The sequence below is a fragment of the Phlebotomus papatasi genome, chromosome 2, assembly GCF_024763615.1.
Source record: "Phlebotomus papatasi isolate M1 chromosome 2, Ppap_2.1, whole genome shotgun sequence".
NCBI lineage: Eukaryota > Metazoa > Arthropoda > Insecta > Diptera > Psychodidae > Phlebotomus > Phlebotomus papatasi.
This window is the reverse complement of record NC_077223.1, coordinates 103,912,359-104,162,821: the sequence shown is the minus strand read 5'-3', so window position 1 is coordinate 104,162,821 and position 250,463 is coordinate 103,912,359. Positions and strand designations below refer to the sequence as shown.

At 34.8% G+C, this 250,463-nt stretch overlaps 15 protein-coding genes and 2 long non-coding RNA genes across 26 annotated transcripts; 8 read left to right on the top strand and 9 right to left on the bottom strand.

The window, feature by feature from the left end:
* Nucleotides 1-2,938: 2,938 nt before the first annotated feature.
* LOC129800553 (mitochondrial import receptor subunit TOM70) lies at nt 2,939-10,729 on the bottom strand. 2 transcript variants are annotated; one of them, XM_055845025.1, is made up of 3 exons: nt 10,173-10,729; nt 9,797-10,093; nt 2,939-4,703 (listed from the first exon to the last, which is right to left on the bottom strand). In XM_055845025.1, the coding sequence occupies exons 2-3, from the start codon at nt 10,078-10,080 to the stop codon at nt 3,266-3,268; spliced, it is 1,722 nt and encodes a 573-aa protein (XP_055701000.1). In that variant the 5' UTR covers nt 10,081-10,093; nt 10,173-10,729; the 3' UTR covers nt 2,939-3,265. The 2 variants fall into 2 exon arrangements, with proteins under 2 accessions (XP_055701000.1, XP_055700999.1); XM_055845024.1 differs by having other exon boundaries at nt 10,169-10,528.
* A 1-nt stretch (nt 10,730) lies between these two features.
* LOC129800554 (CCN family member 4) lies at nt 10,731-28,920 on the top strand. The gene is made up of 8 exons (XM_055845026.1): nt 10,731-10,973; nt 16,491-16,585; nt 21,795-21,819; nt 22,208-22,284; nt 24,236-24,380; nt 24,449-24,813; nt 28,141-28,323; nt 28,417-28,920. The coding sequence occupies exons 1-8, from the start codon at nt 10,943-10,945 to the stop codon at nt 28,462-28,464; spliced, it is 969 nt and encodes a 322-aa protein (XP_055701001.1). The 5' UTR covers nt 10,731-10,942; the 3' UTR covers nt 28,465-28,920.
* LOC129800555 (zinc transporter ZIP6-like) lies at nt 10,968-16,293 on the bottom strand. Its single transcript, XM_055845028.1, has 2 exons — nt 15,096-16,293; nt 10,968-11,309 (listed from the first exon to the last, which is right to left on the bottom strand). The coding sequence occupies exon 1, from the start codon at nt 15,905-15,907 to the stop codon at nt 15,122-15,124; it is 786 nt and encodes a 261-aa protein (XP_055701003.1). The 5' UTR covers nt 15,908-16,293; the 3' UTR covers nt 10,968-11,309; nt 15,096-15,121.
* A 9,935-nt stretch (nt 28,921-38,855) lies between the features above and the next one.
* Nucleotides 38,856-47,607, bottom strand: LOC129800552 (adenosine deaminase AGSA). The gene is made up of 3 exons (XM_055845022.1): nt 46,166-47,607; nt 41,757-42,104; nt 38,856-39,366 (listed from the first exon to the last, which is right to left on the bottom strand). Exons 1-3 carry the CDS (start codon nt 46,922-46,924, stop codon nt 38,944-38,946), a joined length of 1,530 nt encoding a protein of 509 aa, XP_055700997.1. The 5' UTR covers nt 46,925-47,607; the 3' UTR covers nt 38,856-38,943.
* A 4,445-nt stretch (nt 47,608-52,052) lies between these two features.
* Nucleotides 52,053-53,487, bottom strand: LOC129800551 (uncharacterized). Its single transcript, XM_055845021.1, has 3 exons — nt 52,889-53,487; nt 52,650-52,810; nt 52,053-52,319 (listed from the first exon to the last, which is right to left on the bottom strand). The coding sequence occupies exons 1-3, from the start codon at nt 53,007-53,009 to the stop codon at nt 52,146-52,148; spliced, it is 456 nt and encodes a 151-aa protein (XP_055700996.1). The 5' UTR covers nt 53,010-53,487; the 3' UTR covers nt 52,053-52,145.
* Nucleotides 53,488-53,574: 87 nt separating this feature from the next.
* On the bottom strand, nt 53,575-59,089 carry LOC129801108 (selenoprotein F). Its single transcript, XM_055845871.1, has 3 exons — nt 59,086-59,089; nt 54,029-54,173; nt 53,575-53,961 (listed from the first exon to the last, which is right to left on the bottom strand). Exons 1-3 carry the CDS (start codon nt 59,087-59,089, stop codon nt 53,619-53,621), a joined length of 492 nt encoding a protein of 163 aa, XP_055701846.1. The 3' UTR covers nt 53,575-53,618.
* A 54-nt stretch (nt 59,090-59,143) lies between these two features.
* LOC129800550 (uncharacterized) lies at nt 59,144-60,014 on the top strand. Its single transcript, XM_055845020.1, has 2 exons — nt 59,144-59,304; nt 59,381-60,014. Exons 1-2 carry the CDS (start codon nt 59,281-59,283, stop codon nt 59,942-59,944), a joined length of 588 nt encoding a protein of 195 aa, XP_055700995.1. The 5' UTR covers nt 59,144-59,280; the 3' UTR covers nt 59,945-60,014.
* A 5,944-nt stretch (nt 60,015-65,958) lies between these two features.
* Nucleotides 65,959-94,887, bottom strand: LOC129800548 (tyrosine-protein kinase Abl). Of its 2 annotated transcripts, none has more exons than XM_055845018.1 (7): nt 94,294-94,887; nt 80,876-82,437; nt 80,231-80,384; nt 76,706-76,826; nt 73,737-73,810; nt 71,594-73,658; nt 65,959-68,428 (listed from the first exon to the last, which is right to left on the bottom strand). In XM_055845018.1, exons 1-7 carry the CDS (start codon nt 94,523-94,525, stop codon nt 68,407-68,409), a joined length of 4,230 nt encoding a protein of 1,409 aa, XP_055700993.1. In that variant the 5' UTR covers nt 94,526-94,887; the 3' UTR covers nt 65,959-68,406. The 2 variants fall into 2 exon arrangements, with proteins under 2 accessions (XP_055700993.1, XP_055700994.1); XM_055845019.1 differs by having other exon boundaries at nt 80,876-82,401.
* A 3,632-nt stretch (nt 94,888-98,519) lies between these two features.
* On the top strand, nt 98,520-99,939 carry LOC129800547 (endothelial differentiation-related factor 1 homolog). Its single transcript, XM_055845017.1, has 3 exons — nt 98,520-98,824; nt 98,933-99,093; nt 99,170-99,939. The coding sequence occupies exons 1-3, from the start codon at nt 98,701-98,703 to the stop codon at nt 99,320-99,322; spliced, it is 438 nt and encodes a 145-aa protein (XP_055700992.1). The 5' UTR covers nt 98,520-98,700; the 3' UTR covers nt 99,323-99,939.
* Nucleotides 99,940-108,252: 8,313 nt separating this feature from the next.
* Nucleotides 108,253-218,775, top strand: LOC129800544 (locomotion-related protein Hikaru genki). 3 transcript variants are annotated; one of them, XM_055845015.1, is made up of 11 exons: nt 108,253-108,537; nt 108,901-109,157; nt 130,865-131,470; nt 150,558-150,794; nt 151,201-151,298; nt 175,912-176,074; nt 184,495-184,803; nt 188,917-189,060; nt 189,140-189,349; nt 203,494-203,682; nt 211,948-218,775. In XM_055845015.1, exons 2-11 carry the CDS (start codon nt 109,001-109,003, stop codon nt 212,157-212,159), a joined length of 2,325 nt encoding a protein of 774 aa, XP_055700990.1. In that variant the 5' UTR covers nt 108,253-108,537; nt 108,901-109,000; the 3' UTR covers nt 212,160-218,775. The 3 variants fall into 3 exon arrangements, with proteins under 3 accessions (XP_055700990.1, XP_055700989.1, XP_055700988.1); XM_055845014.1 differs by having other exon boundaries at nt 108,617-109,157; XM_055845013.1 differs by having other exon boundaries at nt 108,253-109,157.
* LOC129800545 (uncharacterized) lies at nt 170,032-175,357 on the bottom strand. The gene is made up of 3 exons (XM_055845016.1): nt 175,074-175,357; nt 170,622-170,949; nt 170,032-170,443 (listed from the first exon to the last, which is right to left on the bottom strand). Exons 1-3 carry the CDS (start codon nt 175,183-175,185, stop codon nt 170,317-170,319), a joined length of 567 nt encoding a protein of 188 aa, XP_055700991.1. The 5' UTR covers nt 175,186-175,357; the 3' UTR covers nt 170,032-170,316.
* LOC129800546 (uncharacterized) lies at nt 178,427-182,881 on the top strand. The gene is made up of 3 exons (XR_008751633.1): nt 178,427-178,443; nt 178,886-179,065; nt 180,641-182,881. It is a non-coding gene; the product is annotated as an uncharacterized LOC129800546 (long non-coding RNA).
* Nucleotides 218,776-224,939: 6,164 nt separating the features above from the next.
* On the top strand, nt 224,940-226,099 carry LOC129800539 (protein CNPPD1). Its single transcript, XM_055845010.1, has 2 exons — nt 224,940-225,095; nt 225,197-226,099. The coding sequence occupies exons 1-2, from the start codon at nt 224,997-224,999 to the stop codon at nt 226,013-226,015; spliced, it is 918 nt and encodes a 305-aa protein (XP_055700985.1). The 5' UTR covers nt 224,940-224,996; the 3' UTR covers nt 226,016-226,099.
* A 1-nt stretch (nt 226,100) lies between these two features.
* LOC129800540 (proteasome subunit beta type-5) lies at nt 226,101-238,403 on the bottom strand. The gene is made up of 3 exons (XM_055845011.1): nt 238,179-238,403; nt 237,916-238,114; nt 226,101-226,652 (listed from the first exon to the last, which is right to left on the bottom strand). Exons 1-3 carry the CDS (start codon nt 238,311-238,313, stop codon nt 226,150-226,152), a joined length of 837 nt encoding a protein of 278 aa, XP_055700986.1. The 5' UTR covers nt 238,314-238,403; the 3' UTR covers nt 226,101-226,149.
* Nucleotides 230,072-230,633, top strand: LOC129800543 (uncharacterized). The gene is made up of 2 exons (XR_008751631.1): nt 230,072-230,200; nt 230,262-230,633. It is a non-coding gene; the product is annotated as an uncharacterized LOC129800543 (long non-coding RNA).
* Nucleotides 238,404-238,412: 9 nt separating the features above from the next.
* Nucleotides 238,413-239,355, top strand: LOC129800541 (mitochondrial import receptor subunit TOM22 homolog). Its single transcript, XM_055845012.1, has 3 exons — nt 238,413-238,637; nt 238,736-238,795; nt 238,861-239,355. Exons 1-3 carry the CDS (start codon nt 238,542-238,544, stop codon nt 239,173-239,175), a joined length of 471 nt encoding a protein of 156 aa, XP_055700987.1. The 5' UTR covers nt 238,413-238,541; the 3' UTR covers nt 239,176-239,355.
* LOC129800538 (uncharacterized) lies at nt 239,342-245,582 on the bottom strand. Of its 6 annotated transcripts, XM_055845009.1 has the most exons (6): nt 245,370-245,519; nt 245,191-245,313; nt 244,878-245,126; nt 243,477-244,754; nt 243,344-243,398; nt 239,342-239,591 (listed from the first exon to the last, which is right to left on the bottom strand). In XM_055845009.1, exons 1-6 carry the CDS (start codon nt 245,370-245,372, stop codon nt 239,533-239,535), a joined length of 1,767 nt encoding a protein of 588 aa, XP_055700984.1. In that variant the 5' UTR covers nt 245,373-245,519; the 3' UTR covers nt 239,342-239,532. The 6 variants fall into 6 exon arrangements, with proteins under 6 accessions (XP_055700984.1, XP_055700980.1, XP_055700982.1 ...); XM_055845005.1 differs by having other exon boundaries at nt 243,230-243,398; nt 243,477-245,126; XM_055845007.1 differs by having other exon boundaries at nt 243,477-245,126.
* Between the last annotated feature and the right edge of the window lie 4,881 nt (nt 245,583-250,463).

Here is a 250,463-nt window from a genome sequence, read left to right as displayed (position 1 = left end):
GGGTCTTTGCTAATGAATAGGCCTTTACGTTATTTTTTCATCACTGAGAGAAATCCGAAAAAGGTAAAATAGCATTCCGGAAATGTTTATTTTACCCTGCAGTATTGATCCGAAATGTCCGAAATCGGTGTAAATATTATGCTTTTTAGGTGTATTAGGGGTTAAAGTTACCCTTTTTCATGGTAATTTTACCCTTAAAAAAGTGTAAAATTAACATTAAAAATTGTTGATATATTTTTACACCTAAAAAGTGTTAGTTACGTGGAAAAAACAGTTAATCGTATTCTCGTTTTTTTCTTAGTGATACAAAATGTGCAAAAGAAACCCAATCCTAAAGAAACAAAATTTAACGATAAGTGTATTTTTTCTTATTTCTCAATTTTATTCATTTATTTACTTTATTTGTTCAGATCACTTTATCTGTAATCACAGCAACACCCAAAAAAATTTCGGTTGTTGATCTCAGGGACTTACCCGAAAAAAAAAAACAATTTCAACTGAAAGAATACTCTAATACGTTTTTATATACAAAATTATATTAGAATTAATTCTTTTGATTAATAACATAATTTCTCTATTTAATTTAAGCGCGTTTTCATGTTTATATTTGCTGAAATTATTGCTTTATCGCTGATCCCAATGACACCCGAAAAATTCTGTGGCTGATCACAGCGACTAAGTCGAAAAAAGATTGCTGTCTTGGCTATCTGTCACTAATCATAACGACGCGCCTTTCTTATTTCAAAAAACTTATTTCAACTGAAAAAAATATTCTAATGCGATCTTCTATACAAAATAACATTAAAATTAATTCCTTTGATTAAAAATATCACTCTAATTAATTTCTTTCTAATTGAGGTGCGTTTGCGTTTTTATTTCATGAAAATTCCACTTTTCCGTTGATCTCAGCGACTCACCCGAAAATATTAATTTCCAATTAAAAAAAAATATTCCAATGCATTTCTCTACATGGAATTACATTTGAATTAATTGTTTTGATTAAAAATATCACTTTTCCATTAATTTCTGTCTAATTTAAGTGCGTTTGCGTTTTAATTTCCATGAAAAATAATTTTTCCGTTAATCTCAGCGACATCCGAAAAATTCTGTCGCTGATCAGAGCGACTGAGCCAAAAAAGGTTGCTGTCTTGGCTATTGTCGCTAATCACAGCGACTCACCCGAAAAAAATAATTCCCAATGAAAAAAATATTCCAATGCATTTTTCCCCCCGGAATTACATTTAAATTAATTCTTTTGATTAAAAAATCCACTTTTCAAATTATTTCTTTACAGTACAAGTGCATTTGCGTTTTTATTTCATGAAAAATCATTTTTCCATTAATCTCACCGGCACCCGAAAGCGCAACTACCTGTTGCAGCAAATTGAAAAAGTATTATAATGTCCAAAATGACATTGATAACAACCTTGAAATTGCAATATTTCGAAATGCATCTCACTGTGCTAAAACAGTGAGCCTTAGGTAATTTCCTCTGTCGGTTGGTTCCTGAGATAAATTTTGTGCACCATGTTGTAATCACTCCAAGTGCGTCCTGGCTAAAATATGAAGTCTAACAGTTATTTTCTATTTCAAAACGTTTCGAAATTCAGTTACATAATGTTAGTTACATTCTTTGCAATCTCGCCCGGCGACGATGATATCAAAAATATCGTATTTTTCTTTGATTTTTTAATTTGTTTATTTTTCTCAGAGTATACATCAACTTCATGTTTTTCTCTTCTCACATAAAACATGCACCTCCTAATGTATTATAAAAAAATTTTTCATTTTTCCCAAGAACAAATTGCAAGTCCTAGAAACATTATCTTCAAAATGATCCTATTATACAGCTTCAATGTCGAAATATCAAGAGGAGATTCTTCTAACTTCACCACCATATTAAAATATTTCTATTATTTTTAATATAAAATTTCTGGTGAAAGAAATCCTTCCTATAATTTTAAAACATTTCAAAATAAAATACAAAATCTTCTGGACTTTTTATTTTAGTCAAGACACACCTAGGGAATTTGAAAAGACAGCAGGAGATATTTTAGCTCAGGAACGAACCAAGAGGATATTTTTAAAGGCTTGTAAGTGCAGTAAAGAATGGGGTACGTTTCGAAAGGATGCTTCTAATTTTGATAGGGTGGATATCCCGAATAATGCCACCTTGAATAAAAGGGTATTTTTTCAATATTACGATATTTTCGAATTACGAAATATATAGTAATTGTTCCATATATTTCATAATTCGAAAATATCGTATTGAAAAAATACCCATTTAGGGTAAAATTAGGTAATTTGGAACCATTTACAATTTGGGACACTTGAGATTTTCTCACTGTTGCAGACGAGCAAAACGAAAACAGAGGCCGCAAAATAGAAGAAAAAGACGATTAAGAAGAAAAGGAACAGATTTCTTCTTTTTGAATCTCCAAAACAGTGCAGTGAGAAAATCTCAAATGTCCCAAATTGTAAAATGGTTCTAAATTAACCCATTTTACCCTATTCAAGATGACATCAAATGGGGTCATCATTCGGGGTATCCACCCTATTCCTCTCCCATTACTAAAATACCTTCATAATTACTAAGAAACCTCTTTGTTTTTTTTTTGTACTGTGGTATTTAATGAATTTTATAGGTTTGTGCGAATTTTCAGTAAGAAAATTTGAAATTCTGTTACAATTTTTCGAGGAACAACGATATTTTCTACAAATAGAACCTTTTAGCCGAGACACTTTCGGAGAATCAAACTCCGACTGTGAACGCTCCCTATCTAAATTTAAAGTTGTGTTTTTTTTTTTTTTAATTGTGATGTTCTGTCTGAATTCTAGAATTCCATGATACTTACGATCATTGAAAAAAATCCTCTGTCCAGTGGAAAATCCTCCTGAAAACTCAATTTTTTCCAGCCAATTAAAATGAAAGACAAAATTTGGTTTAAAAAAAAAGAAAAAAAGACTTTATTTCCATGCGCATTCATTTTTTCGAACAACATTTTCCTTTATCCAAAAGACTATAATTTTCTGCAATTTCTACTAAATTTTTCTGTACAATTAAATGCATGGGTATCGCGTAGGGTAAAAGTTGAGCCTACAAACTAAACAACAAAATTAAGTCACAGAAGGTAAAAGAATGTTTGTGAGGAGGCGCCAAAAACAACCAAGAGACAGGGAGATTTGTGTGCAAGGCTTATTATTTATGTTTCAAGTCTACAGAGATAACAATTTCCGCGCGAGGGGGCTCCGGGAGTGGAATTTATTAGACAAGAGCACTGGCTGCCAGTGCTGACAAACTACTTGCCTCAATGCCCATCCTCGAGGCCACATTCATCTGAGCCATTGCGGCATCTTTGAGGGAGAATAGATGCCGAAGTTCTGTCTCAGATTTGGCCAGATTGATGGCAGCATCGAAGAGTTCAATGGCCTTTTGCATATTTCCCCGTTGAACCTCAATGGAGGCGAGTGTTTCAAAGGCAAATTCACATCGATCATCGACCGTGATGGCAGTTTGAAGGAGTTGCAGGGCAGTATCTACATCTCCTCGCCATTGCAACTGGAGAATTCCACGGTGGACGTAGAGTGTTGCATTTCCAGGATCGAGTTTGATGGCTTTCTCAAAAAGCTGATCAGCTTCTTTGTATTGCTGCTGTTCCGTGAGAATCTGAGCCATAATACTGTAGCACTCCACGCACTTCGGGAAGCGCTCCATGGCATCGCGGAATTTCTCCAGGAGATGGAAGGATTTCATTGGATTATCCTCCATCAGAGCCGTACGATACTCAACATAGAGCTTCTGTACATAAGCCATTCCAAAGTCCGGAACCATGTCTATTGTCTTCTGGAAATCCTCCACGGCTTCCTGCAGCCTCTGCAGCAGGACATACATCTGCCCACGATGGTAAAAAATGTCCGGATTGTTCGGATCAATTTTTTCCGCTGCTGCAAAATCCTCAAAACACTCCTCCATTTTGTCCATTTGCACATTAATCGAGGCACGCTTTATCAATGCATTCACGCGAATCTTGCCACTCAGCTCTTCATCCGGAATCAACTGAGCAAAGTCCTCCAGAGCTTCTGTAAACAACCCCATCAATTGATACATTGTCCCCCTCAACAAAAGCGCCATTGCCCGATACTCCGAAATCTCCTGACTAAGCTCCTCCGTGCACGCCGGAATAACTTTATCCAGATTCAACCGATCAAATTCCACTTTAGCCAACATAAATCCTTTGGGATTGCTCACAGCCACGGCAATATCCTTCAGTGGATCACTGGAAAATGCCGCACAGAAACTTGTGACAAAGTGCGATGATGGCGCTACAGGCTTCCTCTCCTTTATGGCCTCCGTGGCATGCTGAGCCCCCAGTGTCCGGAGTACTCGATCCGCAAAGGCTATTGATGACTGATTCTGGAATTGTTCGAGGATACACGTTGCCGTGATATCCTCCAAACTACTTGGGAGATCTTTCAAATATTCATGTGCCTTTGCACGCCTATTGTATGCCTTAATGTATTTCGGATTGAGCCCTAGGGCCCTTGTGCAATCCTCCCTCACTGCATTCCATTGCTTCAGCTGTTCATGGGCTGCAGCACGATTCTGATAGAATGTGGCCAGCTCAATGGTATTAGTTCCCGGACAACTTTCAATAGCTTGCCGGTAGAAGTCGATGGATTCATCGAACTTTCCCAGTCTATACCTGTTGAAAATTATATATTTTTTTGCTATGACTTTGTCATATGACAAATTCACGTGATTCAGAATCGGGATAACATTTTTGGGACAGGGAATCACCAGTTCAAAAATTAAAAATTGCCATATAACATTGTCGTATGACATTATCATAATATTACAGAATTCAAAAATAAGCCAAATAAGAATTTTAGTATTATACACAAACAAAATTCTAAATTAATTTTTTTTAAAAACATTTAAGGCATTTTCATTGTACATATTTTGAATATTTTGCATTTTGCGTTACAAAAGCTCAGTATCAAATCTTGGGCTCGACCTGGTTTTTTTTTTGCATGTAACCTCGCAATTACTTGCCTATATGTTTACTTTTATCTGAAATCTAATTAAAAATTATATTCAATTTATAGTAGAATAGGGTACTTTGGAATCGGGCCTAAATTGGAATTTTGAGTATTTATGTAGAAAAAAAAATCAGAATTTGTCATATGATATTGTCGTATATTATTACTACTAGAGAATTGAAAAATAAAACTATAAGCTTTCATAAGCAAATTAACCCTCAATTAATTTTTGTTGAACATTTTAAGTTTTTCAGTTATGCAAATTGTAGATATTTTGCATGACAAAATCTCGGTATCAATTCTTAAGACTGACATATCGTCAGTTAAATCAGCATTTGTCGTAACTTCATTTTTGCGATTTTGAGATGGAATCAGCGTAATTTTGTTTATTAAACTCACTTGAAAAAAAGAAACTTTTATAAGCCCAATAAAAATTATTTTAAACAAAAATTATCGTAAGTGCCCTTAATTAAGAAAAATTTATCAGAATTTGTCGTAACTTCCATTTTTGGGGAAGATACGACAAATTTCCATACAAAATTTTCAGTAATCAGCATTTGCCGTAACTTCTTTTACTTACTTGCGTGGCTTGTAATTTGCAGCAAAATTGCAATATTTCTCAATAAAACGTTTATAAACTTTTCCAAATATTGAAAGAGAGTGCGAATAATGCAACATTAAATTATTTTAATTCGATATTTGTGAGAAAAAAAGTGAGGAAAAATCCCTGCCCATCTGTCATTAATTCAAAACAAAACAAGCGACGTGGCGCACAAAATTTATTTAATAAAACTTATGAAATAAAAGCTTTTAGGGACAGGGATAACAGTATTTTTGACTAATTTAGTCAAATAAAGGCGCTTATTGTCACTAGAATAATTCAAATTGATATAATGCAGTTTAGAAAATTGTCGTAACTTCCAGAATCTCCATACATTGGAAGTTACGGCTTTATAAATGATGGAAGTTACGACAAAATATTATTGTGTTTCTTCTAACATATTTCTCAATATTGCAGCTTTTAAATAATTTTATAAAGATTTTCTCGAATTAACTTACAGTTTATTAGTGCCACTTTTATTATTTTGGCTCAAAAGTATCGCATTCGGGGCTCATTTTTAAGAAAAATAAAGCTGAATTGAAAATTTCGTCTTCTGAAAAGTTGTCAAAAGGAAGTTACGACAAATGCTGATTTAACTGACGAAATTTAGTTCATTGGAGTGCGAAAGACTGAGATAGATATATCCAAAACATTCAAGGCTTTTCAATTGTTGAAGTTGTATAATAATTTGGTGTGTTTTGCATTTTGCGTTACAAAAGTTCAGTATCAAATCTTGGGCTTGACATTTTTTTTTAACATTTAGGGCAGAATTACATTGACAGTAAAATGCTCACCGTCACTGTCAAAGCCCTCACCGTATTTCGTTGATTTACGCATTTTCATTGTAATTTTTACGCAAATTCTCAATTACCGTGTTACATTATCTCATACTCGGTGGCATTGAGTGAAAATAATATAAGAAAATTGAAGAAATAAAACGAAAATGCGATAAACGGTGAGCAAAAAAACTGTACGAAAAACTGTAGCAAAAGAATCCTACAGTTTTTCTTATTGCTTACCGTTTATCGCATTTTCGCTTTATTTATTCAATTTTCTTATACTATTTTCACCTAGTGCCACCGAGTATGAGACAAGGTAATATCGTAATGGAAAATTTGCGTAAGAATTGCAATAAAAATGCGTAAATCAACGAAATACGGTGAGGGTTTTGACAGTGACGGTGAGCATTTTACTGTCAATGTGATTCTGCCCTTAAACTTACAGGCATTTTGTGTGTTTATTGCGTAAAATACGTAGTTACAGGTAATTAATGAGCTAAATTTTGGGTTTTTGATTTCGTCTCAAACTTAAAGTTTAAACTCATTTTTCTCAAAAACGCCATTGCACATTTTGATCAAATTCTAAAGTGTTGTAGCCTAGCCTATGAAGTTTACAAAGAGTGGAGTGGGTTTGCTGTGGTTAAAATAGAACCGAAGATATGAGGGGGCAAATATCATGAAATTCAAAACGCCATAGTTTTGGTTCTATTTGACCGATTTTGAAGTGTGAGAGCGCAAATTAAAGGCCTCGCAAAGCACTGCAACTTTTTAGAACATTTTAACTTCGTAGGACCATCACCAGAGGCGCCACAGTCGAAAAACTAATTTTCGTATCACATAACCTCAATTATCACAACACATGCTTAACCGATCTTGATGGTTACTTCGGCATAATTGTAAAGGACATTTATATATCTATTTTGTCGTTTAAGTGTAAAAAAAACTTGATTTTTCCCATAATAACGCTTTGAAACCACTCAGATGCCAATTTGACTGCTTCTACTCGACCAAGACACTTAAATAGATTTTTAAATGGAAAGTCTCACGAAATACAATAATTCTTTGATATAGTTGCAGTTCAAGAAATGAACACTTGGGGCGCTCTGGTCGAAAAAACGAGTTCAGAAACAAACAACCTCGATTATCTCGGCTTCTGATTAATCGATTAGATCAAGTTCTTCGGCAAAATTATAGAGAACATTCTGGTCTACATTTCACCCATATAACACTTTTCTGTCAGTTCATCCAAATCCTTGATATTTTGGTTCAAATACAAAACTTGTATAATTTCACGAATTTGATTCAAGATAACTGAATGGCGTCCCCCAACTTCAGCCCTAAATCGAATTTGCATACATTCCGAGTTAGCTCACGTTAAGAATCTCACCTACAATAAGTTGATCTAGGCTTATCACTAGCTTTTCCACTTTCGACGATTTCCGGTTCCCCACTGATAAAACTTGAAAATTTACGTCGAGAAAACGTACGAGCCATGCCCAAGTTCCTCTATATATATATATTTTTTTTTAACCCGTTCCTCACCATGGTATTATACATCATACGCAAATTGAGGGATTTTAGATCAGAGGCGTGTAAGAACCGTTGAAACCGAATAAACGTCAAATGAAACATGTACGTCAATGGTAAAAACGCTACTAATAACAAACTTATTTTGACGTTTATTCGGTTTCAACGGTTCTTGCACACCTCTGTTTTAGATGATGGTTCCTGGGTAACTGATACTCGAATTGCTGTCGGGAATAGATTTTTAGTAACTTTAGTTCTTCAATTACTTGGGAAAAATAGTCCGACAGTGATGAAAATACATTTTATTATTGTTTTCTTGCTTCGCGGAATTTCATGCAAAATTTTTGCTCAAAATGGCGGACGGAAAATTCGACATCCCGTCGAATTTGTTGAAATTAGCCTTCATCCTCTTTTCTGATTTGAATTCTGATTGTCAATTTATGTTCTTGGATAATTACTCTATCTAAATCAAAAGAGTTTGTAATGAATTACTGTAAAGAATTTAAATTCAGTGACCGTTAAGGCGTGTGTTTGACAGCGGCTCCCCGCACTCCCATAAGAGATAAAAATTTTTTCCTTTCAAAAAATTCATCTATTAATCTGTAGGAAACTAATCCTAAAATATGAACATTATCTCAAGTATTTCTGGTACATTGACTGAGTGAGTTAAATAGTAATGTTAATCAGTTCTAAAAAGTTAGTAATTTCTTTATAGTTTTTGATGAAAAAAAGTTACAATGTTTTAAAATTTATATTTGCAAATAGATTAAAAAAATGTGCAAAAACACTGTCAAAATTGAGTAAAAAAAATTAATTAAAAATAAAAAAAAATCAGATCATACAAAAGTTCAGATTTGATACCGAGTTTTTTGAATGCGAATGCACTGATTTATTATTCCACTACCCTCTGTATCTCAATAAACTAGTTCTTTTTTCATAAAATATTAAAAATATTAGGAAATTTGGTTCTAAATTATCCTAAAATCTTATTTTCTTATAGGCGACATCGCCCTTATGCGTTTTGAAATTTAATTTTTAAATTTTTTCTTAAATGTCTTGACTTGAAAAAAGGATAGTAATAATTCTTTTGTATATAAGATATATTTTATTAATTTTAGAAAAAAAAAACATTAAAAAAAAGAAATAGATTCGTGAGCACAACAAATTGTTCTATAGAGAAGTGTAATAGCATCGAACATTCCGCAAAGTCTATGATGATTTTTTAATTTATATTCTCTTTGTAATTTTTGATACTTTTCATATCGCGCTTCCGTTATTTTATTGGCACTTTTATCACCTGAGTTTCATTATTGTTTTTCATCTAATAATTAATATTTTAAGTGGAACTTTTTACAAAAGACTAATGATGTTAGAGCATGTTAGAGCAAGCTTGAAAAACTCACATTTAACACAATTTTTGCTTTTAAATTAGGGGAATGTAGGCATGGTTCGTACAGACTGAACCTTCAAACGATGCGAATTTTCTCTTTGTTTGTAAAGAGCTGACTTACCATTTATTATCTCGTCTCATGAGCTTAATAATTGTCTATCTTGTAGCTGAAAAAGACGGACTAGCTCTTTGTAAACAAAGAAAAAATTTGCGATGTTTAAAGATTCACTCTGTGCGAACCATGCCAACATTCCTCTATTTATTTTTTAATATTTATTTCTAAATTTACACTACTACATAAAACCGAATTCTGAAAGTGAACAAAATTCCCTTATTTTTTAATAATCAAAAAAATCCTTAAAGTGCCACTAAAATATTGGAAGTGCGATATATAAAACGAGCACTGTGAGATATGTCCCCCTTTAGCCAAGTTTCAATTTATTTCAAATTTTGACTTACCTCTCATTTCCTCGATTTTTGAACTCCATCGCCGCCTCCAGGGGGCTCAATTTGACCGGAGCTTCTGCCTTCGTGGGCCCATTTGTCAGCTCCTTGGTCTCATCCCCATCTATCGACACGGACTTATCCGCTTTGTTGAACTTCTTCTTGCGCTCATCCGCTTCGCTGTGAGAGGTCTGTCTGCGGTAGTACAGATAGCCCAGAGTCAGTGCCACCGGGGCACCCAAGATGATAGCCAATTGCCACTTTGGAAAGGTCGATCCTGTGCTTCCAGTCGTCATCATTCAGAAAAAAAGCCTGCAGCAGAGATAATCATGTGTCGCGTTGAGGTTATCTTTATCCCCACTCCCTGGGCCATCCAGCTTCACTCACTCACCCAAAATCCTATCCCGTGATTTCTGCACACGATGCAATTTACTCCAATGCCCACCAATTTTCCGCACAAGCTCAGTTTTATCGTGAAAATTGTCTCAATTGGAAAATAATCCCGGCTTGCCGACGCACCGATGAGGTTTTTTATGTAATTTGGGGATTATGTCTTATGTAACTCACGCACATTTATGTGTCAATGTACTGCCTTGATAGCCCCTATCACTGTCCAGTGTTCTGACTATTGCCCAATGCACGCAATATTCCTCAAAAATACAATTTTCCACGTACAAACAAAATTTTCACAGAATTTGCCTGACATGCGGGAACGGAATTCGCCATTGGGCCAGACAGCGACAACTGGCGGAAAGAAAATGAAACTACCTTTTTTGCTCTATTCGCATTTCCTCGCAATCTTAAGCAATGACTGCTCTAAAACACCCAGGAAAATAACTCTAGAAAACACAGTGATCATATCTTTTCTATTCATTTATTTGAAAAATTTTTCCTTATCAATTTTTTTGGGCGTTTATTTTTTCCTACATCAATTCTTTTCCGCTGATGGCGCTGGTGTTGCAGAGAAGAAAAGTGGGGAAATTTAGTTTCTCCTCCGCAACTGAAAATTCACCTCATCCCGGCTCAATTCACCTTTCACTGCAAATCTCGCTGAAAATGATTTAAATTTCGTATCTTGTGAAGTTCTTGCTGCAAAGTGGCCCCGAAAGTGTGTGATTTTTAGTTAATCCCAAACCATCAGTGACCAGGACATCCGCTTCGATGCTATTTGCCATGCAATTGCGACTTTTTGGTGAGTGGAGCAAAAGCTTTTATTTTCCAACATTTTTTTTCCTTTTTTTTTGGGGGGGAGGTATACAAACACAACAAATAACAATAACTCGCCTTCGCTGGGCAGGAAGTTGTGGAGGCCTCTGGGGGGAGATTGGGGATGGTGGCCTTGGGGTGACTTTTCCTGCAGTGTGTGAGATCTTGGGGATGGGGGAGAAATTTGTGTGGCGCGAGGTCTTCCGGATGCGAAGGGGTTGGAGTTGGAGGGTGGTAAAATGCTCTTTTGACGTCCGGAATGGGGGATGATTTGGAGGGGGATGGGAATGCTATCCAACACTCAGGAGGGAGCGTCTCTAGCCTGAAAATAAAGCAAGATTTTTAATTATTTTATGAATTGCATGATTCACAAATCAAAGGGTGAGGGGGAGGGTATTTCAGTCTGGATTATCCTTTTTAGATTCCTTCCTAAAGTCTTCGGTTGAATTAATAGATCCTAGTCAAAAATTTAGCCAATTATCTGGTACAACATACCAATTAGTTCTTAATCCGAGACACACTTCAAAGCGAAGGGAAAATATCCTTAACCCATTCCTTACCATTGTATTATACATCATACGCAAATTGAGTGATTTTTGATGATTTATTTCTGGGCAATTTTTATCCGAATTGCTGTCGGGAATGAATTTTTAATAACGTTAGTTATTCAATTACTTGAGAAAAATAGTCCGACAGAAATGAAAATACATTTTGTTATTATTTTCTTGCTTTGCGGAAGGTCATGCAAAATTTTTGCTCAAAATGGCGGACGGAAAATACGACATCCTATCAAATTTGTTAAAATTGGCCACTTTCCTCTTTCCTGATTTGAATTCTAGTTGCCAATTGGTGTTCTTGGATAGTTACTCTATCTAAATCTAAAGCAATAGAGTTTGTAATGAATTAATGCACAGAATTTAAATTCAGTGACCGTTAAGACGTGTGTTTGACAGAAGCTCCCCGCGCCCTCATGAGATAAAATTTTTTTCTTTTCAAGAAGACAAATGCTAGTTCTACAAGTCCAATACAAGTCCACAAATGCTATGTCTACATTTTTATTTATTTGAAAATATATTAAGAATGATTTTAGAGAAAATAAAGATGAGACAGTGTCTGCAAGGTTCAAAGCAACACTTCTTATAAAAGAGTAACAAAAATATTCAATTTTTATTAAAAATATTATATTTCAAACTTGAGACTTTGTCACTTGCATGCAACTATGCCGAAATTTGGCACACTTACCCTACCATAATTTGGTACGTTTCACAGGATTATTAATTTTAGAAAAAAAAAGAAGATTTTTTGGGTAATAATTTTTTTTTGTGATTTAAACTTATTTAAATACTACACATTGGGAGCAATTTTTGTCAAAAATTGCTTTTTTGAAGGATATTCCCTGCAGCGTTGTAGAGGGAAACGTCAAATTTCTGTCAAACACGCAATTTTTGACGAAAATTGCTCCCAATGTGTAGATGCCTTTAGTTTGAAAATTACACCTTTATGGTAGGGGAGACTGGGGCAAAAAGTCACAAAACGGATATTTTATTTTTTACAAGCTACTCGGGCGCTTCAAAAATTTCTAATTACCGCAGTTTTATAGGAAATTTACCGCTCTACAACTTTGTGAAAGTAATATTCCTCTATTTTGTAAGGAAATACGTTTATCGAGCCGATTTCTAAAAGGTAATTTTGTGACCATTCTTAAAAATGCTGGGGCAAATAGTACCAGACTGTATTATCATATTTTGATTCGCTTTATTACGGGCTTCGTAAATTTGAAAAAAATAATACTGAGAGGACATAATTTCATAGAAAATTTATTCATCTAAACCTTTGTAAAACACTGTCTTCTCTGCGAGAAAAGTGAGAAAACGAGAAAAGCGCTTTTCAAGCTATTTTAGAAAAAAAAAATCACAAAAGACTGCAAATCGTTTGACCAATACAAACAACAAGCGGCGAGATATGGCAATGACGTTTATTTTCGCCGTGAGACATCAGAAATTGCTTCGCTTTCTGTTACTTTTTGCTCTATACCTTTTGTTACTTTTTACCCCAAGTGGCCATTTTTAATAACAATTGGATTTCTGGAGAAAAGAACTTTTGTGAAATTCTAAAAAAAAATAGTGAATTCGTATTCAAAAAGTCCAAATAATTTAGAAAATATTCACCAGTGCAACAATTTTGGAAAATAAATAGGTAATAATTGTTATCTTCTGCAAGGAAAATATTTCAAAAATTTCGATATTTTTTATTTTCTAAATTCCCTGTTCGAATTTTAAGAAACTTACGACATTGAAGAAGGTCTGTGGAGACTATCTATAGAAAAAAATTTGAGCCGCTATCCTTTTTACCTTGGAAGATATTGAATTTTGAATTTTTCGATTTGTGACTTTTTGCCCCAGTCTCCCATACTATTCCAATGAAAAATGGACATGTCTCTTATGTGCCCGAAGTATAGCTTTATGAAAAGGCATCTTTTATTCTTTTTATAGTACGCTGAAAGTACTTTGTGAAAGGTACTTGGAAGGCAGCTTCCATTTTTGTTTTTATGCAACTGAAGACCTTAATCGGGAAGGCTCTTCTATATATTCAATTCCCCAGAGGTATTAACGTCCTTCTTGATCCCGTTTCCACGATGAAGTATCAGACCACCTTTTTTTAGCACATTACTGTTCTCAATAGGGCTTTTAGAGAGGCTTAATCCTTACGTTCAGCAATAGCCTTCTGATATCCCGATTTTAGAGCTTTCTCCAGTTGATGTTTATACTGTACCGATTCGAAGGTATATCAGAGAAAATTTGCCGAAAAACCCGTTGGAAGTTCGAAAATTTAAACCGACGATTTGCAAAGGAACTTAATGAAAAAGACATTTATTTTAATAAAATTGAAATACAAACGTTCTGCCGCCCTGATATTTTACAAAACTGTACTAAAAACTCACATTATGCAGCAAACGCTTACGTAATGTTTTTGACGATTGAAGTGCCAAGAATTTCGAAAATTCGAAACAGGAGTACAGCCAGAACCAAAACGGCGAATATGTGAAATTGTATTTTAGACTTCCGCATTATTTTCGAATAGGTTTAGGTTGGCTTTAGTGTGGCTTTGTCTCTTCGAAATGTTATTAATTAACAGGGCCAATCAGATATTAAATTATATTAAGGAAAAATTTATATTTTCGGACAAAATAATTCAGATATTCGGACTTTGATAATGACGGTTTCATTCTATTTTATTCTATCGCAGCTGACAATTTTTCAAGGGAGCCATTTGAAGTTGGCAATTTCCTATGCTTCTCGTGTAATTTTTTTTTCGAAAAAATTGAACACAGTCCAAGGAAGAACATATTTCTCGGAGTAAATTCTATGTCGAGTTAGGATAGTATGGAAATGAGCTGTCGAAAAATAATTTAGTAATTACTTAAATTTTCGGCCACTTCGAAATTTAATTTGAATTTTTCGAACATCAACGACTTTTTGTACAAATAGAGTACCATTTACCTTTTATCCAAGACACTATTGTAGAATCAAAATCAACTTGTGTTTGCACCCAATCTTTCCGTACAGAAGTAGATCTTGAAAAATTCGAAAATCTATTTGAAGATGCAAAAAAAAATTTTTTTACTTCTTAATTTCGAATTTCAAAGTGCTCAAGTGTCAAAATGTGACGGTCTTCACATTGTTGTGAGGAAAAAAACTGAACAACGACGTTTACTTTTTTCGCCCAAGTATTTAATCACTCCATAATCACTGAGTAACTCTTTTGCGAGCTTTTTAGTGTGATATTTGATAAATTTTCTCCATCTTGTTCGAAAATTTAGTATGAAAATTCGAAATTCAATTTGAATTCTTCGAACATCAACGACTTTTTGTGCAAAAAGAGTTCCATTTACCTTTTATCCAAGACACTATTGGAGAATCAAAATATACTTCTGTTTGGGCTCAATAGGGTTATTTTTATCTCAGAAACAAACCACTATGGAAGATTTTTCAAGACACTTTGGTAAAGAGAACAGTGAGGTGTTATTTCGAAATATCTTCATTTGAATGACCCCAATGGGGATTAGTTTGTGGAAGGTGTAATGGAAAGGGGTAAAAATGGGTCTCACCTCAGTCTTTGCCCCTCTGTTGGGGATCATTCGTAAATCTGGGAGCCGGTGTCTGCCCGATGACTGACGTAATGACTGTGAGCACCATAGTGAGCAGTACCGACTTTCTTGACGTGAGCCACGAAGCCTCCTTTGGGGTCGGAATGGTAGGAAACGATACGTTTTGTGCCATCGGGCTCCTTCACGGTATATTCCCCCTTGACGTAATCTCCCAGACGGCTTTCCCAGGCACTTTTTTGATCTCCTGAATGGTGATCACTAACTCCGTATTTGTAGCTGTAGTGAGGGAGATGTCCGCCATAGCTGTGTTCTTCCTGGTAGCCACCACCGTGGGAGTACTTTTTAGGGATATCATGGTAGTAGCGAACTTCGTGCTTGTGCTCATTATGGTCATGGTAGTCATGATAGTCATGATGTTCAGTTTTGTGTTCCTGGTAGTGATGCTTAGGGATATCGTGATAGTAGTGAACTTCGTGCTTGTCGTCGTGGTCATGGTCATCATATTCATCATGATGACCACCGAGATGACGGAGGTGACTAAGACCAAGACCACCAAGAAGTTTCTGACCAAGTTCTTCGTATTTCCCTTTGTTCTTTGCAACGTGTTCCTTAACGGCTGGGATGACGATGTGCTTGAGAGCTAATCCTTTGAGGGCGGCTGCCTTGAGGGCAGCCACTTTGATTGCGGCTGATTTGAGGGCAGCCGCTTTCAAGATTCCACCAACAATCACAGCATTTGGCACAGACACAGTGGCCAGGGCGCAAGAACATAATAGCAAAAGGAGTGAAATCCTCACAAAAATCATTTTCATTTTATTGTTTTTTTCTTTTCACAAAAGTCCACAATTGGTTTATTGCACTGAAAGGAATCGATATTCACTAAATCACACCACAAATGCAACTGTTCAAACTTTTAACTGCACTCCCCCATTTATATGCTAGTGGGTTAATCCAACAATTAAGTGGTGTATTGATTAGCTGATAGATTTTTGAGGCGTTATGCGATTGGAAGGAATATCGGCACGAAGACATTACAATAGCCAACAAGTGGTGGATACCAAGCGCGCAAATGTGTGCTTCCTGAAGCATGAGCATGCATTTGTAAAAAAAAAAATTGAATAATAATAGGGTCGATCGAGGGGAAGAAAATTGGTCAGAGGATAAAATACACACAAAAAAAAATAAGACTAAGCCACTCCTTTACGTAATTGCTATCTCTTTATTGCGTGGAGAGGAATATTATATCAGTCGTTATGATTAGCTTTGTTTTATTCAAACATTGTTTTAGATAAAAGGTGCACGCTTCTTGCGTTGTTGTTTTTTTCTTGTTGTTGGTGTTGTTGTTAAAGAAAATGCAAAATCTTGAGTAGTTTTGTGGTTATTTGTTGTTTGCAGATCGACACGAAATGTTGGGGCAGTTTTTCGTGGGATGCATTTTGTTTACCCTCCTGTCCTCTTCTTGGGCTCTCTCAATTAACACGGACAATGAGGTAAGGGCACTTTGGTAAACCAATTACAAAACTCTTGTACAAAATGTTTATTATCGTGACAGAGTGCAATCCTAAAAAAGATGTTTGTACAGAAAAGGATTTATTGGTTTTTTTTGTGAAAGACATGTTGTAGACTTTATTGCAAAAGTTTAGTTACATTTTGTAATAATTTCTTATGAAAAGCTTTAGGATTATTTTTTCAATAAATCATAGAATTTCTCTTCAGTAGAAATTTTTTTTCAAAATCTCCTGTGATTTATTTATTACGCTAACAAAAAATACAATAAACCATCATGTCATCAGTCTTCTCGGAGATCAAAGGAAAATGCCATGAATTCCGAGAATTGATATAAAACACATTCTATCCTGACACAAAAATCCCCTATAGAAACATTTGATGCTTTCAAGATTTTTAATTTATTTCTCATGGATCAAACCTGTTTGATTAACACTAAACCTACTAAGACCCGGCCAAATTGACCGGTTTAAAATTAATACATATTTAAACGGTAGAATGTCACTATGAAACTTTATGAATTTCTTAAAAAATGCATGTAATATATTCTTCAGTGTTGAAATTTTAATTTTTTGCTCTTTTCCAATATAAATTTATTCAGTATCCTACCCTACCGCGGTTTGCCATTTCACCGAAAAACGACCAAATACGATTAGTAGGTTTAGTGTTAATAAAGGACATGAAAGAAATCTAAATAATAAAGCTGTTTTTGAAATAAACCATAAAAATATGGTTTTGGAGGGGTAGGAAGGGCTGAAAGAGAAGGGAAATGCCCCTAGATAATGGGGGAGGGGTCCTGAAAACCGAAAGTTGATATCTCATACCGTTTAGTCCCTAGCCTGAAAAATTAAAAAAAAAATAAACAAAATACACTAGGTGAAGGTGGGGTACTTTGAGTTTTGTCGCTAAATTGTTATACGATTTTTTCGCATATTTCTACACTAAGAAAAAAACCTAAAAAGTTGAAACAACTCTATGTCAGAGTTGAAGTAACTCTACGAATATCGATGTAATTTTTACTCTTTTTCGTTCTAAATTTTAGTAAATAGAGTTGAAACAACTCTTTATGCGAATTGAATTAATTCGTCGGATATCGATGTAATTATTACTCTTTTTCGATGTAAAATTTCATCTCGACTGAAGTATATGCTTAAGTGTTTTCGTTTTCAGAATATACTTCAGTCAAGAAGATTTTCATTTGACAAAGTTAATAAGGAACATCAACTAGAAATATGCTTAACAGTGATTCATGAAGACATGTGCATGCATCATACGTGATATTTCGCTCGGAATATAGGGAACTTGAGGTCAAGAAAATATTAAAAAAGGAAATGATAAAATAAAAAAAACATAAAATTGCAAAATATATTCATTTTGGGGGTTGAACTAGTTATTTTAACTCTGAAATAAGGTTTTTTTTAACTCTTGAAACGAGTTATTTTAACTCTTAAAACGAGTTATTTTCAGTCTTAAAAAGAGTTATTTACACTCTTTTGTCATGTAAATTTTAGGAAAAAAAATGTTAAAACAACTTTTCCGAATATTACACCTAAATAGAAGTAAAATCAACTCTAAAATATAGTTAATCGAAAATCACAACGAAAAAGAGTTAATTCAACATAGGTGCGAGAAAGTTTTACTCGATTATTTTTCTGAGTGTAATGGAAACTGGATTTTAACATGATGTAATTTGGATAGACAAAATAATTGTGGATCTAAATAAGATAATTGTAACACCCCCTAGCTTCATTTAGAAATGGGCGAAAAAGTCGTACTACAATCTAACCACACAACTCAAAGTAACCGTACCTTCTCCTATACGATTACAATAGTTCAAACTCCCAGAAATTTACAACACCATTAAAAAACAGAAAAAGAAATGACAAAACGTCCCAATTTTCCGGAATGCTCGAGAAAGAAATTTTGAAGTAGAGAGATTCAAGAACAATGGCTTCACTGAGAAAAAAAAGAGGGTGCGATTAACTTTTTTTCATCATAACTTTAACACTTTTTAGGTGTAAAAATATATCAACATTTTTTAATGTTAATTTTACACCTTTTTAAGGGGAAAATTATCATGAAAAAGGGTAACTTTAACCCCCAATACACCTAAAAAGGGTAATATTTACACCGATTTCGGATCAATACTGCAGGGTAAAATTAACATTTCCGGGATGTTATTTTAACGTTTTCGGATTTCTCTCAGTGTTTGAATATGCCAAAAGCTCTTAAGATTAAATCAATTTTGGAATTGAATATAGAATTAATTAAATTGTGGCATTAATTTTAGTACATTTTGAGTACAATCTAGAGAATCCTGTACTAAAAACCTGAATTTTAAGGCCTCTACACGCCAGGATAAATTTCTTTAAAAAATGTCTTTTTTAAAGAAAATTTCCCCTATTCTTGTAGGCAGAAACGTCAGGATTTAAAAAAAGGCAATTTTAGACGAAAATTGCTTCTAGTATGTAGATATTAGAGAAAATTGCATTGAATTTATAGAATCCTGTACTAAACTTCAAGAAATTTTTGGCATTAATTTTAAACCCGAATTTCAGAGAAAATTGCATTAGATACAGAGCACTATTTTCACTATTTTGTAAATTTTATAGTTATTGACATTGATTTTAGCGTTTTTTGTATTGATTTTTAGTACATTTTGGCATTTGAGACTAAATTCAATTTCGAAAACTTTTGAATTTGCTTTAAAAATAATGCTGTAGCTAGATACCATTTTCAGCTGAGATTTTTATACCTAAAAAGTGTAAAAGTTAGGATGAAAAAAGTTAATCGCACCCCCGTTTTTTCTCAGTGTATTAAAACCTAACGACAATAATTATTTAAAACGGAATTTAAAGAAAGCTGTAATTCAACTGTGGGCATTGAATTTATATTATTAAAAATAAATTACAAATAATTATCTGCTAAACTAAAGGATAGTAATAAATATAAAACAATTATAATTACTGTCATGTTAAGAAGAACAGACTGAATTTGGAATACATTTTGGAAGATTTCTTTTAAAATTAACACAATTTTTCTTATTTCTGTAAGTCTGTAAGTCTGTCTGTCCTGTAAGTGGGCGTGGCCTATTTTTCAAGTGGATCAACTCCACCTAAAATCTAATTATCAGTTTTAGTAATGGCTATACTACATTATCCATTAAGTTTTTATTAAGAATACATAAATTTTAAAATTTATTAAGTCATAACACCTGAGGCTCTGAAGTGGGCGTGACCTCAAATTATTTCAAGTGGTGTTTACTAAAGAAGTTCAATAACACCTTCCAGCGAAATATATGATTTGCATGGCTTGCAACTGACAACCGCATTTTGGTTAAATGGAAAAAAAAGCAGATGCGTAGAAAACTTTCTTGAGAGAAGACTTATAGACTTGTAGTTCTTCTCTCAAGCATTAAAAGCAATTTCAAAATAAATCGACAAAACCTCTGAAGTAAATTTATTCCCACACAATTTATATCAAGTCCAATATCAAAATAGAAAATATTTAAAAGTTGAATGAGCAACAAAATTCAGGCCCCTAATCGCACGACTAAATACCTCAATGATTGCTGAATTAATGAATAATAATTATATATTTTAAATTACTTCCATATACTCTAGCGATAAATTCTTCCGCCGGGTGCTATATTATTATTATTATTAATATCTGATCGAACATTGGCTTTTGTATTTGGCAGAAAATAACACAAATACTAAATATTTCAAATAAAAAGTCATAATATTGGTAAAATATCACCAATATGAGCTTTGTGGGGAAAATTATTTTGTTTTTTCACACTCCAAATTCGATTGAGCTAATTTGAATTTGTGATGTAGAAAAAAATAACAAGAAGAGTGTGAAAGAATAAGGTAGACATTTGCAAAGAGTGTGAGAAAGAAAGGGAATCGAATTTCAATTACATGAAATTTTCCTGATCTAAAAAGGTGTGCCAGGTGCCAGAGTCATTATCACCCTTTTTTTTAAATTTATGTTCTTATGAGTTCTTTCGCACTCCAATATAAATTGGAATTGTTCTTTTCTGATATTTATGTTCTGATATTTACAATAAGAAGAAGAAGAATGTGAAAGAGTGGTATAGATATGAGTGATGTGATGCCTTTGAGGAAGAAAGAGATGGCAATTTTGATTTGATGAAATTTTTCTGATTTAAAAGGTGTGATAGAAAGATATTCCTGTAGGGGAATTTTGTAATGATATGACAATGTCATATGACAAATTTTCCTGATAAATTCGGAAACAGGATAACATTAAAGGCCAGTGATTACCGAATGGTCATTACATGGAGCTATATGAAGTTCTTAGTAACTGATATAAATCTGATTTTCAATGAATTTTTGCTAATTTTCATATTGTTACAGAATTCCCCTCCTGATCACTTTTTTCCAAAATACTGATCACATTTTTTTTCTTTTTCCTGTAATTAAATAGCACAAAGTGAAACAAAACTCATAAAAAAATCACATTTAACATTTAATTACACGGATAATTAATTTATGAAATATATAACAATTCAACAAATGGTAATTTAAACATGATTGTTTGAATGCTAGATTGAAACATTGCTTTGGAAATTCAGGCACATTTTTTGCAAATTCCTAATGTCTCCGGCACACCTAGGTCGGTATTATTTTATTAAATCAAAATTCGCGTCATTTTCTTTTTCAAAAGAATTGTCTAAGTCTATCTGGTTCTTTTTTAGGTTCAAAATTGGAATGAACTAAATTTAATTTGGTGAGATGTTTAAAAGAAGAAGAAGAAGAGTGAGAAAGAGTGAGATAGATATATGCAAAGTTTTTAAGGAAGGAAAAGGATGTGAATTTTGATTTTTACGAAATTTTCCTGGCCAATAAGGCGTGCCTAAGCCATAAGGAATAAAAAACGGAAAGTTGAAGCTCTCTATTATAAATATATAAATTTTAAAATAACTCAATTTCAGTTGAATTTTTCACGACGAAAAAAAAATTGATTTTCCCATCAAACTTTATTCATAGAAGAAAAGGGAGAAAAAAATTCTACTTTATTAGGATAGTCTTCAAAGAAAAAGATTTACATTAAATTCAGAAAATTTCATCATGATTGCAAATGAGAGACCTTCTTGCAGATATTTACTATATGTATTTTCCAAACCAGGAAAAAAAACCACTAACAACAATTTCACCCTCCTTGCAGGTTGATCTTGTGAGGACAAATTTGGGTAAGTTGATGGTATAAAATTCCATAATTCATGAAGAGAGACATGCCTTCAGCTTGTAAAATTGAAGTCGAAATTTATTCATGAGGAAAATTCCTCACTTTTTGATTGGGGGGACCCTCTTGCACATTCAAAAGAGTTGAAAAAAAGAATAAATAAAAAGTAGAAAATTAAAAGTAGAGTAAAAGACTTAATTCCTACTTTCGATTGTGCAAGAGTTGTAAGTTAAATTAATTCCTCTTCCAAGTTCACTTTCAAGTGAAACATTAATTACTGGCCTGATAATTGAATGAATTTGCAAGATTTGCAGTCCAATTTGATCCTCTACACACGCAATTTTGTTTTTTTTTCCTCTTTTACCTGGGTTTGGTGTCTTGTATAACATAACCAGACTGCATTGTCGGAAATGCAACATTTCTTCATGGGGAAATCTTTAAAGTTAACTGCAAGACTCAATGTGTATGCCAGGTGAGTGTTTATTTGTTAATAAAATAGTTTAAAATGCGGGGAAAGAGAAAGATGGGGGGATTTAGATAAATATTTTATCACTTCATTCGCTCGTTAAAAACATTGTTTTGTGGGGAGGGCAAGGAGGAGAACATAAAGGGACAGATAATCCTAACCGGCTTATGTAGGTGAGATTCTTAATGTGAGCTAACTCGCACGCCATGCAAATTCGATTTAGAGCTGAAGTTGAGGGACGCCATTCAGTTATCTTGAATCAAATTCGTGAGATTAAAAAAATTTTGTATTAAAACCAAAATATCAAGGATTTGGATGGACTGGCAGAAAAGTGATGGGTGAAATGTAGACCAGAATGTCTAGACCAGAAGCGCGGTTTTTTGTTTCTCAACTCGTTTTTTCGACCAGAGCACCCCAAGTGTTCATTTGATGAACTTCAACTATATGAAAGAATTGTTATATTTTGTGAGACTTTCCATTTAAAACTCTATTTTAAGTGTCTTGGTTGAGTAGAGGCAGTCAAATTGGCATCTGAGTGGTTTCAAAACGATATTATGGGAAAAATCAATTTTTTCACATTTAAACGGCAAAATAAGAGTGATAGCGTAGTCTGAGCGGAAAATAATGTATGGAAGAAATGTAGACACAAATGTCCTCTACAATTATGTCGAAGTAATCATCAAAATCGGTTAAGCACGTGTTGAGATAATTGAGGTTATGTGATATTGAAATTGGTTTTTCGACTGTGGCGCCCCTGGTGTTGGTCCCACAAAGTTCTAGAAAGTTGTAGCATTTGGTGAGATCTTTCGTTTAAGGCCTCATTCATCAAAATCGGTCAAATAGAACCGGAGATATGATTTTTTGAATTTTGTGAAATTTGACCCCTCATATCTCCGGTTCTATTATAACCACAGCGAACTTACGCCACTTTTTGGAAACGTCCTAGACTAGACAACAACACTCTAAAATTTCATTAACTTGTACAAAGGAATTTTTGAGAAAAATGAGTTTGAATTTCGATGAATTTTGACGCTATCGCAGCGCCACCTGTGGTGACTTTTTGAACTTCCATCTGAAAGTGTTCATCGAGACGAAACCAAAAAGCCAAAATTTATGTCGTGTTAATTATAACCGGAGATAGAGGCCGGTCAATATTCGAACTTTGACCCCTTATAGCTCGGGTCAGGGCTTATGGATCGACTTAAGTATTTTTTTGTTTGATAGGTATAATCAAAGGCTGCAACATACTAAAATTTCAGCCCGATTGCATAAGGGAATTTTTGAATTTCGTAACTTAGAAAATTGAAATATCTTCTTTTTAAAAATAGCGCCCCTAGCGGTAGTTTTACGAACTTGCGACGTTAGAAAGGGAAGTGTAATTTCACGGGGGCTTTCCAAAAAACCCTCACTTTTTAAATTCTGACAATTAGAACCGGAGTTATGGCAATTTTAAGAAATTTTTTTTGGACCCTTATAGCTCGGGTCAGGGGGGCCGGGGGACCTTATTGGTATTGATCGAAAGCCCTAAGACCTAGCTATAAGATACTAAAATTTGAGCCCGATCGATGCCATAGGGGCGGAGCCATTAAAAAAACAAAAAAAATGGGTGTATTCAAAATGGCGGAAGGAGGGGTGGGGGTGGGGGGTCAATGCACCATGTTGCAATTTTCACCTGATATATAACCTTTGCCGAAAACCGCAAGTCAATATCTCTTTTAGTTTAGGAGCTATTAAGCTCCAAAGAGCGGCCGGACGGACGGACGGACGGACGGAAACGGTTTTTAGCCATCCATATATTCGTGATCAGGAAGTGTCAAAACACATTCTGGCAAAGTTTGAGCGCGATCGGAGGACATGAAATTTTGTTAGGATTATAGTAGGTGAGATTGTTAAGAATCTCACCTAATACTCTTGGGTGGGATGAATTTTTGATGCAATTGTGCTAAATTATTTGAAGAATGGACGACATGCCTGTTCCTCACTTTGTCCCCATGAGACCCTTACCCCACCCGGGAGCACGTCCGAGTGTCGCTCACCCAGACTTGTTGAAGTTTCCGGCTATTGCTGCAAAATTTGGCTCTGTGAGATGCCCACGATGGATGGTAAAAGAAGAAAGAAAGCTTTCCTCTGCCCACGTTCTTGGCTCAAAGTTTCCTTCTTGGTGTTCTAGTGAATGTTACCTGTGGGAATTCCTCTACAACACCTTGGAGTCCGTGTTCGGAGGATTGTGGTGTGGGTATCTCAACGAGACACGTTGAGACAACTGTTGGCTGCCAAGATCTAAATTCAGTGCGTTTGTGTGAGAATCGGAAGTGCGTGAAGGATGAGGAGGATATTGTTCAGCCCATGAAGAAATATCCTCTAAATCTCTACAAACATCCCAAAGGACATGGCTGTCGGAAGATGCAGAAGATGGGACAGTCAAGGATTCGACTGGGGCCTTGTGTATCGCGGAGATTGTACCGCCCAAAAATTTGTGGCCTCTGTCAGAATTCCAACATTAACTGTGTGCCTTCGTTATCTACAACTATACAAGTAAGTCCAATTTTTCCAATTGGAATCAGTTCAAGGGTCAGTGTCAGAGAGAAAATTGTCTAGGATGCAATAGGGTAATTTTGACAGTGGAAAGCCAAAATCCTGAAAGCCAAAATTCCGATTGGATCAAAATTTCGAATAAGCGAAACAAATAATTTCCCAAAACACAAAAAATTTCCCACGAACAAAACTAAAAATTACCCAAAACAGAAAAAAATTCCTTTGGTACCAAAAACAAAACTCATAATTTCCCTAAACATAAAACAGTCCAAAAAGCGAAAGAAACAATTTCCCAAAACACAAAAAAACTTCCCAAAAATTTCCCAAACGCAAGAAATTGACCCTTGCCATTAGAAATGAAACAAAAAAAAACTTTCCAACATTTCTGAAAGCTAAATTCATATATTTTCAAAATAAAAAAGATTTCCCTTTGTCCCATACGCGAAACTATTAATTTTCCAACAAACAGTAAATTTCCTTTGCCTCTCCAAGGAAAATTGATGATTTTTGAATACACAAAAAATCGTTTTGTCTCAAGAGCGAAAATTATATTGTTCCAAAACACAAAAAAATCCCTTTGTCCGAACAAATGAAACTAGTAATTTCCTGAAATTAAAAAAGTCCCTTTTGTCTCAAGCGATACTAATAATTTCCCAAAAAAAATCCTTTGTCCCAAAAGCGGAACTAATAATTTATTTAAAAACAAAAAAAATCCCTTTGTCATTACATGCGAAACTAAAAATTTCCCGACACAAAAAATCCGTCTATCCGGAAAACGAAACTAATAGTTTTCCAAAACACAAAAATATCCGTTTGTCCCAAAAGGGAAATTAATAATTTTCTAAAACAGAAAATTTTCCTTTGCTTCTACAAACGAAATTAATAATTTCCCTAAACAGTAAATTTCCTTTGCCGCTACAAGGAGAACTGATAATTTTTCTATGTCACAAAAAACAAACTAACAAATTTCCCATAACACAAAAAATTCCCTTTGTACCAAAAACGAAACTAATATTTTACCAAAACATAAAAAAAATCATTTGTCCCAAAAGCGGAACTAATAATTTTCCAAAACAAAAATAATCCTTTTGTCCCAAAAGGGAAATTAATAATTTTCTAAAACAGGAAATTTGCTTTCTTTTTACGAACGAAATTAATAATTTCCCTAAACAGTGAATTTCCTTTTCTCCTACAAGGAACTCTGATAATTTCCCAAAACTAACAGATTTCCCTATGTCCCAAAAGCGAACTAATAAATTTCCTATAACACAAAACATCCCTTTTGTACCAAAAAGCGAAACTAATATTACTTTCTCAAAATATAAAAATTTCCTATGTTCCAAAAACGAAACTAATAATTTCCCTTTGTCCCAAAATCGAAACTAATAATTTTCCAAAAACACAAAAATAAATCCGTTTGTCCCAAAAGTGAAAGTAATAATTTCCTAAAACACAGAAAATTTCCCTTTGTCCCAATAAGAGAAACCAGTGATTTTCCAAGGCACAGAATATTTTTTTTTAGATTTCCTTACTTTTTCAAATTGGACAAAGAGGAGAAGACCGCAAAAAATATGAAAAAGAAGTGCACTTAAGTGGTCTTCTTTACCCATATTTACAACATTAACAACATAATTTTATTTTTTTTTCTTTTGTAATTAATTTTTAGTTGGATTTTGTTGAAGGACAGATCCTCTCGTGTCATTTTGTTTTTTATCGTTGGCCATAGGAGAAACTTATTGTATCTTTAATACAGATTGTTTCACATAAAATCATTAAAAAAAATATTTACAACATTGAAGAGATATCAAAATTCAAATTTAGATTCTGTTAAAAAAATTACCCCATTGTACCCTACGTATTTCTCTTGAGATATTTTTTTATTAGTCTAAGAATACTTAATTCAATAGTGATCCATACATTTTTGATTTTTACAATTTTTACTATTAAATTATCGTAGATAATTTCAATGCCTTTACAACGGTATTACAACTAATTCGATCAGTTGAAGCATTTGGAAGTAAATTTAAAAAATGCCTCTGATGATGAAAAATAATGCTCATGGTCGCCATTTCGTGTTTTAATCGCCATCACCTTTTCGGATAATGTTATTCAAATTCTCAAAAACCAGCGAGCACAGTTAGCTGAAAATAACAGCATTTTCATCATATTTTTGCTGACTCGATCAGCAAAAATCAACAACTCGAATTAACAACTTTGAGAGTCGAGTCAGAGGGCTAACCGCCCAAGAATCGTTGAATCAAAATCGGTTTTTCAAGGTTAAACAGGTCAAACGTTAAAAAGGCTCTAGATCTTCTAGAGGGTATATTTCTCAACCGAATTTGGCCATATTTTGGTTTGTTGCAAAGGTCTTGATATTCCTAGCAAACTTCAACTGATTCCATCGTTTCATAATCGGTTCCGATCGGTACATAACCGATAACTAATTTTTATCTGAAATTTAATTATATTACTCGTAAAAGGTGTATTTTGGGCAATGTTTTGAGTGATTTATAAATCGGTTCAAATCGGCATTGAACCGGTTATGAACCGATAAGTAATTTTTTTCGAAAGTTAATTTTATTGCTCTTAAATGTATTGAGATTTTTTGAGTGATTCATGAATAGGTTGAAACACCGATCAAAGTCACGAGTTTGAGGAGTTCGAGCCTTTCGCAAAGCCTGAGGAACTCTTTGTCACCTCTTTTTCCGGTTAAACATAAATTAAAACTTTTGAGGTTATGTTTAAAATTCAAGGCCTCAACGCCACCTGATGGAACATATTCTATGACATGATGTACGTAATTTGTACGTAAAGGCGTCTACACATTGGGAGCAATTTTTGTCAAAAATTGCGTTTTTGACAGAAATTTGATGTTTCCCCCTACAACGCTGCAGGGAATTTCCTTCAAAAAAGCAATTTTTGACAGAAATTGCTCCCAAAATATGTAGAGGCCATAACAAAATAATTTTCCTGTTTGAAGTAGGATTTCTATTCAAAATCAGTTTAATGATGTGAAAAAAAAATCTCTGGTCGTAACATCATTTTATGCTGCACGTGTAAAGCTTAGAATGTTGCATAAATTGTTGATAATTTAATTACAAAGAGTTTTATTTACAGTTAAAGTGATTTAATATCGCAAGTGAAGCAGAATTTATTAGATAAACTTCATTTTACATCATTATTAACACTGATTATGAATTTATTTACCTAAAGTGTGTAATAATTTTAATTGACGGGTAATGGATAATTTAACATCATTTCTTATAAGCGATTTATTGTGAGTTTTATGTGAGCAACAATTTGTTTGTGTTTTTTCGTGGATTTCAGGTAGAATTTTTATGTCCTCTGAATTCTGGAGATCCAATCAGTTTTATTGAAGCTGGATACGATCTCTGGGACAATAGTTGGCTAGATCCAATTGATCAGGAGCTCCTGCATTCCCACAATATCCAGATGGAGAACAAATTCATCGCAGTTCAGTGGATTCTCAAGTGTTCTTGTGGATCAAAGGTAAGTTTATTTTTTTTTTAAAAGTATTTATAAATTATTTAATTAATTTCTTGAAATATTTTATGCTGCCAATGGATTTTTTTTAAATAATAGTTTTCATTCCTGAAAAATATCATTCACAATGACTATGAAAATATGTAATTGTGAACACAAGGTGCTTGATAAAAAAAAACGATCACGAAACATATCTAACTAAAGAATTATTTAAAAAGAAAAAGAAAATCACTAGGAATAATCTCTATCACTGAAAGAAAAAAAATAACTGTAAAATATCTAAATTGACCAAAAGAACTTTCCTTTTTGGCATCTTCGGAAGATTTTATTTCAATAATGTGATATTTTATTTAAAAGAAAAAAAATACACGAGGAAAAAAAGAAGAAAATTTACATGAATTATTTAGGGCTAAAGCATAATTGATTGCACAATCTATATAACTTATAAATTGCTATAACCAATAAACATAGGCTGTAAGGGAATTTGCATTTAATGGAGAATGACTAAAAAGAATAAGAAAATAACATTCACATGAAACCAAATTGCGCATAAGTGAATAAATGGTTTCAAAAGTAATAAAAATGTACCAAAAAAAAAAGAAAGAGGACAGAAAACCAAAGGAAGAAAATTTTCCTTTGTATAGATTTCTGTGCCTCACGAAATGCTTTTTCAGCTTTTGCTTTTAAATATATTTCCGTCATGATTTTTCACCCCTTTTTGAGCACCCTAACCCCGTGACAAGAATTCCAAATGACTCTGTGACACAATTTGCAAATTAATGCACTTAAGCATTTATTTATCAATTATTCAAGTGATATCTTCTCAATTTAGATTTTTTCCGACACCAATGATAGCTTTAAATTGACACAAATTTCTTTCAGAGACTATTTTGTTCTCAAAATAAAAATAAATAAAATTTAATGTTTGAAAGCAATATTACCAAAGAAAAAGAACACAAAAAAACAAACGAAAGAAAAAGGTTTAATATAAGGATATTGATTTTTTGACGTATTTGGGCACAAAAATTAATTAAAAAAAAAAAGAAGAAATTATAAAGACAAGAAATAAATGATACGTATACAGTGTCTCGTCACAACATATCTTTAGTGAGAAAAAAAAGAACACATACACAATTTACACACGTCCTTATATTTGTGAGATAAAAAAAAGAGAATTAATGTTGCTATAAGAAAAAAGTAAATTAGATAAAATTGATAAGAAATGATTGTATTATAGTTAACAGTATACAAATCTACATGGAACACATGCAAAAAGATGCAATTTTTGGACATTTCACTCATCATCAGAAGAGCTGAAGATTCTTTATTTTTTCTTGCTAAAATTAATTTTTGAAGCTTCAATATGGAAATTTTGAATTTTTCGCAGATATCTTCAATTTTTCCTCCCAAATTAATTTCGAAGAACCACAAAATTAGGAGTATTTGATGTGTTATCATTAAATGAAACTTTTACACTGATTTACTTTTAAGCTGGTTATACATTAGACATAATTTATTGAAATATTTCTTTTCAATATCAAATATTGACAAGGATTGCCTCCACATTGCAAAGATTTATTGACATAAATGTTTCAATATTGAAGAAAAATGTCCAGTGTGTAGGCTAACATTGAAATATTTGTTTCAATATGGAACATTTATTCAATATTTTATTTCATTATTTTGAATGGCTACAAACTAGGCCAAATCATTTCAATAAAAAATTTCAAAGTCACATTGAAATAAAATTTCAAAGAAATTCTAAATATCAAATGGATTTGATATTTCCTTCAATATTTTTTTAATGGTCAGGAATCTTCTTCCTTCAGAACATCACAGAACTGCCGGATTTTCCTTGTTCATGAATGAAAACACATCCAAGATCAAAATCCAAGTCAAGACACATTTCTCCTGCTTCCTCCAGAAAATCCCAGATTCTTGGAATTTGGTTATATATTTTGTTCAATCTCCTCAAGAACCCAACTTGGTCAGCATTGATCACCTGCTTCCTCCAGAAAATCTCAGAACTTCTGGGATTTTCTTAAATATTATGCCCAAAACACTTCAGATACCTTCTGTGGTCAGAGGATTCCTGGAGCTTCCTCCAGGAAATCCCAGATCTTCCGGGATTTTTTTTAATATTATGTTAAAAACCAGTCAGATACGTTCGGTGGTCAGAGGATTCCTGGAGCTTTTTCCAGGAAATCCCAGATCTTCTGACAAAATACGGAAGAAAATCCCAGAAGATCTGTGAATCCCTGACTAGACTGGTGTTTTTAATATTGAAGTCAATTTGTTCAGTATGTAAGCAAATATTGTGTAGACTCCATTACTTTTTTTTTTTTTTTTGAAACACTCAATACTTTTTAGCTTTTTATTCACTCACGTCCTCTCTCTACAACGTCTGGTCTCTGTCTGTCGTCTGTCGTGCGCTCGTGAATTGCGCTCGTCCATGCTCGTCCGTCTGTGTCTCCACCTCGCGGAATATTTTTGCAAATACGTCCCGTCTGTTATATGTCCGTTGACCACAACTCGGCCAATCTGATTCAGGATCGACCCGATCCTTATTATGTCTATTGTATTTGTCCAGTCCATGTCATATTATATAAATTAACAATATTTTTTTTTTTTATAGTTTTTCATTAAAGTCAAAGCTAATCCTAATATAAATTAACTACTCCCTAATTCACACTATCATCCTCATCATCGGAGTGAGACGTCCACTCCCGATTTTGTACAAACTCAGGGGATCTCCACAGTCTCATGTTCTTTGACTCAATGATACCATTGTAGGGTATTTGAGTTATCTGACAATTGTCAACATCTCTCACGACATATCTATCATGGGGTAACACTTTAGCCACTACATAGGGACCCTTGAATTTCGGAATAAGCTTCTTGTTTGTACCTGCCGTAGTATCTACGTTTCGCAATAAAATAAAATCGCCCTCTTTATAAATCAACGGACTCTTGTGTGTCTTTTGAAACTGCTTCAGATTTTGGTTTTGAACCTGCTCTATTCTCTTTGTCGCGGAATCTCTCAGAGCAACCAAATCACGCGAGCCGTTATCTAATTCTTTTGTATCCAAATACTCGGTTAAGAGATCTACCTCTTCTCCCCTTTGATCGACCCCGAAAAGTAGTTTACTTGGAGTGGTGCCAATTGAACGATGGAACGAATTATTAATGGAAAACTCCACTTTACCCAAATGACGTACCCAATCTGCATGTTGAAGAGGTTCGCTTAGTTTCCCTAACATCGGAGTAATAACCCGATTAACACGCTCTACCTGCCCGTTTGCTTGTGGGGACGCTGTTGCCACTTCTACATGCGCAATATTGCGTTCGGCAAGGAAAGACTTAAATTCATTCGAGCGGAAACAACTCCCTTGGTCTGATATGATTCGCACTGGTCGACTATAATAGTCAAAGAATTTTTTCAACGCGCAGCACACTTCCTTCGTGCTTGTTGACGAGACAGCATAAATTCGCGTAAATTTCGTAAATCCGTCAACCACTACCAAAATATGCTTCCTTTTTGACACTAGCGAAGGCAACGGCCCGAGATGATCGATATGAAGAGTATGAAAAGGCACTGGGTGTTTTGGAATATTATACAAGGACTGCATATTGCTTCGCGCGGGAGTAGAGTAAAAGAGGCACTTTACACAATTTTTCACATAACTGTCAATTTTCTCTTTCATCCCCGGAAACCAATAGTGAGTGCGCAATTTCTCGTAGGTCTTTTGCGAGCCAAAATGTCCGATTTTCTCATGAATTTGTCGAATCAGATTCACTTCCATTTCTCCGGGTACGTAAAAGAATAACTTCCCTCTTTGATCGCGTCTATAAACCAAACCGTCTTTCAAAGCAAACATTTTATTATCCTCCTTCTCCAACTTGACTCTCAAATCTCTAATCATCTTATCCCTACTCTGTGTCGCACTCAGTTGAAAATCTATATCATCACAGTCAACGGCCGCTATTGGATAACACCTACTCAAAGCATCAACATGATGCATCCTTGTCCCACTTCGGTGAACTATTTTATAATCAAAGTTTTCCAATTCAAGCGCCCATCGTTGTATACGTGGGCTATCTGATCGGTGATTCAACGTCATTGCAAGTGAGCTACAATCCGTAACAATGACGAAGGGTATCCCTTTTAGATAAACTCGAAAACGACTCAAGGCATAGATAATCGCCAAAGTTTCCAACTCATATGAATGATACTTTGATTCAGCGTTAGATGTACTTTTTGAGAAGTACGCCACTGGATGTAATTTCTGATCATTTTGCCGCTGAAGCAACACAGCCCCAAATCCCAACGAACTCGCATCAGTATGTAGCTCTGTCTCTCTCTTTGGATCGTAAATGGCCAAAACTGGCGAAGAAATCAAACGTCTCTTTAACTCCTCATAAGCCTCTACACAAGAATCATCAAAATCAAATCGCGCATCTTTTTTAAGAAGAGACAGCAAGGGACGAGCAATAGTTGAAAATCCTGGAACAAATCTGCGGAAATAAGCACAAAGTCCCACAAAAGAATGGACTTCCTTCACATTTTGTGGCATTGGATAGTTCTGAATAGCTCTCAGATGGTACTCGCTAGGACGAATTCCCTCTGAAGATGCCTGGTATCCCAAATATTCGATTGAGGAATACCCGAATTTGCATTTTCCCACTTGAATAATTAACCCATTCTCTGCAAGGCACGAAAGCAATTGCTCCAATATCTTCGAATGCTCTTCAAAATCAATGCTCGCTACTAGGATGTCATCCATATACACCACTATTTGCCCTGCCTCAATGAACTTCCGCAAAACTTTTGTAATAAATCTCTGGAATACACTGGGGGCATTCTTGAGCCCAAATGGCATGCGTAAATACTCATATTGCGCCTCTGGTGTTACGAAAGCAGTATACTGTATAGAATCTTCGGCCATCTTTACATGATGGAAACCACTTTTCAAATCAATCAATGTGAAAACGCTCTTGCCTCTCAAATGCTCTAGGCAATCTTCAATTAGCGGAAGTGGGTAGTTATCCCTAACCGTGAGATTATTTAGTGAACGATAATCGACACACATTCGTGTATCCCCACTCTTCTTGTCTACAAGAACGATTGGTGAAGCGTAAGGAGAGTCACTAGGTCTGATTATTCCTTGCTCACACAAACCTCGCACAATTTCGCGAACTTTTTCTCTATCAGAATACGCCAGCCTACGTGGGCGAAAATAAAAGGGCACATCGCTTGTCAATCGAATTTTCATCTCAAAATCATCAGACTTTCTCTCTTCACAGAATTTATCGTGATAATGATCTTGCACAAGTTTTCGCAATTTATCCTGATATTCTTCAGGCAAATCCGGACAAATGCTTACATCAACAACTGCTCCAATGAAATCATCTTGCACTCTAGAATTACCTACTTCAGAATACTCAGTAATGAATGCTAATAAGGCCTCATCATCCCCAAAGATTACTTCTACATCACATATTGCTTCGTAGGTATTCTCTCCCTTCCGCTCAAAATTTCTAACCTTATTTTCAGAAAGTATGATTTTGTTTGTTTCGCTCAATTCACTTTCTCTCTCGCACTCGAACAACTGATTGTCTTCTTGTTTCGCACTGAAAATATCTTCCGTCTTCTCTTTATTCAAACTACTTTGAATATCATCATTATTCAGATCAGCAATTTCAACTTTACACTTTAATTTATCCCTCAAATTCTCTGCAGTTTCAATATCAACACTATCCGCTGATTTATAACTGGCCAATGTACACATAGTCAACTTCTTTTCTTTTGAAAAATTATCAGGCTTCTTGGGTATAAACTCATCTTTATTCAGAAACGTCAATACAATCCCAAGTAGTTTCAAAGCATCCCTTCCCAACAAAATTTCAAATGGTGACACCTTATCGGGGACAATAATTAATTCAATAGGTTTGCAGACTTGTAGCAGTCGCACTGAGCAAATAATTCTTCCATAGCTTTCAATCTTTACCCCGCTCAGGCCCCGGTAAGGTAGAATGGTGCACTCATGTTGAGGCAGAAGTGTCTCTGGCACTTTGGAACGTTGAATTAAGCTAATTGGACTGCCCGTATCGAGCAAAGAAGAGAGACTGATAGTAACCCCAAAATTACAATCGGAACCGAACGTCACACTTACCGGCTGATGAGAAAGAAGTGGCTTTGTCTCGTCACCCTTTTGAGAATCCCCATCGTCCCCCTCGTCAACTGCTGCTGTAGTTTGCGGCTTCCTGTACAATGGGCACTCCTTCAGCTGATGGCCTACTTTCCTGCATTTGAAACAGGTATCAGGATCACGTCTAGGCTTTGGGCAATTGGGGGCAATGTGGTCAGTTCCGGAACAATTATAACAACGGCGCTTATTTTCAATCTTAGCGGCAACATCAGAACTCAAAGACGCTTTTGGAATGGCCCCACTGGAAGTGGGATTCCTCAAAATACTCCTCTCATAACGACGCATTGCCAGTTTCAATTCATCCAAGGTCCTGCAGCCTGCAATCATCGCGATATTGGATGATCGATCCTGAAGTCCCTCAATAATGGCGCAAATGATGTCTTCTTCCGGAATAGGGTATCCGGAAACCATGGCTTGAATGGCCAAAACGTACTCCTGACAGGTCTCATCTCGTTTCTTTGTCCTCTGCTTGAGTTTCTCCAGCACCTCTTTCACTGTCTTTTGCTGTCCAAATTCTTTGATGAGAGCTCTCTTCAAATCATTCCACTCACTGAATCGTTGGGTACGAATAAGAGTTTTTGCTGGGCCAGAATCAATGAGACGCCGGGCAAACACCAAGCGAGATTTTGGCGGCACATCAAAGTCGTCACACACTAACTCAAAATCCTCAATCCACTGCTGAACCTTGTATCCATCGTCTCCAGAAAAATGCTCCACTGCATTCTCTATGTCCTTGAATGAGCATTTTAGCTGATTTGCACTCTGTGAGACACTTAGAGCGCGCAATAATCCACTCATAATCGCATTGACATTGTCATTCTCACTCGCAGGGACGCCATTTCCGTGACGGTTAACATTGACGCTTGACTCAGCATCATCTTCCACCAAATTCTGGGGCTCCACTTGTGCTGTGCCCCCTTGATCGAACACATTCTCAATCTCGGAGTCAATATGAGAACTTTGATTGACATTTGGAGAATTTTCAGGGACAGCTCCAGCAGAAAATCCCTCGGCGTCCTTTCTGGAATTTCCCGCCAATGGCGGCACGCCCACGACTCTCTTGAAAATTTCTCTCACTTGCATCAGCGACGCTGTGGGCGAAATTTCTTCCCCCATTTCACTCAGGATTTGTCTCATCTCTTGCAGAGTGGGAGCAAAGCTCAACCCCACACCTGAAGCTGTAGACTCCATTACTTTTTTTTTTTTTTTTGAAACACTCAATACTTTTTAGCTTTTTATTCACTCACGTCCTCTCTCTACAACGTCTGGTCTCTGTCTGTCGTCTGTCGTGCGCTCGTGAATTGCGCTCGTCCATGCTCGTCCGTCTGTGTCTCCACCTCGCGGAATATTTTTGCAAATACGTCCCGTCTGTTATATGTCCGTTGACCACAATTGAAATATTAGTTTCAATATTCGCCTCAATATAGAAGTTTCTTTTCAATGTCACTTTGAAATGCTATTATTTCAATAATTTGTCTAATGTGTAGACAGCTTTATATTGCGGTAGAATTTTAATTATTTTGTGGGAATTATTTCACTGATGCGGTAGACTGTCAAATATACGTCAAATCGTTAAGAAATTTACTAACGATCTCATAATTTTTAATGACTAAATTTTATATCTTCAATCAGAAATATTTAGTACTATTTTTCAAAACTTGTTTTCTTAGTAACTATATTTTCATTTACCACTTCATTTTGATGATTATTTAAACAAAAAATGTAAAAATAATAACAAGGCCATAAATTATAACCAATTTGATATGATTATTAACTTGTGGCCACAGAATTTGACGTGTGGCGCCCTCACAGATATTTGGTTTAGCGAGTTGACACTTGTGTTATTTTGATTCAGTTTATTTGAGTTTTCTAGCAAAAATGTAATAAAATTTAAGGTAAGTGTTGAAATTATAACATAAAATTGATTACAAAAGACTAGTGTGTAGATCTTGTTGATTTTTTCAATAAACCTGCATTTAATTGTAAATATTTAACCTAACTTTTTCTCTTATATCCCTCTTAGGGCAATGCAAAATACGAAAAAAAGCCCTATTATTGAACTCAAAGGATGCAAGAAGTATTAAGAAGCATTGGGAATGGAGTGATCACGACAAGTATTCCAGTCATTTCAGCTGTACCCCAATCCTCACACAAACTCTGCATTAAAATCTCCGGAAATTCTCCGGGAGAAATATTTAATCACGGATGCTTTCATAGTCCCCAAAAGAGAACAAAGAGAGGAGGATATTCTGAGGTGGGTTCTTCATGCAACCAAACGTGGGTATTCCATCACAAAAGACAGGTTGGATTACTGGTCACTGTGCGCAGAATCAATGTTAGTAGTCTGCTACTATTATGAGTAAAATGTTTGAAAAACTATGAAAAACTTGTTAAGAAAATTAATAAAAACCTATGAAAGTGTTTAAAATGCTTTTCTTCTCTTTTCTAATAAAATTATTTTATTACTAAGTTTGTTTTATATAATTTAAAATTGTGGCCATAAGTTATTCCACGCATGGCCATAAGTTCGTAAAAGAGGCCACAAGTTATGAATTTTACTTGGTTGGGAAAACTACATATTTTCCGGGATTTCAGGGATTACTCTGTCTTTGAGTTAGGGCAGTACAATGGCACCTAGTTCCTTATTCTAGGAACAAGGGAAACCTAGGGTCTTTTACTTTTTCTAACGTTGTGGAAATTACGATTCTGGATTATTAGCATTTTACTGTGATCCCTTGATTTATTTCCTTTGCTCTAAAAATATTTCTGCGTTTCTGTAAATGTTAAAGTCTCCTACTCTAGAACTGTTTCTGTGTTTCAAGAAATACTTCAGTGTTTCTAGACATGTTTCTGATCTTCTAGAAATTGTTTTGTGTGTCTAGACCTACAAATGCTTCTGAGTTTCTGGAAATGGAGGTTTTTCAAGTTTATGTAAACTTTCGCATTCCTAAAAAATATTTCTGTTGTTATTGCTTTAATGTTTCTAAAAGTGTTTCAACATTTCTAGAAATACCTCTGCCTTTCTAGAAATGTTTCCAAGTTTCTAAAAATGTTTCGACGTTTCTAGAAATGTTTCTTTATTTCTAGAAATGTTTCTGTACTTCTATAAATCCTTCAGAATTTCTGCAGATGTTTCTACACTTCTAAAAATGATTCTGAATTGTTAGAAATGAAAATGTTTTGACATTTATGGATACTTTCGCATTCGTAAAAATATTTGTATTTCTAAACATGAGTTATCGTTTCCAGGGATGTTTCTGCATCTGCACTTCTACAAATGTTTCTGTGTTTCTATAAATGCTTCTACCTTTCTAGAAATCTTTTTTACGTTTCTAGAAATGCATCTGCAGTTTTACGAATGTTTCTACGTTTTTGAAAATGTCTATGTTTCTGGAAATATTTCTGCGTTTCTGGAAATGTTTCTATGATCCTAGAAATGAATTCTCAGAGATGGAGATGTTTTCACGTTTCTGGAACCTTCAGAAGTCATAAAAATGTTTCAACGTTTCAGAATTGCAATTTTTACTTGTAACATAACCTTTTCCGAAAAGCGCAAGTCGATATCCTTCTCAGTTTATTGAGAATCGTACTTAATATTGGGCCTAATTCTGTTATTTGGTAGAGGTTTTTTTAAAATGCAAGGTTATGTGTAATCTAACCTTAACAAACGCTATTGTAACAGGATATTTTCAAGATTAGTGTGTAATTCTCTAATGCTAACAAAAATCTACAGAATAAACACTATCCTACCATTGCATATTCATTTTTTTAATGACCAGTATTTGTGGAATATTTAGGTTAGAATTTTATTCACTTAAAATTAACAAAACATTAAGTTTAATGTTTGTTTTCTGTATTGTTTTATGTTCAACCAAATTGACTCTGCATAGCAGATTGATAAACTCTGCCACAAAAAGTGTTGTGTTGATTCTTCGAGGTTAGGTTGAACATAACCTTAAATTTATTTTTGGAAAAAAATAGAATAACTAATTAACGATCAATCACAATTCAGATAGATTGATTAATTTTTTTTGACACGTATAAAACATTTCTCAGAGATCTTCAGCTCAACTGATTAGTGAATTGCTTGATGTGAAGAAAAAATTCACAGAAATCACACAAATTCAAAAAAATGATAACACCATATGAGGAGAAAAAAAGAACCGAAGAAAAAATATTGATATATAAATGAGAGAGAAAAGATGAAAAATAAAATGTAGCAAGTGAAGGAAAAAAAAGTAATGATATTTGTTGATATTGTCATATTTGCTTTGTGTTCAATTTTTTTTTTATTCTTCCTGGAGAGAATCAAGAAGAAAAGACGAGCACTTGTGTCTCCCAAATAGTTCATTTATTGACGTCAATTGAGACAAACAAACTTGGAGACATTGATAAGTCGCAATTGCTGAGGGAGCATTCAGGCAGCTAATTCATCGATGAATTTCTTCCATTGCTCTTCCCAGAGTTTCATGGCATCAAGTTTCTCCATTGGCGTCATGGCGCTGTACTTGATGGAGTTGATGGCCAACTGCTTCAGCATGCGCAAATCCTGACGACTAGAGGCTAAGCCCATGAAAGCCATGTAGAAGTCATGGCTGAGGGGTGTGGCCTCCCAGAAGGAGGGATCATCTGAACTGATCACAACAGGGTATTCCTTGTTGGCCAGTAAGATGGATCCTGGATGGTTTCTCATGTCGGAGACGAGACGGAGAACTTGATTTGATATTGGGCAAACTTCAATGGCAATTTTTTCTCTCTTAACCATCTTGAGGACCTTTGTATGCTTAAAAATTGCATATCCATGTCCGAGTCTCTTACTTCCCAAAAGAACAGCGTCAATCTAGCCAAAAAAAAAAGAAAATCACATTAAAAGTCGTGGAAGCATCTTTAGGAATTCTCAAAATTTGACTTATTTTTTTTCAAATTAGTTTTAGGTCCACCCCTTAAATAATTTAGACCACGCCCTTTCCAGAAAGATTAATCAAATTATATTGAGATATCATTATTTTCCTTATTTTATCAGAGATAATATCCTCCAAACAAATTACCATGGTCTAAATAATTAGACAGAGGAGATCACGTGTACAATAAATAAGCCACGCCTCTTATTTTCTTTGTAGTTTATGTGATTTTTTGATATTTCAAAGAACCTTTCCCTGTGCAGAATTTCCAATAATTTAACTTGATATCTGATTAAATAGCCCACGCCCCTTTTACTTTCAAAGAAAATGTCCATTTGTGCAGCATTTGTTATCATCTATTCGGGCAACGGATTGAATAATCCACGCCTCGTTTACTATCAAAGAATTTATATTTGTGTCGCATTTCCAGGAATTTATCTGGGTAGTTGATTAAATAAGCCACGCCCATTTTACTTTTAAAGAAAACGTCTATTGGGGCACCATTTCCAATAATTAATTCGAGTCAGCGATTGAATAAGCCACGCCCCTTTTACTTTTAAAGAAAATGTCTATTTGCGCAGCATTTATAATCATCTATCTGGGTAACTGATTAAATAGATCACTCCCCTTTTACTTTCAAAGAAAACGTCTATTGGGGCAGTATGTCCAATCATTAATCCGGATCGGTGATTGAATAAGCCACGCCCCTTTTACTTTCAAAGAAAATGTTCATTTGCACAATATTTCCAATCATCTATCCGTGTGGCAGATTATAATCCACACCCATTTTATTTTGAAATAAAATCTCTATTTGCGTAGCATTTCCATTGATCTATTCAGTTGGCTGATTAAATAAGCCACGCCCCTTTTACTTAAAAAGAAAATGTCTATTTGTACAGCATTTACAAACAATTATAACGAAATTTTAGTAAATACATTACATTCCTTCATTTTTTTTTAAATAGTATGCGATTTTTAGGGTAAATTAAGCTAATTCAAAACCTGCTTCAAATGGAATTTTTTTGCTACTCCAAATGGAGACGTCACTGTTTTCATGATAAATACATTACTAAATTATTATATTTATAAATTCTCTATACCACAGTTGCATTATTTAGTTAATTTTGGTCCAAATAAAGTGAATATCCATTCATATTGACAAATTTTAATTTGTTAATTTCTCAGAAAAATTAAAAGTGTACCTTTTCACCATCGAATTTTTCATAAATCGACCGTGTTTTCCAATGAAAAACACAATAAAGTAACTGTTGTTTATTCGTTTTGTTTGACATTTATGTCATATTTCTGGCTAATTTTAGTTAAATTAAGTGCTAATCTTTATTGTTAACGGAATTTTTTGCAAATGCTTCAATAGGAAACCCCGGAAATATGATTTTTTGGAGAGATTTTCTTATTGTTTTACATGGGAAAGGAGAAAAGACCAGGAATAAGAACAAATCCTGCACTCAGGAGCAACTCAACAAGGTTTTGGAAGCCTTTCGTCGCGGTTCCACTTATACACTGTTTGTCTCCAATTAGAAACTTTCCCTTGTCTCCATTTAGATTAATTTGTTTCCAATAGAAGCATTTTACACTGGCGTATTTTTCTTGTATTTAAGAAGTTTTCAAATTATATCTAAAGAATTTTCACTAAAGAGTAACATTCTAGAAGAGTCAGGGAGCAAATTTATGTAATTCTCTTCAGAAAAAATATGAACTTAATGTGTTGAATCTTCTGAAAAAGTTAAAACGTTTGGAAATGGTTTTGAATTAGGACATTTACCCTAAATGGTTTTTCGAAAAAGAGTTTGTACGTTGTAAATTTCAACAAACTATCGTTATTACTGATCAAATAAACCACGCCATGTGGGTGTGGCTTACTAGATCGATTAGAGCAATTTTAAAAGGACGGGGCATATTTTTTGACAAACAAACTATTCACAAGGGCGTCTCGACATTTCATTTTTCCATACGTTTCTGCATAGAGGCACTGAAGACTGTTGGCAAGTTTTTTCCTAAAGAGAATTGACTTACCAGTCTGATATATTTCGAAGTCGTGCACTAAAATCTATCTAAAAATACATATTTCATAATGTTCGCCGAAATAATACAAGAACTACGAGCAAATTTGTATAAGTCGCGGTGCAATATCTGCAAAATTTTTACAAGGAAAAGTGAAAAATATCTTCATTTTTTATTAGGCTTGATGGGCCCCTGCTATTCATTCTCATTTAGTTTCAAACAGAATGGGTTATTTGCTTTAGTACAGGAACTGGAAAACCTATTTATGTGATCAAATACTACCTCTATAATTTCCAATATCCCTTACCAAGTTGATGTCTGTCAATCCATTCCAGTTCGTCTCACCGGAATGGAAGTAGAAATTGATGGTGTCAGGCAGTTGAAGTATTTCCTGACTAAAGTCAATTAAGGGTCTTCCCTTGTCCTCCTGACCAACTAAATCAAATCCAGCCAAAAAGTTGGGGAAACGCTCGTGGAGTTGAGTCACTTTAGCCATGAGAGTTTTGATTCCGGCGTCATCGACAACTCGCACGGGGGCGTAGATGAATTTGGCGCCGATAAAGGTGGGATTTTCCTGCTTGAACTCTCTCGTGGCATCCAAGTAGATTTGGAGATTTTCCTCTTCATTGTAGGTTTTTCCATCAAGATCGTACAACTGCAAAAATGAATTGTTAATGTTTAAAGTGGGCAATCTTTTGAGGAAGCTTCCTAGGGCAAATTAATTGAGCGGAACAGCAGTTCAATAGAGACATTGTAAATTTCGCGGATTTAACGGTCAAGTGGTTAGTGTGGCTGATAACAGGAATTATGTGTTTTCAGCTTATGTGTCGCGTTTCTATTGACGACAGAAAAAAAATGATAAGCATGATGAGCAAATCACTCACTTTTTGGGCTTGTGAATCACGTTTTAACTCTTGAACTTTGACAGGAATTCAGCAAACCTAATTGCTAAAAAGTCTTTCCCCGTTGTTTACTGTCTCAATTTTTCAATGAATATTTTTTATTATTTTCTAAGCAATTTTAAAAATTAACTAAATTTGGCGATTTGCACAGGTTCCACAAAATAAGGTATTTTTAAAGTTATCTCATTATCATAATACTTAGTTGCTGTTTGTTCTAACTACTTAAAATTAAATCATTCCATTAGGTTAAGGGCTTAAAATTAAGTACTTAATAAGTACTTATTAAATAGGATGTAACAGAATTATCCGGCGGTGCAATGAGATACGTGATCTCATCACGGACGAAGCGGCGCAAAAGATCCCACGGGCAACGCTCTCCAAAGAGCAGACCTTCACTCTCCCCAACGACACTTGTCTCCAACCCAATCTGGTGGTAAAGAACCGGGAAGGGGTCTTCGTGGTCGATGTAACAGTTCAAGGTTAATAAATACAAGCCCTTGTTATGCCGGCTTCATACTGGAGATATTTAGCCTAGTTCCTGAAGATCTCAAATATCTAAAGAATAAGCAATTGTACTCATTTTTCAAAATCTTATGGATCATTTGCCCTTAATATCCAATCATAAACAATAATTGTATAAGTACTGACGTGAGAAATGGTAATGGAAATAGGATGATGAAAACTTCCTCCGGTTGCGTCAGGGTTGTTTATCCTTTCAGGACAAGAAAAACACGTAGATCTTTGGCAAAGATCTACGTATTTTTTTTGGCAAAGATCTACGTGTTTTTCTCGTCCTGAAAGGATAAACAACCCTGACGCAACCGGAGGAAGTTTTCATCTTCCTATTTCCATAATCAATGATTTCCTAAAAAAAACATGCCTGTAAGCCGTAAGTCTAAAACCCGTATTACCCACCGACATCGAGGCGAACGGAGCAGTCTACTCGGCGGTTTTGCCCATTGTAGTGGGCATCAGGGGAGGAAACCCCCCGCGGACGATGGCAAGTTGTAAGTGTCTGGACGGTCGAGGCCGAGAGAGGCCTAACCTCAACCGTCCGTGACGGCCTGTGTGTTATGTGGGTTATGTGTGTGCCGTGCCTTTTGGCTGGCATACGACAGCCTGTGATACGGTTTTAGTGTGTTTGTGCTGTCTAATCGGTTTAATGTGTTGTTTTGTCTCTATGCCGAATTATGGCGATTATGCCCTAGACCACTTACGACTTTACCCAAGAAACGGCTTATTGTAATTCTAATCAAAATAATCATCATACCAAATTTCCATCAGTTTCCCACTAAGCCGTTTCTCGGGTAAACTGATAGAAATGTAATCTGATTATTATTTTGATTAAAACGTCTCTCGACTTAAGACTTAAGTGTATCTAGGGCATTAGGGTTGAGGGCTATGGTTTAGTAGCGAATCTCGGCTAATGAGGATTGGTGAAAATAAGGCACTGCATTACAGTGCCAGGAGACACCCTCTCTTACACGAACAAAGAGCGCCTACCTCGGCTCAAGAAGAAAATCCAAAAGGCTTACTATGTATATAGCCGTGTTAGCCATTTGATGAAAGTTTTTAAGATATCCAGAGGTTAATTTCATGATTCAGAACCGATTGGAACCCGTTCAGTTTGATCTGAAATTCCAAGACTTTTTCAATCAGCCCAAACATAGCCCCGTTCGGTTGAGAAATGCTCTCTCTAGAGCTTGTTTAACTTTTGACCTTGAAAAACCGTTTTTAGGAATGATTCAATGGTTGTTGTGGACAGAACGCCATCTGACGGAAATTTTATGAATTAATATTTTTTGGCATTGTAATTCAGGCCCTTCCGGAATTCAGTCTTTTCATTTGTAACTTTAATGGCGAGACACGCGAGACGACGACGACTGTGGAAATTTGGTTATTTTCTCGAGTAAGTTGTGAAAATGGTGTGAAATTATGTTATCTATTGAATCTAAGAGGGTATTTCTTTTCTTTGCGATAGGTTTATTAAATAGAGACAGACGGATTTGATAGATATTAGGTGATATCCAGAACAAGATTGAGGTCTTGTTGTTGAGGTAAAGACAAAGACGATTTATTTAGTAATTGGGACGACTTTTAATCAATTATCTTATTAGCTCTACTAGATCTACTCGGGAATTAGCCGTGTCTCGCCGGCTGTAAGACGATGACAAAATAAAAGCATTTACCAAAAAAAAATACAGTCCACTCGAATTGACGACGATCCCAACAACGGTATAATCCGGTATAAACCAATTGACATTTTGAAAAGCACTCAGAAGCACCCAAAGTAAAGCTTTATATTTTTGTCACTGGCGCTGATATCGCTAATCCTTGTAAATTTCACTAGACCTCATGAATTTAGAAGATCAGCCTGATCCCCCAAATTTTGGTCTGATTCCTAAGTGAATTGACGCCAATCCTCATTTTTGAATTGATCCCTAAGCCGATTTCTGTGTCTATTTTGAGCTTAAGATAGTTTGACTTGATCTTTTAGCGCCAAATTTTTTAGATAAGTATTCTCGAGAATTAGCCTGATCAGCCTGTGTCTATTTTTTGAATAAGGCGTCATTTAGCAGTAAAGGATTAGGTAAAGAAATTTATGCAAAAGACCTCTAATCGATGATTCTAAGTGCTCAGTGTATGACGCGGATAAATCTTTATCCCTAAACCTGAGTCTATTTGGGCCCTAACGACACATTTCTTTAAGGGTTACTTGGATAAAAATGATCCTTTTTTTAAAGTAGGGTAAGTGTGTCAAATTTCAGCATAGTTGCATGCAAGCGCCAAAGTCTCAAGTTTAAACTGTAATATCTTTAATAGAATTGTTTTTTTTTTTTAAATTCCTTTTACTTCAGGAGTGTTGCTTAGCACCTTGTAGACAGTTTTTCGCCTTTATTTACTCTAAAATCATTTTTAATACATTTTAAAATGAATAAAAATGTAGACATATCTTTGGTGCCCTATTTCGGCCAACTTCATTCTCATAGTTCCTTGCTCTTCAGGAATTCTTCCAATGCCTTTTTCACGTCATCTTGTTTGTCGAATATGTAAAAACTAAAAATTCATGGAAATTCGAGAAACAAAAAAGGTGGCCGAAATTACAAACTGGCCGGAATTTGGCACACTTACCCTAATTACTTCAGTAATTCAAGTAAAGAGAGTCTTTTATAAAACTATTTACAAAACTTCCGCAAATCGATTCTTTTAAAGATATTTGCACTTAAGCATATACTTCAGGAGAGAAAATCATGAAGAATGAACTAAAGAACGCTAAAGGAGTGAGTGTTCCTAGAACCGGGCCAAAAATTGTTTATGGGTGGATATCTCTTAAGAATACTGCAAAATATTTTTCTCAAGTGCGAAAAATTTTACGGGCTTTAACCTTTCACGGGATTTTATCGTTTTAATAACTTACTTATTCGGTTTAAGTCGATAAACGGCTTAGTAAGTAGGAAACTGATGGGAATTTAGTCAAATCATTATTTTGATGAAGCCATCTCTCGGCTTAAGCCGTAAATGTGTCTAGGACATTACATACGACAATAAGAAGACACATTAGAAAGTAGCTTTGAAATATTTTGTGAATGAGATATTTGATCTTTAGCTTAATTTTTTGTAGCAAACTCATTTGTGGTTGTTCCATAAAAAACCATTTCAATCCAATCTGCCAAGTATCTCAATCAGCAACATAAAATATTCCCCTTGAAAAATGAAAGATCTATCATAGGTAATATTATCGTAAGTCACTCAAAAAAGCCTTATCAGTGTTATCAGTGATTGGGTCTGGACAGTGTTTAAAATTGAAACTCACTTGCGGTAAGGTTCCACGGAGTTCCAAGTACTGTACACCATCTAGCAACATCTCTTTGAGGTAATTCTTGTAGTAGGCCTTCCAGACGGGAGCATAGGTCAATAGGCCAAAATTCACTCCAAACAGTCCCATAAACTCCCGCCAAATGGAATCTACATCGCGATTGTGATTGATGGGATCGGTGTTGTAGAGGGATAATTGGGATCGAAGCTGGGAGTTGTATTGTTCCTCGCCTTGGCGAGCTCTTTCCTCGGATACCAGGGTCCACTGGCAGGTTTCGGTATTGGGTGGGGCTTCACGGGAGAAACGGAATTCCAGGGCACCAGTTGTGGGATTGGTGCATTGCCAGAGATTGGGTTCGTAGGTGAGGGAAACGACGTAGTCTGTGCTGCAGATGGCAGTATCGTGAGCATGGAGGATTCCTCCTTTTGGCATACGTTGAATGATGTGAAAGATTTCGGAGGAATTGATACGCTCGAGGACATCAAAGAAGTGATTCCAGGGGATAAATTGACTGGGATTTTCAAGTCCAGCTTCAAGTTCTGCCGTCTTTAGGGCCATTAGGCGTTCATTGACGATTTCTTCCTTAGCCGTAAGCACGATATCACTTCCCACTGAACGATCCTCCTCCTCGGCGAGGTAGTAGGCACGTTTTTGGAGATAATTCTCATATTCCCGGTTCATTCTCCACGTTTTGATGTCAAAAGCCGCATGGACAGCACTTACGGCTAGCAGCCAAACAACTAATTGTGAAAACATTTTCGCAACGCCGTCTTGCAATACGTCGAAGGTAAATTTTTTTTTCTTTCCAATGGAGATAAGAAATCCGATAGCACTGATCAAGTTCACTTCAACCAATTTTTCCACCGATAAGCCCTTTTTACGCGCCGCACTGACACGCGGGAAGAGCTTCTCACTTTTTTTTGCCAAAAAAAGAAGCCAACAACTCCCTGCCTATGTTGGGAATCTTTAGACTAAAAAATATTCGTGGCAATTGATTTTATACCCTTAGCAAAAGGCAAAATATTTGAACAGAAGAAGTATTGCGCAAGCGTAATTAACATTATTATCTCAGGTGATCTCTTTTGTCTTGGCACAAGAAATTCTTCATTCTCTGGAGCAAACGTGCAAAGATGTTTTCCTTTTAAACACTCCCACCAACATCTAATACATTCCTCAAGATCTCACAATCTACCAATCACTTTTCACAGCAAATTATCAATTTATTTGATCACAGAATTTAATTAAAAATCTTCTAATGAATTCAAAAGTTTAACGACAATGCCGAAAAGTTAATTGAAACAGAATATTCTTGGGATATCTTTTTTTCTGTGTTGAAGTAGTCTCAAGAGACTGGGAGGCACAACTCTCTGCTTGTGCTCCCAGTGGATGACTAAAGGGAAACTGCTTAATTTATGCTTTGTGGCTTCCCGAAGAATGACGCACAAGAACGATCGAAAGGGTGATTTAATTGAGTTAAGCTGCACGAGAGACATGAACATATGGATTTGGTCACATTGCTTTCCTCCAGTGATAGTGCACATGATGAAAAGATCAATTTGTCGTCAGAAATTCTCTTGCTTCAAATAACGCCGCTAAATTCTATTTTTTTTGCATTAAAGTGGTCTATGTCCTCTGCAGTACTATTCGCTAATGAATAATTTTAGACCACGCCTTTTTCTGAACTTTAAACACTTATAGTCGAAATTTTTGCATCTTCATTATTTAGTAGTAGTGAATACTTGTCGATTCAACCATTATCACCTTTTGAATCTCAATACGAATAAAAAGAGTTGACCCCTGAAATATAAGCCACGCCCCTTACAATACTCCGAAAAATATACATGTTCAAGAAACAGATTTTCACTCTTATTGTCTGTCTTAAGTCGGGTTATATTATTTATTTTGCGTTGTTATATAAATGAAAACCTCTTGATCGGCGATTTATAATACTATAATTTTAGGCCACACCTCTTACGGAAACCGTAGACAACTAAAGTTTAAATCTTTAAATTTTCAATATTCTATAGAAGAGAATACTTGCCGAATCTACCAGTGTCAATGCTTAGATTTTGATGAGTGCGAAAATTTACCATTGAAAAAAAAAGCCACGCCCCTTCCTATACTCAGAAAAATAATCATTTTCAAGAAAGAGTGTCTTAAGAATTTCTCTTGGAAAGAATGAGTCTTATACGGGGTTCAGACCTAAGACTTAGCCATATGGCTTAACTCCTCTAATTCCTAATCAGGCACGATTTTTTAGAAAATTGTTGCTTAGAATAGGATTATAAAGGCAAACGATTTTGAAAAATCAATAAAATTGCTTGTTATTTAGATTTTTGAGACCTTCGGGAACTGGGCTAAACCTCCAGTCTGAAGCTGGTCTTAGGTCAGATTTTATTACTTTTAGGGCTGTGATACGAAAGAAATCTTATTAATTTTGTTTCTTTTTATTACTTTTTTTCTTTTTCGAAGTTTATGAAATATTAGTAACACAAGATAAGATATTACTAAATTTGTATTATTTTATGTATTCGATAAGTAGTTAAATGTTCTAAAACTACTTAAAATTAAGTACTTAAATAAGTACTTACTGTCCGAGTTTTTTGTTAAAACTTCTTGAACTATCCAGAGATTAAGTTCATGAGCGTAACCGATCAATAATGGTTACTGGTAACTCTAGACTAACTGTTTACTGTACACGTTTGGAGAAATTTTAATATTTTAATTATATTAAACACGATTCATCAAATAGTAATCAAATTAACTACCTAACGTTTTAAAGTTAATAAAATTACGTATTTCATAAAAGGAAAAGTGTTTAAAATTATTTAAAAAAAAACATTTTGGATAAAAATTCTCTGAAATACCTGCTCTTATTGACAAAACTTCATAGAAATTGAAAAATATATCATAATAAATTATCTACGTTATTTTTAGGTTATGTCTACTAAACATAACCTGTTTTAAGAAAGTTCCCTGTTGATCAAAAAGAAGTTTATTCAATTAATGCAATTTTAGTGGACTTTACATTTTTTAAATTTAGTTTGAATTATGTTAGAATTCACTCCTATTTGATGGTTGTACGTGAAAAGTCGGTAAAACTAGCATATTAAATATTTATATTCTTTTTGATAGTGATAAGATACGTGCATTCCTTTTAAAGTAAACGTGACTGAGTCTTGTTTTAATTGTTGAATATTTAATGGACTTAATTTGTATTTTGTTGCATTTGGCTTGGTTAATTATGACAAGCAAAAAATTAAAATAAAATATATTATGCAAAATATTTGAACGTGTTAATTGAATTCCAAGAAAAATTAACAATTCCTAAATAAAAGCAGAAGTTCTATTCTTCCCACACCTTTTGCAAATATATGAATATTTTCAAAAATTTTCAAAGGAAATTTGTACGGGCTAAAGTAATATTGGGATTAGTAAATAAATTCTCACAAGAAATAGGTAAAGCTTTAGTTTATAACAATTTAAATTGCTGAAGAAACGCTTTTTACATGAGAAAAACACCTTTATCATATTTTTCATTGCACATTAACTTCAAATTTCAGATATAAAAACTCACTCTCTTATACCGTTTTTCAAAAAATTTTTCGTCAATTTTTTAACGGTTTTTCTTTTAGAAATTTGTGAGATCCAAAAGTAAGTACAAATTGTCTAGGTATCCTTTCCCAAAAAAAATTTATCTAAATTTTTACTTGTAATACAAATTAAGGTTATTGCTGTTCTTAGACACAAATCCAAATTGTGATCTTGCAGAAAAAAATAACACCGTAGAAAACTGTAGGTGTTCTTGATAAGGGAGTTAAAATTAAGTTAAATCAGTTCTTCGCACTTTGATTTCTTTATACATTTAAATTTAGTTTTTTATTGATTACCAAAATCTCGAAATTTTCTTGATCTTGATCTTGGTCTCAGAATTGAGGCCATTATTTCCGGAACCCAGAAAAATATCTTTAAAATGTTGTAATTGAAGAGCACCACGGATCGGAATGTTTACAGACAATGCTCCATATTTAGTTGAAAATATAACCTCCAAAACACTTTTTGATATCTTTGTTTTTGTTAATTAATCTATTAATTATCCATTTAACTATATCTGTGCATTTCATTTTTAAATATTTACAATCAAGTAATAAAAAATAAGTGTTATTCAAAACTTGCACTCTGTACCTCGGATCGTCACGAATTGAATCAGGTATCTTACAGAAAATTGGTTTTATAAATTAAATAATTTTTAAAAATTCATTTTATTTGGAGCAACGATACGGTATTAACCTGACGATCCAAGAGACACTGCCGATCGCTGGTGCTCTTCCCTTATACCGCCTTAGTATACACTCACTAGTATAGACTTTATCAAAATAACTTGATTAGTGTTTTTGTCACATTTATTTAAATAATCAAAGAATAATCTACAACGTCTCAAACTTGTAGGCTCTCCTCTACTCAATATTACCTTTGCTTTTATTTTGTATTTGTATTTTTTGCTAGTTCTTCCTAAAATAACAGAAACACGTAACTAAACTTAAAAGTTTTTTTTCTGCACAATGAAAACATATAGGAAACCAATGAAATTCTATGCTCCTGTTGAGCTCAAAAAACGAGAAATTTCATTCCTTAGTACCTTCTGGATATGCTAAAGATCTACAATAAAAAATGTATATTTTTTGGAGACTTTATGAAAAGTGGCTTCGCATTATTTACCTATGTTAATAAAGTATGTTAAAGGTCAAGGGACAATAGGATAGTACTCATAAATTTGAGGATTTTATAAAGTTTTTTCACTGCGCAATTTCTTTTAAAGTTAACTAGTTCACAACTAATTTTAACCGATTTACAAATGACAGATCGCCAAAAATTACTTACAAATTAGTTATAGATTTATTACTGGTTTATGACCGACTGAAACCGATTTATATTTCTCAGAAATTCCAAGACCTTTCTAACAAGTCTAAAATTGCACCAAACGATTGAGATATACTGTATATAGAGCCTTTTTAAACTTTAACCTTGAAAAACTGTCAAAATGTCTGTGTCTAGGTAACCTCCTTGAAGAAATTCTTTCTGATCGCTTAAAATTTAAAACTACAGAATACGTATTGATTAGCGACAAAACTGAAAAGGTTTCTTAAAATAAATTGATACAGTAGACTTTCGCTCAATCGGCTCTTTTTCAATCGGGCGACAAATTTTGTTTACAATTTTTACGTTTAATTATGAAGCTAATTTGCTCAAATTCGCTGCAGTTCTTCCTATTTTATCGTGATTCTTTATAATTGAGCGCTTTTTGTGGAATTTACAAAGGCTCTGACGCCCAAATCAAATCTATCGATAAACCGGATGACATTTTGCTCCAAATGCCCAATTGAGAGAGAGTCTACTGTACCCTAAATTGCACAATCCCTATCAATCCTCCTTACTTGTTATGGTTTTGCAAAAGAGTTCGATTCCGTATTCCCCTTATCTTTCTTTCTATAAATAATAATAATGTTTTAGCTTCTATTTTTCTCTCAGTGTATTAATCACCAAAAGATAACTCTATCAAATGATTTTCTTGAATGAAAGGAAAAAAGTCATCAATGGAAGGCTTTAGATTGGGTTATTAACATTCGAGAAAATTACAATGAATTGATGTTTTTTTTGCTTACTAATTGTGAATCACTTGACTCTAATTTGTGGCGCAAATCGACATTGGCAAATCAAAGAAGGTGGAGTAATTTAATTGCTTTTAATGAGGAGTTCGTTAGCTTGAATGGAAGATCATTTGCTATAAAAGTTTTTAAATTTTGCTAAAATTCCCTGGAAGTAGGCAATTAATATTCCCGCCAAAAGATCAAGGAGAGACGGTAGAAGAAGATTGATTGGAAAATTTCTAGCATTGATGAACTTTATTTATTTGATTAAAAAAATTTCTTGGCGTACATTTAACGCAGTATTTGAAGGAGGTAAAGGGGATTAGGTTTTAGAAGGGACAGCAAACTGATCCAATATCTCCTGGTGTAATGCACTGTTGCCCATCACTTTGGCAAACTGAACTTCTTACCACCATTTCGTGAATATCATCGTCGGTCAGGGCAAAAGTGTCCTCAGTCCAGTCAAGGAGATCTGTTGAGAAGTCATCTGGAGTCATAATTGCCTGAAAGAATTAGGGAAGTTGATTTTGGTTTTAGAAAGGAGAGTTAAGGGCGGTTTTTTTTGTTGGATTTCACTGAGAAAAAAGAGAGTGCGATTAAGTTTTTTTCCTCATAACTCACTTTTTAGGTGTAAAAATATATCAACATTTTTAAATGTTAATTTTACACCTTTTTAAGGGTAAAATCAACATGAAAAAAGGGTAACTTTAACCCCCAATACACCTAAAAAGGGTAATATTTACACCGATTTCGGATCAATAGTGCAGGGTAAAATTAACATTTCCGGAATGTTATTTTAACTTTTTCGGATTTCTCTCAGTTTTCAAGCTTACCCTGAGGAAATTGTAGGTTTCTGTGGAGAGATTGATGTCCTGAGGCAGATCCAGGGCCTCAAGTTGTCTTCCCTGGAAGCCATCGACGGGATCAAAGGGTGCTGCATGAGCTCGTTCATTCAATCCCAGAGCCAAATGCAGGGTAATGAAGTAGTCTTGGTCTGAATAGGAAAGTATTGATAGCTTTTAGAGATGCAATTCTTAAGGAATTTTGGAGGATCTCAAGAGGGGTTACTCACTGTGGGAAGGTACGGAATCAAAAGCCATTTGATTAGGGTTTACGGCTTCTTTTTTAATACTTTTTTCTTCACTTGCACTAAAAGCACAGTAAATAATTAGAATAATGAATGTGGTCTTCATTTTTGATCACAAAACGTTTTGAGACAATTTTCTTTATTTTATTTTATTTTTTTTGGGGAGGAAGGTACTCTAAGATTTTCAGTGGCTACCTCGAACGATGTTTTGGAAAGAATTAAAGTGATTTTGCAGCGTAATTTGGTGAAAAAGTCAATTGAGAGATTAAGAAATTGAGGCGGTTGATGATGAAGAAAAAAAAAGACTGTATAAGCCAATTCATCTTATCATCAGCAAAGTCCGACTTGAAGTTTTATTGCTTTGCTTTTCAACTGATCCATTTTTGTCATAACTCCTCCCTGGGCTTTGTGATGAGACCTCTGGCTTAATCATCTTCAGATAATCAATTAATGAACGTTTGAGCTACTTCTTATCCCTACCGAATCATAAATTTTCGTCAGAGAGACTGCAATTATTTGGTGGCTCATGCGAGGTGAGCGGGAAAAAATGTTATCGCGATTTTCAGTGGCTAGTGCATGGGAATTTCTCATGAACTCGGCTTTTCTCTGTTCTTTCTTGTCACAACTTCCGGACTCTATGGATCACATGATTTATAAGTCAAAAAATTCCAGTTTTCAATCTCTTTCTTTATCTCAAAAAATTTCAATTTAAATACTACACACGATTTGTTTTCAAATAATCCTCATCATCGTCAGTATTTTCCTCATTTTCCAGATGGGTCTCAAAGAATTCCTGCACAGTATCTGTATTCCATTTTGTAATGGACAGAGTCTCCTTTACGGCTCCTGTTTTGTCCAGGAGCTTCACAGTTGGATCCAATCCTCGAACATACTTAATTTGCAAATTAGGGAACTTCAAGGGACGATCACTCTTCACGAAGGCCTGAATTTGAGGATAAGCCCCAAATTTGCAGGTACACACTTCTAGGATAGCCTTTGGATACTTCCGGCTGACAGGTGAGTCATTGTCTTTCTGACAGCATTCCAAGCAAATTGCCCTGTAAATATTTCCCCCTCAATAACACTCCCATTCTCCCTCTAAAAATTCATTGAAAAATCCCTTACTTGAGCTCCTGGAGAGCAAAATCCAAGTTATCACAGGATGAGCACATCAATTGGCTCTTGATGAAACCCAATTCTCGACAGTCTTGGGTTGAGTATTCGGCTCTGGAGAGCCAAGTAAACTGCAAAAGGTAGTTAGAATTTGAATCTAGAACGTTGAAAGAATCTCCAGGAAGTCACTTACCGTAGAGAAAATTAGGACAATCAGGGATCTCTGCATGTTCACTGGGTTTGTGTTATTGTCCGGGAGAGAGGTTAATTGGCCAGGAACGTCATCAAAACATACGATGTTTTTTCTATGACCTGCCCAGCCGGCAACGCGCAATCGCTGCTCGAGCTCTTGGGCAAATAATCGCTGACGGAAAGGCTTCGCAGTCAGCAGTAATTTCTCGGAGATTTTTCATAGCCTTCCAATTTTCTAATTATGTCCGAATTTGATGATCCTGGGGATCCTCGGTGATCATGAAAATATTATTCTGATTAACCTTGGGTGAAAGCGTTTTTCGAACGCTAAAGGCCTCTACAGATTGGGAGCAATTTTCGTCAAAAAAAAGCGTTAAAAAACCCGTCAAATCATTGCTTTACCTGCCGATTTTACTCGGAGGTTTTTAGGTGTGATTCCTTCTAATCACACCTATTTGAATTGTAACGGTATATATTATTACATTCAGAGGAAATCTGTAGATTTTCAGCAGAATTTCTGCCTAGAAAATCTGTAGTTTTTCGGCAAAAATTATGCCGAAAATTTACAGATTCTCGGCAGAATTTCTACAAAGGAAATCTGCATAGTCTCCATTGTCTCAACAAAAATATTATATGGATTATTAGCGTATAATCGGCAGTCAGCCCTTTAAAAACTCGGAAAAATCCCCTTTATTTCCACGAAATTCTCCGTGGAAATTTCCACGCAACGGCCTTAGAGGCTTCCGTGGTTTAATATTACGGAATTCCACGATTTTTCCAGTGAATTTTTTAACATTGTTCTTCAAAATAATTCCAAAAATTGATTAAAAATTTCGTGGAACTTTCATAGAGAATTTCCACAAAAAAACATCCACAAATATTGACGATCAGTGCCAATTGGCAGCTTAGAACTTGGAGAGTGTTCATCTATCAGAGTAACACTCAATTGTTCTACTTTTGAATTGAAAATATTGCTACCATTATCGTTCATTTGAGTATGTCTAGCTCGCAAGAATTATAGCGTTAGGGCGAAAAATAATTGTAGATTTTTCGCGCTTACTTCCATGGAGTCTTGGTCGGAAAGATATCAGAAAATATACTCGGAATATTCAAAGTATATTTTGAATCAATTTCCAGGGAATTCTCTCAGATATGTTAGAAAATTCCTCGGACCTTTTCACTCCGCAGAACCTTGGACTCCGCAGAATTCCAAGCGGAATATTAGCGTTTATTTCCACGGAAATACTCGCGGAAAAATAGAAGACAAATTCCAGGGAATTTTCTGTTACTGTGAAACTTTGCGGACGATCGGCTACAGGGTACACATCCCAAATAGCAATTTGGAGTAAGATTGCCGTTGGATGTATGTATTCTGGATTCCAAAATCGGGTCCTATGATGGTCGTCAGAGAGTCGAATGACGGTAAGTGGGGAATAATATGACGGTAATTACGGAAGTCATTTGGCGTCATAATAACTCTGAAAATACTGGCTCACGACTAAAATATGACTCCGACTTCCAGTAACTTCCAGTGTCCCAATAAAAAAATCTTCCCTCTCTCTGGGTATATCTGAGGGGAAATTTAACTTGTCAAATGGCAAATAGAACTATTCAGTGCTGTAAATTCGCAAAGTAATTGATATTTTCGCGTGTTTTCTGAACAATATTATAGTGTGCATTGGGAGGAAAAGCTCTCCCGGTAGACATGTGTGTTGTGATTCGAAAAAGTAGAATGCCGACAGGAATTAAGTGAAAATTAGGCAATTTTTGGCATGATAAACACACAAACATTTTTTTGTAAAATGAAATTTTGTGGTTCAGGAGTTTGCTCCAGTTTCTGTAGTGTCCTGTGATTAAAATTTTGTGTCGAAAAGACAAATTTAGTGAAAATTTTAAAAGATTTTTTTGTGTTGTTGCTATTCAGTTGAAAAATTTTTAACATGTCGGATGCCTCATTCAGCAATAGTCAAACGACAAAAATCTTCGCAAATGTGAGTAGTGAATTAGGGAAAAAATAGAGAAATTTACATAGAACGTAGTAGAAAACGACAGAAAATGTGAAGAATTGTTGAGAAAATAGTGTCTACGGTGGTAGTGCAATACAAATTTGTGAAGTGTATTTAACGTCTTCATTCAAAGTGCGTACGTCGATTTCGTACCTATGCGGTAGAGAAGGACGCCAAATGCATTATTTTTGGCGAGTCATTTTTTATACGGAAAAAGGCCGTCGTTTGGAGTCGCTTTTGTTACCGAATGGCAGAGTAAACTTTAGAACCGTAAAATAACGATAATATTACTAATTCAATCTTGAGTAATGCTGTGACTAAAATACGACTCGAATACGACTAATTTTTAAGATTCCAATTAGAAGTAATTTTTTTGACCATTTTTTGTACACCAAAAACCAGTCATTTTTGACTCAGAGTAATTTTTTGCGGATCGGGATTAACAGCAATTTTCGTCAAAAAACTGCATTTTTGACATAATTTTGACATTTCCACCTACAGCAGTTCAGAGGATTTCCTTCAAAGAAGCGTTTTTTTTATGAAATTTTCTCCCAATGCGTACAATGCTTTAATATCAAACACTTCCTCGGAAAATTAAATAGAAGAAAATCAGATGTCTTAATAAAATCTACATGGGAACTGGGAACTATTCTTTATATGCTGGACACATCTACAGCTTAAAGCCGCTACGCATTGGGAGCAATTTTCGTCAAAAAAGCTGCATTTTTGACAGAATTTTGATATTTCCACCTACTCCAGTGCAGACGATTCCGTTTAAAAAATCAGTTTTTATTGAAAATTGCTTTCAATGTGTAGAAGCCTTTAACCCTTTAAGGACGATTGGAACACCGGTGTCCCATAAAGAAAATAATTTTCTTTATGGGAATTTTTTTTAATTTTTTTTTCCTAACTACCTAAAGTTATTTTTCCTTATGTTTGTACGTAATTGCAAAGTAGAAGGTTGAAGGAATTTAATTTGCAAGTCTCCAGTCTCCAGCTATTTGCTATATAGTAAATTTTTAAACTCTCATAATGAAAATTAATTTTAATTATTTTTTATACTTCCAATTTTTTTTAAGCAAAACCGTTTTGGAAAAAGAAACTACAATAGTCAAATATAATATTTTTCATTAGAGTGAAAATTTTATCATTCACTAGTATTGTCAGAACAATTACTTACATTTTTGTCCCTATCACTTATAGAGGTAAAAAATACACCGAATCAGACTGTTGGATTTTCTAAGGCTAGATGTAAGATCTTTTAATGATTTTGTTTATCGGTTTCATTTTTATGACTGATTTTTGGTCCGCGAAAACTGTCTTGTCGTTAAAGGGTTAAACCGACAGTCGCCTTTAAGCCGAGAACTAAGCCGTTTATTAGCTTAAGCCGAGAGACATTCTAGTCAGAAACTGATGGAAATATAATTTACTCTATTTTGATTATAATTTCACTAAGTCGCCTCACGGCTTAAGCCGTAGGTCTGTCCAGCACATTTAGGGAAATTCTGTTCTTTAATCCATTTCTGCACCGATTTTGACGGATTTACACAGAGGTACATAGACGTCCCAAGAAATATTCTTGAACCGTAACCGACAAGCTTCAGACTTAAAGCTTATCCATATGGCTTAACTTCTCTAATTTTTTAACAGTTAAGATTTTCCGGAAAATTTTGATTTATGATTGGATTACTGAGGGCAGATTATGTATTAGATTCTGAAGAACTAATTGAATTGGTTGCTATTTAGGATCTTTATATCTTCGGGAACTGGGCTAAATCTCTAGTCTGAAAACGGTTTAAAACTTTAAACTCAGTTGAAAAATTGGCATCATTCGTATTTCAATCCGATTTTGATGATTTTAAGTGGTTGGAATGGCTGATAAGCATTTTCACTCGTTTTTAAAAGAGTAAATATTGGTTATTTTAGGGAAAAGTAACTTCAATTTCAAAAAACCTGTTTTGGCAGTCGTGCGATTCAGACGCGAATGAATAATGCTTTTAATTGAAGCATTATTGTGTTAGCTGGGCGACTATATATTTTTTAGTTGATAAAAATTTAAATTAATAAGTTTTTTAGGGATTCTTTCAGAGTAATTTATGCAATTCATTTTCCAACAATTTTTATTTAGATTAAAAAAAAATTAGATATACTTGGAATTGTATTGATTTGGAATCTTATGGTAGTTTAACCGTTTAACGTACTAGAATTTCTCTAGGAAACTAAGAAAAAATGCAAATAGAGTTATTATTATTATTATTACTTTATTTAATCACAAGAATAGGGTCATCCTTTTTGCAATTGTGGTAAAAAAAAAATCGGAAAAAGATGAAGATAGAAATTACGAAATAGTAGTTAGTAAATTTCAAGAAATTTCATGAATTTTCGCCTAAGGTAGGTGGCGACTGCTGTGAAATTTCTGAAGCTTTACCATCTCTAATTGCAAATACTCTTACCACTTTACAAGCTAGAATTTTTTTTAGTATTGAATTCTAACATTAATGGGATTTTCCCAAACATTTCACCCTGGCTTTCCCAAAGCCAACAGTGAAGTTAAAAAAACATAAATAAATAAAATAAACTAAAGGTCTCGTGCCTGGTAAAAGAGTGATGCTCGATGGCAGACAATGGGAAGAAAAGCTGGTGTTTGTCTCACCAAATAGACGGAATATGATGAGAAAGAGAGAAAATGTTAGCACATCATCTAAAGTCAATGATAAGAAGATGAGTTTTGCTCCGTTGGAGATTCAAATTAAATTACCTGAACATTTTCTGATGTTTCAACTAATTATTACAGCCATTTAACACCTTTTGTGACTCGGTTTTTTTTTGGGGTAAAATTGTGCGAACATGCATTACGATCAAGATGTTTACCCATATCTCTCTGAGATTCTTACATATTCTTTTTGGCTTTCCAATAAAAACCCCACCAGAAAACTGGCACATCTTAGTGCGGTGTTTGGAGTGGATATAAAAACGCTGAAGATTCAGTGGAAAAGAGTTAGCAAGTGAACAGTGTTGTGTTGATATCAGTGAATTTTGTTGCGAAAACTGTGGAAGAAGAGCAAAATGTTGAGAATTATTGAGATCACAGTGAGTTTTTTTCGGATAGTTTTGGAGGTATTTGATGTGTTGCTGATTTAGGGAATTTATTCTCCTATTTTTATAGTCAATTCTTTTGGTGATTGTGGCCACAGAGGCTCTGCCTGCTAATCAGAGTCCTACGAAAACCGCCAAAATTCAGCATATCTCAGAATACTATTCCAATGATCACTATGCAGTCCCAGAACCTCCCAAACGTCCCACTCCCATCAATCCTGACATTGTCAGTGATCCCAAACCTGAAGAAAAAGTCCATTTGATTCCGCCGAAAGATGAGACAGAAGAGAGAACAATCCCTGCCCTTCATCGTCAGAGGCGAGTTGTCGATGAGTCTGAAGCTCAGGATCAACCAACAACAGCCAAACCGACAAGACCGTGGTGGCGCAGGATGAACTTCCGGGAGAATTTGAGAACCACGGAGGAGCCGAAGAAGGCTTCTGAAGAGGGAGAAGTGCCTGAGGAAGAGGTTTTGGAGGTGTCTAAGGACGAAAGTGCCCCAGAAAATCAGGAAGATTGTGAGAAGGATGAGGAGTCTGCTGAGGTGCAGAGAGTACAGGAGCATAGTGTCAACATTCAACATATTCAAACGCAATCCTTGCCTGTTATTCCACCTCACAGGGACATCTTCTAAATTATCTTAGACCACTTTTTTTGTACACGATTTTACACAAAAAAGGTAGATTAAATTATTTACCATCCTCCTCTGGGTCTTTTATTTTTGGAGAAGAAAGCGCGTTAAATTTAGAATCCCGTGCAATACGGGTACGGAATAAAGTGTGTCCACGATAAGATTGTTCCCAAGAATAATGCTTTAAAAGTCTTCAGTCCATTCCTCTGTTTGATTTTATGCACAATACAAAATAGGAGAACATTTAACCCTCCAACCTCTGATTCTTTAATATGCAAGAACAAGTAGTGAGACAAGTTTTTCTAGGCTAATTATGGTCCAAAAACTCAAAAATACCATCTGTTCGTCACTATCTTTCTTAGTTTGAGCGCCAGATGACAAAAGGTAAGGATACCCTGAGGAGTATGATAAGCGTTTAGGTATCAAAGGACTAAAATATTTTTATTTAAAAATATTGAACACAAAGTTAAATAAATTAATTTTAAATACTCCCTCCGTTCCGAAATAAGTCGTACGTTTGGCGAAAAATTAGGGATTAAGGAATGGTTTCAGAAAATGTTTTTGTTATTTGCAAATATCTTGTGTATGAACTATCCTCCATGTTCAGGGATAATATGGGGATCCTATCACGATGGTAAGTTGAGGAATCGATATGTTGAAGTTGTCCATTTTTCGCGTTTTTTTTCAAAGAGCTCCGGTAGATAGATAATTACTACAAGATGGACTGTGATTAACATTAAAGGATAGAATTTGGTTTAAATTTTTAGTATGCACAAGTAGAAATCAACAGTTATTACCGATATGATATTTTTTATATCTCAAATTTTGCAGAATGAGCGATAAAAAGAACATCCTTTTTTTATGTGTTCAAATATCTGGATGCAAAATGGTGAGAGATAGGGACTTGGGATCTTCAGCGGACACCTCATAAGTTGATCCTGGGACCGTATATATGTTTCTCTAAAACATATCCAGAATTGAAAAAAAAATCGCACGACGTGTTTTTGAGCAATCCCAAAAAACATTATTTTGGAGGGGAAGGGAAGGAGTGGGGGCAAAATAAAGAACATATTAGTGGTCCCAGGGGGTCAACTTATGGGGGGGTCCCCCGAAGGTCCCAAGTCTGTATCTCTCACCATTCTGCACCTATTTTAGATTGAAAATAAAACGCAAAAAATAAGACATTTTTAAGACATTCGTTCCTCAACTTACCATGAAGACTGGATCCCAATTTTAGTACTGGATATAAGCAATAGTACTTTACAAGAGATAATTGTTGATACGCAAAACATTTACCAACAAACTTTCCCTTAATCCCAATTTTTCCCAAACGTATGACTTATTTCGGAACAAAAATTTTTCCCAAACGTAATACGACTTATTTCGGAACGGAGGGAGTATTTTTTATGGATGGATGTTTTATAATTACTATAAAAATATATATTTTCTAAAAGAAACTTTAGAATTTTTAAAATCTAGGATTGATAAAATTGAAGTTGTATCAATCGCTCTGATTTTTAACAAATAAAACACATATCAGCTATGAAAATGTCACTTTCTTGTATATCTTGAAAGCATTATGAAGTACATTGTTCATCTTCTGGCCTTTTTCATGATCTTGGACATTTAAAGTCGGATCAGTGATCGCATCATCACAGCCAAAATCCGCTTCCTCGTATATTACGATCAAATCCATGAATTTCAGCCGATATCATTGATCAATTCCAAGAATTTAACTTGACTACTCGCTATGGGCTGTCTTTATGCCATTTAAATTGTTTTCTGTGAGCGAAATTATGCAAAGCAGTTATTTACTTGAACAGAACAATTAAATGAAAAAGCCGGTTATTTTTGAAATCGTTACATCTAACCGCCCAAGAGGCTCCAGAGAGTATCTTCATTTTTTCTCCTAAAACTCACAATTTCAATTTTTTATGGTTATAAAATTCAATATATGAAGTAGAATAACACACCTTTCAGGAAATATAATATTTGCTTCGCTCGGAGAACCTTAGATGGTTTGTTTTTGCACTTTGAAAACGAGAAATGTTGCACAAGGAAATTTACTGTTTTTTCTCTGATCTGTCACACAAAACTGACAACAGTAACCAAACGAAAGCTCAAAATGAATTCAAACCTTCAAAAAAATGTTAGTAAGACTACGATTGGGGGTACTAAACCAATTTTAAATAAATAAAACTTTTATTGCCTCCGTAAATGCGATTTTTGTAATGCTACTCTGGAGTAACTTAATAGCGATAGAAGGTTAAGTTTTTTAACCATATCCCTCAGAGATGTCGAAGGATTGTTCTTGTAGCGCATGATCACCTTTTTCTCCAAATCTCGATCTCCAATACCCCGATTTTTTCCACATCCAGGTTTCTGGGCAGTGGTTTTATTGTCGAAGAATCACCCTCCGGACGGTGTGGCGTGAGGTATTTGTGAGTTTTCCAAAGTCCGCGTAATTGATTCCAGGATTTTTTAGATACGTTTACACGATCAGTTCCCTTCCCTTTTCCATTATTATTTCGTATCTCAGTAAAAAACGAACAGAATTTGATGAGAGTTTCACCAAAAGAAAGGTAAAAACACGTGTTTACATACAACGTAAATGCGGAGATAGTGACATCTGTCATAAAAATATCAAATCCTTTGGAACAATTTCATCGTGGACACGCTTTACTTCATTATCCCTAGCGATTTAACTCTTTCCGGACCGCAGCATATGCTGCAAGCCAATTTAACAATTTTTTAATCAAAAATATCTAAGCTCAGGAATTAATTGAGCTCCTACAAAAAATATCTTAGATTTGGACATCCTTATAGCTTGTAATCATCCAGAAGAATAGGATTCTTATCAGTTCTGAATAATTAAAAAAACATTGTTTTTTACAGAACATTCATATGCTGCTTTGGGTACTCAGAGTCCCAAAAGAGACAAAAGAGTTAAAAAACGATTTAACTCCTTCTGACTTACCTGTCCGATTAGCAAAAGGACCAAACTTCACAAATCCAAAAAGAACGTTCTGACCATTTTGAATTTTATCGTCACTTTCATCAGTTGGTAATTTAAGTTTCTTTTTAGAAGATTGTTAGGATGTACTTTAGGCATTTTAGGTATTAAAAACATTTTTGTGAACAATGTGAAATTACCGTAACTGACATGAATTAACTATAGAACAAAATATTTTATTAAAAAAAATGTTATGATAACTTCTTCTTTTCAATTTGAATGGATTAGGGTTATTTAGACGATTGCAAATTTAAAAAGACACGAGAAAATGATTTTGAAAATGAAATTACGATATTAACTGATGGAAGTGACGATATTTGCACTTACAACTTTCACACACGTGCCAGAAAAATTACACAATATGCTTAATTTTTTTTTATTTAAAATCAATATTTATTAAATCTCACTAATATACTTATTGTGATACATTTTTTTCTTGTCATGTAAATCTTTTTTTTCGTCATGTTTTATCATCTCACTACAATGTAATTTATTAAAATAATTATTACACTTTTTCACCATTTCTCCCTTCACTGCAATATAATGCTTGTATTACACAATATTCTACCGAAGATTACTTAGATATTTATTATCTATTTTAATAATATATTTTATAATAATAGTTTATATTGTATGAAATAATGGCAATTTTACCTTTATCGGCTACTATTTTTATTTTTTTTTTTTTGAAGACTTCACCTTCTTTAAATATACGAATAATTTATTATAGCAATATTTACTTAAATTTAAAGATTATTTGATATTCTTTTTTTTATCAATAGTGTTTCTCATTGTAGCCTTTAATCTTTGCTTTTTTTTGGACCTACTAAAACGTGTGTGCTTCAAGGGGAGGAATTAAAAAAAAAAGAGATTAACTAAACTAGAACGCCCTCGTAAATCATCACTCTCTCTATCTTTCTCACTCTAAGACGCAGATAAACGTTAAGAAACAAACAAATCTAAAAGAAAAATACGACTAAACGAGAGAGTGATTTGGAAATGATATACAAATATTTTTGTCCCTTGATGGAATTATCTTTGCTTCCAAACTACTTAAAATTACATTTTGTTTAACAAAATCCTATGACACGAGTCACAAAAATAAAACGCGGACATTAACTAAAAAAAAATGAATACAAAGTCTCTGCAGAATTAATACGATTCCTTCTCTCATTTATTAAATATATAGCCACTGAAAAACGTTTATATTGACGCGTATTGGACTTTACAAAATTATTATATAAACTAATGGACCACGCACGACTGACTTTTCACACCAGAAAACTTTTACGCTGAATGACATCAATGACATTTTTAGAAGTATCTGTAGCACGTCGCTTTTTTTATGGAAACATTAACAGGCTTACGTAATTTTAGAATTCTTATTTTAAAAGAAAAAAATATGCGGTGAAACTTTATGAGAAAATGTTTGATAGTCGCACTTTCTGATATTTTTAATACTGGAAAAATTTTGTAACAGTTGGATTGGTTTTTGGGACAGTGGGATTGGCTTTAGAACAGTTGCATTAATTTTAGGACAATACGTTTGGTTTCAGAGCAGTGGGATTTGTTTTAGAACAGTTTGGCTTTAGGACAATGGAATTGCCGGAATTGCATTCCGAGAAATGGAATTGGTTTTAGGACAGTAAAGTTGCTTTTAGGATAATGGGATTGGTTTTAGGACAATAGAATTGCTTTCAGAGCAGTGAGATTGGTTTTAGAACAATGGAATTGCCTTCAGAATAGTGGAATTGGTTTCAGAGCAGTGGGATTGGTTTTTGGGACATTGGAATTGGTTTTAAAACAGTGGGGTTGCTTTTAGCACAACGGTATTGGTACTAGGACATTGGATTGGTACTAGGGCAAGGGGATTCGTTCTACGACAGTTTGTTTGGTTTTAGAACAATGGAATTGTCTTCTTTTTAAAACAGTGGAATTGCTCTCAGATCCGTGGGATTGGTTTTGGGACAGTGGATTTGTTTTTAGAACAGTGGGATTGCTTTTAAGGAAATGGGATTGGTACTAGGACAATGGGATTGGTATAAGGACAAACTAATTTTTTTTAGAAAAGTGAGATTGGTTTTGGGACAGTGGAATTGGTACTAGGGCAATGAGGTTCATTTTAGTATTATCGGATTGGTTTTAGAACAATGGATTTGGTTTTTTCTGAAAGCAATGGAAATGCTTTCAGAATAGTGGAATTGATTTCAGAGTAGTGGGATTGCTTTTTGGGACGTTGGAATTGATTTTAAAACAGTGGGATTGCTTTTAGGACAATGGTATTGGCACTAGCACAATGGGATTGGTACTAGGGCAAGGGGATTCGTTCTACGACATTGATTGGTTTTAAAACAATGGAATTGCTCTCAAATCCGTGGGATTGGTTTTGCGACAGTGGATTTGTTTTTAGAACAGTGGAGTTGCTTTTAAAAAAAATTGGATTGGTAATGGGACAAGTTAATTGGTTTTAAAGCAATGGAATTGTTTTATTTTCAGAAAAGTGGAATTGCTTTGGGACAGTGGAAGTGGTTTTAGAACAGTAGGGTTGCTTTTAAGACAATGGGATTGGTACTAGGGCAATGGTATTTGTTCCAGATTGGTTCCAGAACAATTGGTTATTCCGGATTGGTTCCAGAACAGTGAAATTGCTTTCATAGTAGTGGCATTGATTTTAGGGTAGTTGGGGTTGATTTTAGAACAATGGGATTGCTACTATGACAATGGAATTAATACTAGGACAATGGAATTGCATTCAGAGCAGTGGAATTGGCTTTAGCACAGTGGTATTGGTTTTAGCACAATGTTGCTTTAAGAACAATGCAATGGGATTGGTTCTAGAATTTGTGTAGTGGGATTGATTTTAAGATAGTGGGATTAGTCCTAGGACGGTAGGATTAATTTCAGAACAGTAGAATTGGTTTTAGAACAATGAATGGTATTGGATTAATTCTGTCATATTTTTAAAATTCATTTTAAGTCAATAGTGGGACTGAATATCTTTGACATTGGGATTGCTTCCATACCAATCCCATGATTTCCAAATGACCAATTGCAAGTTATTCTAGTTGTTCTAGGCAGAATATATCTTACTTGTATCTTCTGAAGATTAGTTTCTTTCTTCGTTTAATAATTTTTAAAATTCTTTTGGGGTGAATATTATTATAAATATTTGGAGGTGGGCCCAAGCAATCGGCCTATTTGAAGTTAACTGCGAATTTATGCTGGTTTAGCTTTTACACAACAGACTAGTTATTATTGCTGATAACTTGACAAAATGATTTACGATTGATCATTTAATCTCTAATTCTTCTTCTAATCAAGGGTATTTCGAAATGCACCTAAAACTGTTCTATAATCCGCTGAATTTAGGTAAATCTCCCTTTGTGGTTCGATTCTATGGAAATTATTCACCGTCTGTTATAATACTCCCAAATGTGTCTCGGCTAAAATGGGAAGTTTGTTACACTGCCTATTTTACTTCAAAACATTCGTATAAAAAGAAATCAAGTGATTAATTCATAAATGAATCACGTGAAAAGAAAGGGAAGATGAACTCATCCTCATCAAACTTGCCTAACTGCAGTACAATAATGTTGTCAAAAAATTGAGAAAACATCGTGAATTCTTTTACAATTTATTTTAGTAAATCTCAAATGTTCGAAAAATTCGAATATTGCTTATTGAATTTTCGAACAAGGATATTTTTCTGCACCAAAAAATAGGCAAATTGAAACCAAAGGGTCCATGAGAAATTTTTAAATTTCGAAAGAGCAATTTCGAATCAAAAAGCCTCGTTTAGATGCAACCTAAATTTTAATGGCGCTGGCACACCTTTTCAATTTAGTGAAATTCAATCGATTGAAATTTTACCTCTTGCTCTTTCAAACTGAAATAAGATATGTTTGCCTCTTTCTGTCAAATGAAAATTGAAATTTCAATTTCATTTTCAATTTCAATTTGAAATTTCATTTGACAGAAAGAGACAGCTGCATCTGATTTCAGTTTGAAAGAGTAAGAGGTAAAATTTGAATCGATTGAAATTCACTTAATTGAAAAGGTGTGCCAGCGTCATAAAGTTTCATCGCAAATTCGGGTTTTAAAAAGTAAAAATTTCAAACAAAAAAAAACAAACTTGTTAATGTTTCTTCAATTGTTTTTTATCGCAGTAAGAACTTCTGTACGGAATGACTATCAATACACATTGACACTTTGAGCTGACGTTGTCAAAGAATGTCAATTTGCAATTGACACTATTTTGGTACGAAGTTTTCTAATCTAATCGAAATCCAATCCGTAGCAATATAAACGTAGCGCAGTATTTCCTCACTCATTTTTCCTTACACAAAATGTCTATCTTTTACAAAAAGTCGCATTAGAATTTCTTTTGAGCATTAGCTTTTTTTTAGATCAATCTTGAGCTCCCATCTAAATCCTATATCATTTCTGGCTTTGCTTGATTTGCAAATCTTGTTTTTTTTCACTTCTTCTTTAAGTTAATACAAATATTTTTTTTTTCGTCAATATATTGATGAAATTGTTTAAATATATTGGTCTTAATGTAGTATAATTTTTTAATTTTAAAAATACCTAGATTTTTTCACCTTCGACGTTGTTTTTTTTTTAAGAAATAGGCTGAAAACTATTTTTTTCTCTTCAGTTTCTTTTTCTTTTTTTGTCTCACAATAAAAATACACAATAAGATTATTTTCTTTTATGACATTTGATATTTTCACTTGCTATGAGATATCTTTTTTTCTGGTTACTGGTTATTGGACACTAAAATAGTGGATTGTTTAAGACTTAATATGTTTTTTTCTTTCAAATTGGGAAATTTTCACTGCCGTTAACTCTCGTCAAAAAATGTTTCTTTTTAGAGAAATATATTTTATATTGTTTAGAAGACTATCTTTGGGGTAGTAGAAGAAATATTCTATAATTCAAATCATTTTAATAGTGTTTTTTTTATTTATTTGTTTCCCATCTATCTAATCATGACATTTTTTCTCATAAGATCTTAATTTTTTATTCTAAAAGACGCAAGCATTTATCAATTTTCTTTTTAAAATCAACTCTTTCGCCTGTTTTTCCTCCCATTTTTCTTTAATTATCCTTCTTACATATTGCAAAAACTACACAAGAAAGAACAACTAAAAAAAAACAAAGAAAATTTCTTATACTCTTAAATACTACGACTAGAATTATTGTATTGTAAGTTTCTAAAAAAAAAAGAAAACAAAAGGAAATTTTTCGTGCTATTTTTCTCTATACGTCAATTTTATTCTTCTTCCCCTATTACAGTTCTTTTTTTTCCACCATAAAGAAGAATTCTGTACATGTAGGGTTTCACTCCATCATGCTATTGCATTCAAATAATATTTCTTTGCGCACATTTCGCAAAATACAAAAAAGAAATACCCCTTCTTGTTTCTCTCATCATCTCACTCAAGAACACTCAATGACTTTTCAGTGGTTTGCTACGGAAGAAAATAATTGTTTTCTATTTAAAAAAAAATAACGACAATAAAAAAAATAATATCTGGAGAAAAGGAGAAATATAGAGACAATAGCAGAGTGATTTACATAAGAATTTTCCCTGGAGAGACTCAGGTTGTTCAGTCAAGCCTAAACTTTTGTGCTATGATAAGAAATTGATGTCACTATTTTAGCCGACATTGGTTTATTTCCTCTGGGAAGAATTTGCAATTTGCACCATTGAATATTCATGCAATGATTCCTTTTTTTTGCAATGAATGAGGTGAATGGGAGAAAATAATAAAAATTCAGTAGCTTTTTTTCTGTAGAGGATGCGATTTGTAGTAATTTTGTGGTTAAATTAAATAATACGTTCCAATTGCAAGTTCATTTGGTAGATAACAAGAAAACTTGTTGAATAATTCATAATATTATTCAAAATTCAATCACTGTGTTCAGTGTGCTTACAGCCGGAATTCAATTCCCCGAAAGAGTCTTGGCTAAAAGGTTGGTGTCTCGGCTCACTTGAAAGGAGCAATTGAGCCTAAACACAAGTAGATTTTGATTCTCCAATAGTGTCTTGGATGAAAGGTAAATGGAACTCTATTTGCACAAAAAGTCGTTGAAGTTCGAATAATTCAAATTCAATTTCGAATTTTCATACTAAATTTTCGAAAAAGGTGGGGAAAATTTATCAAATATCACACTAAAAGGCTGGCAAAAGTGATTATGGAATACTTGGGCGAGAACAGTAAGCATCGCTGTTCTCTTTTTTTTTCCCCACCAAAATGTGAAGACCGTCACATTTTGACACTTGAGCCTTTCGAAATTCGAACAGGATGTACTTCCGCCACTTTGCGAAAGTATTAAGAAGTAAGAAAGTCTCTTTTTTGGATTTTCAAATAGATTTTCGAATTTTTCAAGATCTACTTCTGTACGGAAAGATTGTGGCTCAAATACTTCCTGTTCGAATTTCGAAGTGCCTTCAGTGGCTTGAGTGTGAGTCTTTACTTCGTTAAACCTTTCCGATTTGAGAGCTCTTTCCATTTGAAGTTTATACTTGTACCGCAGAGATGAGCAAGAACCGTTTTTTTTTAAAGTCAAACAAATGTTAAATAAAAATTTTACATCAATGGTCAAAACGTCACTTGGACAAACTTATTTTGATGTTTATTGGATACATTCAGTAATAACCTTTTGAAGAGATAGTCAAGCCAAACCTGTTCAAAAATCTACCAGAAGCCTAAAGTGCTAGTTTATATACCCGTCGCTTTAGCGCTGAATGTTCTTCCATTTCGAATTTCAGTATTTTCGACACTTCAATTACACAAAATAGAAGAAGAAATCAACAACAGTGTAAAAAGTTTGCTGCAAAGTCAATTTTTGTGTAGTTTTGTGGAATTTCAGGATGGCAGAATGTTTGAATTGCAATTTCATTACCTAGCGAGCACCAAATGCTAAGATTTTAATTCAGCTAAAAATATTCAGCTAAATTAAGCTAACCCTAAACGAAAATGCGCGAGGCAGTGCCATTTCCATAGAGTTGGTTAGCACTTTTTGTTCGACGACTGCTGACCGGTCAGCACTTTTTTGCTGATGGATTCAACAAAAATATGCTGAACACGCACCTTTTTTTTCAGCTAATTGTGCTTGCAAAATGAATGTTCAAATGTTCGAAATTCCAACAGGTTCTTAGGTAAGTTCTCTCTGATATACCTTCGAATCGCTAAAGAAAAAAATTTCAACCGGATAGTGCCTTATTCTTATTCTCTGTCATAATCTCTGTGTAGTCTTATTTTGAGCCATTGATATTATAATTAATGAAATACCACAGAATCCTTTTATAAGAATGAAGGAATCTAATAATATTCCAGGAATATTATGAGCGTAGTTGCTTCAAAATTTGAACAGCAAATACTTCAGACATCATGCTGACCAAGCAAAAATAAAAATAAGTCTCTGAAATTGACTTTCGAACGTCTTTTCAACTTAAGAAATTTCACTTGTGAACGCTCGGATTCGGAAATGAATTTTCGAACTCGAAAGTGTATTCGAAACCTTATTCAAATGATCAAATGGTTGTAATTACAGTAGAGTTTCGAAACCGATCTTCGAATTTTTTAAAATCTAGCTATGAATGAAGTAAATACAGAAAATCTCACAGCGGAAAGTTAATTCACTAAAAGTGTCTTGGCTAAAATGTCATCGATATTCGACGAATTCAAACACGGTTTTGGAAGGCTTCCGGTAGATTTTCGAATAGGTTTGGCTTGGCTTTAAAGTGATTTTGTCTCTTCAAAAGGTTACCACTCAACGGAGCCAATCTATGCTCACAGTGGGACTTTAATTTCCTAAAGGTGTCTTGGCTAAAATGTCATCGATGTTCGACGAATTGAAACTAAATTTCGAATTTTCAAACAAAATATTCTGCATAAGTTTCTGAAAATTTGTCGAATTCATCATTAGGAAATTAGTTAAGAGTTTTTCATTGATTTTATGTGTATTTTAAATGGGAAAAATATGCATTTTGTTGCTTGAGTACCCTGATACTGTTGCTTGAGTACCGTGATACTCGAAACATTTGACTGTGATCCATTGCCTATCTCTGGGAAGTTCGAACTATGGAATATTTTCAGGGAAGGATTTTTCAATTTCGAAAATATAAATTGTGTCTTGGATAATCGATACTGAACTTTCTCTAAATATTCAAAGTCAATACGGGAAAAATTCTCATGTTCGTCCCTCTACTAATAGTTTTTTTCTTAAAGAATTATTATCCTTAAAATAAAAATACTTTTAAAGACTAATCTAAATAAGGGAGACAAAGTACACTTAAAAATTACTAATAATGATTTCTTGATTTTCATTTTTCACTATTGAAAAACATCTTTTCTTTCCTGAAAAAATACTCTCTTTTTAGTCCAAAAAAATAAATTGTTCCAAAATATATCACAGTGTTTTTCACTACTGGAACAATGCGTCTCTAATGTTTTTTTTCGCTCGTCATTTTGAAGGAATTTGTGAATGAATTTTGACAAGAGGAAAGTTTAAAAAAAAATCGGATTTCTGTGACTAGATAGCAAGGAGAAAAAAATGTCTTACAAAATTCAGAAGTGGGATTATGTCTTTTGAAAGAGAAATTTTTGTTGGCATTGTTTACAATTTACCTGTGAAGTGCATTTGATATCTGCTTGAGAGATTGTCCCACCTCGAGCACTAGCTTCTCATTGTCCTGGACATTTTTGCTGCCGGCCGATCGTAGGCTGCGTGATTGATTTTCCACGCGTGTCACCAGTTCCCGGAAGTGAAATTTGGAATGTGGCGGCATTGTTTCTTTGTCTGCGAATGTTACACAGGAATTCTGGAGAATATTGAGTTTATCGCTGAGCTGAAGCCACTGACTGGCCGAAATGGCTGTCACGGGAATCTTTAGGCTGCCTTCTAGCAGTGTCACTAGCTCCAGAATACCCTCCCGGCTGATAGTGATGGATGCTGCATTGTCCGTGGTTGCAGCTTTAGTCGGAATGGGAGTTGCGTAGATTGTTAATTTAGTGGGTTTAATGGGTACCGCTGGCTTCTTACTGGTACCCAAATTTGCATTCTGACCCTCATCTGTTGATTCCTCCTCTCCGCCTTGTCCTCCTCCTGTTCCTGTTCCGGTTAGCTTCTGCTTGAGACACAACTTTGGACTCAATTGAACAACTGTTGGATTCTCCGGAGCTGCCTCCTTGGATTCCCACAATTTCTTCAGACTATTTATACTTCCTGTACTCTTCCTCTTATCCTCCTCCTCCACAGCAATCTTCTCCCCCTGGATATCTATTTTGATTTCAGTCTTTTTCACCTCCTTTCCCTCTCCCCACTTCTTCCCATTCTCCTCCCCATTGCGCTTCGCCGGCTCCTCTCCTGTAGTCGTGGTCGTCGTCGTCGTCGTCGTTGTTGTCTCGTCAGCATCACACTCGACTCGACGTAGGCGCGATTTGAAGTCAATGATGGCTTCATCTTTCTTCTCTCCGAGCACCTTCTTTGGTTCCACCTTTTTCAGTTGACTCTTGAATGACGTGTGATTGTCCACTTGGGGCTTCGGAGGCAACTTCTTCATATCAACTCTGCCTCCGCCTCCGCCTCCGCCACCTCCCTGACTCATACTCTCGGCCAGTTCATTCACCAGCTGCGATACCGGATCTTTGGCCTCTACTGGCTGTTTTGGCACTTTCTGCTGCTCCACAGCTCGTTCCTTCATCTCTGCCACCAGTTTCGCCTCCAGCTTCTCCTTTACACTCCCATCTGCCAACGCTTCCACCGCAGGACTCCCCAGGGAATTGCACGAATCCGTCGAAGGTTCCCTCTTCCGCAGACTAACACCAAATCTCGATGAAGCTTCCTCCACGCTCGGTTCCGTGTTGGAAACATCGTACGACGGCGTTAGAATCTGCGATTGCGTAATCCCAACTGGAACAGGTTCCCGCGGTGGCAGTACATCAATCTCCATGGCAGGCGTCTCAAATTCCTCCGGTGGCGGCGGAAGATCCAACGGCGGTGGTGGAAATTCCAAATCAGCCAGCGTCGGTTGAAAACTCCTCTTGGGACTACCACTGACAGCTCCTCTGAAGCTTGAAAATGTAATCATACTGCCATCTGTCGTCGTACGATGACGTTGAAGCTTATTGAGACTCGCTGAGGCAGAATTGGCCATAGTAACACCTCCCGATGAATTACTCCGTATCATCTGTGGTTGACTCTTGATGTGATTCCTCGGAGACAGGATATTATTCACCCCCGCAGCCACTACAGCATTCCCCGTCTCACTGGCTGGACTCTCCTGTGTCAGACTAGTCTGAGAAGTCGTTGTACCACCTTCGGATGTCGTATTCTGTCTCAGTGATTCCAAATATGCCCCAATTCTCGCTCCTTTGGGCAACGTCCCGTACCGATTAATCGCCCTCTTGACATTCTGCACCTCCAGGGCGCCCACAGTCACTGGGGACACAGCCACATTTTCCCCTCCGGACGAACTTCCCGTGGCAGAGGGATCTTTGCGTTGGTGCTGAAAACGCTTGCTGTTGCGCGTCTCCAAGCCCCGATTGCCCATCACAGGTGTCACACGCTTGAATGAGCCACCCTGCTGTCTTTGGTGCATCTGTTCCTGGCTGTCGGTATCTGTGTCCGGAGTCACTTCGGCTCCATCATTCTCCGAGTCGCGATTTCCCACATTTCCATCTCTTGCCAATCCTTTTGATTACCAAAATTTTCTTCTAGTTAATATTCAACTCAAAAGTCTGAGAGAGAAAAAGAAATTGAAGGACTTACCATTGGTGTTTAGCTCATCCAGTAGCCTCCCATCATCCTCACGATATGTTGAATCTCGGCTCGTTGAGAGCAGACTATTTAAAACAAACAACAAATAGTATAAGTATTTGGCTTTTGAGATAATCTCTAAAGAATGTGACGACCCTAACGCCTAATGTAACATTTTCAAATGAATTTGCCAAACTTTTACTCGATTAATGGTGCTAGGGTAAGTTGGGGTGATTTGAAATCATGTCTACACAGTAAAAAATTGTGTGAGAAATAAAGTTGTGTATTTGAAAAGTTGTGTAAATTCACAAGCAATATGGTTGTAAATTGTAAAATTACTATCATAGTGGTGGTACGATACTAACATAATGCTAGTAAAATTATGTATTGTGTAAGGAAATTTGTGTATGGGAAAATTTGTGTGAGAACTGTCAAAATTCCATTGTTTACTATTGCAATTTTTTTTTTCTGTGTAGGGTACACAGTAAAAAAATTTACAACCACTATCGTTGGTAATTTTTGCACGAGCGCTATGGTTGTGAAGTTTGTGTATTGGAAATGTTGTGTATTGGCAAAGTTGTGTATTGTCAATTTTATAAAATGGCTTCCTGTCTATAATTTTGTTTGTAGTGTAGAGCAATTTTGTTCGGTTTATGTGTATTATCTGTGAAAAGTCTCTATATTAAACAAAGAAAAAAAGAAAAAAAAGAACAAAAAAAGAAAAAAAAACATGAAGAGAGGGTCTGAGAGTTGAACCCATAGCCTTTGCGTTGATAGTCTCGCGTTTTCCGGCCACGCCACGAACTTGCTTACTTCTCTTAAGCAAATGGCCAAGAGTGGCATCGTCAATTTTTTTAATTTACATGATGCATGCTTCCTCTGTTTTCTGTTATTACATAATTATTCCTCATTTTTTACGACTGAGGCATATTTTAAGAATCCAATGAATGATTCTAGACGACAATTAGACAGTTAGAAATGCGAAAAATTGGCTAAAGTCTTAGAAAAACTGCAATAGTGAACAATGAAATTTTGACAGTTCGTCAGTTAAATCAGCATTTGTCGTAACTTCCTTTTGGCAACTTTTCAGGAGACGAAATTTTCAGTTCAGCTTTATTTTTCTTGAAAATGAGCCCCGAATGCGATACTTTTGAGTCAAAATAATAAAAGTGGCACTAATAAACTGTAAGTTAACTCGAGAAAATCTTTTTAAAATGATTTAAAAGCTGAGATATTGCAATATATGTTAGAAGAAACACAATAATATTTTATCGTAACTTGCATCGTTTATAAAGCCGTAACTTCCAATGTATGGAGATCTTGGAAGTTACGACAATTTTCAAAAACACATTATATCAATTTTAATTACTCTAGTTATAATAAGTGTCTTTATTTCACTAAATTAGTCAATTAAACTGTGGCCCCTGTCCCTAAAAGCTTTTATTTCATAAATTTTATTTAATAAATTTTGTGCGTCGCGTCGCTTGTTTTCTTTTGAATTAATGACAGATGGGCAGAGATTTTTCCTCACTTTTTTCTCGCAAATATTGAATAAAAATGATTTAATGTTGCATTTTTCGTACTGTCTTTGGATATTTGGAAGAGTTTGTAAACGTTTTATTGAGAAATATTACATTTTTGCTGCAAATTACAAGTCACGCAAGTGAGCGAAAGAAGACACGGCAAATGCTGATTAGAGCAAATTTTGTATGAAAATTTGTCGTAACTTCCCCAAAAATGGAAGTTACCACAAATTCTGACAAATTTTTATTAATTAAGGGCACTTACGATAATTTTTGTTTAAAATAATTTTTAATGGGCTTATAAATGTTTCTTTTTCTCACGTGCGTTTAATAAACAAAATTACGCCGATTCTAAATATGTATATATCCCAAAATCGCAAAAATGAAGTTACGACTAATGCTGATTTAACTGACGAGTTCTCACACAAATTTTCCCATATACAAATTTCATTACACAAACATAATTTTACAAGCATTATGTTAGTATCGTACTACAAATATGATAGTAATTTTACAATTTACAACCAAAATGCTTGTGACAATACACAATTTTTCCCATACACAACTTTATTTCTCACACAATTTTTTACTGTGTATATGAGAAATAACTTTGTCGCCCACAATTCAAAGTAGAAAAGAAAATTAAGAAAAATATTACCAAAATCGACGCTAAGTCAAACTTTGCATAACTTTACGCAAAGCTAAAAAAGAGCAATAAAATGTATTTCTACACCTTTCGGGCTATTTTTCTAAAGGGAAATAATTGAAGGTTATGTGGACATAACCTAAAAAAAGAAGATTTTAATAACCTTTCTTGGTGCAAAGTACTTATAACTTGGCTAGGGTAAAGTGGTACAAGTTGGGCAATAGTACAAGTTGGACAATGGTACAATTTACACAGAGATTTTTGTCTTGATAAATTTAGTACTCCATTTTTATTTGTATATTTTTTAATGCTTTAGCTTTATAATTTGGTTCCTTGTGCTTAAAAACAAGTTTTGTACTGTATTTATCAAGAAAAAATGCATGTCCAACTTGTACCGGCGAATTGTCCAACTTGTAACACTAATTCCAAATTATATCATTTTACCCTATAAGGGAGTCTAAAAAGTAAATTTTTGTGTTTTACGTTGGTATATCTTTCAAAATTATCGTATTCCTGAAGTTTTTATCAATTTCTAATAAAATAACCTAACCTGTATGACGTTTTGAAACTTTTTTAATATAAAAGTTTGTGGGTTTTATCATTTTTTGTTGCAATCCATATTTTTGATAGAAAAACGTTTCGATTTCTTATAAATTTTTTCCGATTGAAATTCTCGCAATTTTTTTTAGGTTATGTCTAACATAACCTTACATTTTCTTCAATCGTGAACTTAATTTTAAATGCAGTTAGCACAGTTGCTGATCCAACCAACGGTATGTATGTAAATGTAACGGTATGTGTTATTGACTTACCTGGTTCTCTTCGGTGGAGCTGGTGCAGTCTTCCCTTTTTTATTTGTAGTTCGTCTCATTTGCACATTTCCCGCCTTGATGGCTGAAAAAGTGCTCAGTTTTGTTGATGATGAACCAGTTTCTAAGCAAAATGTCATTTTAATTAGTGTTTTTCGCAAAGAAAAAGTTCACTACAGTAGACTCTCGCTCAATCTGCTCTTTGTAAATCGGGCCAAAAATTTTGTTGACAATTTTCACGTTTAATTATGAAGCTAATTTGCTCAAATGCGCTGTGTTCTTCCTATTTTATCGTGATTCTTTATAATTGAGCGCTTTTTGTGGAATTTACAAAGGCTTTGACGCCCAAATCTATCAATAAACCGGATGACATTTTGCCCCAAATGCCCAATTGCGAGAGAGTCTACTGTAGGGTCATTTGCCTAAAGCGAGACAGTTTGGAAAGTTGAACAAAGCAGTGTGGAATGTGAGACACCTCCTTAAAAACTTGATAATAAATCAATTAAATATTTAAATTTTCGATTAAAAGATTATTAAACCTAATTTTATGATTATTTTAGAAGTTAAAAATGCAAAAATCGTTATAAAACAATCAAAGGGTGACTTGCAAGAAGAATTTAAAAAATGTATTGCATACGTGATATTCATAACCTTGATACGGTAGTTGTCATTTTCTCTGTTTCTTATGGAAGTTGCTAGGAAAATATCAAAGTGTCTTGTTTGATTTTTCGGCATAATTTGTGAAATATTATTAAGTCCGCAGTGAAAATCGAAGGACATACATCCATTTAAAAGGTGAATAAAAAATATTTGTGAAATATTACATTTAAAAAGGATAGAAAAGTGATTAATTTTCATGTTGCTTTCAAAACAAGTTTTATGAAATCTTGGACAAGTTAATTTTGTGAATAATTTGGTGGTTTTGTGCAGTGAAATCATGTTAACAAGAACGGCAAAGATCCTTAGGTACCCAGAGAAATAGTAGCAAAAGCAATTAGCAGCTGTTTAGGAGAAAATCTCCTGGAAAAGGCTGCAAAGATTTCCATATTCCAAAGACCACTTTTTCTGATAGAATGGATAGTAAATATCGCAAAAACTCCTGGAGAAAGACAAATAGGAGCCTTTACAGAACTCCCAAAGCAAGTGGAAAAGGATTTGGACGGATGGGGAATTGAAATGTGCTAAAAATTGCATCCGTTTTAAAACTATAACTGCTGGACAGCGCAAGGCGTCTGTGAAATTTACAGAACGTCTTTTTGGTTGGACGTCCAGGAAGTTCTTGGTAATTAGCGTTCCTCAACTGTTACCCGGACATAAAGGAGGGATTAGCATAACCATCAAATGTGCAAGTATACAGAGAAAACCCTCAACATTTGATTATCTACATATTAGGTGAGATTCTTAACAATCTCACCTACTATAATCCTAACAAAATTTCATGTCGTCCGATCGACCTCAAATTTGGCCAAAATGTGTCTCAGCACTTCCTGATCACGAATATATATGTGGCTAATTTACGTTCCCGGCCGGCCGGCCGGCCGGCCGCTCTTTGGAGCTTAATAGCTCCTAAACTAAAAAAGATATCGACTTGCGGTTTTCGGCAAAGGTTATATATCGGGTGAAAACTGCAACTTGGTGCATAGACCCCCCACCCCCCACCCCTCCTTCCGCCATTTTGAAGACCCCCCTTTTTTTGTTTTCTCAATAGCTCCGCCCCTATGGCATTCAGCGGACTCAAATTTTAGTATGTTATAGCTGGGCCTTAGAGCTTTCCATCAATACCAAACTTAAGGTCCCCTGACCCCCCTGACCCGAGCTATAAGGGTCCAAAAAAAATTTCTTAAAATGGCCATAACTCCGGTTCTAATTGTCAGAATTTAAAAAGTGAGGGCTTTTTGGAAAGCTCTCGTGAAATGCCACTTCCCCTTCTAACATCGCAAGTTCATAAAACCACCGCTAGGGGCGCTTTTTTTAAAAAGGAAATTTTTAAATCTTAAAAGTTAAATAACTCAAAAATTCCATTGTGCATCGGGCTGAAATTTTAGTATGTTGTAGCCGTTGATTATACCTATCAAACAAAAAAAACCTTAAGTCGATCCAAAACCCCTGACCCGAGCTATAAGGGGTCAAAGTTCGAACATTGACCGGCCTCTATCTCCGGTTCTAATTAACATAGCGACCTAAATTTTACCTTTTTGGTTTCGTCTCGATGAGCACTTTCAGATGGAAGTTCAAAAAGTCACCACAGGTGGCGCTGTGATAGCATCAAAATTCATCGAAATTCAAAGTCACTTTTCTCAAAAACGGCATTGTGCAAGTTAATGAAATTTTAGTATGTTGTAGTCCAGTCTAGGACGTTTCCAAAATGGTGCGTATGCGCGCTGTGGTTTCAATAGAACCGGAGATATGAGGGGTCAAAGTTCACAAAATTCAAAAAATCATATCTCCGGTTCTATGTGACCGATTTTAATGAATGAGGGCTTAAACGAAAGATCTCACCAAATGCTACAACTTTCTAGAATGTTTGAACTTCGTGGGACCAACACCAGGGGCGCCACAGTCGAAAAACCAATTTCAATATCACATAACCTCAATTATCTCGACTGTCGCTGAACCGATTTTGATGATTACTTCAACATAATTGTAGAGCACATTTGTCTCTACATTTCGTCCATACATCATTTTCCGCTCAGACTACGCTATCACTCAGATTTTGCCGTTTAAGTGTGAAAAAATTGATTTTTCGAATAATAACGCTTTGAAATCACTCAGATGCCAATTTGAGTGCCTCTACTCCACCAAGACACTTAAAATAGGGTTTTAAATGAAGAGTCTCACAAAATACAACAATTCTTTGATATAGTTGAAGTTCAACAAATGACTACTTGGGGAACTCTGGATGAAAAAACGAGTTAAGAAACAAAAAACCTCGCTTATCTTGGCTTCTGAGTAATCGATGAGATCATGTTCTATAGGAAAATTATAGAGTACATTCTGGTCTACATTTCACCCATATATCACTTTTCTGTCACTCCATCCAAATCTTTGATATTTTGGTTTAAATACAAAATTTGTATAATTTCACGAATTTGATTCAAGATAACTGAATGGCGTCTTCCAACTTCAGCTCTAAATCGAATTTGCATGCACTCTGAGTTAGCTCACGTTAAGAATCTCACCTACATAAGCCGGTTAGGATTATCTGTCCCTTTTGTATGATATTTTGTCATTAATATCACTATGTCCAACTTTCCAAAAATTTTGTCCAACTTTCCAAAATTTTGTCCATCTTTTCAAAATGTGTTATTTTTTTTAATTTCCGTGAATTTTTCGATTATTCGGTTGCAATATTTAATAACAACTGTTAAGATTCTGTTAAAATATTTGTCAAAGAATCCCATGATACAAAAAATGGTAAAAAATAATTATTTATTCAGTTTAAAAATGCATTTGAAATTGAATTTTTTCTTAAGTGTCTCGCTTTCCACCATTCACCGTATTCCCTTCCAAAAACAAAATGCTTCTTACCTGACATCGGTGTCGTCACAACTTGCTCATGTTGCTGCTGCGGCGGCGGACTGTGAATGCTCATTTGACTCTTCTTTCCCATTTGTGGCGTTAATGTGGGAACCTGAGCGACGCCTTGCAATTGTTTCTCTACGGCTTCTGTGATGGAAGATTCCTACAGAAAACAAAAAACAGTTGCATTAGCATTCCATTGGGGGAATTTTAGGAACTTTACTGTGTTATCACACTTGCACATTAAAATTTTAATATGATTCACATTAATTATCGCTGGTGAGAGTCCAAATGTGTAATTTGTGTATTTGAATCATTTTATATTCAAAATTTGATCTATTTGTTGATAAAAAGGTAGACTTGGCCCGCAAAATTTGATACAAATTGATTTATAGCATTAATGCGAAAAATTAATGCGATTTTCTCATTAATTTTTTAATGTGAAAAATATTTATGCTTTAGGTAAATTTAAGCATATTTTTGCAGGCTAAATCCACTTCTTTATCAATAAATAGAAAAACCCCAAATATTAAGTGACTCAAAGACACAAATAACATATTTGGACGCTCACAAACGACAATTAATGTGAATCACATTAAAATTTTAATGTGCAAGTGTGATAACGCCGTTAGGGAGGCAGGAGGACAGACTAACCTGAAACATATGCTCAAGAGCATGATGAATACTCTTGAAAGTTGGTCTATCTTGAGCATTCCACTGCCAGCACTGCCTCATGAGGTCATAAACTTCAGGTGGACATCCCGGTGGCCTATCCATGCGATATCCCGATTCTAGCTTGTGAAAAACATCCGTTAGATCAATTCCCGGATACGGAGACATTCCGTACGTGGCTATTTCCCAGAGTAGCACCCCAAAAGCCCATACATCTGACTTTGTGCTGAATTTATTGTATGCCAATCCCTCTGGTGCTGTCCACTTTATCGGGAACTTTGCTCCTGCATGAGCTGTATACGTGTCATCCCGCATCAGCCTGGCCAGGCCAAAATCTGCCACTTTGACCAGATTATTCTCTCCCACGAGACAGTTTCTTGCCGCTAGATCGCGATGAATGTAATTCCTGCTCTCCAAGTAGCTCATTCCAGAAGCAATTTGCGTGGCCATATAGAGCAGTGCCACCGCATCGAGAGTTTCCCGGGCAGCTGTTCGGAGGAAATCCAGGAGATTGCCATGACTCATAAATTCCGTGATGATGTAGAAAGGAGGCTCCCTGGTGCAAACCCCAATTAGTTGCACAAGATTCGGATGCTTCATTTCCTTCATGATCGAAGCCTCCTCCAGGAAATCCTTGAGAGCCATTGTGTCCTCTTTTAGTGTCTTAACAGCAACGGTATTCCCATATCTCTTCCAAACTGCCTCATAAACCTCCCCATACTGCCCTCCACCGAGTTTATGCCTCATCACAATATCCGTTCGGCAGATTTCCCATTCGTCCGGTTCCGGACTCAACGGGAACACCGTTGGTTTGTTCTGCTTCGGAGCTGGATACAGCAGAGGAGTAATCAGTCCATGTCCCTCATGCAGGACACTGTGATGATGCACAAGTTCCGCCAGTGTATTGAATTTGGCCTCAGTGGTCACATAAACCTTCCCATCGGAATCCTCCTGAATCCTATAGTGATACACCCTACCCTCATACCTCAAACTGATACTCCTCTGACCAGGTGAACTCTCACTCTCGCGCACCAAGAAACTCCCATTTATCCCAGAACTCAGCAAATACTCAGCCGCATTGCGCGATATTGGTCCATGATACCATGAGTGCTTTTCCAGTGAATTCACCGGTGTCACATAATTCGACGGAACCCATCCCACCAATCCACTGTCACTGTGCGCCTCGCACCATTCCCCAGACTTATTGTACGACAGTATGCGCACTTGTTCACCCTTCCTCAAACTCAGTTGATTCTCTCCGCCAGCCGTGAAGTCATAGAGAGCCACAAAGAGCTGCGGATCATCCTCTTCTGGGCCCGGTGTCAGTAGATTCTCCTTCGAGGTCCAACGATGGGCCGCCTCGAAGCTCACCTGCGACTGTTGGACAGACTGAGACGCCTGAAGGTGACTTATGTCAGTGCCCTGGGCAATTATCTCATCCGTGAGACCCCCCACGAGAGCACCTCCTGGCGGTATGTGGGGCAAGGGGCGAGATTGCAGAAGGGCCTCTGCCGAAGAGAATCCACCATAAGTTACTTTGTTCACTGTTTTCGCGAGAGCAATAAATTTCAAAGGGAAAAAACATTGGCTAAACATTTTGTAAGCTTTTACGTGCTAAGGAAGCAGAACGTATTTAATTTGAAGAACGTGAAAGACTTGGGTGGAATGATAACTTCGATACTATCGAATCGATAGTAGGGGAAAGTACTCTAGGTTGAACCACAAATATCAATTTCAAACTTGATGAATTCTTTTCTGGGAAAATCGAAGATGAATTCCAATTTACATTACACCGAAAAAATCTTTAGTTAATTGATATCCCTTAGTTTCTTTTTATGAGGTAAATAAAAATACTGCGTCGATTTGGTCCAAGGCATGGTACAATTTTTGCCTTCGAATGTGACGGTACATGCCATTGAATCTAGAATTTTCTCGGAAAATATTTCTATCGAAAGACTAAACAATCTATTATTGATTAGCCTGAGGTCTAATACACTCACTGAAACTATTACTACAGAGAAAAACGCTAACAAAAAGAATCTTTTCCAATTTTTCTGAAATACTGCTATTCCAATAGGAATAAATTGTTGCAAAAGCCATATTATCGATATGACAACCCTAAGACCGTCTTCAGACTAAAGGTTTAGCCCAGTTCCCGAGGGTCTCAAACCCTTAAACAGCAACCGATTTTATTGATTTTTCAAAATCTAATAGGTAATTTATCTTTAATAATCCAATTCTAAGTCAAATTTTTCCAAAAAATCTTGACTGATAAGATATTAGAGAAGTTAAGCCTTAGGTCTGAAGCCCGTATAAAATACGACTGTAAAAAGAGAAGGGTGATATTTCATGCCATTTTGAAGTCAATAAACTGAGGTTATTTTGTTTCCGGAAACAAATAAAAACAAAATTTTGGAAATTGTTTCTTAAATGATATCAATCAAATGTCTTGCCTTTCTGTGATCCTGCAAGATCACCATGGTGAGCAATGAAATAACTCTAGCCACGTAACGATTTGAAGACTTAAACATCTTCATCGGACTATCATTTCCAGACTCTCAAAAAGACTACACATTATACTATCACCATTCCGATTTGGGTGAAATGAAAATAAAGCTACAAAATTTGCTATTCCCCTTACGATACAAGAATAATCCTACTTTTAAGTAAGTACATTTATACGATGCATTTAGTCAGCAGCGACGGTGAATTTATTTGCTTTACTACTAGAATCCTTGAGGATTTTTCGAGCGCAATGTGAAGCAAAACATACAAAAATGTGAGGTTGTGGAATAACATATGACATATTAAATGGCGGTAGTGTTACTAAATAAGCATTCGAAGGCATGAAATACTTAAATTCGAAGGCAAGGTATGGGTGATTTTGAAAGTTATCCACCACCCACAAAAATGGTATCCTTCACGAGAAAAACTATGTTGACGATAATCAACCTTAATTAACCCTTTATCATTCACACTTGTCAAGTTTTTCCAAAAATCATTTTAAATACGAAAAAACACATGTAAAATTCTATATTAAAATGAAGCTTTGAGTCTATTTTCAATTTTTTCTTATAAAAGCATAAAAACGAATGACTAGACCCTCTATTTTCGGAGGAGACTCGTAATTGATAATAAGCTAACTAATATTTGATAGAAATGTGTAAGTTTTTAGAAAAAACCAAAAGAAATTCACAATATTCGAAGGCATGAACGTTCAAAGGGAGAGTACTTTCCCCTATCTACAAATCTATATCTGCTAGATTAACCCATTAAGTCAATGTACCAGAAAAACTTGAAGTAGATTATTCATATTTTGGAATTCGTTTCATACAGATTAATAGATGACTTTTTTGAAAAGAAAAAAAATTATCTATCATGGGGGCGCGGGGAACCCTTGTCAAACTCGCGTCTTAACGGTCACTGAATTTAAATTCCGTACATTAATTAATTACAAACTCTTTTAATTTAGTTAGAGTAACTATCTAAGAACACGAATTAGCAATCAGAATTCAAATCAGGATAGAGGATGGAGGTCAATTTTAAGAAATTCAACAGGATGTCGTATTGAATAACTAACGTTACTAAAAATCCATTCCCGACAGCATTTCGGATATAAATTGCCCAGAAACAAATCATCAAAAACCACTAAATTTGCGTATGATGTATAATACCATGGTAAGGAATGGGTTAAAAGAATGTGACTTCTGGTAGGGTAAATTAAGCTAATTGAAAACCTGCTTCAAATGGAAATTTTCCGCTACTCTAAATAGAAACGTCACTGTTTTCATGATAAATACAGTACTAAATTGCTATATTTATATATTTTCCATACCTCAGTTTCATTATTTAGTTAATTTTGCTCCAAATAAAGCGAAAATCCATTCATATTCACAATTTTTAATTTGTAAATTTCTCAGAAAAATTAAAAGTGTACCTTTTCACCATCGAATTTTTCATCGATCGACCATGTTTTCCAATGAAAAACACAATAAAGTAACTGTTGTTTATTCGTTTTGTTTAACATTTATGTCATATTTCTGGTATTTTACTTAAATTAAGTGCTAATCTTTATTGTTAATGGTACGTGAAGTTTTCAAATGAAATAATTACCTATTTCTTGAACAAAAAGAATTTTTCTGAAGTGTCTGCAAAAGCTTCAATAATAGGAAACCCCGGAAATATGATTTTTTTGGAGAGATTTTTTTTTATTGTTTCAGATGGGAAAAGAGAAAAGACCAGGAATAAGAACAAATTCTGCACTCAGGAGCAACTCAACAAGGTTTTTGAAGCTTTTCGTCGCGGTTTCACTTATACACTGTTTGTCTCCAATTAGAAACTTTCCCTTGTCTCCATTTGGATTAATTTGTTTCCAATAGAAGCATTTTACACTCGCGTATTTTTCTTGTATTTAAGAAGTTTTCAAATTATATCTAAAGAATTTTCACTAAAAAGTAACATTCTAAAAGAGTCAAGGAGCAAATTTATGTAATTCTCTTCAGAAAAAATATGAACTTAATGTGTTGTATCTTCTGTCAAAGTTAAAGCGTCTTGGAATGGTTTTGAATTAGGACATTTACCCTAAATATTTAAATTATCTACAAAATGTGCATCTATCGTTTAAATTTTTCACAATCGACAGTCGATACTATCGAAAATAAGTTACCATGTCGCCCCTGGATTTCCTCTTTTGCGATCCTAAAAGTCGAAATAATCCCAATAAACTTTTGCCTGAATTTTTAAGATTTTCCTAAAAAAAAGCTTTGTTAAGCTAACAAGTGGTTTTTGTTATTTTGTCAAAAGGATGTAACATTAAAAAGTCCGCATAAGTTTATACTTTTTTCACAAACACTGTTCGTATGATGATCACTTGACAAACATTTCTTGTTCTTTTACAAAAATTTGTTCGTAAATTGTGCGTGAAATTTCGTCATTTCTTTGTAAAGTTTTGTCAGACAAACAAAGAAATACGAACAAATTTTTGTAAGAAAAACAAAAAATGCTCGTCAAGTGATTATGATACAATCAATGTTTGTGAGAAACTACAAACTTTTACGAACCTTTTGGTGAGTTATCCGAGATACGAGCAATTCTTAAGTCCCCAGGTGGGAATTTATAAACATTACGAACAATTCTACGAAATATTTACCAATTCGACAAAACATTTCCTTACATTGTAATATGCAATAACATATTTTTGACAAATTTTTCTTAAAAGGTCTGGAGATGCTTGATTCCGGAATTTTCTCAAGCGTCATCCAGAGCCCAGCATGCGCAAGCCAAAGTCATTCTCATTGGAAAGGGCTGCGGTTACTACTGAAGATCTCACGGAATGGTTTCAGATTTGTCGAAAATATTCTTGTAAATTGAGTGATCCAATTAAAAAAATCATTTGATCCAATTAGCGAAGTGGCGTTCCACTTTTAGTGAACGTTAATTTATTTCAGTATTATGATTATTTTATAAATATTCTTTAATATTTTTGATAATTCTTTATTATATTATGTTTCTGAATGAAACAGTGAATAATTCTATGGATTTGGAAGAAGTAAAAAAGAATTTCATCAGTCCAAAAAGAAGTGTTGTCATTGTCACATATAAGATTAATTAATACTTTCTGAACTGCGAGAATGCCAAAAAAGATAGGAAATATTTTATCTTGCCTCTCTTTCGCGTTTCGCTCGAAAACTGACCGAATCACAGTTGGCACGCATGGAAAATTGCTCGAATTGCTTTTAATACGATTCAGAAAGCAATTAATACGAACAGTAATATCTTACTCATCGTATTACTCCACTAGAGTGTACTCTGTCTTACACACGTGATTTTCCATTTGAAATTTTGCATACTATACACCTCTCTTTCCGATTTTTCTTACTCTTAGTATTAATTTTATATGTGACACCACGGTAAGTAGCATTCTACGGAAAACGATCCGGTTACCGCTTCTTACTATAATAATTGTTGTTTGATCCGTAATTATTATTTTTCGAACTTGGCTGGCGTGTACAATCGACGAAAGAGTGTTGCCACTGTCTTTAGAAAGTTTTCAGAACAGTTAATGTGAAAATAGATGCAATTTACCTTTTTAGACTTTAAAATAATTTAAAATTGTTTATCGTAGAATCTTTATTAGCTTTTACAAATTTATTTTAAGATTTTTAAGGTACTTAAAGCTTAAATATTTATCTGAGTATTGAGGGACATATGAAAAAAGTTAAATAATCAGTAAATATATTTTAAATATTATTTTTTTGGCAAAACTCATCAAAATATTTAGTTGAAAGTTTCTCTCGTGAAGTGTGAATGTTATACATTTAAAATTCGCCACTTGATACTAGAGCTTTAAATATTTTTAGCAAACCCGTAACATCAAATTAATTATATGTTTGTATATCAAAGCTTCTACAAACTTTGAATTATTGTGTGCAACAAGTTTTATTATTGGATCAACAGTGTAATGTTGTTCGTCATATGAGACTTTTTTTTGATAAAATAAGTTAATTAAATTCATTGAGAATAATTTAAATTTGTAAAAAAAAATATGACTAATTCAGTATTGTCGAAAAGAAAAACCTTGTTCAGAAAAGGCTAAATTTAGAAATAACATTGTGTTAATTGATTCGTCTTTTTTGTAGTTCTTATCATAATAATTGAAGGTCAATTTCTGCCGCTTATCAAGAGCAAGTTCTGTGACAACGATCTTCACTTTCACTTCAAATCCCCCAACTTTCAATTTTTGGCAAGCAAAAGCATTTCCTCAAAATAATTTCTTCGAACAATTTTCTAATCATGCGAATCAACCTTTCACTAAATCTCCACCTTTTTTTTTGCAGTGATCCATTTAAAAACTCTTACTAAACACCTGATTTACTACTTAAATCAACTTGGAAATACAATTTTCATGCATAAGAAATTACAAAAATCTTGATCTCAGTCGCTACAATAATTGTTGGAGTTTAGAAAAATATTGCTTATTCACTGAACAGAATCACTTTTCCTCCGTTGAACAACTCTTTCGTGCTCGTCTCTCCTCTTTTTCCCATTTACAAATCCACTATTATCAACATTAGTCACATTAATGATTGTTTTCGTGGAAATTCGGCTTTCTGGAGGTTCTTTTTTTTCTGTGTAAGAGTTAGTCTTGGGCTTTCAACTGCCAATTTGCAACATTTTTTTTTCTCAGTGATTCCCATGGATGTCTTTATTGCGAAGAGAATCCTCTTAAGACTTTTTAAGTGTGCTTATGTGGCAATTTTTTTCTTCTTGCAGAAACGTCTTTTTTTTTTGATTTGGGAAAATACCTTTGCTATTGTTTCTCGCCTTGTTGACGATGGAAGAGAGTTCTTGTTGGCATCGAGAGTCTCTCTTTTTTGACCAATATATTTTTGTGACGAATTCACCCGTGAAATAAACAAACCATTTTCACAATGAACTTGGAAGAGAAGTTTGTACGCAAAATGTGTTTAGATCATATTTTTCTTTCATGCTCATTTAGTGCTGAGACTTTTTATTGCTCGAATTGAAACAACACAGGCAACACAGCTTATGCAAAAAATCCATGAAAAGTTGTATTTGTGGAAAATTTCACGAATCATAACTTTTGAGGAAAATACCGCCTCGTCCTTATCTGATCCCATTGCATTTTATTTATTTATTTCATTAAAAAAATTTACAACCGAATACAATTTCTTGTAGGAGAAGAAGGTGCATGAATTTATTTTTAACAAAGGCGTGATAAAGCGTCCCAGACTTTGCGTAAAGCTCGCATCATTTATCGTTTACTGGTTTTCAACTGATTTGAACAGATTCATAAATCACTCAAAACAATGCCCAAGATACACCTTAATAGCTAATATAATTGAAATTCGGATAAAAAATAGTTATCGGTTAAGAACCGGTTCAGAACCGATTGGAACCGGTTCAGTTTTACAGAAAATTCCAAGACCTTTCCAACTAGACCAAGCATGACCCCATTCGATTGATAAATGCGCTTTTTAGTGCCTTTTTAACCTTAGAACTTGAAAAACTATGCCTGGGGAATCTCCAAGATATCCAAAAATAAAAAAAGAAATTGCACGGTGCGTTTTCGAGCAATCCCAAATACTCATGGTTTGGGATATGAAAGAGAGATGAATAAAGGGATAATAAGGAGCATGTTAAAGGTCCCAGGGTCGAAATATGGGGAGAAGGGAGAGTGAAAGTCCCAAGTCTCTATCTGTAAAATCTGTGCAGTCTCTATTTACAAAACAATTATGCCCCTGAGCTTCGCGTCTCAGTTGGCGGATATGGAATGGCTGTAGTTGGTTCTAGGACTGGCTATAGTTTGTTTGGAAATAGCTACAGGCACATATCAGTATCTTTGCGTCTACGAAAGGTCCTTAGTGAATACTAAACAGCGAACCACGCCAAAACCTGTGTCTCCTGGGTAAGGAGGCTACACTCTTAGAAAAATTAGTTCGTACAAGCTCATATGCAGTTATTAGAACTATAAAATATAGTAAATATAGACCCAACTATATATTTAGTTTGGGTAACTAAATGAAATAGTTGACCACAGTTAGTTAAAGTATCTTTTTCATTTAGTTATTACAACTAAATCAAAATAGTAATGGGTACTATAACATATTAGTTCCAATTACTAAATAAATGGGGTTGATACCCATCTTATTGTCTGTAATAACTATATCATATTAGTTGTGGTTACTATATAGCATTCATTGTGATGCATATTTCTTATTAGTTGCTTAAAATTCGAAAGAGCTTCAACGCATTACTAAAATAAAAACCGCTCTTTACTATTGGAAAAGTAGTCATAACTTTATGAAAATATAGGCCCATCTATTTACATTGGTTGTGAGAACTAAAAGGAATTAGTGACCAATATTAGTTGGGATAATGATTTCATTTAATTAACACAAGCAAATATAATTGTATGAAAGCATTATGAAATAATTGCCGCAACTTATCCACGTAAATATTGTCTTATATTCTCACTACTAATAAATTTATTATGAGTATAATGTTTTAAGAATATAAGAACTATTTTAAATAGATTTGATAATAATCGCCCGAACAACTAATTTTCATTAGTAATCACGTCTAAACTTTTCTAAGAGTGTAGTGACCACAGGCTTTCACCCTGCTTTTCAGTATTTTACTCGCAAAAAAAGAAAACAAAGAATCTTCTACTGCGTAAAGCGGTGTTGTCTGATGAAGATCTATCAAGATTAAGTTTATCCGAAAAACGGGTTGGCTTGAACCATCTTGCCCTTAATGGGGATGCACAATAGGATGCCTGGGTGCAGCGGTTCCTTTGTGGAAGCGCCCCCATTGTAATCTAATCTATGGTACCCCAATTCAAAGGTGCCCCACTTCCCCCTACTGCCAGTAAAAGGCCAATTGACGAGATCTGTGAAGTTGCATTGTGCTGTACAGAAGAACCCCGCTATAGGCCATCGCTCTTTAGTCCACAATTTATCAACCGTTGATTTCAAAACACTGATTTTAATGCAATGTTGTCATAATTATTTTAATATTTTTGGAAAACTTTATTGAGTAGTTGTGATAATTGTGATCCATAATGAAGAGAGCGAGGACATGTACCACAATCGCAAAGGAAGTGGAAGCCGTCGAGCAATTTCAATACTAAAAGTCGTTGATAATACAAGTGTCAAATCTGGAACCAAATATGGCCTATAGCGAGGCTCTACTGTAAATCGCATTATGATGAGGTCTTGTTGGGGTATAATGGTCTCTACACACTAGGAACAATTTCTTTAAAAAATGTCTTTTTAAAGAAAATCTCCCCTACGAAGAAAAGTCCGATTTTTTAAAAAAAGGCAATTTTTGACGAAAATCGCTTCTAGTGTGTAGACACCATACTAGCCTTAATAGACTTAGACTGATTCTCGAGAATATTCAGCCTGTAAGATGCAGTAGTAAAGGATTAGGAAAAGGAAATTTATGCAAAGGGAATCGATATTCCTAAACTCTCAGTATATGACAGTTTGCGAAAACTCTTCACTGTTAAATTTTACAGCCTAAATATTCTCGAGGATCGGCCTGGATCTATTTGGGATTTCAGGTTTTCAGGCTTCGCACATATAGTAAGGTAGGGTAAGTGGATCGTTTTCCGAAGAGTGCTACTTAAACGCTTGTTTTTGGACTGATTTTTTTTATAACTGCTAATTTATTGCAATCTGTATAAGATACATTCAGCAAATGTTTTGTTTAAATATGACAGGATGGCATGAGGGGAAATTAAGCCCAATGACTTATTAAACATTATAATTTTTTACAAAATAAACTTGGTATGGATTTTACTCACAACATAAAAACATAAATGGAAAAAATGTAAATATCACAGCTGGTTATATCACAGAATTGGGAAGCGAGATCGCTTGAACCTAGTGAGGGCACGTGGGCCTAATAACATCCTTGCCAGGCTATTAGGATGAGCCATTAATCTTTGTCCATAGGTTTCCCTGAGCCTACAGATCTCCTCCTGTACTGAAGGTACCTGAAGTTCATGTCTGATAAGGTCGTTGGGAACATACCAGAGGGCGTCCACTAAGATACGCAGAACTTTGTTCTGGAATCTTTGGATGATTTCAATGTTTGAGTGAAATGCAGAGTAATACGATAAGATATTACTGTTCGTATTAATTGCCCGTCAAATAATATCTGCAGATATCTTTAAGATTTCTGTAGAGAAAATCTACACCTCTACAGAATATCTGCAGATAAATTCTGTAGATATTCTTACGAATTTTATTTGGGCTTGGGACAAAATTCGTCAGAATATTTCGGCAGATTTATGACGAATCTCTGATGAATTTCTGTAGATATTCTGTAGATTTTTTCTACATTCCAGACTTTCCAGACAAGATGTGTCAGAAGAGATGGAAAAATTTTTCACTGAAGTTTGCAAAATTCTATAGAGTTATTCTTAGTGATATCACGGTGTTTATATAAAATAAAGAATTCTGCGACGCCGTGTTACAAGTAGAGAAAAGTGAAGTGAAAACTTTAAACAGAGTGTCGACCAAAATTTCGTGTTTTTGTATCATTCGATTGGTGATTTTTAAGAAATTAGTATTTTTGCTCGCAGTTTTTTTACTTATCTAAAATGTGTACTCGGTAATGCTTGTTAAGCAGAGCATACAATTTTCTTTATAACTTCTACAGTTTCTTCATAAATCAACAATATTTTTGTGAAGTAATGGAGGTTATGCAGATTTTCTAGGGAGAAATTCTGCCGAGAATCTGCAGATTTTCTCTGAATGTACTAGAATATACCGTTAAAATTCAAAAAACCTCAGAGTAAAATCGGCAGGTAGAGCAATGATTTGACGGGTGCTTTCTGAATCGTATTACAGGCGCTTCGAGCAATTTTCCATGAGTGCCAACTGTGATTCCGTCAGTTTTCGAGTGAAACGCGAAAGAGAGGCAAGATAATACACTTGCTTCCTTTTTTGGCATTATCGCAGTTCAGAAAGTATTAATCTTAATATTAATCTTATATGTGACATGGCCATTAAACGCTTGTTTTTGGACTGATGAAATTCTTTTTTACTTCTTCTAAATCCATAGAATTATTCACTGTTTTATTCAGAAACATAAAAAATTTTATCAAAAATATTAAAGAAAATTTATAAAATAATGATAATACTGAAAGGATGCACTAACTGGGTCGCCTTTTCGTTAATTCACTTTTAATTAAACCTTTGGATTTAAAATACTTTTTTCACAAGGAAAAACCAATAAATGTTTTCAATTAACCAGCTGTTATTAGGGAAAGTATCACTGCTAGAAAATTTTTAATGAAGAACCCAGTTGGCACAAGACTGAAATGAGTCGATTACACTCATTTATTGGATAAAAATATTATTTTTGCTTTTTCTCAAACTTAAATAGTTATATTATGTTACTGTAGTGACTATATTACGGAATTAAAAATAAAAATATTATTTTAAGTGGATTAGTCATAAACGATCCAGATACCGAAGCGTCCGGATTAGCACACTTGACTATACATTCTGGCTTCAAAAGCTTCAAAGCCTTCCCCTAGTTCCATTTAGAAATAGGTGAAAAAGCTCAATTTCAGAGGTGCCCGAATTTAAAGGTACCCCATTAGCCCCTATCGGAACCACTACAATCCTAATACAAATTCTTCCTTAATAACCAGAATACGGGAAAGCTTTAACAGAAAGTACAGTAGACTCTCTCAAATTTGGGCATATGTGACCGAAATGTCAGCCGAATTAGATAGAAATTCGGGCGACAAACTTTTTGAAATGCAACGATTTTTTATTCGTGTGCATATAGATATTGAGTTTACACACTCATATATAACGTAAATTGCATGAAAATCCCTCAATAATGCAAAATCACATCAAAACTAAGACAAACCATGCCAAATTTGAGCATATTTAATTAATTTGATAATCATAATCAAACTTGAAAAATGACAACAAACTTTTTTCAAATGTAACCGCTGCCCGAATTAAAAAGTAGCCCGATCTTAAAAGAGCCGAATTAGCGAGAGCCTACTGTAAGACACAAATTAAGACGGGTCCTTATTAATATCTACAAAATATCCACACGAATCTTAATATATAAACCGGTTCACACTTTCGATTAAATCTTTAATTATACACTGAGAAAAAGAAGAGGGTGCGATTAACTTTTTTTCCTCATAACTTTAACACTTTTTAGGTGTAAAAAAATATCCACATTTGTTAATGTTCATTTTACACATCTTTAAGGGTAAAATTAACATGAAAAAGGGTTGATTTAACCCCTAATACACCTGAAAAGGGTAGTATTTACACCGATTTCGGATCAATAATGCAGGGTAAAATTAACATTTCCGGAATGTTATTTTAACTTTTTCGGATTTCTCTCAGTGGACGAGCACTCAGCGAATTCACCCTGGACAGTGTTTTTTTCTTTAACATTAATTATTACTTCACATGACTTGACTATTGCATGGCAAAAATTATTTTAAATATTAGATTTATCACTGTGCTGAATTTTCCATTTTACTGGATAAAAGCCCAGCTGTGTAATAAATATTTTTTTCTTTTATTTGTGTCGAAGAGAGACGGGAGTTTGTATGGAAAGATGTGTGTTTGGAATGGTTGAATGGAGTCATTGAAGGGGTATAAAAGTGAAAATGAGACAAGGACGTTTCTTACGTTCTTGAGGTTCTATTTGGTTTTTCTTTGTACACCTTTGGGGCATTTTGAGAGCTTTAGTTCTGGCCATCCAGTTGAACTGAATAAGAATATTTTACGTACGGAAAATGGTGTTTTTGGTGAATGGAGAAGAAGGAGGTGGAGAAGGTCAGCCGAAGAGAGAGAGAGAAAAAAACGAATAAAGAACAAAAAACTTGCCACTGTGTTCAGTGAAGATGTTGGAGCCCAAGATGCCTCGTTGTTCCTTGTTGGGGCGCGGTTTCATGCGACTGGACCGGAGGGCACCGTGCCCCAAGGTACCACCGCCACTGGAGATTGTACCTCCAGCGCCACCATGTCCCGTGCTTCCGGTTCCAGCAGCCCCAACACCTGCTCCACTGCCGGTGGCTCCGCAGCTGCTGGAGCGCTCCTTACCCTGTTGCTGACCCATAACATCCGCACACACCTCACCACCTTAGCACAAGCACCCCGACGACATTATTGGCCCAGTGAAATTTCCCAATACGACGACGAGACGACGAGAAAACTGAAAGTGCATCGCGGTGGCGAGCGACCGCAGACAGACTTTTTTTTCACACCCACCCCAGGGGTACAGGGATGACCACAGGTTGCCCCTTTCTGCACTTGTCCACTTCTACAAACACTACACTACACTTTGGACCACTTTTTGGGGCAATCCATCAATTTTCTCAGGAGCTATTTCACAATTACTTTTCACTTCCCGACACTTTCTGTGTCCAACTTTTTTGACAGCAATGTCGCTCACAGAGGGAGTTTCCTGTGATTTTCCGCGAGGTGGCGCAGCGATTGCAAAGAAAGAAGAGGTGTGAGCCGAAGAGAGAAACATCATAAAAGCAGTGTTGCCAACTCTAGGAGATTTTCCCTAGATTTAGGAGATTCGAGTGGACAGGTCCGAAAATTTTGATCTAGGAGTTAGGAGAATTATTTAAGAGAATTTTTTTTTTTAGAAATTATCGAAATTATCTAGAAAATTTATCAGAAAAATTGCGACAAACACAATCTAACATGGAAAATGTCAACAAAAGCATTTAAAAAAGCATTAAACGTGACTACACTGGAATTGATTTCATCAAGAAATACTTCATAAAGGTTTTAAGGCCTCTAAACATTGGGAGCAATTTTTGTCAAAATTTGCATTTTTGACAGAATTTTGACGTTTCTGCCTACAGCACTTCAGCGACTTCAGCCAATTTCCTTCTAAAAAGCATTTTTTGACGAAAATTGTTCTCAATGTGTAGACACCTAAAGAATAATTCCTATTTTTGAAGAAATTTTAGGAGAAAAATTCTTCCACATTGTGTTTCTTTTCTTCAAATATTTTTGACAGATTGCTAACATATATTCCCAAAAGTCTCTTGCTCTTGTGATTGTTTTTCACGAAAATTTGTTGTTTCGCTGCTGAAAAATATGAGAAAAGTGTTTGTTGAAGTTCTTTAGGATAGTATTTAGTGAATTTTTGTAGACAATATCCTAAAAATGCAAAAGAAGAGTGTTTTTTTTTGGGGATTTCATTCTGGTGGAATCCCCAGCTTTGAAGGAAGGAACATTTCCACACATTTTTTCCCCTTTTAACGTAATCTCAGCTTGATTTTTTGACTTTCCCATACTATTTTCACTTTGTTGTTTTTCTTTTTACATGTTTCTTTTATGGATTTTTTTGCATCTCTATTGACTTTCTAAAATACACGAATATAACCTCAAAACTTTGTCTTATTCAATTATTTTGGTAATTTGGATTTCCACCTGGAAATTAAAAACTGTGTAGAATAATCAAAATGTAGCAATATCAGTTCATTCCTTTTTTTTAGGATTATATTAATGCATTTATTAGAGAAATTGATATTCTCATTTTTTTGAAAGAATTAATAATTCGTCAGAAAACAGCATTTGGGGTAGATGTAAACACGCAATTTCAATTTCACAAAATGAGTAGGTAAAAGAGCGGGAAATTGACCTTCATGCGAAATGTCTAATTCATTGACTACGAAAAAATTGGTCACATGATGTCGAAGAAGTCACATGATGTCGAAATATGGGGAAAATCCATTGAAAAATGTCTTTTATTTGCATGCTTTTATTCTTTTTCCTATTTTAATATTCCTTGTAAAAATTGTAGTGATTTTTTGAAAAATAAACAGTCTTTATATATCTCTTAAGTAATTAAAATAATTGAAAGTGGTGCAAAGTTAATTTCAAGGGTGGAAAAAGGGTGTTTACATCCTCCCCAGAAAGTGTTTACTTCTACCCCAGGTATTTTGTGAAAAGAGAAAAATGCACAGTGACACAAATTTTATTTTTATAGAAAACTCAATTGTTTTCCAGCGTCCGCATTACCCGTAATGAATTGCCTATACCCAAGGGTAAAACATGAGCTAAGAAAGATTTTCCAAAAAGTCACGGTGTACTTGGAAAATCAGCTCAAATTCGCATCTATTGAAAATGGTTACATGTGCCCCAGTCTCCCCTAGTCCATGTCATTTTTTTTAAAATTATCAACGATTTTTAGTATTGAAATTACTCGACGGCTTCCACTTTCTTTGCGATTGTGGTACTTGTCCTTGCTCTCTTCATTGTGGATCACAATTATCACAACTACTTAATAAAATTTGCCAAAAATATTAAATATATTAATATTAATTATGCATGTCGCATACTAAAAAACATAACCTAATTTAAAATCAGTGTTTTGAAATCAACGGTCGATAAATTGTGGACTATAGAGCGATGGCCTATAGCGAGTCTCTACTGTATCCTTCTCTATTCCGTATTCTCATAAACAAAGAAAAATTATTTTGTTTTCCATCCACCAGTAAAATATTGCATGAGAAAATTTTTAAAGATATAGGGGGAGGCTTTGAACTTTCGCACACAAAAATGATGTTCAAGTTCAGTGAGTTTTTCTGACTACCATGCAAACCGTATGGATTCTCCAACTATGCCAAAAAAATGTCTTACTTATAAGGTTCATAATCCCACCAAACAAAATCCCAGGAAATCCTTAGATTTTCCTCCAGAGGAAAATGAAAATTTAATGGCGATTTGTCCGATAGATGAATCAAGTTTCTATTATCGCACACGATTCACGCCATCATTGAACACCCCATTTTCACCGTAAATTTTGCACCGGACACTAAAAGTTGCACATCATTGTTTAAAGGGAACTCTAATCTACTTGATTAAACCATTTTTATAAGGAATAAAACATTTTAATATCACTTTTTTGGAACTTTTCTGAGAGATGTTTTATTGACATTAAAAACCATTTTTTTGCTTGATTCTACGAGAATTTCACTCCGGAAACGGTTAAATCTGATGAATACTTTCTTGAAAAGTCCAAATATCACCAAATTTACACGAATCAATAAGTTTTTAAAGCTAAAAATTGACTAAAACTCAGCAAGCGAGAATACCACACAAGATTCCACCATTCCTCCACGGAGCCGGATATGCACAAAAACGTTTGAATGCGCATCATTGAAGATTTCTCTGTTCCTGCAGCTGCAGGAATCGGGATTTAGCACAGATATTGAGCTTCAGCAGGTGAACAAGCTAAAATTTTCACAAAACATCTTCTTACGGACAATTTCTTTTCTTTGTCATGCAAAACAACACAATAGTGAGGTTATGTCAAAGATTGTCAAAAAGCAGTTGTAAACTGTATGAGCTTATTGCAGATGTGATTCTTTCATTGCACATTCAGTTTGTGCAAGCTTGAAAAATATTTTTATATCAAAGAAATCCAAAATTGCTTAATAATTACTCAACTGCAACCTATTTGAGTCAAATTACTTCTTGTTTATCAACTTTACGATTTTTAAGTTTTCCTTTTTAGTGGTGGATCAAATCGGTAGATTACAAAAGATGTGAATATGAGGGATCGCATCTAAAATGAAGTTTCTTGGAAAATGTGAGAGAAGCCATGTCTTCTATGTGCGATCGATGAATCTGAGTCAAGTTTGTGAATTTTGTTCCACCCACAAAAAGTGCCTGTTCAGCCTAAAAGATTTTTACTTAAATCTGATTCCTAATAACCCTTCTACCCTCTGTGATAGTAGTTTTTCAGAAAAGTGATATTAATTCTGCACAATCGTATGAAATATTGCACAGCAAAATTACAGTTTTGGACCTGTTTTTAATTTTTGTTTCCTAAAACTAGGGGAAAAGGATTAGACTCCCAATTTTTTCAGGAAAGGTGTGATTTAAGACTAGCTACTAAAATATATAGCCATCAGTGAAAGTTATAAAGTAATACCGGAGAAATTCGAAGTGTCCGATGGTAGCGTATGTGCGAAACATCAAAGCCTCCCCCTACGCACGGAATAAATATTCTTGACAAGGCAATACTTCCGGGACACGGGACTCCCGGTGAATATTCAAATTCAAACATTTAAAATTTAGGAGATTTTTGGGAGATTTGAGCATCTCGAGGAGCTGTTGTCACGAAGTGTTGGCAACACTGAAGAAGAGGTGTGAGCCGTGGAGAGAAACGTCATAAAAGTTGCCTCATTTTTTGGCTGAAATTTCACAATTTTTCTCTTGGTGATAAAATTGATATTTTCCGGTGGTTTTTGAGTCAAATTGAGGATGTCGGATTGGGATACGGTAACTGTGCTGCGCAAGAGGGCCCCAAAGGCATCGGCCATGAAGACGGAATCGGCAATAAATCAGGCTAAAAGGCAGGGTCTTCAAGTTGACACCCAACAAAAATGTAAGAGGAATTGTCTCTTCTACTTCCATTTGCTCTCTCTGAAATGACATCCGGAAGGGTGATACCATGGTACCATGGACATGAAAATGTGGCATTTTATCTTGGTAGATGGTGCTGGTACAAATAGGCAACATGTTGCCACGAAAAATACTGCCAAGCTGGATAGAGAGACTGAGGAACTGAAACATGAGAAAATACCCCTGGAAGTTGGCAAGCTCATCATGCAGGGACGTCAGGCTAAAGGGATGAGTCAGAAGGAACTGGCAACTGTAAGTCCCCTTCATTTGATTTTCCTCTAATCCAGGTCAGTGTATATTGATTTTTTGTGCTTCCCGGATTCGGCAGAAAATCTGCGAGAAGCCCCAGGTGGTCAATGAATACGAAGGTGGTCGAGGGATTCCCAACAATGTAATCCTGGCCAAGATGGAGAGGGCACTTGGGATAAAACTCCGTGGAAAAGATCGCGGCAAACCGCTCGTGCCTCCTTCGAACAAATAATTTCGCAGGAGGCATTCAACAGAAAAAAAACACACATTTCCTCATCCAACATCCCCTGACCTTTAACCATTTTAAAAGATCATAACAGCTTTTTCCTGGACAAGAGCGGCCAAACATGTTTTTTTTATTATAATATCCAGGAGGATGTGGATGAGGATGGACTAATGATGGTAAAGATGAGTTTTTTCATTGTAGATTTTTTTTAATTTATCCACATCTCGTAAAAATCTCATTGTTGAACTTTATTCTTTCTCATCGAACCAAATTTAATGCTGCGATTTTTAATATTAAACTTTGTAACTTCCCTCTGTGCATTTCGGGTTCAATCCCCTATTCAAAGGATTTGTGTTTTGGTCCTTATCAGCCAAAAAGAAAAAAAGCTGCGCGATAGAGAGCAACACAATTCCTGATTTGAAGCCAGAATATAAAACTCATAAAATCATGATATTTAGTCGATTTAGGGAGTAGTGATCTTGGGAACTCTAGAGACCGCTTAAAAAACTGTCCAGAAATAAGATGATTATAGTTGATCATTTTTTTGAGTCGCTATCAATCTTGATCTTAATATCAGTGAATTTGTAATTTCGAGATGGATCATTAAAATTCTCTAAAGTCTTTATTTCGCATTTAATTGTGTATACATTTTTTTTAAGTGGAAAGCAGGATAACGAGAATTCTTATGCAACAAAGCAATATGCTGATTCGGAGGCCGAGTAAAAATGATTCCTTTAGAAAGTTAGTTTTCAGGTAGCCATATTGGAATGTCCTTGAAAATACTCTTTCTATTTTGGTTTGTGTCTTGGGTTTCCTTGCATGCACAAGTCGCCATTCGAAATTCCGAAATTCTTTCGAAGATTAGCTGATTGACAAAAATTTGGAGTTTTAAGGAATTCGAAAATCAGTTTCGAAAGACAATTTTACTTCTCGTATTGTCCGCTTGGTGGCTGAAATCCTTCGAAATACTTCGAATTTCGAAGGGTCTCGTGTGTAAGTCTATTGAGAAAAACAAAGGAAAGATGCTCGTAATATTCCTTAGGGCCTTGAGAGACCTGAGGATTAGCCGAGAGACGGCTTAGCGTAATTATATTCAAAATAATGGTTAGACTTCATTTCCATAATTTTCCACTAAGTCGTCTCTCGGCTTAAGTCGTAAGTCCTCTCGTTCAGTAATAACCTTTCTGAGGTCCAATTTTTGAAATTCTCACTCGCACCCGCGAGCTCTTTAGTGGCCGAGAGAAATTGGCTCCGTTCAGTAATAACCTTTCTGAGGTCCAATTTTTGAAATTCTCACTCGCACCCGCGAGCTCTTTAGTGGCCGAGAGAAATTGGCTCCGTTCAGTAATAACCTTTCGAAGAGACAAATCCACTCCAAAGCCAAGCCAAACCTATTCGAAAATCTACCGGAAGCCTAAAGTGTAAGTTCATGTACTCGCCGATTTAGCGCTGATTGTTCTGCAATTTCGAATTTCGATATTTTTGACACTTCAATCGTCAACAATGTCAACAACAGTGTGCAAAAGTTTGCTGCAAAATGTGAATTTTATGTAGTTTTGTTGAATTTCAGGATGGCAGAACGTTTTAATTGCAATTTTATTAAAATAAATGTCCTTTTCATGAAATTCTTCACTTTTGTGTAACTCGTCGGTTTAAACGTTCGAACTTCCAACGGGTTTTTAGGTAAGTTCTCTCTGATTTACCTTCGAATCGGTAAAGGAAAAACCTCAACCGGAGAGAGCTCTCAAATCTGAGGCCCAAAAATTCGAAGATCTATTAGAAAATCCAAAAAAAGAGACATTCTTACTTCTTGATACTTTCGCATGATGATCGCAGTACTTTCTATTCGAATCTCGAAATTTCAAAAGTGTCAAAATTTACCTGTTTTTGCATATTCACTTAGTAACTCTTTTGCCAGCTTTTTACTGTAATGATTCACAAAATTTTCCCCACCTTGTTCGAAAATGTAGCATGAAAATTCGAAATTGAATTTGAATTCTTCGAACATGAACGACTTTTTGTGCAAATAGCGTTCGATTTACCTTTTATCCAAGACACTTTTATGAAAATCTACTTGTGTTTGCAGCCAGTGTTAGTCTTCACTTCGTTGTCAAACCTTTCCGATTTGAGAGCTCTCTCCGGTTGAGGTTTATACTTGTACCGGTTCAGCAGAGATGAGCAAGAACCGTTTTTTGAAGCCATTATGTTAAATGAAAATTATACATCAAATGGTCAAAGGGTGTAAATACAAGTAGATTTTAATTCTCCAATAGTGTCTTGGATAAAAGGTAAATGGAAATCTATTTGCACAAAAAGTCGTTGATGATCGAAGAATTCAAATTCAATTTCGAATTTTCATACTAAATTTTCGAACAATGTGGGGAAAATTTATCAAATATCACACTAAAAATCTGGCACAAGAGTTACTTATTGATTATGGAGTGATTAAATACTAGGGCAAGAACAGTGAACGTCGTTGTTCTGTTTTTTTTCCTCACAACAATGTGAAGACCGTCACATTTTGATTCAAATAGATTTTCGAATTTTTCAAGATCTACTTCTGTACAGAAAGATTGGGTGCAAACACAAATTGATTTTGATTCTCCAATAGTGTCTTGGATAAAAGGTAAATGGAACTTCTATTTGCACAATAAGTCGTTGATGTTCGAAAAATTCAAATTCAATTTCAAAGTGGCCGAAAATTTAAATAATAACTATTTTTTTTTTCGACAGTTCATTTCCATACTATCCTAACTCGATTTAGAATTTACTCCGAGGTTCTTCCTTGGACTGAGATATACACTGGTGAAAAATTGGTGGTTCGGGTAACGATATTCAATTTTCAAATGGCTCCCCTAAAAATTTGTCATGCTGAGATAGAATAAAATAGAATGAAACCGTCGTTATCAAAGTCCGATTATCTGAATTATTTTGTCCGAAAATATAAATTTTTCCTTAATGTAATTTAATATCTGTGATTGGCCCTGTTAATTAAAACATTTCGAAGAGACAAAGCCGACCTAAACCTATTCGAAAATAATGCGGAAGTCTAAAATACAAGTTCACATATTCGCTGTATAATTCCAGCTGTTACTCCTGTTTCGAATTTTCGAAATTCTTGACACTTCAATCGTCAAAAACATTACGTAAACGTTTGCTGCATAATGTGAATTTTTTGGTACGGTTTTGTAAAATGTCAGGGCGGCAGAACGTTCGAATTTCAATTTTATTAAAATAAATGTCCTTTTCATTAAGTTCCTTTGTAAATCATTTTTCAAGTTTTATTATGATTTATCAAATGAATCAAATGTGCTCAAATTTGGCATGGTTTGTCTTAGTTTTGATGTGATTTTACATTATTGAGGGATTTTCATGCAATTTACGATATATATGAGTGTGTAAACTCAATATTTATATGAACATGAATAAAAAATCGTTGCATTTCAAAAACTGTCGCCCGAATTTCTGTCTAATTCGGCTGACATTTCGGTCCCATATGCCCGAATTTGAGAGAGTCTACTGTATCACTCAGTTTTCCAGTGTATTTTCGAAAATTTTCTAATTTCGAAAATTCAATTTACAATGAGAAAATATCTTTTTAATCAAATGAAAAGAAATTTTTAAATTGAAAAGGTTACTTGTGAATGCAAAGATTCCTTCGATTGCTTCTGAATACCTGTTTCTGTGATTGGTTGATTGGGATATTCGAAAGTCTCTTTCGAAACTGATTTTCGAAATTACTATCACCCAGCGCCTAAAATCTTGGGAATATATTTTAAGTTTGCTGGCATTTTAGGAAGGTAGTTTGAGGAAGCTATATTGGAATATTCTTTGAATAGGTACTTTTTTCCTATTGGCTGGTTACTTTTCTCATCACAACAGTTGTTTACAGTCAATATTTTGAGCAAAAAAATATGCGTTTCTCGATACTTTGAATTTTTTATGTGCTCATAATACATTTTATAGAAGAAAAGTGTTGCATTTTAAGCAGTTTGAAGAGTATAAATAAAAAAACTCACTGCTGTTTATTCGATATATTTCTTGTTGCTTCTATCGGCATCATCTGCATGGAATTTTTTTTCTTATTTTTTCATTGATTTTTGAAGCCTTTTGTTTTGAAATGTAACGTACAGATTGGTGTATTTGCGAAGTTTAAATAAAACATTTATATACTAATCATCTCAAAATAAATCTTGTGCTATTTTGAATGGTAATCCCGAGAAAAGGAGAAAAGCTCTACGAGAGTTAATAAATAGTGGAGTTTTTGGGGGAGCATATTGTCAAAGAACATTCATCAGTGATGTTAATTGTGGGCTATTTTTCACAATGGTGAGTGTTACATGAAGTCCTCGACAAGAAAACAGCCAAGAATGATAGTGAGACACGGAGAATTTATCTTATTGTACGGAGACTTTCCCTCAAGTTTTAATTTCCACTCCATTTTCCACCCTATTGTAACACTTGTTCGCACTTTTGTTGAAGATGAAGGAGAGGGTCGGAGGATGACTGAGGGTCGGGACAGCAGCAGCCGAAAATCATAAAAGCACTCCTCCGCCTCTCTTCCTTCAAACATAAATGCGGTGAGTGAGTTTAGCACCTGAAAATTAACAAACTGTTCATTCTGTCGGGCCCTCCGGGGTGGTACCATTTGTGAACTCCCGGAGGTGTGGGGGATATTTTTGGGGATTTCTGGGAATAAGACGGAAGGAAGGTTGAGGGTCAGGAGGAGAGATGAAGAAAAAAAAGAGAGCGTGAAGAAAGTTTGATGTCATTCATCCCTCCGGAGTCGCCCTATAATGGTGTCGAACAGCGTGAATTGCTGGAATTTCAAATTGGATTTTCTTCTGGCTTTTCCCATCCATACATCAAAACTCTCCATATGGTAATGTGTGTCCCAAGGTGTGTGTAGTGGTGATTTTCATTCTTCTCAAAACACGACAAAATCGTGTTTTCCCAATCCACCTTCACCCCCGCAAATCCACCCTGTAAAGCTTCGTGTCTACCACATTCTTCATTTTCCACTCCGATGCTACAATGTTTGAGTTGATAATCCCATAGATTGAGGATTTTCGGGATTTTCCCTTTTTTGCTCATTTTTAAATTAAGTTGGAAATTTGACTTCAATTTTCGCGCTCTGTAAAATGATAGGATAGGGTAAATGTCCTGATTCAAAACCATTTCCAAACGCTTTAACTTTGACAGAAGATTCAACACATTAAGTTCATATTTTTTCTGAAGAGAATTACATAAATTTGGTCCTTGATTCTTCTAGAATGCCACTGTTTAGTGAAAATTCTTTAAATATAATTTGAAAACTTCTTAAATACAAGAAAAATACGGGAGTGTAAAATGCTGCAATTGGAAACACATTAATCCAAATGGAGACAAGGGAAATTTTCTAATTGGAGACAAACAGTGTAAGTGAAACCGCGACGAAAGGCTTCCAAAACCTTGTTCAGTTGCTCCTGAATACAGTGTTTGTTCTTATTCCTGGTCTTTTCTCCTTTCCAATCTAAAACAATAGGAAAATCTCTCCAAAAAAATCATATTTTCGAGGTTTCCTATTGAAGCATTTGCAGAGCAGACACTTCAGAAAAACCCTTTTTGTTCACGAAATGGATAATTATTTCATTTGAAAACTTCACGTACCGTTAACAATAAAGATTAGCACTTAATTTGACTAAAATTAGCCAGAAATATGACATAAATGTTAAGCAAAACGAATAAACAACAGTCACCTCATTGTGTTTTTCATTGTAAAACATGGTCGAACGATGAAAAATTCGATAGTGAAAAGGCACACTTTTAATTTTTCTGAGAAATTAACAAATCAAAATGTGTGAATATGAGTGGATTTTCGCTTTATTTGGAGCAAAATTAACTAAATAATTAAACTGTGGTATAGAATATATATAAATATAATATTTTAATACTGTATTTATTGTGAAAACAATGACGTTTCCATTTGGAGTAGCGAAAAATTTCCATTTCGAGCAGGTTTTGAATTAGCTTAATTTACCCTAAATAATTTTGCCATACAATAGATATCCGTACGAATGAGTCTTAGAAAATCTTTCCTTATGGTTTGTGTCCGGAATAAAATCTCGATTGTTCGTTATAATACCCTTAAGTGTGTCTTGGCTAAAATAGAAAAACTGACCAGTCACATAGAGTTTAAAAATTTGAAAATCTATTTGAAAAAGCTAGGATAGAGACATTCTTACTTCTTGATAATTCTCCAAGGTGGTTGAAGTACATTCTGATCGAATTTCGAAGTGCTCGAGTGTCAAAATTGTGTCGGTCTTCACATTGTTGTGAAGAAAAAGAGAAGATAGATAGATAAATTGTATAGGGAGCATGATACGATCTCATGATACGATCTGTGGACAACACTGAGAGACATCCGAAAAAGTTAAAATTACTTTTTGTGCACAGCAGGGGTGAGCAAGCACCGTTTGAAAATAGTAAATATTTTTTAAGAAGAAAGGTAAGTTCTTGTAAATGAATGTACCTCTTACTCAATTAACCAAGCGTTACAGTCAATTGCTAGTCTTAACCTGACTTAGGATACGTCGTCACTCGAGCGACTTTTAGGTTAGTAAAGAATCAAATTTGATTTGTACTCTTTCTACTCAATTTAAATTTAAATTTAGTTATAATGGCTCCGGCACACCTTTTAGATCAAGATAATTTCATGAAGTCGAAATTTGCATTCCTTTCTATCTCACATGTTTTGCATATGACTATCTCATTCTTTCGCATACCAAATTCGATCGAGCTAAATTGAATTTGGAGTGATGTTTAAGAGAAGAAGAAGAGTGCGAGAGAATGAGATAAACATATACAAAACATGTGAGAATGAAAGGGATGCGAATTTCGACTTCATGAAATTATTCTGATCTAAAAGGTGTGCCGGAGCCATAATAAATTAAATGTAATGTTCCTGTTACACCTTTTAAATCAGGAAAGTATTACGAAATTCATCAATAGAAGAGCCTCGAGTTCAAGACAATTAAAAAAAGAACGAAAAAAATAAGAGCACAATTTTTTTGTTTTTGATTTGTTCGAAAAAAATTTAAATGAAGTGATTAGGATAAAAATTTTAAATAGTGTGTCCACGATAAGATTGTTCACAAGAATAATGCTTTAAAAATGAAGTCTACATAATATTAAAAAAAAGAAAAATATTTTTTGAAAATTTAATTCCTTGTAAATTTATTAGATATATTAGTTTTTTTATTCAAGTATTTGATTAGCGAAATCTCGAATCTTCTTCTTGAGTCCTCCCATCGAGGTCTGTACAAGATCATCGCCGCGGTTCTTCGTTGTTTCATTCCATTTTTTCTTGAAGTCCTCGATGTTCTCAACGCGTTTAGCCTTCTTCTTCAGATCGTATTTCATAATAGCCAAATATGTTTTAACTGGACGGAAATTTGGAGTGTTTGGAGGATTCATCTCCTTGGGTACATAACGAACGTCGTTCTCGCACCATTCTTTGGTTGCTTTTGAGTAATGGCACGACGCCAAATCTGGACAAGATCGGGGGTATGCCATGGCATCTGTACAGAGGGAACAGACTTTTTTGGAGGCACTCCGAGATGTAAATTGACGAGTTCATGTTGCCCTGCATCAAGAACGCCTTGCTCTGACGCCCACATGAGCAGATCGCCATCCAAACCATGTATTTTTTGGAAACTTCTCATGATTTTTCTACCTGTACTTTTTTTTACATCCAGCGCGAGACTTTGCGGTGTAATATTTCTGTCCTGGTAACTGTTTGAAGTCTCCTTTTACGTATGTTTCATCATCCATCAAGATGCACCCACTAAAGCCCGACATCATCTTATCGTGCAGCCTTCAAGCTCGTGTTTAGCTGACTGACTTTGTGCATCCGTTCGATGAGGGGATGTTTCGGCCTTAAAAGTCTTCAGTCCATTCCTCTGTTTGATTTTGTGCACAAGTCTGGGAGAACATTTAAGTTTTTTAGCCATATCCCTCACAGATGTCTGATGATCACCTTTTTCTCCGAATCTCGATCTCAAATACCCCGATTTTTTCCACATAAAGGTTTCTAGACAGTGGTTTTACTGTCAAGGAATCGAAGAATCACCCTCCGGACGGTTTGGCGTGAGGTATTTGTGAGTTTTCCAAGGTCCGCGTAATTGATTCCAGAATTTTTTAGATACGTGTACGATCAGTTCCCATCTTTTTCCATTATTATTTCGTATCTCAGTGAAAAATGAACAGAATTTGATGAGAGTTTCACCAAAAGAAAGGTAAAAACACGTGTTACAATGTTTACATACAACGAAAATGCGGAACTAGTGATATCTGTGATAAAAATATCAAATCCTTTGGAACAATCTTATCGTGGACACGCTTTATAACTGCCGATCCGCCGATCACGGAGACACGAATGGCGCCAATCAGCCGATTTGCCACTCACGATTCACTTGTTGACCATACTTGTTCACCCCTTGCCCTAAACTCATCATTTTCTTAAAAGTTTAAAAGAAATTAGAAAAAAAAACTAATGTATTTTTTTCAAATTTGAAAAATATATATTTTTTATATCTTAATCTTTTTCTTTATTTAGTTGTAAAATATTAGGCAGTATGACACCTTCTAAACCTAATCTATATATGGCAATGCTAGATAGTTTTATTTATTTTTAATCCCCTACACCTACCACGCTTTTTACTTTCTGTAATTATTCTAGAGAGGTTTGCCAAAGTGCAAAATCCCACTTCAAAGCTTAATCCTAAACTTGGTAAATCCCTTTGGAAAGGGCCGTCAACTCTGGGGCGGTGTGTGGGAGGCGGAAAAGCTGAAGACTCGTGTTCCATCCGGCCAAATTCGGTCCGGAGCCTTCGTCCTGCCATATTTTCCGTGTGTGACTGGCGGTGGGAAAGTGCGAGCGCACAGCGAGTGAAATCAGTCATAGATGGAAATCCGTGTGAGGTGGTTGTTGGATCGTTCTCTAACCCATCTGCCATCCCTGACTGTGTGTGCTTCCACTTTTGAGGGTGCCACACCGGAACAGTTTGTGCTAATTGAATTAATTTCACCAACACTGTGTGGTCACTTTGTCCAGTAATTCCCTCGTATGTTCTATCCCAAAAGCAATCCCATGGACAAATACCCAAACAAGTGGGTGGTTAATTGAACTTGATTGCTTTTGCTGAAATTGCGTGAATTTTCTCTTCTTTCGGCCAGACGAGGTGAAATTATTAGAAAACTTCCAAGGTTTTTCCCGCATCCCTATTTCCAATATCATTTTTGTGTATCTCCCTTTTGTAGCAAAATTGTTTTCCCCCCTCTGGTACGCTCAATAACAGAAAATTGGAAGATTGGCAAGAAAAAAAAGCCAGGACATTCTCAGGAGAATCCCTTGAGGTGTGGAATTCTTAAGACAGGAATAGAGGACACACAAAAAGGGTCCCTTCCAAAACAAAAAAAAAACTACTTTTCTAATTGAGAGATAGAAAATGCGAAGGAGTAAATTTTGTGTCCAACACGCAAAAGTTGATCTCAATTAAATGTGGTATCTTTGCCATCATTAATCCTTAAGCCACTCTTGTCAGTGTTTTTTTTTGCTCCTACGTCTTACGTCGTGGTTCTTTGGAGAATCTTATCAGAGAAGAGAAAGTGTGTGAAAGGACTGGAGAAAAAGCGGACGAGAAGATGAAGGCATTTGTGGGGAGAAAAAGTGGTTGGAGTGTTGAAATTTGTTCAATTCTCATTCTGATGATTGCTACAAAATGTTTGGCATCATCATCGTCCACATCATCGGAGGAGGAGTCTACTGAATCCACAGAATTACCATCTACCGTGGAACCGGGTAAAAAATTCTTATCATTTTACTATGGCTTTCGCGGTGTGCTAGTCCTCTTTTTTTATTATCACACATCATTTATCTTAATTTGAGATTGAGTGCGGTTGTTTTTTTTTCTAATCCAAATAGGCCCACAGAGAGTCCCTTTTGACTAAAAATTTGAATATGATGTGTTATCTAAAATTGTCCTGAAAGGCGCATGGGAGTCAACGTGACGAATTTTCCTGGTATATACCTTTATTTGACACAAAGATCAGCACAAATTTATTAATAAACGTGACTAGAAATAAAATGACGATTTTCTGCGTATAAATTATTTCATTCTATTCACTGGGAAAAATTGGAAGCCTTATCACTGAACTATCGCACAATGAATAATCCTCAACTATTTTAAATAATTAAAATTTTGTACGCTCCATTTTGTACGGCACATTATTTGTTTTGAGATTACATTTAGGATAAAAAAAAATTTTGTTCAAAAGCATTTTTATGATTGAAGTATTAAAAAATGAGTTTTGCTTTGACTTGCATTATTTTTAAAAAAGATTTAAAAATGCAAGGGGTGACTCATTTCAAGGAACTCTAGCCAATTTGTCCAGGGAACCCACGGGGAACCCACGAGAAATTCGGAGAACCCACATTTTGTCAGGGAATCTGAAGAATTCATACATTTTTTAGAGAACCTGGGGAACTCATATTTTTTTCAGAGATACCGGGGAGCCCATACATTTGGTCAGAGAACCCAGGGAATCTATAAATTTTGTCAGGGAAGCTGAAGGGCCCCACACATCTTTCAGGGAATTCACGGGGAACCCGTATATTTTTTCAGAGAACCCAGGGAACCTATAAATTTTGTCAGGGAACTCATAGGAAACCCACACTGAGAAAAAAAGAGGGTGCAATTAACTTTTTTTCCTCATAATTTTAACACTTTATGCGTAAAAACATATCAACATTATTTAATGTTAATTTTACACCCTTTCAAGGATAAAAACAACATGAAAAGGGGTAACTTTAACCCCTGATACACCTAAAAAGCATAATATTTACGCCGTTTTCGCATCAATACTGCAGGGTAAAATGAACATTTCCGGAATGTTATTTTTACTTTTTCGGATTTCTCTCAGTGCATAGATTTTGTTACGGGCACCTGGGGAACACATGTATATTTTCAGAAAACCCGGGGAACCCATAAATTTGTCAGGAAACTCAACGAACCCATATATTTTGTCAGGGAACCTGGAGAACACTATGTTTTGTCAAGGAATCCAGAGAGCCCATACATTGTTCAGGGAACTCATAGGAAACCCATGCATTTTGTTAGGGAACCTGCACTGAGAGAAATCCGAAAAAGTTAAAATAACATTCCGGAAATATTAATTTTACCCGGCAGTATTGATCCGAAATCGGTGTAAATATTACCCTTTTTAGGTGTATTGGGGGTTAAAGTTACCCTTTTCATGTTAATTTTACCCTTAAAAAGGTGTAAAATTAACATTATAAAATTGTTGATATATTTTTACACCTAAAAAGTGTTAAAGTTATGAGGAAAAACAGTTAATCGCACCCTCTTTTTTTCTCAGTGTGGGGAATTCATAGATTTTTTCGAGGGACCCGGGGAATCCATGTATTTTTCCAAGGAACTTGAGGAACTAGGGGAACTCATACATTTCATCAGGGAACCTGAGAACTCATACATTTTGTGAGGGAACCTAGGGAACTCATATTTTTTTTAGAGATCCTGCAGAACCCATTCATTTTGTCAGAGATTCTGAAAAATCCACGCATTTTGTTGTCAAAGAATCCATAAATTTTACAAGGTACTCACGCTGAATCTATAGGTATATTTTTGTCACGGAACCTGGGGAATCCATGTATTTTTCCAGAGAACTCATGTATTTTTAAAGAAATTCAGGAAACTCACGCATTTTTTCTGGGAACCCATATATAATTTTTGGGGGACAGGGAACGGGAACGTACTTAACACTGCACTGAGAGAAATCCGAAAAAGTTAAAATAACATGCCGGAAATGGTAATTTTACCCTGCAGTATTGATCCGAAATCGGTGTAAATATTACCCTTTTTAGGTGTATTATGTGTTAAAGTTACCCTTTTTCATGTTAATTTAACACTTAAAAAGGTGTAGAATTAACATTAAAAATTGTTGATATATTTTTACACCTAAAAAGTGTTAAAGTTATGACGAAAAAAAGTTAATCGCACCCCCTTTTTTCTCACAGAGTGTGAGAATATATCAAAAAATATATCAACAATTTTTAATGTTAATTTTACACCTTTTTAAGTGTTAAATTAACATGAAAAAGGGTAACTTTAATCCTTAATACACCTAAAAAGGCTAATATTTACACCGATTTCGGATAAATACTGCAGGGTAAAATTAACATTTCCGGAATGTTATTTTGACTTTTTCGGATTTCTCTCTGTGAATGATCACCTTTTGAGTGAAATTCAAGTATTTTCTTCAAAAATTTGCAAAGAAATATTGTATTTGTTGGCTAAATTTTCCCTGGTCTCCCCTAAAGGCGTAACTGGAAAAAGCTCACAAAGAGTACAAGTTCTGTAAAATGTTCGAAAATGTGATTTTTACCAATCCATCCGAATTGATTCAATGAGTTTAAAACTCAAGGCGCTATCGAGTTCCAAAATTTTGCAAATTTTAATCTACTTCATAATTTTTTTGTGTTTATCGATTCAGCATTGCTTTGAACTGAAATCCTACTCAAAACAACGTATAACACATAGAATAAAATTTTATTTAACAGATTTATTGTTGCTGTATTACCGGATAAAGCTGATACAAATTTATCCGGGATTCAGAGACCTTTATAGTCTTTATAATGAATCCATATTTATCATAATCGATTAATGAATAAGGGCACTCAATTGGTCAATTGGTCAATTGGTAGAGAAGTCGCTCTATGATACAAGTGTCCCGGGTTGGAATCCCCTTTAGGTCACCAGGAATTTTTCTGGTGTTAAAGGTGTTCGAATTTCATCCATTTGATTCGACAGGGCTGACAACTCCATCCCTTGTACACTCAGTCCCGGCATTAACTCTTTCACGTCTTTAGGGTCATATATGTCCCGGGGAAAAAAGTTTCTTTTTGGCTATTTACATTAATTGAAATCTAACTGGAGTCTTGAGAAAATGAGCCAAGAATCTTACATCCTTCTATTATGATGTCGTGCACGAACAGATAGATTTCAATTAATGTAAATACCCGAAAAAAAACTTTTTTCCCCGAGTCATGACATTACCCTAAAGACGCGAAAGAGTTAAGTCCTTCGGAATTATGCACCTGACGGAATTATGCACATAGAATTATGCAAGTTTGCCTACCCTTGGGAGTCAATTTATGAAATCATTTTTGAAATACGCCTGAATGTAGGCGAAAGTGCCCATGTTTGATACGATCCAAGCTTGATAATAACTATTTTTTTCCTATTTTAATCAATAATTGTGACTCATAGTAATATATTTTAATAAATGGTCTTAAGACTCACATTTCCTAAAAAAAAAATAGGATCCCAGCTCTTTTTTCCTAGTTTCAGGAAGCAAAAATCGAAAATAGGTCCAAAATTGTAATTTCCATGCAACATATTTCATAAGTTTTTTCTTAATTAATGTCGCTGTTCAGGAAAACTACTATCATAGGCACATAGAGGGTTCATCAGTATTAATATGATTTTTATTCTTTTATTAATTTATTGTAAGAGAAATTGCATGTTTTTAAATTGTTCACAAATGCTTATTTCCTTTAACTCCGCTGTTTTTAGGTTATGTCTTACATAACCTTAAATTCTGGAATAGATTCTATATTAAAAAGTGAGTCTTTGTTACATTTTCTCAATTTTAGAAATAATTATATCTGACAGAAAATCCATTAAGCTTTGTTCAAGGATTATATTTACATTATTGCATTAAAATTTAACACTGAAGCGAAAAAAGTAGTAAAATCCGTAGCAGAGGTAGCACAGCATACAAGATATTTTATTTATTTTTCACTTGACAAAATTATTTGACAAAAGTTATAACCTTTGGCATAAACATTTTTGGGCAGCATAGCAAGGAAATAACAGAAAATTAGCCAGAAATAATTTTAGTCTAAAACCAGACAATGTCACGGAAACTGAAATAATTTTCCTAAATTAACTTACTCTGTCTGATATATTTCCATTTTTAAAAGTTCTAGCCCCTTAACTTTAAATTATCCAATTTCTTATGCCTCAAAATATGTATTCCTAAATCTATTTAGATTAGGCTTAAAGTAACTTTATATCATTTTTCATCTCAAAAAATAATAAGTGAATCACATAATAGAATTCCGAAAGTTCTCATGATCCCCTGTAAAACAAAAATCATTTACTGATTTGTGCGATTGAATTCATTAAAATTAAAATTTAGGACACCGATATTATTCAGGTAACATTATCCCTAGAGAATATGTTCCAATTTTTTCAATAATGTACATGTACAAATTACAAACATGAATTCAATATAAAATTTCGTTGCTGAAACAGAAAGCTTTTTTGTAATTAGACTGCAATTTGTAAATATGAGTTTCAATTTATTTCTCCCCAAAAAAAACAACTAAATAGAAAAATAATTTTTGGCAAAAGCTTTGAAAATAAAATAATCACTTTGCCAAATATTGATGTCAAATGTTAACAAATATTTGAAACCCATTTTCCATTGAATTAATTCCCGATGTTCTCTCAGAAAACACATCAACAAACATTCATGATACTGTTTGCTATCAATTTTTGAATATATGAATTGAATTTGTTTAAAAATCCATTGATAGGATTGATAATTAATATGCTGTGAATGCAAATGTCTCCGTACCTTTGGACAATTTTTCACCAATATTTTTTCTCTTGCTGAATATCCGTGAATATTTATGGATTTGCAGATAAAATCGCAACGTGTATTGCTGTATTATATTCTTTGTGGTTTATTTTGGGGGTATGAGGATGCCCCAGAACACATAACAAGGCCAGGAAAAGATCGTGGAGGGCAATAAAAAACACGCGAGGGAAAAATTTTCACACACACGCCCCTATACAGTTCTGGGAATAATTATAGGGCATCAATTGAGCTCATGCACTATTGTGAACGATTATAAAAAATTGTAACTGCTATAATTTCTTATTTAAAAATAATTGCGAAAAATTATTTTCGGGCGAGAATAGGGTAAGTATGCCAAATATTGGCAAGCTTCCAATTTCGGCCACTTTGAGTGTAATTTCGGCCAAGCATCTCAATTAATTAAAATTATGGATTTAATTTTCTAATAGTCAATAATTCTTCTCTTTTAAATATTTATTCTTTTCAGAATGCATCTACACTAAAATGTTTAAATTTTTCGTATAATTTGAAATAAAATTGTGTTATAGAAAATTCGATGTGGAAGAAGTTTTAGAAAAATTGTGACAGATCGCTTGTATTGTTGGCAGTCTGGTAGTTTTTCATTAAAATTGTTTAATCTTCAGTAAAGATTATTTTAGTTCGTGTTAATAGAGTATCATTCTTTATATTCAAAGTCGAATTTCTCAGCTGAATCATGTGTTTCGTGTCAAAATAGAGACATTTTCTGAGCGTCTTTCCAGTGAGACGATGCTTACTATTTCGGCCACATCTTGTGCTTGCCCAAAATTCTTAATTTTTTGGTTCTTTTTCAATTTTTCTAACTCGTTCTATCCCTTATTTTACACAATGTGGTCACAAACAAAGCGGCCGAAATTCTACTCTAAGTGACCGACATACTACCCAAAACAATGTCTATATTTTCTGTTAATTTTTCAATGTTTTGTTTTTTTTACTGATTTAAAGAAAACAGAGATGATAAACTACTTTTCAACTGTCTAAACAACCCTCCTGTAAAAAAGTAACAGGAAAGTAACAAGACTTTTGTGTTAATTTGTAATTGTGCTAAAATTTGGCATACTTACCCTATATACAATTTTTTTAAAACACTTTTTAGCTTATATCGTTTTACTTGGGCTATGTACACATACACAATGATCTGTGGTAGGGGAAGGCTTTCAGGCTTAACCTTTGCACATGCTCTAGCTTCGAACACTTCATATTTTTCCCATATCCTTTAATGAATCTGACCTAGGGTAAGTGTGCCAAATTCCGACCAGCTTGCAATTTCGTCCATATTTTTGTTCCTCGAATTTCCATGAATTTTTAGTTTTTGGATATTCTTGAGCTTGTACAATGCAAAAGAATAACAAAAAATGTCGCTTTGACGAGCAAGATAATCTGAAAAAGACATTGAAAGAATTCTGGAAGGGCAAGGAACTATGAGAACGAAGGTGGCCGAAATAGGCCACCAATGCTATGTCAACATTTTTATTCATTTTAAAATGTATTAAGAATGATTTTTGAGAAAATAAAAATGCTAAACTGTCCGCAAGGTTCCAAGCAACACTCCTTATAAAAGAGTAACAAAAATATTCAATTTATATTAAAAATATTACATTTCAAACTTGAGACTTTGTCGCTTGCATGCAACTGTGCTGAAATTTGGTACACTTACCCTAATACCAATATATTTTTATAGTCAGTTTTAAGTTACACATTTCATAAAACAAAAAAAGGTCAGACTCATTAAAAGAACATCAGAAAAATATGAAGTGTTCGAAGGCAGAGTATGTACGAAGCTTGAAAGTTTTCCCTTATTTCTTTGATTAATTTGACCCAATTTTCTCAGGAAATGTATGATTTAAGACTAGCTATTAAAATACCTTGCCATAGATTAGATTTATCAAAGAAATGTGGGAAAAATATAAAGCGTGCGAAGCCATCAGAGTAATGTGCGAAGCTTGAAAGCTTTCCAGTACTGCGATTTTTAAACATTATTTTTATAAGCATAAAACGCGTTTATGCAATAATCTCTATCGTTTTTAGATGATCATTTGATTGGACTAAGGTAAGGTATCCTCGAGTCGACCACCCTGGGTTCCTCAAGTTGACCGGTTAAAATGTTTATTCAATTTATTTACATTTACAATAATATTTAACGAATGGTTTAACATTATAGGGTCAATTATTTTATACTTAATTCAGATGAGTGAAAATATCATAGAAATTGACCATAAAACACTGAAAAATCGTAAAAAGACGGAGCGTTAAGGTATTTCTTAAACAAAAATTTGAATCTTTTTGATATTCTTGACTTTTTTCTTAAGGAATTATTCTAATTATTACCCTCACAAATTAATTGAGAATTCAAATTTTGAGTCTAAACGCACGTTGAGGACTTAATCTTTATTACTTATGCAAAAATTTTAGTACCATGACCAAGTTAAAGATTAATTTTATGTATTAAAATTGAAAGTGCATTTCAAATAAATTGTTCCTCAATTCGACCGGTCGACGAATCATAGCAAGTGAAGCTTTTTTCACTTGAATGTTGTTCTATACTTCTGAATGAATTCATAAAAGTGAGTTTTCCTATTTATTTTAATGATTAACTAAATTTTAAGTGCTAATCATGATGTGTTAAACAAGCCAAAGTTAAATCCATGGCTTTTAAGTTTTGTGATTTGTTTAATTTTAAGAAAAAATGGGTGGTCGAGTAGAGGAACCCCAGGCGGTCGAGTAGAGGTACACTTCGCATTTTTGAAACATTTTAATTTTTTTATAATTTAAACTTATATTATGACTAAATGAAGTTCACAATTAGATAGATAAGAATGTATTCTATAGTTTTAGGTAAAAACCCTATCAAAAAACACAAATTGTAACTGTTTTTTTTCATAAGTTTTTCACAAAAATCTATCCTTAAGTGGTCGACATAGGATACTTTACCTTACGTACCGAAGCCATGATAGAACGAGGCATTACACCATTTTATTACTTATTTTATATAAAGCTACTCTTAATACTTTTTAAACTTAATTAAAATATAGATATTGATTTGGGTAATATTTCGGCCACCTTGATTTTCATAGTTCCTTACCCTTCCGGAGTTCTTGCAATATTTTTTTCACATCACAGGGGAAAGCGTCCATAGTTCTTAGGATCCTAAGCTCTGCAATGACTAAAATGTTTCCTATGTTTCTGAAGAAATATGACTTCGCAATATATTTTAAAAACTGGGCATTTTCCCTTAGGTTTTAAAATATGTGTGCGATGCATCAGATTTATTGAGAAACATGGCAATAGTTTAGTCGTTACGAAGCTTGGGACTGTACGAACCATGGGCACCTTTCCTTATAATCTCTAATGTATGCAAGAACTAAAAATTCATGGAAAGGACAATGGGCAAAAGTGGTCTATGGTGCGACCACCAATGAGCCCTATATCATTGAATAGGCCATGGTATAGGTAACAACTTTTGCTCCGGGACCAAGGTTCTAAACCATGGGGGAAATGTTCCAGAACATAAAAAATATTTTTATAGAAGAAAAAAAATCTCTTATACAAAATGTGAGCACTTATACTGTCTTTTTTTTTAAGGGAAAAAATAAATTGTAACATAAAATATATTAAATTACTACATATTCTCGAAATGGACATAAAAGCATATGTCTTTGCAATGCATAACATACGTTTGAAGTCAAAACTTCAAACTTTATATCTCATAGATTTATCAACCGAATTTAATCAATGATTACTCAATCGAAAGGTCTCGCAAAATCCTACATATTGGCGGTATATATAAGTTCACGAGTCGCCCGCTAGGGACGATCCAGGTTATAACAATTTTTAATTAACAAGAAGTGTGTTAAGTTTCGAAACTATTCAACCGATTTTAATGATCTTACTTTTAATATGTTATAGAGAGAGATATGCGCTCATTGTATTCATCGATTTCAGTGGAATGATTACATATCGTCGGTTGCCTCAGCAACTGTGCTAACTGCATCTGCTTTGTGTCTGCATTCATTGAAAACGCTGCGCAGCGATGCGTTGCCTACAACGAATGCTGACACAAAGCAAATGCAGTTAGCACAGTTGCTGAGGCAACCGACGATATTTTGACTTATTTTTCTAACTGTGATTTATTTATTTTCTTTTGTATTGTAATCTGATTGTATATGACTGAATAGCCTTCCATAAACCTTGTTCCCATACCGAGTTTCAGCTTTCTACATTTTCTGAGAGAGGAGTTATAGTGAAAAAAGTCCTCATTTTGTATGGGGACTACTGCAAAGAGTGGCAGGGGGAAACGTATATATACACGGTTAAAGAGCCTTATATTGTCTTTGATCATATGTCAAGTTTCTTATTTCTGCTACTTTTCACAGAGGAGTTATAGTGGAAAAAGTCAATGTTTTGTAGGAAAGCAACAAGAAGGAGTGGAGGAGGGAAGAGCCTATATACATGATTAAGGAAGCTTTGGCAAAACTTGATCGCATACTAAGTTTTAGCTTTCTACTTCTTCTCAGAGCAAAGTTATAATAAAAAATGTCCACATTTTGTATGGGGACTACTGGAAGGAGGGGTGGGGGGAGGGGCTAGTATCTATGGATAAATAGCATAAGTCATACATTGACTCCATACCGAATTTCATGAAGATCCCTTTAGCTGATGTTGAGTAATTCGATGTCTAAATAGTATTTTTTCAAAAGGATAAAGACGTTTTTACAAGGACTTCCCGCGTATATTGTCCTGGGTCTCGGTAGTTTTTCATCCTACAGTATTACCTATAAAATGCGCCTAGTCACATCTGTGGTCGCCACGTAGACAAAGGACATTTTTGCCCAATGTCCTTTGAGAAACAAAAGAAGTGGCCGAAATTGCAAACCGGTCGAAATTTGGTACAGTTTCCCTGTTTATCAAATTGTACATCGTTGCCTATAGCCATCAACAAAGAAATTGGTGTTATTATTATTTTCTTTCGGCTAAAAAATATGTAAAAAAAACAGTTCAGAGTATGATGAGCTCAACATTTGATAAAAATTCAGCAATAATTCTCAGAACTGTATCATTCACAGCCTTCATTCCCATTGGGTGCGATAAACAAATAAAATTGTCCAGCAATTTGAGGTTTCAGGAGGATGATACTCATTTCCCAGCGTGTCTATTTGGTGAAATAATTTATTGATAATCACATAATACTAATTTCATGTTTAAATCCCAACACATTTCGCCCATAAAATGTTGTATTTAGTGTCAAACAAAATAGCATCTCTCCAGTGAAGCGATATCAAATTTTCCCAATGTTTGAAAGTCCAGTATATGTGTTGTAATTTATGGGCGGAAAAGCCAGGTCCTCTGGATGGGGGGGGGGGGGGGGGGCGGGAGGGGGCACTGGGGCTAGGCGAAATGGCGAGATTTTAATTCAAAAAGTTTAACACACCAACTCTGCGATTAAATTTTGTGTTTCCCGGTTCGCCAGAAAGTTGATGAAGTAGGAAATATTAAAGGCGTCAGTAAAATGTGAAAATGCTAAAATAGATATAAATTAAGTGAAGTACTTCCTAGTGAAACATTCAAACAACTCACAACTGAAATTAGTCACTTTGTGAACATAGTCTGAGGGCGTTGGAGAAATGTGACGCGGGTGGATGGTGGAGGGGTCCCTCTTCTATGCTAACACTTTCTGAAATGCTGTAAATTTTAATACAACCCCCATAAGTCCCCCTTTACCCCCTTCCCCCCAAAGTCCTCATAGACCAAACTCCAAAATGACTTTTTTTCATCCTGTCGTTCTCGCGAAAATCCCCCAACACCCTAGGAATAATTTAGCAAAAAGTCGTCCTATTAATCACAAAATGGAGAGGCAAAAGATGATAAAAACCCCATCATGGGTAGTAAATTATCATTTACCCAGGAGAAACATCATTAAATCTTCGGCAATGCATTAATTTTTGTGTTCACAATTGAGACAAGTCCTCCAAAGTGGAATTCATTCCATTTATTTATTTATTTATTTTTTTTTGGCGTTATACAGCAGCTCATCCCTGAGTCACAAAAGAAAAAAAAATAAATAAATAAAGATGAAATATCTCCTGGAAATGTTTGCATGTGGAAAATGTTTCGTGATTTAAGTGCTGGGTGGTGGTAAATTTGCATTTCTAGGTCACGAACTAATTACAAAAGCAGCACAAAAAATCTTGCAAAAGAAAATTCAACCCCATTCACATGCACTACTGCAAAATCTCGAAATAAATTCACCACCCCATGCCAAATTCTCCGGGAAAAAAGCAACTAATGGTTGAAAATAATCCAATAATTTCCTCCAAACACTTTTCTAATGGCCCAAGAAAAAATCCCGCAGTGCAAACATATTGACAGAATTCCAAGATTAATTCAATACGAAAATCCTCGAGATTAAACTGGGTATTCAGAACGATTTTTGGTGTTTGCTTTTCATTCCTAGATAGGAAAAGCTATTATACATTTCGAAGATTTTCTGCATTATCTATACGATGTGAAAGAGCCAAGAGGGGTAGACTTCACCGGAAATTGCGAGAATGATATAAGGGATTTATTGGGTCAAATGCAGGTATTTCGTATATTGATTACTTGCTTATACAGAAGTCTAATTAGAGACGACAGTTTCCATGACACCTTGAATGGATTAGAAAAGCTATTTCATACACTAACTTCCGGAGGAATGGACAGGATGAGCCATTATAATCGATATCCCAAGACGTCTAATATAAGAACTGAATTATTCATTACCCTAACCCTTCACAGCATTCTCCCGGAAAACTATCACATAAGAGCTAATAATAATATGAAGAAAAAGAGATGGAAAAGCGTCCCAGCTTTGCGGAATGCCCGAACTCACGAGAAAGTCCTTTCTGTTAGCATATTTTTTGTATGCACATGGGGTTACTGCTGATTTAATCTTCTTTATAGACAATACGAAAGCCGGTAAAATTATGGGAAGGGGTCATCGACGACATTAAGTCGATATCTCTTGCCGTTGGAGCTCTGGCTTCCTAACAAACTTAAAGTCAAGTAAAACAAAAATCCGAAATTTTTTTTTCAAAAATCGATACTTAACCGTTTCATTACCGATTGCGACCTATGCAGCTGGGTCCGAAATTTTAATAGGGTAAAAAGAGGTAATTTGGAACCATTTACAATTTGGGACACTTGAGATTTTGTCACTGTTGCAGATGAGTAAAGAGCAAACAAAGACCGCAAAACAGAAGAAAAAGACGATTAAAAAGAAAAGGAACAGATTTCTTCCTTTTGAATCTCTAAAACAGTGAGAAAATCTGAAATTTCCCAAATTGTAAATGATTCCAAATTGCCTCATTTTACCCTACCTTTCCAAAAAATTCAAATTTAACCAAAGTTTGGACGAAATGTTCACCTGGATTACTTCTAAAACATATCCGAAAATCATTAAAAAAGCTTGGGCCGAAATTGTGAAAAACAAAAAAAACATGGTTTCGATGGGAATTGAGGAGGGTGGGGAAAAAAGAAAAAAAAGCATCTGGAGATATTGTTTTTTATTAGGGGTCATCTAAGACCGGAAGTTGATATCTATTACCGTTTAAGCTCCAGGACGGTGACAAGTTAAAGAAAAGACGATTATATGCTCTCTTATTGATTTCGAGCAGTAAAAGTTCTTAATCAAAGGACAATGGGCAAAAGTGGTCTATGGTGCGACCACCAATGAAACCTATATCATTGAATAGGCCATGGTATAGGTAAGTACTTTTGTTCCGGAACCAAATTTCTAAACCATGAGGGAAAAGTTCTAGAGCATAAAAACTATTTTCGTAGAAGAAAAATAATCTCTTATACAAAATGTGCGCATTTATACTTTTTTTTTAAGGAAATACATAAATTCCAAGTTGTCAAAGTTTTTAATCAACAAGAAATGTGTTAAGTTTCGAAACTATTCAACCAATTTTAATTATCTTATAATATGTATCTCTGATACTTTTCATGAGTTATAGAGAGAAATATGGCCTCATTGTATTCATCGATTTCAGTAGAATCATTACATATTTTGACTTATTTTTGTAACTGTGATTTATTTATTTATTTATTATTTTCTTTTGAAATCGTAATCAGATTTTATATAACTGAATAGCCTTACATAAGCATTTTTCCCGTGCCTAGTTTCAGTTTTCTACTTTTTCTCAGGGAGGAGTTATAGTGGGAAAAGTCCTCATTTTGTATGGGGACTGTTGGAAGGAGTGGCGGGGGGAAACGTATATAAAGACGGTTAAAGAGCCTTCCATTGCCCTTGATCTTATGCCAAGTTTCTGATTTTTACTTTTTTTCACAAATGAGTTATCGTGGAAAAAGTCATTATTTTGTATGGGGGCTACAAGAAGAAGTGGAGGGAGGAGGCGCCTATATACATGGTTAAGGAACCATTCATAAACCTTGATCCCATACCAAGTTTCAGCTTTCTACTTCTTCTCAGAGAAAAATTAAAATGAAAAAAGTCCACATTTTGTATGGAGACTACTTTAAGGAGAGGTGGGGGAGGGGGTAGTATCCATGGATAAATAGCTTAAATCATGCATTGACTTCATACCGAATTTCATGAAGATCCCTTTAGCTGATGTTGAGTAATTTTATGTGAAAATAGTATTTTTTCGAAAGAATAAAGGCGGTTTTGTAAGGACTCCCGGCGAATATCGTCCTGAGTCTCGGTAGTTTTTCATCGTACTCCATTACCTATAAAATGCGCCTAGTCCCATCTGAGGTCGCCCCATAGACCAACTCCCATACATCTTTGCCCAATGTCCTTTACTGTGGGAAAAATGCACATGAGAAAAAATGGGGTTTTAACTGGACAAGACCTGCATTAAATCAAAAATTCTCGATTTTTTATTTAGGCAGGGCAATGGCATCACGATCCAAGTCGTCATTTAATTTATTAATAAAACATCAGAATATAATTCTAATATGAGAGAATGCGATCCCAATTGAAGATTACGAAACTAAACAATCTTAATCTCAATCTCCTGGAATAGCCGCATCTGTTCTCATTTTCGCCGTGTCTATTTTTATATTCGCCGCGCAACGCAATTGTTCCCAATTCGCGACTTATTTGAACTTCTTTAGCGCCAAAACTGCCCCGCTCAACCACATGACTAAGATTCTATGTTTAAAATTTGTTTCCAACGAAAAATAAAACAACTGAAAAAATCTAGTGTTTGGGAAAAAAATTAGAAAAATAAGTTGAAAGTTATTATTTGTAAAGAATAAACAATTTGAGAGATTGAGATTTCAGTGTTGCCATTTTCGCCGCGTCTGTTCTTATTTTCGCCAAGCGATTCTTTCTCGTCACTTAAGTTATCCACTTAAGACGTCCGGCCCCTACAAAAAATTTAAAGAGAAGAAGAAGAAGAAGTCCATAGTGCCACGCTTTGAAGGACTCAATGCAAATTCATTTTTATCTTATTCTTTTTTAATAAAAATCTATCCCGCCTTGAGGAATTTTATTAATTTCTTGAAACTCACCTTAATATCGAAAAATGTATATTCTTCATGAAGATACATTAAAATCAAATTTAATTAGAAATTCAGAGACTGTGGAAGTAATTAAAAATTCTCTTGAGTTTCTTCATTTTAGCTTTAGCGAATTCTCTTTTGAGTTTTGAACCAAATTAATTAGCAAATAAATTCAGAAAATCCATTTAAGATTTTTATAAAATCTAAAAGATTTTTAATTAAAGAACAGCATCAGATAATTTCTATACGACTTAAATCAATCTTATTATTGTTTATCTTAGCTTTTGTGACTCAAAATTGTGTAAATAATAGCCACGTGTAGGTACTTAATAATTCTCGGAATAAATTGATGATTAGGTTGTCAAAGGACAATGGGCAGAAATATATGAGAGCTGGTCCAACCCTTCGCCGGAGATGGGACTAGGCCTATTTTGTATTGGTGTATGACTTAAAAATTACCTAGGCCCAAGTCAAAAAAGACTGTCAATCCTTGGGAAATAACCGATATCCTTCTGAAAATTCGCAACTTTGACAATTTGTTATTAATATTTTCAGATTTTCCCTCTGACTGCTCTATCTGGTAGTTCCCATACAAACTTGTCATATTTTAAAGTCATCGCACATTACAGGGCAATAAAACGAAAACTTTTTTCGTTTAATGGCAAATCACAGATATTTTCGGAGTCCTTGATGTATCTTGAACATATGACCCGTAGAAACTTATGGTCCATCACGTCAACTTTTTCAGATATTGTTAAGTAAGGGTTCTTAAGAAATTGGTAGAACTATTTTTATAAAACTTGCTTTTCTTAAAGAACGGCATATCGTAAGTTGTTGGCGCTAAAGAACGTTTTCTGAAAGAGAACTGAACTCAAGGAACATTTTCCCAAAAGAAACCGTATCCCTATCTCTCTTGTATCCAGATTTTCCTCAAATATGCTCAAATATTATTTAATTCCGTTAAACGTATTTCCTCGATTGCGTCCTTTTGTCGTCTTTAAAGAAATATTCTCCTTAGAAAAAGAGTTAAGTTTGCTTAAGTTCATAGGGTTGTAAGGGTACCGTTACTAAAGAATTTTAACAAAAGGTTCTCAGTATAATTAATTAAAACATTGTTTTCTCTGAATTTATTACTCAAAGTATTTAAATAACGGTATCTTTTAGGACCCTGCGATCTTTAGAGGTTTTAATTCCTTTTTCAAGAAGAATATTACTGCATTAAAGACATTTCCCTAGATACAATCCTTTTCTTTATGAGTTTGAAGGATAGTAAAAGATTTATAAAGGAAGATCTGGAAAATTGCAGGGAAAATGAAGAGATAAAGATATGGTTTGTTCCAGGAAAATTTTCTTTGAGTCCTTCTTTACAAATTATTCTTAGAAACGAACAATATACGATTAACTGTTATTGTATAAAAGGAGTTTTGCAAAAAAATCATTAGAATTCTTATAGGGGAGACCGGGGTATATTTAGCCACCAAATGAAATTTTTCCTTGCGTATAATTTGTACAAAATATGTTTGTATGAGGCTGATAAATATTTCAATGAATAGGAACGGAAGTATATATTTAGAATAAAGAATGATTTCCTCTATATTCCTTCGCAGGCAAACTATAAGATACCACTATCTAATACTATATACGTGGCTAGTTCTGCCCCAGTCTCCCCTACATATGTTATATGCTCTAGTGCTTTTCCTACATATTTTTGGGGTTGGTCCCGGATTTGCCAATACCTATTCGATGGTATAGGTCTCATTCGTGGCGAAAGGTTGGACTGTTTTGCCTAATGTCCTTTATTATTTACGTAACTATCATCGCTTTAAAAAAACGATGATTACCTCAAAATTCTGACAATTAGAACCGGTGATTTGGTCTTTTGAAAAATTTAATTTTGGACTCTTTATAACTCGGGTCAGAGAAGCCGCGGGGGGCTTAAATTTTTTCTTAACCGAAAGCTCTTAAGGCCGGTTATAAAATACTAAAATTTGAGATCAATCGAAGCTATAGGGGCAGTTATTGAAAAAAATGCCGGTATTCCAAGATGGCGGTAGGGGGCGGGGTGGATTCTTCTTTTTCTTCTTCTGAACATCAAAACAAATTCAACTTAGTTTAAACCGATTTCATATGCAAAGAGGAACGGACAGAACGTACAAACCCAGAGAAAAAGAAATGTGAATTTTTATTTTATTTTGCTAATTTTAAAGATGGTTCAATTCAAACGTGGGGTAATATTAAGCTCTTTTTATTCTGATTTTATTCTGATAGAGTTTTAGTTCTGCGGGATTATAGAATCCCGCAGTTAAAGAAAACAGGAACAATTCAAGAGGTACATCTTGTCCAACGTACTAAAAATGCTCCTAGCATTTCATCACCAGGCATTATCCAGAAAATTTATGGGGGACAGCTCCTGACATAGTCGTGCAAGAGTTGAAGATGGATTACGATCTACTGAATTCCTTGGAAGGATATGCATGAAAATGCCCTTAATATTATTGAAGGATTAGCCAAGAAGACTTTAGCATTGAAGACTTAGCATAAATTATAAAATTAAAATACTGATTAAACTATCTTTTCAGTTAATCCTTAGATCCGTTCAGGGCGTACAGATATTTTGACGTGCAATGACTTTTAAAGAGTCAAATAAATAAAACATTAGAAAAATTTCAAACTCTATTAGAAAATTTAATTATGATAAATGGGGTTTCTCACAGAAACTGTTTGTCAAAAAAAAAAAAACCTGAAATGAAATATGGAAAAAGAGGGTCAGCAAAAGGGGTGGTAACAAGAAATTTTTCCGGCCATAAACCTGTCCCCCAAATATTCATAAATTATGCAAATAGATAATTTGCTATAAATAATTGAATTAACCAAATTACACAGTGGTTTGTTCTTTATGAATTTGTAAACTCCGCCCCCTGAATTTGAATTTTGTCGCAAAAATAATCTCTTTTAGCTGAGAAAATTCTCAAAGAAGTCTTCCGTGCCAATCGAAGCAGAAGGTGGAGCAGCACCTGATGTAAATTATAACGTGTGACTGGAAAAACATTGAAAACTGTTGGGGAATTTTAGCGGAAAACTCTAACTTTGCAAGCTGTTTTCGCTGTTCATCAAAGGCTCTTTTCGCTACAAAGCTACTTTCATAAGAATTTATTTACAACCCCTTAACAAATTATACATACAATGAATAGGATGAGTCTATTTTCATATGAATATGCTTTATCCCATAAACTTAGTTAAAAGATATCAAGCATAAATCTTAATATACAAAGTCAAATCCTGACGCTATAAATTTCAATTAGATTACGTTTTCAGTTCATTTTATCGGTCAATTTGCAAGTTTTCTCGTATTCAAACTTCAAATTATTTTTTAAAATATATCTCCCTCAAGACCATCAAAATATAATTAACTATGTTGAACTCTGGACATAAATTTGTTTCATGAACTTGTATAAATACAATAAATACAATTTTCATTGCTTATGCCAGGATACTTCAAGTTCATGGAATCGATATATTAAAAGCTTATGAACTTCCTGTGGCATAAACAAGGGATTATATTGAAAAGTGAGGTTATTATTTTCAAATAAACCCGAAACTTATTTAGACTTAGACCATCATCGTAAGTTAATATTGAGAAGATTTTGTGAGAAAAAGGAATAATTTTAGAGGAAAGTCAATCCGAGAAATTTTCTATTAAAAAGTTAATTATTTCGTTTCAAAAAGGTAAAATTACCAATATAATAGTATTCTATTTTATCAAGAATATTAAATTAGCATATAATTTAGTTAATATAATTATCAAGTTTTCCTCTTTCATTTAATTATAACTATTTAAGCACTAAAATATCACATTTACAGTCAAGTGTGCTAGGGTGAAAGGAACACCTATTGACACTTTTAGAACTCGTGTCAGGACTTATTGACACCCTACTTTGTACCATTTGGAATACGAAATTTCAACACTTATCCTTATCGAAAAACGTAGATTAATGAAAAAACGACATATTACTTACATTTTATTAGATGCATTAAATAAATTTCAACATTTTGGCAAAAGTGTCAATAGGGGTTCCCTGTCGAAAAGGTGTTCATTCGACCCTAATCCGGGCGCTTCGCTATCTGGATCGTTTACGACTAATCCACTTAAAATAATATTTTTATTTTTATTTCCGTAACATACGCCACTACGGTAATATAGTATAACTATTCAAATTTGAGAAAAAACAAAAATAATATTTTTATCCATTAAATAAGTGAGTGTAATCGACTCATTTCAATCTTCTGCCATCTGGGTTCTTCACTAAAAATTTTCTAGCAGTGATATTTTCGTTAATGACAGCTGGTTCATTGAAAACATTTATTGTTTTTTTCCTTGTGAAAAAAAGTATTTTAAACCCAAAGGTTTAATTAAAAGTGAATTAGCGAAAAGGCGACCCAGTTAGAGCATGCTGACTTATTTCAGTATTATCATTATTTTATAAATTTTCTTTAATATTTTTGAAAAATTTTTTTATGTTATGTTTCTGAATGAAACAGTGAATAATTCTGTGGATTTAGAAGAAGTAAAAAAGAATTTCATCAGTCCAAAACAAGCGTTTAAGTAGCACTCTTCGGAAAACGATCCAGTTACCCCATCTTACTATATTCAATTTATTACTGATTAAGATCCAATTACATTGTCCAAATTCAAATATGCAGTCTTTTTTTTATTTCATTAAAATAGAATAAAAAAGAGTTTATACCACACAGAAAAAAATATTTCGTAAAATTGTTGGTAAATATTTGCGATTTCCTACTGAGTAGAGGAAAGCGCGCTAGCTTCGCACGATTCAAACTTCGAACAACTCATTTTTTTCAATATGTTTTTAATTAATTTGACACATTATAATATTATATTTTATTATCTAGCCCAATGCATCAAAATTCATTAAAAGAGTCGTAAGCTAAATCCATTAAGAACATGAAAAAACAACTGAGTAGTCCGAAGCTTCACCGTGGTGTCACATATAAGATTAATATTAATATTAAGAAAAGCCGGAAAGAGAGCTATATAGTTTTCGAAATTAAAATGGAATATCACGTGTGTTAGAAAGAGTACACTCTAGTGAATTAATACGATGAGTAAGATATTACTGTTCGTATTAATAGTTTTCTGAATCGTCTGAAACATATTAATTCTAGCACTTCGTGCACTTTTCGATTGTCTATGGTCTTGGTGTTATGCAAAACAGAGTGCAATGGATGATGATATAGTAAATTTGTGGGCTCTAGCCGTGATTGGAGTGGGAGTATACGCCTTCTGTGTAAGTTGCGGAATTCTTCAATCACCATCTTCTGCATTTCAATAGTCCACACTACTTTTTCCATTTTTGTTTGACAGATTACTTGGAGAAAAAAACCTACACGTGCCAACTGTCAGTTTTCGAGCTATGTAGTGCTGCCAACTTTGTACGCAGAGGGGAAATGCGAGAGAGAGGCAAGATAAAACAATTGCTATCTTTTTTTGCCATTCTCGCAGTTCAGAAAGTATTAATCTTAATATTAATCTTATATGTGACATGGCCATCAGTCATCCGAAGATAGCGCGCCGTCCCCTACTTACGAAATGCTCGTAAGACCGTCTTCAGACTAGAGGTTTAACCCAGTTCTCGAGGGTCTCATGACCATGTCACATATAAGATTAATATTAAGATTAATACTTTCTGAACTGCGAGAATGGCAAAAAAAGATAGCAATTGTTTTATCTTGCTTCTGTCTCACATTTCCCCTCTGCGTACGAAGTTGGCAGCACTACATAGCCCGAAAACTGACCGAATCACAGTTGGCACGCATGGAAAATTGCTCGTGTGCCTGTAATACGATTCAGAAATCAATTAATACGAACAGTAATATCTTACTCATCGTATTAATCCAATAGAGTGTACTCTTTCTAACACACGTGATATTCCATTTGAAATTGTGCATATATATACCTCTCCCTCCGGTTTTTCTTAATATTAATATTAATCTTATATGTGACACCACGGTCAAAACCCTAAATACCAACCGATTTTATTGATATTTCAAAATGTAATAGGTCATTTGCCCTTAATAATCCAATCCTAGGTCAAAATTTTCCAAAAAAAAAACATGACTGATAAGATATTAGAGAAGTTAAGCCATATGGCTAAGTCTTAGGTCTGAAGCCCGTATAACTCGCATACCCTACAAACATTGTTCGTAACACGATCATTTAACTAGTATTTTTTGTTCCTTTACAAACATTTGTTGGTAAATGTTCGTAAACTCACAAAAAATGTTCGTAAAATTTTACCATTTGTTCGTTTTGTAAAACAATAAAAAATGTTCATCAATTTATCATCTAACAAACAAAGTTTAGGGGGAAGTGGGGCACTTTTGAAACTGGGGCACCTTTGAAATTGGGATTTTTCACCTATTTTTAAATAAAATTGAGCCTTATCGTGATATAATTTTGCTGCACAAACATATTGAGCTGCACAAACATATCATTTTCCCTTATCTATCTTTCTCAGGTTGTTTTTTCCATGTCATTAATTACAGTATTTCGACCACTCAGAATAAGAAACAATTAACTCGCAGTTTAGTTATTACGAAGCTTGGGATCCTTGGGATACGAAACCTGGGCTGGGTACTTTCCCCTAAGACGCTGAGCAGCCTAGCAAATTCCAATTGCTAAAAATCATCACATTTTAACTTGATTTTGCTAACTGTTATGCCCTAGATACATTTACGACTTAAGCCGAGAGACGACTTAGTATGGAAGATGATGGAAATGTAGTTTAACCATTATTTCTAATTTCTGTATTATTTCTGTCAAGGCCCTTAGCCATTCCTTGCTAAGTTTTACCATTTGGTGTACACTGTAAACTATCTGGCAATTATCTTACGTCGAAAATAGGAACAGACGCGGCGAAATTGGGAACAGTTGCACAATTTGAAGAAATTGTAATTCAGAACGTTAAACTGCCATTTTGAATGTTCTATCAAACTGTTTTATGTAATAAATATTATTTATAAACTTCGAGCTAAAGGAATAGGATAATTTTTACTATTTTCCATTTCAAAGAACTTTTGGAACATAGAATCTAAGTCACGTGCTTGAGCATTCCGCAAAGCTCAGGACGCTTTGCCAATTCTTTTGGAATTCAAATGACTGAAATTGAAGGGAAAAGAAGGGAACGTTTAATAAAGTGATAGAGCAAAGTTTGAATAGAGGAATTTAAAGAGAGAGCATATGCAGTCATTAGGAAACTATATCTCATGCTTTGTTTGCAGATGCTGCTCCGGGGTGCAATCCACCGAAAATAATCAGACCACGGCGTGAAGGAACGAGTACTGTATCCCCTATAATGTCCATCGAGACGACACAGATTTACCTGCCGGAGGATTTTACGACAGCGGATCTAGAGTTTGTGGACAGTGGGCATGGGGGTGGGAAATCCATGGCGTCGACACGTGATAATTTGCACGAAGGCGAGCCATCTGAGTCGCGCTATACAAACTTTTCGCCGTATTCACTGAACCAGCAGAAGAATCGCGAAAAGCGCCATGGACGGCTAAAGCGTAGCCTGCCCATTGTGGAGAAGGAGGCAGCCGATGCCCATATTTATATCCAATCGGCAGATTTAGTTAGTAGTCTCGCCTCGGGCGAAACAAATAAATCCAGAGGCGAGAGTGTGTATTATGGATTGAACAACAATGGTAAACATGGTGTGTATAATGAAACATCAGACGCACATAAATCGAATGGATCAGACACAGATGCTAGCCAGCCACATCAAAGAGTGAAGAGAAAGTCGGGAAAAACCACAGGCGCGCTCAGTCGCCCCAAACCCGGACACTCGGATTCCAGCTCCAAAAGTACCAACCGGAAAATGATAGGTAAGAGGTCACATAGTATTTTCTCTCCCCTGCCCTCCCTTCTCAAAAAAGTGCCTTGTTCGTCCACTTCCCAACTCTCTTTCTCATCCCCTTTACCATCTTTTTTGGCTACATCACAAGACAAACTTCCATGGCTTTCACAGTCTTTCAGGGTAACAACATGGACTTTGGGGCAATGTTAAAATACACAGATCCATACAAGAAATCCACAAACACTTTCTTCATACCCCATTTTCCAAAAAATTCACCTTTGAACTTTTAATCCTCGATCCCTGGATATTTCAATTGGAGATAACCCTGAAGAGTAGGAATTTTTCTTTGAAATTAGCATTTTAGCATTTTTTCACCATAATAGATTTTTCTGCTTTTGATTTATTGTGGAATGCTACCCCTGCCCCTGGTAAATGTGCATTTCATTACTGCGAGAGAGGGTATATAACTGGTTCTCGGAAAAGCTTAGGAAATTGTTCTTTCCGTCCGAGAATTGATTGGCTCCCCCATGGAGAGCTTTTCATTCTCAATGGATAGAATATAAGTGTCATTTACAGAGGGGATGTTATGCTGTCGCATTTTTCATAAAATGCAGAAGCGATCGAAAAAAAAAGTGCAACATTGCACCATCGGTTTCTCATTTGCATTTTACTTTTTCTAAGGTTACAATTTAATGCATTTTTCAATGGAAAATTCAAAAGCTCTCTTTCTCCCTCAAAATGATTGAATTCATATTAGGAACGGTAACTCGAGGAACTCTGAAAAAAGAGACTGAAAACGGAAATTAATTGCATTTTTGATAGATATGCATTTATTGATATATTACCGATTCATTACTGACTAGAATAATTAGTCTTTGCCAAATCGATTGAAGAGGTAATGGTGCTATTTTAATGAAAAATTAACATGTTTTTTTTAACACTTTACTGTTCTCAAGTACTTCTACATAATCGACCTTCCTTTGTATTGGTTCCTGTCACGACTGTTTGGTGGTTTACACTGAGAGAAATCCGAAAAAGTTAAAATAACATCCCGGAAATGTTTATTTTAGCCTGCAGTATTGATCCGAAATCGGTGTAAATATTACCCTTTTTATGTGTATTAGGGGTTAAGTAACCCTTTTTCATGTTAATCTTACCCTTAAAAAGGTGCAAAATTAACATTAAAAACTGTTGATATATTTTTACACCTAAAAAGTGTTAAAGTTATGAGGAAAAAAAGTTAATCGCACCCCCGTTTTTTCTCAGTGTAACGGCGTTATCACACTTGCACATTAAAATTTTAATGTGATTCACATTAATTGTCGCTTGTGAGCGTCCAAATATGTTATTTGTGTCTTTGAGTCACTTAATATTTGGGGTTTTTCTATTTATTGATAAAGAAGTGGACTTGGCCTACAAAAATAAGTTTAAATTTGCCTAAAGCATAAATATTTTTCACATTAAAAAATTAAAGAGAAAATCGCATTAATTTTTCGCATTAATGCTATAAATCAATTTATATCAAATTTTGCGGGTCAAGTCTACCTTTTTATCAACAAATAGATCAAATTTTCATTATATAATATGATTCAAACACACAAATTACACATTTGGACTCTCACCAGCGACAATTAATGTGAATCATATTAAAATTTTAATGTGCAAAGTGCAAGTGTGATAACACAGTAAGAACACGACAAAGACTGTGAAAAACAGTGGAGGCAGGAATCAACAATAACGCAGAAGCACTTGAGAACAGTAAATTGTTAAAAAAGGAATGGCAAAGCATCCCAGGCTTTGCGAAATGCTCGAACTCGTGACTTAGATGCTACACCTGAAAAGTACATTTGCACCATTTAGTGTTTACCGGTTCTCAATTAATTTAAACCGATCCATCATAAATCACTCAAGAAATTCCCCGAAATAGTTTTAAGAGTGATATGATTGATGTTGTAACGAAAATTACTTATCGGTTCATTTCCGGTTCACAATCGATTTGAACCGATTTTTAAATCACATAAAATATTGCCCAAACTACACCTCAGGAGTAATATAATTGAATTTCGAATGAAAATTAGCTATAGGTTATGAAACGGTTCATTATCGGTTCATAACTGAATGGAATCGGGTCAGGCTTTTCAGGAATTCCAAGACCTTTCCAAAAATCCCAATAATGACCCCATTTGGCTGAGAAATACGCTCACTAGAGTTTTTTTGGCATTTGATAATAAAAAACCGTTATTAGGAATTGGTAAAATATCCGCCTGGATAATCTCATTGAAATAAATCTTAGTTTGCTAAAGAATCGCAAGTTTTTTCAATTCAACAATCGTTGTATCACATTCTCGCACTGAGAAAAAAAAGAGGGTGCGATTAACTTTTTTTCCTCATAACTTTAACACTTTTTAGGTGTAAAAATATATCAACATTTTTATGTTAATTTTACACCTTTTTAAGTGTAAAATTAACATAAAAAGGGTAAGTTTAACCCATAATACACCTAAAAAGCATAATATTTACACCGATTTCAGATCAATAATTCAGAGTAAAATTAACATTTCCGGAATGTTATTTTAACTTTTTCGGATTTCTCTCAGTGCAAGGATTAATCTTTTTAACCTCAAATTCTACGATAATTCCTTTACAAAAAACTTATTATTATTAATCGTATGGAGACACTTTATTTGTTATTACAATGCAATCATTACAATGTGCCCCGTGTTGGAACAATTGCTGATCGTAGATCGCCCAGAACGCTTTCCTCGCAGTGAATGCTTCTTCCATGCTCCTTAAGTTCACCAATTAAACACTCAAAAGCCCACCAATTTTTCAATGCAAGTACAAAAAAAATTGCAACATTTGTTTAAATTTATAATTACTTCGTTTATTTACATTTAGGGTAAGTGTGCCAAATTTCGGCATAGTTGCAAATAAGCATCGATGCCCTAAGTTTGAAATGCAATAAATTTAATTCATATTGATATATTTTGTTACTTCCTTTTCGGAAAGGTTGTGTGGAACCTTGAAAACTAGTAGACATTACTTTGGGTAGTATTCCGGACACTTTGAGTGAAATACCGGACATCTTTTTTCTGACCACCTTTTGTGACGGAACGGATAGAAAATTTCAAAACGTCATACGGAACGAGTTTAATATTTAGTTTAATACGTTTATATGACCCACAAGCCCTGAGATCTTCCGTGTAATTTGTCCTGAAGACCTGAAGAGTAGCATCTCAAATTTACGCGCAGATTCCCGTAGCAATTTGCCCTTCCTGAACCCTTCCAAGGCCTTTTCCACATCATCTTTTTCGTAGAAGCGATTGATTTTTTTCTCTGGACATTATAGAACTCAGACATTAAAAAAAAGAACATGAAAGTGAATAAGAAATTTAGGAAAGCAAAAGATATTGCCGGAATAGGCAACACTACCTCACCGGAGAGACGCTCACAAAGTATATACTTTTTTACGCGAAATACAGGTCCAACTGGGAAATTTTACCCGAAATTTAAAGATTGATTCACAATTAACATAAACAGAAACAATCTTTAATGAAAACTAATCAATTTTCATGAAAAACACCGAAGGAAAACCTCTTGCACTTCACCACAAATCGTAAGACTGCTAGAAACACAATCAATCTGTCACATTTTTTGTAAGACTCTTTCCACACTGAGTTTTTACAACAGAATTTAAATTAAAATTATGCCTAAATTTAACTGTCTTTGTGTTAATACATCCTAAAATGAATAAATATTTGAAAGCAAAATGAATTCATTGACTATTCGAAGATAGCATACATAATTTTAATTAATTTTTTCCATGGCAGAAATTACACTCAACGTGGCCGAAATTAGAAGCTGGCCGAAATTAGAAGCTGGGCGAAATTTGGCACACTTCCCCTACGTTCAGTAGAAATTTTACTAAGACTTTGATTAAGTGCGCCAAAGTAATTTACTTGCTTACTCTCAGCTCTTTGTTATCCGGAACTTCGATATCCGGGTGACAGCTGAAAAAATTCTGGCGGTTGATGTATTCAATACGTTTTTTTACGAAAATACAGTTTTTGTAGAGTGAATTAATGTGTCATGGACCAATGTAATTGTGTTATAATTAATTAACAAATTAATGTGACATGGTACAAGTAGTTTAGAAATAAAAATCAGAGTTCGGTACTACCCCAAGTTCGGTGGTGCCCCAGTTTCCTCTAGTCGGATATTTTGATTCTAAAGTCAGGAAATTTAAATTGAAATCTATTCTACTGAAACCGCTTTGCATAATCCGACTTTCGATTACTTTCGTCTGACTTTCAGCAGTGTCCGATTTTTACAAAATTACCCTACGTTTATTAAGGAAAATTTTCTGTTCCCCTTAGACTTAGAAGATGTGCGGAAATCCCATTTCACTGAGAGAATTCCGGAAAAGTTAAAATAGCATTCCAGAAATGTTAATTTTACCCTGCATTATTGATCCGAAATCGGTGTAAACATTATGCTTTTTATGTGTATTAGGGGTTAAAGTTACCTTTTTCATGTTAATTTTACACTTAAAAAGGTGTAAAATTAACATTAAAAAATGTTGATATATTTTTACACCTAAAAAGTGTTGAAGTTATGAGGAAAAAAAGTTAATCGGACCCCTTTTTTTCTCAGTGTGTAGAAGGTTCTGTATTTAATTATGACCACCCAGCAAACGCGTTTTTTAGTCCTTCCTATTGCAATTAAGTACACTGAAACTCACTGGATGTGATCACAAACTAAAAGGGATTTGAACTCTGGACAATAGTATCATAGACCAGGTGCTCTATTACAAGAGTTATTGTGCGCTACTTTGAAAATTAGAATTCAGAGAAATTTCTCTACCAAAAATGAAAGTAAATTGTTGTTGAAAAGCAATCCCATTTTCAATGATTACCACTGGGAACAGCAAAGAGGTTTACATTGAGAATGAAGTTGAAACAGTGCTCCTTCATTTTCTAACATCAACTGCAAGAGATGGGATTTGATGGGAGGCTATTTTGTGTCAGTTTCTGGGCGCGGCAGCATCCACAAAAGGAAGCTCTAGTGCAAATAGTTTTCAATTAATCTTATCACTCGGAGCTCTTCCACAGTGGGGACTTTCTAAGGTTCATCATCTCCACGAGATGAGTACAAATTGACTTGGTTTTCTGGGATTCTCCTCTTGAAACACACAGAGCATCTCTAATTGAATCCCACCTCAAAGACATCCCATTTTTCCTGACACAAACACCCCTCGTAAAATTGTCTTTTCCCATCCAGAGGCTTCACTTTGTTAGAGTACTAAAACCACCCCCCTGATTCTTGTGGCAGAAGAGAAAATCAAGATAATAATTTTTCGGCAATACTAATAAATAATTCTCACACTCCACCATCGGCTGCTGAATTAATAGACTCTTTTCCATTTCCACTCAATATACCTACAATTAATATCTAATAAGTGAAAATAACTCAGTGAATATTCTTGCCATTGTTGGCAAAATGCGTACGATGTTGGTGGAAAGAGAGACATAAAAATCTCTGTGCAATTCACTCCATGAGACACTTTGCACCCCCCCAGCCTCAATTTTCCCAACACCCCCGGAAAGGAGAGAGACTTTGGAGACGATTTCAATTTAAGTTTTATTACTTTGTCAATGAACAAAGTATTTCACAGCTTAAATGCTTCTCTCTACACAACATCATCACCCATTTAGCCCTCTCTCCTCACACCTCCCCAGAACACAAGGAACATGGTAAAATGATATCTTGCTGAACCTCTGCGACATTTGCTCTTCTCACTTTCCCCGAATTTTCTACACTTACCGCATTTGGCGTATTTAAATATTCTAAGTTTTTCTTCTTAAGATTTTTTAGCACATGACTGTTCTCAAAAGCTTCTGCATTATCGACTTTTCTCTGTATTGGTTTCTGTCTCGACTGTTTCGTGGTTTTAGAACACGGCGAGGACTATGGGAAACAGTCGAGAAAGAAAAGTCGATAAAACAGAAACATTTGAGAACAGTAAAGTACTGAAAAGATATGTTCATTTTTCATTAGAATAACACCATAATTTCTTATAATTCGAATTTAGAATACAACACGGTAAAAACTTTTGGACACTGACCAAAATATTGGAACAAGTTTTCCTTGGAACAAATTTTTCTGGAATCGATTTGCACCTAGAAAAGATATTTTTTTTGTTCCAAAAAGTTTTCTTTATAGTTTTGTTACGAAATGCAGTTACAATTGTAGTCCTGGGTCTCGGGACAACCGATTATTCACTCTGCAAGACCCAGGACACGGAGCTCGATGCTTCCCTTTCGATGGCCTGATCAATACTGCCTTCCCCTTTCACACGAACACACTCCCTTCCGTGCTGTTCTATTGTGAGGAGAGTGCTCGTGAATTTTAAAATATGACCGTTGCAAGAATTATAGAAGAACCGCCTTCTACACAATTTTGTTAGAGTTTCCTTTGGAACCGTTTTGATACAGTGGAATGTCTACAAATTTGAGTTGATTTCGTTTTATACCAATTTGTTCCCGAAATTTGGAACAGAATTTGTTGCACTCGGCTGTTTTGTTCCCACTGTCAGGAACAAATTGGTACATTTTCTTTATAACAATATTATTCCTACATCTGTAACATATTTGTTCCAAAAATTTTCGGTGTCCGTGGACGAGGTAATTTTTGGAACAAAATTGTTACTCATATGGGGAATCTTTTTGTTCCCATTGTCGGGAACAAATCCGTGTAAGTGATTTCGTCTTACAGTTAAGGCCTATACTTCAGTCGAGATAGATTTCGGTGGCGAAAGTTCATAAGGAACATCAAATAAGAATCAACTTAAGAGTGTTTTATACAGACGCGTGCATGACGAAATCATATGCGAGTGCTGGCAGCAGGAGGGGAAGGGAATCTCGTATTAATAAAGTGAAACTATGTAGCACGAAAATTGTCAGAGATTTGGCGTCCTCTTCGCTTCGGTGACGTGTGACTGAGTGTGAGAGGAGAAGGGATACGAGACTAGACGAGCTATTTATTGGAACAAATTTATTACTAATATTGGGTATCTTTTTGTTCCTCCTAGAAGGTACAAATTTGTTCCAAAAATTTTCGGTGTCCGTGGACGAGCTACATTTTCGAAAAAATTCGTTACTAATATTGGGTATCTTTTTGAGTCTCGTAAAATGAACAAGATTATACCAAAAATTATGGTGGACGAGCTAATTTTTGGAACAAATATGTGGCGAAATTTTTTACCGTGATGGGGGAGGTTAGTGCGAGAGGCCCGGCTCTTTAAAGGGTTGTTGTAGCTACCTAAGTAAATAGCTAAGTAATCCTGTACTGCAAAATTTTACAAAATAAATATTTTTCGAGGATCAGCCTGAGTCTACTTGGGAACTAAAGTTCAAAAGAATTGAGTAGTTAAAAGTTAGTATGGTGCTGCACGATGGAATTAGAAGTAATAGGCTCAGATCAAGCCATAAAACGTTTAGCGGCAGAAACTTTTTCACAAAAGTGTTTGTATCAGTCCGAGTGACTCATATCAGTCCTTCTCATTTTCTCCAAAGCTAAGGATAATTGTGGCCCAATACAGAGACATTGAAACAGACTTAATCCTTTAAGGACGATTGAGTCACCGGTTACCTAAAAATGAAATTTTTCCTACTGTCATCTAAAATTGTGTTTTGCTCTAAAAAGTCAGAAAAGGTGATTTTTTCTTGCCCTCAATTTTTTACCCTCTCATCCCTAAAGGGTTAAAGAAAATAATGGATATGTCCTATAGAATTCTACAATTGTACAAAACAATGTGAACAGATAATGTATATTGGGATGATTTAATGTAAACTCTTGCTTATTAAACTTGTCTTTCTTTAAAAAGCCTAACATTCCTACAATTTCCTAATTAAGGATGATATAACAAATTTCTAAAATATGGAAAATAATTAAATGACCATATATTGCAATAACCCAGAAAATTAAATAAAATAGTTGGTTAACATTAGCAGATGATTTATGGACTTTGTATTGAAAATTCAAAATGTTTTTAATTTAGAAGCATTGTTCAATCTGATATAAAATGTGATTATTGAATTTAATTATATTTTCAAATATAATTTAAAGCTTTGGTAGATTGCATTAGACGAAAATTAAATTAAAAATAAATGGCGAGAGATAATTTGCATAATTTTCGAATGGAAAATGAAATTATCTAATAAACTATATTCTATTATAACATTAAAAGTATTTGGTTATAAAGGCAAAATTTGACAAGATTTTTTTTGAGAAGAATTTATTTATTTTTTTTGTAAAATTAAAAACCATAAGTCTAAAAATAATTTGAGTCATTCGCTGATTAGTTGACAAAAATCACCCTTAAGTGGTGTGACGGTATGACCTTTACTTTATTGTCAATCTTATCAACAAGAAATTAAATTTATAATAAGATGTCGAGAAACTTTTGCGACTTTACCAACAACTTTACTTACTTTGAACAAGTACATAGTATTTCGCAGTTAAGAGTAGTTAGTGCCAGTGAAATTCCTGGGCAAAGAGATCATATCTGTGACTTCCTAGTAAATTGAACCTTTTGAACTTCCTTTTTAGATCTGTCCACTGCAAGGTACTATAAAAAAGTGTTCTCCCACATTAAGAAAAGGACATCTTCCTTTATTTTTTTTGTGGATTTTGCAAAAAGGGACATCTTTCTAATAACTGTCAAGAAAAAAGGCGTTAAGTGATTCAGAGAGTAGGGGTAGGTGGGGCAGTTGCGATCAGATGATCATTTATTCAAGACCTATAAAGAATTTCAACTTTTTGAAACTTTTTAACTTCATTTATAATCTAAATATAAATTTCAGTATTTTTTCGGATTCTCTTTAGAAAAGGGCGACCAAGGGATAGGTGTTCAGGAAACCTTAAGCTGATATTTCTAACCGTTTTGTCTCTATTTTGGCAATTGTTCGAGAAGCAAATTGTAAGTGGATTTGTTTGCTAGCTGAGATTCTTTACAATCTCAGCTTACAATTATTTTATATTTAAATATCGATCTTTCGTGAGCATCCTGTCCGTCCTGTCTATCCATCGTACAAGCACTTTTGAAGGGGAATTCTGTAATAGTATGACAATGTCATATGACAAATTTAGAATTTTTTATGAGGTGAATTCGGCAAAACTATTCAAAAACGTGACTCTTATAAATCATTGAGAGGTTCATAGACATACTTATAATAGCCACTTGATACTCACCGACCTTTAAGGTTGTCCTACTTCTGAATTTAATAACGAAGATTTGTCATATGACATTGTCATACTGTTATATAATTTCCCTACTGGAGAGAGAACGGAGATAGATATCGACAAGCGGTTTTGGCAAAGATTAAATGTCAATAGGTGGCTAAAAGTAGGTGATGTCAGATCCACTTCCGATTCCCCCTTTTCGCTATTTTGGAGACTCCCAAATTTTGATTTTTCAATAACTCAGCCCCTATGAGTCCTATTAATTTGTCCCCAATTCTAATTGTCAAAATTTGAAAAATTTTAGTTATTTGTAAAGATCTCTTTAAATGTTATATTTTTTTGACATCCCAATTTCGTCCGATCTAATCGAAGGTACGATTAATCGAAAAAACGATTTTCAAAAATTCGATGTCGAATATTTACAAAAGTAAACGATACTTTTTCTTTATTTAGATTGTAATACGTTGTAGCTGAGGTAGAGACTTTTCCAACGGTGGGTCGAAATCCTACCTCGATGTTCCCTGACTTGAGTTATAATCGAAAATGTTTTGACCGGACTGTATTTTCGGTGTTTATGAAGAGATTTCGATGAAACGGGGAAAGCGCGCTACCTTCGGACGACTCAAGCTTCGGACAATTCAATTTTTTTCTATGTTCCTTATGGATTTCATCCATTGCTCTTTTCTGAAAATTTGAGGCATTGGACTAGCTATTAAAGAAAGGAATTATAAGGTAAAATGCTCTCATTTTGTTTTGGGGCTACCAGAAGGGATGATGGAAGAAGGGATCGGTATGTACGGTTAAAAAGTTTTCTTTAAGCCTTGTTCGCATGCCGTATTTCAGCATTGTACCTCTTCTCAGAAAGAAGTCGTAAGATAAAATGGCCTCATTTTGTATGGGGGCTACAAGAATGGAGAGTCGGGGGAGGGGGTGGTATGCATGAGTAAAAAGTTTAAGTAATACACTGATCCTATACCGAATTTCATCAAGATCGCTTTAGTCGTTCTTGAGTAATTCGTTGTCAAAACAGTGATATTTCGGAAGGATAAACGCTTTTTTACAAGGACTAACAGCATTTATCGTCCTGGGTTCTGGAATTTTTTTAATCTTATATCAGTACCTACAAAATGCGCCTACTCTCGTTTGTGGCGATTCCAGGACCAACGCCCATATAGTTTTGACCATTCTTCTTTTACATTTAGTGCTTTTTTTTCATGCAAATTCTTAATATTAAAAACGAAAAAATGTAAAAATACTATATTTTCAACGAGGTATTATCAATTCAGGGGATCTCATGGTATAATTGGTAAAAGCGTCAGCTCTTGAGCAGACAGAGGTTTAGTCATTTGTGAGAGAATTCCTTATGATTTAATAATATTTTGGATAGATTAACGTAATTTATTTTAGAAGGAGCATATTAGGGTAACTGTATCAAATTAGGGGAATGTAGGCAGGCTTCGCACGTGTGAGCTTTCGAACGATGCGAATTTTATTTTTATTTTCAAAGAGTTAGTTCCGTATTTCTTAGCCACAAGTTAAGTATTTATGAACCTTATCTTCATTGTAAAAATAGGTAGCCAAGCCCTTCTTTCCTAGGTGCTAGGATCACAAATAGAAAATTGGTCCAAAACAGGTAATTTTGATGGCGAACATTTCATTTGATTTCTCATAGTTAAACTAATTTCTTAAAAAAATCACTTAACACAGTGGATGAAGAGTTTACTTGAGATGATATTTACGTAATAATTTTTTGCATCGGAGGGAAATTATTTTCACGGTGGCGGAAAATTCGCAAGTACTACACTGTGAGGGGTTTCAAACACTGAATGTGTGAGCGTTCGCACATCCATCAGACAACTCCAGCTTGAAAATCATAACCTCACTATAGCCTCATAAGCCACAGTGAGACATTCGTGGTCATTTCCTCTTCGACAGGCGTATAGTCTCCTTCCCATCTCCATGAGACACCGGTTATTGACAGTGTGAACCGTGTGAACATGTTCATAGTCGTTTTTCGATATTCATTTAGAAGAAAAAACAGTGCTCCAGAAAATGTGAAAAAAGGTGTTTTAAAGATCTTCTTTTACTGCAGTGATAGTTTCCGCGGGTTCACGAGGGTACAGTATAACAATCGGAAAATAATTTTTAATTGTACATAAAATTTATTTCGAGAAAAAAAGCAATGACGAACCCAAACCCGCATCGTGTGAACGCTGCCCCCGCGGGGGCAAGAATCGCACAAATCGTCATATTTTTTTCATTGTCCTGTCCATGAAAAACCAACAATTCTGTGATAGTTAACTAGGCATGCATAGAAACCTAAAAGATCAGAGAACTTTTTGGTGTAGTGCAATTCACTGCCCATTTTACAGTTTAGTCAGAAAAAAGTCCTGAATATGAAGCACGAAAAAATGTGCGAAGGCTGCCTACATTGCCCTATGGCATAGTTGCATGCAAGCACCAAACTGTTAAGTTCAAAATGTAATATTTTTAATACAAACTGATTTTTTGTTACTTCTTTTTAAGGAGGGTTGCCTGGTATCTTGTATGTGTTTTACCATCTATGTTTTGTCTAAAATCATTCTTAATACATTTTAATATGAATAAAAATATAGACATTAGCTTTGAGTACTATTTCGGCCACCTTGATTCTCATAGTTCCTTACCCTTCCGGAATTCTTCCGAAGTATTTTTACATCTTCTCGTACGTTGAATCGATTTTTTTTTTTGTTTTTTTTCGCATTGTAAATCTCTAGAATGTGCAAAAACTAAAATTTCATGGAAATTTGAGGAGGAGAAAATATGGTCGAAATTGTAAGCTAGGCGAAATTGTTTACAGTTAAGTTTTATTTTAAAAAAATAGATTAAATGTAGGGAAAATCGCAGTGATTAAGAAAATATAAATAGAAAGCATCAAAATTCTTATTCATCCCTGAATAATCGTAGGAATGATCGATGATGTATTACTCTCATTATCAAATTAATTAATTAAGATTAATTAATGTTCGTGCTATCTTGATTGAATCATGCATAATTTCATCGTAAATTAATTCAAAATAATTGCGCAAATGATTTTTTTTTTTAATGAAATACGATATTTGGTACATCAAAAAATAATGTTCATATTATAATTAATATTAGTTTTCTGGTTTGCAATTTAAAATGTGTTAGCAATTTTAACAGCAAATTAATTTTCAATTGATGCACAATTTTGGGTTTTATTGTTCAACAATTACTAACATATTCATTAGGCATTGTCTGAAATTGATTGAATTTACTGGATTTTGTATGCTTTGAAATATTATTTTGCAGCATCATAGTGTTGTGGTATATTTAAGTGAGATTATTTGCAATAAACATTCATAACATTCAGGATCACTTGAATTTCAATGGTATAATCCTGTTTGCAAAACTTGTAATTATTGTTCTGAAATGGAGATAAACGCGAGGGTAGCATCAAAAAAATTCTTTTGTTGCATTTATGAAAGATGCAAGTGAGTCCTTTTTGCATATTGTTAAAACATGGTGTGGAAAAAGCTTTTAAAAATAATTGGGACACTGTTGTATGAGATATTTTTGCATTAGAAGATTAATGGACTGGGGATATTTAAAATCCTTCCATTATGTGCTTCGGGATTGAGGTAAAATAAACATTGTACCACATTCTTCCAGCCACTTATCTTATCTAAATCCCTTAGCTCAAACAATACCTGTCAATTTAATTACAAAACAACACCATAATTTCATTAGTTACAACACACACGAGCTGATATTGATTGACGCGTAATTTATCACCATTCTTCGACGTACCACACTTTTTGTGTAACATCAGAGAAAATCGTTATTTATTAATGAAAGTCGCTTGAAGATGTTTTTCCCCGCGTAGCTAAATTGCTGCTTAAGATTGAGCCTCTCTCTCATGGCTTTTCCAGATGGGGTTGGGGTTCCAAAGGGGGGTTGGGGTTTGAGACAAAGAAATGCGAATTGTACACCATGGAATGAAAAGGCGTTGATTTGACGACGAGGAAAAATCTGAAAATAGGGAATGAGACCTGAAATCATCCCCCACGGTGTATCTCCTTCTGCCAAAGAGCATACAACCGTGTTGGAAAATTATTGACATTGCTCTTCTATTCTGTTAAACATTCCACCCCCATGAACATTTATCGGGTGGTGTGGAGGCAACAAAAGGAAAAACGGAGGACCTTTTGTTGTGTATGCATGTGAGGCGAGAGAAAAATGGGATTTAATTTGAATGAGTTTTCGAGGGGTTTGGACTGTTAATAGAATTACACCCATTGAGAAGAGAGACTTGACGACAAACTTCTCAACAGGAACTTTATATATCGAATGTGGAAAAAGGAAGAACTGTGATTTTCATGGGAATTGTTGGGTAACAACAACAACAAAAAAAGATTCCGGAAAATGTTCACGCAATCTTGAAGGCTTTCCTGGATATCTTGTCTAAAGCTCAGAGGAAGTCTTCCGAGTCAGTAACTCGTAAAGCAATATTGGAGCTTTTTGAAAGTTTATATGTTTGTCTAATAGTTCTACAGAAAAAAAACATGCAGAGTTCAGCAAAATATTGCTCATGTCGCTTGAGTAGCATTCTTGGACATTCAGGCGAAAAGTTCTGATTTTTCTTAAATGATAAAATTTAATGTTTCTAGGGTAAGATGGGGTAATTTTGTATCATATCTAATTTTAAACTTTGAGATTTCCTAATGGTTTTAGATGGGAAAAGGAAAAAGCAACGAAGAAGTGCTCTCAATCGTAAAGTCTTGTACTTCTTCTGAAACAGTGAGAAAATCACAAAATTCCAAAATAGACATGATTCCGAATTACCCCATCAAGGTGTCGAAAGAACCATTTAAGCTGTTAGGCTTAATATTACACGTAGGGCAGGGTGGAGCGTTTGAGAACTGGGCATTGTAGTAAAGCATATTACTAAAGCAGTAGGGTAGAGTAAGTACTTTTCGCCACCTTCTTCTTCTCTTCTTTAAAGTTTTTGTAGGGGCTGGACGTCTTTTGACATCCACACAGCCCTTTCGCCACCTTAAGGTTTGACACCCTTAGAGGAGACTGGGGCACATGTAATCATTTTCGATACATGCGAATTTGAGGTGATTTTCCAAGGACACCGTGATTTTTTGGAAAATATTTCTTAGCACATGTTTTACCCTTGGGTATAGGCAATTCGTCGAGGGTAATGCGGATGCTGGAAAACAATTGAGTTTTCCATAAAAATAAAATTTGTGTCCCTGTGCATTTTTCTCTTTTCACAAAATACCTGGGGTAGAAGTAACCACTTTCTGGGGAGGATGTAAACACCTTTTTTCCCACCCTTGAAATTAACTTTACACCACTCTCGATTATTTTAATTACTTAAGAGATATATAAAGACTGTATATTTTTCAAAAAATCACGACACTTTTTACAAAGAATAATTAAAATAGCATAAAAACTAAAAGCATGCATATCAAAGACATTTTTCAATGGATTTTCCCCATATTTTGACATCATGTGACTTTTTATTGAACACAGCGCCACCAATTTTTTTCGTAATCTATGAATTATAGATATTTCGCATGAAGGTCAATTTCCCGCTCTTTTACCTACTCATTTTGTGAAATTGAAATTGCCTGTTTACATCTACCCCAAATGCTGTTTTCTGACCAATTATTAATTCTTTTGAAATAATGAGAATCTCAATTTCTCTAGTAAATGCATTAATATAATCCTAAAAGATGTAGGAAAGAACTGGTATTGCTACATTTCGATTATTTTACACAATTTTTAATTTCCAGGTGGAAATCCAAATGATCAAAATAATCGAAATATCAACATTTTCAGGAAAATGATTTTTATTTTTAAAGTATATTAGGATTTTATTGACCAATTTATCTGTGGACATACATCCCCATGGTATCTATGAATGCTTATGGGTTTTATCCTCTGGAGTCTTAAAATTAATGAAAAAAATCACAGTGTTTACAACTACCCCAGATTACTACTGCCCCAGTTCCCCCTATAATTCTTACACTTTTTGTCGAAATAAAATGAAATTTTTTGTACAAGTGCTTTGAAGCATTGTCTATCTATTGAACCAGGGGACTTTCCAGGAACTTTTGAGTATCTGGTTGAAAAAGTACATTTCCTGCAACAATGCATGTTTCAGTACTTTTCGCCACCTTGTAAACACTTTTTCGCCACTTGTTTTCAATTGATTTTTAAGAAACAGCAGCTTTCGAAAACCCCCAAGGGCACACGACACAGTACTTTTCTTATTTAACACCGATGTTAGACAATTATTAGAGTATTTCGAATTATTTTTTGCACATTTTTTATTTGCGACAAAAATAAATTGAAAATTACGCCTATTTCAACTAAATTCCGCGAGGAGCGCCACTTGTAAAATACTTGGAAAAATGAGTGGCGAAAAGTACTTACACAACCGAAAAAAGTAAGCCCTATTTCACCACATCCGTATTTCTTTATTTTTTTTTGGAAAACATTATTAAAAAATGATATTAGAACAAAGCTTAGTTAATAACGGATTGACTTTCAGTGAAAAAATATCGAATATTGTAATGAAAAAACATAAAATAATACAAGACAATTTGTCTGAGCGTTGACAAGTTTATTAAGAACTCCATATTTGAATTGAATTTATTTCATCTCATTCTTGATCTTTCCCACCGCTCATGCGACCACCGCCGTCTTAGCGTTGATTCCAACCTCCAGGACTAAACGGTGGAAATGTCCTTTCTCTGGTTGTATGTTACGGATTTCACAATATGTTTTACATTTCATTGGGGATGGGCCAGTCAAAAAGAGAGAGCAAGATTGCCAAGCTAATCTAGTCAGCTGTATGGCAATTTATTTTCAGCCTAATTGCATAACTTCTCATAATCACCATATTTTTTGATGACTGTTCACCTTGTCGACAATTTCTTTAATTAACTTGCAAATAATCCAGTTGGTGGAGCATCTGATATGGTTTTCTGATTCATTAGGCTAGAGGTCACGAAATAACACTCATTTCGTAGTTCCACGAACTCATAATTTTCTTAAAATGTGTTTTTAATTTAGGTGGCGAAAAAGGGCTTACTGGTAAAAAAGTACTGACTCTACCCTACAAGCCCCGTGCCCATTAACCACTAAAATCACTATTCATTCATTTTCAACCGCTTATCCCTATTGGGGTCGCGGGCCCATGACACCAAGGTTAACAGCCCACGCCTGTCGGTCCTCCGCCACTTCAGGAAGATGTTCGAGTTCGATCCCAAGGCGTTCCCATGCAAGATCCTGAATTTGATTCAGCCACCTTGTCCTAGGTCTGCCTCGAGGCCGAGGTCTCCTCACAATGGCTTGCATAGCTTTTCTGGGGAATCTTTCTTCATTCATGCGTTGAACATGTCCATACCATCGAAGTTGTGATCTCTCAATCCGAAGAAGCAGCTCCTCAACTCTTAGTTCCTCACGAACGGCCACATTCCTCACTCGATCTCTACGAGTGATTCCCTTAACCGCTCGAAGGTACCTCATCTCGGCAGCTTGTACTCGCGATCTTACCCTTTCGGTCATTACCCAAATCTCATGACCATAGGTGAGAATAGGAATGAACACAGCTTTGAAAACCGATAATTTAGCCGATCGACTAAGCTCGGCCTTCCTCAACACGCTTCTGCCAAGCTCCCTCATAACTGCAGAAGCCTGACCGATTCGCGACGAGAGTTCTGCCTCCATCCTACCATCACTCGTGAATAACACCCCGAGATACTTGAACTTCTTCACCTGTGTCAATGAGGCTCCACTAACATGTAGAGTGCATCCCACAGATTCTCGGGAAATCACCATTACCTCCGACTTTTCGTCGTTCACATTCATACCTGTTTCGGCACAAACATTTACAAATCGGTCAAGTGTGCACTAAAATCACTAATAAATTATAATTCCGGACTACGCGTAATTCCGGATAAACCAAGTTTGGGCAATGATAATCAGTTAATAAATTAATACACTGAGATAAATCCCAAAATGCCAAATAATATTCCGGAAATGTTAATTTTACCCTGCAGTATTGATCCGAAAACGGTGTAAATATTACCCTTTTTAGGTGTACTATGCGTTAAATTTGCCCTCCTTTCATGTTGATTTTACTCTTAAAAGGTGCAAAATTAACACTAAAAAATGTTGATATATTTTTACACCCAAAAAGTGTTAAAGTTATGATGAAAAAAAGTTAATCGCACCCCCATTTTTTTTCTCAGTATAGAATTATTTTTTTTTATCATAACGTTTACACAGTTTTACAGTCAATCATAAAACCGTTCTTGGAAGTGTATTTATCAGGAGAATGGGTTAATTTTGAATCCATTGGAAACGTGTCAGATTTTGTGATAATTCCGAACCGTTTTTAAACGGTTCATAACCGGTAATAAGCAGGTTATCAACATATAAGCTCCTTAAATCTTTTTTAAACGATTTTCTGAGTCGCTTAAAAAAGCTTTTGAGGCTTTTTGATCCTAGTGATGGTTTTTCAAGGTCAATCTTAAAAACGTTCTTAACAGCCCATTTATATCAGTAGAATGGTTCAATTTTGAATCCGTTTGAAAGGTCTTGGAATTTCTGACAAGTCTGAACCGTTTTTGAACGGTTCATAACCGGTAATAAGCAAGTTATCCACAGATAAGCTCCTCAAATCTTTTTCAAACGATTTTCTGAGTCGCTTAAAAAAGCTTTTGAGGCTTTTTGATCCTAGTGATGGTTTTTCAAGGTCAATCTTGAAAACGTTCTTGACAGCGTATTTATCAGCAGAATGACTCAATTTTGAATCCGTTTGAAAGGTCTTGGAATTTCTGACAAGTCTGAACCGTTTTTGAACGGTTCATAACCGGTAATAAGCAAGTTATCCACAGATAAGCTCCTCAAATCTTTTTCAAACGATTTTCTGAGTCGCTTAAAAAAGCTTTTGAGGCTTTTTGATCCTAGTGACGGTTTTTCAAGGTCAATCTTGAAAACGTTCTTGACAGCGTATTTATCAGCAGAATGACTCAATTTTGAATCCGTTTGAAAGGTCTTGGAATTTCTGACAAATCTGAACTGTTTTTAAGCGGTTCATAACCGGTAATAAGCAGGTTATCAACAGATAAGCTCCTCGGATCTTTTTTAAACGATTTTCTGAGTCGCTTAAAAAAGCTTTTGAGGCTTTTTGATCCTAGTGATGGTTTTTCAAAGTCAATCTTGAAGACGTTCTGGATCTTCTTGATAGCGTATTTCTCAGTAAAATGACTCAATTTTGAATCCGTTGGAAAGGTCTTGGAATTTCTGACAAATCTGAACCGTTTTTAAACGGTTCATAACCGGTAATAAGCAAGTTATCCACAGATGAGCTTCTTAAATCTTTTTTAAACGATTTTCCGAGTTGCTTAAAAAAGCTTTTGAGACTTTTTGATCCTAGTGACGCTTTTTCAAGGTCAATCTTGAAAATGTTCTGGACCTTCGTGACAGCGTATTCTCAGTAAAATGACTCAATTTTGAATCCGTTGGAAAGGTCTTGGAATTTCTGACAAGTTTGAACCAGTTCAAATTCAATAAAGTCCACCGGGCGTTTTCAAGCGATTTTCAACACAAATAAATCAGCAATTTGTTGAACATTCAATGTCCTAAAAAGCTGGAGATAGTTTAATAAATAGACTATTTGCTTCAGAGATGCAGAAAATCTATTGATAAATGCAAATAATACATTAAATTGAAACAGTTGTTAGGAGATAATGGAGAATGAGAGAGAGTTGAAGGAGTTTTCCCAAGTTAATTTATTCCAAAGTATTGGAGTGAAAGGATTGAAGAGTCCTCTTTTGAATTTCCAGCGGGACCAGACGATGGCAGTGAAGATCATCGACTACCGTATCCTGGTGAGTATTCGGAATCGAGTGAGGAGGAGTCTGAGGAGGATGCTGAAGAGAAGGAAATCAATCAGTTCCGCATCGTGAGTGAAATTCGCTTCCCAAGTGAAATTGGACCACTTGGCGATCGAAGACTATGCAAGATTAAGTGTGTTAAAGGAAAGTGGGTTGGGCCACTATGTGCTGCATCATTGGACGAAGGTACTGTGCAATTTATCCAAATATTAGTGAGTTTATTTATCAATTGAGACATCTTCAACTTGATTTTCCCCATCAAACTTGCTTCTTCTGCAACAACAAAACTTTCCATCCCCAACGCCCCCAAAAACTTTAATATCGGTAATATCAGTTGATGTGGATGGGTGGGTGGGTTTTTGAAGGTGGGTGACTGGGAGGGGGGTGGGTGGTGTTTGGGATTGGTGTTGTAACAGGGAGAAAGTTTGAGAAGGGAGTTTTTCCCCTTTAAAGCCTCATAAATTGACTTATTTTTTCCTCAATCACTTCTATTGTTATTCTTTTTATGGGATTTTTTTATGGCACAATATTGAGTCTCTTTTTCCCTATTTTTTTTCTGCTATATCATATTTTTAAATGGAACCTCTGGCAGATGAATACGGAAATTTCAAATTTCAACCACTCTACAAAAGCTGTCACGTCAATCGGATTCCACCTCATTTACTTTTGAGCTACAGAAATGTTTCAGTGGTAAGTTATGTTGGGATAGAGGAAGAGGCATAGAAAAAAAAGAAAGTGAACAACAACAAAAAATAATAATAATATAGTATAGTGGAATATACAGTAGGTGTCAAAAGTTTGTTGCCTCACGTATGATCGGGAAACAAGGTGCAAAAAATTTTAGAAAAAAATACTTTTTCGAATTTTTCTTTTTCCAAATTAGTTGCGTGTAATCCGTAGATCTTATTTATATATTAAAAAAAATATATTTCATATAAAAAATTATTGTTTTCCAAAAGTTGGTCATTTTTGAAATATCAAAAGTTTGTTGCCTCATTTAAAGAACTAATTTAAAATGATCAAAACATGCAACAAACTTAATGTAAACCAGTTACGTTTTGAATTTAGGTCATTTGAAAGGCAAATGGTGAGTTTGTACGTTGCTAAAGTTGCCTATGGTAAATACATGTACAGTAGAGTCTCCTAAATTCGATCGCTCGGGGGGTATTTTTGACATTTCTCACCTCCCAAATTTGAACGATTTTTTCAAAACTAACGATATTTTTGTGAGATTCAATTGTACTTTGAATCAAATTCCCGTACTTTCTCACAAGTCTTAGTGGTAACATACTTCCTTATCATTTTATACGATCATAATATAAGCAAGCATTCGAGAAGAAGCACATAAATATGATTTTCATTCATCCAAAATACGATTTTTTTTAACATAACCCCACAATTCAAATTTTGAATCCAAACGTTGTTCGAATTTGAGAGATTCAGATTTGAGAGACTCTACTGTATATAAAAGTATTGATAAATAACAAGAAATTATCTATTTTTTGATCATTTATAATTTAGGTTAAAAATTGCAAATTACAAAAAGTTAAAAGGAGAGAAATTGTCCTGAGATACTGCTGGAATGAATCTTCGTCGTCAATTGTTTATTTTATGGAAAATCTCTACAGGATATACATAAAATCACCAAAATATATGGTGATAAGGTACGACCTCATCTAAAAAACGTTACTGGCATACCTAAGGTTTCGACTCAGAAGGTCGATAACAGCATTATAAGTATCACTAATAGTGACTCTATTATGTCTGCTTCAAAAATTCACAGTCAGTTGGTTACATAAAGGACACAGGTCCCTACTTTTATAAAAATCAACTGAAAATGGTCAGAATATTTGGGAGACAAACAATATTCCCAATATTCCATTAGTTAGCTAGTCTAATCTGAATAAATGGTTGTAATTTTACTTGTTTAACATGTTTCAAGTAAATCTACAACCTTTTATACAGATTGATCTTGTTTACCAATGGAATATTGCTTGTCACCCAAATATTCTGACCATTTTCATTTAATATGGGCTTGTTTTTGTAACAGTAAGGACCTGTGTTCCTTCAGCAACCAACTGTCTTTCAATTTATGAAGCAGACATCGTTGGGTCACTATCAGAGATACTTACAATGCTGTTATCAACCTTCTAAGTCGATACCCTAGGTCTGCCAGTAGCGTTTTTCAGATGTACTCGTACCTCATTACTATAATATTTGAAAAATTTATGTATAATCTCTCGTGATTTTTCATAAAATCTAGCAACTAACGACGCAGATTCATTCCGGCAGTATCTCTGGACGATTTCATACCCTTCACTCTTAGAAAAGTTTAGACGTGATTACTAATGAAAATGAGTTGTTCGGGCGATTATTATCAAATCTATTTAAAATGGTTCTTATATTCTTAAAACATTATACTCATAATAAATTTATTAGTAGTGAGAATATAAGACAATATTTACGTGGATAAGTTGCGGCAATTATTTCATAATACTTTCATACAATTATATTTGCTTGTGTTAATTAAATGAAATCATTATCCCAACTAATATTGGTCACTAATTCATTTTAGTTCTCACAACCAATGTAAATAGATGGGCCTATATTTTCATAAAGTTATGACTACTTTTCCAATAGTAAAGAGTAATTTTTATTTTAGTAATGCGTTGAAGCTCTTTCGAATTTTAAGCAACTAATAAGAAATATGCATCACAATGAATGCTATATAGTAACCACAACTAATATGATATAGTTATTACAGCCAATAAGATGGGTATCAACCCCATTTATTTAGTAATTGGAACTAATATGTTATAGTACCCATTACTATTTTGATTTAGTTGTCATAACTAAATGAAAAGGATACTTTAACTAACTGTGGTCAACTATTTCATTTAGTTACCCAACCTAAATATATAGTTGGGTCTATATTTACTATATTTTATAGTTCTAATAACTGCATATGAGCTTGTATGAACTAATTTTTCTAAGAGTGTTTAACTGCTTTAACTTGCCATTTTAAACTAAATTATGAATTTAAAAAAAAAAAAAACAGATTTTTTCTTGTTATTTATCATTACTCTTATACACATGTATTTACCATAGATAACTTTAGAAATGTCCAATCCCACCATTGGCCTCTCAAATGACATAGACTCAAAATATAGCTGATTAATTTTAAGTTAGTTGCATGTTTTTACCATTTTGAGTAACTTTTCAAATGAGGCAACAAACTTTTGATTTTTCAAAAATTACCAACTTTTGGAAAACAATAATTTTTTATATGAAATAAAATTAAATAATTTTTCCGAAATGTCCGAAATATATAAATAAAATCTACGGATTACAGGCAACTAATTCGCGAAAAGAAAAAAAATTAAAAAGTAATTTTTTCTATCGTTTTTTGCACCGGTTTTTCGAACATACATGAGGTAACAAACTTTTGACACCTACTGTATCTTCTTCCTCCTTTTTGGACCATCTGTTCCAAACATCCAAGTTCCTTTGCCTGCAACAATCCCCAAGTCCCTGCATTATCCATTTCCCATTCCGGATCGTCATTATAAGGAGGAAAAACTACAAAGATTTTCCCATCTCTCAGACACCCAATTACTTATTCGAAAATCTTCTAATTAGTATAATTTGGAGTTAATGAACTTTCTGCATGTAAATTTATGTTTATTGCCTCGATGGGCATTAATGTTGGCCTTTTTTCCTCAACATCTTCATCTATTTTAAATCTCCCCTGTGTTGAGCTTTTCAAGAGCATATTATTTTGGAGACTCTGAAGAGCGAACTTCTTATCAAAATACCAACTCGGGAGGAATTGAGAACTTTCACCCTCGAGGGGTTTACCAATTCTTCTCCAAAATTACACACAACTTCCATTGCACCATACATTTTCACGCTGCGAGAGATATTCTCCGAAAAATAAAAAATAAATAAATAAAAATAAATTTTCATATTTGATATACTGCTATCTCAGTGAATTTTTCACTCTGTATGTTGCTTTCTACTTTTACTTCACTATCACTATTTTCTCTTTCACTTGATCAAACGAAAATTTGTTGCAAAAATGACGCTCTCATGTTAAATTATTTTTGTGGACTTCATAGAGAGAATTCTGTGTTGATACAATAAAAAACAAACTCTGGAGTGTGCTATTTTTATGCAAAAACACGAGTAAATGTTTTATCGCTTAGAAAATACACAAAAGGGTTATTGAAAGTTTGCATTCTATGTTGAATGCGGTTTTAAGCCAAACAAGATAATTCGTGAAATATTGTGACACAGAAATTATTTTCGAAGGTGTGTATAGGGTAAGTGTGCCAAATTCCGGCCAGCTTGCAATTTCGGCCACCTTTTTTGTTACTCGAATTTCCATGAAATTTTAGATTTTACGTACTCTATAGATTATACAATGCAAAAGAATAACAAAAAGAGAGATAGCCTTAAATGTGTGTGAGATAATTTTAAAAGGAGACAAATTGTAATTCATTTGTGTTGTTTGTTATTTGTTAGTTGAAGTATTTAGTTTTGGTCATAATAGGCCCAAGGGCTTTAGACCTACAAAGGGGTAAGGGGGGGGAACAAAAAAAAAGAATAACAAAAAATGTAGCTTTGACAAACGAGATAACGTGAAAAAGATATTGGAAGAACTCCCGAAGGGCAAGGAACTATGAGAATGAAGGTGGCCGAAATAGGGCACCAAAACTATGTCTATATTTTTATTCATTTTAAAATGTATTAAGAATGCTGTAGAAAAATTGCCGTGTAGATAATAGATGTGTTTTCGGAGAGGGAAACTCCGTCCGGATGCGGCAACACTGTTTGTTGAGTTTTCAACCCAAGATAAAAACTCAAGAGCGTGTCGAAATCTCTGAAGAAGAGGTAGTTTTTGATCTTGGGTTGAAAACTCCACAAACAGTGTTGCCGCATCCGGACGGAGTTTCCCTCTTCGAAAACACATGTATTAAGAATGATTTTAGAGTAAATAGAGACGGTAAACTCTTTGCAAGGTTCCAAGCAACACTCTTTCAGAAGAAAGAATAAAAAAAATCAATTTGTATTTGGATCTGGTTGAGGGTTTCTTCCGCATTCAAGAGAAATATGTCTGAAAGATAATAAACGGGTGGTCATTATGGGCCTCTAGGTGACGGACCGTTAAACCTTAGGGCCTTTATTCCCAACACTAGATCGATTTTGTAGTGAGACTGCCACCACGCTGGGTAACAGGCTTGAAACCCTCGGGGACTGGAAAAGTAGGGGACATGAAGAGTTTGTTTTGGTATCATCGAGCCCTAAGGCGGGCTTCAGACCCAAGACTTAGCCATTTGGCTTAACTCCCCTAATTCCTAATTAGTCAGGATTTTTTTTTAGAAAATTGTCGTTTAGGATTGGATTATAAGGGCAAATGATTCATTAGATTTTGAAAACTCAATAAAATTGCTTGTTATTTAAATTTTTGAGACCTTCGGGAACTGGGTTAAACCTCCAGTCTGAAGCCGGCATAAGTCGAGTTCGAAATGCTTCCTGATCTATGATCAGTCTACCCACTACACACCCCACAAAAGGTCTCCGCCATTGGAAGCCTATATTTAGGTAGAAATCTACTGGGACCTTAGTGGAACAATATACGTTGGTCTAAACCAATAATGACGAAAAAGAGTAGTTAAAGGACCAGGTTGGTCGATGCGTTAATACGAATAACCTTCCGTCAATCTGGTCAACTGGTTGAGTGTTGCCCTATCAAGGCTGTGTCGGTTGTATCTTTTGGATTTAACCTTATATCGCGAAATACGTCTGTGATCTCAAATTGATGAACGAAAGGCAAGAAATATTACAGAGCCTGGGTAGCGTAAAATCATTCTATTAATCAAACTTAAAATTACTTCCAAGAAGTAAGTCTACCTCTACCCAATAAAGAAGAAAGTCTAGATAGAGATAGAGTATAACTTATAATCAATTGGAGTTAAAAAACACGATATAGGCCTTTTTTAAACTTCTCTATTTCCCCCTCTTACTACGGGTTTCTGGGAAATTGTTTACCATTTACGGTCAAACCAAGAATTGCAATATCATTTTATGTACCGTAGATACGGGCGACTTTGTATCCAGCAGGTGACTTTGACCCCCTTCTGTTCGTAAGTTTTTCTTTAATTTTAATTTTACGGTTCTCACCGATCAGACATGGTAGATCGGTTCGGTAAAGGCCATCCTTAAGTTCTAGAAGTAAAGAAAAGCTTATGAACAGGAGTGGGTCAAAGTCGCCCGCACTTACGGTAAAGGGCATGACATATTCTGCAATTGTTAAGCTTATCAATGTTTCAACTAACCAATCCTAAAAGTGAAACGTAAGGTTCATAGCCATTTTAGATTAACCTACGCAAACGGCGCTGTTTGTACAAATGAAAATAAATTGTAGTTTAAATGAAATATAATTATTATGCTGAATAAAGCAAAAGAATACTTACAAAATACTTGTGACAAAAGAAAAATTTTCATAAAGGTTCTACAACTAAAAACTTTTCAACCTTTTCCACTGCAATTCATTTGAAATAAATAAACAAAAGGTTCTGTGTGAAGCCCATAAGTTGAAATGTGGAAAATAACATTATCCATTTTGTTTTATGAAATAAAGATTAAGGTTGAATGAGCTTGAAAATTCTTGTGTTTGCAGATGAATAATCCAGAGTTTGTGTCGACCCCTCGGTATTTGTTTAAATTGGGAATCATTTTATAAATATTTCATACGTTTCTTGTTGAAAGATCCTTTTAGTAAGTTTTATTAAACGTTTTGTGCTTATGGCAAAATTGTTATGAGATTCTTAAGTAACGTCCATGGGAATAATTCATAAAGACGAAGGGATGTTTTCTTTTTTTGGAGTGAAAAACCTCCTGGTTTATTTCCCTCGAGACAAGTCACAATATGACTATGAATTGTCTATGGACTATATAAAGAAAGTCGAATAATTTTATCATTCCACATAACATTTACTTATGTACTTCTATTTATTACTGACTTTTTTTCTCCCTTGTTGATCTGGGGAACTTTTCGGTAGTGTATGTTGGATGTTTTTTTTTTTATTTTGAAACAGACAAAAACTTCACTGAATTTTAATAACAGGTGAAACTCATCTGTAATCTTTCCCTTTTTAAGAACAATATTTCTCCCCAAAGTGCCATGAAGTGCTTGGTGCTTCTTGTCTTCACATCGTTCACTATGGGTGCGGTGTTTGAAGAAATATTTCCTTTTTTTTTTCACTGAAATTATCATGCGAAATTTTTTACATAAAATATTACATTATATTCAAATTGTAAGACATCACTTCATACAGACAAAGGAGAATTTTATTATGTTTTGTGCCCTGTAGAAAAAAAAGAAAGTTTATTGTTGGAAGGGGGGACGATGGGGGTGGTGAAAAGACGAAGTGAGAGGGAAATTTAATGAATACCAGGCTGTTTTTATTCTCTGATATTGTGGTGAATATGCTTCGGAGTAGGTTTTTTAGGTGTGATTCTTCCATAATCACACCTATTGTAATCAGCATTTTGGTTGAATTTCTCCGAGCGGTCTCATATTTACAAGGTTTAGGGAAGAATCACATTGATAGTAAAATGCCCACCGTATTTCGTTAATTTACGCATTTTCATTGGAATTCTTCCGCAATTTCTCGATTACCGTATTACCTTATCTCATACTCGGTGGCAATAGGTGAAAATAATATAAGAAAATGGAAAAAATAAAACGAAAATGCGATAAATGGAAAAAATTTCTTTTACAGTTTTTTTTGCTCACCGTTTATCGAATTTTCGTTTTATTTTTTCAATTTTCTTATATTATTTTCACCTAGTGCCACCGAGTATGAGATAAGGTAATACAGTAATCGAGAAATTGCGGAAGAAATGCAATGAAAATCCGTAAATTAACGAAATACGGTGAGGCTACGGCGAGCATTTTTTTGCCAATGTGATTCTGCCCTTATTCGGTTTAGAGATGCTTCAAAAATGATGATTACGATGCAGACCATAAAGACCAAAAAAAACCGAAAGCGCCGATCTGTAAGCGTTGCTGAATGAAGACGATAAGATCAGTTTATAGCAACAGTAATCATGACTCGGGATGGTGTACTCACACATTTAAAAGCATTAGAAAAAAATCAAAATGAAGGGGGAAATGGATGTCTCATAACTTGACTGAAAGACGAACAAAAATTTTAAAATCTACTTCCGAAAATTTTCTTTTTCGGTATAAGGTAAAAGAAGCACATATCGACCATGCACCTTGTATCGGCCAGCTTGCAGAAGATATCGACCACCAAGATAAAATGTATATTTAAAAATTACTAACTACGGTTTACCAATTATCTAATGGAAAATATATTGCGTTTGTTTATATGTAATCTGCAGAATAAAGTTTTTCGTCGAATTTTTAAGAAAATATAATTATTCATCTAATTTATTGAATCACTGTATCGGAATCTTAATCAAAGATCAGCCATTTCTCAAATTCTTATGATTTTATACTAGAATGTTAGTGACACAAAATAAGGAATTATACCTTATTTAAATGATTTACGAATCTGTCTGAATGTAAAAAATATTACTCAATTATTCTACTTTTAGTATCAGAACACTTTTTAATTGTCTCGCTACGAATAATCCGAATTAATTTGTTAATTGAGAACAAGTACGTTTTGTTCCAAGTACAGGGGTGACATGACAACTCTCTCTAATTGTCCCATCGCTAGTGTCGAGTGTCGATTATGGGCGATCGAGATGATAACCCGAATTTTTTGTCGCTAGTATCGATAATTCTCGCCACTAATTTATCGACACCTCTAGAGCTGTCGATTTGTACCCTCGAACTGAAATTTAGAGAAAATTTTAATGGTTGGGCAATGGTTGGGCAATCGTGGGTTTTTTGATAAGGAGTGGATGACAGAGAGTGTTTCTTCGAGTATATCCATTAATTGATAACAAAAATAATCAAATTTGTATTCCTTTTAAACAAAGGCTCTTATTTATCGGCCGATACCTGCTCCACTCTCGGCCGATATCTTCTTCGTCTGAATTCATATGGCCGATGCAATACGCACAATGCTATGGTTGCAATTTAACCAATTTTTTACAAATTTCTCTAAATATTAAGAAATCAAATTTAAAGATATAGATAAATGGAATACGAGAGTTCCAATTGGCATATTTAATAATGCCAAAAAATGGTTTAGAGCATAAGCAAACTGGGAAAATGTTAACAAACTTTTTTTCAAATTTAACTGCTATCCGAATTAAAAATAGCCCGATCTTAAAGGAGCCGAATTAGCGAGAGTCTACTGTACTAAAATAATCAGGATGTCCTATTTGCTTCGGAAAGAAGTCAATGCTCTGTGTTTGTTGGGACCAACGGGGAATTATGCATAACAAGGACTATACTAGTTTCTTAAAATGAACGATACTATTTACGAGCACCACTACCGACAACATTTAATCAATATGGATTATTAAGTCCTGAAAAAAGGCTAGAATGGGTCAAAAATACATAAAAGTGATATTGCATCACGACAATATTCTGATTCATTCATCATAATTTTTAATCGCTTATCCCTATAGAGGTCGCGGGCCAATAATGTCGAGTTTAGCAACCCACACCTGCTGATCCTCCGCCACTTCAGGAAGGTGTTAAGGTTCGATCTTAAAGCGCTTCAAGGCAAGATATTGAATTTGATTGAGCCACCTTGTTGCATAGCTTTTCTGGGGAGTTTTTATTCATTCATGCACTGAGCATGCCCATACCATCAAAGTTGTGATCTCTCAACTCAAAGAAGCAACTCTTCGACTCTTCTTGTTCTTAGCTCCTCACGAACGGCTAAGTTCCTCACTCGATCTCGACGAGTAATAATGTTCACATCAATGGAGAATATCCCTAGGTGACTCTATTTGCCCTATTTCCGTCATCAAAACGTCCCAACCCTGGATCTTTAGTATCCTTCGTCAATGACGCAAAATAGAGCTCTAACAAAGGTGTTGGGTACAATAGACTGGCCAGTCGCGGTGCCTGGGTCTGCTTTTCGGACCACTTCTAATAATAATTCTTCGCGTTTGCCACAATCTGAGTTTGCAATGGAAGAATCACACCTGTATAAGCTGATGTAGGCTTATCGTTGGCTTTTTCTTATGCTCTCTGTTAGCCTTTTTTTCATATGTATCCTCCAGTACTTTTTTTCTTTTGCCTGCAAATATGTAGATACTTGTGCCCTCCTGGAGGGGTGCAAACAGATGAAAAAAAAGGAAAGAAATGAAGGAGATACGACCAGGAGCCTGAGGAGGAAAGTATAATCTTTTGGGGCACGGAAGAGAGCTTCTTTAATTGGGTGATTTTTTATGACTGACACTGGGGGATTTTTATGATATCACGCAAAGTATCTTGGTGAGAAAGAAATTTTACAATATCAAAAATTGCACAATGGGATATATGCTGGCCATATCAGGAAGATATTTAATATGTGGTATATATTTTGTACCATCCACACCCCCATAAATAATCAAAATTAAGTGAAGTGTGTGGAAATATTCTTCTCTTCGCCTTTTTTTTTTGGTCCTGTAACCAACGCAGATGTACTTGATTGTGCCTTTAAATGTACTATTGTTGAACTTTTCCCTTCAACTTCATTTTGATTCTCTCATCCTCGTTCTTTTTTTCTTCTTTTTTGGGTCCTTTTTTCTGACTTTTCCACTTCCTATTGGAAGTTCCCATATCCTATTGTTATAAAAGGATTACTGGAACTTTCTTATGTTATTAATAAGTTTCCAAGCTTTACGCATTTATTCTCCTTTCGTATCAATTACATTTTGGTAGAGAGAGAAAAAAAAGTCTCATGTTTCCAAAAAGGATTTCTTCTCTATGTTGATTCCCTTTCTCTTGCCATGGCAAATTATTGATGTTTGGAGAGGCATTTTCTATAATGATTGTGATTGTATGAGGTGCTTCTTCACATTTTTCAATCGTTCTATTTTTGTTGAAAATTGACGAGATGGAGGGAGAAAAAAAGGGCCGTAAGGATTCCTCAAAATCAGACGCAATTTCAGAGAAATGGAAAGAAAAGAAGTAAAAGAGAAAATAGCGATGAAACCAAATGAATGAGAGGTGAATTATTGGCAAAAGGAACATACAATGCAAGCTGCTAGAAAGGAAACACCTTTTCCAATTTTCTGGATTGAGGGGAACAATGAAGTGTAACAGAGGGGGGAAGATTGTAAAATTTTTCCCAGCCAAAAACTTTTCACAGTATTTCCAGAAGCTCAACATTAAGGATTTTGGTGTGAATTTATTGAAGGTCATTTGTTCATGAAATTTTCTCCAAAGGAAAAGCACAATCGCCCACATGTGATAGGAAACGCTCTAGAAGAAGAACTAGAACTAGAGCATAGTGGCAGTTGGGGTTATCCGACCAATTTAATCAGCAAACTGGTTTAATCAGAATTCAAAGCAGTCAAAGGAGTTTGAGCATTAAACACCCATTTATACGAAAGCATTATCATTCGAAATCACCATTTCGAAATAACATCTTCAAATTAAGTTTATCGCGTTTCAGTTTTGTCTACCTTTCGGCAAATAGAATCAGTTCTAAAAGGCTTTGTTTTACATGTTCGAAATATTTTCTTAATTGAATTGAAATTATTTTCATTCTGACATCCTAACGAAAAGGTGGAAATTTCTCTGCTCGATTGTATATTTCGATTTTCGGAAGCAGCCAAATCCCGAAAGCCAAAATGGGTGCAAACACAAGTAGATTTTGATTCTCAAATAGTGTCTTGGATAAAAGGTAAATGGAAGTCCATTTGCACAAAAAGTCGTTGATGTTTGAAAAATTCAAATTCAATTTCGAATTTTCATACTAAATTTTCGAACAAGGTGAGAAAAATTTATCAAATATCAAAATCTATCAAATATATAATAATAATTTATTTAACCCTTGCAAACTTGTGCTTTGGGTATCAAATATATATGTTTCTGAACTCGCTTTTTCGACCAGAGCGCCCCTAGTGTTCATTTGATGAACTTCAATCAAGGAATTGTTGTATTTTATGAGACTTTCAGTTTAAAAACCCTATTTTAAGTATCTTGGTCGAGTAGAAGCAGTCAAATTGGCATCTGAGTGGTTTCAAAGCGTTATTATGGGAGAATACGGATTTTTTTAAACACTAAAACGACAAAATCGGACATAGCATTGTCTGCGCAAAAAATCATGTTTGACGGAGTCCCGGCCAAAATCCCGAAAGCCAAAATCCCGAACGCCAAAATCCCGAAAGCCGAAATCCCGAATGGTCCAAAATCCCGAATTGGCCAAAATCCTGAGAGCCAAAACCCCGAATTCTTAAAAGTGTCATAGCTACTCCCACGATTGTACCCACACTTGCTAGAGGCAAAGGGAAATTTTCTGTGCCTTGGAAAATTATTCAACTAAACATTTTCCCTCATATATGTAATTTCATCCCTTTTAGGATTTTGAACATTCAGGATTTTGGCGTTCGGGATCTTGGCTTTCGGGATTTTGGGTGCCACCGGTTTGACGAAACATAGATATAAATGTTCTCCACAATTATGCCGAAGTAATCATCAAGATCGGTTAAGCACGTGTCGAGATAATTGATGTTATGTATTATGACAATTGTTTTTTGACTGTGGCGCCCTTAGCGTTGGTCCTACGAAGTTCAAATGTTTTAGAAAGTTATAACGCTTTGCGAGACCTTTAATTTCTGCCCTCACTCGTCAAAATCGGTTCAATAGAAACGAAGATATGATGTTTTGAATTTCGTGAAATTTGACCCCTCATATCTTCAGTTTTATTGTAATCACAGCGAAGCCACGCCACTTTTTGCAAACTTCATAGAATAGGCTACAACACTCTAAAATTTGATCAAAATGCGCAATAGCGTTTTTGAGAAAAATGAGTTTGAAATTTGATGAATTTTGACGCTATCGCAGCGCCACCTGTGGTGACTTTTTGAACTTCCATCTGAAAGTGCTCATCGAGACGAAACCAAAAACCTAAAATTTATGTGAAAATGTTAATTAGAACCGGAGATAGAGGACGGCAGGTCGGTAAATTGTCGATCTTTGACCCCTTATAGCAGACCTGTGCTTGTTAAAAGTCGTGTAGTGTTGATAATTGTAATGGAAATTACAGATAGCCATACTGGTAACACTAATCCTGCTCATTCACGGTGCCATGATCAATATTTTTGCGCCTAAAAGACATAACAGACATAAAAACTCATATAGAAATTGTCTTCTTGACATCTTTGTCGGAAGACGGATAGATGTTCACTAAACACCCTTTTACTTGAATCTTGTAGAAATACAAAGAAATGAAATGCAAATATCACTTCAAATGGAAAGTTCTTAAATCGCGCGCAATTCAACTATGAGAGAGAGATAGACACAAATAACTCACTTGACAAACGTCTGGCGGCGCTGCGGTTGCAAAAAATCTCTGAAATGCTACAAAATATTTTCTTCTCTACTTTATCCTTATTAGCAGATCGTGTCCCTTTTTGTAATATGTACTTTTGCATTCCTTATTAACCAAAATAGTGTTGTACAAAACGGTTTTTCTCAAACCTATCCTGAATTTTGGGACAGCTCAAAAGAATATGAGTCTTCCAGCTAAAAATTTCATCCCAATGTTTTTGTTTTAATATCGACAATTATTCACAATTAACCCAAATAACTGTATTCAACTAAATTATTAAAAGGATTTTCTTGTGAAAATGTCTTAACCATGGGCCTATCGACATTTCATTTTTCCATACGTTTTTGCATAGAGACACTGAAGACTATTGGCAAGTTTTTTCCTAAAGAGAATTGACTTATCAGTCTGATATATTTCGAAATCGCGTAGTAAAAGCTATTTAAAAATACATATTTCATAATGTTTGCCGAAATAGTATAAGAACTACGAGCAAACTTGTTTAGGTCGCGGTGCATTATCTGCAAAATTTTTACAAGGAAAAGTGAAAAATAGCTTCACTTTTTATAAGGCTTGATGTGCCCCTGGCTTAACTCTAAGGAATTAAACAATTTTCACATTGAAAAACCTCTCATTTTCTCTACGTGAATTTTCGCGACATTTCGAAGAATGCCAACAGGCACCACCAAATTCACTTCGGATTTTCTTGTAGCTCAGGCCTGTATAAACATATAATTGTGGAGGGGCAGGAGGGGATGAGGTGGGGAAGTAAAAAGTCTGTTACAGAAAATGTTGATTTGTGGGGGGTCGTCAAAGTTAGGAAGTCGATATCTCTTACCGTTTGGCCTCTAGCCATGTCACAAGTTGAAAGTAATGTAATTAAATTTCACTAAATTTGGTTAGTGAGGTTGATTCGATAAGGTAAAAAATTTAAGATAGGAAAGTGGTGTTCGAAACAACCCGACTATCCCTATGTAGCGAAGCACGAAGGTCTGATTTGCACGCAAAAAGTGTTAGCAAATTTCTGCATATGTGAGAACATAAATGTTATATTGATTAAATTTCAAAAATAGTACCACCCCTAAAACATTTTCTGGGGGCTTCGTGTAAAAGCTTTCGCTGGTAAAATTTATGCGTTGCGGAGAACAGGTGAAAATGCAACCTGAACATGAGAAAATGAAATGAATTCGCGATAAACTCGTATCTGTTTAGCCACGCGAGTCAATTTTATGCACTCTTGCGACTTCGGGGTAGATAATAGAAAAATTCCATTGAGACAATATTTGCCTTGGAGCCAAAAGATATACCCAACTACCCCCATCGGTAGCACAAAGTTGGAAAACAGAATGTTGGGGTACAAATTAAATTCTCTGCTGTATTTTCTTTATATTAAAATTAATTGTTGAACTTGTTATTACAATGGTTTTTGGACAAAAGTAAAAGCATGGTGTTACTAAATGAAAATTTTCTGATGATGAAGAAGGAGGGGCTAGAGGGTGAGGGTGTGTTGCAGAAATTTATTGGTCCTTGCAAAAGTTCATAAACACGAATTGTGAGCCCCTTCTTGTTGCCAGCAACCATGGTGCAAAAGTTCGCTCTTTTCCCGAAAGTTGGGAAGGTTCAGTTTTGTATGTTTTATTTTTCACTGGAGGAGCTCTTGAATAAAATTAACACACTTTTTGCCTGTTGGTGAAATGTATAGTGCTAAAAGGGGATGAGGTGAGTTTTAGACGAGGTTCTACTTTTGAAAAACATATCTCTATTTAATTTTGAAAGTGGAACGAGAAGTTTTTCCTGCGGATGGAATGGGGAAGGAAAATATATCAAAGGGATTTCTCTATCCTGGGCAAAAGGAAAAGGGGTTTAGGTCAATACAAACTGAAACTTCTTAATAGCAATCCTTTTGCATGTTGTTAATTCTTTTTTCTTTCCATGTCTTCTTTTTTTGCTTGTGTTTTCTTGTCGAAAAATCAAAAGATATATAATTTTGTTCAATCTCTTTCCTCCTGAGATTATTTATCTTCAATTCCAAATTTCAACATCCAATTTTATTTGGTTTAATAGAGAAAGAGAAGAAAAACTGTTAAATCAAACCTTATGGAAGCAAATTGAGTGGCATTTTGTTAACTCTAAAAGATATCCAAATGGCTTTAAATTCCAAACCACTGGGTTTTTCATGGTGCGGAGGCGAGATATGCTGAAAATGATTGATGGTGGGAAGTTTTCAATAAAGAAAAATCGCATGTTAGAGACTCAATAGAAAGAAGAAAGAATAGAAAAATTCTATATATGCTAAAATCCACCCCTAACACTTGCATTCTATATCATAAACCATTTTTCAAGTCATCCGTAACAGAGTCCCCAAGCCTGATGAAATATTATATTTCTCCTTTTGTGCAAATCCTCCCCCGATCACCTTGTTAGAGAGTGTGATACAGGAAAATCCCTCTGGTATACGTTTTATATAAAAAGATCCAACGATTGGAATCTCTATTAGAAAAATTTCATTCATTTTACTGAGACAATTCCCAGGCCAGTCATGTTTAATTACTCGGTTTTTAATGATAACACTTTCTGAAATCCAATTTAATTTGCTTCTTTTATTGTTGATTTTAATTCAGCTGGCGTTCTAATAAAAGCCGTTGGCGAAATTTCAAGTTTTTGCAGCATTTTAACTTTAAATAGCTACCACTAATAGGGCTAAAGGCGCTAAAGTTGCTTCTAAGGAACCTTATTCAATCACTAATTTAGTGAGAGAACTAATAAGGTTAGTTCATCATATTTTAAGCCGATTTACACAGTAATTATGTTCCGAAATTCATAGAAGTATAACTTTACAAACTTTATCAAACCGCCCCATTAAATAATTCTCACGCTCTTCATTTTAGCAAGTAACTTAATTCGAAAAGTTTGAGGTTATGTTAAAACTAACCTCAAAAATCGTAGGTATTTTTATGCAGCAGGAATTTACTGTACATAAGAATTGTTGAATTTCACACTTCGTCACGACGAAAAACTGACCTATAGGGGAAACTTGGGCACTAACGAACACAGAGTAGCAACGATCACTATCATTTTTTTTAATTAGGGTGAAGTGATATAATTTGGAATTAGTGTTACAAGTTGGACAATTCGCCGGTACAAGTTGGACATGGCTTTTTTCTTGATAAATACAGTACAAAATTTGTTTTTAAGCACAAGGAACCAAATTAAAAAACTAAAGCATTAACACTATACAAATAAAAATGATGTACTAAATTTATCAAGACAAAAAGCCCTGTTCAAATTGTAGCATTGTCCAACTTGTACCACTTTTCCCTATATATTAGATTTAGAGGAAGAAACCTATACGAATTCCTATATAGGAGGACGTGGGACTACCTTGAGCTGTCGGGCTACACTGATAGGAGCGGTGGGGCTACTTTGTGGAGTGGGGTTACATTGAAATACGATTTTTTATGTAAATGTACAAATTGAAGACACTCTATTTTTAGCCTCGTGGTGGAAACACTAGTCAATCCAAGAAATTGTCCAGGAGCACCGATTTAGGTCTAAAATATTAACGGTTACTGAATTTAAATTCTGTACATTAATTCATTACAAACTCTATTGATTTAGATAGATTAACTATCCAAGAAAACACATTGGCAACCAGAATTCAAATCAGAAAAGAGGATAAAGGCCAATTTTAATAAATTCGTCGGATGTCGAATTTTCCGTCCGCCATTTTGAGCAAAATTTTTGCATGACTTCATGCGAAGCGAGAAAAGAACAACAAAATGTATTCTCATCTCTGTCGGGCTATTTTTTCCAAGTAATTGAAGGACTAAAGTAACTAAAAATCCATTCCCGACAGCAATTTGAATAATTATTTCCCTGGAATAAATCATCTAAAATCACTCAATTTGCGTATGATGTATAATACCATGGTAAGGAATGGGTTAAAAGCTTTGCATATGTCTATCCTACTCTATCGTACTCTTCTTATTCTTTTAAATATCACGCCAAATTAAATTTATTTCAGGTCAATTTTGGGACCGAAAAAGTGGGACAGACTTAAGCAAATCTTTCGAGAAAGAAACGGATACGAATTTTGATTTGATGGAATTTTACCGATCCAAAAGTGTACCGGAGCAATTAGCTTTTAGTTTTCGAAAATTGAAAATATACAATGCACGAAATTTCAAATTTAATGGCACTGAAAGACATTTTCAGTTGATTTTGAATTTTTCTTTTTGGATTTTTTTATAAAATCTTCTGAGAAGGGACACGAATTTTGATTTTGTGAAATCACACGCTCAGAATAAAAAACGAATAATAGGATTTTCATATTCACAAGAAAGGTAAATGGTATAAAGAAGTATCCAAAAATCGATTAACACGATTTTTGAAAATATTCGAGTTATTCGACTTATATATATTATTCACATAGTTATAATTTCTAAAGTGTGTAATATTTATGACACCTGGGCTCATGTTCGTTTGGCATACAGCTCATTTGAGCTAGCTATCCTACTCTCGCAATGCTTTGATTCGCGGAAATCGACGGAGTAGCAGTTGACTGACTTGTTTTTTTTTCAAAATTGTTAATGTAATTTTGTAAGGAATGTATAAGCATTAAAAGCAGTTTTGTTTTCTGCAACGGCTTATACAACCTGTGAAGGAGGATTTCCATCGTTTGCCTCTGGAGGTTGGTCACCAACGCTAAGACGGCGGTGGACGCAATAGAGGGAAAATAAGTCACTGTTCCTGTAATGTTGTTGCGCTTTTAAAGCATTTGTCGATAAATAAAATATTTATCTATCTATCTATCTATTCTGAGTTGTCGAAATTATATCAAGCTAAAAGGTATGCCAGAGGCTTAACAAAGCAATTTTGTGGTGCATTTTATCTACTCCAATCTTTCATAATTTCTTGAACTCTTTCCATGTATATCAAAAACACTGAAGAGCTATATATTTCACTTTAACCCTATACTTCAGGCGAGAATATATTTTCTGCCACCGATTCCATACTGCAGGAGGTTCCGGGATTATGCATATTTTCGGGACCTAGAAAAAGCGCGCGATACGGCTTTATACATAGGGGAAACTGGGGCATCACTAAACACGGAGTACCACCAAACACTGCAATTTTTTAATCGGCTATTCGGGTTATTCGACTTCAGAGGACAAGACTTATAGAATTTTTTAGGTATTATAGGGATGCTTGTCCACTGAAGAAATGGTCGAGATAGTCTAAATAGTTTAGATATAAAAATTAGTGTTTGGTGCTACCGCGTGTTTGGTGGTGCCCCAGTTTCCCCTACAGAAATTTTGCATATTTTCAGGAGATTTCTTTTGTTCATAATGACTCCAGAACACCTTTTAGATCAGGAAAATTTCATGAAGTCGAAATTCGAATCCCTTTCTTTCTCACATGTTTTGCATATGACTATCTCATTCTTTCGCATACCAAATTCGATTGAGCTAAATTGAATTTGGAGTGATGTTTAAAAGAAGAAGAAGAGTACGAGAGAATGAGATAGACATATGCAAAGTATATGAGAAAGAAATTGATTCTAATTTCGACTTCATGAAATTTTCCTGATCTAAAAGGTGTGCCGGAACCATAATGATAGGCGAAGATGCATAAGTGTATTTGCATAATCCGGGGACCGCCTGTAGAATAATTAACTTGAGTTATGTACTTGCTGAAAATTTCGTGATTATAAAATGTTAAAAAAGCCTGATATACAATTTTATCGACAAAAATACATGGAAAGCACATGAATTTTCCAAATGGTTCTCCTGAAATGTTGTCATGGAATGGAACTGTTGTCAAAATGGTCTGTAAAAATAGCAAAGTAATATATTTTTACATCGGGGACTTTGGATCACGATCTCCCCTGGTTGTACTCCAAACCTCATCATCATACTTTGGTGGTTTAGACTTGAGAAGGTTCTGTGTCGTCAGGAAAATGATTTATTACTCAGCCATATATAACATTCAATTACAATTTCCACTCCATTATATTCCTTTTTCATACATATTTAAGTTATGCCACAAATTATGTCAATTTTCCTGATTTTCTTATGTAAATTTGAATATTTAATGCTCAGCGTGTTCAGTATACTCGTTTTTTTGCTGCTTGATCCTCTTCCACTCGATGCTTTTGGCACTTTCCCTTTTATTTTCGCTTTTCCTCTCCCTCCATTTTCCATTAATGTTTTGTCGGAGATTGTAAAGAGAGTTTACCTTTTTGTGTCACTTTTCACATGCATAATTTCGATACTTCCTGTGTGAGGATTTACGCTTACGTAGAAATTTATTGAGACTGTGACTTGTTTGACCAATTTGCAACTTTCAGGATTTTCCATTCTTTGAGGTCCAATACCCAATTTGCGGGGAGGGATATATGAAGTTGTTTTGGCAAAAGGGATGTTTTTTTTGGGATGGATAGCACGACAGACGAGCATGAAAAAAAAGAAACAGAGAAAAAATCGATTAAATATATAAATAGAAAGAATCTTAGGGATTCATTGAATGTCTCCAATACTTTGAGGATTCTTCCGGCACAATATTTGGCTGAAGTGTGACGTGATTTGGGATGCTATTTTTCACATAAACTTGCGACTTTTCATCAATTTCGTGAGATGGTTGTGCTTGTGCATGGATCGTGGTATCATTTGCCAGTGAATTCTCACCATCATGCCCAGGGGGACGAGATATTTGAATATCTTCCCCATTTTCACTGAGATTGCACACTTGTAAAATATCCTTGTCAGTCTCACTCCACAATTTGTACTCATTTAATTCCTCTGGGGTGTAGTAGGTGATGTAGTCGGGGTAGTATCCATGGGTGACGTAGTAGCAACAAGCCTCTACTGCGTGATGGAAAAAAAGGGGTTTGAGGGAGTGCTTTAAGAAAAACGCGGGAAAATATTTTGGAGATTTATGTGTAAGGGAAATTAAATGAAAATGATTTCCTCAAAATACTCCAAAAGCTGTATCATCCACCCACAAAACAGTCAATGGTATTTTACACTCCGTTTCATCGCAATTTTCAGATGGAAAGCATTTCCAAAAGTATTTCCATCCTTTTCACATTTCAATTTGCTCCAATGAATTTTACTGCTTATTGCTAAAAAATATAGGAGAAGGGGCTTGTCATTTCTTCACAAATTGGCTCTTATGTAAGGGCTTGGTCAAAGAAAATTGTCTGGTCACATCCAAATCGAATTTGCAGAAATATAGACACATAGCATGAGCATAAATGTTATCGCACGATGTATTTTTCTATTTTTGTTTTATGATCCATGAAAAAGGTTTCCTTATTTGGTTTGTCGGACCAAAAACTGCTTGGGAGGGGGGGAAGGTCTCGTGATTTTGGTAACACGTTGCGGATAACTTATCGCAATTTGTTCAGTTAAAGCCAAACTGCAAACACACCATTAAATTATAAAATCCAAGCACAAACATAAAAATTGAATAAGGGAAAGATGGGTTCGTTCAACTTTCAAAAAAGCCACTTTACTTAAAGTCTAAACAAATTTTAAATCTTGCAAGTCATTCTAGATAATTACTAAATAGTTTCGAAGAGCAATAAAATAGTTTAATCAAATTATTTTTAATACTAATGATGAATTATCACATTTTAAAATTCTTTACATAAATAATTGTGAAGTAATTAGTTCAAAGGTTTTACCTCATTAACTAAGATTTTATGGCTGTAAAAGAACAATCCGACATTTTCGCTTTTTATGCCAAAAGTTTGAATAAATTGGATATGAATAAGCTGAATAAGATATTAAACTTTAAGTTATCTTTGGTGTGAGGTGGTTAGCAAAGCTTCTTTACATTTTTATAAAGCAGCATTTTCAGCGTGAAAAGCGCAAAGGAATCTGCAAAACAAATTAGGTCTTTAAGTCTCCGTCACACCTTTTAGATCGGGAAAATTTCATGAAATCAAAATCAACATCCTTTTCTTTCTCAAATAGTTTGTATAGGGTGGAGTAACCACTTATCGCCATATTTAGGATAAAGAAGAATTAATTTTATTATAACTTTTGAACTTTTATTACAAGATAACTCAAATTTGACACAAAGTTACTTAGATGTATTGGCTTTTGATTCGTGAAAACAATAGTCTGAGAATTTAACGCTGAACTACTTAAAAACCTAATTTTTATTAACAATGCAAAAATAACCACTTCGTCGCCATTTTTCACCACTTTTCGCCAGTTTTGTAACCACTTCTCGCCACCCACTTGAAAAGGTCCAAACTTGATTATTTTAGGCAATGTTATAAAAAGAATACATTCAGCATTTCTTTTTCCTCATGATCACCTTATTTTTACTCACTTTAAACGCTTTTTCTTCACTTTTATTTGAAAAATTAAATAATAGGTCTATTGCAGAAAGTAAACAAAGTAGATTTGACAACAGAGAATCTATGAAGTGAAGTTAGCGTCGCCTATTGAAAAGAGATGGCGACAGGTGGTAAAATCATTCCAAAATATTACCACTTTTCGCCATGCCTAATTTTTATATAAAAGTAATATAAAATGAAATAGTACTTAACTAAATACTAATTTTATCTATTCCACAAGTGTAATTAAATATTCAATGGACAAATTATTGATCCAAAAAGGTATTTTTTGCTTGATGAAAATTTGATGACACTTAGCATATTGGATAAGAAATATTAGATTCGATGCACTTGCTTAAAATATTGCTCTAAAAAATGCTGCAAATACGTAACAGCAGTAAAAATACAAAGAACTTTACGGCTCATTTAGTGGGGCACTGGCGAGAAATGGTGATTCCACCCTTTGTCTATCTCCTTCTTTCGTACTCAAAATTCGATTGCATTAAATTAAATTTGCTGTGATGTTCAAAAGAAGAAGAAGAGTCCGAAAGAGTGAGATAGACATATGCAAATCGTTTTAAAAAGAAAAAGTTTGTGAATTTCGATTACATTGAATTTTTCTGATTTAAAAGATGTGCCGGAGCCATTATTTTAGTTTTATAAAATTGAAAATATAAATGCAATGCGCAAAATATCAAATCTAATGGCGCTGGCACACCTTTTCAATTGAGTAAAATTCAATCGATTGAAATTTTACCTTTTACTCTTTCAAACTGAAATCAGATACAGCTGTCTCTTTCTTTCAAGTGAAATTCCAAATTGAAATTCAAAATGAAATTGAAATTTCAATTTTCATTTGACAGAAAGAGACAGCTGTATCTGATTTCAGTTTGAAAGAGTAAAAGGTAAAATTTCAATCAATAGGATTTCAGAAAATTGAAAAGGTGTGCCAGCGCCATAATGACTCTGGAAGACATTTTCAATTGAGTGAAATTCGATCAATTGGAATTTTACTTCTTGTCTACACACTACAAGCAATTTTGTCAATTGTCAACTTTATGCATAAAGATGCATAAAGTTAGTCAGACGTTAGACGTTTTTCAAATATTTAAAAGTTTCTAAATTGACCCATTGAAGAAGACCCATACCAAGGGTTGAAAGCTTTGGAGAAAAAACAAATTCTTTTAATTTGAAAAGAGGAATACCCTTCTGCCGAACACCGGAAGAATTGAGAGCATGAAATGCAGTTAGCACAGTTGCTGATCAAACCAACGATATTCAATATAATGATCAGATTATACTTCCATAAGTTTCTGATCAATCCGTCCCTCGGCTTAAGCAGAGAAACGGCTTAATTAGTCGGAAACTGATGGGAATTTAGTCTAATCATTATTTTGACTAACTTTAAGGCATCTCTCGGCTTAAGTCGTAAGTGTGTCTAGGACATAAGCTTTTAATAACGCGCAAATAACGTTTTCATTATCTAATTTGTGCATTCGCACAAAGCTAAGGGTTTAGGGAAATTCTTACTCCTTAAATTTTAGCATCTAGGGTTGGTTATTGGCTAGGTTTTTCAAACCTCTCTCTGTGAGCATACCCATCTTCCCATATAAGTGACCTACGTGCATATGTACGGTCCCGAAATATACAACCAAAATGAAGGGATTTTCCATCGTTTTCATCCCGGAGGTTGGAATCGACACTAAGACGGCGATGGCCGCATGGGGGGTGGGAAAAACAGAGATGATAATAAAATTCAATTCAATTCAATGTGCCAAATTTCGGCATAGTGCATGCTAGCACCAAAATTTCAAGTTTGATATGTGATATTTTTAATACAAATTGATTTTTTGTTAATTCTTTTTAAATAGTGTTGCTTGGAACCTTGTAGACACTTTATCATCTTTATTTACTCTAAAATCATTTTTAATATATTTTAAAATGAATAAAAATGTAGACATAGCTGAATGAATGTGCCCTATTTCGGCCACATTCATTCTCATAGTTCCTTGCCCTCCGGAAATTCTTCCAATGTCTTTTTCACCTCATCTTGTTAGTCGAAGCTATTTTTTTGTTATTCTTTTGCATTGTTTCATCTGTAGAGTATGTAAAACTAAAAATTCATGGAAATTCGAGGTACAAAAAGGTGGACGGAATTTGGTACACTTACCCTATTTTATTTTATTTTTTTTTTATTAAAATAAGACAATTTTGAATTATGTCTAATTCTGTCAACCGATAGTTGGTAAGTTAATTTAAAATCTGAACTTTTATATTTATTACCTATAGTTTCTTTAATCTATTAAAAATTGAATATTGCATTGCATAGCTCCATTGATTGATTTATTTAGTATCTCATATTTCTCTATTATTTGTTCATTTATATATTTTTTATTTACTGAAGAAAACCGTCAGTGTTTTGAAGTATTATTGCAAAATACCATAGTTGCAAAAACTATTCTGCAAATGAATTGCTTTAGTTATTTATACAAGATACTCCAGAAAAACGTTCAATTATTGGAATTACATCGCACAACAATAATAATCTGTATATAGTAAAAACCCATATAGAGAATTTTGTGATTATCTGACAAACCCCTTGATTAATTCTGTGATGGTCCTAAAACCTGAATTTATTACATCTTCTCGATACTCTGGACTTTCGGGTGGTTGTTGCCATCATGCCACAGAATGATGTGAAGATTAGGAGGAGGACTAGTGGTCGAATTATTTGATGAAGATTCTGCTTCATTTTAATTTCATGATATTAACCCCCTTATTCACATTAAACAACTCACAGTGGATTTTTATTCACAAAGCACTTTTTTTTTGTCCAGCTAGTGGTTTGATGATTGAAACAAAACTACGGCCAGCAGACAAGAAAAAAAAATACTATGCAGCAATTACGAAGACAAATGATTATTGCTTTGCACAGAGAACTAAAAGTCGTGAATAGCTCTAATTTCATTAGAATATAAAATATTTTACTACCCTCAAACTATGTAGAAGTTCTCTTTTTTTTTCTCTGCTCAGATATGGAGAAAATTTTTGTATCCAACTGGAGAATCAATTTTTATGTTGTATGAATAATTTAGCTTAGTGGGTAATTTATTATGGCATGTATGTTATATTTTTTGTTTTTTCATGTATTTATTATGATTTTTTTTTTCAACACTATTCCTCAACGTGGTGAAATTTATCCAAACATTATCAATTGTTCATACTCCTTTATTTCAGCATGAAAAATATCGTCTAAATGAATTCATGCTCAGACACGCAAACATTTACTAAATGCCTGATAAATTTCTCCTTCAAGTGAGATTTTTTTTTATGCTGGTTCTGAGAGTTTGAGTTTGTCTTGAGAGATGGGATAATTGTTATTAATTTTGGGCGGGTGTTTTTCTTTTAACACCACACAATATGTCTTTTCCGCTCTTGCCAACCATTATGTTAATCACTGTATATACCCTCCTGGTAGACCGTTGGCTGGGATCTGCCCCATGGACACTCACTCCAGGCACGCTGCAAGGACTTGGGCATGTACAAACTTCTGGGGGAGTCTCGTGTTTTGTGTTCCAACGGACTCTGGGCACCACGAATGCCGTCATGTGTACCAACAACACTTCTCACCAACTATTCAGGTAGGGTCTATGCTATGGTATCCATCAATTCCACAAAAAAAAGAAACAGTTTTAAGCCTTGATTTGCTTGTGGTAGCTGGGATTCTTTAAAAACAATCTCTGTGTGTTCCTATTCCAATTTAGCATCCCTTTACTTTACTTTACTCCCTACTGTTCGTAAGCTTTTCTTTAATTCTAGCACTTAAGGATGATCTTACGGTGAAGATCATCCTTAAAAGCTAAAACTTAGGAAAAGTGAGAAAAGTTTAAGAACAGCAGGGTGACTGTGACTCTAGTACTTGAGAATGGTCATTACCGATTCAATTCACTACGTTGGATCGATAGAGACTATCCTTAAGTGCTAGAATCAAAAACGAACAGTAAAGAGAAGAATTACTCTGCAGTTCGTAAGCTTTTCTTCAATTCTAGCACTTAAGGATGGTCTTTATCAATACTGCATATTAGATCAGATCGGTAAAGACCATCCTTAAGTGCTAGAACTTAGGAAAAGTGAGAAAAGTTTAGGAACAGCAGGGCGACTGTGACTCTAGTACTTGAGAATGGTCATTAGTCATTACCGATTCAACTCACTATGTTCGATCGATAAAGACTATCCTTAAATGCTAGAATCAAAGACAAACAGTAAAAAGAAGAATTGCTCTGCTGTTCGTAAGCTTTTCTTCAATTCTAGTACTTAAATATGATCTTCACCAATCCGATCAATTATGTTCAGTTTGTGAAGATCATCCTTAAGTGCTAGAATTGATGAGAAGCTTACGAACAGCAGAGTAATTCTTTTTTATTTACTGTTTGTAACCTCTTTGATTCTACCACTTAAGGATAGTCTTTATCGATCGGACATAGTGGTTCCGAAGAATCCACTATGTCCGTGTTAATACTTCTTTAATTCTACCATTTAAGGATGGTCTTTATCGAATTAAAGAACAGCTTACGAATAGTAGATGCGAAAGTCACCCTGCTGTTCGTGTTTTTTTTATTCTAGTACTTCTAGCACAATTTACTATGTACAATTGGTGAAAAGACCATGCTGAGTGCAAGAATTAAAGAAGAGTAAGTTTAAGAGCTAGAAACAGTCAGTGAAAATCATTCTGCTATTCCTAAAGCTTTTCCTAAATTCTAGAAGTTGAGGATAATCTTCACCAATCCGATTAATTATGTTCAATCTGTGAAAATCATCCTTAAGTGCTAGAATTTAGGAAAAGCTTTAGGAATAGCAGAATGACTTTCCCTGACTGTTTTCTAGCTCTTAAACTTACTCTTCTTCAATCCTTGCACTTCAGCATGGTTTTCACCAATCGTACATAGTAGATACATAGAACATTGTGCTAGAAGTACTAGAATAAAAAAACACGAACAGTAGGGTGACTTTTCCCTCTACTATTCGTAAGGTGTTCTTTAATTCTAGCACTTAAGGATGATCTTTACCGATCCAATTTTCTATGTCCGATCGATAAAGACCATCCTTAAATGGTAGAATTAAAGAAGAAATTACGAATAGCATGGTGACTCTCCCCCTTACTGTTCGGGACCTCTTCTTTAATTGCTGCATTTAAGGATGATTTTCACAAAACAGACATAGGAGATCAGGTCGGTTAAGACTATCCTTAACCCTTTAAGGACGATTGGGTCACCGATGACCCAAAACCGAAGTTTTTCCTACGGGCTTCTAAAGTTTCGTTTTGCTCTAAAAAGGTTGAAATAATGATTCTTTCGGACCTCTGATTTTTAACCCTCTCGTTCTTAAAGGGTTAAACACTAGAATTAAAAAAAGAAAACAAGCTTACAAACAGCAGAGTAACTTCGTCCCCCTCTACTGTTTGTAAGCTCTTCATTAATTCTAGCACATAAGGATGGTCTTCACTGATCGGACATAGTGGATTGTGCTAGAAGTGCTTAGAATTCAAGAAAAGCTTACGATTAGCAAAGCGATTTTACCCCCCTCTTCACGGATCGAACGTAATAGATCGGATCATTGAAGATACGATCTACTATGTCCTATCAGTAAAGACCACCCCCCTGTCAATATCGTTATTTTAGCAAATTCTCTATAGAGAATTCAAAAATCGAGCGTGAGGGCGGCGCGTGCGGTTGTGCGAAGAACTAGTAGTGAACAACTAGCGAATCTGGCGGAAAGACATGCAAACGGCTTTTGACAGTTCTCGCGTGGAGCAATTTCCACGAATTTACTCGCGCAGTTTTTGTGAAAAATCCGGAAAATAGTGAAGAAAGTTCTTTAAAAACAAGTGCAAAGGTGTGAGAAAACTCTTAATGATAGATCTTAGTGGTGGCAAGTGAAAAAAAATGATGTGCATTGTGAGAAATTGCAAAAACAGCGACCAGCGAAATCCTCGGGGGGTGTCATTCCACAGGTATTGTGCCCATAATTTTTTTATCAACTTGTGCTTACCCTAATAATTGGGCTCATAAATAGTCAGATAAATAGAGCTTTTATTGGTATAAGAATTATAAGTGTGCACAAAAAATATAGTGAGAGAGAACATGGGAAACTTGGTCGAATTTTGCAAAATCGGCAAAAAATTTTTTGTGCCCAGAGAGGAATTAGGGGTAATGCCCTTCGCAAAAAGTCTGTTATATTTTTTAATAGTGATAAACTTTCTTTAATTCAATTAGTGAGATCCTTAATTTGCCCCAACTCAGCTTACATGTAAATTCAATTTAATGAAGAGGGCGGAGGGGGCAATTCAATTCAAATCCTTGTTAATCAAATATTTTTATATTGTCGATATATGAATGAAATGAATAAACTAAAGTCGAATATTCACAACTTTTTGACAAAATTTCCTCTTTTAGATTTCCAGTAATTTTAGAACTGTGCGCAACTCGTCTGAAGCTCTCAGTTGCACTTGTGGACCGAAATAAAGCCGTATGCAGCCTCCACACTTCAATCCATAAAATATTTCACGGAAAAGTGCCTCAAAAGTGAAGCGCTCGAAGTACGTGCGATCCTTTGCTAAAGACTCCCTACCAATCGTAAGTCGTATTTTTTTTTAATTCAAGAAACAAATAGGGGAATATGAAGCAAAATTTGATAAGCGAAAATTCTCAAATTTGGTTGCAATCAATATAGAAGTGACTAAGTCTTCAAATATTTAAAATAAATAATCTTTATGAATTTCTTTAAATTTTCAAGGTTTCAAGGCAATCAAGTAAATATTACGTAAAATAAAAGCTTTGAGAAATTTTCGGCCCTCCTTTTTTAAAATAATTACTAACAATCCTTACAGAAGATATAATTTTTACTGTATGTTCTTCTAAAATTCATGAAATATGTATATGTGGTTTTTTTTCGAAATACGTTGTATCTGCTCAACATGAACTCTATGTCCGTTTTAAGAATCCCTGAATAGAGAAATTTAGTGTTAAAAAACGAAAGATAAGTCCCATTTTTTTATTCAATATTATAGACACCAATATACTGCTCGAACTCCACACAGAGAGAAGTATATATAAACCTTTGATTTTTTCACCCTATTCCACCCCAAATTCCCACTATCTACCCCCTCGGACCACTTTTAAGACCGCCCACTCTTGACAACTCTGACTCTGCAATTTTTCAACTCCAAAATATCCGAACGTCAGAAACTCCCTCACACACTTCAAAGGATTTTAAAGTCTGACAGGCATGCGTGTGAGACTGTGTGAAATTTGTACTATTTTGAAATGGGGATATCAATATCACTATGCATGATTGCCACCTTTATGGATAACCTTGCTGAAGATAATGCAAGTGCTTTAAAGAAAGAAAGTCCAAGGATCACAATTGAAGACGTTGCAGAGAGGGTAAAAAAAAATTTTTTTTGACCCAGATTTGTGGTGATTAGCTGACCAGTACATAATTCTTTTTTATCTTTGTATTTTTTTTAATGTAAAAAACCACCCACTTTTCTAAAAAAAAACCTTTGGTTTGGAAGTGGTTTTTGATCTCTCTCAATTCGGTCTGATAACACACAGTCTACGAAGGGACATTTCCATCGTTTAGTCCTGGAGGCTGGAATCAACGCTAAGACGGCGATAGACGCATGGGAAGGCGGGGGGTAAAAAGACGAAGTGAGATGAAAATAAATTGGCTTGAATTAAAAAATGAATTGAAAAACTGATACTTTATTATTTTTGGATACTGCTTGTAATATTCCTGTACAGTAAGGTGGGGTAACTAGATCGCTTTCCGTAAAGTGCTACTTAAACGCTGGTTTTTGGACTGATGAAATTCTTTTTTACTTCTTGTAAATCCATAGAATTATTCAATGTGTCATTCAGAAACATAATATAAAGAATATCAAAAATATTAAAGAAAATTTATAAAATAATGATAATACTGAAACAAGTCAGCATACACGAACTGGGTCGCATTTTCGATTTTGGAATTATTTTTGCTTTTTCTCAAAGTTGATTAGTTATATTATGTTACTGTAGTGACTATATTACGGAAATAAAAATATTATTTTAAGTAGATTATCTAGTTAGCGTAGCCAAACGTCATAAACGATCCAGATAGCTAAGTGCCCAGATTAGCACACTTGACTATATACAATCTTAAATTTCCAGGCATTCATTGGTACCACATCTTTTGATGGAAAGCAATATGCAGAACTACTTGAGTGTGACCATCTCTGTTCTCACATGTCACGATAAAGAGCCTATTTTTATTTTAGATGGAAACAGTCAATGAGAATGGATATGCAACATCATACGGTGTAAGAAATCCAGGCAAAGGACACATGAAGATGTCAATCGTATTACCAAAGCTGATTCGAAATAAGTTTTGAAAGTATTATAGAAACAAATTCTACTCCAATGCAACGAATAAGTTAGAGTTAGCAATTATGTTTTATTATTTCTTACTATTTTTATGCAGAATTAAGAAAAATGATGGACTTGATCTTTAATTGTTTCGAATAATTATAAAAAGTAATGAATTTATCCTAATTTATAGATAGCTATTTTTAAAATAAATTTATTCTCTATTAAAATTTTTGTTTTTTTAACCTACTTCAATTCAATTTGCAAGTTTGTGGCAAAATATTTAAATTGTGTCTCGTGTTGGATTCACATAATGATTTATACTTGAAATTCTCCTAGATCTTTGCAAAAAAAAAACTTCTGGGTAAATTTCTGTCTCGCTTCATAAAAGGACATAAAATAGAAAAGATTTCAGCATCTTACCTCGAAATAATTTAGATTACAGTTCTTCAATAACTTGCCAATTTTAGTGTGACAGAACTGTCAGATCTTCAGTAGAAATCTGATTTCTTCAGAAGAAATGGTAAACTTCACAGATGTGATAATCTTATAATGTGAGTATTTTCTTACCCAAAATATTCTATTTGATTTGATTTGAGATTCTATTTAATGAATATAATATTACTGGTTTGATATTTCGTTAGCATTATAGTAAATGTAACACTTGATGCTGATATTTAAACATAAGTTAAAAAACAATTCCTTATTTTTGTATTTTCATATGCATTCTATAAAATTTATTACCACAACGAAGCAAAAATAATGAGGAATAATAGATGTATAGGGTAAATGTCCTAATTAGAAATCATTTCCAGATCCAGATGCTTTAATTTTGACAGAAGATTCAACACATTAAGTTCATATTTTTTCTGAAGAGAATTACATAAATTTGCTCCTTGACTCTTCTAGAATGTTACTGTTTAGTGAAAATTCTTTGGATATAATTTGAAAACTTCTTAAATACAAGAAAAATTCGCGAGCGTAAAATGTTTCTATTGGAAATATATTAATCCAAATGGAGACAAGGGAAAGTTTCTAATTGGAGACAAACAGTGTAAGTGAAACAGCGACGAAAGGCTTCCAAAACCTTGTTAAGTTGCTCCTGAGTGCAGGATTTGTTCTTATTCCTGGTCTTTTCTTCTTTCCCATCTAAAACAATAAGAAAATCTCTCCAAAAAAAATCATATTTCCGGGGTTTCGTATTGAAGCATTTGCAGACACTTCAGAAAAACCCTTTTTGTTCACGAAATAGGTGATTATTTCATTTGAAAACTTCACGTATCGTTAACAATAAAGGTTAGCACTTAATTTAACTAAAATTAGCCAGAAATATGACATAAATGTTAAACAAAACGAATAAATAACAGTCACTTTATTGTGTTTTTCATTGGAAAACATGGTCGATCGATGAAAAATTCAATGATGAAAAGATACACTTTTAATTTTTCTGAGAAATGAATAAATTAAAATTTGTGAATATGAATGGATTTTCGCTTTACTTGGAGCAAAATTAACTAAATAATGAAACTGTGGTATAGGAAATATATAAATATAAAAATTTAATGCTGTCTTTATTATGAAAAAATTGACGTTTCCATTTGGGGTAGCAAAAGATTTCCATTTGGAGCAGGTTTTGAATTAGCTTAATTTACCCTAAAGAAACAGTAATTCTGACAATAAAAAAGCATACAAATCCTGAAAACATTGGAAATGATATTTTTAGCGAAAGTGAGAAAATAATTCATTTCAAAATGGAATAATTTTACGTCGTATTCTATAATTCTAATACACTCAGCAAAAAATATATAAAATAAAATTCTTCTTCTTCTTCTTCTTCGCTTTAAAGTTTTAGGCCGGACGTTCTGACAACATCCACACAGCCTATTAAATAAAAATAAATACCAAAAGATTTTACCCCTAATTACATCCCTGTCGAAGCGCCATCTCTAACAAATTAGATGTACACAACGGGTACTTGAAAAATAACGAAAATTTTTAAAATAACACTAAAAAAAGAACTCACAGTGCAACTTCTAACTGTGGGGGGGGTGGTAAAGACCATCCTTAAGTGCTAGAATTAAAGAAAAGTTTACTAACAGCCGTGGAAAGGGATAGTCACCCGCATCTACGGTATGGAACAGATGTGATTAACTATAGGCGACAGTCTTTACCCATAAACTGCAATCCCGATTACCATAAGCTTATTAAAAATTTGGCGTAAGTTGATCGGCATTCTAGTAGAATGTCAGTCGGCTTACCCTCAATTTATCGTCAACAAAACAACTTTAAACATTTTTCATGTGCCGGATATGTTCCTAGATAAATAGAATTAAATTCTCCAAAATCCCAGAGCTTTTGAACAAAAATATTTCAGAGGTATATTCAACATAGAGCTTTAATAATCTCTCGATATGTCGCAAAAATACAAGCATAATCCTACAAAACTCTTGTTTTACCCGAGTAGCATTTTAAAAGCATTTTATTACCATCGTACTGTGGTGCAGAATGCACATATACGCCAAAAACTATTTCATAACACTTTTGCATTCTAAATGAATATAGAATCATTTTTTTTTAATAATTTCAATACACTAACGCTAAATTTTGCCTAGATTTTTACTGTTTGCTCGAGTATTCCAAAAAGAGTTGATTGACGGTAATTAAAACGTCGAATTAACATGTCAGTTAAAGTCATTTTGTGTCACAATGACTCTGAAATTCCTAAAATTACCCATATCTTACTCCAAAATTACCTTGTAAGGATGCCATTACTATACCTTTTTAATGACGTCGACGATCTTAGTCAACAGTATTACATATTCTGTTATTTACATCAAGCCACGAAGGTAATTGTAATTACCCAAAATTTACCTCACTGTGACTTAATGGCCAAAATTAGAAAAATAATTATAATAATTATTTGACTAGAATTAGACCCAAATTAAACCAAGTTTGGTCCAATTAAACCAATTGCTTAATAAATCGGTTTTAAATCAGTTATGAGCCGGTAAATTATTTGAAAGTAATTTTGAGGTATAGCATCTAATGCCCTAAATACACTTACGACTTAAGTCGAGAAACGACTTAGTGGAAAATGATGGAAATGTAGTTTGAACATTATTTCTAATATAATTACGCTAAGCCGTCTCTCGGCTAATTCTCAGGTCTTTCGAGGCTCTCAGTCTCGATTTTACCTAGGTACACTCAGTCTTGGAATTATGCTTATACTGACAAATTTTACACCGACTTGGCGTGTTTGAATTTTACCTTTAATCGCAAAAGCTGCGATTGCAAAGAAAAGTAAAACATTTCATCGTCTCGGAAGAGTGAAGAATATAAATTTTCTAGTGGAAACTTTATGATTTTCCTCTTGGTCAGAGTGAAAGTTGTGTCCGTACCAGATGAGAGATTGAAGATTTCCCCCTTTACTAACATCCTTCTTTCTGTTACACGTAAATCTTCATAATCTGGCACATCTCAAGTCTGCCTTAAGATGGTTTCTGTGTAGTCCTGATGTGGAAGAATATATTCCCCGGGGGAGAAATCATCGACAAAGAAGGATGTGCACTTGTTCTCTCATATGGGAAGATTTGCATAGTCCTCCCGGAGGGAATGGGCTGAATTTTAATAAATTGATTGAAATCCTCCTTCGTCTGCAGATGACAGTCCACCGTCCATACGGATTAAGGTGGGTGTTGGTTCGGGTGCTTTTGAACCGAGTGGGGTGCTGGCTGTTCTACCCAGGAGCACAATTCATCTTGACTGTATGTATCCGAGAAATCGAGGAACTCCTGAATGGACATGGAGCGGCTACTTTCGTCAATATCTCACCGGGTGGTCGACAATGCCAGAAGAAAAGGCTACCAAATACCGTCTTACGATTAAGGATATTCAGAATCAGGATTCCGGTACATATACTTGTGCCTCACCACGTGGATTGACCAATAGCATTGTGATTGTTGTTGCTGGTGAGTCTCTCAAAATTAGCTCTATATCCCATTATTTTTTAAATATCCTCTTACTTTTAGAGAAATTTCAGGTCATACAATAAATATAAAACATGCTTTATAATAAAACTACCGTCGTTATGACAAAATTCTTTCTCTTGTAAAAAAGACATAATGCTTTCAAACGAATTATGACAGTATTCCATTCTTTTTGTAACATTTCTCTTCTCTAACTACAAATTTCCGAGATTGAAGCAAAAGAATTCAAATTAAAAAGTGATGAAGACGTGCGTTTGAGTAAAATGGTGAACCCTCATGTATAAAATTCTTAGTTGGTGTCTGTGGAAATGGAAATCAAAAAAAAGATCTATTAAAGTTATGAAGCTGAGAGCTTTAGAGTTTCCTTCGCATTAAAGCATTCATTGGGAATAATTGAGGAAATGAAAATAATTCATGGCAAAAAGTAAATGAGCAGTAACTACCTAAATTTGGTCAGTAAAATTTTTAATTTGGTCAGCGAAAAATTAAATTTTGGATAGTAAAATTTTAATTCTTGGTTAGGAAAAGAATTAAATTGAGTATCACAGGATTAGATTTAGTCAGATAAAAACTTAAATTTGATTAGAAAAAAAAATTGGCGAATTAAAAAATTTAAAAAGGTCGGTTAGAAAATTAAACTTGGGAAGCTAAAATTTAAAATTTGGTCAAACCAAAATTAAATATGGTCAGTGAAAATTTAAATGAGTTCGGTAAGAAATTAAATTTTAATTATCAGATAATCAAATTGTTTAAGGTGGTTAATAAATTAAATTTGAACAGTTAAATATTAGGTTTGATTAGTAAAACAAATTAAATTCGGCTAATAAATAAAATAGGACAGTAAATTTAATAATATAATTTTGATCAATTAATAACTTTAATTTAATCAGCCAAAAATTAAATTTGGTCAATTAAAGAATTAATTTTGGACTGCAAAATGTTAAACATACTCAAAAAAAACTTAAAATAAAATATTAAGTTTAGTAAACAACAAATAAAAATTGGTTAAGAAAATAGATTATTAAATTTGGTCAAGAAAATATTAAATTTGGTCAGTTGAAATCTTAATTTATTTTAGCAAAAAATTAAATTTGGTCAGCAGAAAGATAAATTTGGTACAATTAAATATTAAATTTTGTGAGTCAAATATTAAATTTCTAATTTTGATCAATTCAAATCCTACATTTTTTCACTAATGACTCCAGCAGACATTTTAGATCAGGAAAATTTCATTAAGACGAAATTCGAATCGCTTTCCTTCTCATGTGTTTTGCATATGGCTATCTCAATCTTTCTCATACCAAATTCGTTTGAGCTAAATTTAATTTGGAATGATTTCTAAAAGAAAGAAAAAGGGATTCCAATTTCGACTTCAAGAAATTTACCTGAACTAAAAGGTGTGCCGGAGCCATTACTCATCAAATTTAGTATTTTACTGACCAAATTTAATTCTTTAATTGACAAAATTTAATTATTTTGCTAAGTTAAATATTTTAACTGGCAAAATTTAATATTTTCCAGACCAAATTTATTTTTTACTGTCCAAATTTATGGTTTTTTAGCCTCCGACATACCTTCAGGAAAATTTCGTGAAATCAAAATTCATATTTCTTTCTTTCCAAAACGATTTCGGCAGATGTCTATCTTAAATTTTCCCAATAAAAAATTGGATTGAATTAAATTGAATTTGTTTTGATGTTCAAAAGAAGAAAGAGTCCAAAAGAATGGGATAGATATATGCAAAACGTTTAAGAAAAAAAAAGAATGTCAATTTCGATTACACGATACTTTCCTGATCTAAAAGGTGTACCTGATCCATTTCTCATTAAATTTAATTTCTTTTACTAATTAAAATTCAATATTTTACTGATCAAACTTTATATTTTGCTAACCAAATTTATGTTTTTAACTGAGAAAATTTATATTTTCCTTAACCAAGTTTAATTTCTTATACCGATCAAATTTAAGATTTGGTTGATCAAATTTAGATCTTGAGCTGAGCAAAATAATGTTTTTTTTTGCTAACCAAATTTAATGTCTTCCTGAATAAATTTAATTCTTTAATTGAGCAAATTTAATATTTTTTTGCTCACCAAATTTACATTTCTTATGCCACCAGCACCTTTTAGATTTGTATAATTTTATGAAATCAAAATTCGCGTTCCTTTCTTTTTCAAAAGATTTGCAAAAGTCTGTCCCACTTTTTTGAACTTGAAGTTGGATTGAACTAATTCTTGAACTAATTCTTTTGGGAAAGAAAGAAATGTGAATTTTGGTTTTATGAAATTTTACTGATCTAAAAGATATGTAGGAGCCATCATTAACTAAAATGTCATATTTTTGCTGATTAAATTTAATATTTTCCTGATAAAAATTATTTTTTGCTAACCAAATTTAAGTTTTAATTTCCCAAATTTATGTTTTTTCTCCGGGGGATGACATTAGCTCTGAAAAATGCGACCGGTTTTAGTGTAAATTTTTCCATGTTTTCGTACACATTTCACGAGATATCTCCAATAGTACGTAGGTTGCCAATTTGAGGTTTTCGGTTGCCCATTCTATATTAAATTGGCTCTTAAATTGTATTTGTATTTTTTGCTAATTCATTCCACAATGACAGAAAGCACCGTATAAACTTCAAAGTTTTTTCGGCTCGCTAGAAACATATGGGAAACATAGGAAACGTCATGCCCCTGTTTTTACTAATCAAATTTAATTTCTTTTCCTAGCCAAATTTAATAAGTTACTGATCAAACTAAATTCTTGGTTAGATTAAATTTAATTTTTTGTTAACCACAAATTTAAACTAAGCAAACTAAGCAACTGGGAAATTTTAGTATTTTATTTGCCAAAATTAATTCTTTAATGGAGTAAAATTATGTTTTAGCTGTTTAGGTTTTTTATTACCCAAATTGAATTTCTTTGACTAACCAAATTTCATATTTTATTGACCAGATTTAATTCCTTAAATGATCGACGTTTTTTTGTAGATCAAATTTAAATTTTTAACTGAGCAAGTTTAATTTTTAAACCAATGAAATTTAACTTTTTTAATAGGCCAAAATGATTTTTATTATTGTCCAAATTTAATATTTTATGGCTCCGGTACACCTTTTAGATGAGGAAAATTTCATTAAATCAAATTTCACATATCTTTCTTTCTCATGCGCTTTGCATACTTTGCATATGTCGATCTCACTTTTTCGCACTCTTCTTCTTCCTTTAAACATCACAGCAAATTATATTTAGCTCAGTTGAATTTGGAGTACGAAAGAAAGAGATAGACATATGCAAAGCGCATGAGAAAGAAAAATATTCGAATTTTGATTTCGTAATATTTTGCTGATCTAAAAGGTGTGTCGGAGCCATAAAAAATTGATCTTGGACATATTTTACAAAATTATGTTAAAAGTTTAAAGAATCTCAGAAAAAGCTCTCTTTTTTCTTTCCCAAGAGACTTGCTAAAAAATTTCACTACTTTTGAAGTTCTAAATTGAGTTACCATTTAAATTTGTTCGATAATCTGACTAAATTTAATTTGATACTGCTTATTTGTACAGTGAAATCAATTTATTTTGGAACTTCTAAATAGAGAATTTATAATTCCTTTGAGAAGTAGTTATACAATTTATCTAAAAAAAATTCATGTGCTAAAGAAGTTAAGTGTTTCAAGGGTTTCAAGTGTTTTAAGTATAAAACGTTCCCGAGTACAACTACTCAATTCCACCAGATGAATTTAATGTTGTGTTATGAGTTGGCTTACATGGGAATCTCTACTTCCCACAATCTAAAATGCATGTCCCCCTTTGTCTTCTGGAGGGGCAGTAAAAGAAGCCAGTGGATTAGAGAGAGCTTGAGCTATGTAATTTATTGGAAAGTTTATCGTTGCTGTACAAGCAGGATTTTTTGTTCCTTCACATTTTACAGTGCTGTGTTATGCGAATAGCCTCTTGACCTCATCTCACGACAGAGTTGGAGCATATCCTTCCATTCTCATCCCCAATCCAAGAACCACTTCATATCTGCAAATTCAATCAAAAAGAGAGACTTATGAAATGGTAGAGAGAAAATATTATACGTGTTCACTTTTTGTAGTGTCTCAGTGTCCAATGGTACCGGATCCACAAGCTCCCCTTCAGCTACGCCTCGAAGGAACGAAGCTTGGCCAGAGAGCACTGTACCGATGTCCACTGGGATACAATCTCGATGGAGTTGCCAATTCCACGTGTCTGGCATCCGGTAGGACATCCAGTTTAACAATTCTATCATCAATTTTCTCTCTCTGATTCCCTTGCTTGTTGTTGGAATCTTTCATCAGGCAATTGGTCATCACCACCACCCACCTGCTTGGCTGTTCAGTGTCCATCGCTCTACCTCGAGGATCCCCATCTCAGTCTCGTGGAATTGAATACATCCGCCTGGGGACGGGCGGTATTCAAGTGCTCCTGGGGCTATCGTCTCAGTGGACCACCGGGATTGGAGTGTGAACCATCTGGTGTTTGGAGTGGACCAGTTCCCCGATGCCGAGGTAAATCTTTTTTCTCATACTCTCCCATATATACCTCTGCCTCTAAATAAATATCTTTCACCACTTCAAGTGAATTTGCTTGGGGTATTCGATGCAAAATCCACCCAGCGGAATAATTGCGGTGTATAAATTCATTTAAAATCTTCCCCGTGGGGGATGGACAAATTTTCCACATAGGACCAAATACAACATCACCCCCCAAACACTTGCGATTTCATCCATTTAATAGGGTATCTTCCCTTTTACATATCGAAAGCACAATTCCGCGCTATTATAAGTTGAAATTGGGCTTACAATAATAAACAAGCTGGAAAGTAACTTAAACTTGGTGAAATGCTCGATCTTGTGACTGTGAGTTCGATGCTACGCAATCCTAATTAATTCTGCAATTTTTGTTTAAATAAATAAAGTGGGATACCCAGGAAGCAAAAACTACCTTATATTTTGAAAAAAAAGTAAGAAAAAGATACTTTTTACGTTATTACGGCGTTATCACACTTGCACATTAAAATTTTAATGTGATTCACTTTAATTGTCGCTTGTGAGCGTCCAAATATGTTATTTGTGTCTTTGAGTCACTTAATATTTGGGGTTTTTCTATTTATTGATAAAGAAGTGGACTTGGCCTGCAAAAATAAGTTTGAATTTACCTAAAGCATAAATATTTTTCACATTAAAAAATTAAAGAGAAAATCACATTAATTTTTCGCATTAATGCTATAAATCAATTTATATCAAATTTTGTGGGCTAAGTCTACCTTTTCATCAACAAATAGATCAAATTTTGAATATAGAATGACTCAAATACACAAATTACACATTTGGACTCTCACCAGCGACAATTAATGTGAATAATATTAAAATTTTAATGTGCAAGTGTGATAACACAGTTAGAATTACAAACGTTTACATTGCAGGGAGTTCCGCTTTTAATGAAATTCTCGGGACCACAAAAAAAAGCCCACAAATTCACTCCAGTGACACAGAAAAATTGCATACCCACAGCCTTTTCAGCGCCTATAGTTCACACAAAATATATTTCAAATTTACCGCATTTTATATTAACCGCCACAGCTTTAACCGTTTAACGACGAGACACTTTTTACGGACTGAAAATCAACAATAACAATTAAACTGGTAAACATAATCAATGATAAGTCTTACATCTAACTTTGGAACGTCCAACAGAGTCTGATTCGGTGTATTTTGCGCCTCTATGAACGATAGGGACAAAAATAGCCCAAAAATTTAAGTAATTTTTCTGACAATACCAATGAATAATATTTTTCGCTTTAATGAAAAATATTACGTATGAGTATTGTGGTTTTTAATGTCAAAAGGGTTTTGCTTAAAAAAAATTGGAAGTATAAAAAATAAATAAAATCAATTATGAATTTGAGAATTTAAAAATTCGCCATTTTTGAACTTAATATTTACTACATAGCAAATAGCTAGAGACTAGCAAAAAATATTCTAGATTCCTTAAGCCTTCTACTTTACAATTATGTACAGACATAAGAAAAAAAATAACTTTAGGTAGTCAGGAAAAATTATTTTCTTCATGGGACACCGGTGTTCCAATCGTCCTTAAAGGGTTAAACTGTTTCTACCAAAATATATCGAAGAAGTCAAATCAATTTACAAATTCATTACCTATTCATAACCCATGCATAACCAATTATAATCACTTTAAATTTGTATAGAATTCAAAGGCCTTTCAAATGCATCCATATTTATCACAATCAGTCAAGAATTATGCTCCCTAGAATATTTTTTAGCATTCGATCTTGAAAAACTGTTTTTGACATGTAGGGGGTATATCCCTGTAGCCGATCGGCCGCAAAGTTTCACAGTAACAGAAAATTCCCTGAAATTTGTCTTCTATTTTACCGCGAGAATTTCCGTGGAAATAAACGCTAATATTCCGCTTGGAATTCTGCGGAGGTATCAGCTTTTTTTCGTGTGGAATTTCTGGAAAAAAAAGTCCGAGGAATTTTCTTGCAATTATCTAAAAGCATTCCGTGGAAATTGATTCAAAATTTCCTTTGAATGTTCCGAGTATATTTTCTGATATCTTTCCGACCAAGACTCCATGGAAGTAAGCGCGAAAATTCTGCAATTATTTTTCGCCCTAACGCTATAATTCTTGCGAGCTAGACATACTCAAATGAACGATATGGTAGCAATATTTTCAATTCAAAAGTAGAACAATTGAGTGTTACTCTGATAGATGAACACTTTCAAAGTTCTAAGCTGCCAATTGGCACTGATCGTCCATATTTGTGGATGTTTTTTTCTGGAAATTCTCTATGAAAGTTCCACGAAATTTTTAATCAATTTTTGGAATTATTTTGAAGAACAATGTTAAAAAATCCACTGCAAAAGTCGTGGAATTCCGTAATATTAAACCACAGAAGCCTCTAAGGCCGTTGCATGGAAATTTCCACGGAGAATTTCGTGGAAATAAAGAGGATTTTTCCAAATTTTTAAAGGGCTGACTGCCGATTATACGCTAATAATCCATAGGAAAAGCCGTGGAAATATTCGTCAGAGAAAAGTCCATGGAAACTCGCGGACATTTCTTATTAGACGGTCCTATACAGAGTTCCGCAAACGTCCATGGAACGCTAGGAAGAAATTTAGCGTCAAATTCCATCTCGGAAGCTTACGCGGATTTTGAGCGGTAAAATCCAGGGAATTCCACGCGGATTTTTTGCAGTAAAATCAGTGGACATGGCAGAAAAGGCTGCTGGAAATCCAGTTGAATCGCTGCGGCCGTTGGCTATAGGGATTAGTTTGGGTTAGCTCAAAAATGTAACGGGGAATATTTTTGAAGCCATTGCCTGGATATAGGATCAACATAAAAGTGTGACTTTCGAAAACCCTATGTTGCTATCTCTAACCGTTTGACCTCAAGTGCCTCAAAAACCTCTGGTAAAAAAAAGAATCCTTAGATAGAATACCATGGTATGGAAATACCGATTTGGACGGGATTTGGCGATGCAATTTCAAATGGCCAAAGCTCGTATTATAGCGTATTTGCATAAATCACATTTTAGTCATATTAGACTAAATGTACGTAGAATAAATTGCATTCTTCCACAACACTGAATAAAACTATTATCGATGCAGCTAACATCAACGAAACACTTTTTTTTTTAGACCTGCAGAAATTTTCTCAACTTTATCCATTTTATCTGAAATTTTATACTGAAACATTGTCAAATTGAATTAATTCTTGTAGGGTTGGAAAAGTGGAAAAATATACCACTATTTGGGGTTTACATTTTGCAATATATAAAGTCAGGATTCAACCGTCACAGATTTTAATGTGAAATAACGTGATACATGAGACATATATGGGGAATTTTCTCTGCATGCCCGGACTTTTTTTTTGTCAGTTCTCTTGAGTGAAATTGCAAAGATATTTCAGGAATAATTGTTGTAATCTGACTCTATATTTTCAGAACATCTTAAGATTAAGTTTTCTTGGACCTTTTTTTAACATAAGAAGACAATTTATTATTTCAGTCCTTGAATTCTTTTTAGAACTTGCAATTCTTCATTCACTCACTGAGAAAAAACGGGGGTGGAATTAACTTTTTTTCCTCATAACTTTAACACTTTTTGTGTGTAAAAATATATCAACATTTTTTTAATGTTAATTTTACACCTTTTTAAGGGTAAAATTAACATGAAAAGGGGTAACTTTAACCCCTAATACACCTAAAAAGCATAATATTTACACCGATTTTGAATCAATACTGCAGGGTAAAATAAACATTTCCAGAATTTTATTTCAACTTTTTCGGATTTCTCTCAGTGCTATTTAGCCATTTTGCAAATATTTTCGGTTACGGCGATGGTGCTACTCCAATGAAAACTAAAAGAGGAAAATCTTTCACCTGAATGTTTTTTAGCACATGACTGTTCTCAAGTGCATCTGTATTATCGACTTTTCTTTGTATTCGTACCTGTCACGACATTTTTGGATCACACATCGTGTTCTAAAACCACCAATTAGTCATTATAAGAACCAACACAAAGAAAAACCCGTAATGCAGAAGCACTTGAGAACAGTTGAGTGCTAAAAAAATCAGGAAAAAGATGTCCCCTTTTAGTTAGCACAATAAATTCCTAATAAAAACTTTCTTGAAAAATTTAAAGTTTTAGGAAAATTGAAAAATTTAAGAACCATTAACCTTGTAATGATTCGTAAAAATATTTTTTTTAATCTCTGAATGAGAAATATATTTTTTAAAAAATATATATTATAGAATAATAACTCAGACAATTTTTATATAGTTTTGTAGGTCATAAAAACTTCTTGAAAACCGTAAAAAGGTCTAGAAAACCCTTGATCTTAAGTTTCTAAGCATTAATCGACAGTTAAACTGTTTTACTATGAAGTTTTCTAAAGGTAAAAATAATAAAAAACGGTCTAAAACTCCATTGAGTTTCTCAATTGCAAGAAAAATCAGCAAATGGTTTACCATAAACCCTATTAGTTTTAACCCAGCTCTAACATATTTAACCAGGCGATTTCACGATTTATGGTGCTAATCCAATGAAAAATGAAAAGAAATATATTCCTCCCGGAAATTTTTTAGCACATGACTGTTCTCAAATGCTTCTGCATTATCGACTTTTCTTTGTGTTAGTTCCTCTCACAAATATTTGATGGTTTTAAAACTCAGCGAGGATTGGGGAAACAGTCGAGACAGGAATCAACAAAAAGAAAAGTCGGTAATACAGAAGCATTTGAGAACAGTAAAGTACTAAAAGAATGTTCAGGAGAAAGATTTTCTCTTTTCGGTTTTCTATATCCTAGATTTGAGCATCCTTACAGTTTTATCAGAGTATAGCCCATTTTTTTTTGGTACCCAGTATCCCAAAGGATGCAAAAAAGTTAAAGTATATTAAAATAATTAAACCAAATGATCTAGAAATTTCATTGATTGAAAATCATGCATTTGACCAACTTTTAGAAGAGCAATGGAGAGTCGTAATATAAATTTTCTTTTGCAAAACTTCCGTTCAAGAATGTTGCAAGACAAATAAAGTCTTAAGAGAGTTTCTAACTTTACAACCACAAAAATGCATATTCAATGTTCTAGGAGATATATCCATAAATACACTTTAATTCTATAGACTTATCCTTCCTGAGAGAATTACTTAGAAGACAATTTTCTGCACAAGTTAAAAGTAATGCTCTAACATATCTTAATTTTGGGGCACAAAGGGCTTCTATAACTTTGTCGCATAATTATAGAGATTTTTGGTATTAAAATCAAGTAAGTTTGATCATTGCATTGTGAAATAAATTGTATATCATTTTGGCATTATTTTTTTTAAATTTATTTCTTTATTCATGTTCCTGTACATTAATCTAAGTACAAAAGTGGTGCGGCATCTCAGTAATTTTTCAGTATGGTATATAGATTTTAAATCATTTTGGTATTGATTTCTTGCAGTGGTATTGAATGTAAATAATTTTCACATTGATTTCTTAAAAATGGTATTGATTTTAGATAATTTTCATATAGATTTTTTAGCATGGTATTGATTTAATTAAATCATTTTGGTACTTTTTTCCTTACAATGGTATTGGTTTTAAATAATTTTGGTATTGATTCGTACAGTGGTATTGATTAAAGATCGCTTTGGTATTAATCGTAAATCATTTTGGTATACATTTTTAGATAATTTTGGCCTTGATTTCTTAAAAATGGTACTAATTTTAGATCATTTTTCAGTATGGTATTGATTTGAAATTTTTTTGGTATTGTTTACTTACAATGGTATTGGTTTTTTTTAAAATAATTTTGGCATTGGTTCATACAATAGTACTGATTTTATAGTATTTTGACAACGATTTCTTGGAATGATATGGATTTTAATTCATTTTGGTACTGATTTCTCGCAATGGTATTGATTTTAAATCGCTTTGGCATTAATATTAAATCATTTTGGCATACATTTTTTTTTTAGAAAATTTTGGCATTGATTTTTTGTAATGGTATTGATTTTATACCACTTTGACATTGACTTCTTATAATGATATTAATTTTAAAGTATTGTGATAATGCATTCTTAAAATAGTATTTGATTTTAGACCAATTTGACACTGTTTTTTTTCAATAGTATTAACTTTACATAATTTTAAAATTGTTTTCTTACAGTGGTATTAATTTTAAATAATTTAGATACTGATTTATTACAATAGTATTGAGTATAGATAGTTTTGGTATTGATTTCTTATAATGTTATTGATTTTAAATAATTTTGAGACTGATTTCATGCCATGGTATTGATTTTAAGTAATTTTGAGATTGATTTCTAAGAATGGTATTGATTTTAGATCATTTCTCTAAGGATTTCTTTCAATAGTATTGATTTTAATTCATTATAACATTAGATTCTTACAATGGTATTGATTTTAGGTCATTTTGGCATCAATTTCTCGGTATGGTATTAGTTTTAGATAATTTTGGCATTGACTGCTAACAATGGTATTAATTTTAATTTATTTGGCACTGATTTATTGCAATGGTATTGATTAAAAAGTATTTTAACAATTATTTCTTACAATGCTATTGATTTTAAAATACTTTGCCAATGATTTCTTAGAATGGTATTGATTTAAAAATTATTTTGGCATTCATTTCTTACAATGATATTCACTTTAACTAATTTTGGGATTCATTTTTTGGAATGGGACTGATTTTAGATCTTTTAGACATTGATTTTAAGAATTAATACATTATTTTTTAACTAGTTTTGATACTGATTTTAATGAAATTTTGCATGACTCTGTGCGAAGCGAATGAGAAGTAAAAAAATAAATTTTGGTCATCATTAAAAAAATGAGTTACTACTCAATTTAGAACAGAGGTGTGCAAAAACCGTTGAAACAGAATAAACGTCAAAATAAGTTTGTTCTAGCGGTTTGACCATTGACGTACATGTTTCATTTGACGTTTATTCGGTTTCAACGGTTTTTGCCCACCTCTGATTTAGAACTCTAAAAGCATCATGGAAATTTGGCAAAAGGAAAATGAAAATGAAAAGAGTTAACTGTACGTAATTTCTTATGATTTTTTTACTAACCAGAATTTTATATTTCACTGATCATTTATTTTTACCTCTTTTTAGAACTAAAACTATTACTTTATTAAGCAATAAGTTGAAATTCTCTCACTTTAAGTTTAAGTACACCATTTTCCGGATACGTAGTATTAATAAATTAATTTTACTTTATTAAAAGACATTCATTTGATAAATTTCTTTAAGTAATAGCTTCGATTTCGAGTTGAAGGACTTTCCTTGTAATCTAAATGCGATTGTAGCATTATCTGGTTCAATATCATTCTAGAATATTTAAACTCAAAGAAAACTATGCGACTGATAGAGTAAAAGAGAAACATGATAAAAGTCTTTTTTGTATTTGCATAAGTATGTAACGAACATAAATGTCCTTTCAGGTCGGACAAAGGTAACGAGTTCACAAAAGTTCATTTCAATAAAAATTATCTCTCCATTGAAATCAAAAATATAATTCAGAGATAGAGCTTTTTTTCTGCTGATAGAGGTATTTGTTATTTGGGACCGGTACATATTTTTCGCTAACCGAATAATTTAATTGGAAAATTATTTCGCATAAAATATAATTGGGAATTTTAACCCTGGAGCAATAATTTTTGGTTTGTATTAAAAATGAAATAATTATTGAACAAATTTAATTACATTCTATGGTGAATTGTATCTGTGTCTAAAAATTTAGTTGGGAGTGTATGCTAACAATTGGTGAAAGATCTATGTATATTTTGGTCTAATATGCCATTCACATTGTAGGTTTTTCTCCTTCACCATCTGTCGAGGGGGCGAATAATGTTAATTCATCATTTCTGACCTCAAATCAGTAATGTGAGAAAAATGCGAAACAGAATCTACATGTTAGTCGATCCATGGAATTATTTACATAATTCTTATTTTGCATAATTTATGTAGGATGAATATTTTTCTTAGAAATATCCGTTTTTATCCCCTTAAAGCCAGACGGTATATAAGCGCTTTTTCTACCAACGATCGATACGTTGTGGTTTTTAAACGACACAACTTTTTTTTCTGCCACGGTGTGAAAATATTATATAAATAAAAAAATATTAAATTAGCCTCATATTTCCATAAAAATTAAACAGAGAAAATTTACATAATGCCCTTGAGTGAATTATTGTAAATTATTTGACACAGATATCCATCAATTTATTTTTTCGATTTTATTCATGATTCGAGAAAGTTTTTTTTTATACATGTGTGCTTTTAAAATTATGTGTTATTTCCCAATATCCATAAATTCTTTTTGTGAAAGGGAATACCAAATAACATTTTGCCCTAAGCTTCTCATGAAAACTTTTGAGTGAGAAAGGGTGTTTAAAGAATATTACACTTTTGAATTGCTTCCGCAATATGCTATTTATTTTTTTATTTTTTTCCACCAAAGCTTTATCCAGAAATTTCTAAAGGAAAAAGTAGTGGAGCTTTTTTTCTTATACTTTGAAATAAAAAGAAAGCGGAACATTGCATTTGAATTCACAGAGAAAAGCGTTGATGTTGAGTGTTTCAATTTTGTTTTTAAAATTGAGCTTTTCCCTTTCTCAATGGAACTAATTATTTATTAAAATTCACAAAATGGCATAAATTGTTCATCGTGGTATTTAGTCACCAAAAAATGTTCGAGTATTTTTTTAATTAAATTCCCCAAACAATTGCTTTTGATATGTAATTAATGGATGTTAAAGATGTAATTCACAATGTTGTTCAATTAAACATTGCCCAAAAATGTTGTAGATGATGCCTTTATACCCCCAAAAAATTTTCAATGTGGAAGGGAAAAAGAGAAAAATCACAGGAAATTAATCTAATCTCGCAGTTTAATCTCATTGAAGAGTGTTACTTTGCAAGTGAGTGATTTTCAAAGCTTTCCCCGATAAGATTGTAATCACTTTACACAGCTTTGTACTTGACTAATCCCCTTTTCGCCATGCCTCCCCCGCATAGAACATCCCCTCACTCTTTCTCGGCACAAACACTTTTTGTTGTAGACAAAATCAAATTAAACATTATAATAAAATCACAGGGGACATATTCTTCAAGCTGCCAAGTGTTGAGCTTTCAGCAAAGATTGAATAGACTGATATTGCGTTCTCTTCTCGGTCGAGTATAGTTGAGTGTTTCTGAGCTTGATGGACATTCAAGGCTTTGTTATTAATTTAAATGTCTGAATATATATGCCTCTTGAAGCAACAATTGTGCAATTTTCCTTACAGCCTTTCAACCCCCAATTGCTACTTGAGCTCAAAAATATTCTAGTGGAAAGCTTCAGTGGCCAATTCTAACTATAAATATTATAAAAGACTTCAGAGCCATAAAATGTTTTCAATTTCGTACAAAATTCAACAAATACTTTAAGAATATAGATACCTTAAGAAAACAGATACCCTTCCCACGAAAAAGGCGCGTTTAGTCGGAGATATTTCGAAATTCAGTGCACTGACTGTGGGCACATGTGCTATGCACAGGTGAATCTCGGAAAATCTCCCCTTGCGGTTTGTGTCTGAATAAAATCTCTCACATATCTGTTATAATACTCTCATTTGTGTCTTAACTGAAATAGAAAGTCTAGAAAACTCACTAACCTCACTGTAATACGCGCTTCAGACCGAAGACTTAATCATTTGCCTTAACTGCTCTAATTTCTTAGAATTCAAGATGTTTAAAAAAAATACTAGAATTGCATTATTATGTAATTGACCCATTTGACCTATTGGGTGCAAACAAAAGTAGATTTTGATTCTCCAATAGTGTCTTGGATAAAAGGCAAATAAAACTCCATTTGCAGAAAAAGTCGTTGATATTCGAAGAATTCAAATTCAATTTCGAATTTTCATACTAAATTTGCGAACAAGATGGGGAAAATTTATCAAATATCACACTAAAAAGCTACCAAAAGAATTACTCGGTAATTATGGAGTTTTTAAAATGCGATAGAAACAATAAATGTCATTGCTTTTTGTAATTCCTCACAACAAAGTGAAGACCAACACTTTGACGCTTGAGACCTTCGAAATTCGAACAGGACGTACTTCAGCCACCTTCCGAAAGTACCGTCGTTGCGGGTGACTTTGCACTCTGCTGTTCGTGAGACTTTGAACAATTCTAGCACTTATTGATAGTCTTCGCCGATCCGGTCTACCATGTCAAAGTATATAGGGATATGTTAAGTACCAAGTAAGGTACAATGATCCTCAAAAGGATTCTTGTAGTTTCAGTAATAGTCAATGAAATCCTAGTATAGGTATTTTGTCAAAAAACGACTCCGCGAAAAAGTTATCTGAAGATGCAATTCCAAAATCGATTTCAGAGAAGTAAATTGCCCAAATCTATTCTAAATTTATCTGGCTAGAATAATCCACTTCGATTTTGTTCATTATTTTTAGTAAATTCCTTTTTTTCACTATAGTCTTCCTAAGAACGCATGATTTATATTATAAAATTGCTTGTAATGGACTTTCTTAAGCTTTATTATAGAAGTATTTGGCCAAAAATTATCCAATTTTTTTATAACTTAAGATAAAATGACCGAGATCTACAAGATGGTGTAGTCGCCATCTTGATTTGACGATTCTGTCCGCCATTTTGAATAACTGTCAAAACAGAAAACTTATCCAATTGAGCTGAAATTTTAGTATGTTCTGGCTGATGTCAAGACCTTTTCAGAACATATATAAAATCCGACCTATGTCAAGCGATTGTCTGGATACTGGGACTCTAAGTTCAAAATTTTGACATTTTCATTAATACAGAACTACGGAGAGCTTCTTTCATCGAAACCATCACAAAAAAGGCAGTATTATCGTTAGGCGATGAGATCTAAATAACAAACAACAAGAAAAGTAATGTTTTTCTTTATAACAGCATATTATTTGAAGATCTGAAAAACTTTTGCAAAGATGAAAAAATAAAAAAAATAAATAAATGCACTTTTCATTTATTTTTTTTTAATTATGTAAGAGTAAATAAATATATAAAATAAAAGCCTCAACCATTTCTAATGGTTACTGAGGCATTTCGTTTAGGTTTCAAAATTCAGGATTAGAAAATAAAGATCGCCAAAGTATGAATATTTCAAATTTTCAAACCTTGAGCCTCTGTATCAAGGTAAATACTTGACGTAGACCGGAACATACATACGTTCTGAAAAGGTCTTGATATCAGCTACAACATACTAAAATTTCAACCCAATCGAACCTGTTTTAGATTTTGACAGTTATTCAAAATGGCGGACAGAAACGTCAAATCAAGATGGCAATCATGTCATCTTGTAGATCTCGTGCATCTTACCCTTAGATGTGAAGATCTTCATTGTCGTTTATAATCAGAAATTGTTGATTTTTTAGTATTTATTAAAAAGTGCAAAGTCACCCGCACCTTATCCCCAGTGCAAGCCTTTTTTCTTGATTTTTTTAAACATAGTAAAATTTTATAAAATTAATGCTAGTGGCACAAAATCCATTCATTAACAACTGAATACAAATAATTTTACTCAAAAACCCCCCTCCCTTCACTTTAACTATCCACTTTTAGAGGGCAAAGTTGAAAAACAGCGAAAAAACGTGCAAAGTCACCCGCAACGACGGTATCAAGAAGAAAGAATGTCTCGTTTTTGGCTTTTCAAATAGATCTTCGAATTTTTCAAGATCTACTTGTGATTGAAAAAATTAGATTCTGATAAAACAATAAAATTGATTGATATTTAGAATTTTCAGACCTTCAGAAACTGGGCTAAACTTCTAGTCTGCAAACTGCTTAACACTCGACATTTTTATAGATAGGGGAAAGGGCACTACCTTCGGGCGATTTATGCTTCGAACAATTATTTTTTTTCAATGTGTTATAAATGAATTTGGCCCATTATAATATTATTATATTTTAATAGCTAATCCAATACCTCAAATTTTCAGAAAATATGGGTGAAATCCATAAGGAACATAGAGAAAAAATTGAATTGTTCAAAGCTTGAGTCGTCCGAAGTACTTTTAAAAATGTATTTTTTAACTGACTAGAGCATGTTTTAGTTCATTGAAAAGGTCTTTGAATTCTGAATAAGTCATAATTCATTCCAAGAGATTGCAAATAGCTAATGAGGTGGTTTGTGGTTATGAATCGATAAATCAATTTTAATTTGAAATTCAATTGTTATACTTTTATGCTATTTTAGGTAAATTATATGGAATAGACCATAACTTTCCTTAAAACTCGAATTTACTTCAAAGTCACGATATTAAGCATTCCGTAACACTGGGTAATTTTGCATTAGATCCCACTTTTCTATAGTAATTAAAGATTTGAACCCAGATTTCTTTCATTCGGTACCGGCTGAAAATCTGAAAGCCAAAATTCTGAAAATTCAAAATATAAAAAGCCAATATCCCGAAATTCAAAATCCCGAAAGCCAAAATCGTGAAAAGACAAAATCCCGAAAGCACAAAATCCGTAAAGGCAAAATCTCGAAAGATAATATCCCAAAAGACAAAATAACGAAAGCCAAAATTCCGAAAAGCCAAAATACTGATAGGCTAAAATCACGAAAGATAAAATCCCGAAAAGCCAATATCCCGAAAACCAAAATTGCGAAAAGCCAAAATCCCGAAAGCCAAATTCCTGAAAAGCCAAAATCCTGAAAGCCAAAATCCTGAAAGTCACAATCCTGAAAGCCAAAATCCATGAAAGTCACAATCCCGAGAGCCAATATCCCGAAAAGCCAAAATCCCGAAAGCCAAATTCCCGAAAAGCCAAAATTCCGAAAGCCAAATTCCTGAAAAGCCAATATCCAGAAAGCTAAAATCCTGAAAGCCAAAATCCAGAAAGCCAAATTCCTGAAAAGCCAACATCCCATAAGCCAAATTCCTGAAAAGCCAACATCCAGAAAGCCAAAATCCAGAATGTCACAATCCCGAAAATCCAAAATCTTGACAAGCCAAAATCCCGAAAGCCAAATTCCTGAAAAGCCAAAATCCAGAAAGCTAAAATCCTGAAAGCCAAAATCCAAAATGTCACAATCCCGAAAATCCAAAATCTTGACAAGCCAAAATTCCGAAAGCCAAATTCCTGAAAAGCCAAAATCCAGAAAGCTAAAATCCGAAAATCACAATCCAAAATTTTGAGAAACCAAAATTCCGAAAAGTCACAATCCCGAAAATCCAAAATCTAAAAATTCAAAATCCCGAAAGCCAAAATCCCGAAAAGCCAAAATCCCATAAGCCAAATTCCTGAAAAGCCAACATCCAGAAAGCCAAAATCCTGAAAGCCAAAATCCCGAAAGTCACAATCCCGAGAGCCAAAATCCCGAAAAGTCACAATCCCGAAAATCTAAAATCTAAAAATTCAAAATCCCGAAAAGTTAAAATCCAAAAGGCAAAATACCGAAAGACAAAATCCCATCAATGGATTTAAAGTCATGTGTGCAATCGTGGAGATTTTAGCTTTCGGGATTTTGATCGGGACCCGTTTCAAGAACGATTGCTCTATTACTTAACACCATACCGCTTTAAAATTGCAAGTGACAAAACATTCCAAACTGAAATTAGCATCACTTCTTACGAGAGATGGTCCGAGGTGAGAGTACAATCCGAGATAAGATAGCCAACTGTCTGGATCGACCTATATATTTTACAATTTGCCTTCCATTTTGCTTTAAGATAAATGAATTTGGTTGAGAAATAGCCGCTTATGGCCCATGAAGTGTGGAGCTTTTTAAGCTTCACAGAGATAATTGTGGGTTAAGAGGGTTTTCTTTAAAGCACATTTCTCACAAGGGGAGATTTTTTTTCTGGTGTTGAATCTGTTAATCTGTAATTTGAGAGGAAGAGAGAGGGCTTGAAAGAAAAATGCTTGTGCCATGTTATCAACACTCTTGGGGCATTAAATCAATTTCCAATTAGAGAGATAGCAGAGTGTTGGGATGGAAATTGGGCAGCTGCGGTGGGATGAGGATTGTGTGGAACATGAGGGTGGGAATCAACATGAGATTAGGGAGTAACATTGTTGAAATAATACAAGGTGTGTCTTGTCGATTTGTCCAGCAATCCAGTGTCCGCAACCTCTCGTACCGATAAATGGTCGTATTGATGGTACAAGTGGCTCCAACAGCCAACGACGTTACCCTGTCGGCGCCCTGGTCATGTTCAGCTGCACCGAGGGACACATCCTGGTGGGTGAGGCGAGTATTGTTTGCGCCGAAACTGGGTTGTGGTCTCAACCACCTCCATTCTGTGAGTATCCTCTACCCTTCTTTTAATTTCCACACCACCAGCCTCTGCACTACCCCCCCAAAACACACACAACACACTTCCCAACCCTGGAGAGCAATCAAAGACTCATCGAGAATCGATAAATGGAAGAAAGTTGAAAATTTATACCAGATACTCCTAGTTCTAGATACACCACAATTCCCACAATTGATCGGAAATGTGTGCATTGTGTGTCCGGTATTGTATTTGAGATTTTAAAGTGCTCTTCTCTGTCCCCCAAGTTATTCTTTTACCATGGTTTTGCTTCGATATTTTTTTTTAAAGTCACTCCAACTGATGGGGGAGTGTTGTTTGAATTTTTTAAAAGTATGGATGGTAACATGAATTTTTGCAAAAGGCATTTGCTAAAACGTGACCCAAAAAATGTAGAAAAATATACCGACTCTCAATCTTGGCACGAAACCCGAAGATATATAAGAGAAAAATTTTCCGAGGATAAGCCTTCTTGAGCTCATAGGATCTTTGATTATTTTTCAAGCTAAGATTAAGAGATTAATTGTAAGAATAATTTTTAATAATATTTGGTTGTTTTTTATTCAAATAATTCGTTTTGTCAAAGTTGGAAAATAGTTATCGGAGACACTTACCAGAATCTAAAAAGTGATGAAAAATTTATTCAACGACCCTGTTGCAAATTCCTTTTCTCATTTTCCAATTCAAATTCGCTTTTTAGTAGTGTAACCGCATTTGGCGATTATGTTACTTCATTTTTCTACGTCAGTGTTTATTATTATTAGTTAAGTAATAATTTGCACGCTAACAAAATTTTACATTCTTGTTTATTAAAAATAACTTGAAACTATGACTTTTGCTCTTAAATGTTACGATTTTATTTATAGAATTTTAATGTTTTAACGTTGTAACTGCCAGAGTTGTACTGCAATACCTTTACACCGATAGAGCTCTATTTACACAAAATGTCATTGATGTCCGAAAATTTAAACGCAATTTCGAATTTTTATACTAAAATTTTCGTACAAGGTTAGGAAAATTTATGGAATACCACACGAAGAAGCTGGAAAAAGAGAGTTACTCAGTTATTATGAAGTAATTTAACAATGGAACAGAAAGAAATACTAGCATCATTGCTATACACTCAGTTCCGACATTATGCACATTTTGGGGACCGAAAAAAACGCGCGAAATGGCATTATGCATCGAGAAAATTTGCATACCCGCAGCGGCTTTCTTTTGAATAAATCGGCAGTAGAACGAATGTCGCGCGGAGTAAAAGTACTTCAAACAAAAAGATTGAACTGTAAAAGAAATTCATCAACAAACAGTACTCTTTGGTCAAAGTTCTTCAAAAAATTGTTAGAATATTTAAAATTTTCACCTTAATAAAAGAAATTAAAGTTTTATACTGAAAAATAAGCATGTCTTTAAATTTCCCGCGTCACAAAATAGTATACATTCAGGCGTATTTCAAAAATGATTTCATAAATTGACTCCCAATGCACTCGCGAAGTATACTTCGAAATTCGAACAGGAGGTATTTCAGCCATCTCTCGAAACTATCAAGAAATAGGAATGTCACTTGGCTTTTTATATATCGATCTTCGAATTTTTGAATGATAAGAATCCTCTCGTTCATTAAGAACCTTCCTAATTTGAGAGCTTTTTCCGGTTGAGGTTTTCTTTCTGTGCCTATTTGAAGGCATATCAGAGAGAACTTACCTAAAAACCCATTGGAAGTTCATACGTTTAAACCTACGAGTTGCACGAAATTAAACAAGTTCACGAATAGAACATTTATTTAAATGAAATTGCAATTCAAACGTTCTGCCATCCTGAAATTCCACAAAACTATACAAAAATTCACTTTTTGCAGCAAATGCTTACAGACGGTTTTTGATTGACAGTTTACGATTGAAGTGTCAAGTTTATCGAAATTCTAAATAACGGAAAAATCAGTGCTAAAACGGCGAGTACGTGAACTTGCACTTTAGTCTTCCGATAGATTTTCGAATGGGTTTTGCTTTGGCTTTGCCTCTTTGAAAGGTTATTACTGAACAGAACCATTCAGTAATAACTTTAGAAAATCTAGCGGAAGCATAAAGTGGGAGATCACATATTTGGCTGCTTTAGCGCTGATTGTTCTGCCATTTCGAATTTCGGTATTCTTGATACTTCATTCGCCAACAACGTCAACAACAATGTGTAAACGTTTGCTGCAAAATGTGAAGTTTTATGTAGTTTTGTGGAATTTTCGGTTGGCAGAACGTTTGAATTGCAGTTTCATTTATATAAACGTTCTTAAAGTTGATCACTTTTGTGTAACTCGTCGGTTTAAACTTTCGAACTTCCAACGGGTTTTTAGGTAAGTTCTCTTTGATTTACCTTCGAATCGGTACAGAAAAAACCTCAACCGGAGAGGGCTCTCAAATCGGGAAGGTTATTACTGAACGTAGTATAGCATTATTCAGTGATTATGAGGTGAATTAATGAACTCAGCCTTGTTTCTTTGATGTTCCGCACAAGAAAACAGAAAAAGATACATTTGACACTCAATATACGTTCAAATTCGAACAGGAAGTACTTCGGCCTCCATGTGGACGAAACTAGAAGTAAAAGTGTTTTTTCAGGTGTGTGTCTTGGCTTACTGTGAAAATTTTGACAGTTTATAAATATTCCCGGTAAAAGGAGAATTGAAAAAGAATAATAGGAAAATCTTGGCATTCTCAATTTGATTTAAAGAGATTGATGATCACTTTTATTTTTAATTGACACAATTTTAATATTCGTCACGTCTTTACAGAATGTCATCAAAAAATGCGTAAAATTGTCAAAATAATTTTCTTCACTGTAAAACTTTGACGGTGAAGGTAAATGCATTCAACATACAAAATCCCAAAAAGCCTTATATAAAGTGATTAGAGGGAAAACAGCTTTCAACACTCTGAGAGAGCTTTTGGAAATGAAATACGCGAAAAATGAACTTTTTTATTCTATTAAATTCTATTTTATTTCGCTCGAATTGGACTTGTTTTTAATTAATTAAATGAAATTAAAAAGATTATGTGATTCAAAATTTAAAAAAAATACGAAAAACTTCAAAGAAGTAGCATGCTTTAAAAATTGTAAAACTTTAATAAATATGAGATTACCTAAGAGCTATTTAATCGAGTAATCAACAAACAAATGTTTAATCAATGAATAAATTTTGACACGAAATTAATTGCCAAATGGGTAATGCACACATTACACATTTGCAATTTAAAATGACAGAAGCATGTGTGTTCAGTAAAATATTGCAGTTTGGCCAACAAAATTTGTAAAATTAATCGTGAACGACTTTAAATCATATCTGAGAGATTAAGATATTTCGTTATTTCTTCATTTTCTATTTTAATATGCATTTTTTTTTTGCTTTTTATCCGGGTGACATAAGATAGTCCGGGCATGAGTTGACATCAGTTGTCGGGTATCAGTTTGTTAACAATGTCCTCAATTCTGACACCGAGATCAAGATCAAGGTCAAGAAAATTTCAAGATTTTTATATTCTGAAATCAAAAAAGCAAAATCAAGATGTCAAATGTTTTGAAATCTTGAAATGTAAGACACAAACCGTGAGAATTTCAAGATTATCAATTCTAGAACACTAGAATTGACATTTTAAGACGTCAAATATCTTCAAATTGTTAATTTCATGGAAATTCCAAGCACATCGGAGAGGTTCTTGGAATTATTTCAAGAAAACAAGAAATTTGATGTCTTGAAATCGTGAAATATAGATTCCAGAATAAGAAATCTTGAAATCTGTACGGTTTGTGTCTTTGATTTAAAGATATCAAGACATTTGACAGATTTGACATGATAATTTGACAAGCATTTTTTTTGTTTTTTCTACAAACATTTGTTTGAAAATTGTGCATTAAATTCGTCATTTGTTCGTAAAGTTTTGTCAGAAAAACAAAAATATACGAACAAATGTTTGTAAAAGAGCAAAAAATGCTCAAGTTTTTATGTTACGAACAATTTTTGTGGAAAACTATAAACTTTTTTGGGAGTTATATGATTTACGAGCATTTCGTAAGTCCCAAACAGAAATTCACAAAAATTTACGAATAATTTTAAGAAACTCTTTTTCTGTGTATTCAAATTAAAATATACAGTATCCAATATCGATAACCAATAACAGTAGCAACCAATAACATTGGTTGCTATTGAGAATTTTAGGACCTAGTCTAAAGGCCGCTTAAGACTTCTATTCACTTCTGATGAACTGTAGGGGAAAGTGCCCATGCTTGATGCCATTGGAAGCTTCGTAACGACTAAATTTTTCCTATGTTTCTCAATAAACATGACTCCGCAATATATTTTAAAAACTGGCCACTTTCCCATAGTTTTTAAAATATGATTGCGATGAGTCACATATATATTGTAAAACATAGAAAATTTAGTCATTACGAAGCTTCCAATGGTATCAAGCATGGGCACTTTCCCTACACTACATCCTACCGCAATATCTCTCCCTTGCGTCAAACTATTTTACCGGAAAGCTTTTTGGTTGACTAAAGAACAAATAGCAGCCTAGAAGCATATTTGCAAAAACTCTCACAAACATACTTCAGAGATGGAATAAAATGATTGAAGAATCATTGGACCAAGTCAGACAAGAGAAATCACATGAAAGAATAAAACCATTTTTGAAAGCTTTCATTGTGTTGTTCGTGTCCGTTCCATAGAAATTCTCTATTCAACATGGACTTCAGTATTTTGTCTAAATATTATTAGATTTTATACCAATAGGGGAAGTATTTCAGGCTTCGTACATACTCTGGCTTTAAACATTACACATTTTTTTTAAGAATCTGAATAATAATAATAAAGATGACACAGCGTTCCATAGAGGAACTTAGGCCTTACTCCTTACCGCAAGGGGAGTTCGGATCATCCATTATTATTTTTTCTTATACAGGGATGGGGTTATCAGTCCTATGCCCTATGGAATGAAGTGCATTGAAGCTCACTGAATGCAATGCGGAACACCTTTAACGTCAGAAAAATTCCTGGTGACCTAAAGGGGATTCGAACCCGGGACACTTGCATCATAAAGCGAATGCTCTACCACTTGACTTATTGACTATTGTTCTTAGGCAGACAGTGCATCCACGAAGCATAAGATATAAAAAAAAACGATGGCTAGATTCAAGCAATATACTCGTAAATGTCATAAACCATTAGTCCTGGAATTTAAGGCTGGACTACTCGACTCTGATTTAATAGCAATATATTTTGATATCTAGTCTTATGGTGCTATTCCAATGAAAAATGAACATGTTTTTTTAGCATTTTGCTGTTCTTACACTGAGAGAAAAACGGAGGTGCAATTAGCATTTTTTCTTCATAACTTAAACATTTATTAGGTGTAAAAATATATTAACATTTTTTTATGTTAATTTTACACCTTTTTAAGGGTAAAAATAACATGAAAAGGGTAACTTTAACCCCTAATACACCTAAAAAGCATAATATTTACACCGATTTCGGACCAATACTGCAAGGTAAAATAAACATTTCCCAACATTTCCGGAGTGTTATTTTAACTTTTTCGGATTTCTCTCAGTCAGTGTAGAGGAGAGTGGGGCAGTTTCACCCCTAAATTGCAAAATGGATTTTGGAACCATTTTGCAAAAAGATGATAAACAGAAGTAAAACTTTTTATATTCTGTGAATTACAGTTGGATTTAGGGTTAATAAAAATAATAACAATCATCCTTTAATTTCATTAGTCTATTGTGGAGAAATTCATTTCACTTGAAAAGCAGAATATGTGAAAGTACCCCATTGCGGGACAATTTAAAGATAAATATGAGGCAATTCTTGAGAAAGATAAAATGTGTTTATAGGAAACTTGCGATACCAAAATTGATTAAAATTACTATTTTGAAGTCTTCTAAGACTCTAAAACCTAAAAATATAATCGAACAAGAACTTTATAATAGAATTTGAACACTAATTGATCATACAGTGAAAATAAAATATCGCTAAAGATTTCCAAGCCTATTTCTCATTAATTGACCAATTTTCTTTGAATTTTTATACAAAACAAATGTCTTTTGTAGTGCTAAGCTAATTCTGTACATTGTTGGGTCATTATATCGCTTTAGAACATGTCCTTTTTAGTATAACAGTTTTATAATAGTATTTTAAAGTCTTGAATTTTTATAATACTAAAAAAAAATTACAATATCTTGCTGAAAACAATCTGAAAATATATTAAATCAATTAAATTCATCATTTTTAAGCACTTAAAAAACACTGAAAGATTATTTTTTTTTATTTTTATTATGAACTTTTAGAAAGTACTACTTTCCATAATTTCGAACTTTATCGACAAAACAGCTACAAAACCTTTTCAATGGTCATTTTAAATTAATTTTGATTAAAAAAGTAAATTGTTAGACACTGGAAACTTCTCCGTGTGCTTGCATGAAACTGCCCCTCACGCACTTTCGGAACTCAAATCAAAATTGTCAGAACCGTCTTAGATTTCATTCAACGCTAAATGACTTATAATAATCATAAAACCACTGGTAATTTAATATAATTATGTTATTTCGATAGATAAGTGCAATTGTTCGGAAATTGTTGAAAATAAGACATTACAAAAAGCTTCATTTTGATGCAGTTTTATAAAATCAATTACAGAATTCAAACGCGAAGCGTCACTAAATTATGTATTTTTATGAACATGGGTCTCAGTTGTCTCTTCAATAACATAAAGGTTTTATCCTATTCCTTTCAAAGGGATAAGAAGAGTATGCAAAAATTGAAACTGCCCCGTCGTGAAACTGCCCCACCCTCCCCTAAGTGCTTCTGCATCATCGACTTTACATTGATTCCTGTCACGACTCTTTGTTGACTCTTTGGCGAGAACTGTGAGTGAATCAGGATCAAAGAAAAATTGATAATGCAGAAGCAATTGAGAACAATAAAGTACTAAGAATTAGTACTATTTTTTTTCATTGGAATAGCACCACAAATGATGAATTTCCAATTAAAAATGCAAAGAAGAAATGTTATTCCTGGATATTTTTTGGCACAGCACTGTTCTAAAATGCGTCTGCATTATCGATTCTTCTCTCCATTGGTTCCTGGTACAACTATTTGGTGGTTTTGGAACAAAACGAGGGTTGCAAAAAATAGTCGAGACATGAACCAAATTAAAGAAGAGTCGGTAATGCAGAAGAACTTGAGAACAGTAAAGTGTTAAAAAAACATTTTCACTTTTCTTGGTCAGATTCATTTTAAAACACATAGGGTAAAGTAATACAAGTTGGACATAGTGTTACAAATTGGACAATTCGCCGGTACAAGTTGGACAGGGATTTTTTCTTGATAAATTCAGTACAAACATTTTTTTTTAAGAACAAGGAACCAAATTATAAAACTAAAGCATTAAAACCAGGAGGGTGACATTAGCTCTGAAAAATGCGACCGGTTTTAGTGTAATTTTTTCCCTGTTTTCGTACACATTTCACGAGATATCGCTAAAACTACGTAGGTAGCAAATTTAAGGTTTTCGGTTGCCTCTTCGTTATTAAATTGGCTTTTATCTTGTATTAGTATTTTCTGCAAATTCATTCTACAATGACAGAAAACAGCTAATAAACTCAAAAGTTTTTTCGGCTCGCTAGAAACATATAGGAAACATAGGAAATGTCATGCGCCTGATTAAAACTATACAATTAAAAATGAAGTACTAAATTTACCAAGAAAAAAAGCCCTGTTCAACTTGTTCCATTGTCCAACTTGTACCACTTTGCCCTATATGGAGGGAAATATGAAACATTTGAAGCCAGAGTATGTGCGAAGCTTGTAAGACTTCCTATACTCCATCGGAATGTCTAGGCAGCAGAAGAGTTTTTCTCTCACAAAATTCATTGCATTTTTGTGTAAATCAGATTCAGTTGCAGCAGATCCTACCCGGAAATAGCTAGATAAGTGAAATTGGGTCATTCTCCTGCCACAGGAAGCCTTTTATATAGAATGTTTGATTATTTAGAGATATATCGAAGGAAATTGCCTAACTCTTTAGAGAGAATGATTGCTATAGCTGTGCTTTTGGGGGGAAGTGTTATCATCAATAAAAAGAAGAAATATGAAATGATTCTCTCGTGTGTGGTTGTGTTTTTGGGGGTTTTTTGAAGGGTTTGGCGGGTGGGAAAATGTATGTATTTGTGGGTTGGTGGTGTAATTAATTATTTGTGTGGTTTTAGGTAAAGCTCAGTGTCCATACCCTGGAGATCCACCCAATGGTTTAATCGCCCCATTGAAATTTCATTATGATCCTGGAGATTATCTCAGTGTCCAGTGTCGTCCTGGCTTTGTGGAGTACGGGGCCAATGGTCCACCTGAACGACCACGTTGCCTGCCGGATGGGAATTGGTCATCACCTGTGCCACAGTGCAAAAACTACGAAGATGTATAGGAGTAAGGAAAATGGACATCTTCCCCAGGGCGCAGTATATTTTCCTCAAGAGTCATCTCTTCAAGCCGGGGAGGGTTAGTAAAAGAATTCCCCGGCCTGAAGGGAAGGAAAGGTGTAGAGAGAGAAAGCTAAGGAGGATAAGGTAAGGGTAGAGTGAGAATAAAATGTTCCACGGAGACATTCTAAACAAGAAAAAAAAACACAAAGGAAAAATAAGGCGAAAAGATGAGAGGAAATTCATGTAAAAAGGAGAATATTTTTTGTAAATTAAGCAAGCAGGGTGATAAATATGGTTTTTAGAGAATGATTGATGAAGAAAAAGAAATAAAAGAAGTCATCTTTTAGAGATAGGCAACAGATAAAATCCCTCATGCAAATATCATCCCACAAATATTGCACCTCCCAAAGAGCGTTTATAATCCGAAGCAAAACTGACCAGAAACACTATAAATTCCCTTGTACAAAGGAGAATTTTGATCATCCTAGCCCACTGTGTACAAAATCATCCCAGGCGATCTCTTGTACTTAATCCTATTGAAAATATTATTCCCCAGAAATTGCACAACAATTTCAAAATTCATAACTTGCACCGAGCTTTCCATCTCAATTTTCATTGCAGTATTCTGCGTAATCAGGGGGAGATATTTAGCTTTTCCACCACAGCAATGTTACCATATCGTCAACGTCAATGAAGAGAAAAGGTTTTAGGAATCTTCTTATAGTCTCACTACTTGTGTTTTCAATTTATATGCAGAAAATACATAATCTCTCAATCATTTTTCCGTGTAATTTTGCACATATTACTGCTCACTCAATAAACGATAATAGAAGCTTTTACTTATTAAAGCTCATATTTCAACGCTACTCCTGATGATGGTTTTTGCGTAAGATGTTCATTACTGAAAGCACGAAGACTGTTGAGTTAATGAACATGACTCAGCTCACGTGTTTCCATCTCTTAATAGTTCCATTTCTTCATTTCATTATGCATCTTTAAGTATCTTGTATGATACAAGATATTTTCTCTCTCAACTTGTCTAATTATTTAATTAGGTAAAGAGGTTATTGCGGAATTTGAGGTTATACGCGATCTAACCTCAAAAAGAAGATATTCAAAGTTGTGGAAGGAATAAAAATTTCCACACAGAAAAAAATCATAAAATTGTTCATTAAATGTTTGTAAATTCCTATTCGTTACTTATGAAATGCTCGTAAGTTATATAATCCACAAAAAGAGTTCGTAAAAGTTTGTACTCTTTCACAAACATCGTCCCTAACATATGCACTTGGCGTGCATTTTGTATTTTCTTCCATAAACACTTGTTCGTACATTTTTGTTTATCTGACAAAACTTTTCGAACAAATCCCAAAATGTTACGAACATTTTTTGTGTTTACGAACATTTACAAAAAAAGGTCAAACATTTACGAACTTTTTGTCGTGGGGGGTTAGAAGCGTCACCAAAAACACATATTTTACCTATATTATTTGTTCCCGTTTTCAACTTAAAACCTTTTCGTATTGTCTCTAAAGTTACTCAACTTTATGTCCATTCAGTATATAGGGTAAGTGTGCAAAATTCCGGCCAGCTTGCAATTTCGGCCACCTTTTTTGTTCCTCAAATTTCCATGAACTTTTAGATTTTACGTACTCTAGAGATTATACAATGCAAAAGAATTACAAAAAATGTAGATTCGACAAACGAGATGACGCGAAAAAGAAATTGGAAGAATTCCCGAAGGGCAAGGAACTATGAGAATGAAGGTGGCCGAAATAGGGCACCAAAGCTATGTCTATATTTTTATTCATTTTAAAATGTTTTAAGAATGATTTTAGAGTAAATAAAGACAGTAAACTCTTTACAAGGTACCAAGCAACATTCTTTAAGAAGTAAGAATTAAAAAAATCAATTTGAATTTAAAATAATTAAATTTCAAACTTGAGACTTTGACGCTTGCATGCAACTATGCTGAAATTTGGCACACTTACCCTACAAATGTTTTCCATTTTGCCAAAAGCAAATTACTATCCCAGATAAAGAGTATAAAAGAATGCGTCTCGTGCTTCGTGAGATGTACGAGTTTTATACACAATCTGAACTATCTTATACCAGAGCTGTGCGTATTTTCAGAACAATTCTAATTTAATATTTTGAAGTATTTTTTTATTTCAACTCGAAATCTTAAAAGAATATAAGGACAAAATGCGTTTTAGGACCAAGAGGAGCGCCAAGAAAACTCTGCAAGAAATTAGGTACCCCCAAAAAGCACCTGAAGGGAATTTAAAGTGTCCCTTTTTACTTCAACATGAAATCATGCAAAAATATAAGAGCGAAAGCGAAATGCACCCCCTCAGGTACGCTACTGATGTGAGGTTATGCTAAACATAACCTTTAAGCTATTTGGACTTCGAATAGAAAAATATTAAAATTCAAGAGACAAGGGTTTATAATTTTATCTAGGCTATTTAAACTTTTCAAAGTTTTTTTCTAATTTAGAAAATATCTTATTCTAATCTCATGTTTTTGAGATTTTCCACCTAATAGCGAAATAGAGCGCGGCTAGAGATTCCCTTGCATGCCCGAAGGAGATTTATATTGGCAAAAATAAACGATCAGTAAAAAATTCTAAATGGGCAGTAAAATATTAAAAATGAGCAGTAAAATATCTAATTATGGTCAGTAAAAAACTTAAATCTTTATAAAAATGGGCCTAATTTACATATTTAACATTTAAAATTGTTCCATATAGAGTAAAAAGCCTTTTATTTTCCCTTTTCCAAAATTTCGACGATAATATCACTGTTTCAATTTTTTTTTGTTACTGATCAATTTTAACTTTTTACTGCTCATTTATTCAATGCCATTTATATTTCCCTCCTCTCGCTCCAAGCAAGGCGTTACTGGCAGTGTAGGTTCTGTCGCCTACCATGTGACAGTAGACACTTTCAGTCAGTCGGTAACATGCCCTGGAAATGTGCGTATGTCGTAAACCTCGGTCTCTATGAGGAATCTTTCATGTTAAAAGTTCGACAACGCTGATAAACTGAATATTTTATAATAGATTATAACCTCACATTTAGACAATAGCTCAATTCTAGGTTATGTTATTTCCAAAATTGGGCCTCATTTCTCTACTTGACGAAGAATTTAGTTTGGAAATTGTAATAAAACCTAAATAGAATGGAAAAGAACGATGATGGGCCTCATTATCTTATTTGGCCAATTGATTAATTCGAAACTTTATTTTAGGTTATATGTGTAAATCGGAAAGTACAAGTAGGAAAGGACTATTACAAGATTTCCACATATAACCATCCACAGCCGTCAAATTTTATCCTCTTAGGTTACGTTTAACCTAAACTGAAAAGCACAGTTCATATTTTGTGAGGCAGGACCTCTCAATAATATATACAGCTTAGATGATTTCTGTCAAATATTATGACAAAGAGATCATCTCATGTAAAAAGTTTTAAATTAATAATTTTTTGATTTCTAACCTCAAAAATACCATAAATTCTGGCTTTTTAAAATATTTTTGTGATTTTATTGAATTCTGAACTACAATAAAAATGTTTTAGGTTTTTAAATGACAAGAGGAAATTTTTACATTCAATTTGAAAATGTACAGAAATTTTCTTTCCTGAGGTTAGGTCAAACATAACCTAAAAAACTATATCCTTCTCTACCTAACAAGAAAATTGGATCCAGTATACTTATGAAACAAAAAATCAAACTTATTACTTAATTTGGCCAAGTTAATTATTATTTAATTTGAAAGTTTTATTTTACAACAAATCTAACCTAAAAATTCTTTTTTTGTCGTAATTTGATGTTCTTCTTATTTGATAGGATTTCTAAATCTAAAATGTAGTAGAAGTTAATGACGACAGGAAATATAATTGATCTACCAGTTCTTTAGTTTGCATATTAATCAAATTTTAATTTTTGGTCTTTGCTAGAAACTTAACAAATCTTGACTACTTAAATTAAATTATTTCTGTGTATTCTTTTGCTAAATATTCTAATTTAATAATTTCTTCAAATTTCATGCAAGCTTGCAAGCTCGTTTTTTATCAGCAATCTAGCCACTTGGCACAAGAAAGATTTATGATAATGACCCTCATTCTCTACGTTCTCTACTTTAATCAATAGAATAAAATTATGTAGGTCGGGATTTGAAGTAATTTATAGTTTGATTCTATTATTTGGTAGAGAGATTATATTAGAATTTGAGGTTATGTATATCCTAAACTTTAAAAAGATAATCATTTCATGATAGGAAATATCCAACTTCAATTTAACATATAATCTTCGTACATATTTTAAAAAATCTATAAAGTTTTGATTTGAGAATCTTACGAACACTCCAGAACTATTTTAAATAGCTGAGATGTGTTATATGAGGTTAGAATTTGATTTATTTAATTGAAATGAGATATATAATTTGAGATTAGTATTTTTGTCACGGCTGAATTATTGATAAAACTTCTTCTGCATAATATATCCAGCGTTTTTGAAGTGAAGCTTGACATAACCTAAAATTAACCTATATGGGATAATTATGAGAACCAATTCTATAATTTAATAAATAATAATAAATCTAAAAAAAAACAAATGAATTCACCATGATTTTATTTTAAAAAAAAACTGCTACATTGGGAGAATTTTTTAAGTATCCTTCATTCAGAATTTCAATAGCTCTTTGGAGGTTATGTTCAACATAACCTTACTTTAGCCAAAGAAGAGAATTATTCCCAATATTATGAGAAAGATCTAAAAATCTTCACTGCCGATCATTTGTGAAACTGTACAGTTATTTGGGTTAATTGTGAATAATTGTCGGTATTACAACAAAAAAATTGGGATGAAATTTTGAGCTGGAAGACTCATATTCTTTTGAGCTGTCTCAAAATTCAGGATAAGTTTGAGAGAAATCCTTTTGTACAACACTATTTTGGTTAATAAGGAATGCAAAAGTACATATTACAAGAAGGGACATGACCTGCTAATAAGGATAAAATAGAGAAGAAAATATTTTGTGGCATTTCAGAGATTGTTGTCATTTGAAATGACAATTTTATCATCGTTCTACTTAATTTAGTACCAAGTTTGAGAAAATTTGGCACATTTTCTCAATTTTTGGCTAAAAATAGAATTAACAAAAAGGAAATTCTAGATCTAACCTCAAATAGTTGACTAGTCTTTACCCCTAGAATTTTCTTCCCAATATTTCATAATCCTTCCAGATTTTTGGGGTTACGCTCAACATAACTCTTAATTCTTCACTAACTTCTTGGATAATTAAAAGAATGAAGCGGAATATGCTAAATGTTTAAGGTTAGGTCTGCCATAACCTCACAATTAACCTCTCTAGCTAGTCTTACAAGTTTTCCTTAAATAAATTACTAAATTTAATAAGCTTTTGAGACATAACCCTTGAAACAAATGGACTGTTCATAAAATATTTTCTTTTATTTTTCGAGCAATAAAAAATTGTAAAACTTTATGGAAAAATTGGGACATTTTCTGTGAAAAATGTGAAAATAAAACCATGCACGATGGGAAGAGCTCTTCCTACTATTTCTAAACTAGAATTAGCTCATATATTTTTATGGTAGCGCATTTTAAAATTCTGTCAATGGAGAAATTGTCTATGCAGCGGCATTTTGGACTGCCATTAGGCAAGTGAATAATGCAACAACAACAAAAAAAAGAAGTGCACGATAAAGTTGGTGGAATTGAAAATTGAGTGATAAAATGTTACCAACCCAAAAACATTTCCTCACACAAAATTTTCTTTTCGTGACATACCAACAAAGTAATTATAACTTTGCTGTGTTGCTGGCAAGCGGAATTTCAATGGAATAAATTTAAAAAGTTGATATTGAAATTATTTCTACATTATGCAAAATTACTAACTAATATTGCAGTATTTTAATGAGAGAGAGAGATATTTTCTGGTAAATTTTCCAAAATATGCAGCAAATTGCGTGGAATAAAATTTATTTATTTCTTTTTGAATGGTTCAAACAAGATATACTTTGGAAAATTTTTGGGTAATTAATGCTGTGAAGCTAAAATTATTTCCCCTTGAATTCACTCATTTTAAACTATCATAAAATGTACAATTATTAGATTATTCCACCGAAATAAATTCCTAGACACATGGCTTTTCCCCACTGAAAGATAATATTGCTGAGAAAGTGACTCTCAAAATGCATATCACCGTAATTTTCTCCCATTTACCCTTCAAAATGACTTAGTATATTGTTATCACAGTGATCTATTTATCAAAAAATAGCATATTATAGTAATAGAGAGTAAAAAATCATGAGGATTATTTAGCAAAAAAAAGGACGGCAAAAGATGCATTTGTTAAAACAGGCAAAAGTGTTAATAGGGCGTAATTTAAAAAAAAAAGTAAAACCGTAGATACGAAAAAATGGAAGAAAAATCTGTAACGTTTGAGGTCATACAATTGTTACATTTTGTAGTTTATATTTATAAAATGACGAAAAAAAAACTATTATCCAATATTGTGTCATATCGCTGTGTATGTTGAAGAAATTATTAATAGTCATTATAAATAAATAATTTCAAAAAATGAGACTTGAATACGTGGTTTTACTTATTATTCGTAGAAGGATTCGGAATCGATCAACATTCTGAAATGAAGCACGTGTCTACGTGCTTCACGTTAGAGCTAAACACTCTCGTAAGCTTTTTCAGTCTTCTAGAATTTTTCCTCGCTAAGAAAAACATACATCAGAATATGGATTTGGCGAGAGGTATGAGGAACAAGAAAATTTAAACTGAGTAAATTAAAGAAATAGCTATATATTTTCACCCTAAAAAAATTATGTTTTAGGAATAAAATTGCCCAAAAACCATACATATTTTTAAATTTTTAATTAAGGAAATTTTTTTTTCCTTGGAAAATTGGACCTTCAGCGATTTTCCTATTTTGATGTTTTATGATACAATATCAATCTTTATACCTGGAGGGGAATTCTGTAACGCTCTGGCAATGCCATATGACAAATTGGGTTCGAATATTAGGAGAGCTTTTTCGAAAATGCGATTCTGTAGCCGTGGCATTGCCATTTAAGCTCACGTGGCATTGTCAGAAGTCACATATTTGAGATTTCTGGCAATTCAAATGACAATGAATTTTGTTAAACAAATCAGCTAAGACGTACTGTATTTTCATAAATTCATAAAGTAAAGGAATTTCATTAAAAATTCCATTATTTGCATTTTCGAACTCATATGATATGACAAAAAAAGCTCGAATGGCATTGTCAGGTTTCGAACTTACGCGTGACAACGCCACGAAAATTACATAATTCCCCTACTGGAGGGGAATTCTGTAACGCTCTGGCAATGCCATATGACAAATTGGGTTCGAATATTAGGGGATCTTTTTCGAAAATGTGATTCTGTGGCCGTGACACTGCCATTTCAGCTCACGTGGCATTGTCAGAAGTCACATATTTGAGATTTCTGGCAATTCAAATGACAATAATGATTTTTTTAAATAAATCAACCTAGATGTACTGTATCATCAAGTAAAGAGATTTCATTAAAAAATCAATGAATTGCATTTGTGAACTCATATGATATGAGTTAGAAAAAAGCTCGATTGGCATTGTCAGGTTTCGAACTTACGCGTGACAATGCCACGAAAATGACAGAATTCCCCTGCGCTACTGATCATGCTTTATTTTTTAGAAAATATAATTTCCATTATAACTATATAAGGGCCGATCCATCTCAAGACCACCGAGAAAATCGCAAATCGCGGGTTCGGTCTTAGATGTTTTTGAATTTTACATATGTTAAAGTACACGATAAAATAATATACCCCTATTTTTTTTTCGCCCAAAAAAATTTCCTGGCCGGAGACACATGGCGTCAAAGATGGCGTATCGCGCTTCATTCGTCAATTGAGTTTTTTGGCAAGTATTTCATAGAACATATTGCTGTCTCTCTGTGGAGTTCCTCCTACAATAAAATTTAGGAATTATGAAATGATTTCCAGGAATTCTTTTGTTATTGATAAATTCGCAATATATTCATTCATGAGGTATTTGCAAAACAATAAGCAATCATCTTAATGATTTTATCCGAAAAAACATCTTTTTTTTATAGAAAAATATTTTCCTAACACTTTTTCGGAACGGAGGGAGTATTTGGAGTATTTTTTGTTGCAGCATACCTTGAATATTATTTAACTTTATAGAAGAATTTCCTAAGATTCTTTACAAACTCTTTAATCAACAATTCAATTCAATTCAATTCAATTTATTCAATCTTTAGGAACATACAGTTCAGAAAGAGTGTATTACATATTATTACAACAGATGATCAGAATTGTGGTGCTATTGCAATGAAAAATGGGAAGGGAAATTTTTATCTTAAACATTTTTAGCACATGACTGTTTTCAAGTACTTCTGCATTATCGACTTTTCTCTGTGTTGGTTCCTGTCATGACTGTTTGGTGGTTTTAAATGGAAAGTCGATAAAGTAGAAGCACTTGAGAACAGTAAAGTGCTAAAAAGAACATGTACATTTTTTATTGGAAAAGCACAATTACACAAGTTTATTTTATATATAGTAACTCATTCAAAAATTACCCACTTAATATTAGAAAAAAATGGCAACAGTACAATTTGGAATTGTTTTGCAATATTTCATATTATGAAATTTTAATGATAGTATAAATAGATTTTTATTACTGTCTAAAGCCTTTTTATCCATTCATTTTATCGTCATGCATTTTACACTCGTGACATTTGTTATATGAAAAAGAAACGTTGAAAATTGTTTAATATTGATGATTACTAATATGAATAAATACTAATGTCATGTATTTTTTTTGCTCTTCAAGAGTGATGCAAAATGCTGAAACATTTAAAATTGATAAAGATATCCTAAATAAGTAGAGAGACATTTGTTTGAAATTATCTATGTGAAGCTTTGTTTTATTCGAATAAAAATTAGAAGAATTAAAAGGCTATGAAAGCTTAAAGAGGACTAAAAGTACCTTATGTACTTTTGATACTCTATTAGAGCTATTTAACTTCACTCCATCTAATAAAATGAACTAGATGTGGTAAAACTTATTATTAAATATTCAAAGGTTACTTAAACTGTGAGATGCTTTGAGATTTTTTATTCACAGCAAAATACGGGAAAGTAAATAATTTTATAAAGAAAACTTAAAAATAAAATCTACCTTGTTATTTGCTCCAAATGTGTCTAAGTTAATTTCGAAAAAAAGTCAAGGAGACTTTTTATTCTTTTTTCGTAAAGATGTAGGGGAAAGTGCCCATGCTTCGTACGATCTCAAGCTTCGTTATGACTAAATTGTTCCTATATTTCTCAATAAATTGTGACTTGTTTCACCCTTTTTTTTAAACCAGGGAAAAGTGCCCAGTTTTTAAAATATATTGCTAAGTCACATTTATTGAGAAACATAAGAAAAATTTAGTCATTACGAAGCTTGGGATCGTAGGAAGCATGGGCACTTTCCCCTACTTTATCCTGCAATCGCAATGAGAGCATTTTATTTCAAAAAGGAGATTTAGGATCAAGATAGGGGAAGTGTGCCAAATTCCGCCCAGCTTCTAATTTCGGCCACTTTGAGTGTAATTTCGGCCATGGAAATAAATAAATTAAAATTATGTATGTTATCTTTGAATAGTCAATGAATTCATTTTGCTTTTAAATATTTATTCATTTTAGGATGTATTAACATAAAGACCGTTAAATTTTAGGTATAATTTGAATCTAAATTGCGTTGTAAAAACTCAGTGTGGAAAGAGTCTTAGAAAAATGTGACAGATAGATTGTGTTTTTCTAGCAGTGACGAGTTCTCCATAGAAGAGAATCCGAAAAAGAGCGCGACGATAAGTCCATATTGAATTCAGAGCACAAAGAAAATTATGATATTGATAAAAATTAGTGCTATATCATATAAAATGAGTGCCCAAATTAAAGTTAAAAGCACAATTATTAAATTTGAGTAGAAATTTTATAAGGAAATTAGATTCAGAGTGAAATCAGTAAGAGAAATAAAATTTGAGGTTAAATCCGAAGGCGTCCCCAATGAATTCATGCAAAAGCAAGCAGGAAAACCTCCACCGGCGAGAAGTGTTACAAATTTTTCAATGTGGGGACAACCAGATGATATTGGAAAAGAACTAGAGCAGAGGTGTGCAAGACCATTGACGAACAAGCTTTATTTGACATTTTTTCGGTTTCAAACGGTTCTTGCACACCTCTGAACTAGAGGAAGCAATAAACTGGGAGCACAAAGTTATTTAGACCGGAAGGAAAATCTTGGTGACCAAGACCAGAGGAAGCCTTTAAACATTAAATAGAAGAACTCAAGAAGATCACAAAATAGGGAATATGACGGTGAAAATATATTAACGTGGAGCTTGGAATCAATGCAAAGCTTTTAGTCAGAGACGAGTAAATGATATAATGGGTTAAAAAAAAGAAAAAGTGAGCATAAAAACTTCATGGAAAAGTAAATCAAAAGACATATAAAGAAATCATATTTTAATTCATTAAATAAACAGAAAGTGAGCATATAATAATTAAAAAAAAAAACAATGAACGTTAAAAAAGTAAAATAAAGTGATAAAATGAAAAAAAAATTAAAATTTAAAGTGAGCGAACGAAATGGCTGTATGGACCTAATTGAGTCCGACAGCCAAAACGTAAAACAAAAGAAGAAGTTTCTGGCAGTCTTACGATTTGAGGTGAAGTGCAAAAGGTTTTCCTTCGGTATTTTTCATGATAATTGATTAGTTTTCATTAAAGATTGTTTCTGTGTATGTTAATAGTGAATCAATGTTTAAATTTCGGGTGAAATTTTCTAGCTGGATCCTGTATTTCGTGTAAAAAAGTATATAAGGTAAAGTACCCTTACTCGACCGGGTTCCTCTATTCGACCGGTGGGTCAATTTTTGAATATTTGATGGTGAATTTCATCAATTTCTATGAATTTGTCACTGATTTGTATTATTTAAAGAATAATTGACCTATTAATGTTAGATCATACACAAAATATTATAGCAAATATAATTAAATTGAATAAATAAATCTACCGGTCGAATAGAGGAACCAGTCGAATAAAAGGTACTTTACCTTACTTTGTGAGCGTCTCTCCGGTGAAGTAGTGTTGCCTATTCCGGCAACATCTTTTGCTTTCCTAAATTTCTTATTCATTTTGTGTTTTTTTTTTGCTGTCACCCGGATAACGAAATGCCGGATATCGAAGAGCCGTGTATATTAAACTCGTTCCGCTTGACGTTTTCAAATTTTCTATCCGTTCCGTCACAAAAGGTGGTCAGAGAAAAGGTGGCCGGTATTTCACTCAAAGTGGCTGGAATACTACCCAAAGCAATGTTCATATTACAGTAGAGTCTCGTTATAGTCCATATTTGGTTTCAGATTTGACACTTGGGTCGCACTATAGTCCATGTATTTTTTTTTAAATTATCAACGACTTTTAGTATTGAAATTGCTCGACGGCTTCCACTTTCTTTGCGATTGTGGTACTTGTCCTTGCTCTCTTCATTATTGATCACAATTATCACAACTACTTAATAAAGTTTGCAAAAAATATTAAAATATTTATGCTTGTTGCGTACAAAAAACATAACCTAACATAAAATCAGTGTTTTGAAATCAACGGTCGATAAATTGTGGACTATAGAGCGATGGCCTATAGCGAGACTCTACTGTATTATTAATTTTTCAATATTTTAGGAAGTGATTAAAAAAAAAAAAACAAAGATGATAAACTAGTTTTCAAGGTTCCACACAACCTTCCCGAAAAGGAAGTAACAAAAAATATCAATATGAATTAAAATTATTGAATTTCAAACTTAGGACTTCCCCACCCGGCAAATTCTGCAGAATTCTGCAGAAATTCGTCATATTTGAATTACTAACTGCCGAAAAATCAGCAGAATTTCTGCAGAATTTTGTTCTAAAGGTGGATCCGATCGTTGTATGAAAATTCTGCAGAATTTTCCGCAGAATTTCTATAGAAAATTTTAAAATTATCGGCAGAATTTCTTTAGAGTATTTAGATGATTTCTACATTTCTTCTACCCTTTCTAATGTTTCTAAACATTATTTTAACTACATAAAAATATGTATTTCAATTTATTTAAAATTCAATTTTTATTCAACAATTTTACGTGAATACTCTCTTTTTTTACAATATTATTATAATGTTATAATACAATATTATTAAATCAGCCATATATAGAAAATACGAAGGGGAAGGAAATGGTTAGAAAACACGAAAGAAATTCTCGATGCTCACGAAGTCGCACGACTATCCCGAAGCCACACGAAGTATCCGATTGAATGACAAGAAACGTTAAAATTTCAAAAGTGCAGAATTGCAGATCGAAGTTTTGCTGGGTCGGTGCTTATATGCACTATGCCGAAATTTGGCACACTTACCCTATTCTTATTTTAAAAATAAACCTTCTCCCGCTTTTCGCATCATTTAAACTAGAATTGTACAAGAACTGTTTGAAACCAAATCGGAATAATTTCCTCCTCTAGCCCGAACTCTGCCTGAATTCTCTTATGCGGAGCTTGGACAATCTCTCTGTCCTAATCCTGAATCTACGCGCAGAGAAATTCTTGACTGGCAGTTTTAATCGAACAGAGATTTGAAATTAATCGAAATTGAAATACCGATATATCGCGATATATCGCAGTTGCCTGCTTGAAAGTCAAAATGAGACCATGACGTCATAAGTTTTTCTCTAGAAACTTGTGCAATTTTGTTTTCTGGTGCATGACAAAGATTTCCAGTCAAAAATCCAGGATGAGGAAACGTGTTAGCGTGAAAAATCTCAATGTACCTATAAATCCAAGTGATATATTGTCCTGTGAGGTGAGAATTTCGGCAAAATCCTCCTGAAAGTTGCCTTTTGGGGTCGCGTGACGGAGGTGCTCATGCCAGAAGAGAAATGCATATTGCGTTGTATTTTGCAGGAAAAACATCAGGATCTCATGTATAGAATCCAAAAATCTCTCTACTATGGAGGCTTCCAGATGCTGCCGGAGCTGGAGAACATCAGTGGACCTCTGTGTGACCTGGCGGCTGGTATCTTTTCCAGCTGCCATCGAGGTTATTCGCTTCAGAGGCTCAATGCCGTGACTGTTGGGAAGATTCGTTCGACGCCGTTTCCTCTGATCATGAGCCTGGTATATCTGGATTTGCTGCAGGAACTGGATCCGACATTTGTGCAGAGTGTCACTCCAACGGAATTGTTTGTGTGTGTCATGTTGATTGCCACGAAATTCTACTGTGGATACGACGAAGAGATCTGCCTGAGTCATTGGGCTAAGTATGCCAAAGTAACTGTGGAAAGACTGAAAAAGATGGAACTGGAGTTGCTCAAAGCTCTCGACTGGAGGATTTACATATCGCACGAGACGTTCTTCCGCAAGCTCTGCCTGATTGAGAATCTCCTGGCGCAGCAACAGGGCTTCCGGAGAGGCTGGTTCACTTACACCGAACTCACCCTGCTGATGCCTTCGAATGTCCTCTCCCTGGAAATCATAAGTCTGACCTCAATCCTAGCGCTGTGCTATGTGGTTGCCTTGGCAGCCATTGCTAGTGCCTTCCTGGTTGTCCATCACATTCCCGGAACCATCTTCTACCATCACACTTACCCAGGAATCACGGATACCCTCTCTGCTCCATCCCATTGCCTTCCGATGCTCGATTTCATTGCAACTCGCTGCATCCCGTGCGACCAAGCCGTCGTGGAGAAAGCAGCCTATTCCCTCTTCCTGCACGAGAGCTAATGCCCAGAACCCCCGTCACAAAATTCCCTTGGACAGACTCCAACCCAATTTTACGAAATAAATCGACTTAAAACACTCTCAAAATTCTTTTAAAAGCAATTTATTGATAGAAAAAAAAACCTCCCTGAAACTCCCTACGGTCCGTACTTCTGGAGTTTCTCATCCTGATACTTGTAATGGAGATCCATGCAATCCTCATCACTGATGTGAATAAATCCATTCTTCGTCATGTGATAGACGCGGATGGTACCACCGGAATAGGCATCCCTGTGTGTCGCATGGTAGATTGCCCGACGAGCCAATTCATAGGCTTCCTCCTCCTTCAGATCCCACTTGTATCCCGAATCCAGGACACCATAGGCATAGACAGAGCCACTACCCACAGAAAACACCTTCCCGGGAGTCCTGCTGCCCTCGGAATCAATGTAGTACAGCCCAGGACCACGTTTATCGTACCCAGCCAGCATCATTCCCATACTCAATCCCATTCCCTTGTAATTGAAAATGATATTGGCCATGATTTTGCTAGCAGCTGCCACTGAGATCCGTTCCCGATTGCGCAGCTCATGCAAACGGCATTCCTTGGTCAGAACACGATCCCAATAGACACAATCAGCAGCTCCTCCAGCGATAGTTCCTGATAAATTAATTGTTTAAAAAAAAAAAAAGCAATGGAGAAATTCATTGTAAAGAATATGGCTGAGAAACGTTTTTTGAAATTCAAAATACGTGATATTCTCATAAGAAACATTGGAAACATTTTTAGAAACGCGAAAAAGCACTTGAGAAACACAAAAACGTTTCCAAAACCGCAAATGGAAACAAGAAACTTGAAAATGTTTCTAAAAAACACTAAAACTCAACGAAGAAACACGGAGAAGTTTCAAAAAACACGGAAACGTTACATGAAACATGGAAGAGTTAAATTGCTGAAATTTTCATCAAAAATTGAGTTTTTGCAGGGAATCGTCTGCGCTACTGCACTGCTATGATACTTTGTAGGGAAAGCTCATGAAATACTCACAAAAGGCGATCTAAAAGTTGTGAATTTATCACGTGTAAAACTCATGAATTTCAGAATTCACCCCCAGGAAAACAAAAATTCGTCAGTTAAATCAGCATTTGTCGTAACTTCATTTTAACAACTTTTCAGGAGACGAAATTTTCAGTTCAATATTATTTTTCTTAAAAATGAGCCCCGAATGCGATACTTTTGAGTCAAAATAATAAAAGTGGCACTAATAAACTGCAAGTTAACTTGAAAAAATCTTCATAAAATGATTTAAAAGCTGAGATATTGAGATATATGTTAGAAGAAACACAATAATATTTTATCGTAACTTGCATCGTTTATAAATCCGTAACTTCTAATGTATGGAGATCTTGGAAGTTACGACAATTTTCAAAAACACATTATATCAATTTTAATTACTCTAGTGATAATGAGTGCCTTTATTTCACTAAATTAGTCAATTAAACTGTGGCCCCTGTCCCTAAAAGCTTTTATTTCATAAATTTTATTTAAAAAATTTTGTGCGCCGCATCGCTTGTTTTGTTTTGAAATAATGACAGATGGGCAGGGATTTTTCCTCACTTTTTTTCTCGCAAATATTGAATTAAAATGATTTCATGTTACACTATTCGCACTGTCTTTCGATATTTGGAAGAGTTTATAAACGTTTTATTGAGAAATATTGCAATTTTGCTGCAAATTACAAGCCACGCAAGTGAGCAAAAGAAGTTACGGCAAATGCTGATTACTGAAAATTTTGTATGGAAATTTATCGTAACTTCCCCGAAAATGGAAGTTACGACAAATTCTGATAAATTTTTTTTAATTAAGGGCACTTACGATAATTTTTGTTTAAAATAATTTTTATTGGGCTTATAAAAGTTTCTTTTTCACAACTGCGTTTAATAAACAAAATTACGCTGATTCCAAATATGTATATATCTCAAAATCGCAAAAATAAAGTTACGATAAATGCTGATTTAACTGACAAAACATCTATAAAACACGGAATTGTGCTCGAGAAACACGGAAACGTTTCCAAAACCCCGATAATGGAAACATGAAACTCGGAAACGTTTTTAAAAACACAAAAACTCAACGAGGACACACGCCAAAGTTGCAAGAAACATGGAAACGTGATAAAAACTTTGGAAACAATTTTAGGATTGCGGAAATTGAATCAATATGAAAAAAAGATCGTCGATCGTTCTAAAGAAATTTGGAAACGTTTTCATCAAAATCGTAAAAACAGAAACGCAAACAAATAAACATGGTAAGGTTTCTAAATATCTCTGAAGTCTCATCTAAGAAACACAGAAACGTTTCTAAGAATTACGGAAACATTAAAAACGAAAAAATATACCTAAACAAGAAATTTGGAAATTTTACCAAACACATGTAAACCCAACGAAGAAACATACAAACCCAAGAAAAACAAAGAAAAATTTCCAAACAAGAAACAAAATAACTTATCGAAAAAACATGCAAGCCAGAAACACGAGAATTTATAAAAACAGAGAAATTGATCCAAAAGCAACCTTAGAAACGCGAAAGCGTAGGGAGAAGTGGGGTACCTTTGAATTGGGGCACTTATTCAAATTATTTTTTTCTCCTATTTAAAAATAGAACCTTACCATGATATTAATATAATTCGGTGAAGCAAAATTATAATCACGGTAAGTTCAAGTTTAATTTTTAGAAATAGGAGAAAAAGGCCTATTTCAAAGGTGTCCAAATTCAGAGGTACGCTGCTTCCGCCTATCTTTATAAATGCAGAATCACTGTGGACTTGGACTCTTCCAGAGATTTTCTTTCAAAAGACCCTCATACGGGCTTCAGACCTAAGGTTTAGCTATATGGCTTATCTACTCTATTTTTTTATCAATTACAATTTTTTTTTGGAAACATTTAACTTAGAATTGGAAATTGGATTATTAAAGATAATTAGCTAGGCTCTCAAAAAGCAATAAAATTGCTCGCACTTTAAGATTTTCTGACGCTGATACTATTAAAACCTCGATTTTTCCCTAAGAATCCTATATTTTTCGGGATTTCTCACAAACGAATTCAATCGTTTTTTTTTTCTTCCCGCATTTTAAAAAATTATAGTCGGACCGATTTTACCCATGTCAATAACCTCTACTCATTCATCCTTGAGAGTCTGCAAGGTCAAAGACTTATCTTGTCTTTATTTATTTTTCAGCTTAGTTTCCAATTATAATTTAGGTGATTTATATTTTGTTAATTTTAAACTAATTTTCTATCCATGATAAAAATTTAGAATTTATATTGAGCTAATTTGGGCAAGTTTCCATCAAACCATGTTTTTTTGGTATATTTCGAAAACAGATCCTACGATTTCTTTTATTTTTGGATATGTTTTGGGGGTGCTTCAGGTAAACATTTCGTCCAAACAAATATACAGTAGACTCTCTCTCAATCGGGAATATGGGGCAAAATGTCATCCGGTTTATCGATAGATTTGGGCGTCAAAGCCTTTGCAAATTCCACAAAAAGCGCTCAATTATAAAGAATCACGATAAAATAGGAAGAACTACAGCGAATTTGAGCGAAGTAGCTTCATAATTAAACGTGAAAATTGTCAACAAAATTTGTCGCCCGATTGAGTGAGAGTCTACTGTATGACCTAAAAAATAGCCATCAACTTTTGAAGGAAAAAGTTTAACCATACTTCTAGAAGAGAGCTCATTTTTCAACCGATTTGGATAAAATGGATTTTTTTGGAAAGGTTTTGAAATTTCCAACGTGATTGCATCGGTCACAATCGGTAATGAATCGGTTAAGTACCCGTAAATGATCAAACTTTTTTTTTTTTAAATATTTCGTTGTTTTTCTGTCAGTAAACTTGTTACCCATCTAGAAGTGAAATGGTAAAAGATACGAACTTCCAATTTTCAGAGGACCCCCCCATAAGTCGACCCAAGGAACAATATTATGATTTTTATTTTCCCCCACTCCCCTCCAACCCCAACAAAATCATGTGTTTTGTCTTAAGGCATCTACATATTAGGAGCAATGTTGGAAACGCGAGCGCTAACTGGCGGAAATATTTGAAGATTTATTATGTAAGCCCTTCCGGCACATTTGTCAGTCTTTTTGTAGAAAGCGTGGCGTGACGTGCATTTGTGAATTTTCATAGGAAAAGAATTTGCGTAAGTTAGGATATTTCCTCATGTTAAAAATCTATTTAATTTAGTAATATTTATTGGTTAGATTTGGCTGAACTCCTTGGGAGACGATCAAGCTAAGTCCTGAGTCAGGAAAAAGAGTTATATAACTTGGTAGGTTCGATAAACGATTGAAAGAAATTTAAAATGGCGTCAGGATAAAAATTATTAATTGAATTACAGGTTGTAAACTTTCAAAAAGCTTGAGGTTGGTGGAAGCAAACGGAGGCCGTTTGAGATTAAAGTAAGGATTGAATTGTTTGAATTAAAGAAATGAATTGAAGTGTATATTTATTTTAGGGACCACCAACATTCATTCATTCATTTGTAATCAGCCATTTAGTCATCGCCAAAGTAATCAAGTCCTTGCAGTCCGCCACGGGGAAATTGAGTTAATAAAAATAAATACAGTCCACTATCTCTTGATTTGTTTGACCCAGGGGACTTGGTCCCCAACAAGTGGTCCTTCTCACCGTGGATCAGTGACTGCAACGGACTGCAGAGGATTTGATTGTTCTGTCCGGAAAGGACCGCGATTGTCGCGATTGTGATTCTTGATTTGTGAGGGCTTTCCAGACGAATAGCACGATGCCTCGCAAGAGCCAAAGGGCAACAAAAGGTCGACCTCCAACTCGTTATGGCTTTGATGAGGAGGATAACGACCTTGAACTGACTCTCACTCAGGCTAAGATTGAGAGAACACGTAAGGAAATGGAGTTTTTGTCATTGCGGGAAAAGGAACTTGAGTTGCGCCAAAGTATGATGAAATCTAAGCGGATGAATTCACCAACAATTCTGGGGGATGTCCAGGGGGATATTCCAAGGACCTCAACACCTTTTTCATCGAATTCACGCAAGAAAGTTGAACTTTTCAACCCTCTGGTTACGAGGGGAAATGTCGTGTCTGATGATGAAGAGGCACCAGTGAATCTGGACGTGATCGTTGACAGGTTTGCAGAGTTCCAGAAGAAACTGATTGACGACGCAGCCCCGAAGAAGGAAGTTCTCACAATGACAAATGATCAGTTCCATTCGGCAATTCAGGAAGCTGTGAAGGCTAAAGAGAGAGAAATTGACACCAAACTTACTGGCTCCAAAGTGAAGCAAAATGCCACTAATGATGTGGACAAACACTCAAAAACGTCATCGGATGTTTTGGAGGTTATGGAGCGTTTTCTTGTACGCCAATCTTTTGGAACAGATGTACAAAAGTTTGATGGGAGTGTGAAGGAATGGCCGTTGTTCCGTGCTTGGTACGAGAACACTACCCAGACGTGTGGATATACGGATGTTGAGAGACTCAACCTGCTTCAGAGGTGTCTCACTGGAGAAGCCAAAGAAACAGTCAGATTTCTTCTCTACTCAGCATCGAATGTGAACAAGGCTTTGTCGTCACTGGAAGAGCGATATGGACAACCTGAACATCTGATTCGCACCATGATTGCACAGGTGAAGGCTTACCCACCTGTAAGAGTAGACAAGCCGGAGAGCTTGGTTGAATTTTCCACTATGATGGTGAACATGGTAGCAGCGATTGAGGAATTCAACCGAATGTGCTACATTGATAATCCCCAGCTGCTGGATGAGCTTGTGCTAAAGCTCCCGATGTCAATGCAGATTTCTTGGTCAGAATTCCAGGTGACCAAGAGCTACGTGACAGTGAAAACCTTGTGTGACTGGATTGCGGTAAAGGCCAGGGCGGCGAATTATCGTGTACAGGTTAGGGACTCAGCGAAAATTGAGCAGAAACCTGTCAAAGGCAAAACCGTGGCAACTGTCAATGAATTGACCGAGCTGAGAGCCGAAATGGCGGCATGCAGCTTTTGCAAGGGAAAACATGCCCCACAAAATTGTGAGACTTTTAAGAAGCTCAAAATAAGCGACAGATGGAAGATTGTGAGAGAAAAGGGAGTTTGTTTCAGATGCTTGAAGCCAAATCATTCTCTCTCAACTTGCAGTGATAACGGAAAATGTCCAAAACCTGGTTGTGGTCAGAAACACCACAATCTTCTCCACAGAGATGACAAGCAGCAAATGTTCTCTCTAGCTCAGAGAGAAGATGAGGAGAAGCTAGATGCTTCAGATTTCCCTACTGAGACTGATCAGGACTCGGATCAGGAAGATGAAATTTCCCCACAGAGGGGAATTGTGATGACTGGAGCCACAGTGGCTCATGCCAATACGAGTAATAAGATTCTCATGAAGATACTTCCGGTGTATGTTACTGGACCGAAAGGTACCTTGAAGGTCTACGCCTTTTTGGATGAGGGCTCCATGCTGACAATGATGAAGGCATCTCTAGCAGAGAAATTGGGGCTTAGTGGACCAAAGTGCCCTCTGACGTGGCAAGGAGCTGGACCGACAGCATGTACTGATCTGACATCGACTGTTGTCAACTGTAGAATCAGAGGTACTCATCCCAAAGCCAAGGAGTATTTAATGCAGAAAGTTAGGACTGTCTGTGAGTTAAGTCTCCCTAGGCAGACAGTGGATATGGAAGCACTGTCACGGGACTGGAAACATATGGCCGATGGTCATTCTGAATCCATGGTGGATGCAGAGCCCGATCTGCTGATAGGGCTGGACAACACTCCCTTGATTGTGTCACGGGAGATTATCCACGGACCGTGGAACGCTCCCTATCTGGCTTTAACTTGGTTAGGCTGGGTAGTAATGGGAAAATTGAATAATCAAACCTCATGTGAGGTAAAGACCTACTCCTACTCTATTGTGGAACGCAAAGATGAGCTGTATGAAATGGTGAAGAATTCCTTTTCCTTGGAGGGCTTTGGTACTGAAGGTCAAGAGAAGGTACTCTCTCGTGAAGATAAGAGAGCTCTTGAAATCATGAAGCGCACCACCCGTAGGACGAGTGATGGGCGTTTCGAGACTGGATTGCTGTGGAAGCAAGGTCATCAACCAATTGTGCCAGAGTCAAGAGATGTAGCTGTCAAGCGCTTGTACACCATGGAGAGGAAACTAGACAGAGATCCGGCATTGGCCGAGGCTTACTGTGCCAAGATAAGTGATCATCTTGAGAAGGGATACTTGATAAAGCTCACAGAAGAAGATAGGATGACTCCTACTGGAAATACTTGGTATCTTCCACACTTTGCGGTTTTTCACCCGGCTAAGGGAAAAATTCGAGTGGTATTCGACTGTGCGGCTAAGTCAGGGAATGTATCACTTAACGATCTGCTGATGAGCGGGCCAGACTTATTGAAATCACTTCCGGCAGTGTTGGAAAACTTCAGAAAGGGTAAATTCGCATTCACTGGAGACATCAAGGAGATGTTTCATAGAGTTTATGTTAGGGCAGAAGATACCAACTATCAAAGAATCCTATGGAGAGGAATGGATAGGAAAAATGAGCCAGAAGAGTACAAGATGAATGTGATGACATTTGGGGCATCTTGTTCTCCCACTCTAGCGTCATATGTGAAGAATCTAAATGCCCAAGAATATGCCGAAGAATTCCCAGAGGCAGTGAAGGGAATACTACACAATACATACTGTGACGATTATCTGGGATGTGCAGATACCATTGAGGAGTCTCGCGGATTGATCAAGGATATTGTTCAGGTTCATAAAGCCGGTGGCTTTGATATAGTGAACTGGACAGCCAATGACAGCAGAATTCTTAATTGTGTGAGTGACACGATGAAAAGTTTGAATGCGAAGGATGAACCTGAAAGAATTCTTGGCTTGTGGTGGGACTCTTCTGAAGATGTCTTCACTTTCAAGACCACATTCCATCGCGTCGCATCTGATATTCTGTCTGGAGAGAAGATACCCACAATGAGAGAAGTATTACGGCTGGTAATGTCAATCTTCGATCCATTGGGATTTTTGGCTATGTTTTCGGTGAAAGGAAAGATGATTCTCCAAGAGATTTGGCGTCAGAAAATTGGATGGGACGACATCATTTATGGTGTGGCTTTGGAGCAGTGGCAAGCATTCATCAAGGAGCTAAAAATGATTGACACAGTGAAGATACCGAGATGTTATTCTCCGAAACTTCCGGAAGCAACTTCAATCCAGCTACACGTCTTTGGAGACGCCAGCGAGAGTGCCTATGCATCAGTTGCATATTTACGGATTGAAAGTGAAAATAGTGTTGAAGTGGCTTTTGTGTGTGCTAGAACTAAAGTTGCTCCATTGAAAGCTACCAGTATCCCAAGACTTGAGTTACAAGCTGCAGTGCTTAGTGCGCGAGTTAGCGTTGCGGTAAAAACATCTTTGGATCTTGAATTTGATCGAGTGGTTTTGTGGACGGATTCCCTAACGGTGATGGGGTGGATCAAAAGTGATTCTCGTAGATACAAGCAGTTTGTTGGACACAGAATAAGTGAAATTGACCAACTGACAGAGATTCATCAATGGAGATGGATTTCGACTACACAGAATCCAGCTGATTTGGCCACGCGTAGAAAGCCGTGTGATTTCAGTGCGTCCTCTAAATGGTTCACTGGGGCGCCCTTCCTGAAATTGGAGGAGGAACAATGGCCTCAAGATGATAAAAAACAAAAAGTTGCAGACAATGGAGACATTGAGGTGTTTCAAGTGTTAGTGAACGTTGAAAGGTTTATTGGAAATCGTCTGATTCCAGAGATGAGTCGTTTTTCCCGCTGGAATCGACTTGTCAGAGCGACTGCTCAAGTGAAAAATTGTGCGCAGTTTTGGTTGGAAAAGTGGCGTAAAGCGAAAGAAAATCTAAAAACAAGTGAATTACCCGGACTCAAAGTGAGTGATTTGATAGAAGCAGAAAAAGTGTTGCTTCAGGAAATACAGTCAGTGTACAGAAGAGAAATACAGTGTCTCCAAGAGGGAAAAGTAATTCCCAAAGAAAGTGATTTGTATCATTTGACGCCGTTTGTGGATTCTGATGGATTATTGAAAATGAGATCACGTTTGCAAAATAGTGAAGTGCGAGTAAAGTGCCCCATTATTCTTCCGCCGAAGCACGTGGGGACAAAGTTGATTATTAGTGATTTTCATGTTCGGAATCATCACCAAGGACGAGAACAAGTTGTAAACAACGTTCGTGAAAGATTTTATATTCCAAGAGTGAGAGTGGCAGTCAAGAGGGCTTGGCATGAGTGTCAAATTTGCAAAAACAAACGCGCCCAACCTTTGATTCCTGAAATGGCCGTGCTTCCATCCGCAAGAGTTAATGATTCAGTGTATCCCTTTGTAAAGAGTGGAATGGATTATTTTGGACCATTAGAAGTGAAGGTGGGTCGTCGTGTGGAGAAAAGATGGGGAGTAATCTTCACTTGCCTAGCGACTCGTGCTGTGCACTTGGAAGTCGCACACTCCCTGACGACAGACAGTGCCATCATGGCAATTAGACGTTTCATGAATCGACGCGGATCTATAACTGATATGTTCTGTGATAATGGAACAAATCTTCGAGGAGCTGATAACGAATTTCGACGACTTTATGCAGCCGTAGATGAAAAGAAGATCCAGGAAACCTTCTCCGAAAAGCGTGTGGAATTTCACTTTAATCCACCAGCCGCACCACATATGGGCGGTGTTTGGGAAAGACTTGTCCGTTCCGTCAAAGTTGTATTGAAAGAGGTCATGAGGACACGGCATCCCACTGATGAGGAGTTACACACATTCTTTATTGAAGTGGAGTATATTCTAAATAACCGGCCTTTAACTTATGTGTTGATTGATCCTGATGACGAGACTGCCATCACTCCCAATCATTTCTTGATTGGAAGATCTGGAGAGAACCGACCGATTGGGACCTTTGATGACAGCGATTTGTTCCTCCGCAAAGCATGGAGACGAGCCCAGTATTACGCAGACCATTTTTGGCGTAGATGGATGCGTGAGTACCTTCCCGAGTTGACAAGACGAACTAAGTGGTATTCTACCACTAAAACTATCAAGATTGGAGATGTCGTTGTTGTGTGTGATGAACAGTTACCTCGCAACCAGTGGCCCTTGGGTCGAGTGGAAGAAGTATTTCCTGCCCCTGATGGGAAAATTCGTTCAGTGATGGTAAGAACTCGTTACGGCCTATACAAGAGACCAGTTGCAAAGCTTGCTGTGCTGGACGTGGAGTAGGTGGGTGCAGGAGCACCAGAGGGGAAAATGTTGGAAACGCGAGCGCTAACTGGCGGAAATATTTGAAGATTTATTATGTAAGCCCTTCCGGCACATTTGTCAGTCTTTTTGTAGAAAGCGTGGCGTGACGTGCATTTGTGAATTTTCATAGGAAAAGAATTTGCGTAAGTTAGGATATTTCCTCATGTTAAAAATCTATTTAATTTAGTAATATTTATTGGTTAGATTTGGCTGAACTCCTTGGGAGACGATCAAGCTAAGTCCTGAGTCAGGAAAAAGAGTTATATAACTTGGTAGGTTCGATAAACGATTGAAAGAAATTTAAAATGGCGTCAGGATAAAAATTATTAATTGAATTACAGGTTGTAAACTTTCAAAAAGCTTGAGGTTGGTGGAAGCAAACGGAGGCCGTTTGAGATTAAAGTAAGGATTGAATTGTTTGAATTAAAGAAATGAATTGAAGTGTATATTTATTTTAGGGACCACCAACATTCATTCATTCATTTGTAATCAGCCATTTAGTCATCGCCAAAGTAATCAAGTCCTTGCAGTCCGCCACGGGGAAATTGAGTTAATAAAAATAAATACAGTCCACTATCTCTTGATTTGTTTGACCCAGGGGACTTGGTCCCCAACAAGCAATTTTCATTAAAAATGCATTTTTGACAGAATTTTGACGTTTTCACCTACAGCAGTTCACTCAATTTCCTTCAAAAAGGCAAATTTTGACGAAAATATTGCTCTCAATGTGTAGACGCCTTTATGGTGTCTACAGATTGGGAGCGATTTTCGTCAAAAATTACTTTCTTGAAGGAAAACGCTTTTACTACTGTAAAGGCGTCTACACATTGGGAGCAATTTTCGTCAAAAATTGCGTTTTTGACGTTTCCCCCTTGGTGCAGGGAATTTCCTTCAAAAAAGCAATTTTTGACAAAAATTGCTCCCAATGTGTAGAGGCCATAAGTGCAAACGTCAAAATTCTGTCAAAAATGCAATTTTTGATGAAAATTGTCCCCAATGTGTAAAGGCCTTTATTTCGAAAACGGCTCCTACGATTTCTTTTATTTTTGGATATGTTTTGGAAGTGGACCAGGCCAACATTTCGTCCACACAAATCTACAACCTAAAAAATTGCCATCTTTAATTTTTGAAGAATAAAGTTTAAAACCACTCTAGACGGCTGATTTCTGAACCGATTTGGCTAAATTTGTATTTTTTGGAAAGGTCTTGAAATCACTTATTAATAGGTTATCCGTAAATGACTTATCTTTCTCGCGTTTACATTTTTATGATTTTCAAATTCTCTTCTAATTATGAATCAATTTAATCGCTAGTAGACTAGTAAGCAATAAGACCATGCTAAAAAAAATGATTCACAGAAAGTTCTATCTGCTGAGTTCGAGCATTCCGCAATGCTAACACACTTTGCCATTTCCTTATGTTAAGATTTAAAATAGTTGACTTTAAACTACAAAATAGCGTTCTTAAGAGTACTTTCTCCGCAACAGCCCCACCTACTTCTATTCAAAACTTATCCGGAAACTGTAAGTGACCGGGAATCCATAAAAGGGGTATCACAAATTCACTACAGGGAATATAAGGGAATAGATTGTACTCACCCAGGAGATATTCATTGATCTCTATGACCTTCTTCATGTTATTGGACCCGATAAACTGCCCTCCGGTGGCTCGGGAATCCACAGCCATGATGACACCATGCTCAAATCTGAATCCCAATGTTGTGGTACCATGATCAAAGTCAATTTTGATCCCAGTTGAAGCACCGTAGTCCTGCAGTTTGGCCAGATTCTCAGCAGGCTGGAAAAATAGAAAAAAATTGGTGAAATTTGCGGAATCATCCGGACAACATAACCTCACTCACATTCTCAAACGGAGGAACTGCAAGCTGCAGAGGATTCTCCCAGTTTTCGCACAAATTCTGAGTTCCACGGAATTTCAGAACTGATGGATCATCGAAGGAATTCAATGAGAGCCCACAGACATCAGCAAGAGCCATTTTTTTACGAGAAAAACTTACTAAATGAGAAAACACAGAGGATGATTGTTGTTTTCCAGAGTTGTCGTTGAGTTTTTGACAACTTAACGAAAGTGGTTACAGCGCAGGCGCATGCTTCGTTAAGTTTGAGGGAAAATTTTTGGAGAGAAGAGAGAAAAACAAGAGGCAATAAATGTGCGAAAATTTGTGAAAAGCAGTGAAAATACTTAAGTCTTGTTTGTTTATTTGATGGATTCAGACTCGGACATTGGTTTTGTGGATAAAGATAGTGGAATTGTATCAATGAGCGGCAGCAAAGATGAAACACCGGAACGTCAAAAAAATGTAAGAGGGCAGATCAATATTTTCCAGACACATTTTCATCAATTTCCCAGTGCTTCTGCCCCTGAGAACTTACAAAATTTTGTCATGATACCTTCTAGGAACCCTCGAATGCCATAACAAATACGGATGGAGATGGTGCTGGAGAGAATTTTGACGATGTAAGTTTGGTCATAACCTCACATTCTGTCCGGAAGTCAAAAATATTGCATATTTTTTGTCCCAGGAGCCTGATGAGACCTTGGGGGAACGACTGTGGGGTCTGACGGAGATGTTTCCCGAGCCGGTGCGCAATGTTTGCTCAACGGTGACGGATTTGTCCAGTCGCAGTGTTAAATCTTTGTTTAAGTTGACCTGCAATGCCTCGTGGATCTTCTTCACCAGCTCCATCCTCCTCTTTGCACCAGTCTTCATCGAGGTGGAACGTGCCCAGTTGCAGGAGGCACAACGCAATCAGCAGAAACAAGCTCTGCTGGGACCCAGTTCAGCCCTGGCAGCAACTCCCGGAGGAATGCCAGCCTTGCCACCCATGGCGCGATAATCCCTGGTGTCCATGAGGTAAAAAAAACCCACGAAACGAGATTGTGCACTACAGAAAAAGCTATCATCTGGTCATTTGGCCACAGAAAAAATTTATAGTCTAGCGATAATCCTTGAAAATCCCAAGGATTTATCTAAAAAAAAAAACTAAATTACAGAGATACCGGTTAGCATTTAGAAATTTCTTGTTTTATTCACGCCACTTCCATATCATTTTATTTACATTAGAATTCAGTTCAAAAGAGAGAGATTTGTACACATTGTAAATGGTTCCAGAGCGCTCTAGCGCTTACCCTTTGCACGTCCACGAGATTTTGGTCCTGCAATATCTACTGCTTCACATTCGTATTCCAATCGTTTAACCTTCTTGATTGTTCTCTTTGACCTTCTTAAAGATTCTTGAGGTGGTTCTGGCTTCTGAAACATTAAAAAAGTCGTACAAGGTATTTTAGGAATTGCTCTTAGGAATTCCCGGACACATTTACATGTAAGTGAATAGAACAAATTCAAGCATTTTAGTCACAAGAATTTTGAAAGGATCCTTTTTCCTTGATCTCTCGGGGTCACAAAGAAAAATCATCCAAGTGGTTCAATGTAGTTTTTACCGAATCCAATTGAAGTCGGACTAAAGACGTAGGCAGCGATGATAATTTTAGCTACAGGATCCAAAACCAAATGATAAGTCTAGATCAGAAGCGGTATTATCGGATTTAAGGTCAGATTGTGACTTGAATTCAAACTAAATGAATGAAAATGAAAAAAAAAATTCCAATGAAAAACAAACATGTTTTTTAGAACATTACTGTTCTCAAATGCTTCTGCATTATCGACTTTTCTTTGAATTGGTTCCTGTCACGACTGTTTTGTGGTTTTAGAACACGGCGAGAACTGAAGAAAACAGTCGAGACAGGAACCAACAGAAGTATTTGAGAAGATTTAAGTACTAAAAACATATTCATTTTTCATTGGAACAGCACCACAAAGACGCTATTCCAATTAAAAATGAAAAGCGGAAATTTTATCCTGGGCATTTTTTAGCACAGAACGGTTCTCAACTCCTTCTGGATTATCTACTTTTCTTTGAGTTGGTTCTTCTCTCGACTTTTTATCCAGTTTTCACTATTTTTTTTTAACCATCAGAGTCGTGACAGAAACCAACTCAAACAAAAGTCGATAATGCAGAAGCATTTGAGAACAGTCGTGTACTAAAAAAAATATTTAAGAGAGAAACTTTCCCTGTTAATTTTTCGTTTCTTCTTCTTTTTGGATTGGTTTTGAATTCTCTTATTTGAATTGGTACCCGTCTCGACTGTTTTCCCCTGTCCCCCTGTCCAAATCATCTTCCAAAACCACTCAACAATCGTGATTGGAATCAACGGAATAAAAAGTCGATAACGCAGCTGCACATGAGAATGGTATAAAGTACTAAAGAAACATGTTCTTTTTTCATGTGAATAATACGATAATTTCTCCAATGTGTTTAGATAAGGAAAAGTGTCTAGGATAAAATGAAAAAGGTTATGATGTACGAGATCATTGTTTTCTCCTTGGTTGATTACTCAAAAAATGTAATCTCCATTAACTCATTATTTGTGTAAAAAAAAAGCGAACACAAATTGAGCGCTTTTTTTACAAAAACAGAAATGCGTAATATTTTTATCAAATGATTGGGTCATGATCTGACCTAAACTTTCCAATGATACCGCTTCAGCTTATAAATAGGTGAGATTCTTAATTTGCATAAATACACGGGAAGTTGTATGCTTATCAGCCATTTCCTTTGAGACATTTTTCAAGAAATTTGTTAGAAAATTTTCAATTCCATGTGAAAAAAAGGTAGGGTAAATTAAGCTCATTTAAAACCTGCTTCAAATGGAAATTTTTCGCTATTCCAAATGGAAACGTCACTGTTTTCATGATAAATTCAGTACTAAATTATTATATTTATATATTTTCTATACCTCAGTTTCATTATTTAGTTAATTTTTTAGTTTTTTTTAATGACCTTCCGCGAAGCAAGAAAACAATAACAAAATGTATTTTCATCTCTGTCGGACTATTTTTCCCGAATAATTGCAGAACTAAAGTTACTAAAAATCCATTCCCGACAGCAATTCGAGAATCAGTTGCCCAGGAATAAATCATCTAAAATCACTCAATTTGCGTATGACGTATAATACAATGGTAAGGAATGGGGTAATTCGATCCGTTGGATCAAATTGAGTGCGAAAAATTGAGATAGACATAATATGCAAAACTTTTGAGAAAGAAGAGATGTTAATTTTGATTTCAGGAATTTTTCTCGATCTAAATATTGTGCCGGAGGCTTTGAGCAATATTTTCGAAAATGCAACATACTTAATTTACTTTTAAAATTGGTTTTGACATTTTAAAAGACAAAATTGAGTGACGCTAGCCTCAAATAAATAAATTCTGGATAATACAGTAGACGACTATCTCTCAAATTCGGGCATATGGAACCGAAATGTCAGCCGAATTAGACAGAAATTCGGGCGACAAACTTTTTGAAATGCAACGAGATGCAACACTCAAATTGCCTGAAAATCCCTCAATAATGCAAAATCACATCAAAACTAAGACAAACCATGCCAAATTTGAGCATATTTGATTCATTTGATAATCATAATCAAACTTGAAAAATGACAACAAACTTTTTTCAAATGTAACCGCTGCCCGAATTAAAAAGTAGCCCGATCTTAAAAGAGCCGAATTTGCGAGAGTCTACTGTACATAAATTTACTTTTGAAGTTGGTTTTGGCAATTTAAAAGACAAAATTGAGTGCCTCTAACCTCAAATAAATAAACTCTGGATAATATTTTATTTGTCTTTAAAGTTTAGGTAAATGAATTTTAAAAAAACCTAGTTTTTGCATTCAAAAGTTACGTTTGAATTATTTTAGGTTAAGTCCAACATAACCTCAATTTCAATATAACCTCTTTCCTCTAAAAAAATATGATCTGTACGATTTTTTTTACAATTCTAGCACCAGCTAGTTTAGAAATTTTCTTATGGCGCTGGCACACCTTTTTAATTGAGTGAAATTCAATCGATTGAAATTTTACCTCTTACTCTTTCATTCTGAAATAAGATATGTTTGTCTTTTTCTGTCAAATGAAAATTGAAATTTCAATTTCAATTTTAATTTGACAGAGACAGCTATATTTGATTTGAGAGATATTTGATTTGATGAAGAGGTAAAATTTCAATCGATTAAATTTCACTAAATTGAAAAGGTGTGCCAGCGCCATAAAATCAGATATTGTTTTCTCTTTTTGTCAAACGAAAATTGAAAATAATGGCTCCGGCACACCTTTTAGACCAGGAAAATTTTATGAAGACGAAATTCGCATCCTTTTCTTTCTTAAATGTTTTGCATATGACTATCTCATTCTTTCGCATACCAAATTCGATTGATCGAAATTGAATTTGGAGTGATGTTTAAAAGAAGAAGAAGAGTGCAAAAGAATGAAATAGACATATGCAAAGAATGTGAGAAAGAAAGGGCTTCGAATTTCGACTTCATGAAATTTTCCTGATCCAAAAGGTGTGCCGGAGGCATAAAATTGAAATTTCAATTTTCATTTGGCAGAAAGAGTCAGCCACATCTAAATTTAATGGCGCTGGCACACCTTTTCAATTGAGTGAAATTCAATCGATTGAAATTTTACTTCTCACTCTTTCAAACTGAAACCAGATATAGCTGTCTCTTTTCTTTCAAATGGAAATTGAAATTGAAATTGAAATAAATTTCATTTGGCAGAAAGAGACAACTATATCTGATTTTAGTTTTTAAAGAGTGAGAGGTAAAATTTCAATCGATTGAATTTCATTAAATTGAAAAGGTGTGCCAGCGCCATTAGAATATAAATTTTTAAGAACAGGGGGTTAGATAACACACTTTGGCGAGATTTGAGCCCAATCCAATCCCTATAAATTAAGAATTTCACCTAAGTGGTTGAATGTGTACAAAAAACTTGCGAAAGATGAATTTGAGAGAAAGATTAGATAAAGCATCAGAGAGAGAAATAGTTACAGGAGAATCTTGCCCAAAAACTCTCAGCAAGTTGCCTGAGATTGAGGGCCTGGTGCTTAGTTGCATCTGGAATGCCTGAATAGGAAAGAAGGTCCACAAGGGAATTGTACTCACTACAGCTAGAACCATCCAAACTCCTCCAAGATAGATCATCGCTAGGCGGAGAAGACTTTTTTTGAAAGTGTGATGGAACCATAAGAAAATGATAATTCATGCGGAGAAATAAACTTTTTCCAGGGCTACTTACATGAGTTTCTGGTGGCTTCTTGGGCGGTACTTCTTTTGCCAGTGAGGATTTCTTGCTGAGATTGCGTCTAATTGGGGCTGCCTTGGAAGGATTTAATTCAGGCTCGAACATTGAAGAGTCTGGAGAGTCTAGGATGCTGATCTGCTTGAGTCTCTGGGCAACTACTGCTGATAGTTCCTTCTTGGGAGTCTTTGCCGAGATGGCTTCGCTGTAGACGGTGGGAAGGTCCTCTTCATCTGAGCTCTCTGGGAAGAGATTTTGTACTGATGCCTTTCGCTTGAGGGTAGTAGGATGCTTCCGGAGGAACTTGGCTACGTCATCGGCGCTGGGGAGTTTGATGGCACAGGGAGGAGTTGAAGTTTGAGAGGATTGAGAGAGATCATCTGAAGAAATCTCACTGAGTCTTAGAATAGAGCCATTCCTCTGTTCAATTGGATTGATGTTGACCTGAGTGGCTGCCAGGTAGGCTTCGATGGGATCTTTGGTGGGGAATATCTTGCGATCAAAGGGCTGCGTGATGCCAGAAGACGCAGACGTAGACGGAAAAGCTTGTGTTGGAATGTCGTAGGGAGTTTTTGACATCTCCTGAGTAGCCTCATCGTAGACATTGGCATTCCCATTGACCGGGACATTGAGCCTCCTGAGCTGCACAATAGGCAGATTGGGGATGGTAAATTTGTCCAGATGCTCAGATTTCTCCGTTTGATGCAATTCCTCAAGTTCTGGCGTGACAGATCCTTCCCTTTCGTTCAATTTTTCGTTAAGTTTCTTCGGAGTTTTCAACTCAATTTCAGATAATTCCTCTTCGCAATCCGTCTCTTGCCCATCATCCAGAGATATCAACTGATGGCTTACATCCAATGATGAATTCTTCTTCTCTATCACAGTCACTTCCCCAATCTCAACTGCACGCTGCTCCGGAACCTTCTGAGGCTCTCCAAAATCTGCCAAGAGATTCTGCGATTCGATATCCGGAAAGACAATATCCGTCGGAAGAGGCTTGAAAATTTGCGTTATTTGCTCACAGGCATCCTCGTCGAAATTTCTAGATAAATTCCGTGGAGCCTGTGTCTCGGGCAGGACAAAGTGTTCCTGTGGACCTTTCTCTGTCAATGGAGATTCTTGTGTTTCAGGAATGATCTTAAAGGATTTCTCGCCAATTTTGTCTGGATCCACCGGCTCAGCCAAAGCATCAAGCTTCCTATCCAGCTCATTGTCAATCTTATCGATATCCCCAAGGGAACCCCAAAAGGATTCCCGGGAGCTCTCGTGGGATTTCTGTGTCTCGGAAAGGGTAATATGTTCTATTGATTGATCAGCTTCAGGGCAAGTATCATCATATTGTGTAGCTGGCACAAGGATTTCCTTGGTCTGCCGGGGAAATTGACAAAACTGACTCACCGGGAGAACTGTGGGATCCTCATGGGGCGACGGAGTATAATCCCGCAAATCCTTTCCTCCGCATTCTGTGAGAAATGTCCCCTTAACCCCTCCAAACATCACCTTTTGCCCATGTTCCAGGCTCCTCCATGTGGCAATTGGAAGCTTCTCGTCGTTCACAAAAGTCCCAGATTCTGACGCCAAATCCAAGATCTCTGTGGTGTTTTGCATAAGATTGAAAAACAAAAGGCTGTGCTTCCCATCGATTGACTGCAAAAAAAAAGCATTCGCATTATTCGCCTTATCTTTAGAAACAGCTTCCTCCGGTTCTTACCTCATCGTCCAGGACAATTGAATTGTGTGACTTGGATTTCTGGGAGCCTACAATATTGTAATCCGGCAGCAGTTTGAGTATCCGCTGGCCTTGGCCTTCCAGCTCCAGACGCGGCACATAAAACTATTCAAATTTTGCTGCTTAATTGAGGCTTTCCCCAAGGTAAATCAATCACTTACCATTTTAGACGTTCTATGGATTGTTAAATAAGACGAATACACAGTATTAACCACTAAAAAAATCACAAAAATCGAAATTTTTTTTAGAAAAGCATAGAAAAGTCCTTCCCGATCTTCATATAAACCCGGTTGACAATGAATACATCTCCACTTAATTTCGCAATGTTAGGAAGGCTACCGCGTATACATTTATTTTTAGTACGATTCGAGTACAGTAGACTCTCTCTCAATCGGGAATATGGGGCGAAATGTCATCCGGTTTATCGATAGATTTAGGCACCAAAGCCTTTGTAAATTTCACAAAAAGCGCTCAATTATAAAGAATCACGATAAAATAGGAAGAACTACAGCGAATTTGAGCAAATTAGCTTCATAATTTAAACGTGAAAATTGTCAACAAAATTTTTCGCCCGATTGAAAAAGAGCCGATTGAGTGAGAGTCTACTGTACTACAGACTCTCTCAAATTCGGGCATTTGAGACTGAAATGTCACCCGAATTAGAGAGAAATTCGGAATGAAATTTTTTTGAAATGCAACTTACCTGTGTAGAGGAGATAGGGGTAGAATTAGCCAGCAAATGAAGCTTTTTTTTCGCGCGTGATTTGTGAAAAATGATAAAGTTTGTCTAATGTTTTTATATTTCATAAGTAGCATTATAATTAATTTAAAAGTAGTGTCAACTAGAAGATATTCAATGCGTAAGTATGATAAAATAGTTTCGAAAGCTGAAAGTATACCAATTGCAGTGAAATTAATGAAATAGTGAAGATCTACCCGTCTTCCTACAAATAGATAGATAGATAGATAGATATTTATTTCATCATCAATGACTTAAAAGCGCAATACAAATATAACTTTGTGTAAGATTTGTAATTATGCGTCCACCTCCATCTTAGCGTTGGTAACCAACCTACTCCGGAGTAAAACGGTGGAAAAACTCCATCTCAGGTTGTATATGCCAGAGAAGTCTCAAATGGTTACAAATCAAAAGTTATACAAAACTGACTTCTGTAGTGTATTGAGATAGATGATATAGATAAAAGAGATAGGATGAGATTGTTCAGGTCAGGTTTTAAAATATTGAAGTTAGTCTAATAAACGCACGCATTGAAGTCACATCGCGTCCAATAAAGTATTGTAAATAGTCAAATATAGTCTTTTAATTAAAGTCTTATTTCTTCGCCATATAATAGCAAGTCAGAGCTATTATAATTGGCGACGAGTGTAAAAAGTACTCGCGTGAAAATAAAGTGTGATGAGTGTAGAAGACTTGGATTTGGACAAATTGTGGATCCAGTCAGATCAACGTGAAGCCAAAATGGAATCTTCATCAGCCACGAGGCAAGGTGGTTTTGTGGGTAGTATCTCAGAATATACTCCAGGAACCAACTTCAAGTACTACCACGATCGCATTAAGCAGTTTTTCATCGCAAACTACGTAGCTGAGGAGATGAAAGTACCAACATTTTTAGCGTGCGTCGGCGAAGAAATTTACAACACGTGCACCACACTTTGTGCGCCAGTGCTGCCCAGTGAGAAAAAATTTGAGGAACTCATGGCTCTTTTAGAGCATCACTATGATAAAAAAGTGAATAAAAGGGCTCAGAGATTCAAGTTCTTCAAAGAAAAGCAGCAGGAGGGTCAAACAATCAAGGAATATATCTTAACCCTCAAGGAATTGGCGGCAACATGTGAATTTGGCGGGTTTATTCCAGACACCAATCAACAAAAGGGTTCACTCAGAGCATTGGCATTGGAAGATGCTCTAACGGATCAATTGATTGTGGGATTATCGAATGAAAAAATTCAGCAAAAACTCTTATCGGATGATTCCAAATCATTTGATGCTTGCTGTGAGATTGCACTCAATATGGAAATGAGTGAAAGAGAGCAATTGTTGCTGAAACCCAGTACCAGTGGAGTGAATAAAGTGTCCGAGAGGAAAGCAAAAAAAGCTGCAAACCGGAATAAATCACCAGCCAAGAGAAGTTCTTCACGTCACAGGGGTGATGGAAAGCACCATCGCAACAAAGATGAGTCCAGTGATTCTACCACGTGCTATCGGTGTGGCCGACAAGCTCCAAATCATAAGCCACAAAATTGTCCAGCGCTAAATTGGAAGTGCTTTATCTGTGACAAAACGGGACACATTTCTACGGTTTGTCGACAACGGAGTTCTTCAGGTGATCGCGGACGAGTTGGAAGGATTCAGTGCAACTCAGTAGGAAGTGGGACAGCGCCCAGGAAAATGTCACAGCCTCTCTACTGGCAAGTAGTAGTCAATGGAGTCACCATGAAGTTTGAGGTTGATGGCGGATGCGGAGAAACGCTCATGAGTCTACAGGAGTACCAAGATAAGTTCCAGAATCATCATAAAAATTTGATCAGTATAGGGTCCCTATCTCTTTCTACTTTTACAGAAGAAACTGTTAGGCCGTTAGGATCATTTATCGCAACTGTGGTGATTGACGGTGTGGAATATGGACATCTTGAGGTGCTTGTAGTAGACACAGGGAAGCGATTTACTGCCTTGTTGGGTCGCTCATGGCTTGATGTCGTTAATCCAAGCTGGAGAGAATTGCTGTCGCCACGTAAGAATATTCCAAATATTTCTAAAATGTCTTATACTCAAGGGAATGATACTCAGTCTGATACTTTGATTAAAAATTTTCGTGAAAAATTCCCATTCACGGTCTCTCAAGATACAAATCAAACAATTGTCGGGTTTAAGGCACAAATATTGCTTGAACCGTGCCAGCCTATTTTTCACAAGGCTTATAGTGTTCCATATCGATCTCGTGAAAAAGTCGAGCAAGAGCTTGAGCGTCTTTGCAATGAGAACATCTTAGAACCAGTGAAGAATAGTAAGTGGGCTTCACCCATTGTCGTGGTGCCAAAAGGCAAAGAGTCAGTAAGACTTTGCATGGATGCAAAGGTCACGATCAATAAATTTATTAAAACCGAACATTATCCTCTTCCTTTGGTAGATGATATTTTCGTTTCCTTGGCCAATAGTCGATTTTTCTGCGTCATTGATTTAAAAAATGCCTATCTTCAATTGGAGGTAGAAGAAGAATCAAGAGAGTGTCTTACCATTAACACTCTTCGCGGTCTTTTCAGGTATAAGAGGCTTCCTTTCGGGGTGGCATCTGCGCCTGCAATTTTCCAGTCGGTCATTGATCAAGTCTTAAAAGATATCGACGGATGTGTTGCATACCTTGACGATATTGTCATAGGGAGTAGTACCCAAGAGGGATGCAAAAGGATTCTTTTCCAAGTCCTATCGAAACTCAATGATCATAAGATCTTGATAAATCTCGAAAAATGTCAATTTCTGGTCAAGTCAGTCAAATATCTTGGACATGTCTTAGAAGATGGACATGTAAGTCCCAATCCAGATAAGATAAAAGCGATTGTAGATGCGCCAGCACCATCCGATGTCGCTAAATTGAGTTCCTATTTAGGGCTTATAAATTACTATAGGAAATTCCTACCAAATTTATCCACGGAATTGCACCCATTGTATAATCTACTCAAGTCGAATGTAAGATATCAGTGGGATGAACAATGTCAAACAGCGTTCCAAAAATCGAAAGAATTGCTGATAAATAGTCTTGCGTTAACCTTATTTGATCCTAATAAAGAAACTATTTTGTCGTGCGATGCATCTCCGTATGGGTTAGGAGCATGCTTATCCCAGATGGTTAATGGGGAAGAACGTCCAGTCTCATTCGCGTCAGCAAGTTTGAGTCCGAGTGAGAAAAATTATTCTCAACTTCACCGTGAGGCATTGGCAATTATTTTTGGGGTAAAAAAGTTCCAGAAATATTTATATGGAAAATGTTTCACGTTAGTCACTGATAATCAGGCAATTCGAGAGATTTTCAATCCAAAGAAAAATACTCCTGCAGTCGCAGCAGCAAGGTTACAGCGATGGGCTGTTCAGCTGTCAATGTTTAATTATAAGATAGTGTATCGCCCAGGGAAGAAAATGGGAAATGTGGATGCGCTATCGCGCCTACCTATACAGGAAAGTCATGAAGTCGAGTCGATTCCGGTCAATAACATTAGGTGGGATGATTCAATTCAAATTGATTTTGAGAAAGTCAAATCAGAGACGAAAAACGACCCGGAAGCTAAACAAGTGTCGTCGTATTTAGCAAATTGTTCGGGTGGGGGGATACCTTCAGAATTTAAAAGAGTCCAAAACCAACTGTCGTTGGAAGATCAGTGCATATTTTATGGGGAACGGCTATTTATTCCTAAGAATCTGAGATTAGCAATCTTAGAATTGCTACATGAAAATCACTCAGGAATGGTGCTCATGAAGAAATTAGCTAGATCTTACGTCTGGTGGCCATCCATTGATAAAAGTATCGAGGATTATGTTAGGTCATGTGAGATTTGCCAACAGACAGGCACCGTTAAGAAGGAAAAGCTAAATAGTAAATGGCCAGAATGCTCAGTTCCTTTCGAGAGAGTACATCTCGATCTATTCTATTTCGGGGGCAAAATGTTCCTAATAATTGTCGATTCGTTCAGTAACTACATTGATATTGTGTTAATGAACAATACAATTGCTCGTTCTCTCATCAAAGTCCTTGAAGACAAGTTCGCGATTTATGGACTATTTCATGAGATCGTTACCGACAATGGACCACCTTTTAACAGTTGGGAATTCGAAAAATATTGTCGGGAGAGAAGTATCAGGTTGAGTCATTCACCTATTTACCATCCAGCGTCGAACGGTCGCGCTGAGCGCGGAGTAAGGATTGTAAAAACTGTATTCCGAAAATTTCTCATTACCAGCAAGGATTCGACGATCGAGCAGAAAATTCAAAAATTCTTATTGCACTACAGAAACAGTCCAAATTCCACCGCCAGTCAGTCTCCAAATGAATTAATATATTCATATAAACCTCGTACACAGATTGATAACTTAAATCCTAAGAAGAAAGTCAGTTTTGATTTGTCAAAGAATAAATATCACAGTCACAATCAGAATAGTGAGGTATCACAGAAAAATAATCACAGTCAAAGTCCTGAATTTAAAGTAAATGAGAAAGCATTATACAAAAATCATGAGAAGTCAA

Excerpts from the sequence above, each read along its gene's own strand:
- LOC129800553 (XM_055845025.1), bottom strand. The coding sequence starts at position 10,080 with ATGATGACGACTGGAAGCACAGGATCGACCTTTCCAAAGTGGCAATTG. Across the intron at positions 4,704-9,796 it reads AAAAATCGAGGAAATGAGAG|GTATAGACTGGGAAAGTTCG; the intron begins GTAAGTCAAAAT and ends AATTTTCAACAG.
- LOC129800554 (XM_055845026.1), top strand. The coding sequence starts at position 10,943 with ATGCTATTTGCCATGCAATTGCGACTTTTTG. Across the intron at positions 22,285-24,235 it reads AGACTCAATGTGTATGCCAG|AATGGACGACATGCCTGTTC; the intron begins GTGAGTGTTTAT and ends AATTATTTGAAG. Across the intron at positions 24,814-28,140 it reads CGTTATCTACAACTATACAA|GTAGAATTTTTATGTCCTCT; the intron begins GTAAGTCCAATT and ends CGTGGATTTCAG.
- LOC129800555 (XM_055845028.1), bottom strand. The coding sequence starts at position 15,907 with ATGAAAATGATTTTTGTGAGGATTTCACTCCTTTTGCTATTATGTTCT.
- LOC129800552 (XM_055845022.1), bottom strand. The coding sequence starts at position 46,924 with ATGTTTTCACAATTAGTTGTTTGGCTGCTAGCCGTAAGTGCTGTCCAT. Across the intron at positions 42,105-46,165 it reads TCCGTGGAACCTTACCGCAA|TTGTACGATCTTGATGGAAA; the intron begins GTGAGTTTCAAT and ends TCATTTTTGCAG. Across the intron at positions 39,367-41,756 it reads GATTGACAGACATCAACTTG|ATTGACGCTGTTCTTTTGGG; the intron begins GTAAGGGATATT and ends TTTTTTGGCTAG.
- LOC129800551 (XM_055845021.1), bottom strand. The coding sequence starts at position 53,009 with ATGAAGACCACATTCATTATTCTAATTATTTACTGTGCTTTTAGTGCA. Across the intron at positions 52,811-52,888 it reads TGATTCCGTACCTTCCCACA|ACCAAGACTACTTCATTACC; the intron begins GTGAGTAACCCC and ends TTTCCTATTCAG. Across the intron at positions 52,320-52,649 it reads AAACCTACAATTTCCTCAGG|GCAATTATGACTCCAGATGA; the intron begins GTAAGCTTGAAA and ends TAATTCTTTCAG.
- LOC129801108 (XM_055845871.1), bottom strand. Across the intron at positions 53,962-54,028 it reads TTTGCTCTCCAGGAGCTCAA|GGCAATTTGCTTGGAATGCT; the intron begins GTAAGGGATTTT and ends AAATATTTACAG.
- LOC129800550 (XM_055845020.1), top strand. The coding sequence starts at position 59,281 with ATGTTGAGAATTATTGAGATCACA. Across the intron at positions 59,305-59,380 it reads TGAGAATTATTGAGATCACA|TCAATTCTTTTGGTGATTGT; the intron begins GTGAGTTTTTTT and ends CTATTTTTATAG.
- LOC129800548 (XM_055845018.1), bottom strand. The coding sequence starts at position 94,525 with ATGGGTCAGCAACAGGGTAAGGAGCGCTCCAGCAGCTGCGGAGCCACC. Across the intron at positions 82,438-94,293 it reads CATCTTCACTGAACACAGTG|TGAACAAAGTAACTTATGGT; the intron begins GCAAGTTTTTTG and ends TCGCGAAAACAG. Across the intron at positions 68,429-71,593 it reads ATATCAAATGCACTTCACAG|CAAACCACTGAAAAGTCATT; the intron begins GTAAATTGTAAA and ends TTTCTTCCGTAG.
- LOC129800547 (XM_055845017.1), top strand. The coding sequence starts at position 98,701 with ATGTCGGATTGGGATACGGTAACTGTGCTGCGCAAGAGGGCCCCAAAG. Across the intron at positions 98,825-98,932 it reads AGTTGACACCCAACAAAAAT|ATGGTGCTGGTACAAATAGG; the intron begins GTAAGAGGAATT and ends TTATCTTGGTAG. Across the intron at positions 99,094-99,169 it reads GTCAGAAGGAACTGGCAACT|AAAATCTGCGAGAAGCCCCA; the intron begins GTAAGTCCCCTT and ends CGGATTCGGCAG.
- LOC129800544 (XM_055845015.1), top strand. The coding sequence starts at position 109,001 with ATGAAGGCATTTGTGGGGAGAAAAAGTGGTTGGAGTGTTGAAATTTGT. Across the intron at positions 176,075-184,494 it reads ACTTCTCACCAACTATTCAG|ATGACAGTCCACCGTCCATA; the intron begins GTAGGGTCTATG and ends CTTCGTCTGCAG. Across the intron at positions 189,061-189,139 it reads TTCCACGTGTCTGGCATCCG|GCAATTGGTCATCACCACCA; the intron begins GTAGGACATCCA and ends ATCTTTCATCAG.
- LOC129800545 (XM_055845016.1), bottom strand. The coding sequence starts at position 175,185 with ATGAAGCAGAATCTTCATCAAATAATTCGACCACTAGTCCTCCTCCTA. Across the intron at positions 170,950-175,073 it reads GTCCAGAGTATCGAGAAGAT|TAGAGGCTTGTTGCTACTAC; the intron begins GTAATAAATTCA and ends TCCATCACGCAG. Across the intron at positions 170,444-170,621 it reads GTGCCGGAAGAATCCTCAAA|AATGGAAAATCCTGAAAGTT; the intron begins GTATTGGAGACA and ends TGGACCTCAAAG.
- LOC129800539 (XM_055845010.1), top strand. The coding sequence starts at position 224,997 with ATGACAAAGATTTCCAGTCAAAAATCCAGGATGAGGAAACGTGTTAGC. Across the intron at positions 225,096-225,196 it reads GTGATATATTGTCCTGTGAG|GAAAAACATCAGGATCTCAT; the intron begins GTGAGAATTTCG and ends TGTATTTTGCAG.
- LOC129800540 (XM_055845011.1), bottom strand. The coding sequence starts at position 238,313 with ATGGCTCTTGCTGATGTCTGTGGGCTCTCATTGAATTCCTTCGATGAT. Across the intron at positions 238,115-238,178 it reads CAGTTCCTCCGTTTGAGAAT|CCTGCTGAGAATCTGGCCAA; the intron begins GTGAGTGAGGTT and ends CTATTTTTCCAG. Across the intron at positions 226,653-237,915 it reads GATCAATGAATATCTCCTGG|GAACTATCGCTGGAGGAGCT; the intron begins GTGAGTACAATC and ends TTAATTTATCAG.
- LOC129800541 (XM_055845012.1), top strand. The coding sequence starts at position 238,542 with ATGGATTCAGACTCGGACATTGGTTTTGTGGATAAAGATAGTGGAATT. Across the intron at positions 238,638-238,735 it reads CACCGGAACGTCAAAAAAAT|GAACCCTCGAATGCCATAAC; the intron begins GTAAGAGGGCAG and ends GATACCTTCTAG. Across the intron at positions 238,796-238,860 it reads CTGGAGAGAATTTTGACGAT|GAGCCTGATGAGACCTTGGG; the intron begins GTAAGTTTGGTC and ends TTTTTGTCCCAG.
- LOC129800538 (XM_055845003.1), bottom strand. Across the intron at positions 245,127-245,190 it reads CAATTGTCCTGGACGATGAG|TCAATCGATGGGAAGCACAG; the intron begins GTAAGAACCGGA and ends TTTTTTTTGCAG. Across the intron at positions 243,399-243,476 it reads AGAAGCCACCAGAAACTCAT|TCTTCTCCGCCTAGCGATGA; the intron begins GTAAGTAGCCCT and ends TTTCAAAAAAAG.